Source organism: Mytilus edulis, chromosome 6 (genome assembly GCF_963676685.1).
Source record: "Mytilus edulis chromosome 6, xbMytEdul2.2, whole genome shotgun sequence".
NCBI classification, from domain to species: Eukaryota; Metazoa; Mollusca; class Bivalvia; order Mytilida; family Mytilidae; genus Mytilus; species Mytilus edulis.
Window position 1 is genome coordinate 17,937,330 of NC_092349.1, and position 271,882 is coordinate 18,209,211.

The 271,882-nt window shown below is 32.4% G+C and overlaps 12 protein-coding genes across 15 annotated transcripts; 6 read left to right on the forward strand and 6 right to left on the reverse strand.

Moving 5' to 3' along the window:
* The first annotated feature begins 5,618 nt into the window (after positions 1-5,618).
* LOC139527268 (E3 ubiquitin-protein ligase TRIM71-like) lies at positions 5,619-10,558 on the forward strand. Its single transcript, XM_071322612.1, has 2 exons — positions 5,619-5,671; positions 8,078-10,558. The coding sequence occupies exon 2, from the start codon at positions 8,079-8,081 to the stop codon at positions 9,771-9,773; it is 1,695 nt and encodes a 564-aa protein (XP_071178713.1). The 5' UTR covers positions 5,619-5,671; position 8,078; the 3' UTR covers positions 9,774-10,558.
* Positions 10,559-23,038: 12,480 nt separating this feature from the next.
* Positions 23,039-28,097, forward strand: LOC139527269 (repetitive organellar protein-like). The gene is made up of 2 exons (XM_071322613.1): positions 23,039-23,091; positions 25,543-28,097. The coding sequence occupies exon 2, from the start codon at positions 25,544-25,546 to the stop codon at positions 27,230-27,232; it is 1,689 nt and encodes a 562-aa protein (XP_071178714.1). The 5' UTR covers positions 23,039-23,091; position 25,543; the 3' UTR covers positions 27,233-28,097.
* Positions 28,098-40,062: 11,965 nt separating this feature from the next.
* LOC139527295 (protein MMS22-like) lies at positions 40,063-97,085 on the forward strand. The gene is made up of 37 exons (XM_071322649.1): positions 40,063-40,159; positions 47,387-47,498; positions 48,566-48,705; positions 49,385-49,457; positions 54,161-54,236; positions 54,787-54,903; positions 57,488-57,528; positions 58,378-58,447; positions 60,238-60,358; positions 61,090-61,183; positions 62,353-62,483; positions 64,573-64,671; positions 64,979-65,057; positions 65,665-65,783; positions 66,454-66,513; positions 67,814-67,933; positions 68,390-68,442; positions 69,145-69,204; positions 69,650-69,757; positions 72,115-72,226; positions 72,896-73,068; positions 74,610-74,743; positions 77,845-77,935; positions 78,761-78,828; positions 79,663-79,783; positions 80,882-80,944; positions 81,594-81,752; positions 82,608-82,734; positions 83,464-83,634; positions 84,069-84,191; positions 87,673-87,768; positions 89,059-89,100; positions 90,147-90,281; positions 93,394-93,452; positions 93,947-94,081; positions 95,799-95,990; positions 96,575-97,085. Exons 2-37 carry the CDS (start codon positions 47,399-47,401, stop codon positions 96,612-96,614), a joined length of 3,702 nt encoding a protein of 1,233 aa, XP_071178750.1. The 5' UTR covers positions 40,063-40,159; positions 47,387-47,398; the 3' UTR covers positions 96,615-97,085.
* Positions 97,016-122,827, reverse strand: LOC139527296 (uncharacterized). Its single transcript, XM_071322650.1, has 17 exons — positions 122,710-122,827; positions 119,926-120,162; positions 117,922-118,116; positions 117,268-117,377; positions 116,700-116,829; positions 115,606-115,833; positions 114,698-114,939; positions 113,510-113,640; positions 112,505-112,584; positions 108,404-108,909; positions 105,980-106,147; positions 103,587-103,788; positions 102,745-102,939; positions 102,194-102,351; positions 101,440-101,757; positions 100,328-100,426; positions 97,016-97,265 (listed from the first exon to the last, which is right to left on the reverse strand). The coding sequence occupies exons 1-17, from the start codon at positions 122,729-122,731 to the stop codon at positions 97,113-97,115; spliced, it is 3,174 nt and encodes a 1,057-aa protein (XP_071178751.1). The 5' UTR covers positions 122,732-122,827; the 3' UTR covers positions 97,016-97,112.
* Positions 122,828-128,301: 5,474 nt separating this feature from the next.
* LOC139527270 (mevalonate kinase-like) lies at positions 128,302-136,910 on the reverse strand. Its single transcript, XM_071322615.1, has 9 exons — positions 136,769-136,910; positions 135,331-135,475; positions 134,079-134,220; positions 132,891-133,135; positions 132,590-132,635; positions 131,671-131,761; positions 130,264-130,386; positions 129,738-129,891; positions 128,302-128,847 (listed from the first exon to the last, which is right to left on the reverse strand). The coding sequence occupies exons 1-9, from the start codon at positions 136,838-136,840 to the stop codon at positions 128,693-128,695; spliced, it is 1,173 nt and encodes a 390-aa protein (XP_071178716.1). The 5' UTR covers positions 136,841-136,910; the 3' UTR covers positions 128,302-128,692.
* Positions 136,911-136,924: 14 nt separating this feature from the next.
* Positions 136,925-149,413, forward strand: LOC139527271 (corrinoid adenosyltransferase MMAB-like). Of its 3 annotated transcripts, none has more exons than XM_071322616.1 (10): positions 136,925-137,057; positions 141,369-141,914; positions 143,418-143,476; positions 144,090-144,183; positions 144,700-144,757; positions 145,698-145,770; positions 146,556-146,653; positions 147,746-147,810; positions 148,200-148,259; positions 149,220-149,413. In XM_071322616.1, exons 2-10 carry the CDS (start codon positions 141,421-141,423, stop codon positions 149,314-149,316), a joined length of 1,098 nt encoding a protein of 365 aa, XP_071178717.1. In that variant the 5' UTR covers positions 136,925-137,057; positions 141,369-141,420; the 3' UTR covers positions 149,317-149,413. The 3 variants fall into 3 exon arrangements, with proteins under 3 accessions (XP_071178717.1, XP_071178719.1, XP_071178718.1); XM_071322617.1 differs by lacking the exon at positions 136,925-137,057 and adding an exon at positions 140,919-140,988; XM_071322618.1 differs by lacking the exon at positions 141,369-141,914 and having other exon boundaries at positions 136,931-137,057.
* A 4,151-nt stretch (positions 149,414-153,564) lies between these two features.
* LOC139526240 (neuronal acetylcholine receptor subunit alpha-9-I-like) lies at positions 153,565-154,725 on the reverse strand. Its single transcript, XM_071321370.1, has one exon. It carries the CDS (start codon positions 154,723-154,725, stop codon positions 153,565-153,567), a length of 1,161 nt encoding a protein of 386 aa, XP_071177471.1.
* On the reverse strand, positions 154,725-158,520 carry LOC139526241 (uncharacterized). Its single transcript, XM_071321371.1, has 3 exons — positions 156,921-158,520; positions 156,192-156,416; positions 154,725-154,735 (listed from the first exon to the last, which is right to left on the reverse strand). Exons 1-3 carry the CDS (start codon positions 158,518-158,520, stop codon positions 154,725-154,727), a joined length of 1,836 nt encoding a protein of 611 aa, XP_071177472.1.
* A 6,630-nt stretch (positions 158,521-165,150) lies between these two features.
* Positions 165,151-168,435, forward strand: LOC139527272 (uncharacterized). Its single transcript, XM_071322619.1, has 4 exons — positions 165,151-165,279; positions 165,791-165,983; positions 166,348-166,726; positions 167,811-168,435. Exons 1-4 carry the CDS (start codon positions 165,213-165,215, stop codon positions 168,399-168,401), a joined length of 1,230 nt encoding a protein of 409 aa, XP_071178720.1. The 5' UTR covers positions 165,151-165,212; the 3' UTR covers positions 168,402-168,435.
* A 3,783-nt stretch (positions 168,436-172,218) lies between these two features.
* LOC139527297 (uncharacterized) lies at positions 172,219-194,871 on the forward strand. Its single transcript, XM_071322651.1, has 4 exons — positions 172,219-172,360; positions 191,672-191,864; positions 192,860-193,238; positions 194,237-194,871. Exons 1-4 carry the CDS (start codon positions 172,300-172,302, stop codon positions 194,825-194,827), a joined length of 1,224 nt encoding a protein of 407 aa, XP_071178752.1. The 5' UTR covers positions 172,219-172,299; the 3' UTR covers positions 194,828-194,871.
* An 820-nt stretch (positions 194,872-195,691) lies between these two features.
* On the reverse strand, positions 195,692-210,670 carry LOC139527298 (uncharacterized). 2 transcript variants are annotated; one of them, XM_071322653.1, is made up of 10 exons: positions 210,544-210,670; positions 209,453-209,581; positions 208,687-208,887; positions 206,070-206,118; positions 200,606-200,696; positions 199,855-199,948; positions 198,936-199,121; positions 198,231-198,334; positions 197,178-197,252; positions 195,692-195,866 (listed from the first exon to the last, which is right to left on the reverse strand). In XM_071322653.1, the coding sequence occupies exons 1-10, from the start codon at positions 210,614-210,616 to the stop codon at positions 195,780-195,782; spliced, it is 1,089 nt and encodes a 362-aa protein (XP_071178754.1). In that variant the 5' UTR covers positions 210,617-210,670; the 3' UTR covers positions 195,692-195,779. The 2 variants fall into 2 exon arrangements, with proteins under 2 accessions (XP_071178754.1, XP_071178753.1); XM_071322652.1 differs by having other exon boundaries at positions 208,675-208,887.
* Positions 210,671-244,130: 33,460 nt separating this feature from the next.
* On the reverse strand, positions 244,131-244,502 carry LOC139526242 (uncharacterized). The gene has a single exon (XM_071321372.1). The coding sequence runs from the start codon at positions 244,500-244,502 to the stop codon at positions 244,131-244,133; it is 372 nt and encodes a 123-aa protein (XP_071177473.1).
* Positions 244,503-271,882: the final 27,380 nt, after the last annotated feature.

The window sequence follows — 271,882 nt, forward strand, 5'->3', positions numbered from 1 at the left end:
ACGATCAAATTATGTAATTATGTAAAAGCTGCATGGAATATTCGATCTAATATAGTCTCAGAACTTTATATGTCATTGTATTATACTAGTGTTCTCTGCTGTCTATTCATTTTTTATATTATATAATATTTGTTGTTAATTTTGCCATAGCATGTCTATTCTTTTGCAATAAAGATTCATTCATTCATTGAGCTTTGTACTTCCAGATAACATTGTCCACCGAGACGAGTCAAGATTGACAATGTTTTTCGATGAAGGACAATTTGCTCTATCACCCATTAGAAATGTAATAAAAGTGTAGAGATGTATGTTATCTATATAAACAGTCTTTAAAAAGACCTGAGGTCAAAACTTAAAACTTTAAAAATGGTTTTAAAATTATGTATGTAAATTCAAATTATTGTCACTTAACACATTGATTTTTTTATTTATCTATACGATAGGGTGACATTCAAAACTCTCATGACCAGAGATAGGGCAATCTGTCTCCCTTGTATTAACTAATCAAATTCTTAAATGAGATTCCCCAGGCTGCTAATGAAACTAGCCCCCTAATCAGCCAGGACAGGAAAATATTGGTTGAGAAAATATTACATGGAGGTAGTAAAATTTAAGCAGCAAAATCTTGTGTAGTGTAGATTAAGGTCCTGCATTTTGTAGATGTTGATTATTAGTATACATGAGTGTAAACGGATTACACCCAACAAATAAAATAGCATTTTTATCGCGAAAGTATCTGTTAATTGTATATAACAGTAATTGAAAAGAAAAAGCAATTTGTGGTGAAGGACACTGTTTTATTTAACACCTGTGAGGTGTGCATACATTTGCAGTATTTATTCAGAAACAAAATAGAGTAACATATGAAAAATTTAACTGTCTCGAGTGGATAAATATCGTATCACACTCGATGCAGTGGTATTATCTATATATAAGTCCTCATACAATGCATAATTATATTATAAATATAAACATACGTTGAATATAACCTTGTTTCATTAATAGTTATACCATGAATACGTGGTGTGTCAGTGTCAGACACACCGAAGTCCGAGTGGAATAACTATTTTACATCTCAGCTGCTTTAGATTAGACGAAAAACCATTTACTATTCATAAAATGTAGTTGAGAACGCCACACAACCATTATAATATATTTTATATATCACTATATAATGTATACCCTTTTTGATCCCCGAACCGATGAGTAGACATTAAATAATGTCAATTCGCCCCACTGGCCGATTGGCCCACACTAGATCGCCACCTTCAAAAAAAAAACTCTTGTTTACCGACTCGCCCTATTTTGAAAAAGTGTAAAATCAAGTTGCACAATCAGCCTAGACACGGGATTTTTTCTACGTAAATTTTGATAGATAGTCAATTCCGTAAAAATTATAAGTTTTAAGGTGGATTTGACATTCCCGCCAAAATGTTACAAAACAAAGAAAAGCATGCAAAACAAAGAAATTCAAACTGGTGTGATCTGGTAGGGGTGATCCGGCTCAGATCAACCCTGTTAGAACAAAGGGGCTGGGATGTAAGGTATAAGGTACATGAAAAACTAAAAACAACAAATCAAATGCCTGTGTTAGATGTATAACTCATTCAAAAAGTACAACGATAACAAAATGCTAAACTTTATTTAAAAAGCATTTACTGCTTTTTTTTGTTGCCGAAATGCAACATCTTTAAAAACTTTATGTTACATCTGAATTAAGGTAACTTATATTTTAGCTTTAGTGACAGTGTTATAAACATCAAAGAAAATCGATGCCTTGTGGGTCATTTGCACCCAAATCTGGTCTCCTTCTACCAGTTGCATAATGACAGTTTAGGTTGCCATTTCATATTTCTCACCAGCATATAGCCACACATAAAAAGCTCCATTCTTTCTAAGAGTAGTGTGAGTGTTTACATCGCCTGACATCATGGTATCAGACACCAAGTAAGTACCAGCCATCCTGCAGGAACAGTATATATTCCACCGCTGTAACTCGTATCCGGGTTAAGAACGTTGTCGTAATTATTGATAATAGCATTCTGAGTATATGAATGCGAACATGTGGTTAATATCCCCGAAAATGCCGCTGTCAAAATAAATATAATATAACATACACATAAACATACACTGCATATTAAGTACTTGTTATATATCATAAGTTTGTCAATTGATTCAAAGGTCCATTTATATGTATTTGTCGTAGTAATTTTCTTTTGAAGAATTGTGATATTTATTAGGCCTCGTTTGGTGGTATTGTTTAAAACACATTTTGAACTATACTTCTTCTACTTTGAAATGTACACGTTTCCCATTACCTGATGAAGGTCAGCCTTGTGCTTAAAATTTGGATGCTTAAAAATTATAATTTTACCTTCATATAGTTCGGCTGTTATCTGCTCTTTTTTCGGGTTGTTGATTTGTCTGCGCCTTGTTAAGATTGTTGTCTCTTTGACACATTCCCCATTTCCATTCTCAATCTTATAGTATATTACAAAGGCGTTTTAAACCTTTAGATATTTTGAATAAATAATTAAAGATAGAAAAATGTTACGACATTGATGATGTTTGTTGATTATCAACTTCTACTGAACTTGCAACATGTATGTATGGTTTATATGATAATATAATTCAATATAGCAGTAGTATAAACAAAATAGCGCGATGATATAAAATGTAAAAGAAAAAAACAAATATAGCTGGACAATCTTTTTTTAACATCACTTATTTTCTGAAATAAAAAGTTTTGATTAATCACCTATATATGTCCATTTAATTTCGACTGTAAGCAATCAATGCAGAAAACACACTTACCTTTACAAAAAATGTATGGTGATGTGGTACAACTCTGAAGTTGAATTTTATCAATCAAAGAGGTATGGATTTATGTTGAAGGGAACATAACCTAAATCATTGGCATGCATTTATTTTTTTGTCAAAAAACTTTAAAAAAAAACAGGGTGCAAATGTACGCAATTGAAAAAGGAAATGGAAATTTTAATGCATAGGACGCATTTTAAGATGTTTATCGGTGACATTTCTCTACTTCTAAAACAAGTGAAAAGCATTGATTTACACCATAGATGTAATCATGAATCATGAAAATACATAAATAAACATTTAAAGGGTCGGATGTAATAAATTGAAGTAAATGTGAATTTTCAATTAGAGAAGGGGTTATAACTTTCAATGTTTGACTATAAGGTTACTGACCACAATGTTTTTTTTATTTGAATTACACTGATTTAAAGACAAATATCGTATTGAGTGTATACCTATACTACATTTTCTTTGAAAATACATCATCAAATTATCTCTATCAATAAAAAATTATCTAATGTTAATGATACAGTAAATTTATCAATAATGGCCAGTTTTTACGTTACGAAAATCAAGATCGTGGAATCTCTCCGAAGATTATAAAGCGAATTTTAGCAATATTACATTATCGTTTACTGTTGGATGAATTTTTAATTGTGGTTTGCTTTTTTAACCCTGTATGCTAACATTGCGTATGCGAAATTTTAAAATTGTGTGTATATACGTGGTATATACATTGAACGACAAATATATGCGTTGTATAAAATTTTCTGACGTCAGACACGCGAATCAATGAATGTGTTTGTAGATAGATGTTTTTGTGTTCTGTTATATTGTTTCTTTTAAAATTGTTACACGATGATGACTGCTGTACCCATATTTTAACCATTTTATTTATTATGTCTGTTTAGTTCACGCATCATTGTAAATATAACGGAATTTGATGAGACTGTCATCAAAGTGAGAAGGTTAGCGCTATAAAACAAGATTTAATCCGCCATTTTCTACATTTAAAAATGCATGTACCAAGTCAGGAATGTGACAGTTCTTGTCCATTCGTTTTTGATGTGTTTTGTTATTTGATTTTGCCATGTGATTATGGACTTTCCGATTAGATTTTCCTCTAAGTTGTCAGTATTTGTGTGATTTTACTTTTTAAAAAGAATTAACAGGGGATCCCTTGCAGAAATTTCAAACTCATAATACGAGATATATAGGCAAAATAGCGACATAAAATTAATGGCATAAAAAACACGAACAAGTTATAAAAACTATAAGAACATTAACGGTATCAATTTTTCTGGAACAGATGCGCATTTCGACAATTCATGTCTCTTCAGTGATGCTCGTGATTGACGAATAAATGATAGCAACGGAAAAAAATTGTTGTTGTTTATTTTATTTCTATGTTCATGCTAAAAATATCTCATCAAAAATGCGCAGGTGTATTTGACGTATTTCAATTTAGTGGACACAATGAGAAAGGTGCTAGCAATCTCGGAAAGCAAGCTTATGAATTACAACAAATCATGTTCACTTTTTGACCAGCTCGTGACTTTTTATAAAACCAGAAACAGACATCCCCTCTAAAATCACCTTCGAGACTGGAGAAGTCTACGCGACCATAATTGTCCTTTAACCACTCATCGTCACTTTCTCTTTTCATGAATAAACTTCACCATTTGGGATAAGGGGGATTTTTCTTTTCAAGTAATCACAATCAAGTAAGTAGTAGGTCATGGTAGTTCTGGAGAGGGAAATTCTGTGTATGTAGCAATTAAGATGGAGGTTCAATCCGGTTCATTCCCTAGAGAGATCTTTTTCTTGTATTCAATAACATGTATAAATGATATTCCAGGTGATTTTACATCTATATCATGTGTTTATTTGCTGATGACAGCAAAGCAATGTTGGTATTAAAATCAATTCTGACTCATTTACATTACAAGAATTTGACAAATTGGTAACATGGGACTGAACTAGCATGCACAATGGCATTTCACCCAGATACATGCAATGCAATTTCAATCACTAGAAAAAAAGTCACATTCAATTACACATTACATGATCACTCTTTTAAAACAGCAAGAAATCTCGTGGTAATAATCATATGTAACCTTAAAGAACATGGGCAAAAGCTCAACATCCCGGCTCAACATCCATAGACCAGCAAGGATACTAGTTCCTTGAAAGACGATCACTAGAGTGTGCTTATAACTAGTATAGACAGCATTGGCAGAGTTCAAATGGTGGCTCCCCGTGTTCGTTTGTAACCACTTAAGACAGAAATGACATCTGAGTATTTAATTACGTAGTCTCTTTGATATTTGAAGAAAAGGTTCAGGATTAATTAGGTTTTACACAATATAACATAGATAATTTGCAATAAGAACAACACATGAATTTCTCCATAAAAAGACAAACTATACATCAAGATTCAAACAGCTTCCTAATTCCATCTCGTCTATAGCACAATACAGAACACATTTCTTTCTCTCCCAAATAACAATTTATTTCCGACTGAAACACACTGAAAAATCATAAATAGTACCTCAGTAGACTCTTCAAGTTGAATTCTTCAATGTCAAAACATCAATATTAAATTCAATTACTATAGTATACATAGTATATTGAACCAATTATTCATGTGTACCCTTAATTCGTTTTATATTTGATATTGTATATAATTTGAATTCAATGCACGTTTGTCAGAAATTCTAGGACATAATCCTCAAAAACCAGAGAATTATTTTGAATTTAACCGCGATATTATACTCATCAGAAAGTACGTACTGGTCACGTGTGCAAATATCTATATTGGATCAGTTAATAGACATTTTCTGGATCTTAGGTAAAGCAATGATTTTAAAACTAACAATGACATGCTTGATAACTAGTTGATTTGTTTCTAGCATATTAAATCAATTATCATATGTTTTAAATTTAATATTTAATGCAAGTCAATAAAATCACTGACTTCAAATTCTACTTTCGTTTTCGCATTGCATATAATGTTAAAATATTCAAACATTTGGTATGTAAATAAATAGCACAAATAGATAACATAAACAAAACCACGAACATGTAGCATTGACCCAATAATTTCCGTTCTTCTTTTATCTTGTTTTAAATGAAACTTTGAAATTGTTAACACCACCAATATCTCGACCAATATACAGACAAGAATGTCCACAATTGTGTTGACATTTATAAATACTTTGTATAAAACACTGATTGAACACTTTGAATCTCTTACCGTTTTTACCTAAAACACTAATTTCTTTCCTTCAAACAATTTGCAAGGTATAGACTCAAAAATAAAAACAAGTCATGAATATATCATATACTTGAGTATTGTGATGCTTCGCCATGTTGAATCGAAGGGCAAATAAATACAATAGATAGATTCTTCAAGATCGGCTTATCGTTATCATTGACAGGCCATTTGAAATGCCATGTACATATGATAGTTTGGAAGAGAGATTAAAGTGACATATTAAGTGTTGTAACAGGTACCAGAGTTTCAGCATAGGTTCAATAACATGCCGAGAAGTTGACAGTCGCCAAAAATGCGTTATCGGATATAGCACCTTCAGTTGCAGGGTATTTATAAATACTCTAGTAAACACTGTACAGCCAAGCTGGTTTTCCTCATAAGCAAGGATGTAAGAACTACTTGAACGAAAGAAGATCAAAGTAGTCATGGGATGAGCATATTTCTATACCTAGTCAAAGGCTTTTAATATGAAAGGTTGTGATTTTGTATTTAACCGCGATATTATACTCATCAGGAAGTACGTACTGGTCACTTGTGTTAAAACCTATACTGGATCAGGTGATAGACATTTTCTGGATTTCAGGCAAAGCAATGTTTGGAACAAATACAATGACATGCTTGATAAGTAGTTGATTTGCTTCTATCAAATAGAATCTACATGTATTATAATCAGTTTTAATTTTCATATTTATTGCAAGTCAATAAAATTAATGACTTTAAATTCTAGTTTCGTTTTTCATGCTTTTGCTTCGCGTATAAGGTTAAAATATCCAAACATTGGGTATGTGAATAAATAGCACAAATAAACAACAACAAAAAACCACGACGTGCAGCATTGACAAAATCCCTCTTTTTTTTATCTTATTCTAAATGAAAATTCGAAATTGTTAACACCACCAATGTTATTTTGATACAGACAAGTCTGTCCACCTGGAAAATGTTCAGATCTTAAGAGCTGCATTTGCAATCATTGACAATTATAAATACATTGTATAACACTGATTGAACACTATGTATCACCTACCGCTTTTAATAAAAATACGAATTTCTTTCCTTCAAAAAATATACAAGGTAAAGGCTCAAAAATAAAAATAAAACATGTCATGAATACTATATTATATACTAGTACTTGATATTGCAGTCCTTAACCATGTTAAAGTGAGGGGCAATTAAATACAATACATAGGTTCTTTAAGATTATCTCATCGCTATCAAGGGCAGGACATTTGAAATTCCACAACTAGGAACATGATAATTTGCAAGATGTATTGAAGTGACAGATTTAGTGTTGTAACAGGCCATCTATAGTTCCTTCAGAGAGTTTTGCAATAACGTGCCGAGAGCTTAAAATTCGCCTAACACGAGTCTTTAGATTAAGCGCCCTTATTCAGACCTGAAGTTGTCAGTCGACCGAAATTTGTTTTTTAAACACTATTTTTAACACTGCACAGCAAAGTGAGCTTACCACATTAGTACGGATGTAACAAATTGAACAGGAGAAGTCATTAGATGAGCATATTTCTATACCTTGTTTAATCCTTTAAAAACCCAGTTCTATGTGAAATATCAACGATACAGATTCATCTTGTCAAAATTTCTTACGTTTTCATGACAAAATGTTTCAGGAGGAACGACCGTTGCAAAAATTAAAGGCGATCTTCGATGACGATAAAATAAAGCCTGCCAAAAGAATTTTCTAGACAGAAGTAATACCCATCAAGTTTGAAACTAACAGAAAATATCAGTGAAACGGGGAAAAAATCGGTTTGCTCGAACATTTTGTGACAAGCTTGCATATGCTCATGTGACTTCATAGAACCTTAATTTGCATTTACTCAAAAAAGTTTATCGGTCCTGTTATGAAATACAATTGATATGTATATCCAGCGTAGGTTCAATGTTAATAAGAATGGGATTTGTCTTCCCTATAAAAGACTTTTTAAAAAAGCAATTTTATAGTTTTTACTTCCTTTTTTGTAGCATGTCGAGTAAAGTAACTGAATGTGGAGTATGCAACTACCGCAAAATCAGCAAACCATCTGTGGTCTGGTGTTCAGAATGCGACGAAGGACTTTGTGAGGAGTGTAAAGAGCATCATACAGCTTCAAAGGCGACTAGAAGCCATAGTATTGTTTTACAATCTGATTACCAGAAGTTACCTTCTGATATATTGAAATTCACCACAACATGTTTAGAACACGATGAAAAATACGTTATATTCTGTAAGAAGCATGATAGTCCGTGTTGTAGTCGATGTGTTGTTGAAACCCATAACGATTGCAAAGATTTAAATGCGATAGATGACGTCATTAAGAATGTAAAATCTTCAAGTGCATTCTTAGAGATGGAACAAATGTTGACAGAACTTTCAGAAAATTTACAGAAAATAAGAAAAGATAGACAGCTAAACATTGAAAGTCTTACGGAAAACAGAACAAAAATAGAAAAAGAATTTCAGCAGACACGAAGCTTGATTGACAAACATCTGGATAAGTTGCAGGAAAGTCTGATAAAAGAGTTGTATGACACGGAGGAAAAGGAAAGCACAAAAATTAAAAACATAATATCATCCATTCAAGAAAATGAAAGAAAGATTACCGAATGCAAATCTACTTTAGATAGAATTAAACTACATGCATCAGACCTTCAGACGTTTCTGGCAATGAAACACATCCAGCAAGATGTCAGGAACAACGAACACTTTTTGGAATCCTTGATAAAAGAAAAGGAAATGAATAATGTTTCCATTACCTGGAAAAACGAAAGTGCCTTGGAGATTATACCTGTGCAAATCAAGAAAATGGGAACCATAATACTAGATATCAGGTCAGGGAATGCAACATTAACAAACAGGAAGAACACACAAGCACAGATAATGATGCCTATTACACATGTTACTTCCATTGATGATATCAAACTTACTTTAATACAGACCGTGAAAACAATTGGTGGTGATATCAAAAGTTGTTGCTTATTACCTGATGGAAGAATGATTTTTTCCTGCTATCTAAGTAACAAAATTCACGTGTTCAAAACCAGCGGTACTTTCGATTTTACACTTGAGACAGGATCCCTAACATCTCATATCCACTTAATCGGACAAAGTCAAAAACTTGTCGTAACAACTGGGAATTACAACCAATGCATTATGATTATCAACATGAAAAACAGAAAAACTGAGAAATCTATTGATGTTGGATCAGAGATTTATGGAATAGTTCATAAAGATGGACAATTGTTTTATAATGGATATGATGAAGGATTGTGTGTTGTAAGTCTAGATGGCTCTGTAAAATTTATTAAACGATTGATAAATGTTACTTTGAAACAAAATAGCAGCATTGCAATATGTTCAAATCAACTTTATTTTATAGGCGAAGATGATTCAATATCTTGCTGTGATCTTCAAGGTGATGTTAAATGGAAATTAGAGCAGAAAACATTTCTTTCGAACGTACGAGGCATAACAGTGGACAATTACGGACATGTCTACGTATCAGGATTTTGGTCTCACAATGTAGTCGTAATTTCACCAGATGGTAACAAACATCGATTACTGCTGTCAGAGAAAGATGGTCTCCAAAGTCCACAGTCCTTGTTCTTCGATCCAATAAATAACAAATTACTTATTACAAATCAACAAACTAACGCATTTGTTTATTACGTTTCAAAATGATCAGCAAGACAAGCTCTACAATTGAGACAAATAGTAGAAATCGTGCAGCGACTTCTTATCTGAATTGTTGACCTTTAATGACGATTTATACTCATTATTTGCGTTTTTTTTTATATGATAACATCATCTTAGATAAAAAAAAAATTATTAGAAAGACAAGATCTATTAACAAGTCAACTTTTGCTGATAGTTAGTAGACTGTCAATCTTAACCGAGTGCCTGTCATTAAGTTAGGATATTGTTACTCTCTTTTGTATGTTTTGAGCAGAAACCGAAGAAGATAGATAGAAACTAAACAGACCAAATGATCAGCAACACAAGCTCAACAAAGCAGAGATTTTTCTTATGAAGTCTTTTCTCGTCTACAGTGATGAAGAGTGGATGGATATACATATAGACCAAGATGATCTCTTTAGGGCTCTAATTTTTTCAAATCATGAGTCAGTGATCAAGGTTAAGTTTTCGTGATGAGTATCGATTCTCAGATACTATATTCAATATCTCAACTATATTTTGTGTAAATCAAGACTACAATGAATACTTGTTTAAATAACAGAGTTTTTCTGATCTCGAACTCATTTTCAGATTTAATCCACCATTTTCTTCATTAGAAACTGCCTGTAATAAGTCGGGAATATGGCAGTTGTTGTCCATTCGATTGAACTTTTGATTTTGCCATTTGATTAGAGACTTTCCGTTTTGAAATTTCCTCGGAGTTCAGTATTTAGTTATTTTTATTTTTTCATGTTTCATTTATCAACACTAAGTTCGAAGTCGCATCAAATTCCAGTCATCACCGTGCCATAATCCCAATCAGAACAAAAACAAAAATATTTAACAAAGAAGCAGAAAAAACATATATCAAATTTAACAACCACGTTCATTGCTTACTTATTTTTGGATTTGAAATCAACCCATAAAGGATTGAAATATTTGAAGTCCTGTGACTGAATGGCTAGGTTCACATCAACTCTGGTGTAGTATCGCGTGTTTGACGTATGAATGCAAACGTCACACAGGTAGAAATATCAAATAATTTTGTCGTTCAAAGTATTTTCGAAATTATAATAGAACAATAACAAAATGGCGGGATGTTTAAACGTACAGAGCTACGTCATCTATACGAAAGAATCACATAAAGTCACGCGTACTAATAGTCCGAGATTACTCTGACGTCCAATGGCTGTTTTGCCAGACAAGCTGGGGCCGTGGGACGTCAGAGCTCGTCCCATATCAAAAAGTGGATATTTGCCCACCCAAAATAGATGCGCTGGTTCGTCGCTTCTGATGCCGACTGACGGCCTTGGAATTATATAAATCGGGCATCAATCTGTTCATTTTTCATTTATCTCTTCATTTATGTAAGTTTCACCTACCTGCCAACCTTTATTTTTCCATATTTTAACAGTTTTCACAGTGAGCCATCGATTTCGGTATTTTGCCTTTCATTTTCAAAGATAATCACGTGACCACGAGAAAACAGTGATGATTTATGCAAATGACCATAATGTAACACTTCGTTCATTTACGATGCAAGTTATCTAAATGTCCGAGAGCTTCCGATTGTAACGTGGTCGGAACGAAATGCTTCATACCGATCTCCTGTAAAGGAGATGAAAAAATATAAATATTTGCATATTTTGAGTCTCGAGACCACAAACTCTCTCGTAATTTGACGTCCATTTGAAAGTGAAAGTCAAAATGCCGAAATCGATGGGTCACTGTGAAAACTGTTAAAATATGGAAAAATTTGTAATCTTTTTTCCCCTTTATGTTACTAGAACGGTGTATTTATATATACATGTATATTACAGTTAACAGTTATTATAAGTGTATCAATGAATAAATCACTAAAATGTATAGTCGGCATGGTTGATTAATCAAAGGTTCATACCAAACTATAAAATACATTTGTAATCTTTTTTTTCCCTTTATGTTACTAGAACGGTGTATTTATATATACATATATATTACAGTTAACAGTTAAGTGTATCAATGAATAAATCACTAAAATGTATAGTCGGCATGGTTGATTAATCAAAGGTTCATACCAAACTATAAAATACATTTGTAATCTTTTTTTCCCTTTATGTTACTAGAACGGTGTATTTATATATAAATATATATACCTGTATATAGGATGGTACATTGGATTGTTGCAAAATGTTCAGATTTATACATACTTTTAAATATTGTAATTACATTGATTTTACTAAAAACTCATTACAATACTGTACGTAGTTAAGGACATATATACACAAATGTACGTATATATGGATTGATCTTTTCACCGCCGAACACCGCAAACACCCCAAAATAGACTATGAAAAACAAACATAATTGTGTGTCAATAAAAGAGTAAAATGAGGGAGTCACCTTCGACATCTCCCGTGACATGAAGTGGTCAATTCTTCGTCTCTATTCGATTATCCTGATACCTAATTTTGGATTTAAGGAGACATAAACCAAACAGAACTAAACAAATTATTTTAAAATGTACAACATTCAAATAAAACATAGTCAAATGATATGAAAAAGATTAGTATTTCTAAAGTTAAGCTCACAGCGAAATGTAATAAAAATGTAAAAGTTATTAATTGAAACTAAAAAGGAAAAGTATTCAAAGTCAAATTAATTGTAATAAAATAGTTAAAAAAAAACTTAGTTAAAAAAATGAATTGATATAATTGCTCTGTGTTTCAAAATTTAGTAAGTCGTGCCATGACAATGTCAAAGCAGTTGCTGAGTATTAACTCAGAGTGGAATCAGTAGATTCATGCTAGCATAATTAACTATCTTACCATGCTTACGTAGTCCTGATAAATTTTGAACAAAATTTGAAACTTTCTTAAACAGCAAAAAATCATCTGTAAATAACTGACCTTTTTGAAAAGTTATTGTTTTAATAGAATATAAACTTTCTTGTCGCCATTATTCTTCTAGTCACTAACCATGCTAACTAGTGATACCAGGTTGAGGTAGTCTTGATAAATGTAAACTCCATACAATATCTGTGTTATTTCTATTTATCATATACTTAACATTGATAGCTTTTGCATATGTGTAATGAGCGGAAGTACACAAGCCATAATTTCCCATCCGGTCTGATAACCCATATCAGGGGCATCTCGTACACAAAACCCATAATAGTGCCTCTCGTGCAAGTTACTTCCGGTATTTCCGATATCGGTTGTTTACTCTACCATTGTGACGTCAGATATTTTTTATGACGACGTCAAAATTTACGGGAACTTTTTGGGGATAGTTTAGTACTTGCTAATAAATGCCATTGACAATTATGAATCATTTTATAGTACAACAAATATGGAGTAATAAAGATCATAATATTCTTCCAATTTTTCAATGTTTCAAAATGCCTCTATAGGAAATATTTACATAAATAAATATGGAGGTAGTGATGTTATTGTTGGGCAATTATAGTGTATTTGTTGGATTCATAATTTAACTTTTTTATAAAGTTTTTGACTGTTTTAGTTATTTTATTTGTTAATTTGCTATACATAAAACAATTTTCGGAAGTATATGATAAAGTGATTAATACATGGCTACGTCTAGGGCTGATATTGGGGTCTCGGGATGATACCTGGGCCGATATGGAAAAGGCCATGTATTAATCTCTATATAATAGGTATAGTACTAAATATCACGAATAAATAACATGTAGAAATGACAAATATATTTTCATTTATCATGTCAAGTTGGTTTGAAAGAAAAAAATGAATTCCTATCATGTGGAATTGACGAAAATGTCTGTGTTTGCATCACCAATGAGAACAGACAAACATTTGCACATAGGAAATACGTCTGGTCGTCAGAGATGCATAAACAGTCATTGATAATTATAAAAACATTGTATAACACTGATTGAGCACTTTGTCTCTTCAACTTCTTTTCGTAAAAATAAAATGCTCCATGAGCGAAGATGCAAACTATCTTATGTACATGTAGCAGCAACTTTTTTTATATAGTTGAGTGTTGAGATGCTTCTTTAATTTCTTTATTGATTCATTCTCACTTACCCTAGAAAGACACACTATAAAGTATCAATTGAAATGGCTAAACGCAATCAAATGACATAAAAATAAAAACAAGTTAACATGCATAGAACGAATAAATTTGATCTATGCCAAAATATAAAGACAAAATAATAAAAATGGGAGTGAGATGTAAAACAATACCAGAAAGACAACCACAAAATGCCGCCAAATAGACTAACGTTCACATATGAATAAGAATAATTTTGTTGTATACATGGAAATATTTTTTACAAAACAAATTATTTTGTTGTTCATAGTTCGATAACAGAAGGGATAATTTATTGTCATACCAAACACTTATCAAAAGTTGTATATATATATTAAAAAAACGAGATATAACATAAAATAAGTAATAATTATATAACACAAATGCATTTCAAATTGTATCAACCGGTCTTATAAACACGATTTTAGAGTACTCGCAGTTACTGAAAGCTAGTTAAAAGTCCACAACAATTAAGAATAATAAATCATGCATCAGGGATTAAACTAAACTAAACACCCTGGTATTACGTGTTTTAACGTTATGGACAGTCAAAGAAGATATGACTTGTGCAATCCCAAAATAAAAGTATTCACAGGAAGTATGATAGTTGGGGTTAACCTTTGAATACATATGTATAATAGTATATATAGATAAAGTAATCTCTGTTTATAAGAATTCGAAGGATTCCGCGGAACCCGGTGTCTCGCCTACTTTTGCTGTTAATTTCAGACTCAACAAAAACAAGCAAAAAGATAAATAAAAAAAATCCTCCCGATACTATCTTTTGATTGTAAGAAGGTTCTGTCCAAGTTTAATAAAAAATCTAAGATTGTTTATGAATCTAATAAATAAAGGCAACAGTAGTATACCGATGTTCAAACTCATAAATCCATGGACAAAAAACAAAATCGGGTTAACAAACTAAAACTGAGGGAAACGCATTAAATATAAGAGGAGAACAACGACATAACACTACAATGTAACACACAGAAACGGACCAAGCAACAGACAAAATCCCACGAGAATAACAAATATAACATCAAAACCAAATACATGAATTTAGGATAGACAAGTACCGTGACACGTCTTATCGCAATGTGAATTTACACTCAAAAATAAGAGAAAACAAACGACGCAACGTTAAAATGTAACACATACAGAAACGAACTATAATATAACAATGGCCATATTCCTGACTTGGTACAGGACATTTTTAAAGAAAAAAATGGCGGGTTGAACCTGGTTTTGTGGCATGCCAAACCTCCCCTTTTATAGCCATGTGAAATATAACATTAAGATGACAACTCAACACTACAGGACTACAATATAAATAAATTGGAGAATACAATTGACAAAGAAACACACGAACAACAGCCAACAAAAGGCAACAAGTTGAAAATTTTAATAAGCCAGAAGTGCATTTTATACACACAAGATTTACTAGTGATGCCCAGATACAAAAGTTTGAAAGCCGAAACAAGCACAAAGTCGAACAGCATCGAGGACTAAAAGATTAAAAAAGTTGTGCCAAAAAGGGCCAGAGTTTTATGTTAGTTACCAGAACATCCTTATCATTTCGAATAATTAATACTTTTGCAAACAGTAAATTTATAAAATTAATAAACAAAAGCTGTACATGATAGAACTGAAATATTAACTAATTACAGGAAACAACTGAAATACATTACATAACCAGACATTTGCAACACAATATGTAGACACATCCGAATATGTTTAAACCACAACGCCAAGTGACGTCATATTTGAAATTGTAAAAAATGACAAAAAATGATGACGTCATTTGAATTTGTAAAACAGATCATCAAAAAATGAAAAAATGACGTCATTTGAATGAATAAGATAGAACTAGGACTGACCCAAGATTACATTTGAACTAAATACCGATATTGCACTTGATAACAATGCACATTTCAATATTCATTAATAGCAAACTAAGGCAGTAATTAACTATATTATAAAGCTATGTACGGTTTGTTTTGAATCTCACTTGAAACGTAAAATATCGTACTGATTACGTTAAACAAAATGAAATCTAATAAATGAATGCGGTGATTAATATTATTTACCATAACACATAAATATAATAGAAAAGAAGTCAACACATTTGACAAAATCCGATGAGAATTACAAATATAACATTAAATATTTAAACTAAATACATGAATTTGGGATAGACAAGTACCGTAACACGTCTTATACATGTTATAGTAATGCGAATTCACACTCAGCAAAACAGTCACAATCGGGAATGAGTCACGTTTTGTAATTAAAAGATTAGACGACATAATGACAAACAACAATCTACCATGTGGTAAAAATGTCCTTAGCTAGTTTGGTCAAAGATACATCGTATGGATCCACCAATTCGTGATGGTGTCCATAAAATTTACGGAGTGTCAATTTTAATCTGTCCTCCTCATAACTTTGTTGGAGCAGTTTCTGCGTAATGAGCACACTCCTGTATATGAAGTCCGTATAGTGTGAACAAGCACGAGCATAACGTATCAATTGTGATATGAAAACACCATACGAAGGGGCAGAGGGTATGTTACTGCTAAGAAATGGGAAATTGATAATTGGGAAGTTGAAATCATCCCGTTTATCATAGATTTTTGTGTGAAGTCGTCCATCTACGTCAATATTGAGGAAAAGATCAAGGTATGAAGCAATCCTTCTAGTATCAGTAGTATCCTTAATTTCAAGTTCACTGGGATATATGAGATGTAGGTATTGGCTGAAATATGGGTTATTCAATGATAGAACATCATCAATATATCGGAGAGTAAAATTAAAGAATTTCGCAAGGTGCTTTTTCTTTTTGTCTTTTAGAAGGTTCTGAATGAATTCTGCTTCATACGAGTACAAAAACAAATCAGCCAGCAGGGGTGCACAATTAGTACCCATTAGAATACCGACTGTCTGTTGAAATATAAATCCTCCAAACTCAACAAATATATTGTCGATCAAAAAGTCCAGCATTTTGATAATATCATCTTCAGTATATTTTCTAGAAGATTCAGTGTGATTCTTCACAAAATATGCATTATTGTAACCCAAAACAAGAAATTTGTATCTACGATTCCCATTTTTATAGAAAAAGCTCTGTTTTATTAGATGGTGAAGTCGATCTTTCAACTGAGCATGGGGAATACTAGTATATAGCGTAGAAAAATCAAAAGTTTTTTTGTTGCTGCAAAATCGCAAAGATTGTGATCGAAGGTTAAGCAGTAGATCTTTCGAATTTTTGAGAATCCACATCTAATAAATGTTTTAAAAAGTTTAACTGCAGACTGTATGTAATGACAACTGGAAGAAAAACTAAGTCCATTTATAAGTAAAATACGGATAAACAGGTACAAAATTTTGACTAAGTTTCCTTGTAGATACTAGCATTTAATAATCAACAAGCTCTGTCACAGTTTGGTACAAACCAAGGATAGTTTGAAAGTTATTAAAATTTCAAAAACTTTAACCACATAGTGAATATTTGTGGACGCTGTCGCCGGCGACGACGACGGAATGTAGGATCGCTATGTCTCACTTTTTCGACTAAAGTCAAAGGCTCGACAAAAATGAACATGAATGTGTATTTATACATCCCCCCTTTTTTAAGAATACAAATTAAGTTATGTTTTAATTTGCTGATGACAAATCGATATAAGTGCCGATAAAAACTGTTTTCAAAGATCAAATTACAAATTGGTAAGACAACCCTCACTAATGAATTGTTTAAATGTTTGATGAGTTTACACGGATCACATATGTACTAGCAGTGATTTCCGGGCTCAAAGTATCATATTACCGTAAAATTCATGATGTGAAATATCGTTTTCAATCAGTTTTCTACAGGTACAGCCCATTGTACTTGTATCTATGAAAGAACTTAATAAAAGTTTTAAGTTATTTATGGTAACGAAATATCTGACTTAATAATTTACCAGTGATTCATTGATTACGTTCGATAAAATCTATAGCATTACCACGGGCATAACAAACTATTTTGGATATATAAACACCTTATGTTAGAGCCAAAGGAAAATCGCCATTCAGAAAGGAAAATTAACAATAGTGGATGAAAAATTGTCTTACCAGCCTTTCATTTTAGTATAGAGTTTTAAGAAATGGAAATGTGTAAATCTAGAAAAGGCCAACTACTGCTATTTGTGCTAGATTTATTCAAAGTAAGTTATTTTAGGTTAATTTTCATAGTATATTCAGGGAACTCTGGATTATTTAACGAACAATGTCAGCATGACAACGACAGATACTAGTGAAGAAATCAACTGACTGAAACAATGACGTGGGATTACCTGAAAGTTTGAAGCGTAACAGAGAAAATGTCAGTAACTCAGAAAGAAAATCATTATACTCGCCCACTTTGTTGCAAACATTTGCGTATATGACTTGTACCAATAAATTTCATAAAACCTGAATGTGTTTTAATTTAGAAAATACATGTATGTTAATCAGACGTGTCCGGACAAAAGCTATTTCAAGCATCCGTTGAATTTTAATAGAAATGAATAATTTCATATTTGAGAATTTGTCTAATCTATTAGTAATTCATTTACAAAGCAATTATATATTTATCTTTCTTTTGTAGCATGTCGAGTAAGGTAAATTTATGTGGAGTATGCGACTACCGTCACATCAACAAACCATCAGTTGTCTGGTGTTCAGAGTGCGACGAAGGTCTTTGCGAGGAGTGTAAAGACCATCATGCAGCTTCAACGGCAACCAGAAACCACAGTATTATTTTACGATCCGATTACCAGAATTTACCTTCTGATATATTGGCAATAACCCGAATATGTTCCATACAAGATGAAATTAATAAAACAAATATTTTGTAGTAATCATGATAGTCTATGTTGTAGAAGATGTGATGTTGAAACACAAAGCGATTGCAAAGATTTAAAAGCGATAAAAGACGTCATTAAGAATGTAAAATCTTCAAGTGCATTCTTTGAGATGGAACAAATGTTGACAGAACTTTCAGAAAATTTGCAGAGAATAAGAATAGATCGACTACAAAATATAAGATATTTGAAGGAAAACACGATAAAAATAGAAAATGAAATTCAGCAGACACGAGTATTGATCAACAATCATCTGGATAAGTTACATTGGTACCGTTAATGTTATTACTACCACTGGGTCGATGCCTCTGCTGGTGGACTGTTAGTCTCCGAGGGTATCACCAGCCCAGTAGCCAGTACTCCGGTACTGGCATGAAAATACGGATTTTTTGTGTTATTAAATTTACTATTACAAAATGTTAAAAAATATTATAAATTAAGGAATGTATCTCCCTCATGCAAAGCTCTAATTCCTTTCATGGATTTGGCTATACTTTTTTGGAACTTTTGGATTATAGCTCTACATCTTTTATATAAGCTTTGGATTTTACATATTTTGGCAACGAGCATCACTGAAGAGACATTATTTGTTGAAATGCGCATCTGGTGCAGAAAAATTGGCACCGTTATTGTTATTACAAGACATATTGATGGAAGAGCTGGTAACAACCGAGGAAAAAGAAAACCAGAAAATAAACCTGTTAATATCATCTATACAAGAGAAAGAAAAAGATAATAAAGAATGTGAAACCAAATTAGATGAAATAAAACAGCATGCATCAGACTTCCAGACATTCTTAGCTTTGAAACATATCCAACAAGATGTAACGAACAAAGATTTTCTGAAATCTTTAATGAAAGAAGAGAAAAAGAACCATGTTTCAATTACTTGGAAAAACGAAAATGCAGTGGAGACTCTACCAACTACAATCATGAAGATGAGAACCATACTGTTAGAAACCAGGTCAGGTGAAGCAATATTAACAAGCCGGAAGATCAACAATGCACAGATAACGATGCCTATTACACTTGTTCCTTCCATTGATGATATCAAACGTACTTTAATACAGACTGTACAAATAATTGGAAGTGATAGCATCAGTTGCTGCTTTCTGCCTGATGGTAGATAGATTTTTCCTGTCGTAACAAGGACAAAAATTCACTTGTTAAAACCAAACGGGACTCTGGATTTTATGCTTGAGACAGGACTGCCAACATCTCATATCCACTTTATCGAGGAAAGTCAAAAACTTGTCCTAACAAAAGGGCATTACAAACAAGGCATTAGGATTATCGACATGGAAAAAGAAATATTGAGAAATCGTTTAGTGTTGGATCGCAGATTTATGGTATAGTTCACAAAGACGGGCGGTTATTCTATGATGCAGGTAGTTGTGGATTATGTGTTGTTAATTTAGATAACGGTTCTGTTTCACAGCTAGTGAACGTTCACGTGTTTGAATATAGCAGCATTGCATTGTGGTCAAATAAGCTTTATTTCATAAAAATGATTCATTATTATGCTTTGATCTTCAATGGAAACTAGAACTTAAAATACTTTTCACTGACGTACGAGGCATTGCAGTGGACAATTACGGATATGTTTATCAGACTTTAATACCAATGTCATCGTAGTTTCACCAGAAGGAAACAAACACAGAGTGTTGCTGTCAGAGAAAGATGGCATTTTTTTTTGCCGCAATCGTTATACTTCGATCGAACAAATAACAAGTTACTTATTGCGAACCTTCGACAGCATTTATTTATTTTTGAGGTTTCAAAATGAATTGAAACAATATCCCTTAGATGAATTTCCCTGCTATAAATATGTTTGCAATGACAAAAGATTGCAAAATACGGTTTTTGCTCTTAATTAGAAAATAGATGAAACATTTGCATATGTCATGTATGTGTACACTTGACAAAGGAGTAGGGGTATTAAGGCTTAGTTTTGGCCCAAGAAAATAAAATGTTTGATAACTATTTCAAATTGGCACATAATGTTTAGAAATGCATAGGGTCAAGAAATATAAATGAAAAACAGAAGGATTCTTATCTGATGACGTCACAATTACGTCATTATATGTATTATTTTTACAAAAAAAGATGAAAAATACAGAAATTATGCAGTTTTCTTTCTTTATTTCCGTTGTGGAAACATCTTGCGCAGCCGAGAAACAACAAAATAATTTAACAGAAGCTTTGTTATAACTATTGGCATAATCTCACCAAATACAAAGTTGTTTCTTGGGTGCACACAATAGTGGACGTTATATTCAGATTGGATTCCGAGAAGATTTCCGGATACAGATAAAGATAAAAGATTGGACTCATATTTTGACATGTTGTGTCATGTGTACTATTGTTTGTCTGTTTGTCTTTTTCATTTTTTGCCATGGCGTTGTCAGTTTGTTTTAGATTTATGAGTTTGACTGTCCCTTTGGTATCTTTCGTCCCTCTTTTAAGTTGACAGTAATATTTGTGTAATACTTCTTGTAAACTTTTGTATAATAAATCTTGTTAAATTTTATTTATTGATTTGTGTCTTTTCGTTGGCTACAATTTAAAGGTGATTTCTGACCGTAACAACATATTTCCCCAAAATTTGGTTCAAACTAGAATTTCAATGCCCTTGAGTGATACCTTTTTAGAAACTGTTGATATTAATTTATCAAATGATCAAATAAAAAATGGGTGTCTTTCGTTTCATTTTTTCGTAAATTTTAATCGCAAAGTTCGTGCAACAAAAAGTTGGAAAAAAAAACATTACAATAATTTCCGGACCAATATTTGGTAAACAGCCCATATAACAAAAATTACAAAATATTGATGTTCCTATAAACCAACTATGAAGGCTATTTTAATCTTCAGGTATCGAAAAATAAATTTTATTCTACACTAGCTATCATATTTGAAAAATCCACAGGGGCCAAAATGCGCAACTACATATCTAACTGTGGAGTGCTACCTAAGGCTTAAAACGGCCATGTGCTATAACAAACCAGAGACATAAATACCTGTGAATATATGTCTATGGTGAAACTTCTGACATACTTTCAATTTGGAACTAAAGATCTAATGATTGACGAATAAATGATAGCAACGGAAAACATTGTTGCTGTTTATCTTATTTCTACGTTCAACAAAATCTCATAAAAATTTAGTACGCAAGTAAATTTTATAGTATTTCAATTTTGTAGGCTAATTATGGGTGCACAATAAGAGGCGCTGGCAATCTCGGAAATCAAACTTATGAATTAAAACAAATCATGTTCACATTCCGAACAGCTGGTGACTTTGTATAAAACAACAAACAGCTAGACATCCTCTCTAAAATCAACTTCCTACGAGACTGGAGAAGTTGTCATGTAACCACTCATCGTTACTTTCTCTTGTCATGAATAAACTTGACCAATACGGGATAGGAAGGATTTTTCTTATGAAGTAATCCCCATCAATCAAGAAGTAGTTCATTGTAGTTCTGGAGAGGAAAATTCTGATTATGTAGCACTTAAGTCGGAAGTTCCATCGTGTTCATTTCCTAGAGAGATCTTTTTCTTGTATTCATAACATACATAAATGATATTCCAGGTGATTTTACATCTATATCATGTGTTTATTTGCTGATGACAGCAAAGCAATGTTGGTATTAAATCAATTCTGACTCATTTACATTACAACAATAATTTGACAAATGAGTAACATGGGAATGAACTAACATGCACTACGACATTTCACCCGGATAAATTAAATGCAATTTTAGTCACTAGAAAAAAAGTCACATTCAATTATATATTGCATGATCACTTTTCTGAAACAGCAAAGTATATGTTACATTAAAGAACATAGACATAAGTTCAACATCCCGGCTCAACATACATTTACCAGCCAGGATATAGTTCATTGAAAGACGGTCACTAAAGTGTGCTAACAACAAGACATAGACAACATTGGCAGAGTTCAAATGGTGGCTCTCCGTTTTCGTTTCTAACTACCTTCCTAATTCCATCTTGTATAGCACAATACAAAAACTATTTTTTTCTCTTCTAAATTACAATATATTTCCAACTGAAACAAACTGTTAGACAACATCATAAATAGTACCGCAGTAGACTCTTAAGTTCAATTCTTTAATCTCAAAACATCAGTATTAAATTCAATTATACATAGTATATTGACCCAATTATACATTTATAACATTGATTCTTTTTATATTTGAAATTGTATATAATAATAATTCAACGCACGTCTGTCAGAAATTCTAGGACATAATCCATAAAGAGCACAGATTATTTTGAATTTTACCGCGATATACTACTTATCAGGAAGTACGTACTGGTCACGTGTGCAAATAACTGCATTGGATCAGAGGATAGACATTTTCTGGATCTGAGGTAAAGCAATGTTTTGAACACTAACAATGAAATGCTTGATAAGTAGTTGATTTGTTTCTAGCATATTAAATCAATTATTATCAGTTAATCGAAGTCAATAAAATCATTGACTGTAAAGTTAACTTTCGTTTTCGCCTTGCATATAAGGTTAAAATATCCAAACATTAGGTATGTAAATGAATAGCACGAATAAATAATAAAACCAAAACCACAAACATGTAGCATTGACCAAATAATTCTCGTTCTCCTTGATCTTATTTTAAATGAAAATTCGAAATTGTTAATATCACCAATAATATTTTGAGTACAGACAAATATGTTGACAATTATAAATACTTTGTATTTCCTACTGATTTTAACCAAAATACGAATTTATTTCCTTCAAATATAAATATGCAAGGTGAAGACTAAAAAAAGTTACAGATTAAGTGTTGTAACAGACCACCTATAGTTCTTCGAAAGGGTTCAATAACATGCCGAGAGCTTGACAGTCTTCTTATCCATGTTATATGCGTCATCGGATATTGTGCCTTTAGTTGCCAGTGTATCTATAAACACTCTAGTAATCACTAAAAAACCAAGTTGACTTTCCTCTTAAGCAAGGATGTTATTACTTGAACGGGAGTAGCATATTTCAATACCTAGTCGAAGGCTTTTTATATGAAAGCAATGCTTTGAACACTAACACATGCTTGATGAGTATAGTTGATTTGTTTCTACAAAATTCAATCAATTATTATGAGTTTTAATTTTTCATGTTTAATGCAAGTCAATAAAAACAATAACTTTATATTCTACTTTCGTTTTCGCTTCGCATATAAGGTTAAAATATTCAAACATTGAATATGTGAAAAAAAAAGCACAGATTAATGATAAAAAAAACCACGAACATAGTTTTTAACACCATCAATTTTATTTTGAATGCAGAAAAATATGTCCACCTGGAACATGTTAGGATCTTTAGAGCTGCATATATAATCATTCACTATTACAAATTGTTGATTGTAGAACACTGGTTAAACAGTATGTAAATATTTCATATTGATTTTTATCAAAACTCGAAATTTTTTCATCCTTTAAAAGATATGCGCTTCGTGGATACACAAAAACAAAACAAGTAATGAATATATTATATACTTGAGATCACTTGAGTATTGAGTTGCTTGATTGATTATTTCACGCCTCACCATGTTAACGTGGACGGGCAAATAAATACAACAGAAAGATGCATTCGCTAGCAAGAGCAGGACATTTAAAAGACATCTGGAACAAAATAGTTTAGAAGAAGGATTAAAGTGATAAATTTGGGTTTTTAGCAGGCCTCCTAAGGTCCTTCAGAGAGTTTTGCAATGGTTCAATAACGTGCCGAAAGCTTATAAGTCGCCTAACAGGAGTCATTGGATTTAGCGCCCTCATTCAGACCTGCAGTTGTCAGTCGATCTAAATTTGTATCTGTAAACACTCTAGTAATTAATGTACAGCCAGGCGGGCTCTCCACATATTTAGCAAGCTTTAGGATGTTATTACTTAAACGGGAGAAGTCATAGGATGAGCATATTTCTATACATAGTCAAACCCTTTTATTATGTCATTTGACCTTGCTTCGAAATGTACTTTTAATGATCTTTGACCCGTTATCAGTTTAAGGATTTAGGATCTCAGGATTTGTTTTTTTTCTATCGATTTATGAGTTTTGAACATCGGTATACTACTGTTGCCTTTATTAATCCTGTGATAATGCAAATAAATGTTTACTTGTACCATAAGTACTGATATGTGTAGCATGACACTTTGAACAAGTACAGATTTATGTGAAATATCAATATAATAGATTTATCTTTTCAAATTAACTTTGTTTACTTGTTCATTTTATACTTATTTACTTGGTTTTTTTTAAATACGGTGACAAATAGTTGAAGCAGGAACTTCTGTTCCGTAAATAAAAGGCGATTTTCAATGACGATAAATCACACTTATTTTCTAATCTACATAAAGTTTGAAATCTAACAGAAAAAAATACAGTGACACGGAAACAAATCTATTTGTTCGTCAAGTGTGTGGCAAGCATATGCTTACATGACTTGCACCAACAAGATTTAATAGATGAAATTCAGAATGGAAATGAGGAATATGTCAAAGACACAACAATCCGACCAAAGAGCAGATAACAGTCGAAGGCCTTCAATACAGAGAAAGAATCCCGCACCTGGAGGCGTGCTTCAGTTGGCCCCTTAACAAATGTCTACTAGTTCAGTGATAATGGACGGCATACTAAACTTCGAAATACATATAAGAAATTAAAATTAAAAATAATTCAAGACTTATAAAGTCCAGAGGCTCCTGACTTGGGACAGGCACGCACAAATGCAGCGGGGTTAAACCTTAATTTGCATTTACTTAAACAAAACTCTTATGAAGCAGTTTTATACTTTAAAAACATTTATTTTGTAGCATGTCGAGTAAATTGGATGTCTGTGGAGTATGTGATTATCAGAACATTAACAAATCATCAGTGGTCTGGTGTACAGAATGTGACGAAGGTCTTTGTGAAGGATGTAAAGTGCATCATGCAGCGTCAAAGGGTACCAGAGACCATAGTATTGTACTACGATCCGATTATCAAAATCTACCTTGTAATATATTGGAAATCACTCAAACTTGTCCTAAGCACGAAGAAAAATACGTCATATTTTGTAAGAAGCATGATTGTCCATGTTGTAGACGATGTGTTGTTGAAACCCATAATGATTGCAAAGATTTAAAAGCGATGGAGGATGTCACTCAGAATGTAAAATCATCAAATGCATTCATAGAGGTGGAACAAGTGTTAAAAGAACTTTCAGAAAACTTGCAGAATATAAGAAAAGATAGACAAGAAAACATTAAAAGTCTAAGGGAGAACAGAACACAAATAGAAAAAGAAGTTCAGCAGACACGAAGCCTGATTAACAATCATCTTGATAAACTGCAGGAAAATTTGATAAAAGAGTTGTATGACGTTGAAGAAAAGGAAAATAAAAGCATCACACACATAATATCATCAATAGAAGAGAAAGAAAGACAAAATACCGAAAGCCAAACTATTTTAGATAAAGTAAAACAACATGCATCAGACCTGCAGACATTTCTGGCTATGAAACATATCCAACGAGATGTCACAATCAACGAACAATTTCTGGAATCGCTGATAAAAGAAGAGAAAATCAACAATACATCTATTTCTTGGAAAAACGAAAAGGCTATGGAGATTTTATCTAACCAAATCAAGAAGATTGGAACCATCATATTAGATACCAGGCCAGGTGATACGATTTTGACAAGCAGGAAGAACCAACAAGCACAGATAGTGCTACCTACCACACCTGTTCCTTTCATTGATGATGTAAAACTTGCTTTACGAAGGACCGTGAAAACATTTGGAAGTGATATCATTAGTTGCTGCTTTTTTCCTGATGGCAGAATGAGTTTTTCCTGTTACGCTAGTTATAAAATTCACGTCTTGAAAACCGAGGGATCATTAGATTTTACATTGAAGCCGGGATCAGCAACATCTCATATAGATTTTATAGAGAATAGTCAAAAACTTCTTGTAACATCTGGCTTTAACTACAAATACATTAAGATTATCAATGTTATAAATAGAAAAACCGAGAAAACCGTTGATGTTGGAACACAGATTTATGGAATAGTTCACAAAGATGAGAAATTATTTTACAATGGGGAAAGTCATGGATTACATGTTGTAAATTTAGATGATGGCTCTGATACCCAGTTAGTAAACGTTTATTTGACTCGCTATAGCAGCATAGCACTATGGTCAGATAAACTTTATGTCATAGGCAATGATGATTCAGTAACATGCTGTAACCTCCAAGGGACTGTTAAATGGAAAGTAGAACTATACACTAATCTTAAAGGCGCACGAGGTATCACAGTGGACAATTACGGACGTGTTTACGTATCGGGCTATGAATCCAACAATGTCGTCGTGATTTCAACAGATGGAAGCAAACATAGAGTGTTGCTGTCAGGGAAAGATGGTCTTAAAAAACCACAGTCTTTGTGCTTCAATCGAAAAAACAACAACCTTCTTATTGCAAATCAAGAGAATGATGCCTTTATTTATGACATTTTAAAATGAATTGATACAATATAACTTAAATTAGCTTCATAGTAGTGATAACATAATGATTGTAGTGAAAAACGCTGGTTTTGGCTCTTTGTTATCCTATAAATGAACATCGACAATTATCTGTTGAATGGAAGATATTATACATTTTTATTAAGTACTATAAGGATTTATTATGTGATCACGTCAGCTGTAGTCGATCCAACTCTTTTTTTATTCATTAAAGCAGTATAGCTTTTTTTCCCCATGCAACAACAGAAAAATATGAAGCCATTAGGGTTATGTTTAAAAAATGTTTTAATTTATTCTATGTATGATTAATGATTTTAAGTTGATTATATCCGTCTGGCACGGCTGAATATTTGTGCATTTTTGTTTAGACATTAATTCATAAATTTCTCATACTAAAGTTCATGCCAAATTCATTTGTTCTTCTCTTTGTTTTTGATTGCTCTATTCTATTGCATCTCCCTTTCTTTCTTTTTTCTTCTTTTTCTGTATTTTTTTTCCATTTGCAGCAACATCCCAAATGGACGTTTCATTGTATTAAGATTGTATTCCTGCATTGAAAGGCTTCTTTATATTTATACCAAACTATAAAATGATCCTTCAAAGAAATAGACTTCGGCTTTGAGTAAGATTGCACATGTCGTGAACTATTGTTATAAAATGAGGAGCTGTGAACTTTGACTGTCCAATATTTAAATTAAAGTAAAAGAGTGTTGACAAATTTTTATCCCCGTTCGGCTTTTCCACCTTAGTTCAATTGCATTGTGTCAGGACCTTAGTTAGAATAACAGTTTAATATATTTCAAACGCAACCACAGAAAATTATACTAAAAACATTTCATTACATTGAACATTGTTGAACTTAAAATTTGTATTGTTTTTCAACGAAAACCCCTGCCCTGGCCAGAATAAGGTTTAAAGGCCATGCGCTGAACTAAACTACTGGACGTAAACCTTAACCTCAAGTACCTTAAAGAACTGATGATTGGCAAATAATGATAACGATTTCGTTATCATTGTAGACCTCTAAGCAACGGAAAAGTTGCAGCTGTTTTATTTAATTTCGTATGTTCATTGTTAAAAATATTCATAAAAATGTAGGAATGACGCTAACATATTTCAATATGTTTCAATTTTGGTAGGCTAATTATGTAGGTACAATGGTAAGGAATGAATAACTAGAACAGGAAAAAGGCAATCGCTGATCTACGAAATCCAGCTTTTTGAATTAAACAATGTTCCCATTTTGACCGGACCGTGACTTTGTATACAAACAAGTAAACAGACACTCCATCGAAAATCACGTTCCTTCGAGACCGGCCATAACTTTAACTAACTAAGGAGGGGCGAAATATACCGAAGGGACAGTCAAAATCATAGATAGAAAATAAACTGAAAACGTCATGACTAAAAAAGAAAAAGACAAACAAATAAATAATAGTACACAATTAGAACATAGAAAAGTTGTAAAACTGTAAGAACAACAAATGAATTTCCTCATAAAAAGACAAACTGGACATTCAAATGTTATTCCATTTTGTTTAGCACAATACAGAAAATACTGTTCTCTCTTACAGAACAATTCCAGACTGAAACAAACTATTAAACAACATAATAAATAGTGCTGTTTTTGACAACACAATGCACATATATCGGGTACTAGCATCATTAAGTCATGCTAAATTACTGAAATCTTCACAATTGTAGCATTTTAGTTAAATTATAGACGGTTTCCGTCTGAAATGAAAGTGGCCGCATTCGTGTTCATTCATAATATTGAAATGTAAGTTGTATTTGATGATAATACATAATATATATAAAGGTTGAGGATGAACATGGATGCGGCCACTTTCATTTTTGACAAAAAAATCTGAAAAGTGACGATTTTTGGCATATTTGATAGAGTTTTCATATTTAAGCTTGAATCGGGGCGTTTTAAATGACTTATTAAGGTAAAACCGTCCACATTAACTAATTGAATCAATTGAAATTGACACTTAAGTGTTTAGAAAGTGTATAAGATCTTTCGTTAGATGAACTTGAAAATTGAGGCCGAAATTGGCCCTTACCGGACCTACTCCTTTATATTTAAAATGGTATATAATAGGAATCCAATAAACGTCATGTTGTAAGTCAGTAATTCTTTACATATTCCTGAAGTTGTTCATAGTATAAACGGAGGTCAATTCTTTTTTCATAATTCAGCACTCCATCAACATATATATAATATTGATGAAAACGGGCCGGGTACTGATTTTACCATGCCGCGTGTGCGTGGGATCTAGTTTTTATTTACAGCTACTGAATGCGATGCAGGTGGCAGTTAGGTCCGCTGCTGTATGCCCTGAGGTAATCGGTGCCCTGAGGTAATCGTGGTTATGCGTCATTGATTAAATACGCACGAAAATATAGTTCTTATTTAGATAGATCTTAATACCAAATTTTAATGTGACCAAATACCAAAGATGTCAACAAACTTCGCAAATGATTTTATTATAACCCCAGACATAATTACAAATATAACCCACATAACTGAAGTTAACTGAGGTCACCTTTACATGTGCATCACATAAACAATACAACTTTCATGAAGTCCTACATTTAAAATAAAGAAGTTTGTTTATTACAATTAATGAAAACACTAGCAAAGTGTCTACGAAGGATTCATTCATTACAGGGTTATCTCAGGTAACCATAACAATAATAACAAAGATAACCCATCTAACTCAAGTTAACTGAGGTCACCTTAATATATATACATCACATAAACAATAAAACTTTCATGAAGTCCTACATTTGAAATAAAGAAGTTTGTTTATTACAATTAATGTAAACAATAGCAAATTATCTAAAAAGAATTCATTCGTTACAGGGTTACCTCAGGTAATCATAACAATAACAACAAATACAACCCATATAACTCAAGTTAACTCAGGTATCACCTTTAAATATATATGCATCACATTAACAATACAACTGTATGAAGTCCTACATTTTTAAATTAAGAAATTGTGTAATTAGAATATAAATGTATACACTTACAAAGTATATACTAAGAATTCTTTCATAGCAGGGTTACCTGAGGTAACCAATACAAAAACAACAAAAACAAACTATTTAACTCAAGTTAATTTAGATCACCTTTACATATACATCACATAAACAATATAACTTTAATGAATTCCTAAATTACAAATCCATTTCAAAATTAAAAAATTGTGGAGTTACAATACAAAGGTATACACCAGCAAAGTATCTACTAAGAATTCTTTCATAGCAGAGTTACCTGAGGTAACCAATACAATAACAACAATACAACCTATTTAACTCAAGTTAATTCAAATCACCTTTACATATACATCACATAAACAATATAACTTTAATGAATTCCTACATTTAAAAAGAAGAAGTTGGTTTATAACACCACAAATAGATATACTAGCAAAGTATCTACTTAATATTCTGTCATCACAGGGTTACCTCAGGTAACCCATGAAATAGAAACAAGTATTATCCATTCACATCAAGTTAACTTAAGTCGCCTTTCAGAAATATCACATAAACAATACACATCTATGAAGTCCTACATTTAAAATAAAGAAATTGTCCGATTACAACATAAATGTTCACACTAGCAAACTATCTCAAAAGCATTCTTCATAACATGGGTACCTGAGGTAACCCCAGACATAATTACAAATATAACCCACTTAACTGAAGTTAACTGAGGTCACCTTTACATGTGCATCACATAAACAATACAACTTTCATGAAGTCCTAAATTTGAAATAAAGAAGTTTGTTTATTACAATTAATGTAAACAATAGCAAAGTATCTACGAAGAATTCATTCATTACAGGGTTACCATATGTAACCCAATAATAACAACAAATACAACCCATATAACTCAGGTTAACTCAGGTATCACCTCAAAATATATATGCATCACATAAACAATACAAATCTATGAAGTCCTACATTTTTAAATTAAGAAATTGTGTAATTAAAAAATAAATGTATACACTTACAATGTATTTACCAAGAATTCTTTCATAGCAGGGTTACCTGAGGTAACCAATACAATAACAACAAATAAAACTTATTTAACTCAAGTTAATCAGATCACCTTTACATATACATCACATAAACATTATAACTTCAATGAATTTCTACATTAAAAACGAAGAAGTTGGTTTATTACACCATAAATGCATAAACAAGCAAAGTATCTACTAAGTATTCTGTCATGACAGGGTTACCTCAGGTAACCCATAAAATAGCAACAAGTATTATCCATTCATATCAAGTTAACTTAAGTCGCCTTTCCGGTATATCACATAAACAATACACATCTATGAAGTCCTACATTTAAAACAAAGAAATATAAATGTTTACAATAGCAAACTTTCTAAAAAGCATTCTTCATGTCATGGGTACCTGAGGTAACCCCAGACATAAGTACAAATTTAAATTTAACCCACTTAACTGATGTTAACTGAGTTCACCTTTACATGTACATCACATAAGCAATACAACTTTCATGAAGTCCTACATTTGAAATAAAGAAGTTTGTTGATTACAATTAATGTAAACACTAGCAAAGTATCTACGAAGAATTCATTCATTACAGGGTTACCTGAGAGACAGGGTTACCTCAGGTAACCTAATAATAACAACAAATACAACCCTTTTAACTCAAGTTTACTCAGGTAACATATATCTATACATCGCATAAACAATACAAATCTATGAAGTCCTACATTTTAAATTAAGAAATTGTGTAATTACAACATCAATGCATATACCATACGAAGTATTCTTTCATGACAGGGTTACCTCAGGTAATCCCAAAAATAACAGTAAATATAATCAATTCAAATAAAGTTAACTCAAGTTGCCTTTCCTAAATATCATATAAACAATACACATCTATAATGTTCAAATTTATAAAAAAGTAAATCGTTTATTACAACTTAAATGTATATTCTGGAAAACTATCTACAAAGTATTCTTACATGACAGGATAACCTCGGGTAACCATAACAATAAAATCAAATAAAAAATACAAATCTATGAAGTCCTACATTTTTAAATTAAGAAATTGTGTGATTAAAATACAAATGTATACACTAGCATAGTATGTACTAATATTTTTTTCATAACAGGGTTACCTGAGGTAACCCAAGCAATAACAGCAATTACAACCAATTATACTAAAGTTAATTCAGATCACCTTTACATTTACATCACATAAACAATATAACTTCAATGAATTCCTACAGTGAAAATGAAGAAGTTGGTTTATTACACCATAAATACATATACTAACAAAGTATCTACTAAGAATTCTGTCATGACAGGGTTACCTCAGGTAACCCATAAAATAGCTACAAGTTTAAATCGAGTTAAGACAGATCGCATTTTTCAAATATCGCGTAAGAAATTTACATCTGTGAAGTCCTACATGTAAAATAAAGACATTGTTTGATTACAACATAAATGTTTACACTAGCAAACTATCTAATAAGCATTCTTTCATAACAGGGGTACCCGAGGTAACCCGAAATATAATTGCAAATATAACCTACTTAACTGAAGTTATTTGAGATCACCTTCACATATATATCCCATAAACAATATAACTTCAATGAAGTCTTACATTCAAAATGAATAAGTTGGTTTATAACAATTAATGTAAAGACTAGCAAAGTATCTACGAAGTATTCATTCATGACAGGGTTACCTCAGGTAACCCCAATTATAACACCAAATACAACCCATTTAACCCAAGTGAACTCGTGTAACATTTACATATAATCGCATAAACAATACAAATCTATGAAGTACTACATTTTAAATTAATAATTGTGTAATTACAGCATAAATGCATATACCAGCAAAGTATCTACGAAGTATTCTTTCATAACAGGATTACCTCAGGTAACCCCAAAAATAACAACAAATATAATCGATTCAAATCAAATTAACATAAGGTTGCAGTCTTGTTATTGACTGCTCCATAGGCTTACATGCAAAACAGCTGATCTTAGAAAAAAAATTCATGTTCATATCATGGATGTACCAAAGTGAAATTGTGATTTAATTGAAAAAAGGGGGTCTTGCCACGAAGAATAAAACGTTACGCAATCCTGAAGTCAACTCAATTTTTTTCTACTTTCTGTTTGCTATTTGTACTAGACCTCACCACTTCAAGTAAACATGATATCCTTCCACTTTCCTGGAATTATATCCCCAGAAGATGCAAGATTTTTTCAAAAGTCTATATTTATGTTTCCATTCACCATAAACTTATAAACAAACAGAAAAAAATGAGTTCAGAAAAAAATTCAGTCTTCTAAATTATCTGTAAATCTCATTCTTGTCTATCTTTATGAATAACCTGACCATGCACAGTTGTACAGTGGTTCACTGAGGTAACTTAACCATGCACAAGAGTACAATGGTTCCCTGAGGTAACCTGACCATGCACAGTTGTACAGTGGTTCCCTGAGGTAACCTGACCATGCACAGTTGTACAGTGGTTCCCTGAGGTAACCTGACCATGCACATTAGTACAATGGTTCCATGAGGAAACCTACCATGCACAGTAGTACAATGGTTCCTGAAGTAATCTGACCAGGCACAGTAGTGCAATTGTTCCCTGAGGTAACCCGACCATGCACAGAAGTACAATGGTTCCCTGAGGAAACTTGACCATGCACAGAAGTAGAATGGTTCCCTGAAGTAATCTGACCATGTACAGTAGTACAGTGGTTCCCTGAGGTAACCTGACCATGCACAGTAGTACAATGGTTCCCTGAGATAAACTTACCATGCACAGTAGTGCAATGGTTTCCAGAGGTAACCTGGCAATGCACAGTATTAGAATGGTTCCCTGAAGTAACCTGACCATGTCAACAGTACAATGGTTCCCTGGGGAAACCTGACCATGCACAGTAGTACAAAGGTTCCCTGAGGTAACATGACAATGCACAGTAGTACAATGGTTCCCTGAGGTAACCTGACCATACACAGTAGTACAGTGGTTCCCTGAGGTAACCTGACCATGCACAGTAGTGCAATGGTTCCCTCGGTAACATGACCATGCACAGTAGTACAATGGGTCCCTGAGGTAACCAGACCATGCACAGTAGTACAATTGTTCCCTGCAGATTAGTATAATGGTTCCCTGAGTAACCTGACAATGCATAGTATTACAATTGTTTCCTGAGGTAACCTAACCATGCACAGTAGTACAATGGTTCCCTGAGGTTACATGACAATGCACAGTAGTACAATAGTTCCCTGAGGTTAAATAACCATGCACAGTTGAACAATGGTTTCCTGAGGAAACCTGACAATGCAGAGTAGTACAATGATTCCCTGAGGTACCTTACCATGTACAGTAGTAGAATGGTTCCCTGAGGTAACCTGACCATGTACAGTAGTAGAGTGGTTCCCTGAGGTAACCTGACCATGCACAGTAGTAGAGTGGTTCCCTGAGGAGACATGACAATGCACAGAAGTACAATGGTTCCCTGAGGTAAAGCGAACAAAAATGTTATCAAATAAAAATTCAAGCGCATAAATAGTATCAAAGCATGTCCATCAATATCTAAGCTGCTATATTTAACTGTATTATGTATTTTATTTTGTATGTATTTTTGTCCGTTTTCTATTTGTATTAATAGTTTTTGAAGGCCTCATGGAAGATTAACATGTAATTGTTAAATGTGTTACCTTCGTTAAATACAGAATTTTATTATTATTATTATTATAGTTCTTTTATTTATTGCTACTAAAAAAATGATCGCAAAGAGTTTGAACATAGGTACTCGCATTCCGACTTTTTAAATGCCCAGTTAATTAGGGATGTGCATTTTTTCTTAATAAGAATATGAGGCAAAGTGGTATATAGGGTAGAAAAATCAAAACTTTGAACAGATTTAAAATCACCAATATATGCATGCAATTTATCAAGTACTTCCAACGAGTTTTTGACACTCCAAAAGTAATTAATTCCAATATTTTCAAAGGCCTTATTTGAACAATTTATTATAAGGTTTTTTATTGTACCAAGTGTACTAGTAAGTAAAACAGACAATTTAGTAGTAGAACAATGGACAGTAGCGGGTCCAGGGGTGTTCTGGGTATAGGAACCCTTTTTTTTGGAGATCAATGCATTTGAATGGAAACATATAGTTGGAACCCCCTCCTTGTGTCCTGGATTGGGAGCCCCCCTTTTTTAAATGGATGGATCCGCCACTGCCCCTCATGCAGTCGAACAAGATGGACTGATTTTCAATAACCTATCTATTAAATGTTATCATTTTCTACTTATGTTACTTTAAAAGAAGTAACCAAAATCAATATATGCGTAATCTGTCCATATGTTAGTGTCATCTATTATTAACTATTTTAAAGCCAATCGAGTAAAATACGGATCTATAAATGTATGCTTTGCTTAAATGATAAAGATTTATGATTATTTATACTTTGATATAATTGATGGCAGGCGCGTAGCAACCCGTACGCAAAAACGCAGTTGCGTACACATCGAAAATTTGACAAAAATAAAATATGGTAAATCTAGTTAGAATAAAACTTAAGTAATATAATTAATTATAAAGTGTTATAAAGATATGTTAATGGTCACTTTGTAACTATATTCCGTTCCGGAAACTAGTTTTCTCTTTACATTTTCGGGACCAGCATCGTGATTGTGCTGCTGATGCAAACAATTAAAATAGCTGAGTCCTCGGGGTTTCAGAATTTAATAAGTGCGTCTACTATGCCTCCTTACCCTGAAATCTTTTCTGAAGATTTCAAAATGACTGATGAAATAAAACGTGATGTTCTATTTAGGGTAATATTTTTGCAACCTATCCGCCGGGTTTTTTTACGATCAACGTGTTTTTTACTTTTTTATTTTATGTTCGGTCGTGCAAGATGGGTGCCTCGTTCATTTAATTATGCGTGTCTCGAGATTAAAAGTGCTTATTCTCCATGTGCAAAATTTAAAGTGCTTGTTTTCCTTGCTTTGTAAAAATAAAAGACTCGTTTTTTGGAAGTTGATAAAAAGAACTCAGATTTAATTTGAAGCTTTTCCTTGTAGATTTTGGGACTTCAAAAGTATTTATATACAAATGTATAGTTAAAGGTTTCCAAACTATGATGTTATAAACAAGGATTTATACCCGGGAATCTTTAAAATACTTAACATATATTCATGTATGTCGGTCTGGACGGCAACGATAGAACAGTCTTTCAGTACCATGAGACGGCTAAAGAAATACAATGAAATCCATGCGTTTATCTGGGCTTGTTCTATTGAACATATACCACGAAAAACAAATTTCAACAGACACGGTTTTGGATAACTGGAAAGGGAATGGTCATTGACTTTCAGAACTAACTTTGAGAATTAAAAGCTAAAAGAAAGACTGCTTGTTCTCTTATAAAATAAAACATAGAGAAATGTGATTCGATTTATTTATGTATTTTCTCAATAAAGAAAATACCCTTTAAGGATTAGAAATTTGGATTTTCTCAGTGAATGTATAGTGGGTTGAGACTGATTAGGTAGCAATTAAAATATATGGTAGTGGCACTATATATTTTAATTGTTACCTAATATATAAATAAGCTCTACCCACTACACATTAGAAGTTTTTTTTCTCCAATTTTTTTTTTCAAATTTAATTATTTTCAGAAGTTGACTTGTTACTCATGAAAATAAGATTTCTGTGAGGTCATTTTCAGTCCCAGGAAATCGCGAGAATGTAGGATTTTGCACCATTTACTCTAGAGCTTCTGGGGGCCTTGAGCGGCCCCCATACCCCTTGCCGTGTGACTTCTTTCCCCGGCATTGCGTACAAATCATTTTGGCCTAGCTACGCCCCTGGATGGAATACTTTTCACATATCGATTGTTTGTACAACTTTTATGAGAAAAAAACCCGTATGTGCCTGCCCAAAGTCAGGAGCCTGTAATTCAGTGGTTGTCGTTTGTTTACTAGTATGTGCTACATATTTGTTTTTGTTCATTTGTTTTATATAATTAAGGCCGTTAGTTTTCTCGTTTGAATTGGATTTCATTGTTATTTCTGAACCTTTTATAGATGACAATGCGATATGGACTTTGCTCATTGTTGAAGGCCGTACGGTGACCTACAGTTGTTAATTTCTGTGTCCTTTTGTGGACAGTTGTCTCATTGGCATTAATACCACAGTTTCTTTTTTTATATGTATCATTATTGAACGCATACATATCGTTATCTAGGTTCTTCTATTTTAATTGTATATATATATCTCCTACCCCTTTCGAATAAACAAAGAATGGTACATAAAGAAGCTTTAAATAAAATACATTTCAAACAAAGATAAGAAAAAACCAACGAAAGTGGTGATTATTTAACAATTTTGCATTAGTGTTAATGCTCATCTTACAGTGCAAGATGCATGCAGTACACTTAAATTCAAATAATGCCGTGACAGTTTATAGCGATATTTTTTGTAACAGCTCAGTGGCGGGTCCAGGGGTGTTCTGGGGATAGGAACCCTTTTTTTGGAGATCAATGCATTTGAATGGGAACATATAGTTGGAACCCCCTCCTTGTGTCCTGGATTGGGGACTCCCCCCCCCCTTTTTTTTAAATGAATGGATCCGCCACTGCCCCTCATGCAGTCGAACAAGATGGACTGATTTTAATAACCTATCTATTAAATGTTATCATTTTCTACTTATGTTACTTTAAAAGAAGTAACCAAAATCAATATATGCGTAATCTGTCCATATGTAAGTGTCATATATTACCAAACACAATGTTAGTCAAAGTTTCAAGAGGAAATTCACGAAACTTAGGCAGCAATCATTTCATTTTCAGGGGAGGGGGGGCTATGTTTTTTTTTTTAAAGTTTGTTTCTTATTGTTCTGCCACTATATGTAATGCTAAAATTAAAATGAAAGAAAAAATGTTTTCGACCAGTCTCCAAAAAATATTGTCTTTCGCCGAAGGAAAAAAATCCATAGCCCCACCCCCACGAAAATCAAATGTTTGCTGCCTAAGGCATGTGTGGAAAACTTTTATTCTTTAATAGTTAGTTTAAATAATTGTATATACATTTATTTACATAAATCTCTATGAAACCAGTTTTTGACAATTATTATTATAAAAGTTTAAATCGCCATTCAAAAAGTGTTTTCTTTTTAATTATTTTAAGTCATTTACGTTTCACTAAATAAATATCTGTTCACGTTGCAATGATCACAAATAAACCAAATATTTGAATTTTTTTCGTGAATTATTTGTCGTAACTTATTGTAAAAAATTGTATGTGTTCCTGTTTTCTTTTATTTTTCGCACATATATACTGTTCAGTCGAAATAGAAAGTACAATGATGTATTTTTAGAGTATTCTATTTTTAGATCATGTTATTACTACTCATATGGGCACTATTGCCACGATTACCTGAGGGCACCGATTACCTCAGGGCATACAGCAGCGGACCTAACTGCCATCTGCGAATGCGATATACAAAAATGAAAATATGAATTTCAAAAGTTTCTTTTCTTCTATTTATTTTGTACTATACATTTTGGTTTAAAGACTAAAACTATATACATTGTAGAATTTATTTAAATGTATCTAAATAGATGTTTATTGAGAACAAATATTGGAATCTGTTCTCCGAAACGTTCAAAAGGTTTATTGTAATCGATTGTTCTTTGGTAAAAATGAGTATTTGTATGAGTCTTTAGTGGTTTGTATGAATCTGAAAGAATAAATATATACGGTATGTACATATCATATAAACTGATAAAAGATCTAAGATTATATAGAATCCATCTTGATTACCATAATTTATCTTTTATTCATTAAACATTAACAACATACGTAGTCGTTTCAAAAACCCGGTTTTTTCTTCATTTCAAATTGTCGTTTTTTTATATGCTTTAGAGCGTAGAATTTCGAGGAGACTTGGGGCGGAAGGACTACAGTCATAGGACAAAATGGAGTTCTCACTCAAAAATTGTCCTTTCATTTCAACTAAAATCGATATTTTTCAAAAAATTATAACCAAGTTAATCTATGAGCGATATTTATAAAATAAATAATATAAGATGCAGAAATGTCTGATTTTTTTTTTTGCCATAATTTTGGTGAGGTCTGTATTCTGTATCTAATGGGTTAAACACAAATGCAAATATTTAAGATTTTTAAAATCATTTGGTTAGAATACATAGCAAACTTTTCAAGAAATATTTTTCTTCGTGTTCACCTCGTCAGAAATTTAAAATAAGCATGCATAATATCATGGTCAAATAAACAATAAAACTTTAGACATTTCTGCATCTTATGGTATCTATTTTATAAAAATCGCTCAAAAAGCTACTTAATAATAAATATAAATAATTCTTTAAAAATATTGATTTTAGTTGAAATGATAGGACATTCTTTAGTGGGAACTCACTTTTGTCCAACGACTGTATATAAATAACATTGAGAAATGAAATTGGGAATGTGTCAAAGCGACTACAACCTGACCATATGTAGAGCAGACAACATCCGAAGGCCACCAATGGGTCCTCAACGACATGACTTGTTTTGTACACCTCCCCTATCACCCTTAATTTTTGACCTTCTTTTAACAAATGAAAATGAAAGAGACCGTGACTGACTTACTTGAATACTATGAAAAAAATTGATTTTTGTATTTAAAAAAATGCCTCTTTAAATCCTTTAATAATGGTCAATTCAGAAGTTTGCTCCCCATCCAGTGTATTTTTACGGATAATTATCAGTACTTACCCGTGTTTGGTTTTGTGTACTATTGTATTTTTGAAAACCGCGGGAAATAATTAATGTGAATATGTAAACAAATCACTTGAACTATATAAGTAACTATATCACTCATTGGATCGTTTTGGTAAGAATAGACACTTTTAACAGGGACTTTATAGTATAGAAATTCCCTAACTAGAAAGTCCGTACTTCTAACGACAAACCAGAGGTTCTAAACATGCTCATATCCAGAAATCAACGCCACTTTGCTTATTTGAATATTATACTAAAGAAATCGGATACGGGTCACGGAAATTACATTAAAATGATAGGGAATTTTGAAAAAATGTCTGTTTTAATTTTAATTTAAGTGATAGACAGGTTGCCGGGGCAGAAAATGAATATACACAACACTATACACCATTTAAACGAAACATAATGACTGTTGTTGCAAAAATACAGGTTCCTGAGCTATTTTAAAAATCGAAGCGAGAGGCCTTTAACATTGCAGTGTAAAATACAGGCTAAAATGGCTGAAACGTCAAATTTGCAAACTTCGTGTTGAAAATTGGCTACTAAAGTCATTACAAAAACAGGTTGCCGGAGTGAAATTTGAAACTTGAACTTCCAAAGAATAAGCAAGTCCAAACCTTGTATGTGTAGTCGTTGAACTCTAGGTTCCCACGTAAAGTTAAAATGTCACGATTTCAAGAAGAATAAACTCACGAAAGCACGAACAATTCACTAAATTCGCGTTCATTGTTTTGATTTTGACCGCCTGACAACTTTACGGAAATATCAAAGTGATTGTAAATAAGGACTCTGTGACGGGCAACTTATAATATCCGTGTTTTAAAGATTTTAATGATTTTAATGATATCAAGCCAGTCCAGTTCAAACTACTATCACGTGGTACAATTCTCATTTACATATTATGAATATTAATTAGCAAAACCACTATTAATTTCTGGCTATGTAAAGAAAAGAGATAATTTGTTGTTTTCAACACTGTTCAACAGGTCAGGAATAACCACCAATTGGTGGATTATACCTCAATTGACGTATAATCCACCAATTGAGGTGTATTAGTGTAGACCAATTGATGTATAATGCAAGTTTTTTGTAATTAAATGCTAATGTGAGATAGGAGGATGATTTTGCAACTTGCAACCTATTTCATGACCCTTATGGAGTCCTCCGAAAGTTACAGTTTTGTCAAAGCCTGCTGCATCTCTTGAGAATGCATGTGTACAACAATTCTTTTGTTGAAACATTTGTACTATTGACCATGATTGACTTTTGATAATGAAAGTCAAGTATTAACAAGGCAGTGTCTGCGCGTACCCGCATGTGGGTACGAATAGTCAAATTGCCTTTCTAGGCTGCACGTACCCACATCCGGTTTTATAATAAAATGCCGAATGAAACGTGAAATATATACGGAATTTGTTGCAATTAGTGAATAAATTGATTAAAACTACTCAGAATTTTTATAAATATACACATATATACATGTATATAGGCAAGTGAACAGTTTTTTTCTCAGTTAGTAATTAAATATTCTTAAAATGGAAGAGAGTGATATTATAACTGTGGGGAAGACATTTCAGACTTATAATGAATTAGAAAGTTTTGTACAGAACTGAGACTACGTAGTGTCAGCATGGTCAGTACAGAACTATCAGGAGTTAAATGTCATACAATTGTATAAAAGAAATTCGCAGTCTATAGCAGCCGCAGAGAAAAGAAGAACCGGGAGCACAAAAATTAAAGAATATTTAAAGTAAAACAGAATACATTTTTCCTGCATTCATGGTGGGAAAAAATTCCAAACAAATTCGACAGGAAAAAGGCCGAATACAAGGTATTTGTAAAATTTGTGAAATCTTAACTAGTCAGTTACATGAATCTTTTATAATTCGTTTAAATTGATTTATTACTTGCTTCTTTAATTTTTTTAAACTCAAGCTTTAATTTTAGTAGTTTTATATATTTTAAAATTTCAGTTTCTGTTTTACATTTTAATAAAAGATTATTTTAAAATATCATATGGGTATATTTTTGAATTATTAAAATGTTATTCTTTAAATTTTCATTTAAATTTTATAATAGTATTAATTTCTATCATGTTTTTCTTTTACAGGGACTGTACAGTTTCATTTTACATCATTGTGCATTTAATTTAGCAATGTTTATTATTTATCATTACAGTAAAACCTGTATAAACTGGCCGGCTACGGGACTATGAAAAAGGGCCGGTTTGGACAGTGGGCCGGTTTATTCAGGTTTTCGTTTTGACCGGAAGTTAATGACTTGTGACGTCCGACATGTTGCATGTAAAAGTTCTCTCTGATTGTAAATTATATCTGATTTAAATAAAAATACTTTCACTTCGTTTTTCAATGTTTGCATTTGCATCATAATGCTCGCGTTTTTTTGATTGTAGGACGAGAGTTTCGATTTACTCCCATGATCAATAATTTGAAATGTTGGAATGGCCGATTAAAAAGCCAGAATATTTTCAAACGTAATTTCATCACTTTCGAAACGTTGTCGTACAGTGTATAATATCCATTGATTGTTGTCATCCGAATGTTTTTCATTATCTAGGTCATTTGTTTAGGGGTTCACAACAGGGAACCCAGGATTTCGAAATCACGATGTGAATTTCTTACTCCGCGATTTTAATTTGTTTATCCAAGTTAAAACGTAAGTTCAATCCGAGATATATTCGGTGTGTCTTTTCGTTTAATTGACACGTTTATAATGTTTTAATAAATAATACAGCTCACTACTGTACGATTATAGGTTCACAGTTTGACACCTGACTAATTGATTATCACGAAAAGCCATATTGTATAAACAAATATGTTTTGATTGCATATCGATCATTGAAATTGATTAGACAAACCGGTTTTGACAGGTAATAATTAATGTAATTAAAGAGTATTGGGACTTCATAATTAGACCGGAATTCGGAATACACAGGGTCCGGTTTACAAAGGGTATTTTAACAAAGATTTTGAATGGAAAAATATGGGACTTTCATTTTCGGCCGGAATGGACAGGAAACCGGTTTATTCAGGGTCCGGTTTAATCAGGTTTGACTGTATTTAATAAATACAATTTGAAAATATTATTTTTCATACTCTTCACTCTTTCTACACGAAATCCCCATATTATCGATAATTTCCGTATATATTTCACGTTTCATTCCCGATCCGATGGCATTTTAATAGAAAACCGGATGTGGGTACATGCAGCCTAGAACGGCAATTTGACTATTCGTACCCACATGCGGGTACGCGCAGACACTGCCTATTAACAAAGAGCTCCATTCACCTGTGGAGTTGTACTCATGATCACATGACTGCAGACAGTAATGATGTCCATTGACAGGTGATTACAGGTAAATTTGCCAATGTATGTGTATGTACTCGAGATTCCGCCAATTTAGACGCACCCCTTGATTGACTGCAAGGGTACAGCAGATCCATGTACACTCCCTAAGGATTAATGGAGATGTGTCCTTTACAATATATATTATCCCACCACCAGAACAATCCCCACCCAACACCGCCCAAGGGAGCGTGTAGGACACCAGGAAGTCTGTTATTATGGTGGAGGAAGCCGAAGTACTCGGAGAGAACCACCAGGCCACTCGGTGGAAACAGACAAACCAGAGAGATATCAGAAGATTGATCTCCAGGTCAAAGTAGGGTACAACTTTGACCAACCGAGGCCCCCAAAGTACCCATTCTAGTTTAAACTCCGGTCTGGGTACCAGAGATGTGTGTGAGAGGGTGAAAACTACCTTTCTGATGTACTGATATTTTTAGCACCCCGAGTGAGAATCGAACTCGGGACCTTCAGCACTGTAGCCATCGGTCTTAACCACTAAACCACAAACTCGCACAATCAAGAATTGACAAGATAACAATAGAAGAAACTTCAAATACAATTATTGATAAAATGCAATGTGTTATGTCACTATACTAAGGCCACAATTAAAAATATTTTGGTTTGCCCAAACCCTACCCAAGGTTAAGACAGAGGTTAGGTAGCTATATATAGGTAGGCATTTTCTTTTTCTTTCTTTTTTTTAAAGAAATTGAAGTATCAGATGTTAATTAGTCTTCATGCCTATCTGATTAAAAAAAAAACTTCTTCAAATCAGGACAATAAAAGAATTTCAGTAGGCAGCTTTTTTCTGGGTAGGTAGGGTTTGGGCCAACAAACCTATTCTTTTTTATGGCCTAAACTAGAAATGTTCGTCAAGTTTTCATACCATAATATGGTTTTAAGAAAACAATGCTCCATTTTGGTGGAATAGTTTGTTTTGAAAAACAAAGAATTATACACCAATTGGTCTATACCATTATATGTCAATTGGTGGATTATACGTCAATTGAGGTATAATCCACCAATTGGTGGTTATTCCTGACCTGTTCAACAGTGGCTGACCTAGTCCAAATAATAATTATGACGTCTTGAAAGGCTATTATTTTTTCTTTGACGCCTTACTTCGACCATTTGCGTGTGTGAATTATAATTTTAAACTTTGCACTTGTGGATGTAAATACACTATTCTTCTGGTGGAGGATTATTAGACTATATTTTAGTGATTTTATATATATATTGGATTTATTTCCAAGTATGTAGATTTTGGCTTATAACTCTGAAACCAAAGCATTTAGAGCAAATCTGACATGTGGTTAAATTGTTTATCAAGTCAATACATATCTGCCCTTAAATTGTCAGATGAATTGGACAACTGATTGTTGGATTGCTGCCCCCAATTGGTAATTTTGAAGGAAATTTTGCCGTTTTTGGTTATTACCTTGAATTCTATTATAGATAGAGATAAGCTTTAAACAGCAATAATGTTCAGCAAAGTAAAATCTACTAATAAGTCAGAATGATTAAAATGGTTAGTTGACCCCTTTAGGAGTTATTGCCCTTTATAGTCAATTTTTTTTGGGATACGATTGCTTTAAAGCAATCTGTAGACTTATACCTACTGGTTCAGATCCATGCCCTTACGTCAGCCGTTTTATTCTAAACACTAAGAAACATCTCAGATTCTTATGATTGTCTTGCTTTAAACAGTAAAAACAAACAAAGGGATTGAACTTAAACATCTTTCCTATAATGTTCTTTTCATAATCTTCATGTTTGATATTTCCCTTGACTTATATGCCTGTTTTTAACAACACGGAAAATCAGAATTAAGCAGTATTTATATTTAGTGTTTTTATAAATTTAGAAACACGTCAGAGGGAATTCCCCAATTTTGATAAAAATGTGAGAGTTCTCTGAATTCCGATAAATCTATTACTGTAATATAAGATCTGAAGTGGAGTTTTTCTGAGATGTCATCGTTATGAAACTGATACATTGTATTTGATATATTTAATATACGCTCTTGCTCCAGGGTTTGTTTAGGTAATTATGCGCATGCGTATGGTTTTCTTGACTTCAAGGGGTATTAGATTGAATGGTTGCTCTGGATTCCCCACTCAATTGATTAATTTAAAACTCATGAAATCCTTTCTATGTATGTCTGCTATTGAGGGTTATTGTTGTTGCATAATTTTAAATCATATGCATCATTTAAATTAAAATAAATGTAGTCCACATCGTAGATGTATAACTACAACACCCCTTCAGGCAAAATGGAGTCTTTCATATTATCGCTTTGAGTTGTCTCCCTTCTGGAAGTAACTTCCTTCAATTCTGTGAGATCAAAATAGTCGAGAAAAATTAACTTGTGTCGTCGATAAACGTCGTATTATATCATGTATATTGGAAACAATCGCAATTTAAACCAAGGAATGTGTACGGAAAGGAGTCCTGACCACTGACCCAAAGGAAATGAAATATTTAAAGAGTTAGGAATGGGGTTCCTCCTAGAATTAACGTAGGAAAATAGGTGATAAAGATACAAAGTGAAATACCTTCTCTCACTCTGAGTCTCAGTGACTGCTGTGGAATTTATAGTACAAAAATAAAACACAAAAGGCCTAAGTACATTGTTCATACACTTGTATCCAGGATTGGCTATTAAGGAGGGGGGATACTCTGGAGGGGTCATGATCCTGAAATCCTTAGATTAAAAACACGAAATCCCAAGGTCCCGAAATTCAAATAAAAAATTCCTGGATCCCGAAAGGGTCAATCCTGAAATCCCGAGCTCAAAAACACCCGATCCCGGAGTCCTGATAAAGGTCCTATCCCCCCTCATTAGTATTATGTACATTTTTGTGTAACTATTCAGATTACATAAATTACATTTTACATGTGCAGTTGAATTAGTTTTGAAAATAATATTATACGGCTACATGTATACATGTGTCAATGAAAACAATGGCAATCGTATCCCTCAGAGCAATCTGCTCTTTGATTTACAATTTTCATTAATATGGTAAATTTTACAAAATATTTTTCTCTGTAACTAAAGGGCCAAGTTCAACAGATAGAGAAAATTGTAAGTAGCAAGCATGCATGTTCAGTAAAGTTAGATCTACATACACATGATACACATCACCATCGCCTAAACACAATTTTGTCATGAATTCATCTGTGTCCTTTGTTTAATATGCACATAGACCAAGGTGAGTGACACTTAAGAGTCTCTAGTTTTTGTTCATTTTTTCTTTTCCAACATTATAATATTTACATCAATACGAACTATGGATCCCACGCTAACCAACTAAGACCTAAATTGGTATTCTTACTTTAAATACAGAGGCATGAATTGCTAATGCAGCTTTTTCTCATACTGGACCAGGCCAAATGCTGTATTTTATATCAACTAGGGGACCTCGTCAGTATTGCACATGCTGATTTATCAGTATAAGGGCTGATTTTATCTAATCATTATACCCCTCTCATAACTTATAAGAAGGGGTATACACTATTTTACCTCTGTCTGTCCATCCTTCAGTCCATCCATCCATCAGACTGTCCCATGAATATTTTTCGTCGCATATTACTCAGAAACTGAAATACAAAATGTACAAGGACTTTTGACATTTGGTTTCAGGGTTTATATAAGCCAGCTTTACCATGTAATGCTTTTTCAGATTCATTCACTCAACAACTTCCTGTTTACTGAACACTTTTATAATTTTACACATGATAGCCAAGTTGAATATTTTTATTACATTTTTCTCAGAAACTACAATACAAGGTTTTCTGAAATTTGGTTTCAGGGTTAATGACATGTATAAGTCAGCTATACAGTGTAATGCATTTTTAGATTCATCACTCACCTCCTTCTTAGGCACGGTATTATCAGTGAGCAGTAAAGCTGGCAGTTTCACTTGCTAAATTAAAAAACATGAATTATAATTTGTAAATATTTTTTCAGGAGTCAGTGATAATGAGTTCTCTAGATGATTGGTCTCCTCCAGTTTCTCCATCTATAATAGCTGCTATGGAGGTTGATGTCATACCAGAAACTTGTCCATCTCAGACTGAAGGTATATACTTGACAATTTCATTGTTTAAGATTTAAAAAAGTGATTCATATACCTGTGTAATCAGAGAGCATGATTCTTGTTAAAAAATCACTTTGTCTTTGTTTACAACCTGGGGCCTCTGTGTTAGAAGGCAGCACATTAACCAACTGAGCTAAATAAGTACATTTGAACTGCTTTAAGTCAACTGCTTATAGCTGACTAACATGCTAAGTATGTACTACATGTACTAAGGGAAGCAAAACCAAAACACTTCCTCCACCACATGAACAATCATTAGCTACATGTATAATGATGACAGTTTCAACACATATATATACTGTAATAAGTCCGCTAAAATATGTGTTAAGGGATTCATTTGAATAATATTATGGTTAGTAGTTCTAGATTTTCTTTTGTTTAAACACCCTGTACACTTACATATGACTTAAATTGATTCACTGAGTTTTGTTGGAATTCAATTACACACATGATACACATCACTTTGACTGACAGTGCTTCACTTGGGCTTTTTTAACAGTCAATGAACAAAATCAAGATAATTAGCACACGTTAATTTAAAGCATTTCATTTGGATGAAAAGTGTCAGCGGTTACAAATACTGATCTGTTGGTGAAAAGGTTTTGAAGAAATTCTCATGAAAACAGGGTCAGAGCTCACAATTAGGATTGGTTGTTCTATCAAAAAAAGAAAGAACATTAGTAAAACCAATAATAATAGTACATAAAATTGAGAATGGAAATTGGGAATGTGTCAAAGCGACAACAACCTGACCATAGAGCAGACAACAGCCGAAGACCACCAATGGATCTTCAATGTAGCGAGAAACTCCTGCACTCTGAAGCGTCCTTCAGCTGGCCCCTGAACAAATATGTATACTAGTTCAGTGATAATGGACGTCATAATAGACTCCGAATTATTCACAAGAGACTAAAATTAAAAATCATACAAGACTAACGAAGGCCAGAGGCTCCTGAAGTGGGACAGGCTCTTATTGGAGTGGGGTTAAACCTGTTTTTTGAGATCTCAACCCTCCCCCTATACCTCTATCTATATTTCTTTTCTTGGAGATTACTATACACCTGAGAACAGATCAAATACTGCTTCCCCATCAAAGTTAAGTGATATTGGAGATGTATTTGGCCAGGAACAGACTCTAGATGACTTTCCAACCACTTCTACACAATTTGATAACTTAAATGATGGTCAGGTATGATTGTATAACAATAAAAGTATAAACATGTAATTCAGCTTGAGAAAGTATTTTTATTTCAAGCTGGTCATTTAAAAGTTTATGAAATTGACAAATGTAACAAACTTCAAAGTATTATCATGATCATATGGATGTTGTTTGCACCAAAACCTACTTAACCCAATAGACATATAACCAATTTTGATTTCCTAAACAATAACTAGATACTAGTTCAGCAAAATGGAGCCACACATTAAACTCTGAAACATATGAACACAAATGAACCGAAACTTAAAAACTATACCCACAACACTTGTACTCATGTTACTAAGGCTAGAGGTTCCTGACTTGGGACAGGCACAAAAAAAGCTATGAGTTTAAATATGTTTTGTGAGATCTAAAACATTCCCTTTACCTACAGCCAATGTGGAATAAACAAACACATAGCAATATGCACAGTTGAACTTAGTTTAAAAGAATTATGAGTGCATGGTAAGAATAGGTTCCAGAAGAGCAACATAAATTAATAAAGGCTACTAGTAGGTATTTACATACCAGCTTCAGACCTCAATTAAACCTGCCGAAAGAGTATGTCTTCATTGTTGGAAAACTGACCACAATCCTTCAGTCAGGGGTTTAATATTATGCTGTCATAAATTATAGGAACTTGTATCATGATCTTTTTTATTAATTGCAGTCGTCTCCCCTGAGATTACCGGAGACACAAGTTGTACCAGATAGTATCATGGTGGAAGAACAGACAATACAAGGTATAGTTATTGAAAGTTTGCGTTTCGGTTGATTCGATGCAATGGTTGTTTTAGGCTTATTACTAAAATATATAAATTGATAAAAATGATACAGTTCAAAATGCCTTTATCATGTTTATAAGCGCCTATTATTCAATAATTAAGGCTTTTTAGAATACAGAAATCATAGTTTTTGACGAAACAATTATTTTATGTCTAGAAAAATTGATTTAAAGCCAAAAATTCTTTTAGATGTTAATTGTCATGATTATGAAATTATGCATACATACACTTTTTTTTTTATCATCTATTGTACTTCTAAAAATCAAGAAGACAATATTTAGAGCAGTGCCTTTTAGTCCAGTCGATTTGTGCAGATTTTTGACAAAATTGCTCAGATTGTGGTAAAAGCATGAAATTTGGCAGAGTAGTAGTATATGTCATGGACAACATTTTAAGCTATGGACCCACTCTGAAAGTCGAAATTTGTGGACGAGGCGGCCATTTTAAAATGGCGGCCGTTAAATCTTTGTAGATTAATAAAAAAAAATCATGAAAATGATATTAGAGAAGATATTGACATGAAACCTGGTTAATAGAACAACAGTGCCGATTTCAATTGTCTTGTTGAACAAAAGTTTGGGAAATATTTCCCATATTGAATGGCGGCCATCTTGAAAAATCTTGATTTTTTAAGCCAAAATATGTAGTCATTTTTCGATAAAAAAAAAAATGCATTGTCGAAGATATACGAATGTATTTGTTTGAGCTATATAAATAGGAAAAAAAGTGAGTATACCCCCCTCCCCGAGTTATTCTTCTGTTGTGTATCGGGTATAATAGCATTAAAACGCTGACCACGAAGAGGATCATAAAATGAACTATTACTCTAAAACCAATATTTGTTCCACCGTTCGTTCAACATAGAATAACAGGAGAATTTTATTTTACAAGAAAAATTAAGCACGAAAATATGTGTATACCTGTCGTTTATAAAAATTGTCTGATTACAGGATAATTCGTTTTGTTGATATTGTTCATTTAAAAAAACTTTCAAAAACCTTGATTGCAGACATAATGAATTACATTTCATGCAATTAATGTTAAAAGAACATCAATTACGCAAATGTTTTCAATTGACGTTAAAATTATCTAACAATAAATGAAATGTATATGTTTTACCAAATCACACTCTGTCTATCATATTCGATCACATTGTCATCCACGTTTACATATCGTAGTACTACTTAATACTTTCTTTACACATTTGCATTTCCTTAGTAACCGTGTTCACTTTGACTTATAACATGTATAAGTTGATCGCTTACTGCAGGAAGTTATTATATAGTCATATGGTATATTCATCACAGATGACAAGGCCTGTCATCTGAGAACTTCATATATATTGATTTTTTTTTTGGGTAGCCATCTTGAATGATGGCCATTTTGAAACATGATTTTCCAATATATCATTATTTGCTTATCTTATTAATTCACTGTTTGCATTCATACATTTTTTACTAATCTATATTTGATATTCACAAAGAAGTCAGATAAGGCATGCACATGTTTACAAAATAAAGATATCAGTATCAGAATTTTTGTTACTTACATGTTTGCCTAAGTAACTTTTTAAAACAGAAATTACGTATATATGATATAATTTATGACCGAAAGTTTTTGTTGGAAAAGATAAAAATTGTAGATTTCGAAAACCCTGGGGCTAGATATCAGAAGAACATTATGGGCGATTAGACTGTAAGGAATGTGTGAAACGGCAAGAGAGGACATGTGAGGGTTTGCAATGCCAAGCAGATACAAATCGAACAGACATATACATTTGAGATGGCAATCATTCTTTTGATGCAAACATATGAAGATGTTGGGTTTTGAAATGCTTTTCCTTTCGCTCAATTCAAAACAGTTGAATGAGGGCTATGGAACGGCAGAAGCAATCCAGAATCACAAGGCATAATGGCACAACTCATGTCAAACAAATGTTCAGATCTCAAAATATTTCATCAGTAAAAGGGAAAACATACTCGATAAGTTGCCAATTGAAAGAAAACAATAAGTAACCAGACACTGTAAGGTGATACTGGATCAACAAAATCAATGACTGCAGTGTATTTTTTCTGTGGTGATGTATCTGAAGATCTCCATGATACATCGACATTTTCAAATCGACAAGAATAGGGCATGACTGTGCACCTGTACTACAAGACATATTCCCCTAGCCAAAGTAAGTGCTGAAGATGTCAACTCACTAATATCCTGCTTGATGATTGATAAAACTTGACAACATAGCAAATGAGAGAGTACAAGACACAGAAAGAAAGCCAGGAATCTTTTATCCTTGGAGCTATGCTTTCCAAAATAATGAAATACATTGATGGCACACGGTCTGGAAGAGGTATTGTACTAATCTCCAAGCTTGCACATCACGCTAAATTGTACAATTAACGCCTGGAACAACTTGGAGTTTTCATGGAAGGAAGAACTGATACAACGCTGTTAACAAAATTGGAATGTAGCTGCCATAGCAAGCATACAAGCAAGATAAATTAGTTCTCTTGATTTTCAACAAAGGTATACGTGACGCTCTAAAACAGACCTCTTTATAAAAGGGTAAAAATAAAGGCATCACCATAGCCATAGCAGGCAAAATATATATGCTTGATACTAAAAATAGCTTTACAGGGACACTCAGTAAACGCTGTTGACACGAATCAGTTCAACAGACATAAGTTTTCTCAGTTAGAATGATACATGATGGCATAACATCGTGACACAGTCCAGTTATATCGTTGAGTGGCAGACAAACATACCATTTCTCAGCTATAATAGTTCAATTGTGCAACTCGTAGTCGAAAGGATACAACTAAAACTTATCAGCCATCGGATAGAGAGTAAGATGTCTCTTAGTCAAAGATTGTGGAACTGATTCATTTTGAAAGCCTACATTGAATGTCCCTGTAAACCTTTTTATAGTAGCAAGCCTAATTCTTCAAACTATTCTAGTTACTTTGACTATGAAGAGGCCTTCACCATCACGACTAAAAGACATGGCCTTTTTTAGAACATCCCCAACATATTCGTTGAGAATCCAGAGAAAGACGCAACCATTCATGTGTGCTTTCATATCATCTATGGCAGCTAGTTTTCATTTTTTAGAAGTGTTGTATTGATCATTCCTTTCATAACAACTCATATTTACTAAGAACATTTACTGTACAATTTACAGATATCATCAATTTCAAATATTAAAACAATTCCAGACTGTAGCCGTCACTGTTTTCTATCATTTTGGCGAGGCCCATTCCATGGATAACAGATTCTTGACTTTCTTTCTGTGTCTAGAATTCTGTCTAATTGTCTAATCGTGCAGTTTTAACAAACATTTAGCATGTCATCTTCTCCTGAAATATTAATCTCCAGCACTGAGTCTGGCTAAAAGAACAATGGTTAGTAGTTCAAGTGACAGTAACGTACACTATTGTCGATCATAATTGTCGATGCTTGATGATGAATGATAGTCAGATACCTTATCAAAAACAAAACACCCTGCAGTCATTGTTCTTGTTGATTCCTCACAATTGTGGCTGGTTATTTTACTGGTTTTTTTTCAATCCGTGACTCATCAGACTTTTTTTGTTTTTCCTGACAAAATATATTTTGATCTTAAGATTTGCCTTGAAAGGATTATTACCTTTTGCCTTGTGATTCTCCCATTACATGCCCTTCATCAACTTGGAACAGTTGTATGCTTACAACAACTGACTGATTACCAGCTCAAATGTCTATGTCTGCTCTTTTTGTATTTGCCTGGCATCGCAAATCCTTACGTATCCTCTCTTCGCGTTACGGAATTCTTTCCAGTCTATTTTTTTATTATTTTTTTCAGCTCCAGTGATTTTAATAGCTCCGCAGTTTTCATTTTCAACATACAGTGGTCATAACTCATATTGTATATACACATTTTTTGGTGGTAAACAAGTAACTAAGCCCTATATGCTTAACTGCAATTAAAAGAATGTACGTATTTCTTTACATACATTTATTTGTTAACCGTGTTTACATACGCATAGCTTATTTGAGCACTTGGTGAATATATCCTATATTAACAGTCATAAATAAATGATTAGCAAAACTAGTTGTAAATGCAAATAAAAATTAATATTAATTCAAAAAACAATTTAGGATAGCGAATAATGATATATTGGAAATTTACGTTTCCAAGATGGCCACCATTCAAGATGGCCACTAAATTCTTCAATAGTCCTCAGTTGATATTCTCTGTCATAAGAAATACGAAAGTTTATCAAAATTGGTAAAGAAATATATTTTTCATATTTTTTCTAATTATTTTTATTATTTTTTTGGAAATGATTTCAAAATGGCCGCCCAGAGCCGCCATTTTGATTTTCTAAATTGGGTCCATAGCTAGAAATGTTAGTTATGACCTCAACTAACACTCTGCAAAGTTTGATGCTTTTACCACATTCTGAGCAATTTTTTCACAATCCGACTGGACTATTTAGTTAATTAGTGTAAACAGTCCAAATTGTAGAAATATAGAAAATGTTCAATTTTTTTACATAATTAAATTCTTCATTTCTTAGTGAATTTAGACTTTATCATTAGTTTTTGATTAATTAACTATTTTTTTTTTATAATATTCCGTTGTTTATTTTGTTTCTATTCCCCTTTTAATAATATTGCAGAAGATTTCAGACCTGTGCCATTTTGCTGTAAGAAGTTCAGAGGACAGACATTGGACAGGATAAAGGCATTTAAAAGGTGGCATTGATTATTATTACATATATACATTTTGTTTAGATTTTGTGATTGATCTTGAAAATATTTGTTTGGAAGCATAAATACTTCTAAGTTCAGGGAACTATAAAACTTTTAGCAGCAAAATTGTATATATTAAAGGAACTTCTCTGATTGGACAATGTTGGTGGCAACAAAATAGAAATTCTCCAAATGAAAGTTTATTTTTATTCGTATTTACGATTAAAAGGGCACAGTATTTAAATTCTGTACATCTGTAAGTCCAGTCCGTTTCGACCCATATCAGGTCGAAGAATATATACTGTAAATTCAGAAATTATTGAGAGCATTTATTATTCTGATTTTGTCATTTTAGACTAAAAGACGATTTTAATTATTGCAATATTCAGAAAAATCCAGTTTGATTCATATAAAAAGATTTTAAAGAGTTGTTTTAATTATTGCGATGATAACCCTGTCACATTTTTTTTGTAATAATGAAAACATCGAAATAAATTCTAAATTTACAGATTGATTGACAAAATGTAAAGTACATGTATCAATTTCTTTTCAGATTTCTACAAGAACCAGATACAGCGATTAATGACAACGACATAACAGAAGTGTTCTGTTCTCAGGTTGTCATCGATACTGTACCAGAAAAAATATGTCATCTGTTTTACAGTCTAAAGTAAGCAACTACTAAGTTTTTAAATCAAACAATTTATGATTTTGTTCTGTTATATTGATTTCTTATAGAGATATAATCTGCATTGCCTTACGGTTATTATTCAACTTTTTCTGTGATATATACAAAATGAGTTTGTCTGAATAAATTTATACAATATTTTTTCCCTTATATGGACCATAATTTGGTATTCGGCTTTGGTTTCTTTTTGTATCCTTTTTTATAAGTTCTAAAACTTTAACTTTTATTCTGTGGGTTGTGTTGGTGTTAGAATAGTATTAATGGAACAATTGAGTTTTTCAAGAAAAAATTAATACATTTTGATTCACCGTTTAAGTGACAGGAAACCAAACAGGAAACCAATCTTTATTTTCTTTATTTTGCACAATATATTTCAAAAGACATAAATGAACACCATTACTAGTGTTACTTGCTTCATGTTAATATTTAAAATCTATTTTCAATGTTAAATTAAAGTTTTTTTTAAACACGACAGGAAACCATAAGAAGCCGAAAGCATTTTTTTAGTTTTATTTCATTGCAAAATCTGCTCAAAATAATCTGAACAGTATACTTTTTCTTAAAATCCATCTTAAATGTAACAGTATTATAAAACTCCTAAATATGTTCTTGTTTTGAAAACAATTAGTACAATTTATTCAGAAATTTCCATATTTTCTTCATTGATACAGGATACCATAATCGTTGTATCTTGATGTTTTAGCCAAAAAAATGTATTTATATTTGGTTTTGAAATTCCAGTTATATACAATTTATTCCAAATCATTGGCAATGTAAAATTCTTTAAATCCAGTAAAGAAAAAAACTTTTAACTTGTAATTAAAATCTTTAAAATAGGCACCATGTGATATTTGTGACCTGTACACCATCTACATGGTTTCCACATTTTAACCTACTTTAGTGGCCTAAAATCAATAAAGTACTTCCTTTCAAGTCATGCATGGTAAAAGTTTACTTCTCCTTTGACAAGTTTATTGCGTTTCTGAAAAGTGTTTGCAGAACATGAATAAAAAAAAATAATTAAAAATTGTGACAAAGATACCAACTTTGTACATTCCAAGTGTAACGGTATATTAACATGTATTTTCTATTAAATTATCTTTATTCACCTGAAATATCTAGTAATATTTACTGCTGAAGCAAACTCAATCCAACGAGCATCAGCACAATGATAAGAGACGTAATGTCGATTGAATTTTCCAAGGACCCTTTACATTGTTATCTGGAAACGAAGTGTGTTATAACGTCTGTCGAATCTGAAATCGATTTTGTCAAGTCATTGGGCATTTATTTTCACACAAGATCGTATGTAACATTATGCACATAGGAAAAATTACAGACCCCCGGCGCAATCTCTTTGAAAATTGTATTTTCCTTTTTTAAACAAGACGAAACAAGTCTACAGATTATGTTTGCCTACATCCCGTTGGAAACAAAAACAATGTTTAGACCTAATATTTCATATATCCGTAAGGGCGTGATCACATGTCAGAAATGATTAGAACTTAAGGACAAAAACAATTTTAATAAAAAAAGGAAATAGCTGGACTTCTGTTTCGTGTGAAATGTAATGCATAACGATAACGTCATTTTCTAACTTAATTATTACGAAGAACAAAACTAGAATGTAAATCATCTCTGATTTACCTGTTTGAACATCTCGCGAGAGTTCATATTTGCATATTGTTATAAGGAATTCTATTACAACAAAGCAGATTACATCATCTAAAATTTGCGCTACGAAATTGGAAACCAAAGTAACGCTAGTGTTATTACACCTGCTACAGAAATACTTATAGTTCTCTGCATTTTCTTCTGACTATTCTTATTGGTCGATGTTCTTTATTATTTGAAAGCAAAAGTTATGAATTTGCCGGTGACGATTATCTATAAATCAGTCAGCGTTATGCACTTCGGAAGCGAAAATTAACGCGAGAAACGACACAAAAATACGGTCGTATAATCTTTGAAATTTGTTAATTTCAATTTTTTTTCTAGGGAAGAGTAGCATACACTTGTATGTTGATAAAAATAAAGGCATCTTTAGATGTAGTTACAACTTTTCTTACAGTAATACACATTTTTATCACTTTTCTATAGTTATAGGAAACGAGCCCAATAGCAAATTATGGTCCATATACATATAACTCAATGAAACACCTAGGAAATCGTTAGTATAGTCATTAGATAAACATGACAGCATAAAAAATATTCAGAACAAGGTTTATTCATTAGATAAACACAACAGCAAAAGGTTTATTTATTAGATGAACACAACAGCAAAAAGGTTTATTCATTAGATGAACGTTAACACAACAGCAAAAGGTTTATTTATTAGATAAACACAACAGCAAAAAGGTTTATTCATTAGACATGTTAGATAAACCCCACAGAAAAAGGTATATTTATAAGATATGTTAGATAAACACCACAGCAAAAAAAAGTATAACTACCCATAAATATTTGAGAAAAAAAATGCAAAAACCCACCATTTAATAATTTGAGTGTTTTCATCTTTGCGTTTAAATCTAGAACAATTGTTATATGAAATATGATTTATTTTCAGACAGATGATTTCTAAGATTTGTCATGGAAACCTGGAATCAGGTAATAATATTCATCTTAATATAGAAATTAAATCTCTTAATGAAAATTTAGTCAAAATTAAACCTCCTCATAACAAACAGATGGTGACAACCTAGCCACTAGTCCAATGATCCAGACTTTTCCAAAAATTTGATTAGACTCGTGGAAAATAATGAATATTTGTCTTTGGACTAGCTACTGAAGTTTTTTTAGGTGTAGACTGCTAGCACTATGAGTTTATAAAAGTTGAAGTTGTAATAATAATGTAAAATTTGCGATAACAAAAATTAAAGTTTGGATAGGAAAAGTGAAATCTGCAAAAAGTGTAAATATAACATACATTCAAAGCAAAAAAGATCTGATAGGGAAACCAGGCACCATCTTGATATTGATGTGAAATATAGACAAGTCAGTTCATCAAGGAAGATCTTGCAAGAATTGTAATGTTTTAAAAAGAGCAATGCTTTGACTGTCACTGTCAATCTTACTCACACAAATTATTTATCACAATGGACTGCCCTCATTGTAGTGAGCTTGATAAATGACCTAGGTTGTTTGTCAGTTGAAATATAGACTATATATCATGTACAAATAAGAATTTTAAAGATGTTTGTGACAAAATGATTCTTTTAACCAAATCACTGTGGATTCATTATTATTCGTTGGATGTGGATTTTTGTGGATTTCGTGGTTATCCAAGAACCACAAATTCAAATGCTCAACGAATTACAAATCTTGTTTAGGAATGTATGCAGACTTTTGTAAAACCACGAAATCAAATATCCATGAAAATTCAAGTTTCCCTCAATCCACAAAATTGGTACCCATGAAATATAAATAAATTCACAGTAGTTTTTTCCTTCCTTTCAGATACAGAATATTACAGCAGTAGAGAGCAGATTATCACATTTTACTCATTTCTCAAAACGTTTTTATACAGGTAATTAAGGAATAACAGTACTGTAGTTGAAGAGTTGCCACCGTCAATTGTAGATTTGACGGTCGCAAATGCAGTTTTACTGGCAACGTGTAGCGGAGACAGTAAAACGGAGATTTGCGACCATCAAATCAAAATTGACGGTGGCAACTCTTCAACTACAGTACTGTTATTCCGATTCTAATGCATTTCATAAAGAAATAATACGATAAAACTTGGAAAAATGTCTAAATTTGACAAATAAAAAATAAACTGTGAAACTTCATGAATGATTTTGGCGCAAAGACGTCATGGGTAAACATGACGTCAGACAAATGAAAACTTACAAACTGGAGGTTATTACGTTACCTGTACGCTTCAAATCCGGATAAAATTACAATAAAACGGCGAATTCGAGGTAGGTGTTGTTTTATTTTGGATTATATAGTAGTAATCGAACATTTGTTGATTTAATCATTTCAAAATGGTTGTCCCTCCTTAGTTACGCCTGGTCAACTGTGGATTTGACGGCAACTTTTAGCCAATGAAAAAAATTGTTACATACAAATTGCATTAGAATAATGTTTTTAAACTGGTAATAAAACTAAACATCATAAATATAATGGAAAAGCATTGAAGTCATTATATACTGTGGATTTATTATTATTCGTTGGCTACCATTATTCATGGTTTTCTTGGGTACAGGTGAACCATGAATTCAAATTTTAAAGAAATAACACATTTTCTATAGGCTTTGTTTGTAGAGATTGACAAAAACACAAAATCAAAAATCCACGAAAAATTGATACCCACAAAAATAAATGAATCCACGGTATATATATATCTAAATCCAGGAGCAATACATTTGATAGTGGAGACGTATATTGGGAGATGCTGCTATCCTCCCCAGTGGCGGATCCAGAACTTTTCCTAAGTAGGGGGCCCGCTGACTGACCTAAGGGGGGGGGGGGGGGGGGCTCCAGTCATGCTTCAGTGATTCCCTATACAATCTTTTTCCACAAAAGGGGGGGCCCAGGCCCCCCCTCTGGATCCGCCTATGATCCCTTAAATGAATTAAAGAAGTTTTGATTTAATGCCAGAAGTTAATTTAGCTAAATATAAAAAAGAAGATGTGGTATGATTGCCAATGAGACAGATCACAACAAGGGACAAAATGACACAGACATTAACATCTCTAGGTCCCCATACAGCCTTCAACAATAAGAAAACAAGTATATAGCGATATAGTTTGGTGAATTGATGCATTCAGTTATTATGAAAAGCAATAATATGAATGGGATGTTAAATAATAAAATTTATAAAGATATAATAAACAGATATATCATGTTAAGGAGGGGTATTTGCGAAAAATACCAGTTCGAGAGAATGTTAAATTTCGCGAGCCGTAAGGCGAGGAAAATTCATTCTCAAGACTGGTATTTTTCGCAAATACCCCTCAAGAACATGCTATATCTGTTTAATTACACTGAATGTTAATGTTCAAAAAGGCATTGATGATTGTGACGTTACAAGCGTCCAGTCGGATAGAGTATTTTTTGGCAAACACCACGGCAGAGAAGGTAAAAAAAGGCATATCCTCTTTGCAAATACCCCAGCGGCGTTAAAAAATGAATGATATGCACTTGATAACAGTAAGTTGGTGAAAAATACACTGGCTATCAACCAATCAAAACCCATGATTCTTACATAAGGTGTAATTACAGTTTAAATTTTATTACAAATGAATGTACTTGTTGATACATTTATGTTGTGATACTAGTTAATGATGTAAATATCATGTTCATAATTTATAGGTTACCCAGGAATCTAAATGGTGAGGAAGAAGAAATTATACAAAGAATTGTCACCTTACTACACAGCGTAGTTATGTATGTTGACCGTCTCAGTGATATGAAATTTGACATCACACTATCTGTGAGTATTATTACAGGGGCAGAAAGCCCTTTTAGGGAAAACAGGACAAGCCTCTCTTTTTAGAGGAATTCTGGGCTTAAATACCTATGCCTTATTTTAGCCTGGATATTTAGTATTTGTATTGTCATCTGATAAAGTCATGTTGAATAAATGGTGCAGTTTTCTCTGATTTCTAATTCCTCTGTTTTAAACATTCCTGGCCTTCTTACTACAACTGGAAAAAATATAACACTGATTGAATTTAGCAGTGTCAATCCCTGTATAATGATGAAGTTCGTGTTTAATTAAGACCCCTGTATATACCAAATCCTAAGTACACTATTTGATGGTGTGCCTGACAGAGGCCAACATACAGGTTATGTAATTGGTGACATAATTTACTATTGGTATTAGCTTCTACCCAGAACTTGTTAGTTATTGGTGATATTAACCATGTAGAAAACAAAAAAAGTAAAATCACAAAAATACTTAACTCTGAGGCAAATTCAAAACAGAAAGTCCATAATCAAATGACAAATTCAAAAACCCAAACACATCAAACCAATGGATAACAACTGTCACATTCCTGACTTGGAAGGCATTTTGTGTATTGAACCTGGTTTTATAGCTAGCTAAACCTCTCACTTGTTTAACAGTCACATCAAATTCCATTATATTGACAACGATGTAGTTCAAAAGGGACAGGAATGTTGAAATGTTATTTTAGTAGTAAAAATATCTTGTATTTACAGACCTCATCATGTGACTACAACAGATTCCACTTGAACTTTGATCTATACTGGAATACATTGGAAATCTTGTGTCTGTTAGAAAATAAATTTACTGGTATATAGTATTATTATTACTATCCAATGCTTATTTGTTATGCTTAGAGTGTTATTTTGATAGATAGCTTTATAATTAGCCAAATGATTCTGTTGAATTATGTGAAAACAAACACATTTTAATCTGTTGAGCTACAGAGCTTCCCTACATAGCCAGAAATTAGTAGTGGTTTTGCTAATTAATATTCATAATATGTAAATGAGAATTGTACCACGTGATAGCAGTTTGAACTGGACTGGCTTGATATCATTACAATCGTTAAAATCTTTAAAACACGGATATTATAAGTTGCCCGTCACAGAGTCCTTATTTACAATCACTTTGATATTTCCGTAAAGTTGTCAGGCGATCAAAATCAAAACAATGAACGCGAATTTAGTGAATTTTTCGTGCTTTCGTGAGTTTATTCTTCTTTAAATAGTGACATTTTAACTTTACATGGGAACCTAGAGTTCAACGACAACACATACAAGGTTTGGACTTGCCTATTCTTTGGAAATTCAAGTTTCAAATTTCACCCCGGCAACCTGTTTTTGTAATGACCTTAGTAGCCAATTTTCAACACGAAGTCTGCAAATTTGACGTTTCAGCCATTTTAGCCTGTATTTTACACTGCAATATTAAAAGCCTCTCGCTTCGATTTTTAAAATCGCTCAGGAACCTGTATTTTTGCAACAACAGTGATTATGTTTCGTTTAAATGGTGTAGATTGTTGTGTATTTTCATTTTCTGCCCCGGCAACCTGTCTATCACTTAAATTGAAATTAAAACAGACATTTTTTCAAAATTCCCTATCATTTTAATGTAATTTCCGTGACCCGTATCCGATTTCTTTAGTATAATATTCAAATAAGCAAAGTGGCGTTGATTTCTGGATATGATGAGCCTTTTGTTTCTAGACTGGGACACTGCAACATGTTTTTTTGTGCACATAAATTCCTTATCATGACCCTAGAATGGCATTAAGGAAAACTTCATTCTGCCCCCTTTTTCCTGTTTGAGGTGTTTTGTCATAATTGTTTCTTTACAGCAGATTAGGCATATTTATCTCTGTAATTAAAGATACACTGAAATAATTAACGACCTTCGTCTTTTTGTAATGCTGTGTATAAACTTGATGTTTTTATCAATTAGGAAACTAATGATAGCATATATTTCTTCACATGTAGATCCTTTACTGCTGAAGAAAATAAGTTCTAGTTACAGTTCTGATGATGTTGAAAGTAGGTCACTGCTGCCTCAGATGGTACAGATTGTAGTGTGGGAGCTTATAGCCATAGCAATCTCAAATTTCCAGAAGGTATGTAAAAAAAATGAGTTTTTCACATTTGGGGTTAAAGATTGCATACACTCAATTGAAGATCTGTAGCCAATTTCTGCATTTTATCAGTACACACAAGATAATCAATAATGGAAAGATAAAAGGAGAGGGAATAATGTTTTTTATACTCCACTTCAAAAATAAGGGGTGCTATGATATACCACCATATGTCCCTCAGACCTGTCCCTTCATCCATCTGGCTGTCTGTCTGATAAAACTGCTCAGAAATTACACATCTTATTTTCATAAAATACAGTATCTGGCTGTATGTGGGCAGGCTTTACTACTGGGCCAAATTAAACAAAACTTGGCCACAATTATCATTGGGGTATTTAGTTTAAAAAATGTGTCCAGTGACCCGGCCAAACAACCAAGATGGCTGCCATTGGCTAAAAATAGAACAGGGGTAAAATGTAGATTTTGGCTTATATCTCTGAAACCAAAGCATTTATAAAGCAAATCTGACGAGAATAAATTTGTGTGTTAGGTCAAAGTCTATCTGCCCTGAAATTTTCAGACCAATCAGGCAACCCTTTGTTGAGTTGCTTCCCCGGAATTGGTAATTTTCAGAAAATTTTGCAGCTTTTGGTTATTATCTTGAATATAATTATAGATAGAGATAAACTGTAAACAGCAATAATGTACAGCAAGTAATACCCACAAATAAGTCAGCATGATTAAAATGGTCACATACATGTGAACCTCCCGACGGGAGTACAATAATCCCGTTTTCAGGGGTCTCCTCCCGTCCTCCCGTTTAGGAGAAAAAACTCCCGTGTATGAAGTATTTCATGAATGAAAATTTTCAGCCGCCATATTTGATAATTTCTTACTAACGTACAGGTGTAATTGACACCTGTGTTAAATTTTACCTGTAAATCAAAGAAGAAGTGTAATTATATGGCTTCACTTGACAGCTTGGGTGTCAAACATACTGGTAATCAACGATGTTTACCTCTGACTAACTGCCGTTGTGTTATAAAAAACTTTGTGTATTTGGTTACTTCCCTTTGATTTATCCTGTTTTAAGTTATTTTGCATTTAAAAATGTAAATTGTAAAAAGACTATGAATGAATAATATTTTAATCAAATTATCAGAAAAGGATGGTAATTAAATGAATTTAAATGTTTTGGGACAAATAAAAAAATATAAATTTATAAATTATTTTAGCAATCTAGACTTCTTTTCAAGGATTAAATTGAAGTTTATATAGTAAGTCTCTCTACAAAAATTGAGATGATAATGGACAATATGTACATTTTATATATAACACTGAATAAAAAGCCTAGATAGGTTAATTCCTAGCAAAACCTTGAGACAGGGAATTGTTTACTTTAGTATATAAAATTTAATTGATTTAGCTAAAGATAGCAAAACATTTTACACTGTTTGAGACTTTTAAGTTTTCTAGAAATATGACTTTCATAATGCTTAAAAACCATGCAATACTATTGATAGTGTTTGTTATTTTTCTTATTAATTTATCATGTTGCAAATATACATGTAAGTACCTTTCTATACAAATCTATACAGATAAGATAAATAAATATAATGATTTATTTGCAAGCATTGAATACTCAATTATCAAAAACAAAACAAAACAAAACAAAACAAAACAAAACAAAACAAAACAAAACAAAACAAAACAAAACAAAACAAAAAAAAGATTCTTAATATTTTATTTTCATTCAAATAGAAAGGCAATAAGGGTACTATAAACATATTACAATTTGATGGAAATTTGAAGAAAAACACCATTTCTACATCATACGGTTACATTTACGACAAAATTTATGTCGATAAAAAACCTCCTGATCTGAGTCCTAATCTCCTGACCAAAATTGCCAAATCTCCTGATCTGAGTTTCACAGTCCATCACATGTATGTGGTCAATTGACCCCTTATGGAGTTATTGCCCTTTATAGTAGATTTTAACAATTTTGATAAATTTTTGTAAATTTTTATTCGTTTATGATATGCACATAGACCAAGGTGAGCGACACAGGCTCTTTAGAGCCTCTAGTTTATCTACTGTTAAATTCTTTTACTTTTATTATCTATTTTAGAAACAGAGTCAGGACTTACTTCACAGTTCTCCTTTTGACTGTAGCTGTGTACAGGATATTTGGAAGTTATTAGCTTGTCTGCTGAACCATAAAGGGGAGGTAACAAGTTACAGTAGATATAAGAAGATGTGGTATGAGTGCCAATGAGACAACTCTCCATCCAAGTCACAATTCATAAAAGTAAAAAGTAAAACCCTAACATGGCAAAGTACGGTCTTCAACACAGAGTCTTATCATTTTAAGATGAATAGGAAACTCATATCATTCATTTAATTTTAAGCAAAAATTCTATAATGCATTTAGGATTTTGTTGATTGTTTGCAGATAAACTATTTTCAGCCAGTAGTTGTCAAGAATCTCAATATTATCTGTATTATATTTATGTTATGTTATTTTATATTTTCAGTCATTTTGGGTTAACTTACATGAAGTAATACAGACTTTATTAGGAGCTGAAATTAAAGTACCAGAAGATGTAGAAATAGGTAATGTAAAATATGCTTCAAATTCTGTCTTTTAAATATGAACATCTATCAAACTGTTTTCAGATTGGACTTTCCTTATTCAATAAATGAAATTATATTTTTATGCTGTAGGTTTAATATGATTAAAGTTTGGAATCATTTTATTATTATGATTATGCATGTAATATTTGTCAATTAGGAGATAATTGTATTGTATTTTAAATTTGGTCTATGTAAAATAAAGATTTTAATGTCGCAAATTGAAATTGTGTAGCGAACGAAAATAGTAAACAGATATTTGTGTAAGTAAAATCAGGTTTTACAAAGACCAAGCTTTAAATACCATACAGTTATCTCCAGTCTAATGCTGCATATGAAAATTATTTTGAGACACAAAATGTGTATTTCTTGTTTATTGTTTAAGAAATAGGATATAAAAAAAAATTGGAATTCAAAATGGTGGCTTTCTTAGTCACGGACTGGTAGAACGTGGAATCTACTCTTCAAATATTTTACAACATTGAATGAAAATTATTGTTACAAATGAATTGTATTAGAATGGATATTATACAGTAAGAAATCAATTGAAAATGTCCCTCTAAATAAATTTTTGTTTTGTTTATTTTAGACAGTGATGTATACATGTGCCCACCAGTAGATAACATATCTATGAATGATAACAGTAAATTCTGTATCTGGATGATAACAAATGTGGCCATAGTGGTTAGAGGCAAGGAGGATGATAAAGTAAGAAATAGCCCTCCCCAAAATTTTGTTCTTAAGGAGGCTCGAGGGTATAAAAATTTTAGAAAAAAATCAAAGATTTGTTTTTCATTACAAATTTTATTTATTTCCTTTTGTAGTTGTTACTTTATCAAATGGTACAAAAATCATTCAAAACAATCAATGCGTGTTGACCCCAGATGACTTTTAAAACGTTTACATCATTAAAAAAGTTCCAAATTATCTCCCTTTGGTAGAAAAATGCCATTTTTTGACTTTAAAATTGAAATATCTTTTTCAACTCATCGATGACCTATCTTTTTTAATATAATTTCCATATAAGTTGTACTTAAACTAAATTATTGTAAAATTTTAGCGATTTCTGTTATAAATTTCTTATTTTATTTCGATATAACCTTTATTTCTCCTATTACTTCAACAGAAAAAAAACACCTTTACAAAAATGTATGCTTCTTTCGAAGGCAGATTGTGAGCACAAATGAACGGTGACCCCACTTTTTTATTTTATTTTTCTATTAACTATAAGATAAAGTTCATTTATAGAAAAATATAGAGAAATCCTATATAAATGATTTACACCCGCGAACCCCCAAAAACACATGTTGTGAGTACATGTTTTCTGATACCATCTTTTAATACTTTCCAATGTAAAATTTAGTTGTATTTTTTTCAGATTGTAACAGCTAGTAATTATTATGATGTAAATGCTGTTATAAAGAAAGTTGTTAATAAGGTGAGTTGTTACCTGTTTAAGTAATGGTTCAGGGTTGTAGATAATTGCTAATTTGTGTAGACTTTGCCGAACCTACTTCAGCTGGAATATTTGAATTTGCTTTACTCATTTTCAGAGATTCTGATATATAATTGAACTGAACTCCAATGTTAATGTTTTGCTACGAGTCTGATCCCTAATTAGTCATATTGGGGAGGGGGGATGGGGGAATTGGAGGTACTCAAATTAATCAAATATCTGTCTTTGCATTTTATTTAGATGATGTTAAAGTTCAAGGTAAAAAAAAAATATATTAAGAGTTGTTAATTCTAAGATAGGGTGTGGATTTCATGTTTGATTGTAAACCACACATTTGAATGTTCCTGTCTTATTCAGGCTTGTATACAGACTTAGGCAACTCCGTGAAATTAAATATCTACAAAAATACAATTTTCCTCAATCAAAGAAAATTGGTATCTTGGGGGAAACTTTTTTGCAGTGTTTATAGTGTATACCTTGTAAAATTAGTAGTCTTAATAAGTATATAAAAACTATCTTCACAAGTTGCAAGCTGTTTTAATCTTGTAGCTAGTGTTTGCATCAATTCACTATTTACTGCATTTTTATGCCCCACCTACGATAGTAGAGGGGCATTATGTTTTCTGGTCTGTGCGTCCGTCCGTCCGTCCGTCTGTCCGTTCGTTCGTCCGTCCGTCTGTCCTGCTTCAGGTTAAAGTTTTTGGTCAAGGTAGTTTTTGATGAAGTTTAAGTCCAATCGACTTCAAACTTAGTACACATGTCCCCTATGATATGATCTTTCTAATTTAATGCCAAATTAGAGTTTTTACCCCAATTTCACGGTCCACTGAACATGGAAAATGATAGTGCGAGTGGGGCATTCATGTACTGAGGACACATTCTTGTTTCCTGTATATATTTTTCTATCATGGAATTTACAACATATTTATTTTCATAATAATCCAAACACTTCAAATGGTCTGCAATTTTATTTGCTATGGTCTACATGTTTCGCCTGCAAGGCAGGCTTCATCATACAGAGTTAAATATGTTATTTTCCTTTAAAAAATTGCTATATATAGTATAGGTGGTCAAGTGGTCTAGCACTTTTGGCACAGTGCAAGGCGATTTGGTGCCAAGATATCTCAGTTGCATGAGCTTGAATCCCGGCCAGAGAAGAACAAAAAATTTACTTCTGCAAAATTTACAGATCTTACATTGTTGGACTAATGTTAAGACAAAATTATATATAGAGTCAATGTAAATGTTTTTAAAATAAGTTACAATCCAAGTTTTTTTATAGGGAGAAGTTAATGAATTGGACTTGAGGTTTTACTTACGATTATGTCAGCAGTTATGTACGATCTGGGAGCCAAATATAAACCTGCTAGTTATATTTTGGGATTATTTCTACAAACGAATGGTAAGATGTTAAAGTTAAAATGATAAAAAAGAGAGGTGAAAAATACTCGAGTCAAACTCATAAGTCAAAAATAAACTGATAATGAAAAAAAAAAGATTAACAGACTAACAATAGTACACAAAACACCACATTAAAAATGACTGAACAGCAATAATTCTTACATAGACTGGGGTTGATATAAGGTGCTCTGGAAGGAAAAGAAAGATAAAAAACACTATTGTCAGTGCCTTTGTTGTATAAAATCCTCCACATAAGGAAAGGGGAAAGGGGCCCATGTTCCAGTATGTCCATCAGACCACTAGTATGTTTCTCACGAACACATATCAAAGCTTCCTGAAAATTGGTATTGCATTTTTTTAAGTGAGCATGCTATGACATGCTATTTGTATTCATTCTCTCATGAAATTCTTGTTTCCTAAATACTTATAGTACAGTTGACCTTGTTTAATCTTTCAGAACAGTACATTCCAGTTGAAAACAGTCTCAATAGACAGTTTACAGACAGTCAGGTGTGTATAATGAAAACAGTCTCAATAGACAGTTTACAGACAGTCATGTGTGTATAATGAAAACAGTCTCAATAGACAGTTTACAGACAGTCAGGTGTGTATAATGAAAACAGTCTCAATAGACAGTTTACAGACAGTCAGGTTTGTATAATGAAAACAGTCTCAATAGACAGTTTACAGACAGTCAGGTGTGTATAATGAAAACAGTCTCAATAGACAGTTTACAAACAGTCAGGTGTGTATAATGAAAACAGTCTCAATAGACAGTTTACAGACAGTCAGGTGTGTATAATGAAAACAGTCTCAATAGTCAGTTTACAGACAGTCAGGTGTGTATAATGAAAGCTGAATGCAGTGTTGGTTGTAATAATGCCTCAACCCTCCAATACTTATAATTTATATGAAAAGTTAGTTTTTACTCTTGGAATATGATCTAATGATTTTGTTCTTCCTAGGAAAATAAATGATGTAGAAATAGAGATCAAAATACTTGACTCTTGCTGTTTTGAACTATTTCTGCAGTCCAAAGGTCAGCATAATTTTGTTTATACTTTTTATAATAATTGATTCTGCTAAAGTTGAATTCTGATCAGTCAGTATTTTCTGTTCAACAATTGACCCATCCTTGAAGGTCAAATGATGATTTTCTTGCATTTAATAATGTACATTATTTTTATAACTGCTTGAATATATATATTTCAGCAAAACAGCTGTAGACCTACTAGAAAAATGTAAAAAGTACAGTTCTGGCCAAAAAGCAACGTCAGTATAATAGTGATTTTTTACAACTTTTTGTATTTTAGTTATATCTTCACAGTTCAGCTAAGAGTGAATTCAGCTATTTAGTTTCGATCAAATGCAATTTTAATTTTCATATTATATTAAGGTCTTATATTTGAACATACAACTTTATTAAGGTTAAAAACAATAGAATTCAAACTGTTCATACTGCTAGGTTCTAAAAGAAAATTATTTCCTTAATGAATGTTGTTATAGTATGGAAGTTCATACAAGAAATGTTCTTTATTTTCATGTTAAGCAATAAGAATTATACAGCAATGTCGATAGTTTAATTTTCCCAAATATAAATTTAATCTTAAATGCACTAATGGTCAAAGAATTCACAAATCCACTTTTATTTGTAAGTAAACAGATTGATACTATTTGATATTGAATTCACTAAAGATCAAATCCATTCTATTTTTAGTAAACAGAATGAGACAAGTTATCAGTTGTACCTAGGACTACTGGGAAATCACCTGAGACGCTTAGTAGAAACTCATTCCATGCAGGAGTGGAAACAGATGAAGGGGAGGTAACTCCTTATTTCAGATTTTCTAAATCACTATACAGTCAAGTCAGATAATACATCCAGGTCCTGCTGAGCTTTTCTTTTAACTATAAATCAAAATATATTATATTATAAGTGGCCCACATAAAGGATGCAGTTGCCTTAAGTTTTTACTTTGTCCGTCCATATGTCTGTCCACAATATTTGTAATCACAAAAATTTCGAAGTATGGGTAGGGAGCCAATGAAACTTTGCACAGTTGTTTCGCTAAATATGTAGATGTGAATATTATATTGTTGTGAAATTCAGATCAATTATTCTCAAATCAGTATATATCAATTATTTTTGAAAGAGTTATGTCCCTTGGAAATATTTAAGATATATATACAGTAGACTCCACCTAATCGGATATCGGTTAATCGAATATATCGGCTATTGTAATATTATTTCAAAACACCGAACCATTCCCTATACATTTCAGTCAAAATACATCGGATAATCGAATATCGGTTATTAGAATATATCGGCTAATTGGATAGGAATATTCATGGAAAATGTGTGAAAACCATGTACAATCGAATATTTTGAAATAATTTCATATTTTTTTTGACAGGAAATGAAGCCGGAAGTTACGCCATTACGAAGTTTAAGAAAACTTCAGTCACAGAAATGTTTCATTTTTTTAATAAAAACGATCTTTCATAGTCAAATAAAACATATTTTTTCTTATTGTCTTGTTTATTTTATGAATTTGATATTATATTCTGCCCAAGATGTGTTTGTTATGTGTTTATCCAAATGTGATCGTTATCATTTACTTCACAAACAATGACACGACAAAATGATAAACTGTGCGTGATGTTCATCAAAGTTTATTAAATATGAATGAAATGTACCTCTTTCTCAACAATTTATTAAAATATATATAGAAGTCCCGTGTAAAAACAAGGAATCGTGTTTCAATAGCATGTCCGAGGTGAAATAGAATTATGTAACTTGTACACACGTACGCCATTTTCCTAATTTACATAATATTCAGCCTTTTATTTTGAACCACGACAGATAAGATAGAAAAGCAAAATTAATTTTACAATTTTATAATCATAATTGGAAATGGATTTCATAAATAAAAAACTGTAGAAAATTAGATCCGAGTACGATTACAGGTAGAAGTTTATAGTCGGCATGAATTCGTAGCTATTAATAGAATTTACCTGTGGCCTACTTCCAAGAATTCATAGCTATTTTTAGCTTTTACCTGTTTTAACACACAAATGAAACAAATCACGCAAAAACAACAAGTCACATTATTTAAATGGTACATATTTTATTCAGATAATCAACACATAATTAATAATTAATAATCAATAGACTGACAGATAAACAAAATACATTATTATCAACTGATCGATCTGTTACTCAATCAACCGAATTATCCGAACTTGTACCTGAAAAAACAATGAGATTAGTTACAAATTTCCATTAATAAAGCAGCTATAATAGCTATTGGTATCTTAGGGTTGTGTTTGTCAATTTTGAAAAAAAACTTGGAGGAATATACGTTCATCGGCTAATTGAATATATCGGACAATCGGATATTTTTAGCTGACATTTTGGGTATCCGATTGGCCGGAGTCTACTGTATTTGAAATTGCAATTTATTTTAAAATTGAGATTTTTAAAGAGTAAAGTTGACAAGAAATCACTCCATCTGTCATTATATAGTTATACCCCCGCTTTAAAAAAGGGGGGTATACTGTTTTACCTCTGTCTGTCAGTCCGTCCGTCCGTCAGTCCGTCAGTCAGTCCGTCCCATGAAACTTTCGTCACATTTTTCTCAGGAACAACACATCCACCCTTTCTGTTATTTGGTATCTACATTTATATATGTCAGCCATACCGTGTGATGCGTTTTCAGATTCATCACTTGACAACTTCCTGTTTACCGAACACTTGTCTGATTTTACACATGATAGCCAAATTGAAAATTTTCGTCACATTTTTCTCAGGAACTACAATTCAAGGATTTCTGAAATTTGGTTTCAGGATTTATATAAGTCAGCTATACCGTGTGATGCGTTTTCAGATTCATCACTCGACAACTTCCTGTTTACCGAACACTTGCATATTTTTACACTATTAATATTATCCACTTGCGGCGGGGGTATCATCAGTGAGCAGTAGCTCGCAGTTTCACTTGTTCTAATTATGTTTTGTTAATTTCCAATTCAGTACAATAGTAAAGGTAAAAATGAGTTATAAAAATACATTATTTCATTGCTCTACATATTCTTACAAGAATGGCTCGTGTTTGAGTTTTCTGATTAAGTATATTTTATCATTGTGATTGTACATAATAGTAATTTCTAATGTTTCTATAGAATATATTCCAAATTTCACCAGAGAAGAATACAAGAATTAACAGAGACGGGACTAAACAATTTCACCAGTTTATTTCTATGTTTAGCTCTTACCGCTGATCTAGAAGATGTTGTAAGTCTTACAGTATTTTATTGTTAAGTTTAAGGATATTTTATTTGCTAAATCTAAATCTAAGCAAAATATACTGATGAAGTCTTCTCTATATACATTATAGGTAGATAAAATTGAGGATGGAAATGGGGAATGTGTCAAAGGGACAACAATTCAATCAAAGACTAAAATAAAAAGCTAAAGGCCAACAATGGGGATTCAACACAGCAAGAAAACCCAGAGAGGGGATTCAGCTTGCCCTTAACAAAAATGTATACTAGTTCAGTGGTTATGGATGCCATACTAAACTCCAAAAACTATAAATGAATTAAAATTAAAAATTATACAGACTAACAATGGTCAGAGGCTCCTATAAACTTGTGACAGGGGCAAAATAGAGGAGGGTTTAAAAAATGTTTAGTGAGATCTCAACCCTCACTTATACCTCTAGCCAATGTAGAAAAAACGAAGACTAAGCAATACCCACACTAAAACTCTGTTTAGAAGAATAGTCCCATGTTCTAAACAAAAGAAACTAAGCAGTTAATGACATGCCTGCTGCAGACCTCAATTTTTCTGTGATGATGATATGGTTTTTCATAATCCACAGACATTGGTGTGCATGAATAAACTTATCCATAATATTACTAAGTATATCCATATACATGTAGATGTTTCTTTCTGTTACAGAGTACAAAGCTATGTGGATTCTATGATATGATAGAAGTAAATCGTCAAAATGTGGGCAAATTAACAATGACTTGGAAAGGCATGTTTGCACTTATGTTACTATATTTAGAAAGGAACATGGATGTCAAATTCATTGCAACTAAAATTGCTACCGCCTTCAGTAATATTTGTTTGTAAGTATAGATTTATCAGGTGTTGCCTTTTTGTAGTTGATAGATATAAGAAGTAATCATTGACCGAAACAGACTCTAGCAGCTTGGCACTTCCTGTATACAAGATTGTAGGACATACAGCTGGAGTAGGTAACATTTAAAAATTAGTGGGAAAAACTATCAGAAAAATATAAGACCACTTAAGTTCTCATTACTTATTATAAGAAAAGCCTTGTAACTTTCTTTGTGTTACGGTTGTGTTTGATCCACACACAAATTTTATCTTTTGACACCTAAGTATTCCACTTTTCCAACGCACCACACACAAAACCAAACCAATGTGGGAAAAGGTTACATTTATTACCTATGCATCTTATATAAAACGAGATACATTTTAAAAGATCTGAATGATATGCAGACCTGCCAACTATCCCGATTTTCGCGGTATCATCCCGATTTTTATCCCTCAACCCGAATCCCGATATCGGGATCGTAAAACTAGTCAAAATCCCGATTTTCACCAAATATACCCGAAAAATATTGTTTACCGATTTTGAAGTTATTCTGATCAATTTTTAAAAATCTATAATTTTACCTGGGGACATATTTAATATGACAAGTTAACGACCCTACGCTAATCAACAGTCACAACAGGTGTCATAATTAGTGGTTGTATGGGTACAATGTATGGTTGTATGGTTGTAATCAGATTACCTAATGGGTCGTAACAGTCCTCAAAATTAATTTGTATACACAAATTTGGTCAACAGCCTTTCAATTTTAATCAATTTATCATACAAGTACAATTTGCAACATTTGCCGTAGTTCCACAACAAAATCATAATTAATTGAAAGATGAGAACTGTAATGAACTCTCAAGAAAACATCGTTCATCTTGAAATCCGTTTAATTTTTGAAACCAGACGTCGTGTGTCTGTTGATTTAAAATCGACGCCATTTTGTATTCACTTCTACTGTGTTACTGAATAAGCCTCCGCCGGTAAGAGCACCTCTGAATACAAAGAAAGATAACTCAAATTTTATCCATTTTCTCATTGATACTGATGAGACCATATATAAGTAAGACTAAATCAAAATCTGTCTTCATCCTTCTAACTTTAGGACATGTAGTTTTAGGTCTTTTGAGTCAAGGTTCATAGATAAGAAGGTCTTTGGAGGGGAAAAGGAGGGGGTCTCTACTTTGAATCCTTTATTTTTTATGCCATTTTTCTCTATTCTTCAGTTATTTTTGTCAATTTTATAATTTAATAGTACAAGAATCATGCAAATTAAAGACATCAAGGCCTACAAGCTCATCATTAGTATACCAAAAGAAAAAAGAAGAGAACTTAGACAATTTTAGGAGTAAAAAACAATGCACACAGAAAAGTCGCTAAAATTGTAACCCTTAAAAATCTGGTCGCGCACTAAATCCCCCATGGAGATTTTCAAAAGTTGGCAGGTCTGGATATGAAAAGGAAGAGGTAGCAGAACCTAAGCAACACTAGATCCAGGTTTTAAACATTGTTTATGAAAGTTGATCCATGTCTATATTTTTTTAGAGAATTTGAAGTATTTGAATCAGATCCCGGATTTAGACACAGTCTATGGAAGTTGATCAATGTATATTTAGATGGAACACAAGAAGTATTTGATTCTTCAAAAGATGTCTGTTTATCTCAGTATTTGTTGATAGGTAATTTATGTTTATAACAGCCAAAGAATGAGTAAATTTATGTTTATAACAGACAAAGAATTAGTAAATTTAGGTTTATAACAGACAAAGAATTAGTTAATTTATGTTTATAACAGACAAAAAATTAGTAAATTTATGTTTATAACAGACAAAAAATTAGTAAAATTGGTATCAACTTGGGTAGTCAGGAACCTTATGTTCAGTGGTTGTCATTTGTTGATGTGGTTCATAATTTTTGGGGCTCTAATAGCTTGCTGTTCGTTGTGAGCCCATGCCGTACTTTGAACTATAATGATTTACTTTTACAAATTAGTCCATCATCATCATTGATATATTGTTTCTTATGACAAACTTGGCGTCCGTCGTCGTCGACGTCGTCGTCGTCGTCGTCGTCGTCGTCGTCTGTCGTCGTTAACAATTTTTCAAACATCTTCTCCTCTGAAACTACTGAATGGATTTGGTTAAAACTTAACATGATTGTTCCTTAGTATATCCTGCACAAAATGTGCGCTTCAATTTTTGATACGTCAAAAAACATGGCCGCCGTTACTTAAAATAGAACATAGGGGTCAAATGCAGTTTTTGGCTTATATCTCAAAAACGAAAGCATTTAGAGCAAATCTGACATGGGGTAAAAATGTTCATTAGGTCAAGATCTATCAGCCCTGAAATTTTCAGATGAATCAAACAAACCATTGTTGGGTTGCTGCCACTTAATTGGTAATTTTAAGGAAATTTTGCAGTTTTTGGTCATTATCTTGAATATTATTATAGATAAAGATAAACTGTAAACAGCAAAAAAGATCAGCAAAGTAAGATCTACAAATAAGTTAATATGACCAAAATTGTCAATTGACCCCTTAAGGGGTTATTGTCCTTTAATGACAATTTTTCACAATTTGTTCATCATATTTGCTAACTTTAAAAAATCTTCTCCTCTGAAACTACTGAATGGATTTGGTTAAAACTTAGCATGATTGTTCCTTAGATTATCCTGCACAAAGTGTGTGCTTTGATTTTTGATCCGTCAAAAAACATGGCCGCCGTTACTTAAAATAGAACATAGGGGTCAAGGGCAGTTTTTGGCTTATATCTCAAAAACGAAAGCATTTAGAGCAAATCTGACATGGAGTAAAAATGTTCATTAGGTCAAGATCTATCAGCCCTGAAATTTTCAGATGAATCAAACAAACCATTGTTGGGTTGCTGCCACTTAATTGGTAATTTTAAGGAAATTTTGCAGTTTTTGGTCATTATCTTGAATATTATTATAGATAAAGATAAACTGTAAACAGCAAAAAAGATCAGCAAAGTAAGATCTACAAATAAGTTAATTTGACCAAAATTGTCAATTGACCCCTTAAGGGGTTATTGTCCTTTAATGACAATTTTTCACAATTTGTTCATCATATTTGCTAACTTTAAAAAATCTTCTCCTCTGAAACTACTGAATGGATTTGGTTAAAACTTAGCATGGTTGTTCCTTAGATTATCCTGCACAAAGTGTGTGCTTTGATTTTTGATCCGTCAAAAAACATGGCCGCCGTTACTTAAAATAGAACATAGGGGTCAAATGCAGTTTTTGGCTTATATCTCAAAAACGAAAGCATTAAGAGCAAATCTGACATGGAGTAAAAATGTTCATTAGGTCAATATCTATCAGCCCTGAAATTTTCAGATGAATCAAACATCCAATTGTTGGGTTGCTGCCACTTAATTGGTAATTTTAAGGAAATTTTGCAATTTTTTATTCATTATCTTGAATATTATTATAGATAAAGATAAACTGTAAACAGCAAATATGATCAGCAAAGTAAGATCTACAAATAAGTCAATTTGACCAAAATTGTCAATTGACCTCTTTAGGAGTTATTGCCCTTTAAAGACTTTTTTCACAATTTGTTCACCATGTTGACTTACTTTAAAAAATCTTCTCTTATGAAACTGCTGTATCAATTTCAGCAAAACTTATGCTAAATGAGTTTCAGAGTTTCAGAGTATCTAGTATAAATTTTATATTTCATTTCCTTGTATGTCAAGAAACATAGCTCCTATGGCTAAAATAGAACATAGGAGAAAATGATTTTTTTTTGCTTTTGAAGAAAATAGGACGATTCAAAGAACATTTAAATAAATTGAAAAGCCAAAATAATCATTGATGAGAGATTAAACCAAAAAAATTCAGGTGAGCGATTCAGGCTCTTGAGAGCCTCTTGTTTCTTATGACAAAATGGTGGTTAACATTATTTATGCTACTGTTCACTTTTGTCACTAGGATGAGATATTGGCCTTCTTTAATTGAATAAAATTGAAAAATTGTGCTTTAAGTTAGACATTCCGAGGTTATACGTTTCAACATCTTTAAAAAATAAAAAAGATATTGTTTTTGATGAGAAAATTGTAGAAGTTTGATGTTGACACTTTGTCATTGTACTTGCTGCTCTGGAGTTATGGTCCTTGATTAATTTATCAATGGCACTCATAAATGTAAAAAAAAGTCTGGGTTTAGAGCTTTACTCAAATAGTTGTAGGGTTTAATATATACCTGCATGTAAGGTATTCTAATCAGTGGCAGATCCAGAATTTTTTTTACTGACAACTGCCTAAGAGGGGGCCCGCTCCAGTCACGCTTCAGTGATTCCCTATGTAAGCAACCAAATTCTTTCCCGAAAAGGGGGCTGGGTCCCCCCCTCAAAATCCGCCTCTGGTAATAGCAGATATTAAGGAAGATGACCAGGATTAAGTACAAATGTAGCAAAATCACTTTGATCTATATGAAAATCCTTTGAACCAACATCTTACAATTGATGAAATAGTATTGATAAAATATGACTTTGTCTTGTAATGTTATATCTAATATGTACTCTTTTATTGTCTATATACCCATTAAATTAATTTTTAATTTGTAAACATATTAAAATATATTAGAAATGTTATATTGGCTGAAAGGGTGTAGATCGAGTTTATACTCTGAACTTAAACTTGAGATGTTTTCAAACTATCACCAGCATATCATTTGATAAATGGACTTTTTTTATCCCTTACAATTGCTAATTAGATATACCTTGAAAGGAGATCTTATTGCTGTTGTACCTTTTCAGGAGAAGGCTACTCCAAGTTGTTAAAGACATGTAGAAACAATGAGGTACCAACAGTTATATCAGGATTACAAGATATTATTAGTAAACTCAGGTACTATCTCATATATAGTAAAAACAAATTTCAGAAATTATTGTGTGCATTTATTATTGCTATTTTGTTATTTTATATTTAAATGCAATTTTTTATTTGAGAAAAATCCTGTTTAATTCACATAAAATATTTCAAAATCTGAGTTTAGATTATTGCTTAACAACTCTGTCACATTTTCCCCAATAATAAAAACCTCGCAATAATTTTTGAATTTACAGTAGTTGAACTAATTTATTGCTAGAATCACTGTGGTCTAGGATCAGCAAACTTTAACCAGTAATATTTGTGTAACATATGTCTTCATTTTGATAAAAAAAATCAATAGCAAATGAAAATACATGAAATTGTCAATATAAAATAAAAAGATCTGGTATGAATGCTGATGAAATAACTATCCAACTGAATCCAAAATACTTGGATTTAAGCAATAATAGGTCACCTTATGGCCTTCAAAAATGAGCAAAACCCATACCATACATATAGTTAGTAATAAAAGGCCAGGACATTAAAATATTTAAAACATTTATCAAGAATAAAACCAATGGTCTGTTATTGATCAAACTGAATACTGGGGTATTATTCTAAATAACAAAATTACAAAAATATTGTCATGGTTGTCCAGAATTCGGGGAAGAAATATTTGTAACAACATTATTTTAACAGACTTACTGTTTTGTGTAATGTTGTGTATTATCTTACGCATTGTAAAAATGATGATAAAGATTCAAATCTACAGAAAATATGACAAAATCTCATATTAATTTGTTGAATTTTATTTTACATACTATTGTACTGTAGTAAATATTCTTCCTCTGTTTATTGTAGGCAGACAAGTTTATCAGATAAGAGAGATGTGTTTAACATTACAAGTGGTAATTTCCAACAAGCTGAAGGTATTTAGTCTTAAAATTAAAAAACTTGTAGACATTTCAATATCAGCATGGATTTGTTATATGATGTGGAAAAACATTTATCTGTGAATTCTTGTGTTAAAATAGGTAGTACTTATGGAACCATTAGTTATTATACCCGCTTTAAAAAAGTGGAGGTATTCTGTTTTACCTCTGTCCGTCCATCCATCTGTCCCATGAATATTTTTTATCACAATTTTCTAAGGAACTACGTACATAATAAAGATTTTTGAAATTTGTTTTCAAGGTTTAATAGAAGTCAGCTATACCCTGTGTGATGCGTTTTTATATTCATCAATCAGCAACTTCCTGTTTACCACTGAACACTTACATCATTTGACACATGACATCCAAGTTGAAAATTTTTGTTACATTTTTCTCAGGAACTCCATTCCAAGGATTTTTGAATTTCGTTTCATGGTTAATATAAAAACATACTACAATATTTATTAATTAACAATGAAATACTTCGGATTGTCCCACTTTTTCACAAAATACTGTATTGTCTACTAAATAACAAAATTGTACAAATTTAGGAGTTAAAAATAATAGAAGTTTTGTAAAAACCAACAAAGTGGCAAAATTAAACCAGAAAAAAAATTCATAGAAACTAATTTAAGTCTGAGCAGGTTCAGAAAAAAAAACACCAAAAAAAATTCCTGATAATGATCTCATGTGTTCCGAAAGGGTAAATAAGTAGATCCTGGTTCAAATATAGTACCCATTGAGTTGCTTATGACAATGCACTATTAACATAAAGGAGATGAACGTTCAAATATATTTAATTTAGTTTAGACAACATGTTTACTATTTTAGTATTCCACAATGCAGTATTTTGTAACATATATCCACCTGTTAGAGACCTTTGTCAGAGTCAAACAGCACAAGTTCAGTTAGCAGACATATTGGCTGAGATTTCATTGTTGGCATTAGATTGGTTTGTATAGGATAATATTATGAAACAGACAACTAATTAACATGTCTCTATCAATTTAAATGAGTGGATACTGATGAAAAGAAGGGTTGTTAATGTTATTAAGTACACTAAAAGTTAAAAAAAAAAATTTTTTATTGGCCTTCATTTGTTGAGAAGACTTGTCAGTCTACCCTCACACAAATTTGTTCATTATTCAAGAACACAGGTTGATGATTTTAAATTCTAATGCAATTTGTATGTAACAATTTTTTTTATTGGCTAAAAGTTTCCGTCAAATTGACAGTTGACCAGGCGTAACTAAGGAGGGACAACTATTTTGAAATGATTGAATCAACAAATGTTCGATTACTACTACATAATCGAAAATAAAACAACACCTACCTCAAATTCGCCATTTGAATGTAAATTTATTCGAATTTGAAGCGTACAGATAACGTAATAACCTCCAGTTTGTAAGTTTTCATTTGTATGATGTCACGTTTACCTATGACCTCTTTGCGCCAAAATCGTTCTTGAAGTTTCGCAGATTTTTTTTATTTGTCAAGTTAAGACATTTTTCCAAGTTTTATTGTATTATTTCTTATTGTAATGCATTAGAATCGGAATAACAATACTGTAGTTGAAGAGTTGCCACCGTCAATTTTGATTTGACGGTCGCAAATCTCCAATTTACTGTCTCTGCTATGCGTCGCCAGTAAAACTGCATTTGCGACCGTCAAATCTACAATTGACGGTGGCAACTCTTCAACTACAGTACTGTTATTCCTTAAGTAATCCAAGGTTGAGGGTTCAATCCTCATGGAGGTAAAACCAAATATTTAAAAACTGGTATTTGCTGCTTCGAAATCGAAAAATGATGAAAAGACAAAAACAACAGTTCACATAACACATCATAGAATAACTAGACCCTGAGCAACTTTAACCCCACCAATAACTGGATGTGATCTCAGGTACTCCAGAAAAGTAAGCAGATCCTGCTCCTAAGTAGTCCTATCTATTGTATTCTATTTAACAATGTGTATGAATATTAAAATGGAATTTGTTTTGATATTATAACAATATTAATAAAACATATAAATAATCATTCTGTTCTTGTAGTAAACCAGACGATTATTTCACTGTTATGAAGTTGATGTTGAACTGTGAAAACATAAATAAAAAGTAAGTACAAAAATATACACTTTATACTTGTTATTTTTTTATAAAGATAATTTTGTATCAGTATATTTTTGTTCATGGATACTTAATTTCGCATTTAAATTTGCATTGATTTAATTTCATGATATTCATATTTTCTGGATGTAATTATAAGAAATTATAATCTTTGATTTACACAATCGAAGACTTAATAAAGAAAAACAGACCACACCATGGCAAAAAAGAAGAATGAAGAAATAAGAAAGTACAAGTCATTAAAACACTACAGAGGAAACTAAAGATGTAGCAAAATGAACACACTGACAGCTGTAAATTTCTGCAGTATCGGCTTTTCTCATTGTTGAAGGCCATACTGCAACCTTTAGCTATTAATTTCCACATCGTTTGGTCTCTTGTGGGGAGGTGTCTCATTGGCAATCCAACCACATTTTCTTTTTTATACCTACCAATAAATTAAGGGGGAAATTTAATTCTCCTCAATGGATTAATTATATCTGCTTCCCTAGTGACAGCTGGTATGTTATGTACTCTTATTGTACTACTTAACTATTGAAATATATAAATGAGTCATGTACAGTGATAAGGCATTTACAAAAGAATCTCAATAATTTTTATCTAAACATACAATTATCGAATGTGAACTATTTTACAGTATTGTATGCAGATACCTCAGTCACATTGTTACTGTTGATAATGCCCTTGACCTTTTATCAAGTCACATGGCCAACTATCAAACTGCCTTGATACAGACCTGGATAAGATGTGCTGTATTGGTGCCTGCTTCATCACAACAACTTCAGGCCCTGAACAGGTATATTTATATATTGTGGTCACATGACCAACTATCAAAATTCATTGATACAAACCTGGATAAGATGTGCTGTATTGGTGCCTGCTTCATCACAACAACTTCAGTCCCTGAACAGGTATATTACATAATGTGGTCACATGACCAACTATCAAAATACATTGCTACAGACCTAGGTCCTGTTCAATAATTTTAGCGGCTAGGTAGCAGCTCCATAGCTGCTATCAATATCTATGTTGCAGCTAGGCTAGCTACACATTCATAAATAAATCTATGTAGCCCTGTGTAGCTGCTACGATATTGAATGCAACCCTGGATAAGGTTTGCTGTAAATGTACCCTGCTTCATCACAACAGCTTCAGGCCCTGAACAGGTATATTATATAATGTTGTCACTTTCAAATTTCATTAATACTTCTTCTTCTTTAAATTTCCCAGTCTTCCATCTGCTGAATAAAGATGATTAATAACTGGTGCATTAGTGGCCTATTTATTTACTGTAAATTCAGAAATTATTGCGTGCATTTATTATTGCGATTTTTTCATTTTAGACTTAAATGCAATTTTAATTTTTACGATTTTGCGAAAAATCCTGTTAAATTCATATAAAATATTTCAAAATGCGAGTTTTAATTATTGCGTTTACAACTCAGTCGCATTTTTCGCAATAATAAAAACCTCGCATTAATTTCTGAATTTACAGTAAAACAAGTTAACATTTTAGTTATATACAAAAAACAGTGCAGACTTAGTGATTAAAACTATCAAACTGCATTGATTCACACCTGGATAAGGTGTACTGTATTAGTGCCTGCTTGAATAAACTACATTTAAAATTTTTTTATCTTTAAATTACCAGAAGCATGCTGAATCTACCAGCTGTACAAGGTATCTTGAACAGAGCCAGCTACGTTGTACCAGACGAACATGACAAGATCATATTCCATGTGTTCAAAGCTATACAGAACTTGTATGATAAATTAGAGGTACAGTAAAAAATCCAATAAGAAAATTAATTTAATACCTTGTCTATCATTATTGGACAAAGGTGATCTTGTCAAGGCTATACAGTTCAAAATTTTATAATTGTATGACATCATGAGCTCAGGGTTTGCAAAATCAAAATGATCTGCAATAACTGTTATCTTCTAATTTAAATTTAAAGTTCAAAATATTTATACCTCTGCTTTAAAAAAGGTGGGTATACTGATTTACTTTTGTCCGTCTGTCCCATAAATATTTTTTATTGTATCTTTCTCTGGAAATTCACCAAATGTTTTTCTGAAATTTGATCTTATGGGTTATATAAGTCAGCTATACGATGTGATGTGTTTTCAGATTCATCACTCAACAACTTCTTGTTACCGAACACTTACATACTTTTACACCATCAAAATTATCCAGTTGAGGTGGGGGTATCATCAGTGAGCAGTAGCTCGCAGTTTCAATTGTTATTCACTAAGCTTTAATGATGGCATAAATGACTGCAAAATCAGTTTCAAAAGACCTGAGATAACTATATATATTATACCCTTGTGCTATGACACTTGTTTTCTATATATATTGCAGCTTAACAAATTTATATTATAATTACTCTAGATTACCAGTACACAGTGTAAAATATTTTATCCTGGCATCAATAGTCAAATACAAGAGTCATACACAAGTTTTTGTATTCAGACCATTTTGTAATACCTCATTGTGCTTTGTTGTAGAATTGGAAAGAGAAGATAGAACTTCGTGAACAAGTGACAGATTATGTGAAAGATATTCATCGCCATGTCACACCATTCTTACAGACGTTCCGACCAATAGAAACACTGTCTACAGCTTATTCTGTCATAGGCTACCTTATCAAGTGTTGTGCTAACCTGTTGTATGTCAAGGTATTTATTTTGATTGCTTCTAATTGGTAGATTTTGATGTGTAAAATTTATCGATATTCCATACACCAGTATTCTATTTTGTGTTATCTCTTAAAGTAAAAGGAAGTTAAAATTATTTGATGCATATTGTTACTCTAGGGAATAATTTGTCTTAATGTACTTTTAGGGACCTTGTATTTCAGAGATAAGTTTTAGTTATGTGTAAGTTTTAGGTTTAATATTAAGGGCTAGTGTTAGTTTGTATATAATAAGGATAGCCTTATATGCATGGCAATCGATGGGTTGGGCCCATTATGTATATGAAGGCCAAATATTGCATACATTTCATATCAATAAGCTCTTTAACTTTAGGTAACTGCTTAAAATATGGAAGAGTTTCTTATTTATTACAGTTGAATGAGTTACATTTGTAATTATATTATCTTCTTTTTCAGTCCAAACCCAACTGTCCACTCCCAGACATTATAAATACCATGATAGTACCACACACTTTGTTCAAGAAAGATAAACCAACCAGTCCAGTCTTCTTAGGAATTATCAGGGATCACTTACATTTGGTACTTACAAGGTCATACTGAAAGAAAAAATATAACTATCCATTTTAGTCCAGTATTTCCTGTGCCTGTGAAGGACTAATTAATGAGCTGTTAACAGACTATTATTTGAACTTGGAATTATTTTTAATTATGGCTTGATTTCTTGTTATTGAAATTTTTAATAAATTCCATGTTTATTCTGTACTGAAATGTTCTGTGCTGCGCACAACACTTTCTATTACAAAGAAAATAGTATATTTTCAATATGTACTGTGCCGCGCACAACACTATCTAACCAAAATACATTGTATGGAAAGTGTTATTAACCGCTCAAAAGATTATAATACCAAATAAACATGGAATTTATCAAAAATTTGAAACACAAGAAATTATGCAAATTCCATAATTAAAAATAATTCCAAGTTCAAACAATAGCCTGTTTGTTGTATCACTAGTATTTAAGCTGTTTTAAATGGGCATTGGCTGTCAAATTAATGTTCACCAATTTGACTCAAATTCTCGTATTTGATTTATAACATACTAATTAACTATAGAGTTGATCTCTGAAGACTGCTGACGGTCATATAAGTGATATAAACATAAATATAGATAGAAATAGAAAGAGAAGTCATGGAATTGGATATTACTAGGTCTGCAATTTAATTTCATATTATAGGTTAAATAAATATGTTAATTATAAATGATCTACCTTTGTTTCAATTTCAATGTTGACATTCTTTTACCTTTAACAATTGAACAAGAAAAAATCATGCGTAATCCATCCCTAGTTAAGGTGTTAGATTAAAGGTCACATGAATACAGATTCAATGAGGTTTAATTTAGTCACTTGCATGTGAATACTTCATCATTAATGTTTCTTCACATATTTTTCCAATCAAAGAGCTGATAGCTCTGAAGTGGAAGAAGGTGAATAAAAGGTAACTTGAATAACCATAAAAGCAGCCCCACTTACCCAGGCTGCTTTGTTCCATTATCGTTAAAATGTATTTTTTTTCTTCAAACAAGAAAAGGTCATAAGTACATGGATTTCCCATCCGTACAATCATTTTCTATGTTCAGTGGACTATGAAAATTAGGTAAAATCTTTAATTTGGCAGTAATTAAGAAGATCATATCAAGAGGAACACATGTGTACTAAGTTTCAAGTTGATTGGATTTCAACTTCATCAAAAACTACCTCGACCATAAACTTTATAACCAGAAGCAGGACGGACAGACTAGAAAACATATTGCCCATAAATGGAGCATAAAAATAGTAAGACTTGTTTCATACCTGCCAACTTTTGAAAGTTCCCATATGGGTTTTTACTGCACAACAATTTTAAAGGTTACAATTTTTAGCGACGTATTTTGCAAGATCTGGATTGTCTAGAAAAAGTGTCATATTTGTATGATGAACTTACATGCCTTTTCCTTAAGTCTGTTTGCATGATTCTAGTTATATATTAAATCGGTAGAAAAAATATACATGAAGCTAGCAGACCAGGGTTTATTTTCCAGATTAAGAATATTAGATGCTTGTTGAAATTTCCAATTTTGAATTACGCACAAAGATGGACCTTTAACAGGTTGGGAACAACACTCCAAATGAGGGTAACCTAACTGGAAGATCATCACAACCCACTGTAAAAAATGAACACAAAATAGAATTTTTCAATAAAATGCTGAAAATAGGCTTTAAAGTATTAAAATGCATTGCAAAAAAAAATAATTCATTAAATAAATTTAAGTAGAATATTCCTATGATATTCCTTTTCATATTGGATACAAATTTTATTGAGTCTACTGCAGACACTTTGTAGTCAAAGTGTTTCAACTGAGGTACTACACAGGCGTCAAAAGGCGTCATTATGGAGTAAAGGGGGTGGCGTCAAAAAGCGTCATTATGGAGGAAAGGGTTAAGTACTGAATGGTCAAAACATCATGTTTTTTTATCGACATAAATTTTGTCATAAATGTAACCAAATGATGTAGAAATTGTGTTTTTTCTTCAAATTTCCATCAAATTGTAATGTTTATAGTTCCATTATTGCCTCTCTATCATGTCTATTTGAATAAAATAAAATAATAAGAAGAATCTGTTTCTTGTTTTGTTTTGTTTTGTTTTTGACAAATGATTGTTCACTGCTAGCAAATGAATCATTATATTTATATATCTTATCTGTATATATTTTTGTTCATGTCTTCATCTCCTTATCATTTGTAAATGTATAGACAAATAAGAAAGAAATAAGCTCCACATGTATATTTGCAACATCGTAAATTAATTAAAGTAATATTCAGTTGTAAACAAAATTAAAATATAAACTTCAATTTAATCCTTGAAAGGAGGTCTAGATTGCTAAAATAATTTATAAATTTTAATTTTTTTATTTGTCCAAAATCATTTAAATTCATTTAATCAACATCCTTTTATGATTATTTGATTAAAATATTAATCATTTATAGTCTTTTTACAATTTACAATTTTAAAAGCAAAATAACTGAAAACAGGATAAAACAAAGGGAAGTAACAAAAAAGTATATCAATATGCCCAATACACATCGTTTTGATAACACAACGGCAGTTAGCCGGAGGTAAACATCGTTGATTACCAGTATGTTTGACACCCAAGCTGTCAAGTGAAACCATATAATTATACATCTTCTTTGATGTTCAGGTAAAATTTAACACAGGTGTCAATTACACCCGTACAGTAGTAAGAAATGATCAAATATGGCGTCTGAAAAATTTCATACACGGGAGTTTTTTCTCCTAAACGGGAGGTTCACATGTATGTTACGAAGGGCATCTAATTCACATGACAAAGGAAAACCATGAATAAAGACAACACTTTATATATCCTTTTTATTCATATAAAAACAAATCTTCTTGTCTGCAGGATTGCAAATTCGTAACTTCAAGGGCGAACTTGTAAACAGGGCGAGTTGTCCCGATACCAAATTCACGCATGCGTAATACAAATATCTACAGTTAAAACATCCTGTTACAAGTAAACAAATAACGTTCATGTGGATGAGATGAAATCTAATAATTTACATAAATAAAAGGGTCATATTTACGATAGTGATTGTTTTACAATCATAATTTACAAATTAAATGATTCAGATGCCTAATCATGTGTAAAAATCGGTGTCAGGAATCTAAGTTGTTTTGAAATTGTAATACACGAAATGAATGCGGCATACGGAGACTCAATGCCAATGGTCAGCCCCTTAAGTCTTCAGAAGACTTGACGTCTTCTTCCACTAAAAACTATACATGTTATTTCAGTTTGATACTAAATTAGTCAAACATTATAATTGTTATTTTAGTGTGTAGGTGAATAAGCCAATCTTTATACTTATTATTTTAGTTTGTTAATGTATTTGCCAAAATTTATACTTGTTATTTTAGTTTTTAAGTGGATTAGCCAATCTTTATACTTCTTAGTTCAGTTTGTTAGTGGATAAGTAGACCATTATATACTTGTTATTTTAGTTTGTTAGTGGATTAGCCAATCTTGATTTTAAAAGAGACCCTTTCATACAGAGAAGGTTAAAGGACATTGTCACAATATATCTGGTTAAATTCTGGGTAAGTTTTCAATAGTAAAAAAAATTTCACTGTAGAGGCAAAAGATACCAAAAAGTATCATTGGTATAAAATAAAAAAGGGGAAAAGATACCAAATTCAAACTTATAAGTAAAAAAATAAACTGTCAAGGTCATGCCAAGAAAGACATGGACCAAAACACAACATCAAAAAATTAAATGGAAATTTCGAGTCAACCGAGTTCGAGACAACCAGAGTTAACTGTATATGTTTAGGAACATATGAGTATTTGGACCATACGCCTGTGGTCATGACAGTATGGGTATATACTCATATGGTCCGACCATACGTGTATGGTTGGGGTAATTAACAAGTTTACATTTAATACTTAACTCTTCATAAGGTATGACCCATCTAGTTGTGACGTCATTGAAAAGACGATATCAAAGGTCACTCTATTGTAATAAAATGATGAAACAATTAACTAAATAAAAAATAAACAGTTTCACACATTTTATTTTACTCACTAGTCACAACTATAGTAATAAAATTGAAAATGGAAATGGGGAATGTGTCAAAGAGACAACAACCCGACCAAATAAAAAACAACAGCAGAGGGTCACCAACAGGTCTTCAATGTAGCGAGAAATTCCCGCACCCGGAGGCGTCCTTCAGCTGGCCCCTAAACAAATATATACTAGTCACATTTTATACTGATTTGGTATTACTAGTGAATGGCAATATATCGACTTGGGAAGATATTTTCCAAAATTTCTTAGTTAACTGTTATGGAATGTCCCAAGTATCCCCTTATCGTTGTGCACAGCTGCTTAGAAGGCTAACTGCAAAAGATCGTGCACAACCAAGAGGTGCAAATGCAGAAAAGATATGGCACTGCAGGAAGTAAATGTCACCATAAGCATAAATGTGATAATATAATAACCAATCAAAAACAACTGTGGCATCAATATTTGATGTTTATGTAGCCTTTCAATTATAAAATTAATACATTTTCATGTAATCATCATTCTTTTCTTTTAGATAAAGTTTATTGTATTATTGAAACGTTTCTAATACATATTTGAAAAAAATACCTATATGGTCCAAAATACTAATATGGTCCGGCTGGTTAATAACAGAACGAGTATATACTCATATGGTCGGGAACAACTGTTTCAAAGGGTGCAAAATACATTATAATTATTAAGCCCTTGATCACATTCTTTTATTCAAATAAAAATAAAATAAAAGCCATGATTTCAAAGTACATGTATTTACAAAAAATTTAACAGAACAATGTGTATGTATATTTTCATTATTTGTTTATTTTAGAACTCAACAGGAAGTACTTCATCCCTTGTTCACCCATTAGTAGTAAGTAATTCATTTAAAGAAAAGGATTAAATGAAAAATGCTTTACAAGTTTGATGTTTTAAATTTCTTTTCTTGTATTGATGTAGAAGCAATTAATGTTTATATAGGTGCTAAAACATGCAAAGAACTATTTGAACAGAACAGAAACAAATATAATAGCCAAACCCATCTACAGTAAACTTTGCCTGAGGGTGTTGGAACTTTGTAATGATTTATTGATAAGTAAATGAGAAATATAACGATTTTATAAAAGTTAGGCAGGCATAAAATTTAAAGTCATTCAAAATGCTTTTACTAAAAGAAATATGCATTTAATTCAGTAGTGGGAATGTTGGCAATGATATCTTATGTTCAAGCCAGGACAATACAAATATATACTTTCTAGAAATTAGGAAAGTTAAGAGTTACTGAAATCTTTAAACCACAATAAAACTCTGACTTCAGAAATTGAATTTAAATTCATTTTGCTCATATAAAAAAAAGATGAAGAAAACCCAGAAATTAAAAAAAAAGGTATATACAGACTGAAAATTTGTTTATCGGAGGTTATTTATGTTTATAATTTAGTACATACTAAATTTCTTGATAATTCTGTCTATATTATGACATACAAATATTAAGTGCCAGTCTGCCTAAGAATTAGGCAGTGGTTAAAACATGACCAAAAAAACCCACCCTATTTGACATTGATTTCAGTTCATAATATGTAGTTATGCACAAAAATAACATTCATTTCCATTTTCTGTTCTGGTAATAGAAGATACAATTTGGTTGAAATGCACTAGAAATTAACGAATAAGGGGAGACAACTCTAATTTGCTATCATTCTAACCAATTTTCTAACCAAGTTATTTGATATTACCAGACACAAACAAACGAAAGACTATTACTTATTAACTCAGGATGATGGTTAGTATTAAATAGCATGATTAACTCGGTGGGTTTTTTCTAATCATGTTTTAATATTTACCTAAATTGCCCGACTCTTACAAAGACTGGCAATCAACTACATGCTTAGAGATGAAATGTTTTATATTTTAATTTAGATGTCTTTGAAAGGAAGTTATGGTCGTCAGCCAGTAGAATTTTCTGTGAGCTTTAGACAATATATATTTGAGCTGGTTAAAGAAACCTTTATGGTGATATCTCCAACGTACAATTTGCCAGACAATTATCAGATGGTAATTATTTGAAATAATACTGTGTCTTTAATGTAAATTCCGAAATTATTACGATGTTTTAATATGGGAGAGATCCGTTTGCGCCAAAAAAGTGTCCTTTTGCGCCACAACTTTTTTTCTCCAATCCTACGTTTGTGCCACATATTTTAAAATTACATGGTATCATTTGCACCAGACATAAAACATACGATTGCGCCAATTAGAAGAAAAATGACTTCCCTACTCCTTTATTTGGACTTGGAACCTGGCAGTTTACACGGCAAATGTTTCTTTTTCTGAACAACATGTATGTCTACTCCTAATTACTGCTGCATGGCTACTTCCCAATTTAATGTATGTATGTAGTAGCTTGTAACTTAACTTTATTGTCTAAAAACACAAACATTGATGGATGGAATGCATAAAACAGTTCATAATAATTCCTAATAATAATAAAGCCCATATGCATGGTTGGAACAAAGAACTGTGTCATCAACATATGTCGCAAAAAACATAATCAGCAAAAGCTTGTATTTTCTTCTCTATTGGCATATCTTTATTAAATATTCAGCAAAGCAATAAGTTTTATTTTTTCTCTGTACATTGACTATCTAATGCATTTTAAGTCATTTCTCTTCAGATGCTCATCTTCATGGTGAAATATCTCCGAAAAAATATGATATTATTTAAACAAAAAATATGAATATATATTTATCATTAATTTTTATGATAGGTATGTGTACAGGTAAATTGGCGCAAATGAGTTCCGAATATTGGCACAATTGATACATTTGGAAAGCGAAATTTGACGCAAATGATACCCCTGAAAAACAGTAATTGGCGCAAAGGACGGCTGCCTTTAATATTACGAAAAATGCGACTGAGTTATAATTATAATTCACATTTTAAATTTTCTTATATGAATTTAACAGGTTTTTTCGTAATATCACAAAACTTAAAAGCGCATTTTAGTCTGAAATGACAAAATTGCAATAATAAATGCATTCAATAATTTCTGAATTTACAATATATTAAATTGAAAGCCCTACTAAGGTCTATCAATAACATGAGAACTGTTCAACCAATGCTTTTCAAATTTTGATATGTTGTAACTGACTATTAAATGAAGGTATAAAGTTGCATATCGACATTGTACAATTTTGCTGCTCTGGAGTTATGCTCTTTGAGTGATTGGAAAATGGTATTTTATGCAGTAACTTGAGATTTTCAAACAATGCTTAGGCCAATTAAAATTAATTGATAGATTTTCATCCCCGCCCGCCCCTCTGAAATCTTCCCGCCCCGATTTTTTTTATTTTTGAAAAAATTACGATTTCCGGATTTCGTTCATTTCCGTTACCGGTAACCGTCGATAATTTCGTTTCATGTAAAACTTCCTGTTTCAAATTTCGGTTATCGTATTTCTTAGAGTATTCTTACTGAATGATTAAGTCGATATATTCTGCTGATCTATGATGACAACATCATTTACCGAGAATATAGATTGATTTCGAGAAGGACGTGAACTATTCGGGTTACGAGTATTACGCTGTGTCCAAGAACGCAAATCGCCGTATGTCAGAAATGACACAAATGTTTGTGAGTAAAACACCTTGGATTTGTTTTATTTATACAATGACTTTGTGTCAAGAAATTTGGACTGTGAATGAAACCCAAAAGCGTATAAATCGTGGAACACATTTGACTGGAATAAAGAATTTGACATAAGCATGAACTTATTAGATTGGTGTCAGACCGTATATTGAGTTCAGAAAATCAACAAACATACGCATTTTTAAGTTATTAATTTCTAGCAAACTCTTAGATTTAACTTTAGCCATGCCTTTCGATTATTTTGTAGAAAAACAGCAAACATCATCTGTGCCAATACCCACGATAGAGTCATTAAACAACTTTATGTTCTACATTGTATTAATTATATTTGCATCTTGCATATTTAAAAGGACCAACCCTATTATTTCAACACTGTTTGAGTTTTCATTTTATTCTGTACTTATCGTACTCGTGTTGCATACCAATGCACTTGCTTCATTTTATAAGGACAACAAAACATTGCTTACTACAGCTTAGAAAGCAAAATACACTTGATGTAGGTAGTCGAACTGAAAAGAGCATTTCTCCACATTTCTGATGTTTACTATAAAATAGGTTTCTAAAACGGCAATTACATGAAGAATAGTGGTTGCTATAAATCAGAGATATATTTTTACGAATTTGATACATTACTTTAGAGCTTAAGCTCAACGTACATTGATTTTGTTGAACGAGGAATACTGCTTTCTCAAAAGTTGATAAGACAGGACTAAGAATCAATCAAATTAAGGTCATCACTCAAGCAATTTTATGGTCGCCATCATGAGCTGATTGGCTATCATTACAAAAGTGTGTCAGAAATCATATCTCAGTGATATTTTTCCTCAGTCATAACAACCTTCCGTCATTACCGAACTGAACAAAGAAATAACATGACGGGTGCCGTATACAGTGCAGGAAGTGCTTACCCTTCCAGAGCACCTTATTTCACACCTGGTTTTTAGTGGAGTTGTTGTTTCCTACTTATTATTTGTAACTGTTGATGTAAATGTCTTTTAGTTTCATGAGTCTTTGGTTACTCATTGGTTTTGATTGTTATTGTCTTACACACGATACCTTATGGATGTATTTACATGATATAAGCTTAGGATGTATTTACATGATATAAGCTTATTATTACACTTGCATATATGAATAACACGTGACAAGAAGGTTTCATATGAAATAAAATTTAAAAAATAAAATCCTCCCGCCCGCCCCATTTTTTTCAAAAATTTGGATGAAAATCTACTAATTAATTTTAGTTGGCCTTATCAAATTTTAATATGCTATTTTTAATTGCAAATAAATAAACTCATCATAGATACCAGGATTAAAATTTGTATTTACGCCAAAAGGGAGTAATGTTTGACATTGGTAATTTTCACCTCTGCTGTCCAGGAGTTACATCCCTTATAGCACAAGTGAATGTTATCGAAAACTCAGTTTTCATTCAAATTGACAGTCTTTTATTTTTCATGGTTCATTCTCAGCCTGTTTTGTTTAGATTGGTTACTTCATTTATTTGTTTATATTTCAGTCCTTATATTTTACAAGAGATGTTATCAACAGAACAGTAAACAAAGAAGTCATAGCCAGGTAGGGTTATCTAAAGTACTACAGTTATTTGGTATATACTGAATTATTGGAAGAGAAGAAAATATTATGTTTGGAAAATTTGGGTAACAGTTTAAAAATCTTGATAGAAATTTAAAAGTAAATTAAGGTTTTCTATATTGACAGTTATTCTTCAAATGGTATAAAAGCTTTTGAGAATGTTGTCTGTAAATAGTAGGTTAGAATCATTTAAGTGATTTGCTATACACACTATATGCTACTACCAATAACTATATTTGGTAATTTAGTGTTGATGGCAGATATTTAATAAAAGAGTGGGGAAAGACATAATCAGAAAAATCTCATATATTTATTCACACAATCGTTTCTAAATTCTGAGAATTGAATGGCCTCACTTACTGTATAGAAACTTGTCTATTGTTAAATTTTATTTTGTTTTCTTTATTTTGGGGTGGTTATCATATTCAAATAAACTTATCTTTTATTCATATTGTTATTTCTGGGTTTTTTTTCAGTGATTTGTGTATCCTTGTTTGTCCAGTTCTTAGTATACATTTACAATGCGACTCTATATCTACACAGCATCTTTGTCAAACCATCCTTCAACAGATGGTGGAGGCAGGAACCTCTCATCCTCATGTTGGTTCGAGGTAAGTTAGGGTTATTCCATTAAGATATATGTGGGGGGGGGGGCAGGAAGGGAATTCTAAATATCCTTAAAAGCAAGAACCATTTATTAGATAATTTTGCATAATGGTAATAGACACATACTGAAAAAAAGATCTATGAATCACATTCAATAATTAAACTTTCCTTCTTACCCTCCCACATACATTTTAATGGAATGGCCCTTATACTAAGGTATGTAAGATCATATTACAGACAATTTAACAACCTCATGGATAATCAAGGTCGATTAACACCACCCTTATAGTAGATTATATTTGAACACATGTTATTATGTCTCTATTTCTGAAGTGAGGGAATACTGCACAAATATTGAAACGGAGAAGTTTACAAGAAAACAAGAAGAAAACAATTAAGTGATTGACAGTATGCTTTAATAGTTAATGATATGTATGGACAATATCCATGTTTATTTCCTTATAAGTAACAAAAGTCACTGGGGAAGATGTGTTTGTCAAAGAAAATACCTTTTGGAAATTGTATTGTCAAGTGATAAGACATTAAAAAAACTGAAGTTGCTCAACTTTAAAAATATAATGTATTCAGAATTTAATACAATCATGGCCATGAGGTACCATGCATGTCAATCCTTCAGTATTGACAACTCTATTAGTTAAACAGTGTGCAATTGTCCTAATATGGGAATTTATTGGGGTCAGTAAAATGCTATGAGTGATGTGAATTAGGACAATTGCACACTGTGTAATGAATTTATCATGAGTTTGTTATCCCATCACTTATTATATTCAAATTCAATTGTAAGGACAACGTCCAGTCAAATATGTTTAGATATTTAATTTAAAATTGTGAAAAATTAAAAATATTAGGACTATAAAGCAATGGTAATGTAATAAGGGAGATAATTTGAATTGATGTAATAAAAAATTGCTTTGAAATTTATTAGGACAATAATTAGCCAATCGGATGTGTGAACTCACTCTAAACCAGGATAATACATTTTAACCTTTTTTGTTAATCCCTACATCTGTTCAATGGAAGGTCTCTTTGATGCTTATCTTTTTATGCCCCATTTTTATGTCCCATTTATGGACATTATGTTTTCTGGTCTGTGTGTCTGTTCGTTCATCCTTTCGTTCAATCGTCTGTCCCGCTTCAGATTAAAGTTGTTGGTCGAGGTGGTTTTTGATTAAGTTGAAGTCCAATCAACTTGAAACTTAGTACACATGTTTCTTATGATATGATCTTTCTAATTTTAATTCTAAATTAGAGTTTTTACCCCAATTTCATGGTCCACCGAACATAGAAAATGATAGTGCAGATGGGGCATCCATGTACTAGGGACACATTCTTGTTCTTAGTAATGTTCATGAACTATAAAATCATTGTTGTAAAAATGTATTTCATATGTACAGAAAAAACAGAAGTTGAATCCAACGCAGACGAAAACATTTTTTATACTAGGAGCAGATAATATTGTTTTACCATTTTTAACAATGATTGTTGTGCAGTTTATTTTAGGTAGTTTTTGTTAAATTGAATTTCTTATAATGCCTGTTTTACATTTGAAGGGGAGATACAGAGGTAATCACATAGCAGGGGTAATTCTTTTCTTCACTCACAGTCCATTTGTGTAAATTGATTTTTAATTAAAATATTGACTCTGACAGTTGATTAATTCAGTATATGTATGGAATTTAAAAAACTTTCATTTTGTTATAGGGAGATTGTTGGAGAACAGATTATGAACTTTTTATCAAAATTTAAGAAAGTTAAGTTAAACCAGGCTATCAAGACATTAGAAAAGTTACCAAAGTCGGGCAACAGTTATATACAGAAGATTTTACCTAGGATAGAACATGTTATTGTGGAGTATGAATCCTTCAGGGGCACAGGACAGGATACTAAACTAAGGTAAAATTTTCCCTCAGAGGTACAGAGCAGGATACTTGACAAAGGTAATGTATCCCAAGCTGCAAAAAACAGGATACTAAAACAATTATAAATTATATCTACAACTCGTGCAGGGGACCAGGAAACTGAGTTATGGTAGAGGTCATATCATTTGAAAGTGAAAATTGATTCCATCAGAGGTGCAATAGAGGATATTAAGTTGAATTCAAATTCAGTCTGCTTACCTTGATAATAATTCCTTCAATGTCTTATTAGATGTCTACTTATTATAAGCAATATTGAGACTGAACGTAAAACCACAGCACAAAATACTTAACTATAGAAACATCATACTATGAATGATAAATTCTACTAAAATATGCATATGGTCAATTTTGTAATATAAGAGAGAAGAAAGATACCAACAGGATACTCAGACTCAAAAATAACCCAGATATTAAGTAAACTCTTTAAAAACATTCTGAAAATGTTCATTCAACCTTGCACAGCTTATAAAGCCCCCCCCCCCCCCCCCTGCTTTAATTATAGATCTTAGTGTTTCTGTAATTGTTTTGGTAACACAATTCTTTATTTTATCATTTCAGACAAACATACCATTCACTTATTGGGACATTCAACTCCTGAGTGATGTTTTGAAAGAATGTTGTTGCTGTGACAACAGAAGTACATCTAGTATCTAAAAGTTATGCTGCTGATGTTTCTTTCAGAGTAAAACATGGAAAGAATCATCAATATAGTTATTTAGATCTACAAAAGATAGATTGGTGATGTGATTGGAAATTGAACTGAATTTGGGGAACCTACTCAGCTAAAAATTTAAATTTTTTGCTCCATGCCTAAACCAAGAGCCTAGCTGAAGCTCTGTAGCACTGGAATGTTCTACATTTGATTAAAAACATTCGAATATGAATAGCATTCATGTTAGAAATTCATCCATAGCTACTAAAAACTGAATTATATAATAATATATATCCAGCAAGCAACATTTCATACTTTGTTGAAGACTATAATTTACAACAAGAAAGGAGAAAGTTAAGTTTAATTTTATATGTACAATGAGAACAAAGATACATAATACAAGCATACTATATGTGACTGTTAGTCTTCTTTAATGTCAAATTTCTATGTACGTCCATAGATAAATAACAGTGTACTAGAGGTACTAGTGCCACCCACTAGGTGGTGTGGTGATTGTTGTTTGACATAGTTAGCAGCTTCTGTGGCATGGGCGGCATCATAAGGTGCCATAGCAACATAGCAGAATGCTTTCCATCCCTGTAAAACACACAAATTCAAATATTTTATTATTGATAGCATATTTTTATGATACAGTGGGCTATTTGGTCCACAAACAACATTGGGCTATATATATATATAATCACATAATTATGAGTATTCAGTCATATATATGGTTCTTTTGTTTATCAGAAGACCTTTGTGTTTTGCTTTTTTGAAATGGAATAATTTTATATTTAGTCTGCTGCACGATAATGATAAGTTGTAGCATGTAAGCAATTTTTAGATCTGCCACTTCCTGTTTGATGGGTAATTGAAGTCTCAATGATTTCTACAACCTCTTCTGGACAGGTTCATTGGCTATGGAGAGTGCTTCAGATCTATAGTAGTTGAAATTTCTTGTTTTTAAAATATATATGATATGATTTTCTTTACTTTGTTTACATCTGCCAAAAGCCAAGAAACAAAAATATAGATTGAAGAATAAAATTTCCATCTATTATGCAATTTAAAAGTTGCATTCACAAAAGAAAACTAGAGGCTCTAAAGAGCCTGTGTCTCTCACCTTGGTCTATGAAGGACACAGATGGTACATGACAAAATTGTGTTTGTAGATCTTACTTTACTGAACATTCTTGCTACTTACAATTTTCTCTATCTATAATAAACTTGGCCCTTTAGATACAGAGGAAAATATTTTGTAAAAATTTAAAAAAATTACCAAATTAATGAAAATTGTTAAAAATTGACAATACAGGGCAATAACTCCTTCATTTTGGTCATGTCGACCTTTTTTTTTTTTTTTATCTTACTTCGCTGAACATTATTGCTGTTTACAGTTTATCTCTATCTATAGCAGTATTCAAGATAATAACCAAAAACTGTAAAATTTCCTTAAAAAATACCAATTTGGGAGCACCAACCCAACAATCAGTTTTCTAATTCATCTGACAATTTTAGGGCAGATAGATATTGACTTGATAATCAAATAAACCCCTTGTCAGATTTGCTCTAAATGCTTTGGTTTCAGAGTTATAAGCCAAAATCTACATTTTACCCCTATGTTCTATTTTAAGCCATTGCCGCCATCTTGATTGGTTGGCTGGGTCACAGCACACATTTTTTTAACTAGATACTCTAATAATGATTGTGGCTAAGTTTGGTTAAATATAACCAAGTAGTTTCAGAGGAGAAGATTTTTGTAAAAGATTACAAAAATTTACGAAAAATTGGTAAAAAATGACTATAAAGGGCAATAACTCCTTAAGGGGTCAACTGACCATTTTGATCATGTTTGACTTATTTGTTAATCTTACTTTGCTTAACATTTTTGCCGTTTACAATTTATCTCTATCTATAATAATATTCAAGATAATAACCAAAAACGGCAAAATCTCCTTTATATTACTAATTCAGGGGCAGAAACCCAACAACCGGTTGTCCGATTCATCTGAAAATTTCAGAGCAGATAGATCTTGACTTGATGAACAATTTTACCCCATGTCAGATTTGCTTTAAATGCTTTGGTTTCAGAGTGATATATAACCAAGGCCAGTATTAAGCTCGTTCCTGACCTGGTTACTCATCTTGCTAGGTTGGGGGAACTAGCAGGTAGCTTTTATATGAATACATGTCAACGTAACACAGATTCAAAGTTCAATATATAATGTTTATTAAATCAGCATTCAGTATAGTTTTATCAATCACAATAATCACAATAATCACATAAGTTCATGAGACATAATAAAACAGCATGTCTAATATAAATCCGAGTCTATAACACCAGTGTCCAATAATACGTGACTATAAGGCAAGTATTCCAAACTGCATGGTCAACTTATATATATTGTTTTTCATTATTCAATTTACATAACATTAATACTCATTTATCTAATTTACATAATAATGCTATTTTATCTATTTTCCCAAATATTAAGTCTTTGTGACATAACCTAAAATCTTAAAAAGTAAGAAATCCGTTTTGTATATATAACACTTCTCTAATCCTTAATTCTCTATTGTCATTTACACTTATCTAAAATTGTGAAGATTTATATTAACTATTTATCAAGTAAATTATTTCTTAAGCTAGTGCTAAATATCTTAACTAATACTAAATTTATAACAATTATTTGAATTCCACATTTTAACATTCTGACATCTAAAATATACTGGTTATAGATAAGCCAAAATCTACATTTTACGCCTATGTTCTTTTTTTAGCCACGGCGGCCATCTTGGTTGGTTGGCCGGGTCACCGGACACATTTTATTAAACTAGATACCCAAATGATGATTGTGGCCAAGTTCGGTTAAATTTTGCCCAGTAGTTTCGGAGAAGAAGATTTTTGTAAAAGTTAACGACGACGACTGACGCCAAGTGATGAGAAAAGCTCACTTGGCCCTTTGGGCCAGGTGAGCTAAAAAGAGGAACAGAGTGTGTTTAAGGCAAGCGGTACATATATTCCATAACAATCGATCAAATTACAATGGTGTCTATTGATTGATATGTGTTAAAAACGAAATTTGGATGGTGTCTTCTCATGCTGATGATATAATGTAAAAACATCAATTTTCGTGAGGTTAAAATTTCGTGGTTTTAATTGTCTCTCTATAAGATTTCATTTGGATTAAATTTCGTCATTTCCTGTAACTGGAAGTGATATTATATGTAGGTTAACTTTTCATGGAGGTTTTAATTTCATGGATATATTCTCTTCGCGGAATAAACGAAATTAAATCCTCCACGAAAATTTCTGCTTTTACAGTATTTAAGTTATACGTCCAATAGAAAATCTTTAATTCATATGATGGATAAAATTGTGTTGTTTGTGTAAAAATAAACTATGCCTTCTCTATAATATACCACTTATATATATATATATATAGCTAGTCAAGCCAGGTTTTTTAGGTGCTAGTTCTCCAATAATGTTGTTGAGCAGTAAGTACTTAGTCTAGCATTAGTTAATAATTTGATTCCCTCACTTTACGTGAAAATTGTAAAACAAACACATAATGAGTCTTATAAAATGATCTGTTTATGTTTTGTCATACTAATGGATAATATAAGATAGTATCATACATTTGATCAGGAATACTTACTGAATTGAGTTGCTTACTTCCTCCTGTTAAATGGTAATCTTTGGCTGAGCTAGGATTGACTGCTTCAGTACAAGAATTAAGCACATGTTTAGCCCAATCCTGGAATAAATGTCTTATTATTACATGTTAAGTAGGTGTACAATACTGTTATTGTCAATCAAGGACACCATAATATGGCAGTATAATTACAAACAATTTATTACAATGATTATTATTAATTCTTAATGATATACAATGACAAAATATAGAATAGAGAAAACACAAAAGAAAAATTAAAACCCCAGATATGTATATATATTTAACATATTTAAATGTTGAGGCAGATATACAACTTTTAATGGATATTATAAGTGCCATACAATTCAAATTTGGCCTATGAAGGATTCACTGGGTCAGTAAACTGGCATCATTTACTTTTTTTAACATAATGTTATCCCTCTCAGTCCAGATACTGATTATTAAATTACATAGGTGTTTTAGAACTTCTAGATTCTACCAACCTATTAGCCATATAGACATATTTTCGGTGCTACATTTCTTTAGATTATAATAAGATATACTACACTGCATCACCACACGTCGAAGTCCAATTAGACAAAAAATATTACTATATGGAAGATACATGATTTAAGTTTTCGTACATATTAACCTTAAAAAACACCTCATCAAATATACCAGGCTTTTGATTTTATACGCCAGACGCGCGATTCTTCTACATAAGAATCAGCAGTTGCGTTGGAGTCAGAAGAAAGAAGTAAAGTTTTAAAATTTGGAAACCAAAAATGTTCCAAAAAAAGAAGAGAACAATAAGACTTAGTGATTGATAAATAATGATAGACAATTATTGTCTAGACAACAATGAGATACAGTCGAAGTAAACTTTGTAATTACTTTTCTGGCAGTGTTATTGAATCTTCAGTTGATTCATGCAAGTAAACGACTAAATATATTTTATAAATTGTTGTCCTACTTTTATGTTCTTTATATAAGTACATAATTAAATTGGACGTACATGAAATGTTGCATAGTGGACACGTGTTCATCTTGGATAGAAACGGATGTGTATGCAAGAGGTGCTTAAAACAAGCTCATTTCTCAATGTAAGCTGTTACCTTGTCTAACCAGTATTTAGATACACTTGTGATAGGCATTACTTGTATACCAATCAGACATGCATGTCGCTGTGGAAACACATTGGGATCACATGGCCAGTTTAGTGTGTACAAATAGAAACTTTGTTCACCGATCATTCCGACAGCGCCAGATTTTTGTATCAGTGGTGGGAAGTGGTTGTAGTTGTGGTCCCTGACATGCCAATATTCTCTGACTGAAGCAATCTCCATAGCTAACAGCACCTGACCAGTGTGTTTAAGGCGGGAATCTTTGTAGGCATCGCCAAGGGCAGCAAGAGCATGATAGCAATTCAAACCCTACAAATATAGATTCATATTTTGTCTAATGAAAAACATGCAATAATACTCGCACACAATGTAAAAATTAAACCACAATACTCTTTGGATCATATCTCGGTTGCAATTTCAGACATTTTGAAATTATACTCTTGTATGGCCTAGTCTACTGTAGAAAAAAAATATTTATGGTTATCAACTGTTAATTCTTGTACATTGAATTATTTGGTCGACTGCTTGATGCAAAGTTTAGCTGTTTAAATAGTGATTATTCAGTCTTGATGCATGTGAAACTCACACCCTTTAAAGGATAAGACTTTCCCATTGTTTGATCACAAGATTATGTGATGTCAGAAAACAGTTTGTGATATCACAATTACTGTGTTAGTACTATATATTAATACGACTAGAACAAGGTCAAAGTACCAAACAGTAACAATGAGTTAGTAATACTAACCTCAGATGAAGATTCTTCCTGTCTGACTCCAGGAGCAATACCAGATGCCCATGAGAATCCAGTATATACGTCTTTATGTCTAGCAACAGGAAAGTGTTTGTCTTTATAACTTAGATTACCAACATCACGTGCCAAGGCGTAGATTCTGTGTTTATGCTCTATAAATATAGAAGACAGGGGAGGAGGTGAAAGAGCAAATTCGCATACCGTATTTACTGTTAGATCTGTCAATCAATCATTGATTACTTTTGGTTAATAGACATATTGAAACTGCGAATGTCTTACAAGTACACAAACTTTTATTGTTAATAATTAAAAAAAGTGAAATTAACTTTAGGAATCAATTTCAACGAATTTAGGTACTTATCTAGTTGTCGTATCATTCCCTTTTTGGTATTAGATTATCAAAAGACAAATGAACGTGCTGTATGGCAATAACAAAAAGGACAAACATATAGAACTCATAGGCAAATTTGAACAGGAGTTCATAAAAAAACTGACACATATATGTCAAATGTACATCATTTTAAGATCATCTAAATCAAACTTACGTTTTCCCCATGCTTGATCATGTCTGACATAATAGGCTAATGCATATAGAAAGTATCCGATATGGAAATGGTGGTCATTGTAGAAAGTGAATCCAAAGTCCGAAGCAAAGTCCAACGTGCGACTATTTGTAGATCTCAGAAACATCCCTCCCCAAACACTATCGTATCTAAACTTCCACATTTCATACAAAGTATCTTAAAGAGTGAAAAAAATATGTTTAGCTTCGTTAATAAACTACCAGTAATTTTCTCGAATAGACGAACAGAAAAATAATTAACACATGTGCAGCAATTTATACTGTTTGTGAGAATTTTATATTGCGTAGTATCACTCTAATGCATTTTATAATTTCTTGGCTATTAAAGCCTTCAAAATGTCTAATAGAATATATACATTTAAATTCCCTTTTTTCATGCCAATAATCCATAAGCTTTTTAATTCTTTTCCATGGTGTATAACCCATTCTTAAATTTAACAAATGTTGAATTAATTACATGTTAGTAGTCCAATTAACTGTGTTTCACAAGCAAAAACGGCAAAAAATGCACATTTCTTGTTTAAGGAAAGAATAACTCATATTTATTAAAGCCACTCTGTCAAAATAACTTTTGAAACAGCAACTAACATATTACATGTATTAGTTACATTCAGAAAACACGTTTTTACTTGAATACAAAACTACAAGATGATATCATGTTTGGTGTACTTTTTGAAAAACTAATTATTTGTAGATGTTGTTACAACAATTTTCATATTAACCAATGATCTTCATTCTGTTGTCAAACAAAGTGATAACTCATAAACACCCATTCTTTTTCCAATTAAAAATAGGTAGTTTTACCATCTATTCGAAGCCATTTCTCCAAACAACTCTTTATGCTGGAGTCTAACTTCTGGTAATGGTTGGTATTAAAAGCACGTGATATACTAGCAAGTCTTGCCAACATGCCGATTTCTTTACCGCCCCCATAACTGTCTACTCTGCCACATATCTGATCTAGAATGGTTTCAGATGCATCCTTCGCAATGGCATCAAGCATGTCCTGAAATAGTTTATCGTATTTCATTTGACTTACTCACTTATGCTTTGCGTAAAGTCGGGTCATTTTAATCATCGTGAAGTTGAATCTGTTACTACTGTTTATATATCATCCATTTAGTGCAAAATACTTGATTTTCATAAAGACATTTATCTTTTCCATTTTACCAAGAATGTTTATTCGCTGGTTAATTGAAACATATGCTATTGTTAAATGAATAACGAACGAATGACACATTGTATATTCATTTTTGCCAATGGTCTTCATGCTATTGATAAGGAAGCTATTGAAGCCAGGGCCGTAACTACATTGAGGCAAATGAGGCAAATGCCTCATGTTAGAAATTTAAAAAAAAAAGTGAAACAAAAGATTGTCTTAATATCAAATTGTTTTCACGGAAAGTGTATAACAAGAAGCAAGTTCTCTTCACTATCTGGTGTCGTACCTGCATGTTTTTCGTGATCCATGTTTCTTTTTTACTTTTAGTTTTCAGAGTTGATGGTCTATTGTTTGAACTTCTGTGTCCTGGGTTTGTTTTTTGCTTATTTATTGTCGTACTTTATGACAATAGTCTGAGTGTTGATTTTCATTTGTAAACGTGTTGTTTTGCAATGTTGCATGCAAACCGATGTCTAGATATTGTGCGAGAAAATGTTTTAAGAATATACAAGACACAGAAAAAAATGGTCGTTTCTGCATGGAGAATTGAATTTGATATCAAAGAATTTACAACTGGCTACTTTTGGTTGATAAAAATAGATAACTGACATGGTTTAAATGAAAGTAAGGTCACCAATTTTCCGGTATCAAACAATTTGACAAAAAGCAATAATGTATTGCCATATGACCATTTCCATTGATGGGTTAAACTTGCATTAAGTCATGTTCAGACCCTTTTACAGAAAATAACGGAATATGGAGTAAATGTGCACGAAACCTAATCGCACACAAAGTCAATGCATAAAAAATACTAATGATCAATCATTTGGTCAAAGTTGCTGGAGGGTCTTCAACAATAAAAGAATCATTTATACCGTAAAACAGGGTCAAGTGTGCCTAGTGTCGACTTAAGCAGTACTAGTATTTAAAGCATAATACTGCACTGTCACTATATTTCAATCTAGTCATAAAAATATCACCAAAGTTTAAGCACAATACAAGACTTAAACATACAGACAGATCCGGTATTAATGATCATGACAATTACGAATTTTGCTTTTTCCTACATATCGGTCTTTTAATGTTGACCATAAAACCTTCAAGTCTTAAAATACAATAAGTCTATGTTTTTGCTTTCAGACCAGAATATTGTCGAAAAAAAAGCTAAAAAAAAATTGCAATTTAATGTCAGAAAGAGTCTGAGAAACGCTCAGAATGCACGTTTTTGCGTTAGTTTTCTCAGAGCTTCTGGGGGCCTTGAGCGACCCCAAGAAGCTCTGATGCCAAATTTTTTTCGCCTCACTCCGCTCGCCGATATATTTTGCCTCACTATTCGACTTGGGATTTCGTCCTTAAATATCTTACTTTTTTGAAATGGTAAATAACAATAGTTTTATTTGTTCAATCAATTTCAAGAAAGCAAATGTTTTGTAATAAGTAATTACGTTCAAAAGGAAGGTTTGCATACCTATAAATTGTGTAAAGAAAGAACATTTTGATGGTTAAATAAAAAAGTTAAACAAGTTTTACATTCAAATGAAGTAAAAGAACAAGCATTTATAAAACATTATTGCGATTTCGAAGTGGTTTGTTAATATTTAAAGGTTAATACAATTCAAAAGCCTTATTGCTATTCACATTAATTATGACATGTATGGTTCATTTCTACATATATCAATGAATTATCACTTCCCAGTAGTCAGCACTTTTTGTGTTGACATGAATTGTCATTGTTATGGTTATATTTATAAATTTACTATTTACAAAATTGTGGAATTTATGAAATACTAAGGCTTTTCTACCTCAGGCATAGATTACCTTAGCTGTATTTGGCAAAACTTTTAGGAATTTTGGTTCTCAATGCTCTTCAACTTCGTACTTTATTTGGCATTTTTAACTTTTTGGGATTCGAGCGTCACTGATGAGTCTTTTGTAGACGAAACGCGCGTCTGGCGTATATACTAAATTTAGTCCTGGTATCTATGATGAGTTTATTTTCGTCTTATACGGTAACAAACTGTGAGTACTATGTTACCTTATTCTGTTGTGCATTCCCTTTGATCATGTTCACAGCGGCATTTTCAGGTTCCATTGCTGCTCTAGGCATGTCCATTTCCATCAGCCAGCTGCTACCAACATATCCTTCAAACCCATAGACTGTACTCTTCAAATGACTGGCATGGTCTTTCTTTAGTATCAGTGCCTAAAACGTTAGTTCTACTACATGATATTGGTGATTTTGGTTTAATTTTGAGTGTATCCTAAGGGAACAACCAGTGGGAGAGATATATTATAAAAAAGGAATTTCACTATACATTATTGTGTTAACTTTTAAAAATAAGATTGATAGTGATGAAAAACTAAATAAAATTGTTTGCACTATGACTCAGACAAAACAAGAGTGTGTCCATAGTACACGGATGCCCCACTCCCACTATCATTTTCTATGTTCAGTGGACCCTGAAATTGGGGTAAAAACTTTAATTTGGAATTGAAATTAGATCATATCATAGGGAACATGTGTACTAAGTTTCAAGTTGATGTAACTTTAACTTCATCAAAAACTACCTTGACCAAAAACTTTAACCTGAACTTTGCACTATCATTTTCTATGTTCAGTGGACCATGAAATTGGGGTCAAAACTATAATTTGGCATTAAAATTAGAAAGATCATATCATGGGGAACATGTGTATTAAGTTTCAAGTTGATTGGACTTCAGCTTCATCAAAAACTACCTCGACCGAAAACTTTAACCGGATGGACGAACGGAGGCACAGACGGACGGACGGACGGACGGACGGACGGACGAACGGAGGCACAGACCAGAAAACATACTGCCCCTCTACTATCGTAGGTGGGGCATAAAAATCATACTCCCCTTTTAAATTGAAATGGTTGCTCCCTAATGAGGCCGTTTAGAGCTAATCTGGAACCTTATCATCAAGGAGCAGGTATAACAGAAATGGACTGCTCAAACTTAAGTCCAATGACCATCCCTGTCAGTTACTCATATGATGCAATCTCCGACCGTGCGAGGGCTGTATGGCCAGTCAAGGTCGTTAAACACTTCAATTTGAATATGATGTAATTGCAATTTTCTAATTTGCTATATATAGGTATTTGTTGCTTAAACACTAAAAGATAACAATATGTCGTTTCCCATTTCTTTTCTCGAAAGGCTTTTGATCCCCGAGTATGGAAATACTTACACAGACCTTAATTCAAAATAAGTGGGTTTAAGCGTTTTTGATAATGTTAAGAAAGAGAATCGGGCACACCAAGTTTTTATTTTCAATTCATTGAGAAAAAAAAATTGTTTTTACTATGTTGACATATTTGTTTGTCTTAAAGCAATTAAAATTATAACACAACGCTAACTGTTTTTAACCAATTTTTGACATTTTACCTAGTATCATGTCTGTTGTTTTTGTTCACACATTGTTGTCAATTAATGGACTTTGATACGACTGTCAAGTGAGAGATGTGGCTAGCTATAAAACCACGTTTAATCAACCATTTTCTACGTAAGCCTGTACCTAGTCTGGAATATGACAGTTGTGCTTCCATTCGTTAGATGTGTTTAAGCTTTTGATTTTGCCATTTGACAAAGGACTTTCCGTTTAGAGTACGTATAAGACTTGTATTTATGCTTTTTATGCCCCACCTACGATAGTAGAGGGGCATTATGTTTTCTGGTCTGTGCGTCCGTTCGTCCGTCCGTCCGTCCGTTCGTTCGTTCGTCCGTTCGTCCGTTTGTCCCTTTTAAGGTTAAAGTTTTTGGTCAAGGTAGTTTTTGATCAAGTTGAAGTCCAATCGACTTCAAACTTGGTACACATGTTCCCTATGATATGATCTTTCTAATTTTAATGCCAAATTAGACTTTTGACCCCAATTTCACGGTCCACTAAACATAGAAAATGAAAGTGGGAGTTTCAGGTTAAAGTTTTTGGTCAAGGTAGTTTTTGATAAAATTGAAGTCCAATCAACTTGAAACTTAGTACATATGTTCCCTATAGTATAATCTTTCTAATTTTAATGCCAAATTAGATTATTACCCAATTTCACGGTCCAGGGAACAAAGGATAGTGCAAGTGGGGCATCCGTGTACTTTGGACACATTCTTGTTCTAAATAAATTAACATTACCAAAACATCATTTTGTTGTCGTCAACGCAGAGAAAATACTATAAATTTGAGAATGGAAATGGGGAATGTGTCAAAGAGACAACAACCCGATCAAAGAACAGAAAATGGATTTTCAGTACAGCGAAAAGATCCCGCATCCGGAGGTGTGCTTCGACTGGATTCTAACCATAAATGTGTACTAGTTCAGTGGTAATGGACGTCATTCTTGACTCCGAAATATATAAATAAACTAAAATTAAAAATCATGCACGACTAACACAGATCAGAGACTCATGATTTGGCTGAGGCGCATCAATACTTTAGTATACTTACATGATGAGGCATTGTTACCATCATTAGTTCACCCATAGGATTATCTGCATGTTGATTGTTTGGATTCCAATCAAAGCTGACAAAAGTTTTATTCACCTCCTCGGAAACACAATAGGCCGCTGAGGGTTTGTAGGAGTAAACACCCAAATATTTATCTAAATCGTTGTTATGTGTCGTATCCCCACGTGGGCTAGCACCAAGGTATGCCAGTTGGACGATGCCATTGTATTTCCCGCCACTTGTTGGAGTAAAGTTTATCGTACTTTGACCTTGATTGACATGGGGAGTAACTGGTTGTGAAAAATAAAGCAAATACTTTCTTGTTTGATTTGGAAGCTCATCGCCAGGTTCATTTAACTCCATAATGAACTTCGATCCATGTTTGACTTGTACAGTCCCTGTTCCAGTGTTATGTGGAGCCTGGGTAGGGTTTGTTATTACTGGATTATGTGTTTGGACTGGGCTTTGTGTCGGCGCAACGGTTGGTGAAGGTGTATTTACACTTCCTGTAATAAGTAATGACGTTGATACTCAATAGCTTATATTATAAACTGAGGGTATTCTTTTTATACACGTGAAACGAAATAATAAATATGATTCTAACATGACGTCTTTCAAACGCTTTGAGTACACACCCGTGGTAAAATATAAATATATTGCCTGGGCTATTCCGATCGTACCCCACGTCATATGCCTGTTTGTGAATGAGGTACACGGCGTCATAGAACAATGACGTAAGAATATAAACATTTTATGGGAAAATACACGCTTGTGAAACCTAAAATTATGACAAGGACACGAACACAAACGATCCTAAAATGTGGAATAATAAGCCAATTTAAACCATATAAGTAAATTATCATTTAAATTCATCCAAAACTATCCATCCATAAACCATATCCATTTTTTTTAAATTACAACTTACAACTCCCGTTAGCGCCATGTGTCGCATATTTTTTTTAATACGTTGTTGTAAATAGTTTCAGCATGTAACTAATTCAGTTTGCTCCGTTCTTTTACGCCAATTCAATAGTGCGTTTATTTATGTGAACGACAGTATTTGACTCATCCTAGAGCGCTTTGATCCAAAAGAATTGCCGTATTTGTCCTATTAGAATCGAAATAATTCATGGGGGCCTGAATATGTCGTGATTTTACCACGGGTTGTCCCTTTATGCCGATATTTTATTCTAAGCGATGGCGATGGGTAAAATATTGGCATAAAGGGACAACCCGTGGTAAAATATTTGTCATAAAGGGCCAATCCGTGGAAAAATCACGATATATTCAAGCCCCCATTAATTATTTCCTAATTGTAACAGGACTTCCTTCAAACGCTTTGAGTATACACCCATGGTAAACTAAGAATATATTGCTTGGGCTGTTCCGATCGTACTCCCACGTCATATGCTTTTTAATGAATGAGTTACACGACGTCATAGAACGATGACGTAAGAATTTAAGCATTTTACGGGAAAATACACGCTTATGAAACCGAAAATCATCACAAGGAAACGTAAACAAACGATGCTTAAATGTGGTATAGGCCAACTTATTTTTTATACATATGATATATAATTATGAGTAAATTATCATTTAAAATCATCCAAAACTATCTAAATACGTTATTGTAAATAGGTTGAGCATGTCACTAATTCGGTTTGCTCCGTACTTTTACGCCTATTTAAAAGTACGTTTTTTCATGGGAACGGCAAATATTTGCCTCCACCTAGAGCGCTTTGATTCAAACGAATTGCCGTATTTGTCCTATTAGAATTGAAATAATTCATTGGGGCTTGAATATATCTATATCTATCGCTAGGGTAAAATATTTTGCTTAAAGGGCCAACCCGTGGTAAAATCACGATATATTCAAGCCCCCATGAATTATTTCTTAATCAACGTATATAGGTAGTTGATCTGTTGTTTATTCACTACATCACGCACTGAATGTTAAGTAAGGCCGTGTTCAGTAAACTGAAACATGTTTAAATGTGGTTTAATGTAATGTACACTAGTTTCACATTAAATTTGTTCACATCTATACACCTTGTTCAGTTACCTGTACATAAGGTGTAACACCACTAATGCAGGCCCGACCAGAAAGCACATACCAGAAAGTAGTACATAAAAATATGGCATGAAATTTAAAAAGGAGGGTACATTTTGCCTTTTTGTCAGATCGGAAGTACCTGTTTTGGTACATCCGAAGTTCCGGGAACCAGTTCTTTCTTATATGCCATGCAAGGTATGTTGATTTTTTCAGTACATGACACCAGAAGGTGTTGCTTTGACATGCAATGATTGTCACTTCATTTGAACTTTTAAAGATAAAAGAGCTGTGACCACTCGAAATTGAGGAATTTAACATAGAAACAATGGGGCCATTAATTAGTGGTGAAATTCCATAAGATTTGATCACGTAGGCTGCATCAGCGTGCTAACAGATCTAGACGAATAAACAGAATCACTGGTACCTTTGATAACTATTGTAAACTATATGTCATTTAAATGTTCATTACGTAGAACAGAATTCAAATTTCGAACAACTTTTCTAGTATTTAGGGAAGGACTGTTTGACTTTAAAAAAGGGAGATGGGTTTTTCCACAATTTGACTAAAAAAAAAATCGAGTCATACAGATGATTAAAATGAACACATATTCCGAATCCAAAGTTTCCCCATGCATTATAGTGTTAAATATTGAATTGCTACCATAAAAAAAAAAACTAAATATAAACTTTCGCGCGAGAAAAAATTCTGACAGACTCAAGACCCCCCTTTTTTAAGTAAAGTGGTTGCTCCTTTAAGAAAGTCATTTTGGATGATTTGCAGTAGTTTAAATATCTCAATTACGCATTAAAAACGTAGGCTGCATCAGCGTGCTAACAGATCTAGACGAATAAACAGAATCACTACATTTCTATCTTTTCTGTTTGTTTCAAATGGTATTTTTTTCTCCAAGGTGTATTTGGCAAAGGGAGGGGGTAAGTTTTTTTTATATTTCTAATTGTATTTTAACGGATCTGAGATACTACACATGCAAACAAACAATTAACCTCACCCTTTTTAAGTAATGCATTTATGAGTGAATGATCGTTGATTGAGTAAAGACCAGTGGCAAATATTTCTGTCAGTATGTTCCTCCAGTCGATTCGGGAAGACCTTTTCAAATGATATATGTGTTCGACAATGATGATAGATGAGTCTTGATAAGGGGTTAATAAGGCTACGTAAATTGTTTTCATAAAAAATAAATATATCAAGTTTAGAAAAATATTTCTGTAAAGAACTTTATCAATAAGTATTAATTTTATATAAAAACCGTTTCTTATTTTAAATAAACATGTGAAAATTAATGTTCTGGATGCCTAGTTTTGTGTACACTTAACATACACAAGGCCTACATCGACTATCGACTGCATGTAGACAAAACAGGATTTAAACTACATGTAAACATATCAATGGGAACGTAATTATGTTTAGTTTAAGCGTGAGTTACACTAACACAACACCGAGTTTAGGTCTATTTGAACACGGCCTTAGTCTTGTAAAAAATAGTTGTCAGAAATATTCACATTCTTTTGATGTATTTCAGCTTTTGCTTTTGCTATTTGCTGTGACTTATGGGACTTTTTTCCCCCGGTTATTTCGGTATTTTTGTTATTTGAATTTGACATTACTTATATATGTCACATTACAGAAATTAGCATGACTTTAATGTGAGAAGTACGAATATTGAGGATCTCAAGGATTTTGTATGAAATTATACCTCAAATGGAGCAAGAGACTTCATCAAAATTTCAAGCAATTTTTACCTCCATAGATGCAATGCAAATATTTATTGTATTATTATGTTAAAAAAATTGGGTACGATTTATAGTTTTTTGTCTTAATTAATATGCAGCCTGTGTATGCATACCTTAAACCAACTTTATCTATGGTATTATAAGTATTAAAATGTTAAATTTTTTACATAACGATAGAGATATGCATGTTTCAGGAGCATGTTAGATGTCATTAAATCAGAGCGAGAGAACTTATTAACATTTATCTGAATGTCTGAAGCTCTACGAAAACTGAAGGTTTATTATATACTCGCCTCCACATGTTCCAGTGAGGGGTTGATCAATCCAGTTACCTACTGGAACTGTGGTACAACCTATGAAATTAATTGCATAGCTGCAAAACAAAATTGGAAAAAGATATTGAAATTATAGAAATACTCATAAAAGATAACAGAGAAAAACACTATTTACACCAATTCAAATGAAAGAAAAGCATTGAAATGAGGCGTCATAAAAAGTTCTACCACCCTTTTGATGAGAATATTGAATTAGAGCAAACGACTGATAGTTCTTCATTTGATGTATTACGTGTTAATAAGACAATATTCATTTTTTCGTATTCCAAACTCATAATTGTTTTTGGTATGCATTTGAAAGAAACGCATAGTCAATGTTAATTCGTCGATGTACAGCAAAACACTATAATTTATGTTTAAATGTTATTGTATGATAGCAATGCATTTAAAGGTCAAAATGTCGTACCTGGGAAACAAGTGACAAGGGCATTATATTTGAAACTGTAAGATCAAAATGCTTTTCTTAACTATTTTGTTTGCGATTGACTGGATTCATATGAGCTCAGCTTAATTTGTTTTCTTTTTCAGATTCTTCAGGTAAGTTAAGACAATAGTAGTTTCCCAATGTTCAAATCCTTTAAATCGATACAAAAAACGAACTAAGTCGGTGTGTCGAAAGCGTAAGCGTCTTCTGCTTTGAATGCATGAACTGCCGTGCCAATCAAAAGTCAGTAAAACTTAACAAATTGAGGAATAAATTATTTGACGCGTATTTGGCTTTATGAATTTTGGGTCCCTAATGTTCATCAACCTCGTACTTTATTTCGATGATACTTTAGTGATGCGAGAATCACTACTGGGTCTTTTAAAAACGAAACGCGCGACCGGCGTACAAAATCATAAGTATGGGTTCTTTGATAGTTTTCTCTATACGACATAATCGGTAAGAATAAAGATAAGATGACTATTTCTTAAATTTGACGACAGCGTTGAAGAAAATGTAAATGTAGCTAAAATACTTACTTGAAATTATTAGAAGAAGTTGTGAGTTTGATATGAACAAATTTCCCAGTACGTGTACAATGATCCGGTTTACAATTGTACATTGCTGGTGGGTGGTGCCAAACATCTGAACCTTCCATTGCATATTGTATCTGAAAGAGAGGCGAAAGATACCAAAGGGACGTTCAAATTAATAAGACGAAAATAAACTGAAACGCCATGGGGATGATATCAAGTGCTCCGCAAGGGTAAGCAGATCCTGCTTCATATGTGACACTCGTCCTGTTGTTCATGTTAGTACAAACTTGATCAAACTTGGTAATACGTGTGATTTGGTTGGTCACATTCGGGTGATAGAATCTCCAACAACCATAATGTTGTATTTGTATTGAAATTGATTTGCATATTTTGGTATTAATATTGATTCATCGTATGGTCTTTCAATCGGAAATAAACACACATATTCTAAAATTAGTTGTTGGTATGATACGGGTTACCAGTATGTTCATCTCATTTAATTTAGGATGGTATGGTACTTATCCTCTGCTTGATTTTCATATGATGAAACATATTTTTTAACAGAGCTTGCATGCATGTCAGTAACTGCCAGAAGTCCTTTGTTAATGTATGTACACCTGTAATCTTTCTCAGTTTCTTTTGTTACCAATTGGACTCGGACTTCTTTTAAACTGAGTTTTTCGTGCATATAGTGCTTTGTGTTCTTTTTTTACATGGCTTGATGTGTAGGCAAGGTTTGAGATCTCACAAAACATATTTAAACCCGCTGCATTTTTGCGCTTGTCCCTCTGGCAATTAAATGCTTGTAGAATTTTCATTTAAGTTCATTTATGTTTTTGACTTTAGTATTAACTGCAGTACTGAACTAGTACACATTTTGGTCTAGTGACCAGCTGAAGCCCGCCTCCGGATACCTAGTTTTCCCGTCCTGTTGGAGATTCATTGGTAGCCTTCGGTTGTTTTCTGATCTTTGGTTGGGTTGTTGTCTCTTTGACACATTCCCCATTTCAATTCGAAATTTGAGCCCATTAACTAACCAACTTATGATGGCGAAATAGTACATTGATTATTCGATGTAGTTATTATTTTTTAATTGCATTGGTTCAGTTTTACAATCTTCATTTTGAGCCTTGAAAAATATAATCAGTTTATTTAATAAAGCCTAAGCAGAATACTAAGTATATGACTGACCGCTTCAATAGGAATGTCATTTGAACCCAGATCAATAGTTATATCAATGTTTCTATTGACATCGCAGACGGCTGATGCTGAAATGTCATCTGGGTGACAACTTTCACGCTTTTCATGCACTTCCTCGTTTGCGTCATATTCTGTATCCCTTTTACCACTACAAGTAACTTGCTCTGGGTTAGGGACCCAATTCCCAGGTAAAAGATAATGTCCGATGTAGTTTACAGCAAATGCCATTTGTCCTTCAAGATATATAAATGCAAGAGTTAAAACAAGTTAAAATGTCCTGTACCCAGTCAGGAATATGGCAGGTTTTATCTAGAGTTTGTTTCTATGTAAACTGGTGTTTGCATTTGTTGTAGTTCAGTGTTGTTTTTTTTTACAGAATTTTAAACCTTGTATCTATGACAAATTTATTTATTTGTTGTTCTGTTGTTTTTATTCAATAGTTGACGTGCCTACCTCGGTGTTTGTTTGTTACCCGGATCTAATTTGCGTTTTCGAATTATGACTAGTGATACTATATTAATCCACATTGTATGCTCTTATATTATGTTATCTTGATTGCGCCATTTGCATGGCGGATTACGCATGCATAACCGGAGACACTGACTCTTTCAATGCACTTATTTTTTTTTTATTTTTTTTTAATTCTATCGATTCCTTCATGTTAATTTTACCTTGCGTTTTGAATAAATAAATTAGTACTGAACAACAGTAAATTTCTGTGTGACTACATATTTTGAAATGTTTGTAGGTCGCAATTTATTCAAACTAAAATATGTTTCATTTTGATTGATTCTATGCCATTTTATTGAACGTTTATTTCAATCTACACACTAACTAGTATGTTATTACTACATATGGAAAGTACTGTCAGAGTAAAAAAAACTTAATCTATTACATACCATGTGAATTAGGAATATTTATAGTGACTCGTTTATCTTCGTTAGACATATGACAGGAGTTCGTATCGCAGTTACGCATTCCATGTTTCCCTGAACGCCAGTTTGACAACGAATTAACTGAATACTGTAAACGTGTAATGTCATGTATAGGTTTGTCGCTGTCTAGTGTGATATGCAGAGTTCCACCGCTGCATGTACCTGATAGATGGCCACTACCTCCATCAAATGCTGAAAGAGATGAGCATAAATGTGAAATAGTTTAAGATAAAGAGATAATGTATAAATATATTCAAGAAATTCCACAGTGTAAACATTCCATTATCATATCTATCATAATTTATCGTCAACATGTTTGACAGATTTGCCACTGGATGTTAAAGACAAAACATCAATTGATTAATCTTCTAAATTTAAGATCTGCTTTTGAAACGTTTTTAATCTATTAGTATTTATCAAACATAATTAAAACCACAATGTCTCGTTTACTTGTTATATGTATTTCAAACAGAAAAATGGGGAAATTTTTATGATATCATGGATATGTATTACTTCAAAAGTAGTCATCATTAAAATAATCTCTCAAAATATGCTACGATAAAGTAGAGTAAAATCAATTCACTTGATTTCCATCAACGCAACACACAAGTTTTAAAAATAAATAATAATGTTCCTTTGCGCTCGAAACGTAAACTCTGACAGGTGCCATTTGTGAAGATTTGTGATTTGTGGACTTCTTCTGTCCTTTGATTGATAATTAACCAAGTCCTTACCACCAACATATGTCACTACAACATGTTTATAAAGGTAAAATGAGGGCAAAACTGTGTGCTTTTGGAAAAGGGTTTGGTTCAATCTTTTTTGGCCAAATAATATGAGTAAGATCATGGTGATTACATTTCATATAGTATGTCATTTTTCACATGTTTAGAACACGATATTGACAATAAATATGGCATTTCCTCACTTAGATTTTTGATGATACCATTTTGTTTTAATTACCAATATTAATTTGACTATTATAGTTTTTTTCATTCTTTAAAAAAATGTTTTTTGAGCAGATTTGTTCACCTACCGTGGTATCCCTTAAATCTTACCTGATGCTTCTTTAGGACAGTCAAAGTGAGTCTGATGACCATTTATATTGCTTAAACAATATGGTTTAATTACTGGGTCAGCATTTTTAAATATGTGGGTTAAAAGAGCAGAACCTCTGACCAACGGGACCTTCAAACAAACAAAAGAAAATTGGATGATAAATACGGGAAAGGAATTAAGAAAACGACCCGATCAGTATCACATCATACCGCTAAATACTAGCAACGTCATAAATTAATATTATTGTCACACGGTTTTGTCTAATGTTTATGTCATATGTCTCGCTTGAAACCACAGAATCACAACCACAATAGATTGATTTATGACACTTTAACTTCTTTTGAATCGAGCGTCACTGATGCGTCTTGTGTAGATGCGTGGTCTGGCGCAAATACAAAATTTCAATCATTTTATCTATGATGAGTTTATTTCTTATAAACCCCATCAACAGTTGAAACAAAAGTCATTAAAAAAGTCAACGGGAAAAAGTTTCATAATATATATGTTTCATCGTACTAATGTCTTCGACAATGAAAAGCACATACAGTACAAACATGTCAATCATACCTCCATTGTCCCACTATTTCCGTGGTATTCAAAGTTGGCAAATAAATCTCCAAAATCGGTCATTACAGGCTCCGAACTTCCAGATATTCCAATCCTCACTCCTGATTTACCTGAATTGATAATAAACAAATCTCTAATTTAGCTACTTATTTATTTATATGCTTATTTTGATTTTTACAATATGAATTTAAGAGGAGTTTGGATATACCTGTATTAAAAATATTTCCTAAAAATGATTTATCCTTCTTTTTTTCGAAAACCTTCGAAGACATGCTTTTATCAGTAATTGTTTGCAGACTTTATTATTTTATACCAGATATTTTTTTATTTTTTTTTCAAAAAGGATAGGCGGAAAATATGAAAGGAATAGTCAAACTCATCAGTCAAAATCGAACCGACAATGCCATGATAAAAAGCAACAAACGATCAAATGACAAACGTTCAGCATACAAAAACACAAACAATGTATGTATGAAATAAGTAAGCTTTCTTTTTCAATTTCGTTTTGAATATGTGATGTCGAGACTGGCTTTTGGCAAACGTTTCATTTATCTCACTTCATAATCTTTTTTTTTCATATAGTTCCGATAATAATTTGACGTGTAATATGTAGTTAGCAAAATTTTTCTGATTATATCTGAGTATAGTTTTTACCTGTGAATACCCCACCCTTGTTGCCATCTGGACCAGAGGTCATTTGTTTCATATTTGTTCCAAGTGACCATATCTTATTCCAAGATTGTCCTGCAATACTAGCAGACTGCTGTAACATCATGTCAGATCTGTCAGGGTCGTACCATCTATCTAAAGTATAGGCGTCATAGACCATACCTTCACTCTCCATTAAGGCTGAAAATGTGAAACATCCCCATTTGTCACAATATTAATTATTCTCCAAATTCAAAAAATATAAGCAGCAAACAATAAAAACATTTCAACGACGAAAAGCATAACAAAAAAGTCAGATCTGGCTGTTATTTGTAGGTCCTATTTGCATGGCCATTAAGCTTATAATGTCTTTCGATACCTATACATCATTAGTTATATTTTTCATTTTTGTCTTTGCACGTTCCTGATGACGATCTTAACCGTTTCCTTATGATACATATGTTTAAGGATGTATAGTTCGTTTTTTAATTTTATCATTATCAATTATCAGTTTGAAAATGATGTTCCAATAATGTTTTTGTATATTTTCGGTTTACCGCAATGCTAAACTAATACGACGAATTCATATTCGCTTACAGCGCCAAAAGTTGTATTAAATTGAAGAAGTCAAGCATTAAAAGGTCAACTGAAATATACAGAAAGAATTAACAACAATTATAACATTTTGCCATTCAATCAAAATGTTGTAGCTAATGAAAAATTGTTGAATTAAGTTATTTTTGCTACAAAGGAATACGTTAACCAATTTCTTAAGCTAGTTTATGACTATTTTTATTTCAAGTGTTTGAACTATGAATTCCATCATGCACTAATTCAATGTTCAACACGAAGTAGTCAAAATCAGAGACAAAAGATACCAGGCAATTACTATTTGTTAACAAAAGCCAATTTTTTAACATCATAATATAAACTCTCTAGTGCAATTTCACGTTATAAGGTTGATCTTTGGTGATCTGTTTGATTGATCTGTAACTTGTTGACGCAGCCGGTCATGTAATTTGCCGTTAAAGAATCTAATGCATTCTGGGTAATATTTTCATAAGCGTTCACCAAAACGTTGTGATTTGTTCAAAACGTTCTAAACAATGGAAATCCACCCAATGACGTAACGTCATTTTCATTTTGGAGTACGAACAATGAGATTACCCACAGTCCTTTAGATTCTGATAAGGCGAATTCCTCGGTTTTGTTTGTTACCACATAATTATTGTCTTATCGTGATTTCAACATAGTTAAACTACCGTAGCCTTATTAAGCATTAGCTTTCGATTTTATTTTCACCGATTCGACTCAATATCTCAAAGTTTATTTAAAACATACTAAAACGTCTATTCAAATTTCAAACTTCCTAAACAAACAATTTATAAATTGTTGACGAATAATATGTATTATTTTGACTTATTACATTTAGTGTGATATGTCATATTTTTTTGTTCGAACCGTTATTCATCGAGTTGTTTTGATGTTCATCTTGTGGTTCTCGTTAAAATGTAACAACATTACGTATGCATTTCATAATAGACGTCATCTATTTTTAAAACTATCGAGATGATCTCCAACGAATTTCGTAAATCATATGACTAGAAATATGAATACAAATATTGCAGCACGTACAATCTAATAGTGACAATTGTTCGATGTCCATGCGCAAGTCCATGTCACAGTTAAGAATATGTAGTTCATCATTTTACCTGTATTTGAATAACTCGCATGAATACTGATTCGTCATCGTTTTTCTTTAGCTCTTTGGTAAAATTTAACCAAACCTGACTGCTTATAGAAATGTTAAAAATAAGATAAATTCATATTTTGATATTTTTTCAATTTCGTAACTAATGCCCCTTTAATTTGGACGGGGAATTTATCACTTGCATAATGGTATAGACATTTACTATAATTTAAGGTATATTATTGTTGTCTCTCGACTATTTACTAAACGAAAGTGTATGATCTAATTATAATATATTTAAAAGATAGACTTTGCTGTACCTTCATATGGATATAAAATCATCGGAACAGGCGATGCTTTAATGGCATTAGAAGCAAAGTGTTGAGTAGGTAGAGGGCGTTGTGATCGCAGGTTACCAGTTCTGTGAGGTGGTGCTTTCTGATTTAATTCATTATTTATTCCAAATATAGTTCCAGGATCGGCTGTATCTAGAGGAAGGTCTTCCAGTCGGTGGCAACCATTTGGTAATATACCAGCAACATTTTGTAATACACCAACTAAAATATATACATAATTTTATGATATAGAACAACGAAAAGTTAACATGGTTAATGCAACTTTCAATTTGTTATCAAATTAGCTCGCATAAAAAAATCAAATTCAATTTTATTACAAAATGTATATTTCAGATAAAATTGTTATTAGGGCGATTTCCAATCAAAGAGATATATTTGTCTACTAACTGAGCTCGGGACATCGATTGCCAAAGACGACGGTTTGTTTAACATGGTCTTCAAATCTATCCAATTGCAATAAAAAAAACTGTTTCGGTCTATACACATCCACGGCTTTCAAATCCGAAAGCGTTCCTGATGAGGGTAAATATAGAAAAGCGCTTCGGACGCATGAAATCATTAAACCTATAGTTTTCATAGTTTATAAAGAACTAATTTTGAACAATTAAAGTATTTCATTAATTATGGTGACTTGAGTAACACCGGTATCACTCAGATTACAATTCTACCTTGACAGGTAAGTTTGTATTTAGCCTATACAATACTTATTTAGCCTTGAGAATTGAAAGGTCAATTTATCCCATTCATACAATAGACGTTTACCTATAAGGGTCAGAATGGGGTTTACAGAATAGAGAATACACATGTAATAGCAACAAATAAATAGAGAATAGAGAAAATGAACAACAAAATAAAGAATAGAGAATAATTTAATGGGGTGCAAAAGCATAAAGAATAACTGTGCAAAAAAAAAGGTTACTTAGCTAACTGTAATGCAATACTGATAATATAAATAAATGATCCAAGTACAGAATTGATAAATAATCTTGTAACACAAAGACTAAATAGTAAAATCCTTTTCATGAGAATTTTACAGAATGAGTTATTTTTAAGGCTATTAAAAGAAAAATGTCCTAAAAATTTAAAGAATACAGATATTAAAAAAACCAATGCAGGTCCTCATGTCATTTACATTGTCAAAATATAGAACACATCTAGTCAAACTGGTTTTAAACTAGACATCTAGTAAAACTGGTTTGGTATAACTGACTGTTTATTGCCTTAGATGTCTTTTTCACAGTGACCTTATGTGTTTGTGCTAAGAGTACATTGTACTGTCATATTTATTGATTTTCTGTTCGGACATGACCTACATTGGCTTGAGATTTCAACTGATATAAGTATAATAAATTAATATTTGGAATTTTATATCCTGGTTGATAATGTTTTTTGGGGAGCAAGATGTTTTCCTCATTCTTGTTCACATTATGATTATTTTAACATTTAAAGATAGAAAAAATGTCAGCTCTCATTTAAAATATTTTTCAACTACATAACAGAATAATAATCTCAGATATGGTGTAAACAAAAAACAAGACAGTGTAATGCAAGGATAGTCTATTTCTATAAAGTCAAGCAGATAGGTTTTTTTTATATCTAAAAAAAACTACCATGTAAAGAAATATGCAAGTAAAAGGCCAAAAATATCCCCAAAAATTCAACATTAACAGATTTTTAACAATTAAATCAAGATGCACAAAGTTTTAAGCATTGGTCAGAATATAGGGTTCTTTTGTACTTTAACAACATCACAATAACAATAAAGTGACCTTAATTTTGGACAAGGTAAATGGCATGAAGCCAAATTTATCAACTTCTATTGTATGAATGGGATAAACTGACCTTTCAATTCTCAAGGCTAAATAAGTATTTTATAGGCTAAATACAAACTTACCTGTCAAGGTAGAATTGTAATCTGAGTGATACCGGTGTTACTCAAGTCACCATAAGTTTAAAATTTACTAGAAAGAATATCGCGAAAAATAAATAATAGAGAGGTCGGTTGAAAAGGGTTAACGCGAAATAAAGTATTCGCGAATATAAATATGTATTTCGGTATTAGTTAGAGGCTGTAACTTCGCCCCTCGACAGCTGATCAATGTATAACTCATTTAACGGCTTTAAACACAGTAAGGCTTATTTAGTGTGTGGAGAAAAGAGATTTTCAAATTTACTAATAAATTTGTCCGTTTATAAATTTAAAAATTATTAAGTACCTAGGGTTTCAACTCCCTCAGGCAAAGTTGGCTTTAGATTAATTTGGCTATTTATTTTTGGTATTTTTGACATATAGCTCAATGTTTTCGGTTCTTATACATGTTATACATCTTCGGATTTCAAATGTTGGGCTTTGAGCGTTCCTGATGAAAGTAAATCCAGAAAAGCGCTTCGGACGCAAGAAATTAATAAACGTGTTGTTTTCATTTTTTTTCTCAAACACTTGATTATGTAGCCAACATTTTATTCAAGACGTAGCTGTCAAATATTCATTCGCAAAACCAACGAATTACCCTCGTTACAGTATTTTGGACTTGTTAATATATTCCTTTAAAACAATCAAGACCTTTCACACGCGATAAGCAATACAACATGTAAGTTAACAGCTTGTTTTCGGTACTGCTATTAAATATTGATTTGTATTAAGTTAATATGTTAATGCAAAACTGTGCATTATAAGTCTGTCACTTAAATTAAATTAATAAAATATGTTCACACGAAGTATAAAGGAATATATTAGAAGATACTTACATGTTACCACCAAGATCAACATGGTGTAATGTGTAAATGAATGACCTTATACGATAAGGAATATCAGGTAAGAACTTATGCGACACTAGTGCGTAAAGACATTAAAGTTTACTGTCACGGTATTTGTGTTTGTACATGCAGATGTGTCAGGAAATAATTGTTGACTTTGCCAATGTTTAAAGCAGGTTTCCTGACTCCTCTTATCATAAAACAACCGATGAAAAAAAAAAAACAGCACATCACAGTTAATTTAGAAAAGACGTTGTTGTTTTCATGATCGAGTTCCTAATTATATTCACCCTTCATTTTAATATAAACGAACACAACATATCAATATTAGATTAAACTGTGCCCCCATACCTTTAAAGAAGTAGGGTAAACTTTTTCGAGTACGTGTCCTAGCTGCATCTGATAACTTAAATAATCAGAATCAGAAAGTTAAATAATAAAGAATCTAAAAAAAAAATACACTTGAAATAGATTCTTATGTAAAATTTAGACATCTATAGCTAACTACCATATTTTTCTAAATTAATTAATTTGTGTTTGAAGGTACTCCCGTTTGATGTTTGGTTTTCATTACAAATGGCAATTATTTTATTTCAATATTTGGAACAATACTAAAACCTTATCAAAATACATGTACATTGCAGAATTGAAGTATTTCTAGGCATTTATAAACAGACGCCTGGCGCAAATACAAAATTTCAGTCCTGTTATCTATGATCAGTTTATTTACAACGACTGTGTCGATGCCACTGCTGGTGGATTTTTTTTTTATCCCCGATGGTAGTTAGCACTTCGGTGTTGACATGATTTTTTATTGATACAGTCATAATTATAAATGATTATTTTAAAACTTAGAATGTGTGAAATACTTAAGCTTTTCTACCTTATGAACAGATTACCTCAGCTGTATTTGCCAAAGACTTTTAGGAATTTTGGTCCCCAATGCTTAATGTTCGATCGTCACTATATTGACTTCTTTAAACGAAACGCGCGTATGGCATACATACAAAAATTCAATCCTGGTATCTATAAGTTTATTTATAAATTGGTAACATGTTCAGAAATACGCTTTCACCAGAAAAATTAGTGTAAACACAAAATATTTAATTAAATCTGTTAGTTTTTGGTAAAGCTTTAAAGCAGTTTCGAATTCCTAGTCCTATTGTGAAATAAATCCATTAACTATTGGTCCTATGTGTTTTTAAGTTTAATTCAAGAATGTGATAATGCCTATTACGCCAAGATTACAAATGCAAGATTTAATGTCAGCTAGATCTTTTTGACAAAATTGTCAAGCCCATTTTGTTGTATGGGTTTTAGTAATAATGAGGTATTAGAAAAGATACATTTAAAATTCTGTAAATTACTCTTAAATCTGAAATCCTCAACACCAAACTATATGGTTTACGGGGAATTAGGTCGCCATCCGGATGACATAGATAGAAAAGTTCGAGCAGTATTATTTTGGGCAAATTTGATATCCGGCACTTAACAAGCAAAATACTTCAAACTTTCTCGACATATGAATGTTAATTTTAACATACAGTCTAAATGGATTCTTTTTGTCAAAAAATATTTCAAGACTGTGGTTTCTCATATATATTTTCAAAATTTTATAGATAAAGATTGGTTAAAAACTGTTATAAAGCAAAGACTGTTCGGCCAGTTTCTTCAGAATTGGAACTCGCTAATTCAAAATTCGTCAAAAGCTATTAACTACAAAATTTTTAAGAAAAACTGGGAATTTGAGGAATATTTTAAAATTTTGAACTTTAAAATTGTCGTTGTTCTTTGTCGATTTCGAACGACCAATAACAAATTGCCGATTGAAACAGGAAGGTGGCAAAATGTATTGAGAAAAAAAACGTGTTTGCCATCTATGTAAAAATCGACAAATTGGTTACGAATATCACTATATATTGGAATGTACTTTTTTCGATCAAAAACGTACAGAGTATTTATCCTCCTATTTTGTAAATCGACATAATACATTCAATTTTTTTTCGGAACTAATATCGAGTACACGAAAACAAGTCCTGAAGAAACTTTTTTTATTTATAAACAAGAGGACCGTGAAATTAGGGTAAAAACTCTAATTTGGCATTAAAATTAGAAAGATCATATCATAGGGAACATGTGTACTAAGTTTGAAGTCGATTGGACTTCAAGTTCATCAAAAAATACCTTGACCAAAAACTTTAACTTGAAGCGGGACAGACGGACGGACGAACGAACGAACGGACGCACAGACCAGAAAACATAATGCTCCTTTACTATCGTAGGTGGGGCATACAAATATTAATACTTGTGTTTGTCCTCCTGGCTAGTGACTTCTGTAACCTCTCTCCTTCTTTTGTATATATTGTGAATAGTTATAATAATTGTTGTTATCTCTGTACTGATGTAATGCATTGGCTTTTGAGAATAACATATATAGATATATAACTTTAGGTCAGAATACAGTTTTCAATTAAGAGAGAGTATCTATATCACTGTAATTATGAAGTGTATCAATATTCGTTGGACAGGTAAACAAGTCAATGAACACAAAAATGGAAATATTCGGAATATCATGAAATGAAAAAAGTTTAAGACAACGTACATCGTGATGATAAGCATATCGTGTTTTGCATCTATGTGATCAAACGATCAGTAGTAAATTTGGCAATGAGGATTAAGACTAAACCGGGATGATGACATAATCAAAAGGTTCTTATGATACTGTTAAACTTAAAACAATTCGTGACAAACAACTATTAGTGATTCTACTCCATCGCCTTATCATTGACCTGTTCGTAATAATAAATTAACTGTTAACAAAACTTTAAATTTTTGAAATACTAAGACTTTTTTACCTCAGGAATAGGTTACCTTAGCTGTATTTGGCAAAACGTAAATAGATTTCTGGTCCTCAATGCTCTTCAACTTCGTACTTTATTTGGCCTTTTAAACATTTTTTGTTTCGAGCGTCACTGATGAGTCTTTTGTAGACAAAACGTGCGTCTGGCGTATATAAGTTTTTGTAATCCTGGTATCTATGCTTAGTTTATTGAAGTAGTGAGACTAATGATTATCCGTTGGTTACATTGCATTGCATGCACTGACACGTCTTATCTGTTATTAGTTAGAATCATAGTATCAATAGAGGGTATGCTACTTTTCAAGAATTTGATATCCATAGATTTGATTTGGGATGCGAGGAAACTGAAACAAAGTTGAAAGCTGTAAAACAAACGTTCTGTTAAACAAACAAGTCATCTTTACTAGTAAAATTATACTGATGATGTTGATGGACTGTTTAAAGTCTCAGGTAGTATTTGGCTATTTGCAAAGTAGAGAATGCTTTTTACAAATGGAAGCTTTGACATAAGAGAAAAATTCTATTTCATTCATTACTGTCTTTTGCAGAGTGCCTGTAACAAGTCAGTCGACATTTTTTCCAATGATAGTCTTTTATAGTTAAAGAACATGTTTCTTTCTTTTTCTCGTGTTTACATAAATATAAAAGCAAAACTAAACCAGAAAAAGTAATGAACTACTGAAAATAAGAAACTCATGTTCTAGTGAGATATATTTAAACCTTCAAATCATTATAATTCATGATGTCTACATTATAATAGTACTGATATAATCTTTTAAGAGTCACATGCATGTTTGCCATACTAATTCAATATGTTTAACTTTAGAACCTTTTCTTCAACTAGTTTACTATAATTGTTCAGATAGTTCAGATATTTGATTTATGAAACAATTACCCTGACAAAACACCCAGCTTTCATCAAGTATTTATTTTTATCATGCTTTGTATCTAATAGATTCATTGGATCTGAAAGTCGGTACACTACAATACCTTATTCATATGACCATTACTATCTCATATCTGCCAACACACCAGTTCTAAGAGGGTGGATCTTAATAAAATTGTTTTCAATTTAATTTTTGATTTTTTTTTAAAGCAGCGTCTTTGATAATGTCTCAGCAACAAAATTATTGTTTAAAGTGGTACCTAACACTACAGGGAGATAACTCAGTAAAATCATTTAAATGCTTTAATCATGTTGTATTGTTCAGGAAATATAAAGCTTCTCAACGATCAAAATTAGTGTTTGTCAAACTGCTATGTAGGTGTCATACCACCAATTAAAAGTCCCTATCTGTTCAACCAAATTTTATAATTTTCACAGCTTTCTAAATATTTTACCTTAAGTTTAACTTCATAGAAACCAGGCATATCCTGAATCGTACATGCATCAGCTTTCTACATGCCAATTTTCAACAGGTGTTTAAAATCATATAAAAAAGAAAAGGCCTTCCGAATAGAGGTACCACTAAAAATAACCCCTGGTTTTCTGGAAATCTTAAATTAGTATACTATGGAGTGCATTAATCCTCAATTTTGAATGCAAACTCATAAACAAGTAAATTTTAGCTCAAAATGGTCTCAATATATTTCTCTTTCACCAAACGTTTCATTTCTGCTAATTTGTTGGTTAGTTTAAGTAAACAATGACATCAAATGCACTATTTTTTGTCCGAGTAGGCCTACTTTCACATACGTTCTAAATTTGAGGGAGTAATTGGTGGTATGACACCTGTATCAAACCATTTTTTCCGAGAAAGTGATTGATTCATTTGTTTTGAATTTTTTGTATTTTTTACAAGGGTCAAAGTAAATATTTTGTCAAAATTTTATGAAAATTAGACGAGCCAAATTAATTTTTGTGAAGGTGTTGGGTACCACCTTAAAGTCAGAGGAGTGAATTTTTTAGTTGCAGTATCTCACTGAAACCTACATGTATGTAGTAATGAACCCTAAAAGCAGAATATTTGAAAGCCAATGATGAATAAGAACCTTAACAGTTGAAGATCTCTATGAAAAAAAAAATTATAACAAAATCCATTTATTGTCTACATTGCCTATAGGAGTTTGAAACTTTAGTTTCCAACTATTTACAAATTATTAACAATTTTCGAAGGTTTATTATATCCCATGTCAGAATCAAAAAGTAAAATAACAAAAATACCTAACTTGGAGGAAAATTGAAAACAGATAGTACCTAAGCAAATGGCAAAATCAAAAGCTCAAACACATCAAACACATGGATAACAACTGTCATATTCCTGACAAGCATTTTGTTATGTAGAAAAGGGTGGATTAAACCTGGTTTTATGTGTGAACAAAACAAAATGTAAAAAGTAAATTTTGACTACTGAGCATATGAAACAACACAGGACTGATAATCTACCAGCAACTAACTACACAGTATAAAACCACTGACACTCATACAAAGAAAATAAGTGAGTTTGGAGGAAAGGACATGGGGATAGCCTTTAATGTTTATAATATTTGTAAAGTTTTTTAAATAAAGGAATAATATATCTGCCTTATGCAAAGCTCGATCGTATTTTTATGCCTGGCTTTTGTTATTTTTGTAATTTTTTTGTTTATAGCTCTTTGTCTTCTGGCCTCCCAAATCACAGAAAAGACATTATTTGTTGAAATGAACATCTGGTGCAGAAAAATTGGTACTGTTATTGTTAATACAGTAAATTCATCTACACATTGCAACCAACAATTATATATAACATAACAAACAATTATATTTAATAAGTTTTATTTTACAAAAATAATAAATATAAAAAACATATTAAAAGTTACCATCAGGTGTTTTACATACAGTTGGATGTTGTCAATTTGAAACCCCTTTAAAATATTGATTTAACTGTCTCTTATCATATATTGGATGTTGCTGCAAAATAATTCATCCGAAACAGATAAACAAAATTTTATCTAGAGACAAATTATTCAGGTAGACTGCATCGCACAGAATGCATGACTTGCTACTAGTGAACACTGAATACTTTAGATCAAGTTTCAGTATCTACCAATAAATTTGGGAGAAAATAGGTAAGATTTTTATAACTATTATCATGCTAATCTGTCAAAACATGCAATCAGTTTTTCTCTTTTCAATCATGTTGTTTTTAAGAAGTCTGGTATAGAACTGGTTGTACCACATGCTGGATCATGACACATTACCCCATTCCCACCAACACTTGTTTCCCAACATTCAAAGTTCTGCTTTTTAAGCTCTATTTCTACAGTTTGTAATATTTCTTCTGTTGTTTCTAAAATTAGAAAAAAAAGTTAATTGTATTCCTGTCTAAAAGGTTGGTTACAGTCATCTTGTCTAATTCTACGGAATTTTTAATGTATTTAATGAAATCAACATGCCTTCATTAGCTAACATAATTGTTAACACAAATCATACCTAATATTCAAATTACTATATATTTTTTTTGGAGGTCTCAGATAAAGTCATGTTTGACACATCATTATGGTAAAAAAAAAAAGATTTGTGAAAATGAGTTCATACTTCTTATTTTGAAATGGATTTCTCTGAATTAAACTTTGTAAAGTAGTTTTTCAATGCATTAAAATTAATATTAATCCTTTCATATAACTTTTGAAGAATTGATAGCCATATTTTTGGCGAACTAATGCTCTTAGGACTTTGTTGATTTATGCCATTAAAATTGCCCTTATCATGTTTATGTCCTACGTCCTTTTGTGTCATTACAATTGACACTGTTTGGTTCTATAATTTTACTAATATGTGCTTGGACCATTGGTTATCCTGTTTGAATAGTGTTACACTAGGGCCGTTTATAGCTTGCTGTTCCCTCTGAGCCAAGGCTTTTTGTTGAAGGCCATACTTTGACATATAATTGTTAACTTTCTATACATTATTACTTGGATGGAGAGTTATCTCATACCACATCTTCTGATTTATATACTGTAAATTCAGAAATTATTGCGTGCATTTATTATTGCAATTTTCTGGTTTTAGACTGAAATGCAATATTGAGAAAAATCCTATTTAAATCATATAAAAATTACAAATGCGAGTTTAAATTGTTACGATTATAACTAGTCACTTGGATGGAGAGCTGTGTTGATGGCTCTCATACTACATCTTCATTTTTATATTTAGTGATGGTTGAGTGCTGCCACATACCTGGAGAAATCAAACAGAAAGCACAGCCACCACCTCCAGCTCCAGTCAGTTTACAATGGAGTCCATACTGTTGACATGTTTTACAAACACTTTCCAATGACGGGTGACTTACACCTAGAAACCTCAGTAAGTCATGATTCATATCTATCAAATCCTGTAATAAATATAAAAATTCAAGACAGAGTTATCTTCTCTTTGTTTTAGACTGTTTCACTCCCTTTGCTTAATCCTCACATATCTTAAGAGTGCATACAATTTATAATTGTCATTTTCATTTTACATATTTTTGTATGCTGCTGCAATCCCTGAGACAAATCATTGATGACCAAAACTAACAAAGACCATAAATGAACTAGATGATTACTGCTGCCAGAAAGCCACTGAAACAGAAAAATTCTCAAATAGCAATCAGAAAACTTTTAACTGATTATTTTGTAAATTGATCTAAGCATATCAGCAGCATTAGACATTCATTTAGTAATGATTGCAATGTGTTCTTTTCCCTCAATTTTATTTGTTAACAAACCTTCAATTTCTTATAACAGGAAGTGACATCACAATGGTTCCCTGTCATGTCTGATAAAACAGCTTCACATCTGCTAACTATGGCTTCCATAGAGTTTAACACTGGTGTTATAATATCTTCATACTGGAAGCAGAAATTTAATAAATATAACAAATAAATAAATAATAAGAGGTGATACACTTTTTACAAGTGCCATTCCTAACCTTCTCTTGTCTGGGTACACCCTTTTTCTAAATTCAAAATCAGCCAATCAAAATGATAAAATCTTTACCAATCATCTGAGCAATGTTATTGTAACCAAAAAATAATGACATTTTAAAACTTTTTATAACCTGCAATGCAAATTGAGACTGGCTGTGTGGTAACCTATATAAACACTTGCATTTTTCATATTATATTGCAATAGATAATCTCAAAATTATGTCAATTGTTCAACTATCACAATATTAAGCAATTGTGAAGGCAAAAATTTCTGAATTAACATTATTGTGGATTTAGCTATTTTTATGGGTATCAATCTTCATAGAATAAAAGAAAATTGTATTAAAGCAACTGTGGATTCATTATTATTATCGTTGGATACCAAATTTCCTGGGTTTTGGTGGGGACAGGTGAACCACTAATTTAAATGTTCAACGAATTACAAATTTTATCTAATGTTGTATGCAGACTTTTGCAAAACCAAGAAAATACATCTCCACGAAAAGGCAAGTTTTCTGCAATCCACACAAAGTGGTACCAACGAAAATAAATGAATCCACAGTTATACTTGAATTTGTGGTTTTTCAAAAGTCTGCACCCAATGCAAGCCTACAGATAAATTGTACTTTGTTTAATGTTTAAATTTGTGGTCCATCTCTACCCAGAAAATCCTAGAACAATGTCAGCAAATGAACATAAATGATTCAACAGTATACTGTAAACCAACTTATTTTCGCGAGCGATTTATTTTGGCAAATTTCGCGGATATAAATCGTTGCCAATATGTAAACCTTGGATCTTTCCTTATCAAACTTCATCAAGTAAATCAGAAAATCGCGAAATTATTTAGTCGCGAAGTGGTCAACATAGGGTAAAATGCGAAATAAAGTATCCGCGAAAATAAGTTGGTTTACAGTATTCTCTCATTATAGCCATTCCAGAGCAAGAAACTCTGTAATATTTAAACATTTGTAATAATTCCTTTCAACCTTTTCATTACTGTGGATTCATTATCATTCTTTGGGTACCAATTTTCATGGTTTTTGTGGGTACAGGTGAACCATAAATTCAAATCTTCAACCAATTACAAATTTTCTATAGGCTTTCTATACAGATATTGGAAAAACCACAAAATCAAATACCCACGAAAACGGGTTTTCCTCAATCCACGAAAAATAAATGAATCCACAGTAACGCATCATTTACCATTTGATATTTCCTTCTGACTCCTGCCACTAAATCTTTAGTACACCGTGGAATCTTTGTGTTGATCAATAATATTCTCAGATTTGGTATTCTACAACAAACACTTTAAATTCAGAATAGAATATGAGCATTTATCATGATTAGGTCTGTTTGAGTAAAAAAATTAGGTCTGTTTGGGTCGAAAATAAACAGACAGTCCCATGGTTATAATTCAAAAAGAGCAACTGACAAACAATAGTACACAAAGCACAACTTAAAACTGAGCAACATGAACCCCACCAAATACTGGGGGGAACTCAAATGAATTTACTGTTATTAGGAAATATTCACAATCACTATCAAACAAAATTTGGAGCTTGTTTATGCTTTTGTTTTGTGTAGAAATGTTTGTAGCCGTCTCATTCATGTTAATCGTAGAGGCTCCTTTTATGCAAATTCTTATTATAAATAGGTACTTTGTGTTGCATATTTATAATAAATTTTATGACATAATTTTCGAATTTCTATATATGTGGAAGATGCATTTAGTAATTTAATAATCATGAAAAAGAGGACCACACTACGACTTTGACGATTAAAACATTTCAATGGTCTTCTTTTACACAGAATTTCTAGAAGGATAAACCAGATAGTGATAGAGTCTTTAAACTTTCTGAGGGAAAAGTCAACTTTACCTTTAAGAGCCCTTTGCTCGATTGCTTTTATCCGGTTTATAATGGTGTTTTTCGTTCATCAATATCTTATTTTATTGTTTTAAACAGTACAGTTGTATATTAGTCAATATTTCAAGATGACAATGTAAGTTGGACTTCATGCAAGCAAATCAAATTGGTCAAGTTTGTGGACTTTTTAAATACTTTCTACCCAAAATTATAACCATAGAATATATACATTGTACTTCATATATATGAAAACTTACTTGTCTAGTTTGTGGACTGTTCCTGACTTCAGTTTAATTGCTTTACCTGGAATTGTAAAAAAAGAAGTCCTTTGTATGTTTTGGAAATCCAGTTTATCTAGTACAGAATGTTTTTATTTGTTGCTGAGCTTTTGTCATCTTAGTTTTCAAAATCATTGGATCATAATTTAGTCTCTTTCATGGCTATATTTTCTCTACCTTCTTAGTATGCACTGTAAACTAGATTTAAACTTGTTCATGAATGATGATTTTAATTGATTTTGTTCTTGAATCTTTATCAGCATATCTGTGCAGAGCTTACCATATGTTGCTATAGAATTGTCAATCCCAGAAGGTGTCCCATGATTCAATGTTTCACCCATGAATGCCCATTTATTTATAAGTTCAAGGTCATCAGACTTCCAAATATTATCACTGCCAGGTGCTGATACATTCCCAGTCAATATTAAAAATGCAGAGGACAAACAGACAGAAAATCCAGCAGATGAACCAAGTCCAGCTCCGATTGGCAGTTCTGATTTGACCTTTAGTTCAATTCCCTGCTTCCTGTAATGAATAAATAAATCTTATTTTTTCCTGCAATGTAATAAAAATAGCATTTAAATGTCATAATAAACTTGAGAATGGAAATGAGGAATGTGTCAAAGAGACAACAACTCGACCAAAGAGCGGAAAATAGCAGAGGTTTACACAAAACTTATACCTTGCAATTGTTTAATGCATTCCAAATTTAACATAACACACTCCAAATCAGTTAATTTGAACCTCAGATAAGTTTTATATTTCTTCTGGTCCCTTCAACTTCAACTTAACGAGATTTGAAAATATTATGATATCAAATATAAAGCACTTATAAGTTGACAATCTATTTTAGATCATGTTTATACGCCAATAAAATGTTTTGATTTGAATGTGTTGAATTGCTTGTCTTTTTTTTTAAAAACAATTATAAATTTTGTCCATTTTGAGTTTTCATAAGTTTGAATATCAATAAAATCATGAAAATATCAAATCAAAGCAAAAGGAATATAATTCTTTTCAATTTATGATACATATCCTTCATATGTAAATGGTGTGTATCTTTAAAATAAGAAGGATGAAATGTGAAATTATTTTTTTTTTTTATGGAAGAAAACAGCAACTATTTATGAATTATCTCCCTTGGTTCCATGGATTATGATATTTCTTTGAACCATTACTACTAATGAAACTTTCCTTGACACATTTTCAATTTCCATTCTCATTTTTATTTCCAATTATTTCTGAATTAAATAGGAAAACAATATAAATGTATTAGTCATAAATCATAGTTTGTTTTTTTTTAAATTTTAAACAGATTTTATTAATAATCAACTGTTACATCAATCCTAAGTTGTCCAGAAAAGCAACTAAGGGGCCCTGGTTTTTACAGTCTCGTTTGTTAGGGGAAAAGCAAATGAGAAATCATAGTTTGATTATACAAAAACACCAGAAATTGTGTGTACTGTACCTGTTCTTACACAAAGACAGATAGATGTAAAGGAATACTATGGAGGCTGTATTGTTGATTTCTGTTGCTCCACTTCCAGCTATTTTTTTCAACTGTTTAATCACATCTTCTGTTGGTGGATTGGGATTCAAAATTTCACAACCTAAAAGATGCATAAAAAGAATATGTCCCAAGTACACGGATGCCCCATACTCACTATCATTTTCTATGTTCAGTGGACCGTGAAAATGGGGTAAAAACTCTTATTTGGCATTCGTAAAGTAAAAATTGACGATAGACAGTTTTTAACTAGGTTGTTCCTGATCAGTTTTATTCTAATACCACTTCACATCCTTTAAACATGTTAAAGATTAAAACTTGTACCTTTCAATGTTCCTGGTAAAGGTAAAACAGGAATAAGGTTAATGTTATCATGAATTTCTAAAAAATGTGAATAGTTTGACAAAACTTTTATAACCTATTGTTTTTTATTATTAAAACAAGAGTTCCAAATGGTGAACATGGTGAAATTGAAATCATCCCTTCGTAAATTTTACAGACGCCATTACGAGTTGGTTGACCGTTATGGAATATCCCTTTCACGGATGATATCACATAAGTTCTTATGTCCTAACTACAATCCTGTTCCCTTTACACAAATGTGACCTATGGAATATGACTTTTTTGTAATAACATGAGGAACACGACGGGTGCCACAAGTGGAGCAGGATCTGCTTACACTTCCAGAGCACCTGAGATCCCCCCTGTCTCTGGTGGGGTTCGTGTTGCTTAGCCTTAATTTTCTATGTTGTGTCTTGTGTACTATTGTTTGTCTTTTTTAGCGATGGCATTTGAATGTTTGAATGTCATGAATGTCTCTCTGATATCCTTTTCCCCTCTTCTTTAACAATGACTGGAGAAAGTTAAAACATCATAATAACACCAAGTTATCAAAATGCATTCATAAAACCTAAAAGGTTTTATTTGTACTTGAATTTCTTGTCTCCAACTTGTCCAAGTCAGAATTTTCTCTCCAATAAAAATTTGCACAAGTTGATGTTTCCCCATATTTTATTTTATTCTCTCCTTTGAAAAATATTTAAAATTGGTAAATCAATAACATGAACTCCTCTAGAAAATTTCCCTCTTTACATTTAAAATTGTGCTAAGCTATCTTATGTGTTCATCATACATGTACATTACACCTATTTTTCAATACTAACATGACTAATACGACACTAAGAGCAGTCAGAAATGAGAAAAAAACACTTACCTTGTGAAAATTGAATTGAATTTACTTCTTCCAAGGACCATGACTGTGTTAGATCAATATCTGGGAAAACAAGTGATACCCTCTCATCTTTTGTTTGTGACAATTTTAGGTATGTTCTGATGTTCAAGCTACACGCTATGGCAGACTAAAATAAAGCAAAAACTTATCATTGTCATGATTATTATTCAGTCGAAAATCATAGTCAATGGGTCTGACATACTGAAAAATATTAGACAATGCTCTCATACATGTATCAATGCAGTAACAATAATTGCTCATTTAGTCAATCAACATTAATTCCAAATATAATTCTAATGCAACATCATTTGTAATGTTCAATTTGATTGAAATAATGTTATTTATTTTCATTTGTGAACGAGATACATGTATTGCTCTTTTCCCCTCCTTAAAACAGTTTTAGGCTTGACAAAAACAAGTTTAATATACATCTCCTCAAACTTTGTGATGTCCCACATAACTTTTCCTCAGTCATTCATGTGACATCGCTGATAATGCCTGCTCTCATCTCAAACCCTCTGGACTCTTCTTCTTTCTATACTGGGCAGGTAATTATCACACAATCAGACTATGTACAGTTAAAATCAAAATCATGTGAGTCATGTTAAAAACAAGTTGGTCCTTAGAAGCTGTATGTGCTGATTCTCTCCTTGAAGGAATCAGCTGTCAGGACTTTGGGATTGAGTGTTTTAAGCTCTGGATTTCGGGATTGACCCTTTCAGGATCCAGGAATTCTTTTTTTTCGAATTTCAGCATGTCAGGATTTAAATGTATTTAAATTCTGGATCTCTGGAATTCGGGATCAGGACCCCATCTAACACCCACCCCCTCCCCCCTAAATACATGTAGTCACAGGAAGGTGTCAAAGCAAAAATTTAAAATAGCCCTCTAACCTAGACTTCATAATTGTGTCCCAGAAAATAAAAACAAATTATAGCCTTGCCAGACGTTATAATTATTACAAATGGTCAATATAAATTATCCGTGTTTCTTTTCCAATGTTGACGGAAGTGATCCAGGAAGTACCGAAGTATGTCACGTGGTAATTCGGCATACCGTAAACAAGTTCCGAGGACAGCATAAAATAATAATTTATTTATATATATACGAATGCATTTATATATAAGATTGGTACTTTTTTATTGTTATCATATCTAAAATGCTTAATTTATAAAAATGTCCGAAATTCCCCGTTGTCCGATTTTCCCCATCTTTACCCTAGCTGCGGCCATGCTCTAGCTGCGGAACCGTAGCTCTTAGGTCCTTATGTTATTTTTTGACTATTTGCAGACCTATGGTCCGCAAATAGTCAAAAAAATAACATAAGGACCTAAGAGCTACGGTTCCGCAGCTAGCCATGCTCTAACTCAAATAAATAATTTATAAAAATAAACAGATGAATGGATTTCAAATTCGTTACCCGGCCATAGACAACTGAATGTTCTCCATGTAAAATTATCTTTCCCGGTGCAGATACTATAATTTCTGTCATCTTTGAACCATGTTTATCATCTAACAATTTCTTTCTGTTTCACGTGGTTTTGTTTGTTTTTAATTTGCGGTACTCTCAAAGCAAGGGGAGGGAAGCAACAGTTTTGTTGGCTGAATGCATTTCCTGTAAAACAGAGTCAAAACAGAATGTCAAAATTTGTGTCCTCAATGTTAAGATTTACATCTACTGTTACAAAAACTGTTGTTACTAGATCATTGTAAGTATGTCCAGAAATATGTACTCAGATATAGATATGCAAATGGTTTGTTTTAGGTTCATGTGGATTTTTTGGCGAAAAATGGCTGTGTTTATGTAAGCTCTCGAGATGTTTCGGCCTTATGTCGTTTCGGCCATTCATGAATCCATGACAACTCGCCCCTCTTTTTCAACAAGTCGCCTTTATGTTCAAAAACTATCACAAATCGCCCTCTTTTTTACCAACTCGCCCTACTGTCTAAAAAATTAACCCAACTGGTATGAACTGTATATGGAAGAAGAAGAAGAAGAAGAACTCTTGTTTTATCCAACTGGCCCCACTTATGAACAGGGTTTAACCGTTAAATCCCATTGAAAATAGGTCTGACAAATTGCCCCACTTACATGCTATACTAAGTTAGTATTAGACTGTCCTTGTACTTATGAAAAAGGATGCATTCTTGTCGAATATAGGTCTGCCAACTCATTGCACTTATGAGTTAAATGAATACTTATGAAAACCTTAGAATTTTTTTTGCATTTTGATTTTTTTCTCTGCCTCATAGGTAGTTACGGCCCTGGTAGTGGCCATTAAGTTTTACCCTTGTCTGTCTATAAATCCCTTGTACCGTCCCCCCTCTCTACTTCCATCCATCAGTATGTCCTAAAGTTGGTTTTCGTTCTCTAACTTCAGTTTGCCTTTACCAAATGTTATGAATGTTATACACAATGCTGAGGGAGGTTAGGAGGGTTCCTGATCCCAAAATCCCAAGCTTAAAAATACAAAATCCTGAGGTCCTGAATTCAAATAAATTTCAATCCCAACATCCCGAAAAAACATTAAAAAAATTTTAAAAAACCAATTCCCGGATCCCAAAAGGATCAATCCTGGAAGGGTCAATTCTGAAATCCAGAGCTTAAAAACACGCGATCCAGGAGTCCCGATAAAGGTCCTATCCCCCCTCAATGCTTATTACTACAGAACACAGATCAAGTTTGAATTTTGCAGGGGTTAAAAAATCCACTAGCCCGACGCCCGGGACTACAGCATTTAGGCCTCGGGCAACCAAAACTTGTAACCCAATATGCCCGACGGACTAGTAACAAAAAATTCTTGGCGTTTCCAAAATAGAAAGTGGAATATCCCCTCATCACTATTCTATCTTAGCCAATCAGATTCGACTACGTCATCCCGGATTCCCAGAATTTGAACTGATTTTGTACAAGTTTTAGAATAGAACAAATAACTCGGGGTGGATCCCGTACTTTCAATATCGATTTGTCAGTACAGGGGGTTGTACATTGCTTATGCAACCAGAGAAATATAATGTAACCGGATTGTACCTCCTTTTGAATAATTTATTGCACTATAAATGTGAATCCCTTTTGACAGCAGAAACCTGACTTTTGTCAGATATAAATTTGTAACATGTGCACATGTTATGGACGCTATTTTGTTTTGTTTACAAACTGTGAAGAAGCCTCCAGAACCATGACCTAAACATTAACAGTCTTCAGAAAACTTAAACTTGATGCAATAATATTTTATCAATCATGATTATCTTCACTGATTTAATGAATTCGATTTTTAAAGAAATGAAATTTATAACAAACACAATTTCAGTTATGAGACTGTGCTCAGTTTGTAATCTATTTATAGCCCACAATTAGCTTACCTATGATAAATGTAAATATGGATATTATTGTACTTCGTTTATAAAACAATTACAAAAGACACAAACTATGAATGGTGATATTTACATGTATCCAGATAAATATTTGAGGTCATCTGATTTATTTTAATAAATAGAATTTTTAAACTGAAAACAAATATGAGCATTACATATAACCAGCTTATAATTCTTTTACACAAACGTGATGATGTATCTGATAAAAATCACTCCAATCTTTTTATACATGTATAACCATGTATATATATAGCAGTGGTCAAGACTTGTACCATCTCGGGATTTGTTCAACTCATTATTACAGAATAGTAAATAAATATTCAATTGTCGATTAATTGAATATATTTGATAATGGGATAGTTTTTTGCTGACAAAAGTTTTGGGCATCCAATTTGCAAAAATCTACTGTACAATGGATAAAAATTGTTAAGTTTATAGAATTCATTTAATTGTAGCAAACTCTGAATTTGTAAGGCATACTCGGGTTAGCAGGTCAGTTTTGTTGGGCTACTAGTTCTTCCATCAGGGCTAGTAAAATCCTGATACCAATTAGCCCTGGGCTAGTGAGCTATAACAAAATTTTTTAACCCCTGATTTTGGTGATGTCACTTTAACCGTTCTAGAGTTATGCCTCTTTAGGCCAACTAAAATTAATTAGTAGATTTTCATCCAAATTTTTGAAAAAAATTGGGCGGGTGGGAGGATTTTATTTTTTAAATTTTATTTCTTATGAAACCCTCGTCACGAGTTCTTCATACCCCGGGGTATATGCTAGTGGAAAGCAAGCTTGTATAATGTACATGCTGTATAAGGAATTCTACACTATTTTTTAAACTCTTAAATAAAAATCCCTGATTGGCAACTACTGTTATACATGTAATTGCCGCTTTAGAAACCTATGTATAGTATATACATCAAAAAGAAGAGAAATGCTCTCTTCAGTTGGGTTATACCTACACCAAATTTTTTTTGCTTTCTAAGCAATGGTTTGTAGTCCCTATAAAATCAATAAAATGTATTGGTATAATTGTATGCAACACAAGTATTATGAGTACAGAATAAAATGTAAACTCAGTGTTGAAAGTAATTATGATGTAAAACATGAATTTAACCAAAAAGTAGTTGTTGTTTAATGACTAAATTGAGGGTATTGGGACAGTTACAGAGGGTGTTTGCTGTTTGTCAACAAAAACAACAGACAAGGGCTTGTTATAATTAAAATGCGTGTTTGTCGACTTTTTTTCTCCTCAATATACGGTCATACATCAAACAAGTTCGTGCTTGTGTCAATTTGTTTAATCAAGTCATGTTTTTTGAACCAATTTGTTCTACGATTCTTGGGCTTTGGATATATCATTCACAGTCCAAATTTCCTAACACAAAGTCATTGTATAAATAAAAAAAACAACAACACGGTTTTCGATTCACTTTATGTGACTACCGCAATTTGCGATCAAGGACAAGGCGTTTTACTTGTATATCAAATATTTTATGCCCTTCTCGTTATCAATCTCTATTCTCGATAGACGATGTTGTCATCATAGAGCAGCAGCATATGTCGACTTAATCATTTTCGTTAGATTACTCGAAGAAACACAAAAACGAAATTTGAAACAGGAAGTTTTGAATGAAACGAAATTATCGAAGGTTCCCGGTAACGGACATGAACAAAATCCGGAAATCGTATTTTTATTAAATAAAAAAAATCGGGGCGGGACGATTTCAGAGGGGCGGGCGGGGATGAAAATCTAGCAATTAATTTTAATTGGCCTTATATAAAAAAAAAAAAAAAGCTGAATTATTTGTTTATGTTTTCTAACTGTAGTTTGCCTCAAGGAATTGCTATGAAACTCATATACACAATGCTTATTTTCTTAAAATACAGATCATGCCTCAACCAAATGCCAAATGCCATAAAAACTTGTTCACAACATTTTTTTTTTTTGCACAATGCATGCTTACCACAAAATACAGAAGTTTGAATTTTGAGTTACATGTATCACTAAATTTTCTAGAGTTATGCCCCTTTACAAACGGAAAAATTGCTGAATTTTTAGTTTCTGTTCTCTAAATTAATTTTGTATCAAACAAATTTTATAAAACTTATATGTTATATACAATTATACTTATTAACACAAAACTCAGAACAAATTTGGATACAAGGCCACTTTTGCTGTTCTAATCTGTTTTTACAGGTTATTCATTCCCTTAATAGATGATCATGGGTCACAAATCATTGTTTAATTCATTAATTCAAATAGATAGGTCAATCACAATTTGATTTAATAGAAGAAATTTCATATACTGTATTTCAGCAACACAATTCGCAATTTTACCAAATGTTTTACGATGTAAACTTAAATGACAAAAAGATAAAACATGTTAAAACCATGATAAAGTTTTTAAAAATCATCTTTCCATTTGTAATCGTCATTTCACTTGTAACCTGTAATAAATTTTAAATTAAAAAATATAAGCAAGCCCATTGCTTTACATTATATAGACTAAGTACATACCTTTTCATCATGTTCATAGACCAAGCTAAATATAATTTCACTAATTTATTTATCGTGAAATTTTATCCTGATTAATAGAAAATAAGGTAAGTGAAAAACAGTTACATTTTTGAAGTGCGTTGTTTTCAGATTATGAGATACATGTATGAGTAGGTAGACATATTGTAACATCACTGCAGTAATGGAGGAATCGGAGTACGAGGACATATTCAACTATACAAATTTCCAAGAATATCGTATTGGCTTAACAGAGAATCAAAAAAGAAAGATAAGAAACAGAGTGAGAGATTTTATGGTGAAAAATGGACAACTCTATTATATAAAAGATACACCTGACGAAAGACTAGTGATTACAAAAGACAAAAAGGACAGCATAATTAAATTATGTCATGTTGGAACTGGTCCTAGTCATTTAGGTAGAAACAAGACAATTAGCAAGATATCTGACAGCTATTATTGGTTAGGTATTGTTAAAGATGTTACCGATTTTGTGAAAACATGTCTGCAATGTCAAAACGAAAACAAAAAGACCACAAAGACTTGTCATGCTTGTCACTGTCAGGAAATAATGCCTGAACATGTGACTATCAAAAGAGAATGGAATGACGATGGGATAGATTTGATTAGTCCATTTCTTCAGAGTGACGAAATATCATTATCTTCTGGTGGTTTTAAGTAAGTAATATGAAAACTTCATACTGTAAATTAAGAAATAATTGTGTGCATCAGTTATTGTGATTTTTGCAGAATGGACAAAAATGCCAGATTAATTACTGTAACATATGTAATGTCAGAAATTATTACGTGCATTTATTAATATTGGGGTTTTCTCATTTAAGGTGGTACCTAACACTTTCACTAAAATCAATTTGGCTCGTTTAATTTTCATAAAATTTTGACAAAGTATTTACTTTGACCCTTTGACAAAAATATAAAAATTTCAAAAAATTTGAAACAACCATTTTATCAGAAAAATTACACTTGTTATATAGCAGTTTGACAAACACTAATTTTGATCATTGAGAAGCTTAATATTCCCTTAAAAACACAACGTCATTAAAACATTTAGGTGATTTTACAGAGTTATCTCCCTGTAGTGTTAGGTACCACCTTAAGACTTAAATGTGATTTTAATTTTTATGATTTTTAGAAAAATCATGTTTTATTCATATATAAAATATTTCAATATGAAAGGTAAAATTATTGTGTTTACAACTCTGTCGCATTTTTCGCAATAATAAAAATCTCGCGATAATTTCTGAAATTACAGTATTACAATTTGTGGAAAAACTGCATACCGATATAATTATTATACTGTGAGATATCGTCATGATCAGAATGCGATTTCTTATTGTTGTGATTCTCACCCATTTGCATTATTAACATTTACAATAATAAAAACCCACAATAATTTCTGAATTTACAGTACACAAAAGCTGTGATGCAACAAAAATATCACTGAAAACTCCAAAAGTCTTAAATATTGGCATAAATAATTTGTGCAAAGTGATAACATGTATATGTATATGGTGCACAGCATTTATATATATGCATTTTATATAAAATATTTTACAGCTGAATAGCATTTATCTTTTGGTGTGAAATATTTAATATCTATTTAATTCATGAAAGTTCTCATTTGATATAATATATAAAGAGAAAAGTAACAATTTCACTATGTTATTCTAGAATACAGCATCCTTAAAATGAAAATCTATAGTTACCGCCCACTGAGATCAAATGGCTAATGACACTATAAATGTCACTGTGTGGGCCATATTAAGTGTTTGTTAATTTTATCATCTGCCATGTCTGCAGGGCCAAATAAAAGTGCACAGCAAAATAATGTTTAATTAGTTTTTAATAATAAATGATATGCATTTTAAATTTATTAACCTACATGTAGGTCAAGCAGACTCATGCTATGCCTTCAAACTATTGCTAATGCCCAGGTTTGTCTGTACTCAGAGTACAAATTTGAGGTGTAAAACACAGCCATTTTAGCCATAGGCTAAGGTCCACATGAACCATATTATTACATACATTGTGTATATATACATGTACATATGCATAGATAAAAATACAATGGTACATGTACACCACATATATATAGTGATACAGCAAGATTTCAAATCTCATAACTATGCTATTGTGTATTATATAATTTCGTTTTTTCAGTTCCTCAGATGCACCAAAGATAAAAATACCAAAGATTTATACAAAAACTGGGGATAAAGGTATGCACACTATGTACACTATAATATAACAGCTTTATATTCTTTATTTATTAAAAAAATTCATTATTATTTATATATAACCATGCATGATAATATTGAATTTCATGAACTACAATGGTCACAGCTGTTACTATTTCAAAATCCTTTACAAATGATCTTTTTTTCAGTGAATTAAGTGTACATCATACCACATCTTCATATATCTATTGTTACAACTTTATATATGATGAAAGTTTTTAATTACCTTGACTGACTATACAGCTCTTACACAGTCGACTCTGGCTTGCACCTTTAGGAGCATTTAGATAATTTTAATTTTTACCATAAAGTTTATAGTTTAGAATGATAAATAAGAAAAAAACCTTTTATCAATAAAAGTAATTGTGAATAAAAATTTATATGCGCTATAGACACAGCTATATATATTGTATGCTACAGGGGTTGAAGTCATAAAACTTTGCTCAGTGCTTGGAGCACAAAAATCTTGCTCGAAACATGAAATCCAGCATTTTGATTGGTTGATTTTTTAGTACGAGAACAAAAAACTGACTCGAAAGTTTTATGACCGCAAGGCCTGGTCTTTAACATTTAAATCTTTTTTCTTTTTTTTCAGGAACATCTGCTTTATACACTGGTGAGAGGAGATCTAAAGATGATATGATATTCAGTGCCTTGGGCACTACAGATGAATTGTCATCAGCAATAGGGTATGAACAGAAACAAAATATAGTATAAAATGTTTTTACAAAAATACAAAAAAATCTAAGGTAAATTCAGAACCGAAGAAAAACTTATACTGTTTATTTATAAATATTCATTGATTTTGTGGGTACAGGGGAACAACAAATTGAAACTTAAAAAAATAAAAATTATCTAAAGGAATGTATGTAGACTTGGCCAAAATAACAAAATTAGATATCCAAGAAAATGCAAATTTCCCTTAATCAATGAAAATTGCTACTCATATAATTAATAAATGCAGATTAATGATTAGGTAATATGTAACACCAAATGATGATTGATATGGAAAAACTGTCATATAAATCCTGTTTTGGATTTTTTCCCCTCTAAAAAAATAGAAAATATTGTTGGTTGAAACTATAACCTTGTTTTATAGCTAGCTAAACATCCCACTCATATGACAGTGGTTTATAGTTTCGCTTAAGTGACAAAATTGCATGAGCATGTTAGAGTATGTCCAATATGTGAAAATGTGTTTGTAGGATTGCAGCAGAATATTGTACAGAATCCAGTATACCAGTCACAGACAGGTTACATGAGGTATTATCAGAAATTATCATCACATAAAAAAAATGTATTTCGTGCAAATGTATACCATGTCTACTATTAAGGAGGGGTGAAATAAACAGATGGACATTTGAAGATTGCAAATAAACTGACAAAGCCATGGCTAGAAAATAAAAAGACAAGCAGACAAATAATAGTACACAAGCCACAACATAGCTTATAGTGAACTAAAGACTAAGCAACACAAATCCCACCAAAAAACTAGCTGTAATAAAAAGTTGATGGCTCATATTTTTCATGCTTTTAGTTTATTTAACAATTAATCTATAGTATTTGATTTAAGAAATGGAGATGTGGTTTGATTGAGACAACTATCAACCAGAGTTTAAATTATGTAAAAGTTGGCAAATATAGATCACCTTACAGTTGTCTTTGTTTATGTAATTTATACATGTTTCTCGTTCCTCTTTTTAGACCGTTGGTTTTCCTGTTTGAATGGTTTTACACTAGTCATTTTGGGGTCCTTTATAGCTTGTTGTTCGGTGTGAGCCAAGGCTCCATGTTGAAGGCCATACATTGACCTATAATGGTTTACTTTTTTTTAAATTGTTATTTGGATGGAGAGTTGTCTCATTGGCACTAACACCACATCTTCCTATATCTATTTAACAATGAGAAAAAAAACCTCCTGCATAGCAAGCTATTAAAGACCCTGACATGCCAAATAAAAACCAATTCAAAGAAGAAAAACAACAGCCTGATATATCTTAAATTTATGATTAATTTTATCTAACTTTTTACAGATCTTTTGGACCTAGTAAGGCTTAGGGTTTTGTAAGGATCTAAATTTTGACAGACGTAATGTGTCTCAAGGTAGTTGGGGTTGTGTAAAGCGTCACTTTAATTATTTGAACTTTGACCTAATTTTGTTTTTGTTATACTTAACTGTATTCATATGAGTTTTATTTTACAGGTACAATGTGCCTTACAAGATTTAGGGTCCTGTATAGCTACACCTTATTCATCTGCAAGAGAAGCCCATCTTAGTAAGTTAAGTAAATAAGATATGTACCTTGTACAACTCATAACTTTTTGAATTGACAGTTTCATGTTATCAACAATATTTCATAAAACAATGTAAACAATTATATCAACATTTATGCTCTGAATGACTCTCTTGACTTGATTATATATAATTCACATTACTGTAAATTCAGAAATTATTGCGATTTTTTCATTCTAGACTAAAATGCAATTATAATTTTTGCAATATTGGGAAAAATCCTGTTAAATTTATATAAAAAAAAAGCAGATGTAAACAACATAAATGCTTGATCACTGTTTAATTTACTGCTATGTTAAAACGCACTAATGACTTTAAATACATTTGTAAAAGTTGTCTCCCATATACCAGGTCTACCCCCTTAAGTATGATAAAAACGTGTCTAGGTAAGGTCAAATGCAGATTATAACATTCTGTGGATTCATTATTATTCATGGAATATCAATTTTGGTGGATTTCCCTGGTGAAGGAGAACCACAAATTCAAATGTTCAACGGTTTACAAGTGTTCTATAGGCTTGTATGCGGACTTTGGCAAAACCAGGAAATTATCAATGAAAATACAATGTTTACTAAATCCAGGAAATAAATGAATCCACAGTTGCATACATAAAATTTGGCTTAGTGTGACCACATGCTACCAGTGTCAGTAACTTCTTGACTGGCATTTATGAAATAAATATTCACAACAGTTAAAATGATTTATATAAATTACAAGCTTAATTCTGTAGTTGTGTTAGCAATAATTAATATTGGTTATTTTTTCCAGGAAAGACCACCTTTAGTGATAAATATGTGGCAGATTTAGAAAATTGGATTGATGAATACACTGCAGAGTTACCTCCTCTTACTAATTTTATCTTGCCAGTAAGTTTTTACTTCTGTTAAACTTTATACTATTACTATGCTTATCTTAACTTTATATAATAAGAATTTAAAAATATGGGAACACAGATGTAAGACAACAATTCAAAAACCTAATTATCATGAATTTATTTATTTTTGTGGGTACCAATTTTCGTATTTTCAGAAAGACTCGATTTTTTGTTAATAATTGACACCATGTATCATTGGTACAGCGGATATAGCTGTATAGGTTTTTCGAAGTGGGAAAAGCTATATTCCGTACACACATTTAACTATTTACCATTCAGAAGGATTTATGTGATCAGCTATACAGCGTATACAAGGCTTCTTTTGAGAAATAAAATATCGATAAATAACATATATGTATGAAAGATTTCAATGCCAATTATTGAAACAGCTATACATATTACGCACACACAGTGGCCTTCTATCAGAAAAAAGAGTTGCAATGAATAAAGAATCATATGGGATGAGACAAGCATCAACTTCTTTGACAAGTATTTGCACATGTTTTAAGTAAGCGTTCTTGATTTAGGAAAAAATTCAGACTTCTCTAATCATCAACCTACAACCAAATCATTTCTTAAAACAACAATTATCTTTACATTGTAGTAAACATTGATATTGTGTAAACAAAACAAAGATTTTCATACCGTGTCAGAAGAAAAATTGATCATGACCGCTTGGTTATTAGTTCCTATATCCACTGTACCGATGATACATGGTGATTAATTTCATGGTTTTACCAATGTCTGCACACAAGCCTACAGGACATTAGTGATACTTTAAACATATAAATTCAGGATTCTCTTGGAATACAATTAAAGAATAGAGAATAATTGGAAAACAAACTAAGAATAGAGAAATATGGCCTTAAACAAGAATAATGCACAGCCATCCACCACTGAAATCTCTTAGCATTACAATAGACATTTTTTGTAGCTTGAAAGATCTCAGAAAACTATATGTCAAAAAGTAAGATCTTGAGTAAATCTTTCAGTACTAGGGAAAAAGGATAATTGAGTTATCTTTCTTGGAACTGTATTTGTTTTTGATTTTTTTTTGTACATTCTGATATTATTATGATTGTAGTCAGGAGGAAAGTCAGCCACACATATGCACCTAGCAAGATCTATCTGTAGGCGAGCTGAAAGAAGGTAAATTTCTCACTTAATAACTTAGAAATTCACACCTATAGGTCACAATGAGCAAAGTTAATATGCTTGTTTAGTCTTGAAAAGTTTAATTTTTTTTTTCATCAACTCCATCTTTTAGAAATAGAAAATAAATTATAAACTTTGGAAGGGAGATTTGCTTTGAATATTTTTTCTGTATGTTTTGTTTTAAGTTAAATATTGAAACCAAAAGTCAAAAGAGTTATGACAAAATATCTGGTAATTTTTCAGGGTAATACTGTCAGTGTTTTCTATGTTTCAGATACTGTAAATTTATTCGAATTATTGCGTTTATTTATTATTATGAATTTTGAAAGGTCAAATATGGGATAATGATAAATGTTTATGCTTAGTGGGTCTTTTTTTTGCAGCTTGACACCATTAATTAGAGCTGAAGAAATTGGTCCTGAACCCTTAAAGTATTTAAACAGGTATTAATTGATTTCCTAAGCTGGTATATAAGAATGTGGCTTTAAGTGTTTTAAACAACAATGCAGAGATAATACATGTAATATGAACAGTTTGTCAAACCAAAATAGCAACACATGAACATAAAACAAAAAGTATAAAAAAAAGACACATTCAATTTAAGTTGATGAAAAATGGACAGAATAAAAAAGGAACCACACTTTCCGGAAACAAGAGAAGTCATTTTCTATTAAAAGATCTATATACCGATATGCATAATTTTTCCCTCTAAGGGTCCATTATTCTTCTGTTAGATGATTCCTGTAACATAAATCAGCTGTTATCATTTTGTTTATTAGGATTCCAACCAGTCAGTTCCAAATAGTTATCAAAGGTACCAGGATTATAATTTAGTACACCAGACGCGCGTTTCATCTTCATAAGACTCATCAGTGACACTCATATCAAAATATTTATAAAGCCAAACAAGTACAAAGTTGAAGAGCATTGAGCATTTCCAAAGGCTGATTCAGAAATTTTTATAAGAGGGGACCAACTGACTGGCTTGACAGGGCTTGGGTCCTGCTTCAATTATTCCTTATATAATCAAACAAATCTTTTCCAGAAAAAGGGGAGGGGGTGGTTGCCCACCTCTAAATCAGCTTCTAAGTCTAAATCTGCAGTGTCTTTTTTGATAAAAATCTTGATTTAGCGATTTCATATCATTTCTCAATTTATGAATCTTTGAATGTTTTACATTATAATGGAAGATTGATTTTCTAAAGTAAGAATGCCTTTATCAAATCTTGATTTTGCTTTAATTTTGAAAGGCATGCATGAATACTGAATTTATTTATTGAAATATTTTTTTGCTGGAGTTTATTTTATTAACACATTGACTCCCCGAATTATCATGATTATCTGTGTGATATTTTATGTCTCAATAATAGTATTTCTGTTATAAATGACTGTTCACCTTTCAGGTTAAGTGACTTTTTATTTACAACAGCCAGATATGCTGCTATGAAGGAAGGAAGAGAAGAAATTATTTACAGAAGAATACATGCAGATGAAAAATAGACATAATTCGCTTTAATGTCATCTGACGATATATATGATAATGTTAAATTAGTCATGTAATTGTTTGTAAATAAAGTATATTTATTGTTTTTTAAAACATTTTTTTTCCTCATGGCTCATAATTGTGAACTTTATAAGACAATTTGTTTTGGATTTTTAATTTCAACAAAAAAGTAATAAACATCAAAAGTTTACCAAAACTTATAAATAAACAAATAAATGACAACCAACCCTGTAGTAAATGACTGATACTTTTGATGAAAATGAAAAGCCAGGTATCATGACGTTCTGAGCATTTTAGACTTGTCTGATTGTCTCCATTTACAGCCGTTTTCTAGATATAAGATAAGTTTCTTGCATTGTCACTAATTCTTTAATTTTTTTTGCATGGTTATTGACCAGAAGAATAACAAGAATCATTTCTCAAATTTGGTTCTAATTTGCGAAGAGGTAAAATATATTTCCAATAGATAAAAGAATCAATTCTAAAAATAAATTTAATTTTCCTCATTTTGAAATTGTTTAGAATAAATAAAATGCATATCTTTCCAGGTGCATTGATTTGGTTATAGAAAATAAAAACACAATTAAGTATTTTAAATATTTAAGCATCAACATAAATCAGTTAGGTATGGCTACAGAAACGTTTCAGAATGGGTAATTTTAGACATCTATATGTGCTATTTGAATGATTAGTTTAAAATATTCTTTATGCATTTTATGATGGCTTGAATATCAAATGTTACTAATAGATAAACTTTTAACACTCTTTTGGACATTTTAAGATTGGAAACTGTTTTTTTTAAACCAAAATTTCTTCTGCAATCCTTATATGGTTAAACATATCACTGTTCTAGAAATAATACCACCATTGATTTTCCCCTATTAGTCTTTGTTAAATTTTCACTTTTCAAAAAATTGTGTAAAATTTATTTTTGCTTCAAATAAAGAAATACTTGGCATGAGTAAAGTTTTATCCTGTCCAGTACTATAGAAAAAATTTCACATAATATTTCATTGCATATAAGAAAATAATCATCACTGAAAGTTAACCAATCAAAATTCCCCCCTTATTTAACCTGTGCATGTGTGTAACCAGTGTAACCAATGTAACCATTAGGTCAATGAAGGTTACAAATGTGTACCAGGATTTGAGAAGTCTGAATATGATGATTGATGATAATTTGTATGAGTGTAACCAATGTAACCAATGTAACCATTATCTCAATGGGGGTTACAAAACAAGGTAACTGAATTTTGGTGCACATTTTGTGCCTTATATGTGAATTGGCCACCTTCTTGTCATAAAATTGGTTCAATCCACCATTTTCCTCTTTCGAAATGCCTGCACCAAGTCAAGAATATGTCAGTTGTTTTCTATTCGTTAAGTGTGTTTGAGCTATTGGTTTTGGCATTTCATTTGGGACTTCAGAGTTCGGTATTTGAGTTATTTTTCTTTTAAGAATTAAGTTCATTCGGATCATATATAATGTTTCGGATTAGTTAAACAACATCATCGTAAAATGTAGAAAGTGCTTTTCCATCCGAAATATGTTTCTTACAGGTAAGGCCAAAACATTGATATAGATATATATCGTTTTATGTTTTTCCTTGTATGGTTGCTATCTTAATGACATATTTCCCACAAACACCCTTTTTTAATAAAGCTTTTTATATGACCGCAAAAATTTAAAAAAATTTGGTCGTATATTGGTATAACGTTGGCATCGTCGTCGTCTGAAGACATTTGGTTTTCGCACTATAACTTTAGTATAAGTGAAAAGAAATCTATGAAATTTAAACACAAGGTTTATGACAACAAAAAGGAAGGTTGGGATTGATTTTGGGAGTTTTTGTCCTAACAGTTTAGGAACTAGGGGCCAAAAGGGTCCAAAATTAAACTTTGTTTGATTTCATTAAAAATTGAATTATTTGGATTCTTTGATATGCCAAATCTAACCATGCATTTAGATTCTTAATTTTTGGTCCCGTTTTGAAATTGGTCTACGTTAAGGTCCAAAGGGTCCCAAACTAAACTTAGTTTGATTTTAACAAAAATTGAATTGAAGGGGTTCTTTGAATTGCTGAATCTAAAGATGTACTAAGATTTTTGACTATGGGCCCAGTTTTCAAGTTGGTCCAAATCGGGGTCTAAGATTAAACTTTGTTTGATTTCAACAAAAATTGAATATCAGTTGAGGTTCTTCAATATGCGGAATTTAACCATGTATTTAGATTTTTAATATTTGGGCCCAGATATCAAATTGGTCCACATTGAGGTCTAAAGGGTCAAAAATTGAACATTATTAGATTTCATAAAAAATTGAATTCTTGGGGTTCTTTGATATGCTGAATTTAACCATGTATTTAGATTTTGGATATTGGACCATAATAGGTAAATGTTCAATTTAAAATTTTTAAGTTTAAGTTCTTAGACCACATTCATTCTGTGTCAGAAACCTATCTTGTGTCATTTATTTAATCACAATCCAAATTCAGAGCTGTATCAAGCTTGAATGTTGTGTCCATACTTGCCCCAACTGTTCCTGCTTCAACCTCTGCGGTCGTATAAAGCTTCGCCCTGCGGAGCATCTAGTTGGAATAAAAAAAACATTAATATATAACGAATTTGTATTTATGTACAAAAACATAAAATACTCCAGTATAAATATTTATAACGAGGTGCAATTATATTGTTAAATATATGGAAAATACATTTTTTTTAAGAATTGAATGCTGCTTTTTGTAAATTTATTGGGGTGTAAAAGCGTTGACCGAAGTACATTTTGTATGAAGGGCGGAAGCGCTTCATACTAAAAATGTGCGCACGGTCAACGCTTTTACAACCCTATAAAGTTACAAAAAGAAGCATTCAATACTTATAATTACATTTTTTTTAGCTAGAATCATGAAAACACGATTTTTATCAAGTTTTCATTTAATTTACCTGTGCACTTTATTGCGGGACCTCGTGTCATCATGAATGATAAATGTTATTGTCTAATACAATTGTTTCAGGAATAGCACGAGATGTGCAGTTGGCCAATCAGAATAACGTATTATAATGAAACATACATCTAATGTAATTATTTAGAAATTATTATCGTATGTTTTAAAGTTAAATGCATAAAATCAAGGTAAAACAAATGAAACAAACATAACCGCAATATGACACATGAAGAGAGGCGAAATATATCAAATAGCAATTCAAACTAATAAATCGAAAAAACCAGCTGAAAATTCCATGGCTAAAAAAGGAAAAGACCAGAAGACACACAACAGTAAACAAAAAAACACATAGAAAACCCAAGACTGAACAACACAAACCCCACCAAAACTGTCTGTGATATCTTATTGTATGTGAATTACACTATTATATTAATGGAGTTAAAAAAACAAACAAAAAAGAGTTCATCCATTAAGGTTCATGTGGACCCTTTGCTAAAAATGGCTGTTTTTTCGACTCAAAATTTACAGAGTACAGACAAATTCGTGCATCTGGAAAAGTTTTAAGGCATAGCATGCCCTAGATAAATAGAATTCAAATGTATTGTATGATCTAGAAAATTCATAACTTAACTGGATTTTGCCGTGCACTTTTTTCGTGCCTGCAGAAGATGATAAGCAAAAAATGTACTTTAATGACTCCAGAAGTTGTCATAAACCTTAAGCATACAACATGATTACAAAAAGTATAAAAAAAAATACCAATTTTTGTACTACTGAAATACTGCATATTTATTATTTGGCAACTGATTTATAAGAAAATATATTTGTTCGTTTGAACAGTTTCAATGTTAAATCTGAATTAAGAATCATGATATGAAAAACTTTTAAACTTCTGTTTGAAGCCTATTTGTATATTTGGGTCATCTGAATCTGACATTAACATTGGATTTGTAATTTATCATAGTTGATAAAATAATAGTTAGAAAACGTGCACATGATCTGATGAATGTAACTTTCTATAAATAAAGCATTTGTAAAGGCAACAGTAGTATACCGCTGCTCGAAATTTATAAATCGATAGAGAAAAAAAAACACAAATCCGAGTTACAAACTAAAACTGAGGGAAACGCGTCAAATATAAGAGAACTACGACACAACAGATACATAATATTAAAATGTACGACACACAGAAACGAACTATAATATAACAAATATAAAAATTGATATTGACATTTGTATGTTTGATCAATTTAGAATTGCATTGATCATATTTTGTCTTAATACAGTTTTACAGTATTTTCATTTCATCCCAGTAAGACAATAGAAGAACATGAGTTCTGTGAGAATAGTTGCCGCCAGTATGATCATAATTAATCTATTAAGAAATGTAGCAAAAACTTTCCATTGTGCAGTGCTTTCGAAGTGTCCGTCTTTTTCAATAGGCCCGACTTGACTTCCCTTCTTGCATGTATATGATGTTAAACATTTTAGCCATCTCGGGGCTGGCTTTGCTGCGTCTTTATTGTAAAATAAGTGAATAAGCAAGACACACAGTGTTATCATGGTACTAAACACAAGCTGCAATATCAAAAACATGTTGAAATTTGATAACGGATCCGTTGCCGGAAGTTTGTCTTCCACCATTGTCATGAATACGGTGAAGGTCAGCAGCATCGTTACGGAGTATGCCATTCTGTCAGAGGAATCAAGCGGCAGTAGAAACACTAACAAGTTCGCTACACTTATGACATAAACCGGAACTACTAAATTCATCATCATAAAAAGGGGTCTACGTGCGAGTTTGATCTGGTATCTTAACTGTGACCATGTTACGTCGGCATGGAGTGGACCAGTTTGTACTGTAGACTCGTGAATTGTGAATTCAGAATGCATTGTGGTATAATTGATGTGCGCGCCATCTCTATTCGTTACCAGTTTGACGTCGATAGCAGGGTGCATCGAATCTAACTGAACTGAACATTCGTGTTCATCGAATGGAAACTTTGATATATCAACATTACAGATTGTTTCCCAAACACCTGAACTTGTTATAGTTGCTGATCCGTTATAGAGATATGTTACATAAATCATTTTACTGTCGAAGTAATTATCAAATTTATACAAGGAATGATAACCAATGGTGTTGCCAATCACAACTTTCGGAACCCAGGCATCATGAATAGACAGTTGTAAGAAGTCCAGATTTCCATGCTCGGTAGGTTTCCATGCTATTATTTCATCCCACCATTTTAATGTAAATTTTCCCAAAAATGTAAAAACTCCACTTTTTTCATTAAAGTCTATGACTGAGTTAATATGAAATTTGATGTACACATTAACTGTTTCAGCACTTAGTTCTCTTGGTTTTACATGCTTTGTGTAGTTAGCCAGGACTGAGTTGTAAAGCTTTCTTGCAAACTGATAATTCATTCCACAACAAATGTTTACAAGTGCGGACATTAAGATAAATCTACAGAAAACCAACATCTTTCTTAAAAAATAAAATTCCACCCTTAAGAAAGTGTTGAATATCCCGGAATGCGGTTTAGATTGGACTATATATCGGAATTTCTTTTACAGCAACAACGTTATTAAACTATTGCAAAAACCTCGTGGGCGTTTTATATCAATTGATGTTCACTCTTAGTTTAAACATATTTATTCATCATCAATACAAATATATCATCATACAAAATACACAATAATAATAGGATTCGGAAACAAGCAATATATAGCTTATATTAATCCGTTTCCTTGAAATACCAACTCCAGTTAACTATTACATAAATATAGCATGCAATGTTACTATGATATGGAACAAGTATAAACTAAGTAACTATATAACAAAAAAGAAAGGAGAAAAAAAAATCATTTTAAAATAATGAAAATAAATACAACAAAAGAAGAAAAAAAAGTAAAAAAAAGAAAAAGAAAACTACACCGAAATACTACACACATGTTTAGATGAAATGCAACTTAGTGAGAATAGTGAATAACAATTTAACTTGTAAATCTCTTGCACTTTAGTAGGAATTTTTGTACTTTTCCAAAAATATCTTTATTTTGGTCTAAATTTAGAGCTTGTGACCCAAATAAAAGTAAATTCGTGTTTAGTGTGACTGGATAATTAATTGAGAAAATAATGTCATTACGCAATTCGTCATATTTTTTACAATGCAATAAGAAATGAGCTGTAGACTCGATCAAACCACACGAGCAGTTTGAAGAATCTACTAGATTTCGCTTGAACAAATGTTCATTTAGAGAACTACTATTCATCCTTAATCTGGCATGTAATACTTGACCCATTCTTGTTCCAGTGTAGTAAAAATTTGGGCATTTATTATTTGGGTTTTTTATACGACTTTTAAAAATGCTTAAAGACGTAGAATTTCTCGTTTGGTCTGGTAACTTATTCCACAATTTAATAGACGAAGGAAGGAAATAATCGGAGTAAAGATTGGTTCTTGTACGAATTTCCGAAGTATTTTGAGTCTGACGAGTGAAATGGTTATGTAAATTAACTATTTGATTTGGTACCAAGTTTTGTAAATAATATGGAGTTTCCTTATTCACCATTTTATAAAACATAGTGAGCTTGTGTTTTTCCCTTCTTTCTGAAAGTGTTTCCCAACCCGTTTCCTTATAAAGCATCTGTATCGAAGTTAATTTATTCCCACCTGTTACAATTCTCATAGCTTCAATTTGAACATTTTCCACTTTATTTATCAAGTATTGTGTTTGATTATCCCAAATGACATCCCCGTACTCTAATATTGGTCGAATGTATGAAAAATACATTTTTTCTAAAGTGAACCTATTCAGTACAAAACGCATCTTCCTAAGGATATTTATTCTATTGTATGCACGTTTAACTATATATTCAATGTGAATATTCCATAATCCATTATTTGAAAAAATAATACCTAAATGTTTATGAGTAGAAACTTCTTGAAGATCAGTGTCATTCATTTTTAAGATCGGATGACTAGGTTTTATTGATTTTCTTGAAATAATCATGGTTTCTGTTTTTTGTGAGTTAAAGTTTACAAGCCACTTAGAGGACCACATATGAATTTTTTTCAGATCTCCATTAAGAATTTCAGCAGTATTTTCAGGGGTGTCTACTGTCAAATAAATACTAGTGTCGTCTGCAAATAATTTGATAGTAGCTTTAATATCAGATACTATATCATTAATAAAGATAAGAAAAAGTAGCGGACCTAAAATTGAGCCCTGTGGGACACCTGCATTTATCTGTCTCCATGTTGAATTGCTTCCATTTAAGACCACCCGTTGACTCCTCTCAGATAGATAATCACAAAACCAATTAAGTAAATTTCCAGAAATTCCATATTGTTTTAGTTTTGATAATAGCCCTTTATGCCAAACCCGATCAAAAGCTTTGCTGATGTCACAAAAAACCACCCTAATCTCTTTTCCGTTATCTAAAGCTCTACCAAAGTAGTTAGAAATATCTATAAGTTGATTTATGGCAGAATCGCCTTTTGTAAAACCCGATTGATTAGGGGTGATTATCCTATTTTCAATAAGAAAGTTGTGTACATGTTTATAGACACATCGCTCCATGCACTTTGATAAAATACTTAACAGCGAGATTGGTCTGTAATTTTTTACTTCATTACAATTATTACTCTTAAAAACAGGAGTTACATTTGCTTTTTTCCAATCTGCCGGAAATATAGCATTAGATAAAGATAAATTAAATAGTTTACAAAGTGGAAATTTTAGCTGTGATACAGCCTCTTTTAATAAAATTGGACTTATCAAGTCTGGACCTGAGGCCTTATTTGGATTTAAAATCTTTAAAACATCTTCGACCTCACTATCTTTAAGTGTAATGTCACTTAGTGTATAGTCTGGAACGGTTAAGTCAGGAATAACAGCTTCGGTATCATCTATGTTTGTCTGCATGGCAAAAAAGTTATTAAATTCATTCGCTTTATCGATATCATTAAAAATCAAGTTATCATTCTTAAGCAGGGGAGGAATACCCGAGTGAGTAGGTTTGATACCAGAAATTTGGTTACAAGTTTTCCACCAAGTTCTTGCCGATAGGTTACTATTTGACAATTTTTGTATAAGATTATTTTGATATTGTTCGCGAGCTTGTCTTATTGAAGTGGTCACTTTATTTCTATTTTGTCTAAATTTATTCCAATCGGCGGGTCGGTTAAACCGCTTAGCTTTCGAGTGTAAACGGTTTTTCTTTCTTATGAGTTTTCTTAAATCGTTATTTAACCAAGCAGGGTCAGATTTACGAATAGTTACGATTCTATTGGGTATGGAAATTTCAGCTGCATCAAGGATACGATTTGAAATTTCTGAATTAATTTTATCAACATCATTTAGAGCAAATATTCTATCCCAGTTGGTTTTGGTCAATATGCGTCTATATTCATCAAAATCACCTTGCTTATATAACCATATTTTTCTTTTAAAAGACAAACAAGCAGGTTTTTGTGCATTAATAAACCCCATAACTGGACAGTGATATCTTATTTGGTCTAAAAGTGGTGGCCCTACTCCACAATACGGTACAAAATCGGAATTATCAGTTATGATTATGTCAATTAGCGAAGACGATTGTTCCGTAAAATGAGTTGGATCTTCAATAAGTTGTTCTAGACTGTAATTTGTACAAATATTATGTATTTTGGAATTAGCCCCATTTAGCAAGTTATCGTTAAAATCTCCCGTTACAACAATTCGGTCACATTTTACATCATTTACGGCAGACTCAATTGAACTTTCAATTTTTGTCCATATTTCATTATTACTTTTAGGTGGCACGTAGAAGGTTCCGTACAATACATTTTTGTTATTTATTTTTAGCTGAATCCATATAACCTCAACACCGGGCACTTCCAAATCATCACGTCTCTTCGAATGAATATTTTCTTTAACATATACTATTACCCCTCCCCCACTTTTCATGGGACCCCTATCTTTCCTGAATGGTTTCTGGTAGTTTAAAAGTTCAACTGAGTCTGACGAGTTATTACCGTTCAACCAAGTTTCAGTAAATGACAGTATATCAAAATCTTCGTACTCAGCAAGAATCAGATCAAGTTTTGGAAGTAAGCTTTGCACATTTAAATGTAAAAAGGAAATTGAAGTTGAAAACATTTCACGTATACTGTTACTCTCTGATACACTTTCGAAGCTAATATTATGATCGTCATTATCATCAGATAGCGGATGAGGGCCAGGATTAGTTTCTATTCCGCCCATAATAAGAAGTAATTGAAGAACAAGTAACACAATTATAATTTGAACAACGTTATCCGAAGACTGATCTCTATCCCCTAAACAATGCGATTGACTATCGTTTTCGATAAAACCGAAATGTGAACAATTTTTTATGCATTTGTTTAAAACAGACAATTCAAGAGAAAACCAAATCATTGTGATAACTCTAAAAGTGTTAACCTTTTCTTTTGAAAAATACAACAAGTAGAAAAGATACACCTCATACGTATTACAAAATAGATTATTTGTTTTACCACATATGTTATGTACAAAAAGACCAACTCTCATTCTATATTGATCGATTCCAATACCCATTATGTAACACCAGACTGGTCAACTAAGTAGTGAGAGTGGTCATACAAAAATACAAGAAGATAACAATACAAGTCTACACTGTCTATAAATAAACATTCAATAGAATTCAAAACATTCAAAACAGTTTGCATTTCATCGGTGTACAAAAATAAGCAATAAAAAAAGGAATTTAACTTATATACAAAAAATATGTTCCTGACCAGATCAAGGAACATACAACTGGGACGTGTTCACTCTTTGTGCAAACCTATGTAAGATTTCATTAAAACTTGTATCATTATATTTTACAATTATCTATTAAGGTGAAATTGTATTTAACATGTTTAATTAATTTACTGAATTATTACCATTTCCACTGTATTTGAACGAATCAAGATTAGTATCTTGGAAGACATCTTCGCTAGCCAAGGGTTACGATCCACTCCCATTCTCTTCACCCTTGGTGGATTGAGATAAAATTTATGAGACACAACGTAAGGATTTTTATTGGTTGCAGTCGAAACTCAAAATCAAAAAGCGCCTATAACATGATCACGTGTAAATGTAGAAAGTGTTTGTAAACAATTGCCACGTGTTTATTGTGCAACAAGTCTTTACATTCTATAAACATACGACTATATTTAGTGACAGCTTCAATGTTTTTAATCAATTAGTAGAAGTTCCTGTGTATGTTTCATGCACAAATGCATGAATGTTGACGTATATTTTCGTTTCCGGCTTAATCAAGTGTGTAGAATCTAGACGCTAACGTGCTTTTACCTCCAAATTGAAGAGTCCAAGTGCGACCATTGTTCAAGAATAATGTATTCGGAATGGGCGTGATTTTAATCTTCCGATAGATGGCGTAACTTTTTTTCACAAATGTTGGCTTAATCTGCCAAGGGCGAAGAGAACGGGATCGAGTGGATCATAACCCTTTATATTTCATCCAAACGTTTTAAATGTGAAACAATTCAGATAATGTTTTCTTATGGATTATTTTCATGAGTGTATTTGAAATTTTCTACCAAACAGTACTGAAACCAAACATCTAGTCTAAATACACATAATCTACACACATAAATAGCTTTCAAATGCTGAAGTATTATGAGGTTTTATTTCATAAATACCTGTTAGTAAAGAAGAGCAAAAGACAAATAGTGTATTGAACTAGGCTATTGTACATTTCGTCAAATTCGGTCTGACAAGTGTACATGTGATTATGGATCATTTTATTTTTTTGTTTTTGTTTTTTTGTTGTTTTTTTATTTTAACAGTTTTACATGTTTATATTGCAACTGATCTTTTTGTTATTGAACCCTTTGTGAAAAGAAGAAATGTAGGAAGGAAAAAATGCAAGACAATACATTGTAAATTTCTAGATGTAAGTCAAGAAAGAGGCCGACTTAACTGTATCTGTAGTATCTTTTATCTCTAGTTCGATGGGATAAATGCGTTCCACATAGTCACCAAATTTTGAATTATTTAGTGAAAGAACATCATCTATATAGCGAAAAGTAGAGTAAAAGGATATTGCTAACTTCTTATCTTTCTTCCTAAAAAGTTCCTGCATGAAGTCAGCCTCATAATAATAAAGAAACAAGTCGGCAAGTAGAGGGGCACAGTTTGTTCCCAACTCTGGCTAAAGCAATCTTTACCTTTGGGTCTAAAATCCTTACTGTTTTGACTGCTTGAAATATTTTACGAACAACTACAGTGACTGAAAAGAAAAAGGCTACATCATCGATTATGTTCTCACTTAATTGTCTTAAATAACAAATCAGTGATCCCCTGCAGATAACATGCCCACTATACCGGTGATTCCCTACAGATAACACGTGCACCAGATCGGTGATCCCCTGCAGATAACACGTGCACCAGATCGGTGATGCCATGCATATGACATGCCCACTAGGTCGGTGATTCCCTACAGATAGCATGGCCATCAGAGCAGTTATCCCCTTCAGATAACATAACCACTAGTTTGGTGATCCCCTGCAGATAACATGCCCACCAGATCCGTGATCCTCTGCAGATTACACGTCCACCAGATCGGGGATCCCCTGCAAATAACACGTCCACCAGATCAGTGATTACATGCAGATAACATGCCCATCAGATCGGTGATTCCCTACAGATAACACGTCCACCAGATACGTCCACCAGCTCGGTGATCCCTTGTGTACTAAACGTCCACCAGTAGTGGCACATTTACAGAGGTTTAGTAGGACAGCTTATTCTCTTTAATGTAACATTATAGTAGGAATATGTTTTGATATACGTTGGTTGCTAATAATATTCATCTGGTAACCACACCAATTTTGCTTTAGTGTTATATAATAGAGCAGTGATCCCATAGACACGAAACGTCCACCATTAGTGGCAAAAACTCACTCATTTTGTAGGATGGCTGTTTCTTTTTAATGTTACATTACAGTAGAAACATGTTTTGATGTACGTTTGGTGCTTATAACTGTTCATCTGGTACACACACCACATTTAAAATCACATTTTTATCATTAACTAATGAATTTAAACTTATTGCCATGTTAGTGAAAATGTTCCATAAAAGGCGGTTATCACAGTTTACCATACCTTTATATAAATTATTAAAAAAAAATTGAAAACGAAGTCGACCATTTGAAAAATGAACTCATTCATCAGTCAAGAATATTAATTTCAATCTTAAAAATTGAGATGTATTGTTAAAGGCTATATGTTTTCCTCTAGATGTCTGTTTGGTTCTGTGTTGTTGTATTACTGTCAATTATATTTCTGACAAGTTTTCTTCTATTCATATGGATGTTTTTACTTATACGGTATTTTACTCTTTTGTCCCTTTCTTGGGACAAAAAGCATCAGAAATCATATGTATTGAAGCGTGTCAGATTATAGAATTTAAGCTAATAAACCTGTTGTAAACTTCTATATATATAATTATGTTACATTCCTTTTGATTAGCTTCCTTACATCAAAATGAATAAAGATCTGACGTAATTATAAAGATTAAAGGGAAAATTTTCAAAGCAAGTATTTTGTTAAAAAAAAGCACATACAAAGTATAAAAACATGGAATGAATCTCAGAAACTTATTCATTATCGATTTTGTCATGACTTTACTGTACTATTATAGAAGGCATTTAACTCGTTATCTGAGTTAATATCTTCCATAGGACACATATACAAAAGAACTTCGTCATCTTTATTTTTATCAAAGTTTGTGTTTGCAAGTTTATTATATGTCGGTGGATGTTTCAAGCACGATACCAGGGTAGATTGCAATATATATATATATATATATATATAACTCGTCTAAACATCAACCCAACAATGTTAGATCTGTAAATTTGCTTTCGCAAATTTTTGGTTCTTCCCTCGCCGGGATTCGAACCCATGCTACTGTGATATCGTGACACCAAATCGCCTGCACTGCAGCCGTCCCGCTAGACCACACGACCACCTGGGCTCTCAAAAAAAGAGCTTTCGGTGGGCATGTGTTACCTTTCCACGTCAGTTTTAATCTAGCGGCGTACTACAGTACATGATATATAAGGCATGAAGATGTTATTGTTACAGATCAGCTGAATTATCTATAGTAAAGGATCCTACAAATTAATGTAAGATACAGTCACAGAAAATAATTATATTCATAAGTACGTCTGAGTCAGTGACAACCCTACAACAGATGTATCCATCGGATCGCCATCAATGATTATATATATATATATGTGGCAGTTAGGCAGTTTAATGTCCAAATAAAATGAAATAAACATGACAACACGTGCTCCCTATGGTAACACTCAAATTCATTAAAAGATGATTTACAAGAAAAACCTGAAAACTTAATTTATTGTATATTTTATTTTAAACATTTTTTGATTCGATCGTCACTGATGAGTCTGGTATCTATGATGAGTTTATTTCCATACATTTTGTTTTACGATTCATTTCTGAAGCTGCTGTCATAAATGCTTAAAAAATCGTGTAAGGGAGACATATTTAAAATCAATCAGTAAGCGACTTGATATGATTTAAAAGCAATAATTTTTTTTAACAGTACACATTATGATGAATTTGTAAGAATGAAAACAAAATCACGCCCCTCTATGACCGCCAAAACATAATTATATTTCACCAACAACAAAAAATATTGTACCAATTAAACGATTCGTATGAAGTTTTAGCTCAATATGTTCTAATTTGTTTTTAAAATTCATCATATGGGATTCGCCTTGTTTTTTAAGTACTTAAAAAGTTATAGAAATAAAATATATTTCAATTAATCTAATCAGATAAAAAAAATTACCTCAATGAACGTATTTGGATATCTATTCTCACATATTGTAAGAAAATGTTCTAAAATATAATATGAACAACTGTGAACCCTATAAAAGGAGCTAGGACACTAAATATTTGTAAAGTATAAGAACATTTTTTTTAAAGATGATTCAATTAATTACCACTTCAATAAGTTAAGAACGAGATTCAAATAGATTTATGTAACAATACAAAATAGTTATGAATATCATTCAATATTTCATGTTATTAATCAAATTTTTGTCAATAGTGTATCCATACAAGCTGATTAGTTTATAGAAAACAAATTTAGTCTTAGTTTTTAAGACCACATTATTTTGTGTCATCGTATTCTAATCTTAATCACGGTGTTCTACTTTTAACCCGAAAGTGTTTTTTCTACTTATTTAATTCCAGTGAAATTGAAATGATACTGCATTTTGATCCAGATAGGGGAAATAACTCTTGCACTACTTTTTTATTCGGTTTTGCGGGAAAACCACCTTAATGTCGCTGTGTGACTCTTCACGAAAGCACTTAAGAACTGATACTTATAAAAAGTAACAATTTAAAGCTACTAAAAATATTCTTTATATTCTTTCTGTTCATTAGGAAAGGTTGAATATTCTATTTTTTTTCTACAATCCATGCCGTGAATGGCTTTAGAAATAAAAACATCATTTCTTATACTCGAAATAAAAGGATTTTTACTGACAACAAACAATACTTCAGATTCTTTTCTATTCATCAATTTAAATAACATAGACATAGTACATGTATTTATTTCAGATTTTTTGTAATTGTTTGCAATTTGTAAATAATATATATGGTATTTATAATTTTCCATTTATCAAGTTTGTGGCGTTTTGAATGTATGTCTTTTTCCTTTAATCACGAGAGCTTGCAAAAACACGACTACTTTCTGTACCAAATCAGGAATACGGCAGTTTTTGTCCGTTCGTTCGATGTGTTTGAGCTTCCGATTTTGCCATTTGAGAAGTGACTTTTCGTTTTGAATTTTCCTCAGAGTTGGTATTTTTGTGTTATATAACACACCTATAACCTCTAGAAAAAACGTTTTTAATACTTAAATTCTTAAGCAAATATTCACGATTTTTAAAATTATTTTTTGCGTTATGGCTACTTCCAAATGCACAATTGACAGGTCATTACTTAGGAGTTTGCCGCCATCTTAACTTTCGTTTTAGGAAACATAGTTCATCGAAGTGTAAACCAACAGAAAACATCTAATTGATCCTCCAATGCAAGAACTTATAGATATGCAAATCATATCAGAATAATTAAATCTTAACCTATTATCGGTATACTATATTTCAATGCATTAACAATTGAACCGTTTAAACAATGCAAATATCATGCTAATTTATTTCATTGCAGTACATTTTTTGGAGTTCAGAACGTACTTCCAACAAGTATGCAAACACATACTCCAAACAGATAGGCACTCCGGCTTCCTTCATCAATGAAACACTAAAATCCACGAAAAAGCACAACAGTGAGGTGCTAAAAGTGGAATTAAACACCATGCAATCAAACAAGTAATCAACCGAACTGCCACATCATCAACAACTGCACTCTTTAATCAATCGAAAACAAAATAAACAGTTAATTGACGATATTATTTTTCTAAAAAATATAATTCTCAGTTCGAGATTATTACTTGTTTCTTCGATAAAGAAAATATAATCAGAAGTTAAGATACCTAATCTCTGAAAAACTTCAGAGAAAGATTTTTATTACGAATACCAATGATGATAGAAATGGTCATGGATTTACATTTCATTAACAGACATATAACAGGCTCATCAACCATGATTAGACATTATCCTCTGCAACTTTAAAAGAATTAATTATCAACACAAATTAGATGAAACCTAATTAGCCTTTTCAGTAGAGTTGCATGTTTCATCGTTAAAGTTCATATCGTGCACAATAAAGGCAACAAAAGTATACCGCTATACAATCTTACTAGAACATACATTATATATCGTCTGGCCAACTCTTATCAGTGACATACTTATCCATACTTTAAGACCAGTATATGATGTAACTTTTGTACTGAAATGACGATATTGAAACTAATGCGATGTATGCAGGTTTTCGGTATTTGGATAGTCCTGTATATGTCCGGTACGTAACCAATTAACATAACATTATCAAAAGAAAAATATAAGGATAACTGACTTTCAAAAAAAATAAGCCTCTTTTGGTACTAGCCACTACGAAGGTCAACCTGGTAGAGATATATGATCACAGGACTTCTTCTCCTTTTCAGGGAGTACAACCCTCGCTATTCAAGTTGGGGAATTGGTTCTGCTGTATGGGATGCATATATACTCAGCAACATCCGGTTGGAATACGGTCGTAAAATTTGCTGCCTCGGTTTTCAATGGAGCAACCTCATTAACAACAGCCTATTTTGTATGTGTCAGATGCACTTTGAGACAGACGTTTTAACCTTTTTTCCAAGGAAGTCAAACAAATTACATAGAAATACATAGGATTAAATTATTTTCTGATTCGATAAAAAAGAATAATGTAAATGATTATGTTGAACTCAAACTCTTTCACATGTTAAAATCTGTTTCATTAGTACGTATAAGACTTGTGGATCACAATTTTATTCCATATTTTTTTTCAGAAACTCATAGCGTACCTGTAGACTTAGCATCTCCTGAGGTTTTTGACCCTGTTTTCTATTCTAACTACTACCATCAAGTGATCACACATTCTGTAAATTCACCAGAAGCTGTGAAACAACACTGGCTTACGCATGGTATAGATGCTGGGTGGCAAGGATCAGGACAGTTTCATTCAAAAGAGTATATTGCAAGGTATAATGTAACAGATTATTCTGAGACTCCCTAAATATAATGCATCTTCCTTAAATAAAGCTAGTTCAGTTTTATTTGATTATTGCTGTCAGTATATATCGTTTACTGAATCTGATTTTGACTTAATTTCATTATTCACATCATATTTGAAAGAATCGGACTTCCCCATCAACATTTAGATGTAAACAGACAGACGCGATTCGCTTGATTTATTTTAGAGATATAAGCATTGCTAAATAAACAAAAACAAACAATAAACTGTCTTTGTTTAAAAAGGAAAGAGACAAATTCTTAGTCATGTGATCATAAGATATGGCTAGCACATAATTTTCTTCTAATGAAACGTTGCCTCAATTTTTCTTAGGTATCCCGATCTCCAAAAAGCTTTTGGAAATAATTATAGAGCCGCCATTCAACATTATCTGACGTTTCACAATTCTGAACATCGGTTAGGTTTATCAACTAGTCATCATTTCGGAGGCCGTTGGACGGCATTAAACCATGGTATCTATATCGGTTCTTCGACTCGAACAGGAGGGGCGGTCGACAGTCTTACATGGAACAACAAGGAATTTATCAACTCTCGGGATCATGGGCGTCAAATGCAGATGGCATGTAACACCAACAAATACACCGAGTGTTACAACCCGACGGAAGCTGGTGGTCTTTGTGATCACACACTCTCAACAACCCACACTCATATAGATTGGGTCCATGTTCATGAAAATGTTATGGAAAGCTTAGTAAGTTAATATGGGGTGTCAACATATCTTAACATATCATAAACGGTAATCTCAAGGCCAATAAGTCCTAAATATATGAATTATTTATTGTTATAATTTAAAATTGTTTTAAATATTTTTCTATATTTTAGTAAAAATACGTTTTCTCTTTCAAAACTTATATTTTCTTTTGTATAGCATTTTGTTAAAAGAAGGGAATTATAATTTTGAGATGTGATTGTCAAAACATAATTGAAAACACAAGACAAGAAGTACATTGTATACGTTCTAAACCTATTCATTATCTTTTTAATATATAACAAAAATAAACAAATGACATTTCGATTGTAACAATTAACAATACAATCCAAGAGAAGGTTGCACGAGTTGTAAATAACTAAAACATACACGCTGAACGATATTCTTCTCCAAATTATCACAATCATAAAAAGAAAAAAAGAGCAGTTGTGAAATAAGTTAGACAATTCATGTGCATATTCCTTACTTTTGACAGACACCTGAAGACCTGTCGTGCAATACAAGTATTTGAATGATTAGAATTTTCTGTGGCAAAGTAGCTCGATCCATGTGATAGTTAAACATGCGGTTTGGGCTTTGCGCAATGTAGAAGGCCGAATTGTGCCCTATATTTCTTAATTTATGTGTCATTTGGTCTCATGTAGAGAGTTGTCTCATTGGCAATCATACCTCATCTTCGTTTATATTTATACTACTACTTCTGCTACTATATCGTCTAGTACTACTATTATTACTACTTCTTAAAATACTAATCTTCTTGTATCTGCTGCTGACAATCACCTCAAACTAATATGTACGTAAATTTACCATTTCGTACAAAGTTCGAACATATATCTGATACATACAGTGGATTCATTTTTGTTCGTGGGTATTAGTTTTCGTGGATTAAGGAAAACTTACACGTTCGTAGATATTTATTTTCGTGGATTTGCCAAAGTCTGCATACACGCCTATTAAATACTTGCTTTTCGATTAACATTTCATTTCTTCGTTCACTTGTACCTATGATATCCACGAAAATTGCTATTTCAACGAATAATAGTGAATCCCTGTAATCTTTTGACAGGTTTATCCAGCTTTTTGGAAACCAGTCAAACCTTCATCAGGAACACAACATGATTGTCATTATGGACAATGGTGTCCAGCACACCAGGGCTACCATACAACATACGACTATCCTTTCCACAAGAAGATTACAATAGGAACACATGGCATTAATAATTGTTTTGAATTTGTATCAAATTTTACGATAGGCGGAAACTGGCCTCAAGACGACTTGTTGATTCAGATGGAAGCACCTGCAGTCTATATGACCTATGAGTTTACCAAACAATTCACGTTCAATCCAGCTACAAGGCTTGCTGAAAATTACCATAATAAACATTTACCATTTATCTTATCGACTCCAGACCACAACTACGCACTTGGAGCGTATACCCCACAAAGACAGGATACAGATATACATGAAAATTACGATAGCCATTTATTCAAAGGTTCAAATTTCGCTGGTGCAACCTCAAAATTCAATATCGTTTTCTATAAGAGACCTCATGGTACAGGGGTTCGTCAGTATGTTTACAGAACTTACTTCTGTGTCGGAACCTTAAATGACGTCACTAGTTGTTTGCATAAGATTATGACGGCTGTTCCAAAATAAAATTAATCCGGAGTACAATAAAGCGTTCAGTGAACATTACTTGTTAATTTACTATTAATTTCAATTAAACAAGATATAAGGCAATTATAGCAAAAGGTCCACAAGTTATAATGATTTCGTAAAAGCCTTGAGAGAAGACAAAACAAAAACACAGTGTCTAAAATTATAGCAGAAGGTCCAAATAAACATGATAAAGTCAACAGTTAAAACGTAAAAACAATTCTAAAAAGAGGGGAGAACAGAAAAAAACATCAGACTACATAACCATATGCCATCAATTATAGTCTTACGATCGTGATGTAAATCAGACTCGATATAGCTTCGGACAAGAGGGAAAAAATCCAAAACTGACTATTTCATATCATAGGAATCACAAAACGAAACAAAGTACTTGTTGGTCTACCCTTTATGTTAGAATAATGAACCTTGATACCTTTGATAGAAAAATGGATATGAGGTATGGTTGCCATTTTTTTTCGTATCGAGACAATCAATTTGATCACGTCATCTGCATTACAACATCTCAGGGTGATGTCATCTTAGTGAACTTGCACATCAGTGTGAGGGGTCAAAGTAGAAAAGTAAATAATGTATAAGAACCGGAACAGCTATATGACATAAACAGACTTTCATTAAACCGAAATTTTAAGAAAGTTTTGTTAGAAATCAAGTCCGTAATGAAGGACTGACTACAGGGCTAAATAATGCAACACTTGTTTATTTTTTTAGATAATTATATTTTTTAAACAATTGTTGCACATAGAAAAACTTGCGTGAAATGATCTTTTAAGTTTCAACATTGATACAAACAATGTTCAGTAATCTTACCACAGCTATTAAAAGTTTCTAACAAGTCCTTAACAACCGCATAACAATATGCGAGAATGGAAACAAATTAACACCAACAGTGTTAGTGAGAAAGTCTGGACTGTTATTTTGTGTACTTCAAGTAGCACTAACGTTTTTTTGTATTTGTTATGAGTAAAGTCTTTTACATCATATTATTATACTTTACTTCTTAAACTTTATTTCCTGACATGATTCAAAGATTTTCAGATGAAAAAAATGTTTGTAAATCAATGTCTATACTTAGCTTTAAACATGGTCTGTAAAAAGAGAGACTATCTTACTAAATACTGGTACCTGATGATGGCATTATTTAACGACCTTCACTGGATCTACATCCCTCGCACGGCTGGTATATCATTGATTTGTTTCTTTTCAGGTTTTCGTGTTGTTTTTGCCATGGCATTCTTTGTTCGTATTTTGACTTTCTAGTTTGATTATCGCTTTTCATTTTTTTCTTCTCTCGTGTAATATATGTATAGTAACCCTTCTTTACATGACAACTAATGATTTAAAAATAAAAGGATTGAATACCCTCATACAAATTTGTACACTATCATTCTTACATTTTATTCGATGGAATTTTGATATCAATTATACATTATATTACATGAAGTAACATAACACATCATGCTTAGCAAGAGAGACACTCCAGCTAGATACTGGTATATTGATGAGGCGTAAAGTGATGTTTATACTACTTTAAAAGAGGGACAAAATATACCAAAGGGACAGTCAAACTCATAAATCTAAAACAAACTGACAACGTCATGGCTACAAAATGAAAAAGACAAACAAACAACAGCACACACAACACAACATAGAAAACTAAAGAATAAACAACACGAACCCCACCAAAAAACTAGGAGTGATCTCAAGTGCTCCGGAAGGGTAAGCAGATCCTGCTCCACATACGGCACCCGTCGTGTTGCTTATGTGATAACAAATCCGGTAAATGGTCTAATTCGGTAGGTCACATTCATGAAAGGGAAGGGGATTGTAGTTACGACGTAAGGAACATATCCGATATCATTTGTGAAACGGTTATCCCATAACGGTCAACCAACTCGTGATGGCGTCCGTAAAATTTACGAAGAGATGATTTTAACTGCACCATTTGGAACTCTTGGTTTAATAGCTTCCTTGTGAGCAGCAACCCTCTATCAAGAAAATCATGATAGGAAATGCAAGCACGGGAATATCGTATCAATTGGGAGATATATACCCCGTATGCAGGTGCTGTTGGAATGTTGCTACTTAGAAATGGAAAGTTCACAATTGGAAAGCTGAAATCATCTCTTTTGTCGTAAAGTTTTGTTTTCAACCGACCCTCATTGTCAATTTTTAGATGTAAGTCGAGATATGAAGCCGACTTAACTGTATTTGTAGTATCCTTTATCTCTAGCTCGATTGGATAGATGCGTTCCAAATAGTCACCAAATTTTGATTTATTTAGTGAAAGAACATCATCTTTATAGCGAAAAGTAGAGTTAAAGGATATTGCTAACTTTTTATCTTTCTTCCTAAGAAGTTCCTGCATGAAGTCAGCCTCATAATAATAAAGAAACAAGTCGGCAAGTAGAGGGGCACAGTTTGTTCCCATTGGAATGCCGACAGTCTGTTGAAAAACACGTCCTCCGAACGTAACAAATATGTTGTCAATCAAGAAATCAAGCATCTTGATAATATCAGTTTCAGAGAATTTTTTGTTCGAATCAGAGTGATCCTTTACAAAGTAGAATTTATCCCTCCCCAAGACAACATACTTGTATCTACATTGGCCACTCTTTTTTACGAAGCAATGCAATATCAACTCTTTCAATTTGTCTTTTAGTTTGGAATGTGGAATACTGGTGTACAGAGTAGAAAAGTCAAATGTTTTAATACTGTTACAAGATGAAAGAGAGTTAGATTGTATGTACTCTAAAAGATCTTTGGAATTTTTAAGTATCCACATCCACAATAACTCTGAAGCCCGTCTTTGATTGCTGATAAACTAGATGTTAATAATTTAGAAAGAGGTTTCGTGGATCACTTGGAAGACCCAGCAATATACCGTTGTTTGTAAGGACACTTATGTAGTAATGTGACAACTAATGATTTTAAATAAAATTATTTGCAATTGGTTGCTGTGAAATAAAATTCAATTCTGTAAAGATCTCTTCATCGTACTCTTTGGTTGATAGTATTTGTATGCCCCAACTACGATAGTAGAGGGGCATTATGTTTTCTGGTATGTGCCTCCGTTCGTTCGTCAGACCGTGCGTCCGTTCGCTTCAGGATAAAGTTTCTTGGTCAAGCTAGTCACGATGAAGTACAGCACATAAATTGATGTTTATTTTCTTTTTTTATGAGCTTATACATGTTATACGGATTTTATTTCATGATCTGATACTATGTTTAATCCTCTCGATTCTGGTGTTAGATTAAAGAACATAAAGATTAAAAGATATACATGCACAATACACACACTGTCTTTTGCCGGTTTATCCCATTTCAGTGCTTTTCGATTGGACGAATCAGCTATAGAACATGAAGCCATTTTGCCAGGGAAGTATACACTTAAAGTGCCTGTTGTTTGGAAAACAAAAAGGTTCAATGAAATACCAGAAAAAAATTCCAGCAACACAGTTCTGGTATGACAGTAGCTAGTTCAAAGCCAATGTCTACGAATCAAAATCATGTATCTACGACTAAAGTATCAATCAGTAAACACTTCCAGTTGATGTAGTGTATTTAACAGTCAGAGAAAAGCAAGAAATTGTGCAATGCCAAGATACAGGTATCGACATATTGTACAACTGTGAATGCGCATATGTATAATAACAAAAATATTTAACTGACTGATACCAAATAAATATGTATACCAATAAAAAATCATATGTTAAAAGATCTAATTAGAGTGTTAATTGGAAATCTTTTAGAATTAACGGTTTTATTTACAGGATTAATAAGTACACAACATTGTATATCATCTGACTAATTCTTATCAGTGACACACTTATCCATACTTTAACGTTAGTATACTATGTAACTCTGACCTGAGACGACCATGTTGAAGATCAGTCGATATATGATGGTGTTTGTTATTTGGATAGCCCTTTTTATATCAGGTAAGTAACAAATGATCATAACATTAAACAAAGGCAACTTCAAGGGTACTAACGGAATGTTAGAAAACACCAAAAATATGCAGGGAACTATAGTGACATATTGCATGCATACAAACCGGCAACTGTCCAAGATACCTTGTTTTCCTGAGGCATTTCAAATTTCAAAACTCTTCACCTCGGTTTTATTTGTAGAACCTTCTTTTGGAATTACATTTTAATTGTCCTTCATATCATGATATAATTGATTCTAGAGGTTAAGTGAGCTACGGTTCAATAATCAATGCTGCAAACACCAACGTGATAAGATATATTATTTGTTCTGATGCCAAGCTTAAATGGGTATAGTAGAAAAATATGTAAATGAAATGTTTTGTTTTTCTTCTGTGACTTAATGTAGTCTAAAAATCCACGGTCTCGTGTAGTGACAGTAAGTATTTAAGAAATCATCGAGAAACTAAGGTTGCATCTGTTTCAGGCTACATTGACTTTTTTATAGATGAGACCGTTGGTTTTCCGTTTGAATGGTTTTAAACTTAGTCTAGTACTTTTTGGAGCCCTTTATAGCTTGCTGTTCGGTGCGAGCGCAGACTCCGGGTTGAAGACCGTACCTTGACCTATAATGGCTTACTGTTAAAATTGTGACTTGCATGGAGAGTTGTCTCATTGGCACTCATACAACATCTTCCTATATCTATTTAAAATGATTTCTATGTCTTTTCGGGGTCAATTTGTTCATCCCGTGTTCAATGATTTTATAGTGCAGAGACCTCTAACAGTGATAGAAAAAGGGAAATTATTATATATGACAAGTTGTTAGTGTTCACAAGAACTATGCGTTTTGACTGCCAATGTTAATGCAAAAATATAGTACTAACTGACAAAAAACAATACGGAAATGAAAACAAAAAAGAAAAAAATATGAAGAAATTTCTGTCTAAATTTTGTACCACTCCAAATTGATTTAATAGATTCTATATAAATGTAAACTTTTAAAACAAGGTCAATCTATCAGTAAGATACACAAATGTATATGTGGTTGAGAAAAGATATAACTATATCGCTTTAAGCGTAGGATTTCTTCCGGTTTTAACGGAACATAAACCTTGTCAATATATTTTAAGCTCCAGATTACAATTTAGATTGTCTTTCCAATCTATTAAAAAAACAAGTAATATCAGGGGGGAAATTAAGTTCTAATCATAAGATTAAACTATGCTTTTATTAGAAAAAGGAATTATGTCAATGCATAAGCTGTCCACATTTAAAACTCCTCCACAGGTTAAGAATACCTTATACGTATTAGAAATGTGCATCAAACTCCTCCACAGGTTAAGATTACCTTATACGTATTAAAAATGTGGATCAAATTCCTCCACAGGTTAAGACTACCTTATACGTATTAGAAATGTGATTCAAACTCCTCCACAGGTTAAGACTACCTTATACGTATTAGAAATGTGGATCAAACTCCTCCACAGGTTAAGACTACCTTATACGTATTAGAAATGTGGATCAAACTCTTCCACAGGTTGAGACTATCTTATATGTATAAGAAATGTGGATCAAACTCCTCCACAGGTTAGGACTACCTTATATGTATTAGAAATGTGCATCAAACTCCTCCACAGGTTAAGATTACCTTATACGTATTAAAAATGTGGATCAAATTCCTCCACAGGTTAAGACTACCTTATACGTATTAGAAATGTGGATCAAACTCCTCCACAGGTTAAGACTACATTATGCGTATTAGAATTGTGGATCAAACTCCTCCACAGGTTAAGACTACCTTATACGTATTAGAATTGTGGATCAAACTCCTCCACAGGTTAAGACTACCTTATATGTATTAGAAATGTGGATCAGACTCCTCCACAGGTTAAGACTACCTTAAGTAGTATGAAATGGGGTCAGTCCGCCACCAACCCGCCACCGGAAGTCACGTCACAGCTAATCCTCTTAACTATGACGTTAAATCCGGTCTATAATCTCTTAATCCTCTTAACTGGTACTTAACATCCTGGTTATAATCCTCTTAACTGAAGTAGATTAATCTCTTAATCCTCTTAACTGCTACTTAACATCCGGGTTATAATCCTCTTAACTGAAGTGGATTAATCTCCTAATCCTCTTAACTGCTTCTTAACATCCTGGTTATAATCCTCTTAACTGAAGTGGATTAATCTCTTAATCTTCTTAACTTGTACTTAACATCCTGGTTAAAATCCGGTGGGGAAAAAAATTAACGGACATGTTTTTTAATCCCCCCTACCCTCCTACGTATTATCTTGTAAACGTGGCATACACGTTGACCTATCCAAGTTTACATCCCTTAGTATATAATGCAATGTGAACTAGTTTCAATCATTCATTCAAGATGGAAAATTTTAACCAACATATGATTGACCAACTGGTAAAAGTTATTCCACATGATGTGTTACAGAAGTTACAACAGCTGTCAGCGCAGGACTTTAATGCAGTTCTACAATCAGTTAAACAGCAAAATCCAACTGATAAACAACTTGATCAAACTCCTACGGGAAAAGATGACAATGTAAGAGATGAAGATAATGTATCAAATTTTCAGTGCCGAACATGCGGTATGAAGTATGCAAGAATAGATAATTTAATTCGACATCAACAGAACCATTCGAATATAAACTATGAATGTGAACATTGTGGTTTCACCACGAAAAGAAAAGATGTTTTAACTAAACATATGAAGAGAAAACATGATGTAAAGAAAAGCGTACAGAAGGAAGATGACGTACAACCCCCACGTAAACGCCAGAGGATAGAAGATGTTGACCAACTTCCCGAGGAACGAGTACGCAATGCAAGAGAGAAAAGATCGTTAACAACAACAGCTCTGAACGATGGTGTGGAAAATATTCAATTACAACACAGCAACAACGAAGAAAGATATGACTTGATGTTATTTTTCAAAGAAAAACAAGTGGATATTGTGCAAATATTAGAGGACAGGCTTCTTAGAAATAATATAAAGTTTTATATAAGTGTACATGTAAGAATGATTAAATATTCACCAGATGGAAAATACGACGAAGCTGAACCGCATTTCAATAGTAAAGTGAGTACCATTTTACAATCTGGTGTTAGTGAAATACCTCATGAGTTGAATAAAGGATTTCAAAAAGTATTCATTTCTTTCGAAGAATTCATCAAGAATGGGAGTGGATGGCAACTTGAAGAGGTTTTACAACTCGATCTGTGCGTCACAAAGTACAAACCGTTAAAAGGAGGTAGTTATTTGGAACTACCAACATCACTCAAAAGATCGAACTGTATACTCAACATTCAGAACTTGGACAACAAATGTTTTTTATGGACTGTTCTTTCCAGTATGCATAACTTTCAACGAAATCCAGAAAACGTAGAGAATTATGTTCCATTTGTTAACTCGGTTAACATGACTGGTATCGAGTATCCAACTCCGTTATCTCAAATATCGCAATTTGAAAAACAGAATAACACTATCTCAGTTAACATTTTTGGATACGAAGAAGGAGAAATCTACCCGTTATACATCACAAAGAAAACCTTTTGTCATCATGTGAACATGTTATATTTTAAAGAAAACAACAAAAGTCACTATATGCTGATAAACAACTTTAACAGGTTTTTATCGAGAACAAAGAAACATCGCGAAGAACATTTTTTTTTGTTATCTTTGTTTGCAAGGATTTACTGATAAATGCAAACTAGAGAGGCATAAAGCAGACTGTGGAAAATTTGATTTTCAGAAAATTACACTTCCCAAGGAGGGAGAAGTTCTGGAATTCAAAGAATATGCGAAAACCGCCCGAATTCCGTTTGTAATCTATGCTGATTTTGAGTGTTTAACAAGGAAAGTCGATACTTGTCATCCGAATCCAAACATGTCAAGTACAACTACATACCAACAAATGGAACCGTACAGTTTTGGATATCAAAGAGTGTCAATTGATAAGCGATACGACAAACCACCCGTCATATACCGTGGACCTGATGTTGTGGAGAACTTTATCCGTCATCTTCTTGAAGAGGAGAAAGAAATTAGAGACATACTTAACCGCATCGAACCAATGATAATAACTGAGTATGATAAACTAGACTACAAATATGCCAAAAAATGTTATGTATGTAAAAAAGCTTTCAGCAGCAAAAATTACAAAGTCAAAGAACACGATCACGTGACTGGGTCCATTCGGGGCATTTCTTCTAATAACTGTAATTTACAGATCAAAATACCGAAATTTATACCTGTTGTTATTCATAATTTGAAAGGATTTGATGCAAATCTCATCATGAGTAAAATAGGAAAGTTTAAGGAACAAGACATCACTGTTATTCCACACAACAAAGAAAAATATATGTCATTTTCTATAGGAAATCTTCGTTTTATCGATTCTTTGCAATTTTTAAACAGTTCACTAGCAACTTTAACAAAAAATCTAGCTGACGAAGGACAAAAACATTTCAATTACTTATCTAAAACTTTTCCGGATCCAGATGTATTTTCTCTATTGCTACGAAAAGGAGTATTCCCCTATGATTATGTCGATACCGAGCAGAAATTGGAAAAACCTTGTTTACCATCCAAAGAAGATTTTTTTAACAAATTAGGAGACACTCACATATCTGATGAAGATTATCAATTTGCGCAAACAGTGTGGGACAAACTGAAAGTAAAAACATTAGGGGAATACTCCGATGTGTATCTTAAAATGGATGTAGCTCTATTGGCAGATGTTTTTGAAAAATTTAGAGACATTTCTTTACACGACTATGATTTGGATCCGTGTCATTATTTCACCACCCCCGTATTTAGTTGGAGTGCCATGTTGAAGAAAACTGGAATTGTACTCGATTTAATCACTGATATAGATATGATGTTGTTTGTAGAGAAGGGAATACGAGGCGGTGTATCTAGTATTTTTCATCGATATGCTAAAGCAAACAATCCATACTTATTCGATACGTATGAACCAACTGAACCTACTTCCTATTTATCTTATTTAGACGCAAACAATTTATACGGTTGAAACATGTCTCAATGTCTCCCGTATGGTCACTTCAACTGGCTTACCGAGGAGGAGAAAATAAAATTAGATATCACAAAATTAAAAGCTGACGGTTCAGACGGATACATTTTCGAAGTTGACCTTGAATATCCTACGTCACTTCATTCTTCTCATTCGGATTTTCCCTTAGCTCCAGAAAGAAAGCATATTCAAGTAGAACATTTATCTCCGTATTCAACGGAATTATTGCAAAATTTAACTGGAAAACAATGTTTAACAAAGATTGAAAAACTCGTTCCTAACCTATACGACAAGGAAAAGTACATAGTGCATTATAGAAACTTACAACTATACGTAGAGTTAGGATTGAAGATCAAAAAGATACATAGAGTACTCAAGTTTAAACAATGTCCCTGGTTGAAGAAGTATATAGACTTTAACACAGAAAAAAGGAAAAATGCAAAGAATGAATTTGAAAAATGTTTATATAAGCTGATGAATAATTCAATTTTTGGTCGAACTCTCCTCAATACACGCAAGCATAAAGATGTAAAACTTTGTCACACGGAAGAGAAACTTAACAAAGAAACAGCGAAACCATCCTACGCATCTTGCAAAATATTTAACGAAAATTTGGTGGCAGTAGAGAAAAAACGTGTGAATGTTTTAATGAAACAACCAATATATGTAGGTTTTTGCATTTTAGACTTATCCAAGTTTTTGATGTACGATTTTCATTATAACCATATGAAATCTCTGTATGGTGATAAAATTCGTGTGTGTTTTTCTGATACTGATAGCTTTTTATATCACGTTGAAACGGAAGATGTGTATGAAGATATGCATCAATATCAAGATATGTACGATACGAGTGATTATCCACCAGAACATTTTTTACATGATATCGAAAATAAAAAAGTAATAGGTAAATTCAAGGATGAAACAAGTGGAACCCCAATAAGTGAATTTGTTGGACTGAGATCGAAGATGTATTCATTTTCTTTTGAAGGTGGAGAAAAGCATACTGCAAAAGGAGTAACAAAAACTGCATCCAGAAAACTTAAACATGAAATGTATAAAAATTGTCTTTTCGATAAAACTGTTACACGTTCTGAAATGAATATTATAAGAAGCGAAAGCCATGTTTTATATTCCAAAACTATTAATAAAAAATCATTAGTTCCTTTTGATGATAAAAGATGGATTTTAAATGATGGTGTGACAACGAGAGCCTTTGGACTTAAAAATAACATATAAACATTCATCATGTAAAACGTTTAATAGTCCGGCCGATCGGTGAAAAAATTGCTCAAATAATGAGGAAAGCACCAATTTTTGCATGATGGTACATTTTCGTGTACTGAGCAATATTAGCTATGGACCCACCCTCAAAATTCAATATGGCGGTTTATTTCAAGATGGCTGCCGTACGTTCTAAAATATTTTCTAGTATTACACAAACCACAGCGGATTTGATGCTGGAAGCACAAAATCAACATATTTGAATGACTTGGTGTACTTAGCAAGATTTTGTTTTGATCTATCTTTGAAATACAAAATGGTGGCTATTTTCAAAATGGCCGCCTTAAAAAGGAGCAAATATTCATTATTGAGAATTGGCATGAATATAAACACTTTATTGATGTACAGTGTCATTTAGTATCTGTCCTTTTTGATTTTGCCTTGCTTGTCATTTCATACACAAAGTAGTAGCTTTCATAAAAAACTGCAGTAGTAGCTTTCATTAAAAGCTGCACTATTTGTTGTCTTGGGTCACACATAAAATCTGTGATTTGAGATATTAAACTGCGAATTGAGAATGATTTAAACACATATCAGTGAAATGACAGGAATTGAGGATAACAAGGACAAGAACATTGAAATGGCAGAAACTGAATCACTTGGGGATATGGAGAAACCCACAGCAATATAAAACAGAGCAAATCATCACGAATTGATAAAATATGTGTTGGTCTCATTACGTTTCAAGCTGAACAGAAAGAGGCAATGCATATTAATAACGAACAGACGAGAGCAATATTTCAGCAACTTCAGCAGTCTGAAGACAGGATAGACCACAATAATTGCTTGGCGGAATTGATGGTCAGACCAATAAGATATTCAATGCTGTGGTGAGACGAATGGACAAGCTGACAACAACTGAGGAAGTAGACACAGTTCAATTTAAAAGTGCATTTGAACAGTAGGGTACCTTCCAACAACTGGCATCTGTTGTAAATGAATTAGTGGACAATCCAAATAAAGAAGTTAAAATTCCTGCAATGGACACATCATCTAAGCCAAAATTTGGCCTTAGCCAGTACAATGGATGTTTACCAAAAGTACACAACAAAACCCATGCATTGGGTCTTTCCCCAATTATAGTTCGCATGAACCAGCAACCGCGCCAACTCTGTTGAAGGTGTCTTCACCTTAAGTCAAAGTCCTATGTCAGGGTCCTTGGCCCTGTATGAGACAGTTCAAATTATTCAACAACAATCTCCAATTACGAACATACTAAAAACCTCTAGTACCTATCAAGGATACCAGCAACAGGCTTATGTGTCTTCTTATAAACACTTACCATCTACTATGAGTCAATAATATTTGGTTCAGAGCAGCACTCAATTATAGAAACAATTGGCTGCAAGTGGATTCTATCAAGTTTCTCCAATGCTGAATGTAGTGCATACTTACAGTATCATCCCCGTCGAGTCAATGGCAAATCCCACATTTATCACTCCAATTATGACAGGCTTCCCATAACAGCAAGCTGACTCCACTGACCGATCTAGGAAAGGGCAGAGGAAACCAAAAAGAGGGTGGCAACACCTATTCTTCAGACTCCTCATTGGAGAGAGAATATACCCGATGGCAAGAAAATCTTGGTGCAAGGGACCGGAGACGAAGCCCACAGCTCCCAAAAATGCAAAAAAAACTCAATTGGAGAGGATCCATGACTTGGGAGTCGTTCATTTACCAATTTGAACGAACTGCCGGTAGATGACAATGGGGAAACAGAAAAATGTGTGTAGGTCCCATATTGCAGGCCGATGTTGACTTTGAGTACGCTCGCACAGATGACGATTCCAAGGCCTTAAAAAAAGCATTCATTTGGAGCTTCAGTAAGAAAGACGATCAAACCAGATTGGAACCGAAGCATTCCGTCGAGAATGTAAAGACAAAGGCATGTAATAAAGAGGAACCCAGAAAATTCCAACAAGGCGTTAAATCAACTAAAAACCTCAATAGCAAACCAGATGGCGATGTATGGATAAAAAAGTGACAATTATAACCATCGACAAGTCTACTTTGCTGATGGCGCAGTATCACCGACCGATAAAGGAAATATGAGCAGACTTTGGGATAATGAGGGGCATAACCTCACACAAATTGTCACATAACTAGCTGATGTTATGCTTTCAACTAATCAGCATAACCGTGGATTGACCGATTAGTATAAACTCGGTTCTTCTGATCAAATAGTCATGGAAGATCACCAGTTCATGATCAATGGAAGATCACCTGATCAATATACACGTGGAAGATCTCCTGAGCAATACATTTGCGGTAGATCGCATGATAGAAATACACCCAAGCTTAATGCCTATCAATCAGCAACAACCCCACTAAGCTAGAGATCATATACTAGTAGTCCCTAAAGACAACGGTTAACATCTCCACGGGCAAACTCCAGAAATCCCGGTTATTTCAGACAACGATCACCTTCACAAGGATACGAAGCAAATCAAAGTGCAACCCCAACAATGGAGTCTTTAAACAGCAAAGGGTCGGGACAGTAGGCCAACACACGATTCCACAGTCTATTGGTCATGAAACATCACCTCATCACAAAATCGAACAGAGGCCCACGGCCTCGTCCGATATTGTCATCAGACGAACCATTTGAAAGAGCTCAGCAGTACGAGGTACTATACATGACCAGAATGTGAGCATGAATTTGGACACTGCTGCAATGATAACATTAGTAAATGAGAAATTAATTCCGGCAGAAAATGGAGATTTTGAGAACGTAACGCTACGTGGTTTGGGTTAACAGCTTGTTATTGGGAAGATTATAAAGAACGACTCTCGACATTAATAGAGTGAACAGACAATGGGATGTGTGCAAAGAGCCATTAACAAACGATGTTATACTTAGGCTAGATATTTTGGACACACTGAGCGCAGTGATAAACCTGAGTACTCCCACAATTACCATCAACAATTAAGTGATAAATGCGGCATTTGTTAACGGTGGAAACGAGATTTCAACTCAGCAAGTTTGCATAAAACGAACCATCACAGTTCCACCAAACTCAGAAATGACTGTTACCATTAAAACTAATAGTAGTGCTGACCAGAAGTGCATTTTAGGACCATGCTCGCTGAATAGTTGCGAATTGGTTTCGCACGTAGTTGGAAAAGCAAATAGTTGCCCCTTAACCATTTTAAATGATGACAATTGCCTATTCCACCTGAAGAAAGGTAAACCTATTGATTACATAGAATAATTTGACGATGTAGTGGGTACGGCAGATGAAAACGCGATAAGTGACGTAAGACGTGACATTGAAGAGACACGAGACAATGTGCCCTCGGCACTGCCTCAAAGTTCAGATGAGTTACCTACTATTCCATCACATTTAACCGACCTATATTAACATTCAATCGACTCATTTCAACCTATTTCATTCCAACTATTAAAACTGAAAGCGTTTAAAGAGTAACATGTAACATATTGATTAACATTTTGAATTTCGATATTTGTTTTTGTATATGCAGCGAAATTTGCGAATGTGTTACAGAAATAACCAAATTATTTTTTTTATATTTTAAAATTAATTGATAACAAATTCAAGAACATGAAGTCCATTTTTGAAGAATCATTACTTTAACTTCCGAAATTATATAGAATACCTTTAGGACAATCTTGATATTTATACCGTTTTTCCGCCATCTTGAAAATGGCAGCCATATTGGATTTTTCAGAGCGGGTCCATAGCTGAAATCAAAGGGTATATAACCAAGAACTACTCTGCAAAGTTTCATGCTTTCCTCATCAAGTGAGCAATTCTGCTCTATATCTGCACCAATCGGCCGGACTATAAAGACATTTCAAATCTTATTTGTTATTTTCTATTTGTTATAACTATTTCGTATTTGTGATATTATTTTGTTGAATTTTTTTTTCTAAATCAAGATTTGTGGTGATTTAAATACTAATTTAACATATATTGAGGGATGTTATTATTTGTTCATTTGAGGGTTATTGTTTATATGTATTTAATTATAAATTTAAATATTCATTAATCTTTTTTGGGGGGGTTTTGTTTGTTTTGTTTTGTTTTGTTTTTTCTTTTTGTATTTATAACAAGAGAACGAAGTGGGGGATTTTTTTTGTATATCAAAATTTGTGGTGATTTAAATATGATTTTTACATATAGTGAGGGAGATTGTAGATGCATCATATTTTTTATTAAAACTTAGTGTATATAGTTTTCAATAGTATGTTTGAGGGTAATTGGGTTACTTTTTTCATGTATTGTATTTTTACATATATATTTTCTTTCTTCCTGTTTTTTTTTTTTTTTTTTTTTTTTTTTTTTTTTGCATCCTGTCTGATTGAAATAAAACATAATGTATCAATGAACGCAGTTGTTTGTTTTCGTTTATTTGAATATATTTATTAGTAAAACACACATTACAAAAAAGATAGATGTACACAATAAAAACAAACAGTTATAGTCATGATAAGTTCAATTTACATGGAAATGTTAGTGTTCAATCTTTATTTGTCGATTCTCAGTTATTTCAAAATATCCATAGTTTTCAGCTAAAATCAGTAAGGCAGCTGTTTCTGGTAATGGAGTACCGAACTGACATTCCAATCGTATTTTTCCCTGCTTCAGTAGTGAAAGATATTTGGTATCCGAAAAGAATGGTTCTAAGTTGAAGCATAGAAGTGTATATCCATTGTTGAATTCAGCCCGTGTTATTTCATTTCCCGTATCCAACATCCACTTTCCTCGTGTTTCGAACATTTTTACATAAGGAGAAACGTTCGTTGCACCACTATTCTCGTTGAAATCAAGTTTGAGTGGTATGCCATCAACTGGTATTCCGTCACAAAACAAAGTCACCTGTTTTAAATCATAATTCATAAAGTTGAATGGGTTTTTTGTATATGCTCCAGACATAGCAGTTGAAGAAACCATTCCGAGCACAATACTTTTCGGTTTCACATCTTGGAAAACATTTTCTACGATTAACGAGGTGCTTCCTTGCATGATTGTAAAATTTTTCATCATAGTTTTTGTGAAAGGATACTTAGCATTTGTTGTCTTTAAAGCTTCTGAATGAGCGACAATTATAGCTGGGTTAGGTCTGATCTTGCAAAGCTTGATCACGACATCTTCCAAAGAAATATGGTAGTTGGTGTCAATTTCTCCAGACATCAAACAAAAACTTGGATCGTTGCGGTATAGTTTTAGTTTAAGGGATAACATATTTAACAGGTATCTATCCATCTCAAAGATATCGGAAAAAATTGGTCCCTCCATTTCTAATGTTTTTGAATTAGAAATAAATTTTCTGCGTTCATACAGTCCAGTGTTTGTCGATATTTCATCCATGTGACCATATCTATCTTTTAAGTATTAACTAGAAGATAATTGTGTACTCTTTGCGTCCTGGCCATACTGCAGTAACGTTTTCATCATACATTTATACGGGTAATACGTATTACTAGACGTTACCATTTGTCCCTGTATATAAACATCCAATTGCGACCAAAGCGACTGTAAAAATAAGTTCACAGGTCCTACCGTATCGCCATCTTGTAAATCCTCACCATTTGCTTTTTTCACTTTTAATTTCACGTATAGTTTTGATCTTTTAAGATCAATATAGTCCATACCATTGTTTGCACATAGATCGAATTCTATAGGATTGTAAGCGGTTATTTGACTAACAGGTCTGCATTCCTCGTATGTTATACTTTCAACACCTACTTGGTATGGGGGTATCTCAAAAATCTGTAACTCTGACAGTTGTGCTTCAATAAAATTCTCTTTTGTTAACAAGGACATTATGTTGAAAATATATCCCCTTTATGTTTTTTAACAGTTTTATCTTTTTTCGATTTCTTCGGCTTCTTTTCACCTCCTCTGCTTTGTGGCGAATGATGATATTTTCTCTTTCTGTCCGTTTTATTTATACTCTCATCGTCAATTTTTATCTCTTCTTTTGCTTGATTTACAATTTGTTCACTAGGTGACACTAAACGCACAACAAAATTGTTTTCTTTTTCTGCACGAATTGGATAAGATTTATTCGAAATTGGTATCATAAATGATCCCGATTGCGATCCTTTGTTATATCCAGATTTCATATGATTTACGTAAGCATTTGATTGACCACTAACTACATTCTGATAATATCTTGTCCATTGATTAACATTAGGAATGTACATTTTATCAGTATTTGTCATATCTGCGCTAAAATAAGCTTGGTATAAATTGTAGTGTAAACGACAAATTATTCTTCAAAAATGAAGCGTTTTCTCCGTGTTCGTCTTTTATAAGAAATTCTAAGACTTGAATTTCGTTTTTCTTTACTGGTAAATATATTGGAAAAGAAAAAATATAATTCCATGTACTCATATCCGTGGGAAATATTCTTCTCAAAAGTGAATATTGTATATTAGGGAAAACATTTACTCCACTGCATACATCACAAAACAAGTATAATTGATGATTGTTCTTTTTTGTAACTTTTTGATCAATGTAAAAATCTAATATTCCCAGTTTCCATTCACCTTGTAAGTGTAAAACTTCATTTAAACACACTTTGAACTTGAACGGTGAATTATTAGGGTAATATGCATCTGATTGATCACTTCGAATGAAAATTATATGTTCCATTATGATAAAGATTGAATTTGTTCTGCTGGTATGTATTCGTCATACGAAGGAGGCCACCCTTGAACACGAACCAAGTACTCAGTTTTTCCTCGTCTTTTTCTTTTCTTTATAATTTTTTCAATTATCCAAAGACTATTTTCATCTTTCTCTACTCTTTGGAGCTCACTATCATAAAAGGTCCCCCTTATAAATTCATCTCCTTTTATATTTGAAAGCCTGTAAAGATCAATATTTTGTTGTCTGAATCTTTGCACCACTTTGAATATCTCTTCCGTCCATCTTTGGCTATAGGATCGATCAAAAATATGAGCAATATTTGACAGTCGAACTAAAGACCCGATTTTGTATTTGAATTGTTTTTTCCTCCGTTTCTTTTTGTTTGTTTGTACTTTTATTTCTTTTGGTTTCTTCTCTGTTTTACTTAAATACATTTTTCCCCAGATATCACTTTCGTTGACAGAATTAACATCTTTAGGTGCAATGTTTTGTAAACTTCTATGTGGAGTACCATTATAGCTTTTTGCAAAATTTTGCAAGTTGTTAATATTTCTGTGAGTTCTATTCTTTGTGAAAAAGCGAAAAATTTTATTCTTTATAGTTTGTAGGACCCTTTCAGCATAATTTGCATGAAGTTCATTTTGAGCCGAAAAATGTCGGACACCGTTACTTTTAAATAACGATTGTGTCTTTTTTGCTAGAAATTCTTGTCCCTTATCTGTTCGAATTTTTTCTGGTTTTACCTCAGTGAAAATCTTTTTAAATGCAGAGGTGACTTCCTCTCCCGTTTTATTTTTCAATGGTTGTAACCAAAGATAGCGTGAAAAACAATCAACAACAACTAATACGTATTTGAAATTTTCATTTTCTTTTGAAAATTGTTTTAGGTCCATTAAATCAGCATCCCACAAATTATTCATCCCCGTAGTGTAAACTCTTATTCTTTTAAAAGAACGACGAGGTGTTTTTTGTAAACTGTAATTATCTTGTGAATTTAACCACCGTCTTATTTTATATCTTCCAACTTTTTTGCCCTCTGCATTTACAATGTGATATAGTTTTTCGGCAGAAGCATATGAAGCTGGTCCTCCAACGTCATAATAGTATTTACTCAGGAGAGAATCTAGTTCCTCATTCATACTCAGGTTATTTTGATAAGATGTTACTTCTAACAACTACAAGAGTCTTATTAAAAGTAATCATAAGAATAGTTTTTATAGGTTTTTTTTTTATCAAATCAAAGTGTATAATATTGGGGTTGTACCTGAAAATGAAAAAAAATATATATTATGGTTTTTTTTGGTACATTGAAAGTATTTTTGTTGTTGTTTTTTTTTATTGTTTTTTTCTGCTGTTTTTTTTAATGATTTATTTTTTACATTAAAGTATATGGAACAACTCAAGTTAGTTTTTAGATTGTAACATGGAAATAAAATTAAAAGAAAAACCAAAAAACACTTTTTTATCCATCTTTATTTTGACATAGAAAATAACATATTTTATCAATTGTTCATTAGTAATGATGCTATAGTTTGAATCTTTTCCATTTTAGTTTAGGTTTTTCTTCAAACAGTCTCGAGAGTTCCCTCCTAACAAAAAGTTTATTAATCTTCCTCTTCTTATTTTTCTCTGGTTCACTTTCAGCTAATTGTTCATTTTCCTCTGTTGTTTGTATATCAGATTGAACCAGTTGTTTTCTCATTCTATTTGAAATTAGTCCCATAGGTATGTGAATATTTTTAAGAAAATCATAAAATATTTCATTTCCACTTGGTAGTTGTTTGCATCCATAAGGAATGACAACATCCCGCAATAAGTCAACAATATGAGAGTTTGGTACAGTTTCGTTGTTGATCTTAACTTTTCCATGTTTGTTCCAACTTATTGTAGACTGACTCTGAAGAAATTGCAATAGTGTTTTTGCCTTTTCTCTGTATTTCACTGGTATGGTTAACTCGATCAAAGTGTTCAAATCATCTGAACTATCTTTTTCTGTTTTAATATCCTCCTGGGGTGAAATTTCTTCCTTAGCACTAGTTTGTTTATCGCTTTCAGTGTTTTCTGTTCGTATTATACTTTCATATCTATGTTTTGGCAGAAGAATCATTTCTTTCGTCATTTTGAAATTGTATCAAGTATTGGTTTAACAATGATAGAAATAATGTTACGATATTTAAGTAACAATTGTTTTCTTTGAATACGTGTTGTCTCTCTATCTGTTATTTTCCGAATAATGTTTTTATATCTCATGAGTTTCTTTTTATCTGATTGACTAAGCGGAAATACCCCACATAACACATTTAAAAAACATTCAACTAAAAGTTGAAATTGTTTATCGTTCATGGTCTTCAACAATGCAATTTTCTGTTCTTCCTCACATGAAATTAAAAGTGATAAAAAATGTACATGGGCTAAAACTTGTTTACTCATTTCGGAACGAAAATTACTGGATCTTCTCCTTTGAAAATTTTTGTTCTCAATAAATATTTTTTATCTGTGTGTGTTGACAAATCAATAATAATATATCCATATATTAAAGAAACTGCTTTTTCATAAGCTGACATGAAATAGTCTAATTGACCTGGGAGAATCTGCCTTCCTAATACTGATAACTGGTGTTTGTCACGTTGGTTTTTAAGACAGATTATGTATGTCGCATTTAACGAAATAGTACGAATGCATTTTCCAGGAGGGAAAAGATTTTGCATCAAAAACAAAACTGATATGTTACAATGATGAGATTTAACGGTAAAAAGATTTAAAACATCACTAGAGTTTGCAGCTTGACACAATAAATCATCAAGACAAAGAATCATATGTTCTTTATTTTCTGACCATTTATCAATTTCCTCACTAGTTGGTAAACCTTCGTGAAAAGTTATGTTTTCAATTTTCCTCTCCATCTCTGAAAACAAATCCTGATATGCAGAGTAGCAATAAATGGTTTTCTTTGGTGTTTTTGTAAATAGGTATTCAGATTGAGCTAGTATTTTATATGTAAGCATGGTTTTTCCTGACTGAGTAGGTCCAACTATTTGTATACAACACGGTGACTGAAATGGTAAAAGCACTTTCTCCTGGTCTTCACACATTGTTTTTTTGTTTGTTTGTTTGTTGTCTACACCTTAATTGTCTTATGTCGTTGTGTTTATTTTTCGAGATATGTGTTTGTTTTATACACTGATGTTTCTAATTATTTTGGTTTATTTTATGTGACAAATAAATATACCACCAGAGAGTGAAACAAGAATCAAAATACATCACCATCAAGAAAAAAAAAAGAAACAAAATACATAACCAGAAAAAAGAAATGAAGTACACAATAAAATGCAACCAATGAAGTAAAATACGGAATCAACACAATAATTCCGGAATGAAAAAGCAGATATCAACGAACGATTCCGGAAATGATCGGAAATTACTTTACATTCGGAAATAAACGAATGTTTCCGAATACTACCGGAAATATATATACATACGGAAATATACGAATGAATACGAAAACTTATGAAATGATATAACATTTTGTATCTTTACCAGAAAATAAATACACAACGAAAAATTCCACATCAATATAAATTTATTCAATGAAATATACATATATTTACACAAAATACAATATTACTGTGTGAAACGTCCTTCAAGTTTTAATTTCCTTTCCATTAAATTATAAACACTCACTTTCATTTTTTCTGATCGAAGCGTGTCCATGAACAAAACATGAAGAATGAAAAAGTTTAAAACGACACTATTTTCCAAGGTCAATGTTCTCACATTTTCTCTGTATTTTCCTAGTATGTGACTGTATTTAAACTCACAGAACGCCTGATCAAAATGTTTTTCGAGTTTATCTAGTTCACTATCCATCAAACATTCGTGTCTATGTTGTGATCCATGTTCCACTTTGCATCCCTGACAAAACTTCTTTGATAATTGTTGCACCATTTCATCCAATAATTCAGCAAAAGAAAACAATAATATAGTTGAAAGCAGTCTTTTTTCCATACCAACTTTAATTGCCACCATTGTACTATCAGTGTTCGTCTATAAATGAATGAAGAAATAAGATGCTGTCCTTTAGATAACACAGTTTCGTCCAATTTTCTTTAGTGATCAGAATCTTTTCCCCTTTAACAACAAGCTGTATTCGAGTATGTTTTCCTCTTTTCTTCACCACCACTTTTGTTGTTTCATCAATTAAACACTCGATCTGTTTCTTGAATAAATCAGTATGCAAGTGATCAAAGTCACAACCGTACACCTCTTTGGATAAATCAACCTGTGCCTGTGCCATTGATATAACTGTGTGCTTTTATAGTTGTGGTAGCGGCTTAAATTGTTCATGATGATTCATTAAGAGATAAACGAAACGTATGGTGAACGTTTCGGTCACGTTGTTAAAAGGAGGGTTACTCGAATACTTTTTTCCTCCCTTCTTTTTATGTGAATCTCATTTATATTTTATTTATAGAAGGGTTTGGTAAAATGTAACCAGTACAACCACTTAATAAACTAACCCATAGTTCTATACTCCCATTTTGTGTTGATAAATTAACAACTGCCGCAATAACAATTATGAAAACTATTATCATCTGACAAAAATACACGATCTCTGCTTTTGGTACATTCTGTCCGAAAAAACACCACTTTGTTTGAAGGTTTTCTGTGTTCATCCTCTCTGACATCTTAACTCGAAATATATTTTTTTTAAATACACAAAATATATATATATGTCTATATTTTATAGTAGAATTTCATTAAGAAGATGTAATTTCCAATTTTCAATATGAAAACTTTTGTTATCATATTGTTGTTTTAGTTGAAATAATGTATGTTTATCAATTGAATGTAATAAAATATACAATCTAGTTTTCTTTTCTTCGAACATAAACAAGTTGTGAACCTTTTGTAGATATTTCATATTCGTTGGAGAAGAAAAACGAACTGATCATGTACAACAATAATAGACTCTTTTTGAATGATTTGTTGGTCCTTAAAAGGACCGTTGTACACATGTAAATGATATACATGGATTTTTTTCTTATTGGTAGTTGACAGGATCCATAAACTTGTAGTCTGCTAACACTGCATCAAAGTAACATCCACAAAAATATAGATCTTCAATAAACTCTGGGTGGTGTTCAAAGTTGTATAGAATACAAACAATGTAACCGTTTTTCAGAAGCCATGTTTCTACTGGACACCGAGATAGTTCTTCATGATGAAGTTTATCAACCCTGTTCCTTTTCAAATTTGCAGTCTTTTTGGGACCTCTTCGTGATCGTCTGATCTTCCCTGTTAGTTCTCTTTCTCTTAAAAGTGTATACATATTAAAATTTTGGAGATTCATACTGTTTGTTCTTATGAAATTACTAATGATGTATGCTATATAGTAAACGTTTTTTCTTAGTTTATAAACTTTTTACATTTAGATTATACGTTTACAAGATTAAACTTTAGGATGTTAACGTGCATGTCTCAACGTGTATGCCACGTTTACAAGATAATACGTAGGAGGGTAGGGGGGATTAAAAAACATGTCCGTTAATTTTTCCCCCCACCGGATTTTATCCAGGATGTTAAGTACAAGTTAAGAAGATTAAGAGATTAATCCACTTCAGTTAAGAGGATTATAACCAGGATATTAAGTACAAGTTAAGAAGATTAAGAGATTAATCCACTTCAGTTAAGAGGATTATAACCAGGATGTTAAGTAGCAGTTAAGAGGATTAGGAGATTAATCCACTTCAGTTAAGAGGATTATAACCAGGATGTTAAGTAGCAGTTAAGAGGATTAAGAGATTATAGACCGGATTTAACGTCATAGTTAAGAGGATTAGCTGTGACGTGGCTTCCGGTGGGTTTTTGGTGGGTGACTGACCCCATTTCATACTACTACCTTATACGTATAAGAAATGTGGATCAAACTCCTCCACAGGTTAAGACTACCTTATACGTATTATAATTGTGGATCAAACTCCTCCACAGGTTAAGACTACCTTATACGTATTAGAATTGTGGATAAAACTCCTCCACAGGTTAAGACTACTTTATACGTATAAGAAATGTGGATCAAACTCTTCCACAGGTTAAGACTACCTTATACGTATTAGAAATGTGGATCAAACTCCTTCACAGGTTAAGACTACCTTATACGTATTAGAAATGTGGATCAAACTCCTCCACAGGTTAAGACTACCTTATACGTATTAGAAATGTGGATCAAACTCCTCCACAGGTTAAGACTACCTTATACGTATTAGAATTGTGGATCAAACTCCTCCACAGGTTAAGACTACCTTATACGTATTAGAAATGTGGATCACAGTGGTAAAAATAATTTTATTGACACTATTCTTTTTCAGAATCTCATGTCGAGGCTGTAGACTTTGCATCACCTGAAGTTTTTGATCCTGTTTTTTATTCTAACAATCACCATGAAGTGATGTCACATGGTGTTAGTACACCGGAAGCTGCTAAGCAACACTGGCTTGCGCATGGCATAGATGCTGGATGGCAGGCATCGGGACAGTTTCATGCAAAAGAGTACATTGCAAGGTACATTTAACAGATACTTCCAAGACTACCTCAATACCGTACATCTGAACTCAATAAAGCAAGTCAATTTTCATATGATTATTATTGTCGGTATAACGTGTAGCTAGATGTGACTAACTTTGTTAAAAAATCTACAACTTAAACATTAGATTGAAACGGACAGACGTCAAACACTTTTAGATCACCCCTAGTTTTTTGGTGGGGTTCGTGTTGTTTATTCTTTAGTTTTCTATGTTGTGTTATGTGTGCTGTTTGTTTGTTTGTCTTTCATTTTTAGCCATGGCGTTGTCAGTTTGTTTTAGATTTATGAGTTTGACTGTTCCTTTGGTATCTTTCGTCCCTCTCTTTGATTTATACTTGTTGTACAAATCATAAAAAATTCGTAAAAATAAATGTGTTAAAAGAGGAAAAAGGAGAACTCAAATGATAATAAAATTTCACAAACACAACATTTTTTTCTTAATGGAACGTGGTTTGTTATTTTGTTTATGACTGGATCTCTCTGAATAGAGGTTAGACCATCAATACCTCGTTTGATGGTTTGGAATCATGCTTTTTTGACTGATTTTAAAATGTATGATTCGGCGGCATTTTCTATTTTTTTTTGCAACAGAATGGAGTTGACTGTATTGTATTTGAAAACTTTCAGACATCAGTTTTAATATGATTTTTCGAATTAACTTAACTTACTTCACTGGATCTTTTATCACGTTGTGAGTAAACCCAATTTGTGACTATTATATCGACAATTTGTGACCATTATATCGACAATTTGTGACTATTATATCGACAATGTGTGACCATTATATCGACAATTGATGCCTGCAAATTAAGAAAAGCAAACAACACGACAAAACGGATTACGTCTAAAGATATTAATCAGAAATAAGATGACTCAAATGAATAACATAAATTTGTGAAAACGTTTTTGAACTATTTACGTCTACATGTATGTCACAAACCGTGTTTGTAGCCTTATTTGAATCTTTTTATAGGTATCCTGATCTCCAAAAAGCTTTTGGAAATAATTATAGAGCCGCCATTCAACATTACTTGACATTTCACAGCTCTGAACACCGTGATGGCTTATCAACTAGTCAACATTTTGAAGGCCGCTGGACTGTATTAAATCATGGAATATATATCGGTTCCTCTACACGAACAGGTGGCGCTGTGGACAGTCTTACATGGAACAACAAAGAATTTATCAACTCTTGGGATCACGGGCGTCAGATGCAGATGGCATGCAACACTAACAAATACACCGAGTGTTACAACCCTACGGAAGCTGGTGGTGTTTGTGACGCCGCAAGCCCAACAACCCACACTCGTATAGATTGGGTCCATGTTCATGGAAATGTAATGGAAAGCCAGGTAAGTAAATATGGTGATGCCACAAAAATTATTTACTTAATAGGTCAAATATTTTAAAACATGTCGACTTTACTTAAGTTTTATTTTAATGTTTTCATACCACTCCTAAAAGATTGTGATATCCACTTTACCTGTTGTTTGTACCTAATATAAATTAATATTCATACAATGTATATGGTTTACTTTTATAAATTGTTACTTGAATGGAGAGTTGTCTCATTGGCACTCATGCCACATCTTCCTATATCTATATATAGAAAAAGAACTACGATTTGTAAAAGGTTCAAAAGAGTTGTGTATACTTTAAGGATAAACTGTCAACGCTATGATTTAACATATAGTACTCACCTTAACACAACTAACAGTTGTGACATATGTAGGACAAAGGTCCAACTCGCGACTAAGTCCAGAAGTATAAACATGCGACGGGTCAAATCATTAAGAAAAAAATGACAAGCAAAACAACTGTTTGAATACGAAGGATTGAATGGGAAAAATTACAGGGAAAAAAATTGAGAGCGCGAACCCCTGATTTGTATATATATAACGATTTGACTACTACTACTAAGTATTAATATTGCAAAATGTCCTGCATAAATTACAATACATACTAGTACATAATTTTGCGTTTACGAAAGTCGGCAACGTACAAAAATACTGAACTCCAAGGAAAATTTAAAACGGAAAGTCCCTAATCAAATGGCAAAATCAATTGATAAAACACATCAAACGAATGGACAACAACTGTACTATTCCTGACTTGGTAGAGACATTTACAAATATAGAAAATGGTGGATTGAATCTGGTTTTATAGCGCTAAACCTCTCACTTGTACGACAGTCGCCTCAATTTCCGTTAAGTTGACAATGATGCATGAACAAAATGTCGAAAACAGGGGCACAAAAACAACACGACCCCATCAAAAACTAGGGATGATCTCAGGAGCTACGGAAGTGGGAGCAGCATATATTTATATTTGATTCGTAATCTTTTGACAGGTTCATCCAGCCTTTTGGAAACCAGTTAAGCCTACATCAGGAACACAACATGATTGTAATTATGGACGATTGTGTCCAGCACACCACGGCTACCGTTCAACTTACGACTATCCTTTCCATAAGAAGATAACAATAGGAACACATGGCATCAATAATTGTTTTGAATTTGTATCAAATTTTACGATAGGAGGAAACTGGCCTCAAGACGACTTGTTTATTCAGATGGAATCACCTGCCGTTTACCTGACCTACGAATTTTCAGAACAATTCTCATTTAATCCAACCACAAGGCTTGCCGAAAATTATCATAGCAGCCATTTACCAGTTATTCGATCGACACCAGACCATAATCATGCATTAGGAGCGTATACCCCACCAGGGCAGGATACAGATAGGCATGAAGATTACGACAGTCATTTCTACAAAATTAGAAATTTCGCTGATACGACTGCAAAATTCAATGTAATTTTCTATAAGAGACCTCATGGTACAGGGGTTCGGCAGTATGTTTACAGAACGTACTTCTGTGTCGGAACCTTAAATGACGTCACTAGTTGTTTACATAATATCATGACGGCTGTTCCAAAATAAAATTCTGCTTGGTGTTGAATAAAGAGTTCCATAAAAATATTAAACGATCTATTTTCTATTTCTTTTATAACAACTGCTCAATAAAACCAGTCTTTAGTTAACAAAAATAACTAAATATTTGACAACGTTTCAGAATAAACGAAATAAAACAATCAAAATAAAGCCCCCCCCCAAAAAAAAAAGAGTGGAAAACCCCAATTATTTCGTATCATAAAAAAACACGGGCAATAACGTCGTCATATCGATATGTGTTTAGTGCAGTGATTTGGTCATAGCTTGGTCAAGTTGAACATGGTTATTTTTAGTGTTATGTATGAATGACAAACAATGACATGCTAAAAGAATTACATCGTTAGACACAAAATAAAAATTGATATTCGTTTCATATACACAAAGAAAGTGATTTGTTTACTGTCCGTTACAATACATATTTCGTAAATATAATTCGTTAGAATTATTTTACATTATGTCATGGCCATACGGTCATCTTTAATTGTCTCTGGTGCATATTTGTATCAATGGCATATTGTCATATTTTCTTAATTTAATATCACGCTATATAATTAGTTTTCTGACCACTGCGTATGACGTAAGATATTAATTACCGGTCAATATGCAAAATCTTGTCATATATGAGGTGAATAGTAATCAAAGGTACCAGGATTATAGTACGCCTGATGCGCGTTTCGTCTACATAAGACGCATCAGTGACGCTCATATCAAAATTGTCATGATAAAGTCAAACAAGTACAAAGTTTAAGCGCATTGAGGATCAAAAATTCTAAAAAGTTGTCCCAAATACTAAGTTATCTATGCCTTGGATAAGAAAATCTTTAGTTTGGCGAAATATTCAAGTTGAAAATATTACAAATTCAATTTTTAATTGTTCTAAACTGCCCAAATAAGTACAAGTTGTCTCAAGAGTTGAAGGTCAACTGGTCATATGTTTGTATCACCTAAAATAGACTGGTCTTGTAACAGCTGACGACGGATTGCGTCGTGTCAAACTCTTCTGTAGTTTCCTTGGCTCTATCGAATTCTGCAAGGAAGTAAAAACAAATTTTCAAGACTTAATTTCTACATAGTATCATTAAAATGTTTTTAAAAAAACCTCATACAAGTGTGAGGTTTAGATAGCTAAAAAACAGGTTTAATCCACCCTTTTCTACATGTACCAAGTCAGAAATATGACAGTCGTTATCCATTCGTTTGAGCTTTTGATTTTGCCTTATGATTACGGATAAACCGTTTTAAATGATCCTCGTGATTTTATCTTTTACGTAATCTAAGATGATTACAAACAGGGGGAAGGAGAGGAAATTAATACCAAAGAGGAGTTATAAAACTTGACAAATTCTAACGCTAGATAATATCAACAAACGGCACGAATTGAAAACATCTGTCATTTTGCCTACTTTAAAACAAAGAAAATGACGGGTTAAAGATTTCTTAATATCTAGCTATAGACATAGGCATAACAAGCGAGACAACCCAACCTAACACCGACAGATCATTAATGATTTGTCTTGTATACTGTTGTTTGTCTTTTTGGCATTTTCGTTTTATGTCATTTGGTTGTCAGTTCGTATTCGACTTACTAGTTTGAGTATTACCTTTGGTATCTTTCGCCTCACATTTGTGAAGCATAAATAGTAATTACTATTCATACTTATTTCGAGTGGCGCATTAACTCGTCATAGATACAAGTAAAAGTAAAATGTTGCTAGAAAGGGGTGTCCGTTTTGGCTGTGCTAGATTATAAATACATGACCACGTATATGGGGAGTGCAACATTCTCTCAACATTTGTAAATCTATTCAACAGCCATTTGAGGGGTCCGTAGATTGCCTGTTAGAGGGCCTATCTAACATACAAATGTATCATCATTTTAAACCGAATTAGACTATTTACCGGATTTGTTATAACATAAGCGACACGACGGGTGCCACATCTGGAGTAGGATCTGCTTACACTTCCTGAGCACCTGTGATCACCCCTAGTTTTTGGTGGGGTTTGTGTTGCTTATTCTTTAGTTTTCTATGTTGTGTTATGTGTACTATTCTTTGTCTGTTTGTCCTTTTTATTTTTAGCCATGTCGTTGTCAGTTTATTTTCGATTTATGAGTGTGACTGTCCCTCTGGTATCTTTCGTCCCTCCTTTAAAGTGGAAGTCAAAATTTCCAAATTTTTATTCCAACAAATCTATTTTGTTTAACCTAAGCGTTGTAGCAATTGTTAATATTTTCTCGTGCTAAATATGCACTTATTGTTTTATAACTGGACATAAAGCAGGCGGCATCAATCGATCAATTTTTCTCTACATACGAGTCATCCGTATTTAAGTAACTTACACCAATTTGTAACAGTCTCAATTCTTTACTCATGATGGACTGGAGTGTTTGTAAACGCTGATCTTCATTCTGTAACTAACAAACAAATTATAGACACAGATTAAAGTGAATTTAGAGTTCAAAATAAAAGTACTATTTACTCGCACTACCATGAAACTTAAATTACATTCAAACATTCAAGAGAAGAATTGCAGTTGTATGAACAATTTTTTTAAAACTTGAAACATATTTGAACATATCAATATTTTGAACGTACTTTTGATGATGTGTCGACGTTTTAAGGGCATACGATACAGTTTTGAACCTGTATTTACCAGTTGATGAAAATTTGCATATAGGCTATTTTTTATCTGATTAAATCAAATATGTAATAAAAAATATACCTTCATGTGCTACTTTTTGAGTAAAATGAGGTCGAAATTTTGTATATTTGCTCAAAATTCAGATTTGTGTCCGTATTTTCTTTTTCGAAAGAAAGACATAACTTTTTTGTTTTAAAAGATAAACACAAATTGTTTTTTGTTAAATAATCGGTAATTTCTGTATTTTATAAGTATCATTAAAAATTATGCAACTTTTATTCCGAAATAACTCTATATTTATCAAATGTTCATGAATAGAGGAAAAAACGTAATTTTTTGCTGCATGTTTATCAAAATTAAAAAAAATGCGCTATTTACAGTTTTATAAAATTTTGGTCACATAATCTCCTTGCAAAATGAAACAAATTGCTGTTTTAAAAAATAGGGGTCCATGCACTCGTTTTCAAATTAAAACAGTTTGAATGATAAAAATCAGTCGAAAAATGCATCTTTTCCCGATATGTCATAGTTTGACGTCGCGAAAATAACATTTTACGTTAGCAACGTCATTACCTTCCCTGTAACTGTATCGTATGCCCTTAATGACTTTTTGAAATGCCACCAATATATCCCCCAACAAATCTCTTCCATAGGTTAATTGGGTAAAAAAACTGTAATATCTGAAATCAACTGTTTAATAATTGAGAGGTAAAAACAAATTGGAGCAATATAGATACATGTATAAGCATACCTGAATAATATGCTGTGTGATTTCTTTTCGTCTTCCTTTAACTCTTTCAATTTCGTCGACTAATGCTTGTTCGTTGTTTTCTTTGATTAGTATCTTTGTTTTGACTGTGAGTACAATACAGGTTATATACAATACCGAATCCAAGTCAGAATATACATGTTTTCCATTTACTGTTTTGTGCATAAGTCAGAACTTTGCTAATGTCATGTTGTGGCCTTTTATAACTTGTCATACGGTAATTGTATGTTGTTGAGATCCACACGGTGAAGCTGGTAAAAAGTTGTCTCAATGGCAATGTATTGTTTTCTTTGGAAATGAATTATCTTGAAGATGAATAATTCCAATATAAGTGATGTGTTTTAGCGTTTGTATTTTTTTAAAGGGAGTTAATTCGTGCTTCATTGAAACGTACGTTATATCTCATTTATGTATTTGGCAAAACCATTCGGACCTATTGGTCATTTAACCTTTTTTTTTATTAAGGACGTCACTGATGAGACTTTTGTAGACGAAACGTGCGTCTGGTGTAAGAAAAAACTCTTATTGTGGTATCTATGATGAATTGGTTTATTCATGTTTTATGAACAAAAATTCGAAAAATGTTTGTAAAGATAAAAAAAGTAGAATTTTACATTATGCCTGGACAAAAATAAATAAAAGTTAAAATTTTCTTACATAATACTTTTAAACATTAAAGTTACTGACCTGGTCTTGTCCTCACAGTACTCCTTTTCCTTTGTAAAACAACTGGACTGGAGCGTTTGCATTTTGTACTGATGACGGCTTTAGGTTTGCAAGCCTTTGTCAAACGACGTGGGGAATAGTTAGACAATGACCCTAGGGCTCTTCTTGCAGGTTGATGCTGACTTTCAAATTGTTTGTTCTGTTTACCTATTGCAATTCGTATAGAACAAATACATTGATATTCACGATTAGATTAATGAGACTTCAACAACATAATTGTATGTTGACAGCCTTAAGAGATCAAGGGTTTACTACAAATATCTCATAAGTTTTACATAATTGACCATGTATGGACATATTTAAAGTTCTGTTGGTAGAGCAAGCCGAATTCGTCACAACTCGAACCTTTGGATAGAAGGAGAAGAGCGGGTTCACCCGATGATTGCCGATTGGAGTAAGCCGGAGTGGCTAGAGAGAACATCCGACCGAACATTAGTTATTCGCATGAATATTTCGATGTCACTGGAATAGGACGGGTATCGTCCTTGTATACATACGCTTTTTACAAATTAAGATGAATGCATGATGATGCAATTGTATATCAAGTATCAAGTACCAAATATCAAGTATCAACGTAATATTATACACAAACCACATCATAAATGACTGACTGTGGGTTGCTCAACGTCCAGTGGCAAATGTGTCATACATGTTTGGGGCAAAGTTCATTAAAATTTAAATGTTGTTCATTTAATATTGATAAATCTGTAAACGCCAACCCAGACACTCTCGTCGAAAGGAAGCATAACTGTTTGGGTTTAATTGGAAATATTCGTCGATAGCAATACAAATATGTAGGACTTGACAAATTCTATTGAAAATTAAAACAACACGGAACATTAAAAATATTCATATGTAAATAAAAAAATATGGCAATTACCTTTGTCTTGATAATTGTACAGAACTTTTCCCCATGTAACAGGGCTGGTAGACGATGACGTAAACTGTGTAGGCGTGGTCTGGGTGAATCTTGTCTTTATTAAAACGATAAACATTGATAAATAATACAAATTACTTAATTCATGCGAAATATGTTCTATTTTCATCTACTTGAAATTCTGGGTGAGTCTTGTCTTACTTAAAACGATAAACATTGATAAATAATACAAATTACTTAATTCATGCGAAATATGTTCTGTTTTCATCGACTTGAAATTCTGGGTGAATCTTGTCTTTATTAAAACGATAAACATTAATAACTAATACAAATTACTTAATTCATGCGAAATATGTTCTATTTTCATCTACTTTAAATTATAACAACCTCATTGTTGTTTTATTTTTTTCGGCTGAAGTTTAAGTATTAAACAAGTAAAGTGGAAGACAACAGAGGTAATTTCAAACTCATTAGGTGAAGACAAATGAGGACCCTCAAAGTAGTGTCTAAGTTATCATATAATCACAAACTTGTTGCTAATATAGTCATATAATCATTAGGTTTTTTAAACAAGATATTCAAATAATTACTATAAAAATAGTCAAGTAATCACATAGTCAAAAACCAAATAAGGAGACTCACAATTAAAAAAAAAAGCAAAAATGAAAACGCCACAAAAAATTTGAGTGACCGCAGGTGCTCCAGAAAGGTAAGAGGATCTTGCTCTAAAATAACAATGATATTGTTAACCAACCTTTGGCTTTTTTGATGATGCAGCATCGTGTAATTTTGATATCGACCCCATCATCTGCGCGGCACTTACTTCGATATCTCTCAAGGCGTGTCTATTGAATAGAAAACAATAACAATAAGGACAATGTATATTGAATAGCAAACAATAAATGTATATATATATCTTTGAATGAATGAGGGCATCTACGCGGCACTCTCTTCGGTGTATCTCAATGCATTTCTATTGAATAGAAAACAATAGATTATATATATCTTTAGTATGAATGAGGCCATCTGTGATGCGCAAACTTTGATACCTCTTAAGGCATGTCTATTGAAAGAAAAACAATAGATATATATCATCAGAATAAATGAGAGTATCAGTGCACCCATGCATTCCTCGATATCTCTCAAGGCATGGAACAAAAATCAATAGATATATATCCTTAGTATGAATAATGACTAGAGGAGTACCACAGCCTCTGTTGTACAAGAAATAATGTATAGAAATCAGATAACAAAATTAAAAAATTAAGAGTTGGTATCACAAATATTTGGTTTTTATATTTATAGAAGAGGATGCTGTTTAACGTTTACATATATAGGAATATAAAAAAAGAAGATGTGGTATGATTACCAATGAGACAACTCTACACAAGAGACCAAAATAACACAGAACTTAAAAACTATAGGTCACCGTACGGCCTTCAACAATGAGCAAAGCCCATACCGCATATGCAACTATAAAAGGCACCGAAATGACAAGAAATGACAATGAGTTTGTAATTTCAATCGATGAAAATAGAACATATTTCGCATGAATTAAGTAATTTGTATTATTTCTTAATGTTTATCGTTTTAATTAATTCAAGATTCACCCTGAATTTCAAGTAGATGAAAATAGAATATATTTCGTGATACCTGCTGAGCAAGTCCAACAAACTACCAACACACAAACAGAGGCAAGAGACAGCGTAGTTGGACATGTTCTAACACCACCTAAGTACAAAGGGGAACCAGTTGGGGTTGCAGTCAATAGGGATATTGTCACCTGAGTCCCTACATCCCCAACAAGGCCTGCCACCGCCTGGTATTTTACACCTCCACCAATGACAGAGGCAAGCGCAGTAGGATCGACTATGAAGATGGGTTTGACATCGACCACCCAGACCTACTGCGCACACCACCGCACACATCGCCTGTCTACAATGAACAATCCAAAGAGGCAATACAATCCGCCATACAAGCAGCACGTCCTGATACTCCGTACCAGCAAGACCAACGCAGTCGGAGTAAAATGAAGGCAAAAAGACCGACAGACTCCAGTCTATAGAATAGGTTGCTACAGTCCGCGATATCCAGACAGGATAGTCGGACTCTAAACACCCATACATCATCAGAAATGACAATGTAAAACAGTTCAAACGAGAAAACTTACGGCCTATAACTTATGTAATGATTGTTAAAAGTCCACAAAGGAATGGCTGTTAAAACATATACAGATCCAGATCCATATATGCATCAAAAATGACAAGTGACTTCCCCATTGACGTCCTTTTCTATATTGAGGTTTCAATTTTAACAATTAAATGTAACCTATCATTTTTCTTGTTTAATTGTATTGTGTACATCTTCACGATAATAGTGATTCCAGATTGCAGCTTTTAACTAGAAACATTTAACAAACATATTTTACACATGACATGGGTAAACTCTTTTTGTTCTTAATGTGCTATTATCTGGATAATGCACAGCAAAGGTGTGCAACTACCTCAGATATACTGCACAGTTCAAATCTATTTTTACCTTTAGGGACGGTTTCTGAATTTTGAAAGGGGCGTTATTCTATCATATTAAAAAAATTATCACCGAGTGTAGCGAGACTTAAAACATTTTTTGACGATTTTAGGCTAAACATGACAAAGGGTGGGGACATAAAACAAAATATTTTGTCAATATAATTATTAAATCAGTGTTTCACAGTCAAAATTATTTTTTTGTAACTTCTGTCAAAAAGGGGTGTATGTTAGAATAAACAATTAAAGTAAATCTGACGTGGATTTCATACTCAATGGATTTTATTACGACTAATAAGATAAGTATGCCCGGCATTCTAGTGACTAGGATTGAATTTGATGAGGATCATATTAAAGAGGTGTAAGCCGCAGATCAATCAGTCTTTGCTTATACAAGACATGTCTTCAAAAATTAATACCGTAGAAAACAAAATTTGGAGAGGGAAAGGGGGGGGGGGGTAAAGATTGAAAAGAGAAACATTTTTTTTTATTCAGTTGACCTAATATTTTAGGGGGATCAGCAGCAGATCAATCAGACTTAGCTTAGCTCAGACAACTCTCAAAAATTTAATACAGTAGAAAACAAAATTTTGAAGGGGGATGGGGGATGGGGAGTTAGAGATTGAAAAGAGAAGACGTTACGCGCGATGTTCGTACATGTACAAGTGTAACACGACGTCGCGACTTTTTCGGTAAACAAGCTTATCTTTTAAAGAAGTTAAACTTTACTAACGTTTATGTTATTGACAAATGATTAATGCGTGTTTGTTTAATGGTTTGTGATCAATACATTCCATTTTATAGGTGTGTACATGGAAACAATAACTAAATAAGTCTTTTAATACCTTCACTGTTTACTAGCGTCGGTATAACAAAAAAGATATCAAGAATCTGGAGCTTGGTTGATAAATGCATCTTAATTTGTTGGAACGTATTGCTTTGTATCGCAGTTATATTTTCAATCTCTATTTCACCTTTGAAACAAATTACATTCCTAAGGATATTTACTAGAAACTGTAAGTCTATGTTAATCTTGATGGTTTTTTTTATGTCTGTAAATCATATATTGTCATAGCAACATTCATTGCATATATAGTCTACCTTGAAGTTTCATTTTTTCTAGTACGAGAGTCCAAACGGACGGCTTCGGGACGTAGGTAAAAATCGGAAATTAACTCTTAACTGGAGAGTAACTGCTCTGATAGCATAATAACGACTATTTCGTGTAGTATCGTGCTGTAAGTTTTTGTCTAATCAATTAAAACGATTATTTTGAATCTATTCAAATATGCTTCGAAGTACGGTCCATGAAGCATTTTTTTCTTTTTTTTTAGAAACGCCCCGCTAAATCGTCATCTTCAATTTTTCTTAGAGTTTCAGGGCAAGTAAATGCGTAAAATAAATAGCACTTTGCATTTTCTTCATCCTTTTATAGGGACAGTAGAGTTCTCTCTGCAATTAAGTCAGTCATTGTATATTCAGTGTCAGTTGTGTCGTCTTCGTCAGTATGTTTTTCATCAGGTCAAATATCAATATATAAAGGCACGACCTCATTGCTACCATGCACTTGAGTTTTTAACTAGTATACATTCGTCGCATGAATAACATAAAATATATATTAGCTTGTCCGGGTGTGAGTAAAATATTAATGTGAAGTTTGTATCCACTAGTAGATTAACTAGTGCGACATTCTAGTAAGACTCCAAAAACTCGACGGTGATTTTAAATTACTAATAGGAAATTGATGTATTTTAGATTTTTTGAAAATTGAGAATGATAACATTTCGAAAAATCATTTCAATTCGATTTTATCATTGCACGGGTAAGTAAAAAATTGCCGTAAATTTGAGTTAAGTACGTTTTTATGCCAAAAAATGGAAGTGCGACAACATTTTAAGCCCATGAAAAATCAGCCATAAATCATCATTTTATATTTTTTTAGAATATTTGTCTAAAAATTTTTAAAAATCAAGCAAAATAACATTGACGTAGAAATAAAAATTCTAACTTTTTTCAATTCTATATTAATTTTTTTGAACTCTCAAAACTGTAATCCCCCTAAAAATTCCTAGTGGAACAAAATTGCCTTAGTTGTATGGAACGCATTTTTTTCTTAGGAATTATAATAACATTTTAAAATATTGCGTAAATGACTGAAGAAACATTTCTGTAAGACAATGGAAAAATCCGTTTTTTTAAATATTTAATGGTTAAGATACAAATCATGGTTCAGTTGTAACAATAAACGAAACATGTAACGCGGGACACCCTAAAAAATCCCGTTTTTTTTAAATTGAAGCTTGTCGTATATAACATAAAACATAGTTTATACAATTATTTTCTTCGTTTTTCTTTTGAAAAACCTTTTATTTTAAAATGCTTACAACAGAAATTTATTTTAAGTTACAAATTTGCAATTTTGAGACCTGTATTTTGCCGAACACGTCAATTTTTTCAATGAAGTACGAACATCGCGCGTAACGTCGAAACATTTTTCTTCAGTTTACTTAATATTTTTAAATAGAGGTTAGAGGTCGCAAAGAAAGGCAAGCAATTTATACTCAACAACCCTTTCAGTTTTCATTTATTTTCGCATTTAAAAAGTACACCAAACGAACCTAAAAAAGGTACCCGGTGTATGATCATACGTTAGTGAGACAATAATCAAACGAAAAAAACCAAACCAATGACATCTAGAGGGCAACATATAGTACAGTTTTCAAATAGAAAGGTGTCTACACAATATCGTCACTTATATAAAAATTGAGGATAAATTAGAGATGAGGATAAATTAGAGAAACAAAAAAACAAAAAAAACTCTACCACTAAATAGCAATCCTTTAAAAAATATTTCAATATGAGAGAAGGCTAAATATTAAAAAAATATTAATTAAACACTTCGTAATACCAATCTTTAACTCCATAAAAGCGTATATCTTCCTTCTTAACCTTTATACTATGTTAATTTATTTGTATATTTTTCTGTACCATTGTACTTTGGTTTATAAGAATAAAGATTGATATAACCCTACAGGAAACTTTCATAGGAGCAGCTGATTCCGTTTATCGTCCGCATATTTCCAAAATGATCACGTAAATTGATGGTGTCATGTGTTAAAACAGTGATTGGCCAATCAAATTAGTATATACGATTTAACCTGCACGCTCTGGATGACCCTTTAACCCGAACTCCTATGTCGTTCGGGTTAATTAGGGTCACCAGAGCATTGCAGATTAAATCGTAGATACCGACTTGCTTTGTCAATAACTATAGCTTAGCTCTGAAACGAATTTTCAGATCAACCTGAACTTAAATTTCGGCAGAAGTAGATCACAAATGACTTGTACTGATCAATTTAACTCTCAGCTAGATTTTGATATCTGTATAATTATTTTTCATTTATGAGTTATTTCCAAAAAGGTTCAACAACCCCACCTTAACTATATATTTAAATCGAGATAACGAAATAATTATATTGAAGTAACAATATCATTATATCAAAATAACGAAATAAATATATCGAAGTAACGAAATGAATTTATCGTTATAACAAGATATTTATATCGAGATAACGAAATAAATATTTCAAATTAACGATATATATATATATTGAGATAACTATATAATATTATTTTTTGTAGGTTCCCTATGGGCTTCCGTAGTATGGCACTTTTGTACATTTTACATACCTGATGTTTGATGGAATAGTCCTGCTATCCGTCAAAAGTGAAGAAGTGTCTGAAACGAGAAAATAGTAGAAAACAAAGGATATGTGGTATTCATTCATGACACAAAATCAGTACACGTACAGCAAACCAACAAAAAACACAAAAAGAGCAAAGAAACAGTGCTTTTATTGATGTTCTTCATCTCAAAGTCACAGTGAGGACGTCAACACGGAGAAAAACAACTCTCGCCTTTCTTGCAAAATTAGGACGACCCTTATCATTTATTTAGTTTGAGCGGATTATCTCCAGATAAAGAAATCTAATTGCACTAATTTCGCCAAAGTCGCAGTACGAAATTCATTAAGTTAAACTGTATTTGCACTGAATAATCTAGTGTATTCAGTATATTTATATATATTTAAACAAGAGTGCACAAACTGAAATGTTTCGTCTTCTTTACTGGTAATTAATTGTATGTTGCAAGTCCTTAATATTAAGGTTTACTTCAATTTTTGTTTCTTTTAATGTTATGAATATTGACACAATGCATGCAGACATTTTTAAAATCAAGTCATCAGTGTGTGCACTTTATTTTATTACAATTGTTTCGTAACAAGAACGTTCGATTGACAACATAAATTGATTTGAAGATTGTTGATCGCAAACTATGGCTTTTTATTTAATTTTCAGCTTGTGTTGCCAAAGTTGACCGAATCCTGACCTTTATTTACAATCAACACAGAAGCACGGATGGAACACGTGCGAAATAAGTGAAAAACCTAAGAGCGATGTTTACTTATATTATTTTTTATATTTTCCTTCCATTCAATTTTCCTTTTTCATCAATTGATTTTGCCTGGGACTGTTTTACTATCATGATAGTCCCAGATTTTGTGAATAATACATATTTATAAATCACTAATACTAAAAATGTTTATCGACTTGATAGATAAATAACTTATCTATTAATCTAAAGTGTTATTGTGGTAAAGAAACTCCACAAATAAGTGTCGTATTATCTGAATAGTCTTTGACAAATCGGGCTTTGAACTAAATTAAAAAAAAAACATATTTACTGTCTTCAAATAAACCGCTTGATCTTCATTACTAAAAAATCAATTTAAAAAAACCTTACCATTTTACCAATGACAATTAAATAAATATTTATCGTATATTCATAGTTTACTCTCCAAACCTCCAGTGTACATGTTAAAGTAGTATTAATCATCTAGAGAATTTTATCAGTTGGTCAATTTGCTAAATGAAACAATTTGCTACATGGAAGACTGATATAAGTTTTTCAAAATTTGTTTACGGATGAACAACTTGAAATCCGTACGCAATTGGTTCCCGAATCAACTTTCACTTCGACAATATAAGATTGTACAATTTTATTGTCATTAATTTGCTGTAATAAATACAGCACTATTTAAGCTAAATATGTTAAATTTTATAATGAAATATTTTTGATTATTGGTAAAAGACAAACTAATTAATGCATCTCTTTACAATTTTTTCTTACAACAGAAAAGGAGGAGTGTTATGGGAACGATGTTTCTTCATGTCATTGGGCCCGAAAGCAATTTCAAAAAATATTTTGTATTATGATCTTCACTGGATTTATTGATTTAACGTCCAGTGGTCAGTATTTCACGCGTTTTTAGGAAACTATAGAAAAGAAGGTTCTTCATAATTTTTGTTCAAAGAGAAGTTAATATTCTGGAATATAACCTCCACTGGAAAAACTACACTATGGTATAAAAAAAAGAAGATGCGGTACGAATGCCAATGAAACAACTCTTCACAATAGGGTGAAGGTTGGTACCTATCAAAACATTTAAACCCGCTGAAATTGTCTGCACCTGTCGTAAGTCAGGAATCGGATGTTCAGTAGTTGTCGTTTATTGATGTGGTTCATAAATGTTTCTCGTTTCTCGTTTTTTTAATATAGATTAGACCGTTTGTTTTCCCGTTTGAATAGTTTTACACTAGGAATTTGTGAGGCCCTTTATAGCTTGCTGTTCGGTGTGAGCTAAAAGCTCCGTGTTGAAGACCGTAATTTGACCTATAATTGTTTATTTTTATAAATTGTGACTTGGATAGAGTAGTCTCGTTTGCACTCATACCACATCTTCTTATATCTATCTACTGACAGAATAAAGGGAATAGAAAATTTGTTTGAACTAAACAGATTTGACATACATAGCATTGTTTCGAACTTGTTGTTCCTGACATATTAAAGAGAATCAAATATTTGCATTTAAACTTTAAAATATTTTACAGCATTGTTTCGAACAAATTTATAAGTAGAATTTATTTTTGGTTGAATTAGATATAAGCGTTTCATTTCGTTATGTACTGTTCTTTAAGTATAATAATCCGGTCGACTTGCAGCCGATGCATTAGAGGTGTTGACTTTTAAAACCTGTAAATATGCTTGTAACGTTATTGGATATCTCTCGATTGTTACATCAAAACTGACTTTTGTCTATGAAAACAAGGAAAGCAATACTTAGAAGTAAACTATGTCCAATAAAACAAATATTAAACATGAATAAATGTTTCTTTTCAATAATTTCTAAAATCAATTTCTATAAACCATCACTTTAGTTAACATTAAATATACCGGTAAACAAACTATTTTCCGGATCAAAGTCTGACGCTTCGATCAATTCGATAAATATGTCTAACAGATCTTTCAGAACTCTTCTGTCTTTATCCACAATACCCTTGCCTGTCACGTGATCTAATGGCAGTTGGAGAATGTCGTCTGATATGCTGTTGATCATAAACTGGCCAATGGTTTGCTTTGTTCTTTCTGAAGACACATTCTTTGACCCTATAAGGACGAAATAAACATTACAAGATAAGGCGATCATTTGTTTTACAATTACTCAAAGGAGTAAAATCGAAATATCGAGAAATATTTAAATCTTTTTTTCCGAAAAAAAAAACCAACCCCAGAGTTTTGGAATATAAACACTCAAGTGAGATGGCCTAATTGACCTTCAATTCAAAACTCTTTTTGCTCGACCTTATTTTGTTTCAAAAGTTCTTATTTTATCATTTGTTCTTAGATTTTTTTTACTGTAACATTTAATTATTCTTGTATCTGTAAATAGTAACAAAATAAGGTTAAAGCTCATTTTCAATTGTCAATTGCTCCGATGAGAATTGAATCTGTGTTACCTGGCTGTTTTTATATGGTTATAACATGTTTGAGTCCGTTTATAGAATATTGAGGTCTCAAGTTGAAGAAAATAACGTAGAAAGGATTATACTTCACGTATTTAAAAAAAATTAAATCGTGTTTTTTTCTCATTCATTTCAAGATACAGTAAATGTTGCCTTGTAACCATGGAATTTGTCGTTTCTATCAATATCTGGTATAAATCGACACAAACCTGGAATTCCCTCCTCTGTCAGGGCCTGATAGATTAACACAAAGTGAGAGACATCTATTTCGTCGACGCTACTACATTTTACTGGAGGATTTATGCGTCCAAAAACGTAATTAGCACGTAAAATAATCTCTGAAAAAAGAATAGATATTATTTTTTTCAAAAACTTACATATTTCCATCAGATCAAATCAAAACTTTACTCAGTGCAGAATAATGCCGTTGAATGCATTTTGATACAAAATTGTAGTTTTTACATGTTTTGGTAAAACTTTACACCAACGGAAGTCTCTAGTTAAACTTATTTAATTTGTATGCACAACACAATACACAAAAAAGTCATGTAAATAGTGTTACTTCCGAAAAGGTGTTGATGTTCTTCTACATTTTACAATATATGTCACTGGACATAAAGTAAACAACAATTCCATTGTTTAACTTGATTTTCAAACCTTTTTATTTACGTTTTTATTCCGTTTGGAATTATCTACATCTCAATATTTGGTACGTGTGTTGTAAATTTGCTTATTGGATATTTTTCATATACAATATTTGTCAGCAAATGCTTATCAAAAATATTTTGGTTTGCCGAAACACTGCCCAGAGGTCGAGACAGCGGGTAGGTACTAAGGTAGGCATTTTATTTTATTTTTTTCGGCAAAGACAAATTGAAGTGTCAGAGGTTTTTAAGTCTTCATGCCTATCTGATTAAACAAAAACTTTTTCACACCAGGACAATTAAAGATTTTGAGTAGGCAGCTATTTTGTGGGTAGGTATGGTTAGGGCAAACATATTCTTGTTTTATGGCCCAACCTACAGTAAATCAATGATAATAAACTGGCAAGTTATCACACTCACAAATTGTAAATGCAGTCTTGTTTTTTTTCTGTGTAGCTGGCTTGCTGTCTCATCGAGAATTACTAAGTACCAATCTCTAACATTCATGAACATGTATGGTACGTGTAGGAAAACAATGTAAACGAGACAGTGTCAGAGGTGGATATTACAGTGCGTCTAAATTGAAGTGGTATCTTAGTCGAGGACAAATGTTAATACTTTCAAATTTCTACAACCGAACCATATTTACTACAAACCTTCATCTATAATATCCCGAGTGTCTGTTTTCATTTTGTTTTTGACGGTCTGTTCGATATCTCTTGTATACATACGTCTTTGTGTGATGTATTGATTAATGTTCAGTCCATAATAAAGTACACGTGAAATATAATATGTGTTAAACAAACGCTATATGTAGTTATATTTTAATTCGTCACCTCAAACGTATATAAAGTATACATAAAATAAAAACAAACACTTGTTTCATAGGAATAGCTCGCCAGCATGTGCAGCTTACTGTGATAATTTTATTAAAAAAAGAAAATTAAGAGTCCCGATATCATCAGATACCGGATCACCGCTGCGTAGTACACTACAGCCTACAAAATAGAAAATCAAAATGAGAAATCATATATACATATATACATAATATATAAGTGCCTATAAATAGCAGCACATGACATACAAATCTATGGGAGTGTGGATTAATCAGTACAGAGATTAATTCAATTACACAAATAAAATTATAGATTGCCTAACAATGTAATTTTAACACACTATTTAATATGTAAATATAAGAATGTTTAAAATATTTACAAAATGATGAAAATAAACGCAATATTTCGCTAGACCAACTAGCTTTATCAAGCGTGCATCTATCCAGGTGAAATCGGATGTAGATGATAAGAAACTTTTGCAGCTCAATGTATATGTTGAACTTAGCTGCCTTGAAAATAAGAAAAAAATTTAAAAAAGTTTTGCAGCTCAATGTCTATGTTGAATTTGGATTGAGCTGCCTTAAAAATAAAAAAATAATTTTTTGCAGCTCCATGTATATGTTGCTCTTGGATTTAGCTGCCTTAAAAATACATAATTGGAAGTTGAAATTAGCAACGTCCATTGGCCGATATTACGGGATAAAAAGGACGATGCTTTGTTTTTAAATTATTCTTTATCTTTCCTGTATCTTTTCTCGTCTTTTTCGTTAAGACCATCAGGTTCTAAAGTGTGGAGTTGGTGGATCCAAAAGTTTTCTCTTCTCCTTCTCGCCGTGGTGTCCCACTCGGTGTTGACTTCTATAATTTGGAAAGTGACATTTTCAAAAGGATGTTTCGTAGAACGAAGATGTCTTGTGAGAGGACAGTTTTTATTGGTTTTGTACGATGAACGATGGTTATTAAGCCGAATATTAAATTTGTCCATTGTTTCTCCCACATACTGAATGCCACAAGTGTCACATGTTAATATATAAATTGAGTTCTCCGTTTTGCAGTTGGAATTTGAGTAGATGGTATAATTTTGTTTAGTAACGGAGCTGATGAAAGAACTGTTTGTATTGGCAGCTTTACAACACAAACAATTCCTTCGACCACATTGTTTGTAGCAACCGGGCGATGGAGTAGGCTGCTTTACTAATACAGAAGTCACTAATTTGTCACGGATGTTTTTAGGTCTTCTGAAGGCCATGACTGGTGGTGATGAAAATACTTTTTTTAGATTTAAATCATTTTCTATAATTTTCCAATGCTTCTGAACAATGGATGACACATTTTTAAAATCAGGATGGTAAGTGAGTACAAGGGGTGTTCTGTTAGCTGCTTTATTCTTATCCTTGTACTCAAGAAGTTCTTGGCGACTAGTTTTGTTTGCTCTTTCGAAAGCGCTATCAATGATGTTGTTATTGTATCCTCGAACAACTAGATGTTTACGAAGTTGTCCAAGTCTAGCATCTTTCGTATTTTCATTAGAGCATATTCTCTTGATTCGTAATGCCTGGCTGAATGGGATACCACGGGAGCAATGTTTAGGATGGCAACTTTTTGGAGAAAGGAATTGATGTTTGTCCGTTTGTTTGGTATGAAGGTCCGTTATAATGGTTCCGTTCTTGATGTAACTCGTAGTATCGAGGAAGTTAATTTTCTCCATAGAGAATTCAGATGTAAATTTTATTGAATGGTGGAAAGAGTTACAGTGTTCTAGAAATTCATTAAGATGTTCTTGTAATATACATAATATATTATATATCTTCATGATCAACCGAACAATGTCATACTAATAGTATTAATATCTATCTATATATGCGTAAAAACATTTCATAAATACAAGCATACAACTCGAAAGGGGGGGGGGGTCTTTACCTAAACTAAACTGCACTTTTCTGAACGGTATACGAGCGTCGAATGACAATATATCTTAACTTATTTTAACAAGACAACTATTTGCGCTTTAAAAATCCCGTGCTATTTCCATATCAATATCATACTATATATATTTACGCAGTGCGACAAATATTGACCAATCCGAAATATCATATATTTAAATCATAAACCTGATTATCTAATATAAACACCAATAGATGACCACTATGCGGACACACACTCACGTGTGATTGTTTACATAATAGAAACACGTGTATGCTCAACTTTAATAAATACATGAATAGGATTTAAAATGTAAATTTTAAATCAGTTAATTATTATGTCTAGAACAGGTGATTTTTTTTCAATATTTCTGTTTAGAACAGAGTATGTTTTGCAATGTTTTCTGGTTAGAACAGGGTATGATTTAGTCTCGATCATCCAGCCGCTTTATTTTTCAAAGTAGAGCGTCTGGATGACAAGTGATATAAAAATGGTAATTTATGACATTCGGAATAGTATCGGCTTTTTTAGCTTGTTTTTAAAGATAATGTCCAAGACGAATAACCAAGAAGTTGGTTATTGACTTCGGAAGAAATTATATTACGATAATACTATTGAAAAGCCCGAGTGTACCGATTGTTGTTTAAAGCTATTTATATTTTGTTTGTGACGACATACAAGTCGTGGAAAACACCAGACAGCATGGCTTCCATGACCGCGAAGGAAAATAACAGCACATCAAACCTTGGTAAGATGATATAACACAAACTATTACATAAATTTTAATGCAAACTGAAACAGCGAGTAGTTATATATTCTTTCATGCATGTCCGTGCTACGTAAGCAAGTTACTAATTATACAATAAATGGCAATTTTTGTACTGATTGACTGGGACCACTCGAACAGTCGTGTGTACGCTATAAATACATTTTGGGGTTGTTAACTTTAAAAATACTTGATGGAAAAGTGATATGACGCCGAAATATGAACTTCATCCAAGATAAGTTTGTTGTATTTATATGTAGTGTATAAAGGAGTTTGCATTTTGATATGTGTAAAAAAAAAGGGGGGGAGAGATGCGCAATGTTGTACACATTTGAAGGAGGGAACGCAATTCAAAAACATAAGCAGACGAAAAACAAACAAAGTATATCTAGAAGATGCCACTGATTTTGTACATACACCAAACGGTCATAATGATTTATGCTCGATTTTTTTAAAAACAAATGCATTTAGCTTATACAAACATATAAGAAGTGCGACACGTTGTTATGAAAAGTAATTTAAATATACTGTTAGTAAACAAAGTCTGGACTGGTCAACTTAAAAAAGAAAAATACTTTTTAGCACTTTTAAGAGGAATTTTTTTCACACTAAAAAAAGTCCATAAAAGAATACAAATGTTGTCAGTGAATATATACCAATTGGCTATCTAAACCTTGAAACAAAACCATGGCATGAGGAATACACTGTAAATTTGTTTTTATGCAAAACAAGACAGTAAAACAATAGATGCAGCATCAATGAAATGAGGTGTCAATGAGGCAGCAACCGGTGAACCCAATGACACATTACCAAAAGTAGACATCAACATGATTAAGAGGACATCTTGTTGACTTAAACAAAAATTGAGAATAAAAGTACCAAAAGGTCAACATTATACAAGTAAGAACATGCGTTATGAATACCAATGAGACAACTATCCACCCCAAGTTCAAAGGAGGTGGATGAGAGCAAGTATAGGCAACTGTATGGCCTTTAACAATGATAAAAATTCATGCATGATTTTGATAGAGAATACAGACAGGGAATGTGTCAAAGAGACATCAACCCAACAAAAGAGCAGGAAACAACCCAATGCCAACAATGGGTCGTGTCATCACCACAGCGAGATAATCTCGCATCCCGTAGCGGAATTCAGCTTGCACCAAGACATTTCTAAATGTATATTTCTATAATGTTTTTTTCCAAACATTTTGTTTTTCATATATGCTATGCTGGTGACCAAAAATTAATATGATTTTAACATTTACTTTATTTTGTAGACAAACCAATGTTGATTTCGGGACACAGATGTTATGTGTAAAATGTGAAGAATTAAAAAAAATCTATATAAATATTCGAATTTTCATTGTATCATAAACAGCTTCAATTTTATAAGAAAAAAGATTCAAAGATTTTTTTTTAATTACTGAAGCAGCAATCATTATAAATAAATCACAGTATAAAAAATGTTGGGTTAACATTATTTTGACAGCAACCACAAAGCGAAAAAAGGTACACAGACATATATTAAGTAAATGAAACAAACATCAAGAAACACATTGTTGTCAGATATGTCGGAGAATTTTAAAGATTTTTATTAACAAATTAAAAATCATATAAACAATTTAACAGTTTTCATGTTTGCGTTGTATCTCATTTACATGTCTGGCCCTTCTCAGTTTACTATATGGTATGGAGTTTTCTCATTATTGTAGGCCGAGCAGTGATTGTATTTGCGAATATCCATGTCATTTGAACTCTGCTGGGTTGTTGCCTCATTAGCAATCATACCAATCTCCTTATTTTATATAAAGGTTCACATGTACAGGAGAATTCGAAGTTGTTGTTTTTGTGAAGCTGCTCTTTTATACAAAAGTCATGATGGATATTATAATAGTTTGTAGTAGGAGAATACACTTTTCAGTTATTTTTTGTATAAGTTAGCATGCAGTATGGGATAAATCCCATTCCATCTTTTCCATGTGATTGATTCAAACATGCATTCAAAGAGTATTGGGTTTCATGAATGACTGGTTAACTTCTGTATTTCTTCATAGACACGGAGACTGGCAAAGTGGTATTGTGTGAAGGTAGGTCCCCAAATGTTTTCTTCCCAAAAGGATTAGACGATATAGTTTATTGGTGAAACATTCAGACTATGCTGTCGTTAGCAATTTTTAGATCAGTTAATTTTGTAAATAAAAATTGAGTTGACTCATTGTGTGATCTCACTGATCTGCCAGTGATAAATTGTTAAGCAGGGTTTTTTACATTGTAATCTCAGAGTTGTTTTTCTTTCCATAACGTAACTTGATGTGTGCTTTTCGAGTAAGATAAGTGCGTCAGATATCTGAAAGATTATTATAAAAAGGAAAGCATAAGAATGAGACAAAACTAAGAAAAATGGATAAAAATTAAAAATAAGTAATACAGACTAACGTGGCTACAGTATACCGACTGTTGGTTGCTTAACGTCAAGTGGCAAATATTTCATGCATGTTCAGGATGATGTGATAATATAAAGAATAGAGAATATATATAGTGGTGTGCTATAATATGAAAATAGAGAAAAATGGTAGTTTATAGTATGAAGATAAGAGAATATTAAACGTGGTGTGTTAAAATATAAAAATAGATCTTTTGGGTTGCTTGGTTATCGCCTTGTGGTAAATAATGGTAATTGAGGATCAAGATGGCCGCTGAGCTGATAACACTGTGAAAAGTCAGCTCCCAATTTTTGCAATATTTTCAGCAGTTTAATTGTCTGAAATGGATTAATTTTATGGCCAAGAAGTAGTTTTTGAAGTGATGCATCCATTGATATGCTTTTTGTGTGATATATTTCAAGAAAATAGGAAATATTAGACATTTTCAAGGATTTTATTGTGTAAACTTGAATGATTGGATTTATCTACAATAGACATATATAATTATATTGTGTGCAATATGCCTGGAGGTAGTAACCCTTCAAATAGACTTTCAAGTCAATCAGCAGATAAACAGAAACAAGTTAAAACTGTTCAGTCTTTATTAACAGCTAAGAAAGATAAAGATATTAGTAAACAACCTACAAAGAGAACTCGCTCAGATGTGTCAACAGATTCCAATACAAGTATGGATTTATCAGGGATAATTAATTTTCAAAAAGACCTAGATGAAATCAAGTTTAGCCTCAAGGATGTAACAACAAAAGATGATCTGAATGAAGTAACAAAAGACCTTGTCAAAACAGCTGACCTTGAGAATATGGTTACTGGTATTGTGAAAAAACTTTTTAGTAAATTTGAATCCACTTTAGATAAAAAGATGAATGAGAGATTGAATAAAATCCAAACAGACATGCAAGAAAAGGTGGAGGCCTTATCGATTGAAAATGAACATTTGAGAAGGAAGATAGATCAGAATGAAGCCAAAACAATATCAATTAAAAAAGAACTGTCTGAAACAACAGAAATTGCTAAAGTAACAAATATAAGCAGTAACTACAATGAACAATACTCCAGAAAGAATAACATCAAGGTATTTAATTTTCCCTGGAAAGAGCAGCAAGATCTCCGTCAAGATTTTATACAAATGGTAAAGTCTGACTTAAATATAACACTGCATGACCGAGATATTGTAGCCATCCATCGTTTACCTGCACAGCGAGAACCACGACCATTAATCGTAAGGTGTTTTAATACTGACGTAAAGAGGAGTATAATGAGAAAAAGAAAAGAACTAAGAAACAAAGTAAAATTTGTAGATGATGTTACCACCAGAAATATGGCTCTTATAAAAAGACTTGAAGATAGTGGAAGGTTTGATCAGGTGTGGTATTTCAACTGTGGCATTTATGGCAGAACTGATAATGGTCTCCAAATGAAATATGGGTTGTATGATGACATCAACAGAAGACTGAGAGAAGGGAAGTAACTCTGACTTTTTGGAGGTTAAGAAATATACATGTACTTTGTTGATTTAGACTCAATACTGAAAGAAGGGAGATAATTCTAGATACTTTAAAAAAAAAAAAAACACAATTATTACTTAAAGTTTGTATATTATTTCGAAATTTCTGATCTGATTATATATTATGACAATCAAAATAAAGATTTATTAAGATAGTTGAGTGAATATTTAACTAAACAGAGAAAAATATTGCAAAAATTGAAACTGCATCATTACATTGTATGCAGAAAACAGGAAGAATGCCTGTTGTCTTGATACTGTTTATAATTTTTTATCTCATAGTTTCATCACTTTTTCAAATTATTTTTTTTCCTTTTTTGTTTTTTTTGTTAAAACAAGATACTTTTTCAGTACAAATAACCCATCTGATGAATATTGCTTTTAATTTATTGTATTCTTTTTGGACTTCACATTTTGTTCTTCTCATAATTGAATGGGGTCTCTAAAGATATTATCAGTTAACTGTCAAGGTCGAGGTGACATTGAAAAGAGAAGAGATGTATTTAATTTCCTTAAGTCTAAAAAATGCAACATCTATTGTATTCAAGATACACATTTCACAAATGAAAGTGAAATGAATATTAAGACCATGTGGGGCTATGAGTGTTATTTTTCATCTTTCTCCTCAAACTCTAGAGGAGTTGCTGTAATGTTTAATAATAATTTTGAGTTTAAAGTATTAAAAGAGAAGAAAGATGTAAATGGTAATTATCTAGCATTAGATATTGTTATAGACAAGGAGAGAGTAACACTTCTATCATTGTATGGTCCTAATGCAGATAATCCTAATTTTTACCATCTTATTATGTGTATTATAGAAGATTTTGGAAATGAAAACTTTATAATATGTGGTGATTTTAATCTTGTATTGTATCCCAATATAGACTATTGTAACTATTTACATATTAATAACCCTAGTGCTAGAGATAAAATTTTAGAATTTATAGATCAATGGAACCTTATAGACCCTTTTAGGGAACTTTTCCCAGACTTGCGTAGATATACATGGAGAAAAAAGAAGCCCTTTAAACAGGCTAGGTTGGATTTTTTTCTTTTTACAGATAATATGTTAACAAATTTACTAAATTGTAAAATTGAACCTAGCTATCGCTCAGATCATTCTTTTGTAATTTTAGAGCTACAATTTAACCCATTTATAAGAGGTAAAGGACTGTGGAAATTCAATAATTCCTTATTATATGATCAAGAATATGTAAATATTGTTAAAGATAAAATATTTGATGTCAAGAAACAATATTGTGCACATGTTTATGATTTGGAACATATTGATGAAATTTATGATGAAAATTTACAACTTACTATAAACAAGCAATTATTTCTTGAGACTTTATTGATGGAAATCAGAGGAAAGACTATTTCATATGCAAGTTATAAGAAAAAAGAAAAGGATAAAAAGGTTCTAGATTTACAAAGGGAAATTGATTTATTAGAAGCAAATTTTAAGGAAGAATTAATAAATCAATTAAAAGATAAAAAACAAGAACTGGAGGATATAAGGAAAGAAAAGATGAAGGGTAAATTAATACGTTCAAGGGTAAAATGGATTGAGGAAGGAGAAAAGCCAACTAAATATTTTTGTGGTCTTGAGTCAAAAAATTTTACTAGTAAAATTATACCAAAAGTCGAAACAGAAGATGGAAGGATTATAACAAAGCAATGTGATATTTTAAAAGAAACAAAAGTATTTTATGAAACATTATATAAAAATAGGGACTGTAGTTTAAATGGCTGTAAATTAGAACAATTAGAAAATGATTTAAAAAATTTAAATTTTGAAAAATTGACAGAGGATGAAAAAAATAATTTAGAAGGGGAGATAACTATAGCTGAGGCAGGTTTAACATTACATAAAATGAAAAATAATAAATCTCCTGGATCTGATGGTTTTTCGACTGAGTTTTTTAAATTTTTTTGGAAAGATTTAAAATATTTTATTGTAGAATCTCTAAATTATGGATTTCACATTGGATCATTATCAGTCACTCAAAAACAAGGTATTATCACATGTTTACCAAAGGATAACAAGCCACGCCATTTTCTGAAGAACTGGCGCCCAATTTCATTATTAAATACAGTTTATAAAATTGGGTCAGGGGTGATCGCAAATAGATTTAAAAAAGTTTTAGATAAACTTATCAATTTAGATCAAACTGGCTTTATAAGTGGGCGTTATATGGGAGATAATATCCGACTTATATATGATATTTTGCAGTATACCGAGGAAAAAGATATACCTGGTTTATTACTGTTGATAGACTTTGAAAAAGCTTTTGATACAGTATCCTGGGATTTTCTTTTAGCAGTTCTGACTTTTTTCAACTTTGGGAATTCCATAATCAACTGGATAAAAGTACTTTACAATAATATTAGCTCTTCAGTCATTCAGGGTGGAAATTTATCAGAGTTCTTTGGTATTGGACGAGGCTGTAGACAGGGGGACCCATTATCACCGTACCTTTTCATATTATGTGCAGAGATTTTGGCAATAAAGGTTAGAGGTAATAAGAAAATACAGGGTATAGAAATTTCTCAAGTTGAACATAAACTATCTCAGTTTGCAGATGACACTTCTCTGGTTTTAGATGGAAGTGAAGAATCTATGGAAGAAGCTTTATTAGAGCTAGATTGGTATGCGAAACTTTCTGGACTAAGGATAAATTTTACAAAAACTCAAGTAGTATGGATAGGAAGTAAAAAATACAGTAGAGAAATGTTATGCCAGAACAGAGATTTAGCATGGGGGTCAACTTCTTTTAAGCTGTTAGGGATAAACTTTGATATTGATCTTGATAAAATTTTAAACTTAAATTATACTGATAGGTATCATCAGATAAAAAATTTGATAAATACATGGTCTAAAAGAAACTTAACAGTTATTGGTAAAATATCTGTGGTTAAAACTCTTATTCTTCCAATACTTAATCATCTCTTTTTAACATTACCAAACCCAAATGCTGAGATGATTAAGAAAATTAATGATGCTATTTATTATTTTTTATGGAACTCACCAGTTCATAGAGTTAAAAAAGAAGTGTTACACATGGATTATAAGAATGGTGGTTTAAAGATGATAAATATTCATCTATTTATGATAGCTTTAAAATGTACATGGATAAGAAAATTGTTTAGTTCTAACTGTAAATGGTCAACTATTTTATTTACAAATATGGATAAAGAAAAATTGTTTAAACTAGGAAATAGTTACACAACAAATACTATTTCAAATGTCAAAAATAAATTTTGGATTGATGTATTTAAAGCATGGCAATATTTTGCAGATAAAGATATAAATTCTACATGGGAATATTTTCTTGCTAGTCCATTATGGATGAATAAGAATATAAATATCAACAATAAACATGTATTTTATAGAAGTTGGTATAATAAAGGTATTGTTTTTGTAAATGATGTGATTAGTAATAGTGGAAAGTTTCTCTCATATGGGGAAATAAAAGACAAATTTGATATTTCTGGGAATATAATGATGTATAATAGTATCATTTCAGCATTAAATAAGACAAAGAAGCTGTATTCAAGGGGAGATAATAAGCTCACAGAACCTTTTATTCCCTCTTTTGTTCAAACCATTTTAAAAAGGAAAAAGGGAACTAAAGATATATATTGGATGTTAATACCTAAAGTGGTTCCTAATGGGGAGAAAAAGTGGAATCAAATTTTGGAACTTAATGAATTGGAATGGAGAGAAATTTTCAAACTTCCTTTTGCAGTTACTAATAACACAAAATTACAATGGTTACAGTTTAGAGTAAATCATAGAATATTAGCTACAAACAAATTTTTGTGTAAAATTAATGTCATAAATAGCCAGCTATGTAATTTTTGTAAGGAAGAAATAGAAACTATAGAACATGTACTATGGAATTGTGAAAATGTCCAGAATTTATTAGAAGAAATAGATATATGGTTTTTATCTAATGGTATAAGTATTTCATTCACCAAAAAGAATTTTTTGTTTGGTGATGTCTCACATGTATACAAGGGTGAAATTTCAAACCTGATTTTTCTGTGTCTTAAACAATATATTTATAATACAAGATATTTCCAGAAAGTTTTATCAATTCATGCTGTGAAGAAAGTACTAAAAGATCTATATAATCTAGAGAAGTGTATAGCAGTAAGAAACAATAAACTTGAGAGTTTTAATAAATTGTGGATTCTATTTACTCATTTGTTTCAATTGTAATTAAAGTCCTATTATAATTCATATGTGAAAAAAAATGATAGAATGTTAATTTTTGAACTATCAAAAAAGCTACATCAAATATTCATCAGAAAATTATATTTATTTTTATTTTATTTTTTTTTCTGTATTAATTTTTTCTTTTTTTTTCTTTATTTTAAATTTTGATTAATTTAAATTGATTAATTTAACCTCAAATTTTCCATTCTTAAAAAAATGAAAAAATCTTGAATATCTGTATGTTTGTTAAAATGATTATTCTAATATGATGAATTCATGTATTTGTGGTCCTTATTTTTGAACTTTTATTATGTTATTTTTATTGCAAATGAAAAATGTTGTATTATATTGTAACTACAGCTGATATATTTTTTTGTAAAATGAACTAACAAATACTAACACATATATATTTACATGATCTATTGCTAACATTAACGAGGCCGGGATAAGGTACCGGTATTCGATGTTTTCATTACTAACAAATGTACAGATTTCAATAAAAAAATAAAAATTAAAAAAAAAAAAATAATGGTAATGTTCAGGACGGAAAAAATAACAATAATTATAAAGATGAGGTCCTAAATTATAGCCCGTTGGGGATACATGTTCGAGAAATTATAACTCACCAGAAAATTAAGGTATATTGGATTGCTTTATGTACAACGGTCCACCTACGGATCCCTCTCTTAGCGCACAGAGAGCGTGGTATCCTCTATAAACGACCAGTGGCGGATCCAGAACTTGTTATAAGGAGTGCACTATACAGTAATGCTACAGTGTTTCCTTATATGATATAATCAACCAAACTTTTTCCCACGAAAAAAAATCCTGTCTTTAATTTTTTTTTTACATGTGACTAAAAATTCAGAAAAAAAGATCGCCGCTAATTACAGTTTTTATCGTTCTTTTAAAATTGCCCATCTGCAAGTAGGGCAACATAGGATCAGCTACAAGAATGTCAGTTTTAATAGTCACATATACATGTAACGTTACACTGTTTACTGTTGTTATTATTTTTTTTTAAAATATAATGGGGATAACGGAAGTGCTATTTATAGATATGTTCTATATTTAATTATTTGTTACGCCCCCTATAAATATCTGACCAGTCCGGTTAATCACCCCAGACGCTATATTTAATGCGTCTGGGTTATCGAGACTAGGTATGATTTGGAAAGTGCTGTCGGCACAGTTATACCCGAAAAGATAGTCAGTTACTTCCCCTCCCCCGGAATAAACACAAATAGGTACATTGTGTAACTGGCCAGATGCGTTTTTTAGTCTATATTAGTATATTTTGTACTACTGCTCACTCGACTGTTTTTCAAGATTTACTCAAGTACATGCATAGTTACGGCTAGGCGCTAAGTGGTGTGCACTAGGATGGAAGTCGTACGATGAACAATTTCGTCTCAGAATGTCACAGGATCCAGCTGGTTCTTGGGCTTTCGTTGACCCTGACTTATGGCTGCTCAATATGTATCATCCGTCTAGTATTGGTATTGGCAATAAGCATGGGGTGCTTAAAATGTTACGCATTCAATTACCAGGTTCATGCGTGAATCAATAATGTGCTTATACTCATTCTTGTTTAAGATGCTTTGATCAGCAGCACCCACTTGTCATTCAGTGCCCCAGACAAAACTGTTTTCCTGAAGGCAGGCAAAATGTAAGATTGAAGCAAACTAGGCCTCAGTTTAGACCGAGAATTTTTGTGACATTTATCGTATGTTTAATTTTGTATAGAATTTGGATTGTATTGATTTCGAATCTAAACTGATGTATCATCTATTGGATAAAGGATGGACTCCATTAAACACAACTGAATTAAAAGAATGTAACTTGGGGGTTATACAAAAGTGTAGATTCTTAGCTCCGGCTGAGGGGTTTACTTTTGGCTTAAGGTTATCATATGAACTACCGCAAATAAATTTAATGTCTTAAGCACGGAAATTCGTATTATCATGTGAAAATCAATCAAGAGCTGGGATCGGATACTTTTAATCTTATTAAATTGTTAAATGTTAATTTGAACCTCTCAATTTAGCAACATTTTTTTTTATTTATTAAGAATATACAAGTGTGGACACAGATGAGTGTGGATAGTATGTTTGGATGTTTGACAGTGTCTTATGACGAAAGGAGTTCTATGTTTTTCCTATATGGTGTTATTAACTGTGTTGCACGGTGACAACCAATCTGAGCATTAGGAGTGTTATTTATTTAATATTTTTTCAAGACATGCATGGAGGAGACAGTAATTACATTAGTTATCAAATGTTATGATAGAATATGTTCTACATCTTTGACTTTGGATACATTTTGTAGCTAGGAAAGCAACACATAAAAGGTTCATTTTTTCACGTGTTTTTTTCTAAATGGGAGATGATATCTAGATTTGAGAACATGATATAAGGGGCCTGTAACTCAGTGGTTGTCGTTTATTTAAGTGTTGCATATTAGTTTTCTGTTCATTTTTTTAACATAAATAAGGCCATTAGTTTTCGCGTTTGAATTGTTTTATATTGTCATTTTGGGGCCTTTTATAGCTGATTATGCGGTATTGGCTTTGCTCATTGTTTATGGCCGTACAGTGACATGTAGTTGTTAATTTCTGTGTTGATTTGGTCTCTTGTGGAGAATTGTCTCATTGGCAATCATACCACATCTTTTTTATATGTATTTGCTTACTATTGGTATGGTTCTATTTATATTACTTTGTGGTGGATCGTCAACTGGTATCATTAGTAATTTTTTTTTTTAAATGTCGAATTGTTCCTCAGATTAGAATACATTTATTGTTTTTTAGTAATGACAATGCCTGACATGATGCTTGGGGCTAAATGAGCTAGGAAGTAAACCTCTGTGCTGATTTATATCAAACCTTTGATTATATCTCCTTCAAAGCTGGTCGAAGTAAAGAAAAATTTTGACCAATATGAAAATGATTTCACCAAAAGAACCTTTGTGAGCATGCTCCAAAGACTCATCATACCTGCTCCAAAAGTAATCTGATAGAATTTCAAGCATGTCAAGCCAATATTATCAACATCTACTTAATTAGTCTTAATATGTCTAAATATCTAAAAAGTTATAGTATTCAAAAGGTATTGCAAAATTATTCCTTTTCATTTTTTGTTTTGTTATATGGATACAAATATAAGTGATACATGTACCATTACAATATTTGTTGTGGTATGAAAGTGTAGTAGTTAACATTTACTGTAACAATGTTAATTCACAAAAATTAAGAAATAAACAAATGAATGGAACAGATGCTCCGCAGGGCGCAGCTTTATACGACCGCAGGGGTCGAACCCTGAACGGTTGGGGCTAGTATGGACACAACATTCAAGCTTGATACAGCTCTGAATTTGGATTGTGATTAAATAGTTGACACAGCTAAGGTTACACAAAATGAATGTGGTCTAATGAACTTAACATTTTTTTTTCTTTTGAGCAATTCACCAAGCTGTTGAATATTAATCCTTTCAAAAAAAAAAAAATACTTGAAGTAATTTTCTTTATAATTTATGAAATCTGAAATTAGAAAAATTCCCCCCCCCTTTCTCCCTCAATTTTTTTTACCTCCCCCTTTCCCCTATTTCAACCACATCCTCCAGAGGGCGCAGCTTTATAGGACCACAGAGGTCGAACCCTGAACAGTTGGGGCAAGTATGGACACAACATTTAAGCTTGATACAGCTCTGAATTTGGATTGTGATTAAATAGTTGAAACAACATAGGTTTCTGACACAGAATGAATGTGGTCTAAGAACTTCAACATAAAAACTTAAAAAATTTAAATTGGACATTTACCTGTTCAGTATGGTCCAATATCCAAAATCTAAATACATAGTTAGATTCAGCATATCATAGAACCCCAAGAATTCAATTTTTGATGAAATCAAATAATGTTCAATTTTAGAGCCTTTAGACCTCAATGTCGACCAATTTGATAACCGGGCCAAAATATTAAAAATCTAAATACATGGTTAGATTCAGCATATTGAAGAACCCCATATATTCAATTTTTGTTGAAATGAAACAAAGTTTAATTTTTGACCTTAATGTAGACCAAATTGAAAACGGCACAATACTGTATAATTGAATATTTCTTGCTTTTGGCAATACTGTGCAATTGAAAATTTCTTGCTATTGCCCAATATTGTGCAATTGGATATTTCTTGCTATTGCGTAATACTGTGCAATTGAAGATTTCTTGCTATTGCCACTGGCGGATCTAGAAATTTTCATAAGTGGGGGCCCACTCCTATGGAAAGCCAACGGGGTCAAAATTCTTAATTCGTAACTTGTCAATTCGTAACTTGTAACTGTGCAATTTCTAAATTGTTAATTCGTAAATTGTTAATTTGTAACTTGTTACTGTGAAATTCATAATGCTTAAGTCGTAAATTGTCAATTTGTAACTTGCACCTTAGTTTCAACATTCTTAATCGGTAAATTGTTAGTTTGTTACTTGTAACTGCAATTTCATAATGCCGCTTCATTCGTAAATTGTCGATTTGTAACTTGTATCTTTGTATCAAAATTCAACATTCTTCATTTGTTAATTGTCAATTTGTAACTTGTAGATTTCAAAATTCTTTATTGGTAAATAGTCTTTATGTATATTTATGCTTTGTAACTTGTAACATGTGACTTGTCGATTCGTGAATTGTCGATGTGTGAAATGTCGAAGTGTTAAATGTCATCGTTGTATTATGCTAACGATCATTATGACGACAGATGGCGTTCGGGTTCTTCTTCTGTGTATAAGCCTCCTGTAAATAGGAGCACCGCCATATTGAATACATACCAAAGGAGTATGTACAGCGCATACATATAAAAGATAACAAATAGTTTGTTTTATATGGCATGTATAAAAGGGACTCGGATTTATATTGAGGTAACCTCGTATATAAACATGTTTGTTTACTGTACTGGTCACCAAACCTGCAATGAGTTGTGTCACTTCCTTTATTAAGGTATATAGATGTGTCGCTGGGACGGGCTTCCTTATCAACGTCGCAAATATATTACTGTCACTAATTGGCAAGAAATTTCTACTTAATATTTAACCGGGTCAAAACAAGACTAAAAACATGAAATATAAGACGGTGCTGGGAAAATACTAATATTGTCCTGGGCCCGCAAATTAGGACTCAATGTATAATGGCAGAAATGGTTTGACAACCATCATTCATTAATATTATAATCTCAATATTAAAATTTCAGAAAAGAATGTAATTATCTAATGGTATGTTTTAATACAAGAAACAAATGGACGAACAGTCTTTATTTATTTGGCTCCTGAGTAATGAACATAAATCAGGAATCTGATGTACAGTAGTTGTCGTTTGCTTATGTAATTTAAACGTGTTTCTCGTTTCTTGTTTTTTTTTTTATATAGATTAGACTGTTGGTTTTCCCGTTTGAATGGTTTTACACAAGTAATTTTGGGGCCCTTTATAGCTTGTTATTCGGTGTGAGCCAAGGCTCCGTGTTGAAGTCCGTGTCTTGACCTATAATGGGTTACTTTTATAAATTGTTATTTGGATGGAGAGTTGTCTCATTGGCGGTCATACCACATCTTCCTATATCTATAAAAAAATGTTTAATGATGTCTTATAAGTTTTTTGTAAAACAAACTGAATGAAAAAATATTTTAAATGAGCCATTTAGTTAATGTATACTATATATCAAAACTTTGTTGAATATGCACTATTTTGTAATAAAATCTAAAGGAACCAGAAAAACTAATCGAGGCCCTTAAAATTGAGATATTGTCAACCGGAATGCGAGAAAACCGCATATACTATAATGGTCAGGTCAATAATGGGATATCATATCGCCAATAGTATGGAACCAGTTCACATCTACAATCATCAATAAGCTTGAAAGAATACAGCGACAACCTGTGAGATTTATAAAAGGAGAGTACAAATCCAGAGAAGTTGCGTCTCAAACACGCTCACAAAACTGAAACTACAGGACATACAGACAAGACGCTCAAGTCAGAATATTTCTGTACGAGGTGGTCGCAGTGCTATAGAACCAGACAATTTAACAAAAAAAGCTCGCCCAAAAAGAACACTAAATTGCTGTCAAGGGCCCGATTTGACAATTATCAGTCAAGAAATGTTGTAAACAAACATGCAGATAAAAAATACACGAAGTGTTTTGAGATCCATAGTTGAAGTAAAATACAACAATATTCTAACTCATTTTTCGTATAAACAGTATTCGAATAGAACCACATTGGAGAAGCGTAGTGCGTACACCGAGCGTTGACAGCCGTTATGAAACTACTCTCGTGCATCGTCAATACATCGACGGCGCTCTCTCTACCGTTGTATTAAAGCCGGTATTTGTATCCAAAACGTTCTCCTACAGATACAGATCTAAAAGGATCATGGTACAAGATCGAAATATTCTAGGAGGTGTCCCCTCTATATATTTTTTAATGACCATGATCGTTAAACTATGAAACTGTTTATTTTTTTACTACACGCGTCACCTACATAAATTTGAGAACGAGACAACAACCCGACCATAGAGCAAACCACAACCGAAGGCCACCAACGGGTCTTCAATGCAACGAGAAACTCCCACACCCGGAGGAGTCCTTCAGCTGGCCCCTAAACAAATATGTATACTAGTTCAGTGATACCGGACGTCATACTGAACTCCGAATTATACACAAGAAACAAAAATTAAAAATCATGCAAGACTAACAAAGGCCAGTGTTTTTGGGAAATCTCAAACCCCACTTCTTAATACTCCCACTTTTAAACAAATTGACGCCCTCTCCCTCTGACTTGTCAGAGAAAAGATCTTGCCATATCGCCATTTGCATGAAAGAGGCAATTATCTCTTAAAAAAATGTATATGCTTACACTAATTATACCCCACGCAACGAAGTTGCGGAGGGTGTAATGTTTTGACCCGTCCGTCCGTACGTCAGTCCATCGGTCATGTTTCTTGTCATCGCAACTCCTCTCAAACCACACAACAAAATTTCATTATCATAAGGACATACTAAGTAGATTTGCATATCGACAAGAAATTACAATTCATTTTTTTTTCTAGAAGTTACGCCCCTTTGAACTTGTGTGCTTCGATATACCTCTGCAACAGTTTGTCGTCGCAACTCCTATAAAACCACACCACAGAATTTCATGAAACCTTGTAGATAATAAGGACATACTATGTAGATGTACATATCGACAGGAAATTATAATTCATTTTTTTCTTATGCAACTTTTTTTTCTTACAGTTATTTTATTTCTCCAGTGACAATGGGGAGACGTGGGGCATGTGAGCGCGCTCACTAAGGTTCTTTAATTTTATTTCTCCACGAAAATATTTGCACATTATTTGGGGTTTGGCCAAAAGAGTTTGTATTTGGTCATTTTTAGAGTAACATGATAGCCTGGGATCCTGGCTGACTGCTCGACAGAAGAGCCAGGCGGAATACAACCTGGTTTGTCAATAGGATATTAGGATGTTACGAATTCATTGCAAATGATTTTTTATTTTATATTTGACATGCAAATTAAAAAAAAATAGGTATATTGATTAACATCGTGAATCATTTCAGTTAATTAACGATTGACAACATGTTAGATTTAGTAAGGTTGCCGGGCTATAAGGAGGTGTGGCACCAGGTGGGGTTCATATCGGGAGTACGGGGCATTAAGCAGCTTTTGAGGTCGAGGGACTCGTGAATATTTTGGTCTTTTTGGTTGTACATTTTATTGTAGGAAATCTGGTAGCGGCAATTTATAAGCTTCTTGTCCAGAAAAATTCAGTAGGCATATATATAAATACATAAAATTGAGAATGGAAATGGGGAATGTGTCAAAGAGACAACAATCTGACCATATAATCAACAACAGCAGAATAGAATATATATGTCAGCCCTTTCCTGTCAGAATAAAATGGTCCGATAATAGCATGTTATGATTAATAGAAATCGTTTATTACTAGTACCTGGGGTTTTCAGTAATGATGTAGCCTATTAAAGCCGACTATATGGTATACGGTTTTGTCATTGATGAAGGCAGTAGGTTGCCTATAGTTGCTTACATGGACTTTTATTGTACTTTGCGTTGGTGGATAGTTGTCTCATTTGCAATCATACGGTTTGTTACCACATCTCCTTATTGTAAATACCTGAATAATCCAGTCGTAATATTCCACTGACCAACGACTATTTCATTAACCTCGTAATTAGGAGAGATCAATTATTTTGAGGGACTGAACTAGTCGGGATGGGTTTTTTTTTTATATAGTTTCCGAACGAAAGTCCACGTCAGTAATACAAATAAAACTGGGATCCTGTAAACATTCTTTTGCTTTTTTAGACGCATTTGCTGTAATTAATGGATTAAAATTACTTAGGTATATATTCAACATGGAGGTACTCCGACTTACAGGAGGATTATACACCGAAGAAGAACCCGAGCGCCATCTGTCGTCATAATGATCGTTAGCATAATACAACGATGACATTTAACACTTCGACATTTCACACATCGACAATTCACGAATCGACAAGTCACATGTTACAAGTTACAAAACATCAATATACAAAAAGACTATTTACCAATAAAGAATTTTGAAATCTACAAGTTACAAATTGACAATTAACAAATGAAGAATGTTGAAATTTGATACAAAGATACAAGTTACAAATCGACAATTTACGAATGAAACAGTGTGCAATTGCACAGTTACAAGTAACAAACTGACAATTTACCGAAACTACAAAGGTGCAAGTTACAAATTGACAATTTACGAATTAAGCATTATGAATTTCACAGTAACAAGTTACAAATTAACAATTTACGAATTAACAATTTAGAAATTAAACAGTTACAAATTACGAATTGACACTGAGATACGAATTAAGAATTTTGACCCCGTTGGCTTTCCATACACTCCAGTTACGCTTCAGTGATTCCCTATATAAGCAACCAAATTTGTTCTGAAAAAGGGGGACCCCTGGCCCCCTCCCCCCTAAATCCGCTTCTGATTGGACAATACTGTGCAATTGAAGATTTCTTGCTAATGTGCAATACTGTGCAATTGAAAGTTTCTTGCTATTGCACAATACTTAATATAATTATTTTGGACACCGATTTGGACCAACTTGAAAACTGGGCCCATAATAAAAAATGTAAGTACATGTTTAGATTCAGCATATCAAAGAACCCCAAGAATTCAATTTTTGTTAAAACCAAGGTAAGTTTAATTTTGGACCCTTTGGACCTAAATGTAAACCAATTTGAAAACAGGACCAAAAATTAAGAATCTGAATACACGGTTAGATTTGGCATATCAAAGAACCCCAATAAATAATTTTTTGATGAAATCATACAAAGATTAATTTTGGACCCTTTTGGCCCCTAATTCCTTGGGACCAAAACTTCCAAAATCAATCCAAACCTTCCTTTTGTGGTCATAAACCTTGTGTTAAAATTTTATAGATTTCTAATAACTTTGACTAAAGTTATTGTGCAAAAACCAAGAAAAATGCTTATTTGGGACCTGTTTTTGGCCACTAAATCCTAAACTGTTGGGACTAAAACTACCAAAACAAAATCAATCCCAACCTTCCTTTTGTGCTCATAGACCCATGTTAAAATATCATAGATTTCTATTTACAAAAACATAAGTGATTCTGCGAAAACCAAGAAAAATGCTTATTTGGGCTCTTTTTGGCCCCTAATTCCTAAACTGTTGAGACCAAAACACCCAAAATCAATCACAACCTTCCTTTTATGGTCATAAACCTTGTGTTTAAATTTCATAGATTTCTATTTACTTTTACTTAAGTTAGAGTGCGAAAACCAAATGTCTTCGGAGGACGACGATGACGCCAACGTGATACCAATATACGACCAAAATTTTTTTAATTTTTGCGGTCGTATAAAAATGATCTCATTTCAAATTTCTAATGGAGTTGGCAACAATAATTATATAACTACTCATTTAAATACATCATAAAATATTAAAATACAAAATGTCATACAGTCATGGTCAGGTGATGATGCCCCCGCTAGCATACAACGTTATAAAGGGACATAAATCAAGAACTAAAAGTGAAGCTGCCAAAAATTGAACTTAAAGAGTTTAGAGGTAATAAGCATTATATACACATTTCACTCAATTTAGTTTAGACAAACTTAAGAAACTAAATAATTCTTCATTTTTTCCATTTGTAAAAGGGCATAACCTTAGACTGATAATCAAAGTGCTTGTAATCACTGAATGGTTATTAAAGACTGCTTTACTTTATCAGTTGGTAGTAATGTGAATTTTGCATTGTATATTGTATATAGCATTAATTTAAGTTGATTCAACTACTATTCTGGAGAGAGAATGATAACTCCAATTTTCAAAGAAGATTTCATAAAGCATTGGTTTTAGGTAATTCAACAACCATTCTGGACAAAGAAAGATAACTCCAATTCATGGTCTTGAATCTACAAAAATGCTTGTTTTTGGCTCTTAATTCCTAGACTGTTTGCCCCATAACCCACAAAATATACCCCAACCTTCTACTTATGGTATTAAACATTATGGTACAATTTCAGAACATTTGAAATACTTATACACAACTTTTTGTACTGACACTAGATTAATGATTGTTTTGGGCACCTTTGGAACCCTTATTCCTAAACCTTAGGGACTATAACCCCCAAAATCAATCCCAAGCTTCCGTTTGTGGTTATAAACATCGTGTTATAATTTTATTGATTTCTTTTTGCTTATACTAAAGTTATTATCCGGAACCATCTGTCTTCAGACGACGACAACAGGATACCTATTTACGATTGCAAAAATTTCTGCGGTTGTATAAAAATTTCAAACATGTACAATGAAATATAGTTTTAGAAATCGATAAGCCTAGATAGGCCTAACAATTTTTTTTTTAACATAATTGAAGGACCATTTACACTCAGGAACGAGTCATCAGTAGGCAGTGCAGATGTATTAAAACAACCTAGCATCATATTGCTAGTAGCAGGAGTAGCATATTCGGGTAATTTTTGATTTTATTTATAATAGGTATGTTTGGTTCAAATAAAAATAGAATGCTTTGATCCCCCTAATACTTACATTGTACATAGAGGTGATACTACTTTGACAAATCCTTGTACATGAGAGTTGTAAGTCAAATCTTCATTTCACAAAGAATGAATTTCATAACAATGAACTGAGCTCAAAGCAAAGTACTTTAATAATACACTTAGACAAAGAGCTAAATCCAGTGATATACTTTGTACTACAGGTCCTTCATGAACATCCATCGACCACAACCATATCTCATGAACATTCCATACTACATGGTTCGATTCAGAATTTCTGAAAAAGACAAATTTGTTTCTTAGTATGGATAGTAAAATTGGGTATTTTCTCTGGGTCATTTAAATCACTCGAAACTAGGTGAGACATGCACAAATGTGATAGATATGTATAATAAATATAGAAAATTGAATATTTTAATAAAAAAAAAAAAAAAAAAAAAAAATCTGTATCCTAGACTCGAGCGCCTGTGGCACTGACGTCACAAATGCATTGATCTTGCAATACACTACAGTTCACTCATACAGAACCCATTATCATGCAAACATGTAACGTGAATGTGATTGATTATCAAATAATACAGAATTACTGCACGTGCAGTTTTAGAAGAAATTAGTTCATCAAATAGATTTTGACACGAATAGGTCGGGTTGACATTTCTGTCATCGGAGATAATATTGAGATAAATGGGATTAAACTGACCGTCAAAAATGTCTAGAGAAGCATATCTCGAGAACATTATAATTAATAAGCCATACTTACCAAAATTACTCTATATTAATAAACCCTATGTAGGTGAAATTTCACAATGATAACGATAAATAATTTTGATGATGGCGATGAAGCTTGTTAAATTGGCGCTAAAAATATTCTTACTCCTATTGCTTTACGTAATAAAATTTGTATAGAATTAAATTTGATTAAAGTTCAGCATAAACAAAGTGAATATGCAGAAGCATGACAATATATTACTGATAAGTGTGTATATATATTTCTGTAAACGAAGTTGCCTCACACCCTGACTGTATACTTCACTAAGGATTACATTTGAGCGCAAAGGAGATCTCTATCTGTGAATCGGTTTCTTAACCCCTTTGAACCCAGGGTCGAAGTTCAAGATGTTAACATATTAACGGAAATTTTTAGCGTTGCTTTTACCATTGAGACCATCTATTTTTATTGCGGGGTTTCACATATTTAAATCGGAATTATAGAAAAAATGGAATGTTGTTAGCAGAAACAAAACAGAAAATAATGAACACTTGATTATTTTCAGCAATACACAAATTGGATTGAGGGGATATGTATTCACATTATTTGTAAAACTCTACTTATTCCTGTGAAGCTTGTGCTTTACATCGAGGCTTGCTATGCTTTACATCGACGCCACATTACTTCAACCAATCAGGGAATGTTTATTTTGGGAATTCGACCTATTTTAACTCAGATGTTGGCACATTTTAATCGAAATTATAGAAAAATGGAATATTGTTAGTACATATAAAATAGAAAAAGATGCATACTTTTAGCTAAAGAAAATTTTGATGGGGTTTTGTGTATTCCCATTATTTGAACAACTCTCCTTTCGATGCCATATTTTGGAATTTCCGTGACCTAAATGTTTCGCGAAAATTAATATTTTTATATATAGTATAGTAATGAAAATCAAGCACCGCTATATTTGATAATTAACAAGCAAATATCAAAATCAAAGTTAGTAAGGATGTTGATTCGTCCTCTAGTATTGTTATTAATGAGTAAATATTTTCAGATTCGAGCGTTGTATATTCCAGGCTCAAGTAATGCAGGTGCAGATTCTCTGTCTTGTTTTCGGGTGATCCGTTCCCGTACATTGGGACAGGAAGCAATTATTATACCAGACATTCCTAATATGAACTTTCATATGGTCATTTCGAAACTGGAATAGACTTTCAAATAAACAATTTGGTAGTTGATAATACAGAAAAGTTTACCCGGGCTTTGAATTTGTTTAACAGTTTCAGGAAATATTTCGGTCTTGCCAAAGTATGGCTTTCATCCTTGCTGGACATTGTTGCTCTTACTGCATATATGTTAAATTAGGATTTGCTCATTCAACAATACGTACACATCGATCAGGCTAGATTGATGGCTTAGCATTTACAATAAGCTAAATGATTATGAAGTCTTTATTAAAAATTAATAGTAAGCGATGGTTTTGAGCGTTCAAGGTTGCTTCAGCTGGACACTAGGCTGACTTTTTAAGATAGATATTGCATCTTTTTTGTCAATATTATCAGGTATATGAAGTTCTGCATACAAAGTTAGGCTATTCCAGGCGGTTTTTTCCTTGGCTTGACGTGGTCTTTTTATGCATGGTTGGGGAGTTAACAGTTCAAAATATGAGCAATGCATGTTCTACAAATCGATTTACAAATTATATGTAGAAATTCATTTGGTTTCATCTAAGACCGATCAGTTTGGTAGAGGGTTAACTATAAACATTCCTGCGCAATTAGACAAATGTATTTGTCCACTGGCTTTTATTGCTTCACTATTTGCCAGATAGACTTGTAGTAGATGGACCGCTATTTTGTCTTTTGTTGGTTAGCTAGTTTGACTAAATACCAACTTTCTGCAATACTAAAAATATTTATACATGCTTTAGGTATTAAATATTCTCGTTGTTCGTCGAACTCATTCAACATAGATATGGACCTATAATGGTTTACTTCTATAAATTGTGACTTGGATGGAAATTTGTCTCATTGGCACTCATACCACATCTTCCTATATCTATATATGGAGATAGCATGTGTCGTTGATGGATTATCCAATAAAAATATTTAGGTGTTTTGAAAGCGGGCGCATATTTGCGTTACATATACGAATTCCCATTTAATTGTGTGTATGTTGCTGATTCTCTTATAATGGTTTGGATTGTTAGGTCGTCAATTATTAAAAATGTGTTTTTGGAAGCAAGACAACGACCGGGAGGAGCGAACATTTGATGGTAGGTTTGTTTTTACCGATGGATTAACTATCTCTAAGGTGAAGAATCGCATTAATATAATGCGAAGATTTGAAGATCCTCCCAGCTATATTATAGTGCACAGTGAGAAATGATATATATATGACATATCAAACTAGGTTACTGTCATTATCAGCTTGTTCAATTTATGTCAAGGTTATATATTGATTTGCCTGATACAACTTGATTTGGTCTCAAGTTTTATTGCCAAGACTGCAATGACGGTCTTCAAACAATGGGAATTGTAATGTATGGACAAGTGCAGGCTATGCGCAGCTCCCCCCCCCCCCCCCCCCCCAATTTTATTGGCGGTTGACGGTTCTGTGAAAATTTTAACTGTAGGCTAAAATTGTCACAGCACCGCCAATTTGACAGATTTCGCTGCACTTAGATAACATATTTGCAGTTTACAGACTTATTGTAATCGTATGATAGCATTAGCCTCTGATTTCCAGGGTTAATAGCATTTCATATAATAGTACATAATCTGTTAATAAATGCTGTGGCCATTTCCTGCCAATAACAATCTTGTTATTTTTTATGAGCATCTAAGATAATAGGATTTAAAATGTAAATTTTAAATCAGTTATCGGTAGTGCTCATACCACTGTCCGTCGTTATACTACTTCGTCAAGTAATACTATTTGGTTCCTAGTTGGATTATCGATCTTTGCAAGTGATTGATTTACCCATAATCCTCCTTTTGACGTCGACATTTAGGAAAATCAGACGCATTTTTAGCCATAGATTTATCTTCTAAAACCCGCCCACCCTCCCTTAAATTAGTAGAATGCAATTCCTACGGAAGATACTGCTGTTTTGTTTTGTTTGTTTATTTCAGAATTGTATTGTCTACATCAATTTAACCATCACTCAATGTTGAAAGATGCACAAAAATTTTAACGACGAGACGGTCATTCAAGAAAAAAGACGAATCCTGGGCGAGGAGTGGACTTACATGCATATAGAAATTGAATGGATAACGTGGAAAGAAATCTACATTCAAACATGCAAACTTTGCGTTAGTAGCGATAACTTCTGATATCCAGGGTTTGTCGCTTGATTTATGGCAGATTTCTCTACGCTTAGATAACATATTTGCAGTTTACAGACTTATTGTAATCGTATGATAGCATTAGCCTCTGATTTCCAGGGTTAATAGCATTTCATATAATAGTACATAATCTGTTAATAAATGCTGTTGTCATTTCCTGCCAATAACAATCTTGTTATTTTTTATGAGCATCTAAGATAATAGGATTTAAAATGTAAATTTTAAATCAGTTATCGGTAGTGCTCATACCACTGTCCGTCGTTATACTACTTCGTCAAGTAATAGTATTTGGTTCCTAGTTGGATTATCGATCTTTGCAAGTGATTGATTTACCCATAATCCTCCTTTTGACGTCGACATTTAGGAAAATCAGACGCATTTTTAGCCATAGATTTATCTTCTAAAACCCGCCCACCCTCCCTTAAATTAGTAGAATGCAATTCCTACGGAAGATACTGCTGTTTTGTTTTGTTTGTTTATTTCAGAATTGTATTGTCTACATCAATTTAACCATCACTCAATGTTGAAAGATGCACAAAAATTTTAATGACGAGACGGTCATTCAAGAAAAAAGACGAATCCTGGGCGAGGAGTGGACTTACATGCATATAGAAATTGAATGGATAACGTGGAAAGAAATCTACATTCAAACATGTAAACTTTGCGTTAGTAGCGATAACTTCTGATATCCAGGGTTTGTCGCTTGATTTATGGCAGATTTCTCTACGCTTAGATAACATATTTGCAGTTTACAGACTTATTGTAATCGTATGATAGTATTAGCCTCTGATTTCCAGGGTTAATAGCTTATCATGAAATTCCCCTTTTCATATATATGGTCTGCCACCTCAAACATATTCGGCGATCATCATATAACATTTTCAAAGACACATAAGTTATGCATTTTTATCAGTTAATTTTAGTTCATAGATCTACATGTATCACAAATTGCATTTCATATAATAGTACATATATCATATCACAAATTGCATTTCATATAATAGTACATATATCACATCTGTTAATAAATGCTGTAGCCATTTCCTGCCAATAACAATCTTGTTATTTTTTATGGGCATCTAAGATAATGAGTGTTAGGCAGTTGACAATAAAGTTATTTTTATCATTGAATTATAATTCAATGATTATTTCAAGAATAGTAAGAAGTTCTTGAAAAGATACCCGCAAGTATAACTTAATGGTTAAATAAAATAGGATGACAAGACCAAGAACTAACAATAATAAGCTATTATCTACATTGCAACTTTATAATGAATTCGGAGATATTGTAAGTTTAAAAAAAAGTCTTAAGTAAAACGCTGAGTGTTAAAAGAAAAAAGACGAAGACATAACAATTTTAAATTTAATTTAACATGTTTAACCCCGCCATATTCTGTATGTATATGCCTGTCCCAAGTCAGGGGCCTGTAATTCAGTGGTTGTCGTTTGTTTATGTTTTACATATTTGTTTTTCGTTCATTTTTTTATACATACATTAGGCCGTTAGTTTTCTCATTTGAATTGTTTTACATTGTCATATCGGGGCCTTTTATAGCTGACTATGCGGTATGGGCTTCGCTCAGTTTTAAAGGCCGTATGGTGACCTATAGTTGTTAATTTCTGTGTCATTTGGTCTCTTTTGAAGAGTTGTCTCATTGGCAATCATACCACATCTTCTTTTTTTTTTTTTTTTTTTTTTGGAAAGCCAACAGCACGGGTGTCCTTCGGTTTAACGAGAGAAATTATCGTGAAAGAATATCTAACGGCGGTCAAGTATTGAGAGACGATCGTGAAAGTTCTAGTAACGGATCGTGAAAGACATTTAATCGAGAAGAAATATGAAAGTTCAATAAATATTCTAATTTAATTAATTACACAGACAATTTAACGACAAAATAAAACTGTCTTTCAAAATGATTCAACATTATGATCAGTATATATATATATGTGAGGACATCAAGTTTTAAAAGTACATAGTTATTACAAAACAACAAAAGGCAGATTGCTTCTCGACATTTTAATGACATAAAAAATGTAAACAAACATGATTTTTCACAAATTCGACCAGAAAAACTACTTTTATCCGAATAAGGGCATTATATTTGAATTAATCAAATGGTTCTCATAGTTTTTTTGTACTAACATAATCTGAAACTTGGTAAATAAAGAATTATTTACACAAAAATTGATTTTTCGGATCGTGAAAGTTCACGTACCGCTTTTTTGAAGATTGTGAAAAGGATCGTGAAAGATCTGATGCTACGAAGATGTTCAAATTATTCTTAAACTATACCATTATTAATATTTGTTATTGGTATTGGTATTGAGAAAAGCTAGATAGGTCAACATCCTCAATAGGTTTAAGTATTTCAAAGTATTAATATTTTCAGAAAATAAAATGTAAAATAGTTGGATGATTGTAGGATGAAACTTTTTATTGTCATGTGGAGTACTCACTTATCACGAGTTATAGGATACCCACATTTTGTATATTGGATCCTATAAACTACATGTCCGTCAGACAGGATTCACGTGACCCCGAATTTGCCTTATTTCATGGATGAAGATTCATTTTTGTGGTCAAATCCGTATCGCGGATTCGTTAAGCTTTAAAATAACTGTCTGTTGTTATGATTGTAAGATGTACATTTTCGACTTCTGCAAGGTTTCAAATAACATCGAACTCATTACCATGCATCATTCGGCAATGTTCGTTTTATGTTGTTTATCTTTAATTTTGGATATATACCTGTATGCTATAGCGCCAAGGTATGTATTTCGTGTATCGTGTACATGTCTGTCTGCATGTTTCATATATGACCATGATGACTTCAATTGAATTTGATATATTGCATGATAGTAAGATTTCTTTGTCTGGCTGTCGGTCAGGGTTCATATACTTTTAACCTTGTGTTCTGAATTAATTGGCCAAGCATAACTTTTACATTTGTCTGACAGTTTCTAATGCACTGTAAGAATAGGAACACATTTATTTGGTGTACATGATATTTGTAGAGATCTGTATGGCATGGTATTTAGACCTTGAATTCTGTTTATGAACCATTGACAATCTTAAGCGCATTTGACACTTCTGGTAAAACCCGTGATATTATAGACGTTCAACAAATATACTATCATAAGTAAAGCAGTCGAGACATTACAGCATTTGTGCTCTGGTATTCTATAGTCTGTAGTATATGGTTAAATCAATCAACATCTGCGTTGTATACAAAGAACTTAAGAAAGTACTGTTGCACAAAATGTAAGGTATCGTTCAATCTCAAATTACTCATGAAAGATGCTGTTTTGCTGTAATTTTTTGTTTGATGGATATCATTTTGGTTTAAACGTTGCATATCCATATTATTGGCTTAATAGTGTCGGTCTCCCTGAGTTGCACTTGACCTATTCTCAAAGCTGAATCTTTCACACTTATTTAGACACGTTTTTAGTTTGTTTTTTTAACTTTCGAGGTAAAGTGTTGAATAAAAATAAATGATAGCTTTTAAATTAATGTTCATCCTTATCAAAATAGTTACAGGCTTCAACCAGTTGCAGGTTTATCAAATGGTAAAAGAAATACTGATTTATAATTACTAGTATTAAGTCTGGTCACGCATTATCTTTCACGATCAAAATAATGCGTTGCCTGATCTTTCACGATCAAGTTTGGTGGAAATTCAACAAATTCAAGGTTTTTATATACAAATTAATGCTTTTCAGGGAAGAACATACTTTAATTTTACTGTACTATCAGATACACCAAAGATTGAATTTCAATTATATTATGAAAAACTGAAATATGACCATTATAGGTACATAAAGCGTGTTATTTGTAATTAATTTCATAGACATGGATTGCGCCTTTTGTGTTTTTGTCATAAAGTACTGCATATTTTCTTAATCTTATTTCACAGTTATGTTGAGGAAGTTAAACCATTTTGACAGACATTGTTCGGATTTGTTCCGCGTTTTGAAAATTAAGCGATTTTTTCAAAAATTCTAAACTAGAATATTTATTAAAATAAATGTCTTTCACGATCCGTTACCAGAGCGTTCACGATCGTCTCTCAATACTTGACCGCCGTTAGATATTCTATTACAATCATTTCTCTCGTTAAACCGAATGACACCCGTGAACGAGAGTTAAAATTCTTAATTTGTAACTTGTCAATTCGTAACTTGTAGTTATGTAATTTCATAATTCGTAATGCGTAAATTGTCAGTTTGTGACTTGTATATTTGTAATTTCAAAATTGTTAATTCGTAAATTGTCAATTTGTAACTTGTAACTGTGTGATTTCAAAATTCTTTATCGGCAAATTGTCAATTTGTATATTGAGTTTTGTAACATGTAACTTGTCAATTCGTGAAATGTCGATTTGTGAAATGTCAAAGTGTTAAATGTTGTCGTTACATATTATGCTAACGATCATTATGACGACAGATGGTGCTCGGTTTCTTCTTTTGTAAGTAGGAGCACCTCCATATGGAATATATAACTAACTAATTTAAATCAAGTATATACAGCACATACATATTATAGAAAACAAATAGACATAAAATATATTGTTTACATGTCTACCTTGGACTCAGTTTTATATAAAGGTGACCTCGAATAAACATATATTATGTTTACTGTACTCGTCACCAAACCTGGGAGGGTGTGTCACTTCCTCACGATATTAAGGAATATACAGATGTGTCGCTGTAATGGACTTCCTTATCAACTTTGCAAATATAAATACTGTCACTTGGCAGGATATTTCTTCTTAATATTTGACCGGTTCAAAATTAAACGAATTACATGAAATATAAGACGGAGCTGGAAAATTCATACTTATATCAGTATTCTCGGGTGCAAATAGTTGACTGAATGTATGATGGGAGAAATGGGTGAACACCCATTATTTCTTAATATAAGCTCAATATTAGAATTGCAGAAAAAATTAATCTAATTATCTAATGATTTATTTAATGTACGAACATACTTTATTTAAAGGTTGGCTCTTGGGTAATGAAGATAACAACATGTTTTATATAATATTTGTACTTTGAATAACAAATTGAATGAAAAATTATTTTAAATGAGTCACTTAGTTAATGTTTACTTCATACCAAAACGGCATTGAATACGCAATATTTTTTTAATACTAAATGGGGACCTAAAATGGCCTATCATATTTGCAACGTAGCCAAGAAGGCCAACTCATTACTAGGATTCCTGATAAGAAACTTGAGATATTGTCCATCGGAATGCAAGGAAACCGCATATATTTCACTGTTCAGGTCAAATTGGGTTAAGGTCAATAGTATGGGACCCTACACATCTACGAACATCAACAAGCTTGAAAGAATATAGCGACAACCTGCAAAATTTATAACAGTAGACTACAAATCCGGAGAAGATGGTTGCGTCTCAAAAATGCTTACAAAACTGAAACTACAAGTCATAAAGACAATACGCTCAAGCCAGAAGCTAATATTTCTGTACAAGGTGGTTGAGGGGTGGTTTCTGCTATAGAACCAGACAATAAAAAAAAGTTCGTCCACAAAGAACAATTGCTGCCTGTGAAAAAACAGGTCAAGAACTTTACAAAGTGTTTTAAGATCTCAACGAGCAAAATACCATAACAATCTACCTCATTTTCTTTAAAAAAAACCAGTACTAATAATCGAATGGAACAACCTTAAAGACATTGTAGTGCTCTCACCGAGCGTTCACAGCCGTTCATGATCAGAAACTACTCTCGAGCACCGTCAAGACATCGACGGCGCTCTCTCTTAAATTGTATTAAAGCCAGTATTGGTATCCACAAAGTATTCCGAGATAAAGATGATCATGGTAATAGATCGAACTATACTAGGAGGTGTCCCCTCTCAATATTTTGTCAATTACCAATGTCGTAAAACCATGAAACTGATTTTACTAAACACGTCACCTACACCACTTTTAGCCAAAGTGACACCCTTTGAATTTGACTTGTCAGAGAAGATTTTTCACCATCTCGCCATTTGCATGTCAGAAGAAATTATCTCCAATATGCATATGCTTACCTAATTGTATTTCTCCATGATAATCTTTGCACATGATTTGAGGGGTATGTCTTAGGTCATTTTGAAGAGTAAAAGGGTAGCCTGGGATCCTGGCTCACTGCTCGACAGAAGATCAAGGCGGAATACAACATAGTTTGTCAATAGCGTCATTTCTTGACATCCTGGTAGGAAATATTTATATTGTTACCAATTCATTGCAAAAAAAGATATTTTAAATTTCATATGAAATACAAATTTAAAAAAAATCAGCTTTATTGATTAACATCGTAAATCGACTCGGTTAATACAGATCCAATCGACGAAATATTAGATTTGTATGGATTGCCGGGCTATAAGGAGGGTGGCGCCGGTTTGGGATCTTACCGATAGTACTGGGCGTTAAGCAGCAGTTGAGAGGGAATGGGGAACATTTTGGTTGTTTTGGTTGTAATTTTTTATAGAACGAAAAATCAGGTAGCGGTAATTCTTAAGCTTCGTGACAAGAATTATAGTTCAGTTGGCATGTATATTAGTATATATTTATATCTGTCAGCCCTATCCCATCCTGTCAGAATATAATGGTCCGATAGTAGCATTTAAGGATTAACAGAAATCGTTTATTACTAGTACCTGGGGTTTCAAGTAATGATGTAGCCTTTTATAGAGACTAAATAGGATATTAGGTATTCTCATTGTTGAAGACCGTAAGTTGCCTATTCTCTCTTAATCCTCTTCGTTCCTTGTAGAACATAGGTCTGCTACAGTCGCTTTCCACCTTACTCTATTTTGGGCTATCCTTTTTGCTTCGGTCAAGGTATATCCAATTTCCTCTAGCTCCTTGTGCCTTGATCTTCTCAAGCTTTGAAATGGTCTTCCCGGTCTCCGATGTCCTTGGGGATTCCATTCTAATGCCTGTCTAGTGATGGTACCTACAGGTTTCCTCAAAGTGTGCCCAATCCATTGTTAAGTTTTCCCCTTTAGCTGTTTAGTTGCTGGTTCCTGGTTGGTTCTTTTCCCTAAGCATTTGTTACTAATAGTTTCTGGCCACCAAAATTTATTAATTTGGCGCAGGCATTTGTTGATAAAAACCTGGATTTGATGTTGTACCCCTTCTGTAAGTCTCCAGGTCTTTGCACCATAAAAAAGGACTGATTTAACATTGTGTTAAAAATTTGAATTTTGGTGTTTTCTGTAAATGCTGTTGATTTCCAAACTGGCTTCAGCATAGCAAAAGCTTGTCGAGCTTTACTTATTCTTGTCCTGATGTCTGCATCTGTTCCACCAGTTCTATTCATGATGCTTCCTAAATAAGTAAACTGATCTACTTTTTCAATATTTTCTCCTTGAATTAACACTGTTCCTTTTTTTTGGTCTTTACTTTCATAATTTTGTCTTCTTGATGTTGATTTTTAGCCCTAGTTTCATGGAGTTCGTTGGTTTTGTCTCTCGTGTCTTTCAAACGGTGAGATAACAGAGCCAGATCATCTGCAAAATCTAGGTCATTTAGCTCTAGGTCATTTAGCCTTTGTGCGAAGTTCCCCTGTATACCTCTTGGTTTAGTGTATACTGCTTGCTTTGTTACCCAGTCTATAGCTATCAAGAATAATGTATGGGAGAGTAGGCAGCCTTGTTTCACACCAGTATTTACATGGAAAGGATTGGTGAATGATGCTTCATGTATCACCTGTACTGTGAAATCCTCATACAACGCCTTGATCATGTTCACAATTTTTGTTGGTATGCCATAATGCCTTAGCAGTTGCCACAGCCTTTTTCTGGTGACACTATCGAATGTCCTTTCAAAATCGACAAAGATGATGTAGAGGGATGATTGCCATTCTACCGATTGTTCAATGATAGTACGTAGTGTTGATATTTGTTCAGTGCAGCTTCTGTTTGATCTGAAACCTGCTTGTTTGTCACTCAGTACCTGATCAATTGCATCTTTAATTCGGCTGAGTATTATTCTGCACAGTATTTTACTAGCTACTGATAGAAGTGTTATGCCTCACAATTCTCACATATCCCTAAATCACCTTTCTTTGGCAGCTTCACTAACAAACCCTTTAACCATTCTGTTGGTATCTTTTCTTCCTGCCAGATCTTATTCAGGAGTTTCTACATGTATTCTATTATGTCATTGCCTCCAGATTTGAAAACTTCAGGTGGTATTTCATCTATGCCTGCAGATTTCCAATTTGTGAGTGATTTGATGGCCCTATTCATTTCATCTTTCCATCTGTTCATTAAGATTGATTAGGATTTTCCCATCTTTATCCTTTACTGGTTTAGACTTAGCTGTTTTACGTCAACAAAGGGTTTTGGTGATATTGTACAAGGTTTTGATGTCGCCCGTATATGCAGCAAATTCTGCTTCAGTTGACAGATCATTTACATATTTTCTCTTGTCTTTCCTACAACATTTTGTCACTTCTTTGTTGAGGAGCTGGTGTTTGTTTTGTGCTTTTTGTTTCTGAGCCCTTGTTCTTGCATTGTTTACCTTTTCCTTCACTTTCCTTCTCTTTTCTACTTTATGCCATGTTCCGTGTGACATCCAATCTTTTTTTTTGTTGGTTTTTCTTCCAAGAACATCTTCATACACTTCCTTGATTATATTTCTTCCCACTTCCCATTCTTTATTTATGTCCAGGTCTGGCCCATCTTTAAGTACTTTAAATCTGTATCTGAGTTCAATTTGGAATTGATCTTTGAGATGTAGGTCTAAAGTAAGTTGCCTATACTTGCTTAATTACATCGACTTTATTTGAACTTTGGTGGATAGTTGTCCCATTGGCAATCATACGGTTTATTAACACATCTCCTTATTGTATTTACTTGAATAATTCTGTCGTTTTATTCCGCTGACAAACGACTTTTTCATTAACCTCGAAATTAGGAGAGATCTATTACATGGAGGGACTGAACCAGGACTGAACCATTCGGGATATATTTTTATATAGTTTCCGCTCCAACGAAACGCCACCTGTCGTCTTTAGTAAACAAAATTAAACTGGGATCCTGTAAACATGCATTCTTTTTTGCGGCATTTTGTGAACATAAATGATTTAAATGACAAGGTTTAATCCATTTGGAGGTGCTCCTACTTGTAGACATGTAAACAATATATTTTATGTCTATTTGTTTTCTATTATATGTATGTGCTGTATATACTTGATTTAAATTAGTCAGTTATATATTCCATATGGAGGTGCTCCTACTTACAGAAGAAGAAACCGAGCGCCATCTGTCGTCATAATGATCGTTAGCATAATATGTAACGACAACATTTTAACATTTCACACATCGACATTTCCAAATCGACAAGTTACAACTTACAAAACATCAATATACAAATTGACAAATTACCGATAAAGAATTTAGAAATCACAGAGTTACAAGTTACAAATTAACAATTTACGAATTAAGAATTTTGAAATTATAAATATACAAGTTACAAACTGACAATTTACGCATTACGAATTATGAAATTACACAACTACAAGTTACGAATTGACATGTTACAAATTAAGAATTTTGACCCTGTTGGCTTTCCATATAGGTCATGATCCATAAACATTGATTCGATTCGGATGTTTCTGTTAACACTAAACCAGAAAAAAAGAAATATTTACTTTGATGTTGTTAACATTTCCCAACGGCGGAAATACCTTTAATAGACACATTTCAATAACTTTATTATAAAAAAACAAGAATAAACGATCTTTTTAAAAACTGTTTTCAAGTTTTTATTTGTTTAAGAGCTAAATGTTTTTACCGTACTTTTCAATTTACGTCAAATATGTTGAGCATTCTATTGGTTAATTAAAACATTGGCAATGTTTCTTTAACCTAACCTAATCTAACTTAATGCTATAAAAGTGTGAGTGGTGCGCCAAATACAAGTCTAGTTACTCAAGTAAAATGGAATAAGAATTAGACAAGAGGACTTTTACTTGATGGAAATGCATTTGAACACAGGAACAACGTTCAATTCTTTGGTCATATTAATAAGTGCATGGACATTAGGTGAGTTGTAATTTATTTTTTGTGTCTGCGACAATTTGAATTGTGGTTGTTTTTGAATGGTAAATTTTTGGGTAAATTCCAAGTCTGATTTTCTCAGTATTCACAAATTAGAAATGTGCGTTGTGTATCAGGCTCAGTCTAATTAGACATCAAATAAAACTTGAATAAATTTTGATTTATAAAAATAAAAATCTAAAATGTTCATTAAAATGTGTCGAAAAAATAAAATGTAAGACAATTTTAAAAATAGATGTTTTTTTTCACATATTGATAACCTATAACACTTGTGTTTATTTATCTAATAAATACGAAAAAAAACTCAACATGAAATAAAATAAAAGTAATATGTATCTTTTTGTATGGTATCTAATCTCCTTGAATTTAAAAGCATAAAGAGATAAAAAAAAAATCCAAATAAATGTCATGTCATGTTAGTTTTCCAAAATGGAATGCATTCAAAAATTAAACTTATACACAACTATAATACTTTTTCAAGATCATTTGGTGGTTAGGGGGGGGGGGGGGGGGTAATTTCAAAGTACTGGAAATATATCGAATTAGTATATCAGATACTGATGTAGTACTTTTTAACCAATGTACCGTTTTAATATAATAATATCTCAATGCTAGATTTGAACAAGTAAGTCATAAGTAGATATAAGAATATGTGGTGTGAGTGGCAATGAGAACTCTCCATCCAAATAACAATTTATGAAAGTAAACCATTATAGGTCAATGTACGGCCTTTGCTCATGCACACCGAACAAAAAGCTACAAAGGGCCCCAATATTACTAGTGTAAAACCATTCAAACGGAAAGACCAACGGTATAATCTATATAAAAAACGAGAAACGAGAAACACGTATAAATTACATAAACAAACAACAACTACACTGTACATCAGATTCCTGACTTATGACAGGTGCAAACATTTGCAGCGGGATTAAACGTTTTAATGGTACCAAACCTTCTCCCTTTTTCTGAAATAATAGCATAGCATCACAACATAGAAAACCAGACGATAAAATATCAATTGGAAGGTTTAACTCGATCAAAACACGTAAATTAACACGCTATGAACGAATAAATTTGAGCTGCGATACCTGAATGCAAATGCACAGTTACTAAACTATACTAGTCAACAAAAGAAACGATACAAGACTTTTTTTCAAATTAAAGATAAAGTTTTCCGTTCATTGGACCAATATTGAAGGAAGTAATACTTAATCATTATGGGAATATAAATCCGTTTAAAAAAAATATTTTTTTGCTTTTGTGACGTTTTTTCGCGATTTTTTTTTTTTTTACAAAATTTACATAAAACGACAATTTTAAAAACAGAAGTTCCAACTAATGATGCCAACCTCTCATTTAAAGGTACAGACAGTGTTTGCCATCAATTTGTTTTTAAAAATCATACAGTTTCTTCGTTCATTAGTTAAGCAAAGTTCGGCCCCACGAGAAATCGTTAAAATGTATACATTATCAATTGATTTACTATAGACAGTATGTGTAAAATGATATTCAAAAAGCGGCAACAGTCTTAAAACTAATCCGAAAGGTTCCAAATTTACTGTGTATTGTTTTCATATCTAAAGCATTGATTTGAGACGAAAATAAAAAAAAAAAAATTTGCAATTTTTGAGATTTCAAAAAACACTTTTTTTCCCAAAAATTTAAAAAAAAATATTTCAACCCATTAGTTACAACATGAACATAACTTGATTAGCATATTGAATATTTTTAAACAAATTTGAAATTTTATTTAGTACTTCGAAAAATATGTGTCGATTTTTTATTCAACTTTCCGCAAAACTAATTTACACCCTATGATCGTTTACACGGAATTTAGATACTTTCCGAAAAGTTTTGATTTTCATTATCACATGTGCATACATTGCAAATGAAAGCTTTTTAAAATAGTGTATATCATTTTGTTTTATATGTAACACTTAATGATAAATTTTATTTCAAAGTCGTGTATCGTTTCTTTTGTTGACTAGTATATTAAGGACAAACATTCAAGGCCAAAAAGCAAACACACAAGTCCAAAACAAAGCCATGGCAAGGCACCACCGCGAAATATTTAACCCTTTGAAAATAATCACTTTTGAAAAAAACCGGTTTAGATAATATCTACAGGTAAATAAAAATAACTTTGTTGTTTTAGGTATACTACTTATGTTTATAAAATTCTTCCAAAACTTAGGAATACCAAGAAAGTTCTGTCATATAAATACATAATTTAACACTAGATAAAAATTGGGGTGAATATCAACAATAACACTATACCATCAGAGCTAGATAAAACTTCCCTGTACAGATTTAAGGAGAATTATCTTGATGTTCATACAAATGTAGTACGAAGAAGTGAAAATTAGTAGATATTCCAAATAATCAAAGCTGTTATATAGACAAGATTCATATTAATATAAAATAACAAAAAAAACCCACCCACTATAAACAGTATCAACAGGTCGAATTAACAAGAAAATACGATTTGAGAGTACTCGCAGTAACTGAAAGCTAGTTAAAAGCCAAAAACAATTAATAACAAAAAATCATGAATCAGAGACTAAAATCAACTAAAACACATTCCAGGGATTTAGTATTTTAACGTCATGAACAGTCAGAGAAGACATGACTTGTGCAATGTCAAAAATAAATGTATCGACAGATACTATGATACTGAGGAGCGACTTCTTTAGAGATAAAAAAAAATAACGTGTGTGTGTGTCTACACATCCCGCCTCAAAAGAAAAACAATTTAGTTATGTTTTAATTTGCTAGTGACAAAATCGATATTAGTGCCAATGTAAACTATATTCAGAGATCTAATTACAATATTGGTACGATAACCCTTACTTATAAGTTTGTTTAAACACGGCTGGTAATCTACACACGCAGAACATTTGGTTCTGCAATGAAAACCGTGAGAGGATTTTCCGGTTGTGCTTGAGTGGAGTAATTGTCACCGCTTCAAAAGGTATCTACATTTCTAAATCTCAATTTTCTTATTCAACTGATCAAAATATTGAAAATCAGAGAATGCTATGCTGTGGTGAATACGTTAACGAAGAAATACAAGTATCATTTACTGTTGTACGTAGAGTTGAACTCTTACAAAATCAGTTGCCCCACGAGAAATCGCCTAAAAAAGTGACATTTCAATTTTAAAATGGTTCTATTTACAGACCTACAAGTTCAAATTTAGTTTTTTTTTTTTAGGGCAATGGGTATGAATGTTGTTTTTGGCGGCGTGTACGCTGTCCGGTGTTGATAGACGTCTTAATAATTCCAAAAACTACATTTTTTCATTAAGTCATGCGTGAGGGGATCGGTTCTGATTGAGGACATCGTGAATGCGTGAGGGGAAATACAGAAATTTTTAGTAATCTTTGGCTTTGTGACTTTTGTTGACTCAATAAATGTGATTAATGCTGATTAAAAATCATCACAGATTTGTCCTTATACTTTAACAGATGTAAACTGATCACTGATTCAATGAAATCAAACTATTTAAAATTGTTTGCTCAAATTCAGAAAATGCCATTATTCAAAGGTAAAAGGAAAAGAGGACTAAAATTGACTCTCTACAAAAAGCCATGGAGATAAAAGTTATCCCCGCCCTCGAAGCGAACTAAACCCTGTGGGAGCAGTCCTGTCGTCAAATATACGTCACAGAGATTACCACATATATTAAAGAAAAGTATATCGCCGATCAAAACTTCAACACCTATATATATTAGACGTAATCTGTTCACCCAAAATCACGAAATTTTCGAAACAAAAAGGGCAGAAATACAGAATTTATTATTCACGAACATCGATGTAAGCCAAGAAAATCTCGAGGAAGACAATAATTTGATTTTTTTTTTCATTAATGGACGTTTTCCTTTAAAACAACATTGTATTCGACCTGTTTTTGGACATTGTTGAGTGGTTTGAAAAGGATGAATCAAGACGAATGAGATACTCCCCAACATCTCTGCAGTATTTTTGGTTATCGTTGACAACATTTTTTTGTTTTTATTTTTCGTGAAACATATTATTAAACCCTAGGTTCCAACAATTTATTTCAATATCAATCTCAGTGATTTTTTTAGCACACTTTATGTGTTTTTTCATGAACAATGTAGTCTTATTTAGGTAAGTTTCAACGACTCATAGCTTGAATATAAATATATGATTTGTACTTCCCCTCACGCATTCACGATGTCCTCAATCAGAACCGATCCCCTCACGCAATACTTAATGAAAAAATGTAGTTTTTGGAATAATTAAGACGTCTGACAATCCCGGACAGCGTACACGCCGCCAAAAACAACATTCATACCCATTGCCCTAAAAAAAATTAATTTGAACTTGTAGGTCTGTTAATAGAACCATTTTAAAATTGAAATGTCACTTTTTTAGGCAATTTCTCGTGAGGCAACTGTTTTTGTAAGAGTTCAACTCTACGTACAACAGTAAATGATATATGTATTTCTTCGTTAAAGTATTCACCACAGCATAGCATTCTCTGATTTTCAATATTTTGATCAGTTGAATAAGAAAATTGAGATTTAGAAATGTAGATACCTTTTGAAGCGGTGACAATTACTCCACTCAAGCACAACCGGAAAATCCTCTCACGGTTTTCATTGCAGAACCAAATGTTCTGCGTGTGTAGAATACCAGCCGTGTTAAAGGTTCGATGAGTTTACACGGATCACATAGTGATTTCCTCGCTTTAAGTACAATATTACCGTAAAATTTAGGATGTGAAATACCATTTTTAATAAGTTTTCTACAGGTACAGCCAAATTTAGTAATCAAATCTTTGTATCTATGAAAGAATTTAGTAAAAGTTTGAAGTAATTTATGGTATCGAAATCCCTGACACAATAATTTCCCAGTGATGCATTGATTACGTTCGTTAAAATATATGACATTATAACACACACAGGCATACCGAACGAGTTGGGATATATAAACACCGTATGATGCCGTCTAAAAAAGGAAAAATTACAATAAGAAGTGAAAAATCGTCTCTTTTGTCGTAAATTTTAGTATGTAGTTTCCCGTTAGAAATTGAAATGTCTACATCTAGAAAAGGACAACTGCTGCTGTTTATGTTAGATTTAGTTAAAGTAAGTTCTTTTGGGTAAATTTCAGAAGTATATTAAGAGAACTCTAGATTATTCAACGAAAAAATATCATCAAGATAACGGTAGGTATTTTTGAATGTATCAACCGAATATAATAATGATGGATCTTTACTGAGTTTGGTCATAAACTGAGATTCATAGCAATATAGAAATAAATCTGCTACCAAAGGGGCACAGTTAGTGCCCATAGGAATAAGGTCTATAAATGTACAACACATCATTAGTATTTCTTTTGTACTTAAATCTAGCGAGGAATGGGGGGAAAACTTAATTACAGAACAGGTTTTAAAAAGATTTGCATCAAATTGTGTTAATTTAGCTTTACATGATAAAAGTATAAAATTGCTGCTTATAGCGACAACAAGTACGAAATCCAATATTGTAACATTCCAGTATTAAAATATTACAATAATTTCGAAGTACTTGAAAAGTACTTTTTTCATTTCAGTACATGAATGTTTGGTTCTTCAAAGTTTTAAAATGCTAAAAGAATACATGTGTAAAGTAGATTTGCGGCTAGCTTATTGCGTTTTAAGTGGTAATTCAATGACATATAAATGAAGTAAAGGAAAACAACTTTTTATGACTATTGATATATTTGTAAATGTAGCAGATCAATTTATATTGTATCTTGTATTGACGGTTGTGATGATTTTTACCCCCCACAAAATGCTACAGTTTTGTTTGAAAATTCTACGATAGTAATTCTACAATGTATTACGGGATTTCAATTAAAAGAAGGAGACCTAATTCACGGATGTCTCGACGGGAAATGGGTTGGGAAAATCCCGGTTTGCTCACGTAAGTGGTAAAGTCTAATGCAACATCGTTTGTAACGTTCATTTTGATTGGATAACGTCACCAATTTTTATAACATGAACTCATAATTGATGCAATGTAAACGTACCCGCAAACGCAGACGTCGTTTGACAGATATTTAATGCATGATTTGACGTTGTTTTCTGTTTCATTATAATGGAGGTAACAGTATTGTGTGTTAAGCTCCGACGTCATCAATAGATGCTTTGAATGATGGTCGGAAATATCCGTTTACTGACTCCGCTAATGCGTCACCAGTAAACTATGTTTGCGACAATCAAATCACAAATTGATGCCGTCGGAGTTTGAAATACAATACAGTCATCTCCTAATTGATATTCATTATACAAAGATGTGATATGAGTGCCAATGAGACAACTATTCACCAGAGACCGAATAGCGTATAGTAAGTAGTAAAAGACCTCGGCATAACAAAACAGCGGAACAAATATATATAAAAATGGCAAACCAAAATATAGATTAATACTTAAAACAGACAGCAGCTAACTACAACCACTGAATTACTAGATCCTAAATTTCGACAGGCAAAAAATATGACAGAGTTACGCATGTTTATGAGTGCTTAATTTCCCCTTCTGCTCCCCTAACATCCTCGTAGCCCGTGATATTAGAGTTCAATTATACCGAACTGTGTTCCTACTCTGCTGTTATTCCTTCAATATGTTATATAAACCAAATGCGTATTCTTTTAATGGCTTTTATCGTAAGTTCACCTATTTCAGTACTTAATGCCAACGATAAATTTATTGTGACAATTGTTACCGTGTTTTGTAATCCGTGCTAAAGTATTGATGTATGTCACAATAAGGGGGAAACAAACTCACAATCAATTGGTAGATAGGCCGGAATCAGCAACAGGAAAAGCTAGAATACAAAAAGTGTTCGAAATGTTTATTGAAACATTACAATATTAGATAATATTTTACACATTGTTATTTCCAAAGTATTTGTAATTTGAAACATGAATAAAAATGAAACATACATTTTAATTGTTCTTAATATAATAAAACAGTTATAATGAATACAGTACTTATGATCTCAAAACTTTCTTTAATGAAAAATAAATAAATTTAACTATTATAAATGATCTTAAGAATGAATTGTTTATTTCAAATTATTTCAAACTTACCTAGAATACAATAAGTGTTCGAATTGAACACAAATTGTAAACCTAGGCTTTTATAGACTTTATTGTAATTACTGATTATCAAATTATCTGTGATGTCTTGACCACCACTAATAACATTTCGAAGTATGGCCAAAACAACCAGATGTTTGCGATAATTGTTTAATTATTATTAATCTTATGTGTGTACAATACTTGATTATCAAGAAACCAGAAACTAATTAACTCTATGTCGCATCTACGGGGCGCCGAATGGGACTCTTGTGGTTTTGTACTCAAAATTCAATTTTGTACGGACAAAAGTGACTTTTGTTCAACAAAAATGAGTTCAGTTTAACAAAATTTGTATCATACTACAAATTTGAAATTTTGTCATACAAAATTATCTCTCAGCGGACAAAAGTCACTTTTGTCATGACAAAATTCATTTTTATTACACAGACTTGACTTTTGTTACCTAATTTGAAAATTGAGCGACAAAAGTCAATTTTGTATTTAAATTAGTTTAGTTTGGTTTCTGTGAACTAATTTGCATACAAAATCGACTTTTGGATATTTGGATATTTGGATGATATATTGGCTCTAAATAATGACGACTTCAGTATGTATACTAAAGAAATTTATCCTGTAGAACTTACTTTAAATAAAGCTAATGATAACAATGACCACTGCCCTTTCCTCGATCTTGATATCTATATCATAAACGGGAAGCTTAATACAAAAATTTATGATAAAAGAGATGATTTTTCATTTCCTATTGTTAATTATCCATTTTTAGATGGTGACGTTCCCTTGTCACCATCTTATGGTGTTTATATATCTCAACTTGTACGATTCGCTCGTGTATGTAACAATGTATTAGATTTTAGCGAGAGAAATTTATGTATTACTGAAAAATTATTACACCAGGGTTTTCGATATCACAAACTGGTCAAAACATTTACTAAATTTTATCACCGGTATAAGGAAATAATTCGTAAATATAACTCAACATGCAGACATCTTATACGTTCAGGTATTTCACATCCAAAATTTTATGGAAATATTCTTTATAAAGCACAAAAATGTCAGTATTCTCCTCAGAAACTAACAAAACCTTTAAATAGACTTATTAAAAGGGGATATAGTTACGATACTGTTGTCAGGTCATTAAAGATTGCATATTTTGGCTTTAACATTGATTCACTGATAGGGTCTTTGCATCGGAACTAAACACATTTACTTCTAAAAAAACAGTTGTTGGCATGACACGGGTTATGTTCTTCTCATATATTTTATGATAGTATGATACTAAACCCCTAACGGGAGGGATTGTACCTGATATTCATATGATGAAGACATAATCTTTCAATCAGTTTAATTGAGGTCTGGAGCTGGCATGTCAGTTAACTGCTAGTAGTCTGTTGTTATTTATGTATTATTGTCATTTTATTTATTTTCTTTTGTTACATCTTTTGACATCAGACTCGGACTTCTCTTGAACTGAATTTTAATGTGCGTATTGTTATTCTTTTACTTTTCTACATTGGCTAGAGGTATAGGGGGAGGGTTGAGATCTCATAAACATGTTTAACCCCGCCGCAATTTTGCGCCTGTCCCAAGTCAGGAGCCTCTGGCCTTTGTTAGTCTTGTATGATTTTAAATTTTAGTTTCTTGTGTATAATTCGGAGTTTAGTATGACGTCCATTATCACTGTACTATTATGCATATTTTAGGGGCCAGCTGAAGGACACCTACGGGTGCGGGAATTCTCGCTACATTGAAGACCCATTGGTTGCCTTCGGCTGTTGTTTGCTCTATGGTCGGGTGGTTGTCGCTTTGACATATTCACCATTTCCTTTCTCAATTTTATTTTGTTACACAAAATTGACTTTTGTTACACAAAATTGACTTTTGTTACACAAAAATTACTTTTGTTACACAAAATTGACTTTTGTTACACAAAATTGACTTTTGTTACACAAAATTGACTTTTGTTACACAAAATTGACTTTTGTGAGACAAAATTGACAAAATTGACTTTTGTCTCAACAAAATTGACAAAATTGAATTTTGTCTCAACAAAATTGACAAAATTGAATTTTGTCTCAACAAAATTGACAAAATTGAAACAAAATTGACAAAATTGAATTTTGTCTCAACAAAATTAACAAAATTGAATTTTGTCTCAACAAAATTAACAAAATTGAATTTTGTCTCAACAAAATTGATTTTTGTCTCACGAAAGTCAATTTTGTCTCACGAAAGTCAATTTTGTCTCATAAAAGTCAATTTTGTTGTTACAAAATTGAATTTTGTCATCACAAAAATGAATTTTGTCGTCACAAAATTGACTTTTGTCTCAACAAAATTGACAAAATTGACTTTTGTCTCAACAAAATTGACAAAATTGACTTTTGTCTCAACAAAATTGACAAAATTGACTTTTGTCTCAACAAAATTAACAAAATTGACTTTTGTCTCAACAAAATTTACAAAATTGACTTTTGTCTCAACAAAATTAACAAAATTGACTTTTGTCTCAACAAAAATGACAAAATTGAATTTTGTCTCAACAAAAATGACAAAATTGAATTTTGTCTCACAAAAGTCAATTTTGTCTCACAAAAGTCAATTTTGTCTCACAAAAGTCAATTTTGTCTCACAAAAGTCAATTTAGTCTCACAAAAGTTAATTTTGTTTCACAAAAGTCAATTTTGTCTCACAAAATTGAATCTTACCGTACACAATTGACTTTTGTGATTTAATTTCCATATCAGGTAACAAAAGTCAATTTTGTATGCAAATATGTTTATATTTGCATACCTTTAAGACAAAATTGACTTTTGTCATGACAAATATGAATTTTGTCTACAAAAATGAATTTTGTCATGACAAAAATGAATTTTGTCTACACAAATGAATTTTGTCATCACAAAATTGAAGTTCTCACAAAACAAGTCTGTAGCACATAGTTTTGTAAGACAAAAATGATTTTGTTATGACAGAATTGAATTTTGTACAAAACCACAAGAGTCCCATTCGGCGCCCCGTAGCATCTGCTATTTGTCCCAGAATACATTATTAGATTTTCATTATGATATAAATTGTAATAAATTTGTTTATCTTAAACTTGTACTGACTAATAAATTATATAACAGTCTTTATTGAATTGAGCAACTCAATTTCCATTCTTTATAACAGCATATTGATACCAATAATCTATAATAATATCAGGAATAGTTAGATGAATGGTTTACAAAATAGTTTGTCCAAAGTCATGTCAAAACTTCTTATATAATTTAGAGCATCAATAATCTATACCATATATTTATAAATTAAACAAAAAACAATATAAAGCACAATTTTACGTCACAATAGTATACCGAAAAACAGAACACAAAAAATAACGGACTAAAAGGAACCCGCTCCAGTCATGCTTTAGCATATTAATCTATTGTAATAAAAAATCATAATATCTTATAAAATTTGTAGATTTAGCTAACAAAGTCCTTATATTTGTATAAAGTAACATTCGTGTATAGTGGAAAATTGTATTAACGTTAAATAAGCTACATTTAAAAATTGCTTGCTAGTGGTGTAACACCACTAATTCGGGCCCGGTCAGAAACCACATACCAGAAAGTAGTACATATTTAACACAAAATAGTTCCTACGCATGGACATAACTTTCAAAATATTTAGAGTATTTTATTAATTTTGGTATCAAATGAAAGCTGCATGACTGGTGATCATTGTAGAACATATTTTGACTGATAAATTTGAATAATAAAAAAAGGCATGAAATTTAAAAAGGAGGGTACATTTTACCTTTTTGTCAGATCGGAAGTACCTGTTTTGGTACATCCGAAGTTCCGGGAACCAGTTCTTTCTTATATGCAATGTAAGGTATGTTGATTTTTTCAGTAAAAGACACCAGAAGGTGTTGCTTTGACAATGATTGTCACCTTATTTGAACTTAAGATAAAAGAGCTGTGACCACTCGAAATTGAGGAATTTAACATAGAAAGCAATGGGGCCATTAATTAGTGGTGTACTTCCTAGTCCCTCTCTGTGACTAATATTAGATAACTCTGGTTAATTTCCCAATCAATCTATCATGAAGGGGAAATAAATAATTCGACTTTGATTTATAGTCTTTTTCAAAAATGATGAACGGTTCTTTATATTGGTATGTAATCATTTTAAACGTTTCAAATTTATGATATTATATTCGTACTATAATGTTTTTGATACACCAATAACAAAAACTGAAATACTTGAATTGATACATTTTTTAATTATTCAAAATTATATCAGAAACTTATACTTAATTATAAAATAATGAACCTGTTAAAGGGAGACAATACTCGTATAACTTTTTTTTCGATTCGGCACATAATACAAAGGAATGTCACTCTTGCATACAAGTGGCACATCAATATAATTAATTAACTGTGCATTCGTGCTCCACCTCCAATGAAGATTCTAAGTTATGAATATAACCAAAAGTTTTTTATCTATAGGATAGTGAAGACTAATGAAAGCTAACCCACTGTAAAAATATTTCTTTGAAATTTTTTAAAACTTCCTCAGAAAAATGCTGCAGCCACTTGATTTTCATAGCTCATAATTAACGTTTTTACACAATATTTTAATTAAGTAGTAAACGATTATTTGCTTCTCAAAGTGCAAGACGCAATAAAAATCGCATGCTTGCATCATCTTACCCAAATACGGATTTAATTAAAAGTCCGGAACATTTCGACATTTGATTGTTTATTTTTAAAAAAACCGGTATGTAACAAATCACAAGTACATGTTAAGATCCGAATAAATACCGATATCTCGTTATCCTCTGGTTAATATTCTACATGCTTCAGTGATTCCCTTATTAATGAACAAAATTTTTCCAAAAAAAGAGGGACCTACCTGAAAAACCTTCTACATCCGCCTCTGTTTGAGCACAATCATTTGAATGTAATTTATATATCTTTTCCTCGCTGTTTTATACATACACCTTATACATATAGTTTTAAAAAGTTATTAAGGGCTATTATCAAAAAATATCGAAAATCACCCACAAATTCCGTAGTGGGTAAAATTCCGTGAATGACACTTACAAATTAAATCTGACAAAAGATGTAAAAAGATAATTTTATCCGTACAATGATGTATGGCAAAGTGTTATATTGTCTGTGAAAAAAAACAAGGCCCTATCATCATTACGACACGGCAAAAATAAGTCCTTTAAATGCTATTTCTAGATCAGGTATATAATTTTAATTCCATGAAGGTTTGACTTATACAATCGCAATATGTAATCACTTTTTCATTGTTTAAAATAATTTCAATTTTCAGTTTTGATAATTAAAAGAAGTACATTTAGAAATTAAGAATCTTATTTTTGACTGAATTTGCTCATTACATAGTATGAAATTAAAAAATAATGGTTTTTGATATGTAAACGCCACGGTTCAGTACAAAAGCTTAAATAATTATAATGCTGTATTTGTGGGAGGGTTAAGATCACACAAAATTTTAACCTTGACGCATTTTTGCGCCTGTCCCAAGTCAATAGCCTGTCTTTGGTTTTATTTTATTTGTTGGGGTGGGGGACAGAAGGATTTCATATATGAATATGGTTGCCTGGAAAGAGCTGAAAAATGGACATGATAAGCGACAGATTACAATGAATAATACTTCCCTCTCTTCCCTTCCCCATCCTTCATCTGTAAATTAAACAGACCACCACGGAGTAGCCCAATCGTGTTGAAAGTAGCGTTCAACACCTCAATCAAAACCCCTTCTCTAGAATATCAGATAATCGTCCGTCTGCTGTCTATACAACCTATCAAAAAAGAAGAGGTGGAAGAGAGCCAGAAGATCTTCCCAATGCAAAAAAATAACAGTTATGAAATTCTTCTGGCTCACTACCGAAGAACAAACAAACAAGCGCCCCATTAATATGTTTTTAAAAAGCATTGCCCCTGCCCTTTTCCCCCAAAAAATGGCATTGTTAAATATATATATACATATATACAACTCGTCTAAACATCAACCCAACAATGTTAGATCTGTAAATTTGCTTTCGCAAATTTTTGGTTCTTCCCTCGCCGGGATTCGAACCCATGCTACTGTGATATCGTGACACCAAATCGCCTGTACTGCAGCCGTCCCGCTAGACCACACGACCACCTGGGCTCTACTAAAAAGAGCTTTCGCTGGCCGTGTGTTACCTTTCCACGTCAGTTTTAATCTAGCGGCGTACTACAGTACATGATATATAAGGCATGAAGATGTTATTGTTACAGATCAGCTATATTATAGACACCGAGGTTCTGGATCCGCCCCTGTTAAATGAAACTTATTATATATATTTTGTACTGATCTAGATACTAGCTAAACGTACAATCCTACAATTTGTTGGATACAAATAATTAGAGATTTGTATCTAATTATATTTTATACTGAATCACAGAACAAAGTTACTTGTATAAACGAATTCTATTTTAAGGCATTCGGAGATGGACACAGTGAAAAAAGCTCAGCAACGAATCCTAAATGTAAAATGATATGCGGCATAAGACATGAGAGCACATATTATAGATGGTCCAAAATATGAAGTTCACAGTGTACGTTCTATGTCATAGGACTATTGTTGTAACATTGGTTGTAACTGGTTCCAATTTATCCCGAATGGTCCTTATTAAAGAAGGGGGGCTAGCTATGTAATATTTTTTTTTTTATTTCAATGTGTAGACTATCCATGAACATGTTGTGTGTCAAATTAATTATAATTACTTGTCACTCGCATTTTTTGCTCAATCTGGCCATTATTGGCATTAACAGCCAGTGCACGAACTCACACTATCGCCAAATTTAGTTAGAGGGGCGATATCACGACGCGTTTTCTTTTTTTAATTCGTGGTCACTCATGTCAAAAATGAAAATGTTTGTAGTTCTGTTTGCCAAAACCTGCCATAATACTTTATTACGACGAAATAGTATCTTATATACTGTTAAAAATCTGTTTTTTTTTTATTATGTACATGTATCAGGTTTTATCCTTTGATGTGCATGGTGATATTGCACTTTTATGTTTTGTATAAATAACAAAACTATGTTTTAATTCTGTTGTTTTATAATTGTATATAACAGTCTCTCATAGTTCTTTTAACAATGGCACATACATGCATTCTAAATTTTATATTGTGTACTTGATATTATATTGTGTTTATACTTGTATGTATGTGGTGAGACTTTAATAAACTATTGAATCTTGAATCTGTCTAGAAAGAAAGTGGAGAAATCCAAACAATAACCGACCAATCACAAACGTTGTTGCAAATTTGACCTTGTGACGTAAAAGAATTTCCCATAATGCAGTTATTGCATATACATAAAAAAACTACTATACCAATACAAAATATTGCATGTGAATAAAAAAATTTGAAGGAGAAATATTGCATTTAAATGAAAAAAATATACCTTATAAATGAAAAATGATACAATTTGAATAAAAAATATTGCATTTAAATGAAAAAATATACCATTTAAACGAAAAATTATACCATTTGAATAAAAAATGTTGCATTTAAATAAAGAAATATACCATTTAAATAAAGAAATATTGCATTTAAATGAAGAAATATACCAAATAAATAAGAAATATTGCATTTAAATGAAAAATATCAAATTTTTGCAACCAATACCATGCCATATATATGTTAGCGGCAATAGGTGAAACTAGGCATTAAGCTTACATCCTCGGCAATAAACTAACGCCTAGGCAGTAAGTCTAGTGCCTAAATGATGTTAGGCATTAGTCTAAAATCCTAGGATTTAAGCTCATGAAAAATGTGTGCAGGCATTAAGCTTAATGCCTAAAATATAAATGCGAGTAAATAAAAGACAATTACTCATTTAAATAGAAATATATTTGTTATATAATAACATTATGAGAACTGGGGCCTGTTTATCGAAACTATCCTTAGATCGATCCTATAAGATATTCTTAGGACAGAAATAAGGATGAAGTTGGGAACGACTTACGACATGTCTCAGTATGCACATCGAAGCTATCTACGGATTATTTTAGCTAGAATGTCCTAACCGCTGTCCTAAGTATTTACGTAAAAGAAAATAGCAAATGAAAAATTGAAATAATGTATCCAATTTAATCAACAACTATAATTCAAAAACCGATTCATTATTAGAAAATAATTATAAGTTTTAAATTTAAGGGTAATAAATAATTTTGATATTATTATATTTGTACATAAACTCTTGAAACAAAAAATTAGTAAAAAATAATATATAGACAATAACTGTTTAGTGTCTTTAAATATCAGCTGTATTTGTACGAGGCTAGGAAACAAGGTGTATGCGAGCTTTTAGCGAGCTACTACACCTGTTTTGAGCCGAGTACAAATACAGCTGATATTTAAAGACACTAAACAGTTATTGTCTTTATCCTGCAATTAGTTCTGTATATTGTTTGTGTTTTGAAAGACACAAAAACTAGCATATTTAGAATTTATTTTCGATTTGTAATCCCTTGAGGCCCGCGTAGTAATATCAAAATCACACATTACGCTGAAGACGGGTTCGCAAAAAAGAATCTTGAATGGTCAACAATAATTTATCGCTCAAGGTGAATAATTGTCTATTTTAACATAACAACTAATTTCAACAGTAAAAACAAATAATAAAACATTGTCAAATTTGAAACAGAAGTGTACGAGTTGTCCTACGCTTCAGACTTGACATTCACTAAACATGCATGCTGAAATTGACATGGTTAATTTTGTAACACAATCATACACATTCAAGTTTTGAAATCGACAATTGTCATCGTCATTGGAATGCAACTGGAATACACATTCTGAGGTCACACAGGTTCAAACAATACTCAGTCCGGCAGTGGGCGGAGCTTTATAGCGATATCTGTATAGTATACAGATACAGCATAGCGATATCTGTAGGGCTGTATCTGTATAGTAGGACACCCAACTGCAGGATAAAAACTTTTTTTTATATTAGAATTGAACAAACTAAACGAAATAGTTAAAATTAAATATATAATCGTGCATCTTTCATATGAATACTGAGTACTTCAAATATTGTATTTTATAACTGCAATAAACAGTTTGAATATGAGCAAAAGAAAAAAAACTAATTTAACTGGTGAAAAACTACAGGGCACAGTTTCATCCTAAATAAAAACAAGAAGATGTGGTATGATTGTCAATGAGACAACCGTCCACAAGAGACCGGAAATAAAATCACAAATAAAATATGTTATTTATATTCAAAAGCATCAATCAATAATTTAAAAATATGAAGAACTTAATAGAAACTGTGTTCAAATCGTTTTGTTATCACAAGTTGTGGAACTGTTATCAAAGAAAATTTGCGTATCCAAAATGGTGTTTGCAAAAAATCATATCTTTATTTTGTCTACTTTTGACCAGTTCAAACAAGCTCGACTAGTGAAGTGTACAAATTTTTAAATAAATATTATAACTATTCTATAGAATCTCCCCCCACCATTTTATTTTTTGTAATACCTCAAAAACATGAAAAAAGTATAAGTTTTTAACTATTAAAATTACTAAATAAACTTACTTTTAAAGATCTGTTAAATGAATGTATATTTATACATGCATTATTAGAAATATAATTAAGAAACGATTTTAGATCAAGAAGAAATCACCAAATATTTAGAAATTCCAGAGTTTACTTATTGCCTAAAATGATGTTCGGCAATAGGATGAATAATCATCATCAGATTTCCGGAAATAAGCTTAATGCCTGAAAATTTCAGGCAATAACTTAATGCCTAAGCGTTAGCTTATTGCCTAGGATTTAAGTTTAATGGCTTATTTCCTTTATTGCTTCTAACATATATATATCAATATTTTATTTCATACACTTGCATTAGTTTTTATTATTTTTATAAGCAGGATGTGCTTACATGTACCTTTCGGAGCGGTTTTTTTTGTAGGGTTCGTGTTGCTTATAGGTCTTTAGCTTTCTATGTTGTGTCTTGTGTACTATTATTTGTCTGTTTGTCTTTTTATTTTCTACCCATGGCGTTGTCAGTTTAGTTTTGATTCACAAGTGTGACCGTGTCTCTAGTATCTTTCGCCCCTCTTTTAAAACGCATACTCGGGGGAAAATATATCCTTTTGAATATTACTATATATTTACTATACTGTACAGTTCTTTCTTTTCAAGGTCTTCACAGTGAAATGATAAAGTACACTCTATATTTAGAAAGACAATCATGGAATGACGCTGCTATGATATGTGCCCAGGATGGCGCGCACCTGCTATCAATTAACACACCGGATGAATTTGTACTTGTACAAGAATTCAAGCAAGATAAATGGGCAGCTCTGCTGTAAGTATCCATCGCCAATAAAGTTGCACCGTAAATCAGTTCTTTTCGGTTGACTTTTTTTTATATTTGCAAAATTTAATGTTAGTATTTATACTTGAGTTTTCTTTCAGCAAAATCTAAAGAATATTTCACCTTCATACATCCCCGAATACTTAACTACAAGTTCATGTATAAGCTTTGTTCTTAATCATGTATTTTCCAAAGGTACATATAAAATTGAGAATGGAAACGGGGAATGTGTCAAAGAGACAACAACCCGACCAAAGAGCAGACAACAGCCCAAGTCGAATATCGGTGCCGGAGGTTGGCTTCATATTGACTCTCAACATATTTAAAATGTGTACTAGTCCAGCGAAAATAGATGTCACACTCCGAAACATATAAATGAACCAAAATAAAAAAACAAAAAAAATCCAAGACGTACAAAGGCTACTAGATGCATGAATTAGGACAGCAAAAACACGACGGTGATAATTATGTTTTTTTATGAGATCTCAATTCTTTTACTACTTGCACATCTAGCCAGTGTAGAATAAACAAACACACATCAATACGCACACTAAAACTCAGTTCAAAAGAAGTCCCAGCCCGATGTCAGAATATGTAACAGAAGAAACTAAGCAAATTGACAATGATACACAAATTAACAAAGGATAATACTAACAGTACCACCAGACTTTAATTCAACTGATTGACATATTATGTCTTCATCGTAAGAAAATCAAGCACAATCCCTCCCGTTGGAGGTTAAGTATCATACCAGTATAAAATATTCGAGAACATAAAACGTATCATGCCAACAACTTAGAATAAATTTGTTTAAACCCTTTGAGTGAATCAATATTAATTCTTAAAGAAATGTCATCTTTAATGAACTAACAACAATATCGTAACTGTATCCCTTGGAATAAGTCTGTTTAATGTTTTGAATAGCTTTGAGTTGAGTGACGAAATTTTTGTGCTTGCTTTGCTTAGATTATTACCTTAAAAGATCGAATGCGAAATACCTGAACGTATAAGATGTCTGCATGTGGATTTATATTTGCGAATGATTTGACCTCATTGATTCCGTATTCATGTGAACTTCAATTTAACCCCTTAGTTTGAAATGGATAACACGTGTAGTGTATGTGTAAAGTTATTTAAAGGATAAGAATGTCAACATTGAAAGTGAAACAAAGGTAAATTCTATCTATGAACTGATTCGATCCCCAAATAATCATTCTTATACATGCAAAAACGATGATAAACATTTATTTGTCATCTATAATATGAAATTAAATAGACATAGAAAAATCAAACAGTACGAGTTTGATTAATTTATTTATATCTATATTCATGTTTACATCGCTTATATGGTCATCGGATGACTTTAGAGATCAACTTGATAGTTAATTAGATGGCCTTTAAGCTAAAATACACACGAAACGAAGCTACGTATTGGTTTTTATCTGGTGGGGAAATGTCTGTCATTGAGTGTTAAATTTATTTTTTGGAGAAAAGTTCGAAAAGGTAATCCATATAATTTGATTTTCCTATACATGAAACAATATATATACAGCAGTATTTGTTTTTCAAAAGATCTTTCACTCAGTGCCATTAAAGATAAGCTAAAATATGTGTTCAATTAAAAAAATTAAAAAAAATTATGGCAATAAAAAATAAAAGACAAGATCACTTTGATACCATGTGGAATGCATTTAAAGAATTATTTAAAAAAAATCAATTTGTCATTTAGTTTTTACAAATACTTCTAATCAAAACTAGCATAAACTATCAATTTATCTCATAGCACAATTTATTATGTACCGAAATCTTACAGGATATTTTTGATAAAATACATTACCCTTCTCATGTAGTACATCCACATTTTACTTTTAAAGTACAGCTCTTTGTAGGTGCCATATACATGTGATTTATGAGGGTTTCAGATTTAATCTATAAATGGCCTAGAAGAATCAGTAACTGAATACTGCTAAAAAAATAAATATGAGTGGGAAAATACGAGTGGTTGCCATGGTAACGGACACTCTATTTTTTGGGATTTCGTGTAGTGTGAAGCTAAGTAAAATCTTCCAAAAATCAGCTAAATCACTACAATTCAGAGCCTGAATAGGAATAGAATCAAGCATTCTTCATTAATTTTCATATGTAACATTGATACAACTTGGTTTTAGAATCATTTTAGTTCAGATTGCATGTAAACCAAATTTGTAAATTTTTTTAAAAATTTTGCCAAAAAATGCATATTTCATATGTATTTTCAACTTTTCTGAATTAGGGATTTTTGCGAAATTATCAAATTTTTTGTGGTGTTTTTCATAAAAGAGCAACTGTGTATAGCATAGTTAGCACTTTAGTTATGAAGTTTAAATACTACTTTACCAAATTAAATAGAAAAAAGCTAGGGACTTTCTTTAGGTTTATCACCATAGCAACCGATTTTTTTCCTTAGAAACGGAGTTATTATTTGCAGAATATTGCAGTTTTAGAGCTTTAATGTACTGAATTGTTCCATAACTGATAAAAAAAAATACATTTAAGCATAAGCTTACTCTAAATTACCATCGTTAATAGTTGCTGGCTTCAATAGTTACCATGGAAATACATATTACCCATAGTAACATCTATTTTAAAATGTATCAATAGAAATTTATGTAAAAAAATACATATATTATATATAGACGGTGTTTATATGCAAATTGTAATATGACTGCATGCTTTGTTTCACGCACAGTCTTGTCTGTATATAATATATAATGAAACATTGAGGTTAGAACCGAAGGTTAGGAAAAAAAAGGGGGGGGTAGGTTTATTTTAAAAAAATCATACATGTAGATTCTTGAAAAGATAACGTTTGCTCGGAGAGCCTGATTATGAATAGAATAATGATTATGAATAGAATCAATTTTATTTTCAGAAATTTCATACACATGTATAACATCGATATAACTTGGTTTTAGCTTCACTGAGAGCTTAGTTAGTATTGCAGTTTAAATCCGACTTATAGATTTTTTGTTAAAAAATACTAAAAAACATTCATTTTTTTCGAAATCATGAAGTATTGTGAAATTTTCAAATTTTCTCGTGTGTTTTTCCGAAAATTGAAAATATGTAAATCATAGTTAGCATTGTAGTAACAAAGTTTGAATAATACCTGACCAAAATAAATAAAACATTGCGTGGGGCTCTCTTGAATTTTATCACCATGTTAATGTATTTTCCCCTTGGAAACAGAGTTATTATTTATTGAATTCTGCGGTGTGGGGAATTCAATATTCTCAATTGTTTCCAAACCTTTATGAAAAGACATGCATTGAAGCATATATAAGCTCTAAACTGAAATCGTTAAGTATTATTACAACAGTTGCCATGGTGACAAATATCACCCATAACAGTCAATCAAATGATATACATGTATAATATAGTTTATGTAAAAAATTACATATAATTATGTTTATAATGTTCATTTTTCTAATGGGAATATAACTGCATGCTTTGCTTTTTTTCACTCTCAGTACTGTCATGACTGTCTTTGCTCATTGAAAAGACTTAACAAATTTAAATATATACACTGTTGCAATTTGGGGGAGGAGTGGAGGTTGGGTAGTTTTTGTTTGAATCTTTCATAGATCAGGATCATGCACAGCTAAGGTGTGCATTAACTACCTCAGATATACTGCAAAGTTCAAATTTACTCTTAACTGATCCTAGACTTTGAAAGGGGTGTAATTCCATAAAATAAAAATAAACAGCTGCGCCATGAGCGCATGTTACGCCCGTCGCTTTTTCAAAGAATAATAAAAGTTTAATAACTTGATGTCATATCACAAATTCATGAAAAACTAATGGGAGGTTATGTTAATAGATATAAACCTGGCGTCACCAAAGTGTCATAACTGCTCAAAGCATTGTCTGAAAACTGGAATGTTCCCCCTTTTTATGATTAAAATCACATTTATCCGTGACCTAAAACGTATACAAATTAAAAGTGAACTCCCGTCAATAAATATAAACAATTTATTGAACGAAAAATGGAAAAAAAATGGGGAGAGTTTAAGATTGGAAAGTGAAACTTTTTTTCAGTTTATTTAACTTTCTAAATTGAGGTACATTTCTCATTGGTTCATCTTTCTCTAAGCATATTACCTAGGGGAAGAAAAGCAATACATCTGTATTTAGTTATAATTTTGCATACACCTTTTTGAAAGTACACCAAAATGGAACTAAGACTGTAGGAGATGTAGGTTATACGTCAATAACACAGCAATCAAACGAAAAAAAACCCCAACTAATGACATTTAGTAGGCAACATAAAGATAGTAGTTATAGGTGTCTACACAATATGTCAAATTCTTAATCATTACTAATTTATCTATATAAAGATTTTCTTGAGAATTAATTTATATAGTTGGGATCCTGCTAACATATTTAACCCCGCCACATTCTCTATGTATGTGCCTGTCCCAAGTCAGGAGCCTGTAATTCAGTGGTTGTCGTCTGTTTATGTGTTACATATTAGTTTTTCGTTCACTTTTTGTAAATAGATAGGTTTTCTTGTTTGAATTGATTTACATTGTCAATTCGGGACCTTTCATAGCTGACTATTCGGCATGGGCTTTTGCCCAATGTTGAAAGCCGTGAAAATACATGAAAGTCGAAGAAATATTATATGGTATGTATGACAGAAAAAAAGGGCTTCAGAAAGGTTTTCCTTAAATATCAAATGGTCACTTTTAGATATTTTTTCACTTAACCAGGTCATTTAAGGTAAACTATACAGTTTTAAACTCGGTGGCAGATCCAGAACTTTGTGTAAGGGGGGGGGGGGGGGGCGCGCTCCAATCACACTTCAGTGATTCCCTATATAATCAACCATTTTTTTCCCACGAAAAGGGGGGGGGGGGGGGGGGGCTGTCCCCCCAGGATCCGCCTATGAAACTGATCTGGTTCTCGGTTTTAACAATTTTTAAAGTATCAAACAAAGAAAAGTAACGCAAAACGGGCATAACTCGGGAACAGTTAAAGTGTCGCCAACTAAATTCAAACTTGATCTCTGTTTTGTGGTAATAAGCATTGTGTATATATGTTTCATAACATTTGGTTGAGGCAAACTAAAATTAAAAAATGGAAACCAACTTCATGACGACTAAAGTACTAAAGTATCAAACAAAGAAAAGTAACGCAAAATGGGCATAACTCGGGAACAGTTTAAGTGACGCCATGCAACTAAATTGAAATTGATCTCTGTTTTATGGTAATAAGCATTATGTATATGTTTCATAACATTTGGTTGAGGCAAACTAAATTTAGAAAATGGAAATCAACTTCGTGACGACTAAAGTACTGACGGACATGGGTGAAACTTATGATATGAGACAAATCTTCACAAGAAACGAATTGAAACAGAAATAAATAACCATAAGTCACCCTTCGGCCTTCAACAGTAAGTAAAGCACATACCACATAGTACCATATGAAGGCTTTGTAAAAAACAGATATCAAACTAGTTGAAAAAAATTACTTAGAATAAAAAAGATCATGATTGTTTAATCAGTAACTGTTGTTATGTTATTTGGAACGTGTCAATCGGTTCATTGATTTTTTTCGGCATATCAAAGAAAAAAGGGCACGTGTCTAAATGGTGTATTCCTCCTATTCACACTTTTAAAAATCATTATTCCTTCAATAGATGGTTTGATTAATTATAAATTGCTTTTATAACATTCAAGGTTAATTAAAAATTCACCTAAGATTTACCTGTATTTTTTTAAAAGAAAATATAGTTGGTACACTGTTCAGTGGCGGATCCAGGGGGAAAGGGGGGGGGGTAGTCCGGGGGTGGGGTTGGAAACCCCTTTTTTTGACGATCAATGCATTTGAATGGGAGCATATAGTTGGAACCCCCCCCCCCCCTTTACTCTGGGTTGGGAACCCCCCTCACCCTTTTTGAAATGTCTGGATCCGCCACTGCTGTTATATTATTGAAGTATATTACTTTAATACAAATTTGATACACAGTGACTGTTTATTTGCAAACTGTTTTTTTTTCTTCAAAGCGTACCTTAAAATAAAGAATAAGTCAGATAGACAGAGGTATACGTAATATATGATTTGAAAATCATTGAATTTGTTAATCTAAAATTAGGAATGCAGCATATAATAATTTATCAACACAAACCACTGTTGTTTCCAGTACACACAAAGTATCTGGAGAAAAGCACAAGGAACAGGAATTTAGGTTCCATACTGCTATATGTCACTGTACCGCCTTCAACAATAAGCAAATCCCATACTGCATAGTCAGCTACAAAGGGCCCCGAAATCACAAATGAACAAAAAAATCAATTTGACAAATATATTTTTTTTATGTAACACAACAACAAATGACAACCACTGTATTACAGGCTCCTGACTTGGGAAATGCACACACATACAGAATGTGGCAAGGTGAAACATGTAAGTGGGATTCCAATCCTCCCTGTAAAACATAAACACAAAGTGGACATGGCCGGCTACTTGTACATACCAACACAAAAAGACACTAAGAACATATCTGAGAGTACTTGCAGTTACTGAAAGGCCAAAGCTAATTTAAAGCCAAAACAACAAATAAAAAAAATACACAACTAATTAGACTGCATGCTCTTTATTGACTATGAAACAAAATACTGATGGGATCATTACACAATACTGGGACTGAGACTACACATCATCTAAAGGGATGGCAAAGCAAGTCGACGAAACATTCCAGCACCCGCGACCAAACATTTTAAACAAATAAAACTACTGAAACATGAGGAATCTAGGCCTCAACCATGATTCGCTATGCAGCATTAATGCCCCACCAAGAAGTAACAACAGTACAGTTTGGCGATGCAGCCACCCACCTTATTCACGTTGAATAGATTAATAAACTTGAATAGGCTAATATACGGTGGATTTCTGATGTGTGTGCTACAATGCATGATTTACTTTAGTGTTGTTTACTTGTATTGTTTGTTTCATATTATAATGCTTGCGTGACTTTACTTTTGAATTTGTGTTATAAAAGAAATATAAGATAATTTGCTACATTTCTTTATTTCGATTGGTGTATGCTATATGGTCACGTTTTTGTCTCTTTCACTTATTCAGAATTTCCATTCTCAATTTTATTCCATTTCTTTCATACGATTGGTTCTCAATGTTAAATCCGGAAGTCATGTCTGACATAAAAGTCGCTTTGATAACGGAAACAATAATCGGACAGTCACCTTCATTTTCGTTTTTCTCCCAAAATAGCCCAAACTGAATAGTCATAAGAATGGATGATAAATGCGACTATGCATAGTACCTATAGGACACACAGGCATGATGATTAATGTATTGTGGGAGGAAGAGAAGCGACACACAAAATCAGGTCTTTCTCGTTTAAGGTATCCGACCCACAATAACGATTTCCGGAAAATTTTCCGGAGTTTACCGAGGTCTCAATTTTCTCACCACCTCGGTATTTTACGCCTAGGAAGTGAAAGTATAACTATTATTTTTTAAACGATTCCTAAAATGTCAGAAAGGCTTACTTAAAG

Coding starts and splice junctions, on each gene's coding strand:
- LOC139527268 (XM_071322612.1), top strand. CDS start 8,079: ATGTCGAGTAAAGTAACTGAATGTGGAGTATGCAACTACCGCAAAATC.
- LOC139527269 (XM_071322613.1), top strand. CDS start 25,544: ATGTCGAGTAAATTGGATGTCTGTGGAGTATGTGATTATCAGAACATT.
- LOC139527295 (XM_071322649.1), top strand. CDS start 47,399: ATGAGTTCTCTAGATGATTGGTCTCCTCCAGTTTCTCCATCTATAATA. Junction 66,514..67,813: donor TAAAGAAAGTTGTTAATAAG/GTGAGTTGTTAC, acceptor GTTTTTTTATAG/GGAGAAGTTAATGAATTGGA. Junction 84,192..87,672: donor TCAGGGATCACTTACATTTG/GTACTTACAAGG, acceptor TTGTTATTTTAG/TTTGTTAGTGGATTAGCCAA.
- LOC139527296 (XM_071322650.1), bottom strand. CDS start 122,731: ATGTTGATCTTGGTGGTAACAT. Junction 116,830..117,267: donor GAAATAGTGGGACAATGGAG/GTATGATTGACA, acceptor GTTTGTTTGAAG/GTCCCGTTGGTCAGAGGTTC. Junction 97,266..100,327: donor GAAGTAAGCAACTCAATTCA/GTAAGTATTCCT, acceptor TGTGTTTTACAG/GGATGGAAAGCATTCTGCTA.
- LOC139527270 (XM_071322615.1), bottom strand. CDS start 136,840: ATGACAGAAATTATAGTATCTGCACCGGGAAAGATAATTTTACATGGA. Junction 132,636..132,890: donor CAATTCTATAGCAACATATG/GTAAGCTCTGCA, acceptor TTACAATTCCAG/GTAAAGCAATTAAACTGAAG. Junction 130,387..131,670: donor TCAGAAGGAAATATCAAATG/GTAAATGATGCG, acceptor TTCTGCTTCCAG/TATGAAGATATTATAACACC.
- LOC139527271 (XM_071322616.1), top strand. CDS start 141,421: ATGGAGGAATCGGAGTACGAGGACATATTCAACTATACAAATTTCCAA. Junction 143,477..144,089: donor TACAAAAACTGGGGATAAAG/GTATGCACACTA, acceptor CTTTTTTTTCAG/GAACATCTGCTTTATACACT. Junction 144,758..145,697: donor TCACAGACAGGTTACATGAG/GTATTATCAGAA, acceptor TTTATTTTACAG/GTACAATGTGCCTTACAAGA.
- LOC139526240 (XM_071321370.1), bottom strand. CDS start 154,725: ATGTCCGCACTTGTAAACATTTGTTGTGGAATGAATTATCAGTTTGCA.
- LOC139526241 (XM_071321371.1), bottom strand. CDS start 158,520: ATGGGCGGAATAGAAACTAATCCTGGCCCTCATCCGCTATCTGATGAT. Junction 156,417..156,920: donor TGTAACTCCTGTTTTTAAGA/GTAATAATTGTA, acceptor AATTATTTGCAG/ACGACACTAGTATTTATTTG.
- LOC139527272 (XM_071322619.1), top strand. CDS start 165,213: ATGACGATATTGAAACTAATGCGATGTATGCAGGTTTTCGGTATTTGG. Junction 165,280..165,790: donor GATAGTCCTGTATATGTCCG/GTACGTAACCAA, acceptor ATTTTTTTTCAG/AAACTCATAGCGTACCTGTA. Junction 166,727..167,810: donor AAAATGTTATGGAAAGCTTA/GTAAGTTAATAT, acceptor ATCTTTTGACAG/GTTTATCCAGCTTTTTGGAA.
- LOC139527297 (XM_071322651.1), top strand. CDS start 172,300: ATGTTGAAGATCAGTCGATATATGATGGTGTTTGTTATTTGGATAGCC. Junction 172,361..191,671: donor GATAGCCCTTTTTATATCAG/GTAAGTAACAAA, acceptor ATTCTTTTTCAG/AATCTCATGTCGAGGCTGTA. Junction 191,865..192,859: donor GCAAAAGAGTACATTGCAAG/GTACATTTAACA, acceptor ATCTTTTTATAG/GTATCCTGATCTCCAAAAAG.
- LOC139527298 (XM_071322652.1), bottom strand. CDS start 210,616: ATGTATACAAGAGATATCGAACAGACCGTCAAAAACAAAATGAAAACA. Junction 208,888..209,452: donor GACAGAGGAGGGAATTCCAG/GTTTGTGTCGAT, acceptor TCGTCCTTATAG/GGTCAAAGAATGTGTCTTCA. Junction 200,697..206,069: donor ACTATTCCATCAAACATCAG/GTATGTAAAATG, acceptor TCTATTCAATAG/ACACGCCTTGAGAGATATCG.
- LOC139526242 (XM_071321372.1), bottom strand. CDS start 244,502: ATGATCAAGGCGTTGTATGAGGATTTCACAGTACAGGTGATACATGAA.